The sequence below is a fragment of the Buteo buteo genome, chromosome 3 (genome assembly GCF_964188355.1).
Source record: "Buteo buteo chromosome 3, bButBut1.hap1.1, whole genome shotgun sequence".
Lineage (NCBI taxonomy): Eukaryota > Metazoa > Chordata > Aves > Accipitriformes > Accipitridae > Buteo > Buteo buteo.
In genome coordinates this window covers 63,424,201-63,629,379 of record NC_134173.1, presented here as the reverse complement: position 1 = coordinate 63,629,379, position 205,179 = coordinate 63,424,201, and the positions used below count along the sequence as shown (strand labels likewise).

The 205,179-nt window shown below is 44.9% G+C and overlaps 1 protein-coding gene across 1 annotated transcript; it reads left to right on the top strand.

Annotated features, from left to right (window-relative positions):
* Positions 1–21,011: 21,011 nt before the first annotated feature.
* Positions 21,012–202,449, top strand: EXT1 (exostosin glycosyltransferase 1). The gene is made up of 11 exons (XM_075023849.1): positions 21,012–22,329; positions 176,200–176,293; positions 179,042–179,149; positions 182,914–183,033; positions 189,100–189,232; positions 190,569–190,687; positions 191,424–191,519; positions 194,259–194,348; positions 198,064–198,224; positions 199,221–199,392; positions 201,946–202,449. Exons 1-11 carry the CDS (start codon positions 21,356–21,358, stop codon positions 202,129–202,131), a joined length of 2,253 nt encoding a protein of 750 aa, XP_074879950.1. The 5' UTR covers positions 21,012–21,355; the 3' UTR covers positions 202,132–202,449.
* The last annotated feature ends 2,730 nt before the right edge of the window (positions 202,450–205,179 follow it).

The following is a 205,179-nucleotide window of genomic DNA, read 5'->3' as shown; positions in this document are numbered from 1 at the left end:
ATGTACGTCCCGCGGGTCCCCCAGAGCTTAGCTTACCCTGAGCAGCTATCGCGGGTTACAGGTGCAGGTTGTGCTGCCTGGACCCTTGGCCTCCAATGCCACGTCCAAAAATTGGATTCCTGAGCTGAGACCTTATTAGCTGAGCAGATCTGTGCTCATTTGAGCAAAGCCTTGTGGTTTGAGCAAATGTCCTTAGTCCATAATTAAGTCCAGTGAATGAAGTACAACCCTAGAAACACAAGTGATGTTCTCAACCAACCGTTGACCTGCTGTGTGTGAAAGAGCAAGTCCCTCACATCGCCTCTTCATGTCCTACCTCCTTATCTGTAAAACAGGAACTACATTTACGTGTCACTGTTAAACCCTGAAACTCAATGGAGAAACTGTAAGTCTTCCAAGAAGATTGTGTTGCAAGTGGGATTGATTTGAACAGACCAGGCATCTTGGTAGAAAAGAAACACTTTATTTGGGAGGCAAGAAGTTGCCATCCACAGTTCATGCTTATCTGACGTTCCGCTCTCCCTGCACCCAGGCGCTGATCTGTCAGAGTCTCGGTGCATGGCGCGACACTCTCATGGGTGAGGTGTCGTATCAGCCCGGACTCGGTTTGCCTGAGTTCTATTCCTCTTCTGTGCATTCCTTTGTCTCACTCATGTCACTGCCTTGTCATTGCCTTCTCCTTGCTTTTCTGCACCTGATGTGATTTCTTGCCTTCTACTGTTATTAACATCACATGGGAAATACATTGAATTACTGCATGTAAGAAACGTACTTCCAAGTGAGGCAGTTTTGCTTTAACTAAATGGCACCAAGGCACTGGCCTTAGGAGAAGATAAAGCAGAGCACAAATTGCTACAGGTTTGTTCTAGGGCAACATGGGGATTAACCTCTTCTTCATGTCTGTGTTGGAGTGACAGGCTGAAATGGCAGCAAGAAAGATGAACACTGAACACTAGGAAAAGCTTTCTAGGAACAGGGATGCTGAAGCAGTAGTGACTGCTTAAAGAGATGGAGAATGGTTTTGACAAGCATCCACCAGCAATCCTGACCCTGTGGTAGGGCAAGAGGATAGAACAAGTTGTCTACCAAAATCTCTTTCAGTCCAATTTTTCTGCAAGTAAGAATTGAACGGGAAGCAAAGAGTAGCTTTGTTAATTACCATTACTTTACGTTTCAACTGGAACTGAATTTAGCTCTTCTTTTTCTACCTCTTCGAGGTAAAAGCCTACTACTATGTAGCTATGAGTAACTCCAGACTGAAATATGTAAGTCAATACTTCAGGCTGTCAGCTGAGAAACTGGGACATGTCCACTGCCACAGCTGGTCCAGGTGCAGAGGCAAAGCCCGGGGTGACAGCAAGGACTGGGCCCACCTTCCCTTCCCAAAATCATCATGCTTATCAAGAGTCCAGTTCCTGTGCTATATGGTCACATATAGCAGCAATTAGTGAGAGTAAGAACACAAAAAGGGTGGCAGCCTTTAGGGTCAGGGTGAGGATCACGCTTCAGCCGAACTCCAACATCCAGACTTTCATCTGGTCTTTACGGGGCACCATCAGGGTTAGGTGGAGAAGACCCTTGGAATGAGGGGGTTAAAAAAAAATTATATATATTTTGAGCCCACTTTTAAGCTGAAGAGAGGCAACATTTAATGGCCAGCTGACCAAAGCCTTGAGAGCTTCAGCCATCCGTTGCAGAGGGCAGGCTGAGAGGGTGTGCGTGGTCATCCCCAGGCTTCACCAAAAGCTGTAGGCTGATTAGGAAAAATGCTTTTCCTTCACTGGAGAGTTATACTGCAGAGAAATGAAGCACTTCAGGGCATATCATAAGTCTCAGCTTGAACACTCTGCTCTGGCACTTTCCAGGGCGAGATGGGAGAGTGTGGTCGGTGCTGAGCGCCGGATGCTCAGCCTGAGGGACGCTTCAGCTCTCCTCCGTGCTGTGAAATGGGACGGAGATGCAGACTACGTGGGAGGCAAATTGTTTTATGGAAAATATTGGGAACCATTGTACTAAGCTGATTAACTCATTTTAACAATTTTATTTAGCTGCAAAAGTTGCCCTGCATGAAAAGTGCAGCTGCAAGCGTTTGCACAATAAAAATGCTCCCACATGCAGGAAAGCCAGATAAGCCCTTGCCTGTCGTCATTACAGCAAGAAATTTTAGTACTTTGGGGAAAATGCACAGTTATTTCTGCCTTTGTTTAAGCTTTAACTCAGAGCATGAAGGATACTGTTATGCTAACTGGTTTTGTACATGTCCCTCGTGTCCCAGACTCAGCCTGGTTTTGGCAATTCTTGGGAGGTAAAACTTTGTCAGGAACATCAGGAATTGAGGGAGCCTGGGGCTCCCATTGCCTAATTCCACCTGGTGACAACTGCTGCTTGTTTTACCCTGGGGAAGGAGCTCTTCTCCCCCTGCCTCCGCTTCCCTGAATTGTATAATATTAGGTAGGGGATTAGGCTTTCTTCATGCTTTCCCTCTTTCTCAGTGTTACTAGTCCCATAACAGGCTGCCTCTTAATCCCCAAAAATGGACCTTTTGGACAGTGTTCTGCTAATCCCATGAGGGATGTGGCAACAAACAGGAAACCCAAGATTGTCTGGAATATTATCCAAACGTGTTGGACCATGGACCACCCTCAGCCTTCAGCATTTCTCTTGGGTCACCAGTCACACACCCCTCCCTGTTAAACTTAAATTAAAACCACTCTAAAAGCAGTGTGGTTTCAAGCACTAGCAGCAGGGCATTTATATGGGATTTTCAAACTGATACATCTCCACAGGCCAGTTTGAAACCCCCTGAGTGTAAGATATTGTCTCAAAATATTCTCTGAAAGCCATCAAGAGGCACTGGTATCCAAGCACAAAAATAGCAGCTCTTCCATCTCTGAAAGTGTTAGCTTTAAACCAGTTTTACCCTCTCTGGTTGTTCGGAGCTCTTGGCTTATACTTTTGCTCCAATTTCCTTTGCTTCCCATTATAGACTTGGAGACCTTCATCAGAGACAGGAGTTGGGGTGGCTGGACGTTCACTTGCACCCAGCCAAGGCACAGAGCTGCCCAGGTTACAACTTGGTGAAACACAAAATGTGGACATGCATCTCCACGGAAATAATGTACTTGGGAAGCACCCGAGTGATTCTGGAGGTTACGTTCTGCCATTCATTTCATTTTGAATGGTAACACTGTAAAAAATCAATATGGCACATTTTAAATGGATTACGAGGCAGTTAAATGGCAGGTCTCTGAAGAGATGTTGCAAATGAAGAGTGATCCCATAGGAGTTTTTATAGAGGGAATATTCAGGAAGCTGTTCTTGGCTGTTTACTTTAGAGGTCACAATGGAGAAACAATTGAAAATGAGTTCCCCATGTGATGCTCTTGCTAAAGGGGCTAATATGACCCTAGGATGTATAAATGGGAATATTGACTGGTAGGGGAAACGTATTAGCTGTATACCTGACATTAATGAGACTAAAATAGTCCAGTAAGCTGTCAACACTTAAAAATTGTGTTGAAAAACTGAGAAAGGTTGGGAGAAGTGCTATAAGACTGATTGAAAGCATATCTTACAATGACCCAAAGGAACACAGTCCATTTATATTATCAAAGAGGAGTATAAGAGATGAATTGATCAAGATCTATAAATATCTATACATGGAGGAGGAATGCAGTATCAGAGGATTACTTAATCTAGCAGACAGAGGCATATAAGCCAGGAAGGCTGGAGCTAAAAGAAAAAAAATCAAGTTGAAAACGAGGCACATTTTTCTCCTTAATGGCCTTGTAATTAACCACTGGAGGAGCTGACATGGGATATGGTAGGTTCTCCATCACCCAAAAAGATCTTTAAATTAAGCGTGGATATCTTTCTACATGATGTAGCTCATGTATTGGTGTGGGAATTGCCGGGTGAAGCTCCATGGTCTGCATTATGCAGGAGGACAGAGGAAACCACCATGGTGGTCCATTCTGGCTGTGAAATCTATGAAACTATCAAAGCAATGAAGTCTGTATATCACATCCCAGCAGCATCTAGCCTGTTTATGCAACACATGTTATGAAAAGACTCTTTTAGCGATATTTAGAGGGCTTTAAATATTTTATTAGAGTTTTTTTGATAGACTCTGCCTGTAAAACCAGGTAGATGAAATAAACCTTAAAAAAAACAATAAAATCTCCTGAAATAGATTTCCTATACCCCCAAATCCCAGTATTAAAGGCCAATATCTCAGGATACTCAAGGCTTTCAATGTGATGCTCCAAGGACTCAGTCCTTCATCGTGGTTTAAAGCTCCTATTTCACAGATTTATAGATGCTAAACTCAGAAGGGACCACTGTGATTATCTAATCTGACCTTGTGCATAACAGAGGCCACAGGGCATCCCTCAATTACTTCCAGGCTATGCTGAAGCCTTCCAGACTCTTCCTTCATACCATAGCCGAGGTACAGCCTTTCCCCTCCATCCACACAGCTAAACTTCACATCGTCTCATGTCTCACCGCAACATCCTTCCTTCCGCCCCTGACAAATGAAATCTTTCCTGGCACATGTCCATTCAAATTGCTGCTGCAGAGATCATTTGCCATTCCTATGTCTCCTTGCCTGCCTCGCTGGGTCTCCCTTCTGCCTTTCCAACAACACACCTCCTGCCCCTCACAGCCTGGTCCCTACCTCTGCCTCTTTGTCGCATTTGGTACCAACTCACTCCTGCCTCTCATGGCCCGCTTTTCTCACTTTTTTTTTTATTCCCTTCTTTTTTTCTGACCAAGCCTCATGTGGTGTAGCACCAGTCCATGGGGAGGGCCCGTAACACACATCCGTGCTGGTAAATGAAAAGATGCTGGGAGCAGATGCTCCCAGCAGACTAGGTGCAGCCACACCTCCTTTTAAGCTGTGACCATTTCGTGCCACTGCCTCTATGGCTTAAGGTTTTCAGCAGGAAAAATGTGGCCAGAAAATCCACCTTTTGTGAGAAGAGAGAGGAATTGGGAGGGGAGATTGTGGCACATCATCTTCCTGGCAGCTTGGTTTGGTCTTCAAGACTGTCACAGGATTTATGAGTACAAAGGTAAATCCTGGGGAGATGGAGCATTAAAAAGTGATAGAGCTGTAGACATGTGAGACATGTATTCGTGCTTCTCCAATTTACTGCAGGGACATCACCTCCAGCCTTCAGCTGTTTGAGACCAAATCCTTGGCTGGTGCATCAAGATCAAGGGAATGCTGCCAAGGTGTATCAGTGAAAGACCTGGATTCCGGCACAGGGAGAAATCATTCATGTGAGTTATTAAATGCCTGTATATCACTCCAAGACATAAAACAGCATGGTACAGTCTGCATCTAGACACAGCCTGTATTTTAAGGCTCTCCATCTTTCTAAAAGAACCTAGCTTGATAAGCTCGAAGGCAGGAGACCAGCACCACAGAGCTCTTTTTGTAAATAAGGGTAAACTGAGGCAAGGAACAGGAGATCCCACAACGGGAGAGTGGGCTGCAGAGGAGGAAAGGTCAGACCATTGAAAAGCCCATCCCAGACTTCGATTTCCAGAGAAGAGCTCCTTGCTTTCTGCATGCAAGCTGTGCTCTGTCTGGGGTAACAGGGAAGTGAGGAGAAAGGATGCACAGAAGCAATCTACTGCCTTCACTGCTTCTGCTCTACGAAAAATGACAAATACCCTCTTTTACAAAGCCTTGGTGCTCAGCATTTTTTAACCTAATACTGCTATACACAGCTGCACAACTGGTCTCCGTCTGAACTCACAACAGTTACCTTACTTTGTGTTATGAGCAGAGTTTAATCCTGCTGGAGCCAAACTGCATAAAATTGCCAAAAGCTGACACATGTCTCCGCTCAGCATTGCCTACTGACAAGCAGGCACCTCTGGCCAAACCAAGAGGAAAACATCTGTCAGTAGGTGTTAATGAGACCATAGCACGTAGCAGGCAAGACCCAACCAGCTCAGCAAGACCAGAGAAAATTCATGTTCTCATCGGGTGTTCACAGCTATCTACTCAGCCGTCAGGGGATCACTCGCACACATCTTTCCTTACACAGATATTGTATGAATTTTAGAGTTAGCAGGATGCAAATCTGCCCTTTCAGGCTCATCTGTCAAAGCAGAGCTTTGGCCGGTACCTTGCAGGGGCTTGTGCAGGAAAACAAAGTGGTATTAAAGAATGCCGCAAGTGTCCTTCTGTCTGAGTCAGCACAGTTGAAGTGTGGGGTGGGAAGTACTTTTTTCAGCAGAGTTGTAAAATTAAATGCCCCATTGCTTGTAACTAGTCCTGGTACTGTGTTGTTTTTGCAGAAAGTCATGGACAGCTTCAATCTTCATACCTGCCAATGGTCCTGAATGAAATGCTGCTGCTGGAATAGGTGTGTGGCATGATTTCAGGTTGTCAGGCAACAGGATCATGCCTTTGAACAGTGGTGAGTTAAAGCAGAAGGAAGGGAGGGGAAAGGGGAGAGAGGGGAGGCAGTAATTCACAGAGAAAATTTCCTTTTAATTAACTGATTATTTACATCTCACTGTACAAATCAGAGCTAAGTATATCCATCCAAGCCAACGTATATGATTCACAGTTTGTCAAATAGATATTCTGGAAGTGAGAAGTTACAGAAATAAAAGTCATGAATCATCAGTTGTTCTTTTATGCTCATGGACAGCATCTTTTATTACATGTAAATTCAATTTATAACCATTGCAAAGAGAAAAAATAGCTGAAGACAAGTTTGCATGGATAGAAAAGTGATACGGCTTTGAGAACAAGAAATTGTGAGTCCAAGGATGGATTCAGCACTGTTGTTTTAGTAGGATCCACCTGACCAGCAGTAAACATCTGCAATGTCTGTTTATGGTCTCTACTTGGGGATTCTCCATCCCAGCCTAAAACAGGCAGCTACAATGGCAAAGCGCACCTTAAAAACTGCCGTTTCCCTCTGTTAACCATCAGAGCAAGCTCAGATAAAGGCTGTGGTTTACTAAAGGTAGGTGAGATGAACCCTACTTGCTAATGCTCCTTGAAGCAAAATTCACAGACAAGTCCCTAATAATTTTGAGAATTTCAGATGAGATACCTGGTTTGATGCACGAGCGCTTCTTTGCAGTGTGCTGAGCTCCTGCAGTGCTACCTACAAAGATAAAAGCTGCAAATACCTCTCCACACACATGTTTAAAAGTCATGTTGTGGAATCTGAGCTGAACAGCCAAAACGAAATGGCTCTTTTTTGATGTGAGGTCCTTCCTGCACCCATTTCACAGGACAGGCACACGTTACTGTGTAAGGTTCACTGTGGGCATAATTCAACCCCGATCCTCCTGTTGAGGTTCAACATGTGCTTTTGCCGTGGCTTGCTGGGAGGACACGTGGTTTAGTCTGCAGAGGTAGTAAGCACATATCTTGATGTTTCTTTGACGTGTCAAGAAATGTCAAGGCTTTGCACAGTGGGAAAAACAGCCCCATCCCAAAACATCTCAGGTGGGGTGCCCCCACCAAGGCAGCTCCTGTCCCGTGTCTCTCTCTTCTAAAGATGCACCAAACAGGAGGACTACACTGTGTATTTTTGTTTCTCTGGAGCACATCTGTAGAGGCAACAAACAGTGGATATAAAGTTAGCTGTTTAACTGACTTGACTGTTTAGAAATTAAACAAACAAATGTAAATACCACTAGGTATCTGGAAACTAGTGTTTTCTTTTATCTGAGACAGCAAAATGAACAGAGAGCAACATCTAAGAACTGAAAGTTAGCAGACTAGGGACAAAAATATACCAGTTGCTAGGAGATGGCATTTAATCTAGGATTTTAGGCAATAAATAAAAATGAAGTTATAAGAAGAAATATTGTTTAGGGCAGAAATTAACCCAAAGCAAGCAGTTGTTTATGAGAGGGAGTAAAGCTTTTGTGGCTGCAGAAGAGCAAGGCTGTTGCCTGACATCACACCGCAGGGACAGAGGTGAACGGGAAGGTTATCGACTTGACCGTGGGAACAAAACCCCCACCAGTGAAAGACATCGCGGACAAAACTCTTTCCTAGTTGAAGTTGCTGGGAGATGTGCCACTAAGGTAAATAAGGGCTGTACTTCAACCTGCAAATATCACCTTTGTCTGTGATGGAAGCCCAACCAGAACCTAAAATGTTGTGAAACTCAGCTTGCTCCCTCCGGTCATGAAAATTACAGAAAAACACAGCAAAAGTGAATTGTTTGTGAAGTCGAATCCCAAATCCACCAGGACCTGCTGGTTTCTTTCCCCACTGAAAGCCCTACTTACTTAATAGAATTAAAATTGAAAAATGCTGGGTTTTAAGACTAGAATGTCTTGTGAAACCAAACGGGCTTCAACAGCAAAGCCAGCAGGGAGTGGGCTTGGCTACTCCTTACAGGAGCCCAGCCCTCAGTGCAATTTGCCTGAGTGGGATTTTAGTCCTTTTGAAATCAAGGGCAAAATCGCAATATATCTCAAAAGGTCATTTTCTCCCATACATACACAAGTAAAGGCTTGCGTGTAATCTAGTCCAGCACATGGTAATCACCTACATCTTTTGAGGACACAACCCTCTTCTGGTTCATGTATAAAGTAACTATATGCAGGTCTTAGAAGCAGTGTTTGCTTCAGCACCGCCCCTGGGTAATTTCCATCTCAGACATACCCTTGACCGAGGCTGGTAAGCACTTCTACAATATTTGGTCACGATGAATACATTAATTAGTAGGACCGAACCTGGGTCGGGTAGGGGTCCCAAGAACAAGATCGAAATTCAGACCTTTCATAACTTTCATATTTACCCGAAATCCTGAATGCTGGAGCACTACTTGTTTGGACTTGCTTAGGATAGTGCTTGCCGGAGTGATTAATAATTTTCTCTGGACAGCAGCCAAAGATCAGAGTCCATGCTGATGCCTGCAATCTGCCAGAAGGCTTTGTCAACAGGGGTATGGGCAAGCCTAAATAACCACTGGTTGAGGGGATACATACTCCTTGCTCAGAAGATCCAGAGGACTGTCCTCTCTGCTGGCCCGGCTTGTCTTCCAAAGGATAACTGCTGATTGCAGGCATTGCTGGCTGCTGCAATGGCCTCTGCAGACCTATAGGTGCTGGCAGGAAGGCAGTAACGTCTGTGCCGTTACATTAACGCTGCTGGTGGCACTGCAATCTCCTCTTCAAGCAATCCGGACAGCACAGATGGTACCATCGCATCTGGATCTGCACACTTGCCAGGGTCCTCCACAGTGAGGAAGGGCTGGACAAGGACTGGTTGCTTGTTGTTCGGTCCCTCTGACTGATCCCACCGGCTGGGTGGGAGAGTATCAGCCAGGGACGGTTGTCTGGATTTTTGTCATTATGTGTGGTTAAGAGCCCAACAACCACAGGCACTGACTGCATCTCTCTTACTTTATCACCTCTAAGTGACTCTGCCTGAGCAGGAGGGGTGCACAAGATGCCCTCCAGAGTTCCCTTCAAACCTCAGCCATTCTGTGATTCTCTGATCTTTATGCCAGCAATGATTCCTTAATTTATGGAGCTGAATTTAAAGCCCAGTCAATGAGAGACCTCACCTTCAGGAACGAGCAGGAGCAGGGAAGTGGTCATTCCCCTGTATTTGGCACTGGTGAGGCTGCACCTCGAGTGCTGTGTTCAGTTTTGTGCCCCTCACTACAGGAAAGACATGGAGGTGCTGGAGCGTGTCCAGAGAAGGGCAACCAAGTTGGTGAAGGGTCTAGAGCACAAGTGTAATGAGGAGCGGCTGAGGGAACTGGGGTTGTTTAGTCTGGAGAAAAGGAGGCTGAGGGGAGACCTTATCGCTCTCTACAACTACCTGAAAGGAGGCTGCAGTGAGGTGGGTGTCGGTCTCTTTTCCCAATTAACAAGTAATAGGATGAGAGGAAATGGCCTCAAGTTACACCACAGAAGGTTTAGATTGGATATTAGGAAAAAATTTCTTCACTGAAAGGGTTGTCAAGCTCTAGAACAGGCTGCCCAGGGAAGTGGTGGAGTCACCATCCTTGGAGGTATTTAAAAGACGTGTAGATGTAGCACTTAGGGACATGGTTTAGTGGTGGACTTGGCAGCGTTAGGTTTATGGTTGGACCCGATGATCTTAAAGGTCTTTTCCAACCTAAACGGTTCTATGATTCTATGATGGCATGGACACTCTGGGCTGCAGTGGGCTTTTCTCCCAGAATGACTGGAACTGCCTTTGCTTCTGCTGGCAGCAAGCACAGTTTTATCAGTGGGCAATGGAGGCAGTAACCTCCATCCCTGCTGTGTCAGGTGGGAAGGGCTGGCTGCCCACACTGTCCATCTGTCCACACCGTGGCTGAGCCTGGGGCTCCCTTCAGCCCAACTTGAGGTTTGAATGAAGATCAGAAAGAAAGAGAAATATAACAGAGGCTTGTGGGAACTGTATGATTTTTTCAGTTTATTTTTAAAAGAGTGTGTTCCTGGGCTTCCAAGGGTTTTGTCCATATGAAGATGATCATAAATCAGAAGAGAGGAGCCCAGAGTATCCTTACCGTGCAGTTTGTAATAATTTGCAATGACTACAAGCTGGCAAAGTGCACCAAAGCCAATCATATCTTGGGCTGCATAAGAAGAAGTGTGGCCGGCAGGTAATGCAGGTGATGCTCCCCCACTACTCCACTCTCATAAGACCCCACCTGGGGTACTGTGTCTGGCTCTGTGGCCTCCAGTACAGGAAAGATATGGATTTGTTGGAGCGGGTCCAGAGGAGGGCCATGAAGATGATCAGAGGGATGGAGCCCCTCTCCTATGAAGACAGGCTGAGAGAGTTGGGGTTGTTCAGCCTGGAGAAGAGAAGGCTCCAGGGAGACCTTATCAATACTTAAAGGGGGCTTGTAAGAAAGACAGAGAGACTTTTTTACCAGGGCCTGTAGTCGCAGAACAAAGGGCAATAGTTAAAAGAGGGTAGATTTAGATTAGATATAAGGAAGAATTTTTTTATGATGAGGGTGGTGAGGCACTGGAACAGGTTGCCCAGAGAAGTTGTGGATGCCCCATCCCTGGAAGTGTTCAAGGTCAGATCAAATGGGGCTTTGAGCTTTTGAGCAACCTGATCTAGTGCAAGATGCCGCTGCCAATGGTAGGGGGTTAGACTGGATGATCTTTGAGATCCCTTCCAACCCAAACCATTCTGTGGTACTATGATTTGACTTTTAAGCCCCATGCTCTGCTTTGGGAGCACTTTGCGAACCTTTAAGTCAGGAACACAACTCCTAAGAGGTCTGGGAAGAAACTTCTGCTTCTTTTCTGGTATCTAGGGCTGAAAATAAAGAACCACTTGGTGAGATAAGTACTTTCCAAATCCAGGGACCGGTACGTAGACCAGTCAGCGAAACCAGCAGCCACAGGGCTTCTCTGATGGAGCCCACCGCTGAGCAGCAGCTTTCAAACATTAACAGCGATGTTTATCTGCCTTCAGAGAAGTTCACTTCCCGCATGCATGGACTGTGTGTAAGTCAGGCCTGCTTATCTCTTGATACAATCGATATGCAAGGCCTGCCACAGTTTGGTGCCTTATGCGAGCTTAATAAAGCCAGAGTAAGTGCTGCTATTTCAGTATCAGCTGAAGAAGGAAGTAAAACCACAGGGCACTGCCCGGGGTCCAATGCCAGCACTGTGTGAATTTTAAGAAGTATGAAAGGGGCATAGAGTCTGTTAACATTTTCCCTCAAGTTTCCTATTTCTCTTCTTTTAAGATTCAAGGTAGATGACTCAACACGCAGGTCTGGGGGAGTGAGGGGAGAGGGGGAGAGACTGGTCTGCTTTTCATGTGTGGAAAAAGAGGCAGGGAAGCCAGGGAAAAATATTTCTGAGGTCCACTCATGGCTCAGTAGAGATCCCAAACACCACCTTTCTCACTGGTTTAAAGCCACAGAAGCTAGACATGCACACCCCGAAGGGACCGAGGTCATGCCAATGAATAGAAGTGACTGCTAAGGCCTCCCTCTCTGCAGTAGCATGACCAACAAAACTTGGGGAGTCCGGAGAGCCGAGCCCAGACAAGCCAAGCCAAGCCCAGCCGAGCCCAGCACAGCCCAGGGATTCTCCACTCCCCTGGCTGAGCTCAAGGATTCTTCTTATTTCCTCAGCAGCTGCTTTGGGTTTACACTCACCACCTACCTATGGAAATGGGAATGGGGACTCACACCCACTTACTCCGTGCAGCAGAGCAGGCTGCCTGGAGAAGATGGATTACTTTCATCTTTGTGATTGCGTTTTACCTTTTGATGCCCTGGATGTTTATTCCTTTATCATGTATTAATTATTGGCATTCTCTAGGCTTCCTTCTGTCTTAATCTGATTTAAAACAGACATTTGCATTTGAAAAGTAGCTAGCATGTATAGCAAATCCTTTCCCTTGGTTTGCTATTAATGCAGCCAGCTTTGATGTATTATATTAATGCTGTTTGCCAGGGGTGAAATTAGCACACCACCTATGGAGAGGCACTTCCTTGGTGAACCTACTGCTTTTACCCACAGGCGAAGCATCTACCTCCCCTGGTGCAAAACCTGGATCCTGACTGCAGCAGCATGGTCATACAACCGCTCCTCTCCCTGCTGCCTTTGTGCTGGTTTTGGGAGGTCCAGAGGGTCTGCGCCCTGCCCGTGGCATGGGGCACTGCATGCAAACCCCAACCTGCTGACCTGCTGCTGGGGAAGGGTGAATTTACAGGAGAAGAATTAGACATCTGTTGCAATGGAGGAAGTGAGAGCTAAACATTACAGTGCACCAAACCAGCAGCTGAGGGTTGTGCAGGGAACAAGGCAGGTGAATGTAGAGGAACACATGGTCAGAAGAGGACTGGGAGAGATTGGGATTTGCCTAATGGTCTTGAGGAGGGTGTAAGCACAGAGGCTGAAATGCACGCATGCTTCAAAATTACCTAACCTTTCTGTTGCAATATCTTGGCCAGTTGGGGAATAGAATAAATCAATCCTCTGATGAGTTCAGTACCAGTGTTTCCTTTTTTCCCTTTTTTTTTTTTTTGATTGCACTGTATCGCTTACATAATTTAGGTCTTTTGGGAGGTTGCCCTGAGCCTGATTGATCTGTTTAAATTGGTGCAAAGGACGTATGGACCCACTAGTGTAACTCACTCAGGTTGGTTTAACTGCATTGATGAGTGGTGGGCACGGGACCAGGTGACCAAAGATGCAGTGTCAACCCACCGCGGCTGCTCATGCAGGCTTTCCCTCCGCTCTGCTGAGGTCTGGCCGTCAAACTGCATGGAGCTGTCTCTCCTCTTCCCGGTCCAGCACAACATTCCAGATCAGCTGTGACTGCTTGAGCGGGAGGGTTCGCCCATCTGGCTCCTGCTGTCGGGACTGGGTGAGGAGCAGTACTTCTGCACGGCAGAGCTGGGGAGGGGATGGCCTTTGGCAAGAAGCAGCGCTGAGCAGCGGGGGCTGGAAACCAGGCTCTCCCAGAACAGCATGTCTGATCACGGCGTTAGCTGATTAGGAACAGCTCGAAGTGAACTTGTTTCTTCCTAAATGCCCACGTGGAGTTTTGCACCAGCTTGAGTTGGTTTTAAAAGCATTTAAGTTAAATTATTACAACTTCTGCCCATGGACGAGACTCAAAGCAGCTTCCAGAGCTCATTTACAAAAGGGGTTGGAAAAGTTATTTCGAGTTAACTGCCTACATTACAGTAGTAGTTATTTGAACAGGTGGGGACCGGGGGAAGTGGGGACATTAGCCAAATCGTGAATCATAAGCTAATCAGATTGCCACCCATGTTTGCACCAAAAGAAAAAAAAAGTGGTGCACGAAAATACCACACATCGCCAGCTACAGAACTGACTCAGCAAGGACCCAGACTTTTGTTGGGGTTTGCCAGGGTGAGTGGCTACGCTTCCATTTGGTATAGGCAAGGGCTGTCTCTGGAAGCCACCGGAGAGGCTGGCTCTCCTCTGACTCCACCATCTCTGAAGGCCTGGGGCTTCTTTGTACCCTTTGCTCCCCACCACATTTCTGCTCCGTCCAAGCAGTCTGGGGCCTTGCACTCTTTAAATTTACCCTTCACTGGGTCTGTTCTGCCAAAGTGATCCACCCTCGGATTTGAGGGTCTTCCCACAGGTGAGCTGGCAAAGCAAAGGGCCCAACTTTGGATGTCCCAGCAGGGCACCCCAGGACACCCGCAGCCTCTGCCTCCTCCAGGGATGCTGCGAGCTCCTCTCTCTGGTGCAGGAGGATGCATTTGGCTGTCTGGGAAGAAGCGGGTCACAGAACCGTTCCTTGACCCTTCCAAAACCTAGGCAAAGGGCTGTGCAGAACCATGCAGAACCAGGGCTGCAGCAGGTCTGCACTGCCCACGCACTGCAGTGGGGGTTTGCCTCCTCCTGGAGTGCAGTCGCTGAGGAGTCCCTGGGGTAAAAATAATATGGAGATTTAACCGGATTAAAAATAAAATAAAATAAAAACTACACTGTTGAAACTCTGTTGATGTTAGTGGAATTTCTCGTGTCTTACACCAGCAAGCAGAAAATCAGATCTAAAGTGCTGAGGCTGCTGGCAGATGCTTGCCTGTTTGTGTGTGCAGTGGAGAAAAGTGCTTGTTTGGTGCCGATTGCAGACTATGGAATAAGAGCAATTTCTCATCCCACCTCCACAGAAGCTATTTAAATAGTTCTACACCCACTTTGAAAGATGCTCAGTTAGAAAGGGAGTAAATCTGGAAGTTATTACTCCTCGAAGGAAGAAGCACCAATAAATAGGCTCTGCTAAGACTGCCGGTGCTCTCGGGGATAGCACCCGCCTAAGAGCTACAACTCCCTCCGCCAGCCTGCCTTTGCCATGAAACAGTTTTTATTAGGCAGCCCGCAGAGAAAGCACATGCTGCGGGAAAGAGCCCTGCGGCTCGTGTCTGAGGAGCCCTTCGAGCCGACTCTGTCCCAGTGAAGCTACGGGCCAAAGCCCAGCCGGCTGCGTGCAGACGCCTCGCAGACCGCGCAACCCACCACGCGCTCCCCGTCCAGCACAGCCGGGGAGGGAACGGCCGGCAAAACCCAAGGACGTGCAAGGCAAAGCAATAGGCAGAGCGATAATTAAAAAAGCCCTGATGAAATACCGGGGGCAGGGTCGTGCCGCGTGCAGTTGTTAAATGCCTCCCTTTCCCCTCCTTGGGGATTCCCGGCCACGAGCTCACTCTCAAAGCGAGCAGTGTTCGCCAGCTCTTTCCCAAAAGCGGCGGTGGAGGTTTAACCCGTGGCACAGCACCTCTGCGGGGCATCTGGCGGGATGCTGTCGGCCGCCCGTGCGCCCTGTCCCGCTCCCTCTTTGCTAACCCAGCGGGCTGGAGCAAACCGGCGGAGGCCCTTCCCCACAGCGGCCGCTGGCCAAGGCTCTTCCCCGGGGGCTACCGAGGGAAAAGTTAAACCCAGGTGGGGAACCGGGCCGCCAGCTCTGTGCCCAGGGAGCCAGGTGTGAGCCAGGGACCCTGCCGCTGGTGGCTCCCAAGCCGTCCGCAGTGCTGGTCGCGCCTGAGAGCAGACGTTCCGGCAGCCAGGGAGCTTTCCCAATCCCACCACATTAGATGTTTGTGGATTTAAGGTGTTTCCGAATCCGGCGGCACCCAAAGAGAGACTTTTATGAATTTATGCACTAAAAATAGCCACGGAGTGCCTAAGTCCTCTAATGAATCTCATACAATGCTACTGTCAGAGCCAGCTGCTTGTATTTATACCCTCTCAGCACAGTCATCCTGCTCCGTAACGCAGCGCGCTGGGGCCCCGACCCTTCAGCAAGTTTCAGGCAAAGCCTTATTTGTCTCTGGCTTTCCCCCAGCAGAGCTCTGCTGTGAGATTAAGATCTTAATATTTATAAGCCTCTGGTTTTACTATCTGTTTAATGTCACGGTAAATCAGGTGCCTACACTGCTATCCCTCCATCCCACCTGAAACCCTCACCTTCTTAGCAAAGGGCAGTTATGTTTTTCCTTAAATATAAACTAATTATAAAACCGCAGTGATTTTCTCACATTTAAACAGCCTCTGTAACAACCAATTATTTCCGAGGACATGAGAAACAGCTGTTGCAATGCTGAAGCTCAAACAGTTACATCTCTGCTATTTCAACGGATAAGAGCTGATATTTTTATTCCCATGTGATATTACCAAGACGTGATAAACAACCATAGTGTTAGTATTAATTTGTGGAGCAAAGATCACTTTAATTTGCTCCAAGCTGAGGAATAATTTTAACAGAGTATTACCATTCCACAAAAAAACATTTGAAAGTCTGTTCTGTCTTTCCCTCCTTTTTTCCCCTCTTCCTTTTGTTTTTGATAAAGCAACACAACCCCGGGCAAGGGCTATTTGAAGGCAGAGACAGTTTGTAAGCCAGCCTTAAATCTTTCCAGACTGCGGAGTGGACTTCAAAAAATGCTTTCCAAAGTTTAACCCGGCACTGCTGACTACTGAATAAAAGGAGAGCACTGACTTTGCTGCCCGGGGACCTTCTCGGTTCCCACCAGAAGGTGTGCAAATGTCACACAGGAGTCGGTTCCTCTCCCACGGCCTTCAGGTGAGGACTTCTGCTAAAAGCTTCATTCTTCAATCTGCATATAATCACACAAATCAAAGTGGGATCTGTGGGTACTCGGCATCTGCGGAAACCGGGCTGCTTTCATTTAGGCTTGTAAATATAGAGCCAAGCCTGGAGCTCCAGGCTGCCGGCTCTGCAAGGTTTTGCTTAATTCTTTGGAAATCCTTGCTGCACTTAGCCATGGAAAAGTGCGTCCGCAGCACGCAGAATGGCAGTTTGAGCTAATTAAGCAACAGGGTAACATTTTTTAACTGCACACGTGCCTGTTGCCAAGCCTTTCCAAACATCTTAGCTGCGCTGCATTTTTATGCTGCTTTTCTCCCTAGGATCATGACGCACTTGACAATGGTGATAAATCAGCTCTCGTGCTGTCCTGTTAGCCAGGGAAGCATTATCAACCCCATTTAGCTGGAAATCTGAGGCCCACAGGCAATCTAATAGAGCGATTACCCCAGGTAGTTACCTGTAACAAGCCGGTCTCAGGAGGGGAGTCCCACTCCACCCACTTTGGGAGGACGCTCTCCTGGAAGGCACGATGGCCATTCTAGGTCTCCTACTCGGACAAACACTCTAAGAACAGAGCTACTGGATTAAAAAAAAGGGGGTTAAGGACAGGTTAGAGTGCGACAACATTTTCTCTTATGTTTTGTTTGGATTTCAATCCAAGAAGCATGTTTTGAGGTCCAGGCTTGAACCCTGTAGGCAAAGTAGATGGAGGAACATCTAACACCCAGTGGGTCAGTCAAGGACATTACTCAACAGCATCAAAACTAAGGTGCATCCAAGTGTGCAAAGCACTAGGAGGTGTTTCACGTAAAAGAAGTGGAAGGTACTGTGGACTTCATGCTCCTCCAGAGTTAGGTGGCAGTTGAGCAGGGAACTCTGAGGAATTAAATTTTGGAGGCATCTAAAGCTACAGCTGGACACCAAGAGAAAGACCCAAAATGTGGCGTCCACACCTCTTTAAGAATCTGGCCTCAAGTGACTCGCCACAGATTGGGCAGGTGTTAAGTTGCAAAGCCAGAAATAGAAAACTGATTCCCTCTCCTAGCCTTTCATTTGAGGGCTTGGACAGATTCCCAGACAACTGCCAGCCATATGAAGATATAAATTATTTGGCAGAGTGCAAAGGGTAATGGACCAGGGTCAAAAGCCACCTGCAAGCTTGCAGACCCTTAGCAGGCACCAGTGGCCAGAGCAAACCTGGGGGTTGCGACTTGCGTATTGGCCACGTGGATACGTTGAAATACCCTTTCACCACGGATTCTTCCTTTTCTCCAGGCAGGATTTCTATTATACGCTTGTTTGTGCTCCACCATCCACCTGCCTGGTAGCAGATGCAGGCAGATTTATTACCGCAGGGAAAGGTAGGCTTCCATTTGTGGAGCGCTCTGCCTCCAGCGCCTGCCCGGGCTGCGGATAACTCTCCGGCTGAAGAGCCAAGGGCAGGCTGGGTGATTCCTGTCGGCTGCCACGTTGCCCACAGGGCCTGAGCAGCAGCAATGAAATGGGCTGGAGGCGGGCCTATTTCATTCTGTTACGCGGGAAAATTACAAACAGTGGGTGACAGCTGGATTAGAAAGGCGGTCTTCAAAAAGGCAACTCATCACCATAGCCCCTCTCCCCACAGTTAGGGACACGCACACGTCTCCCTAAGTAAGACTTGCCCGGCACAACAGGATCCAGATCTGTCCGGAGCACTCGTACCGCAACTCAGGAATCCTATGGATAAAGGCCGGTAGCAGTGATATGCAGATGTTTCTCTCTCTGTGCTCTAAAATGACACCCTAACTGCCTTTGTCCAGAACCAAATATTTTAAAACTTAAGTATTTACTACTGCTATGAAGCGGGCAACACCGTGGGTACCTCAAGCGCAGGGCAGTTCAGCTGGAAACCCAACAGCTTTCACTTCCCTCCTACACTTCTCTATTGCGGTGAGCAGCACTTTCATGCCACGGGCTCAGCAGCACCCCATCCTCAAAATCTACTTGCAACAGTTACCGTCCTTGGCACTGGCAGCAAAGCTCACAGGCTTCTTTTTCTGTTTGAAACCAGTCCCCAGAGGCTTAATTTGCAGACAGTAATGGGATTCCACCTTCCTGCGCCTGACAGAAGGTGCCTCTGTGAGCAGCCTTGGTTCACCTTTCAAGAAGCTGACCTCTTTTTTCTTGAACAGCATCCCAGTTTTGGTATGTGGGCTGTGACAAATGTTTCGGGGAAGGATTACAGGGTTAATTAACACATTAATATTTAATCCCACTTCTCCGCTACCGGGTCGTTGGCCAAAATTTCTGCCCCCTGGACCCAAATCTACACTGGCCATCAATATGACTTTCTTCTCAGAATCTGACTTATTGTTATGCCCATCTCCTTTCTTCTGCCTGAAACCCTGGCCTCCTTCCTTCAACAGTCCTCCCTATGAATCAAATTATTTTGGAAGGGAATTGTCTTCTCTTGGCTCCAGCTACAAGATCGAACCTCATTTACTGTCAGTAATGCGCCCTTCCATGGCAGGCTCTCACCTCTTGCACTGAGGAGGCACACCGTCTTCACACATGTTATCCTTACGTTTCTCCTCCTCGGCTCCACAGAAGCGGAGGGAGAGGAGGAGAGGACACAACAGGAGCTCCAGCTCACTCGTGGGATGGTCATGGAACAGCACGGGAATGGGGAGGCTTTTGGCCAAGACAGGGTTTCTGTCCCTCAGCTGGTGCGAGACACCTCTGGATCTGGCAGCAGGAGAGTGGGAGGTGGGATCGCAGCCCGGGGAAGGCGAATCCATTACAGCTTTAACGCTGGATACGAGCGGCAGGGAAAGCACGCTGGCACAGGCTTTACCATGGGACAGTTTCTTGACTTTCAGGGTCTTGTCCAACCAGCTTGAAGCCTGTCCCATCCGATTTCCCCACTATTATTTGCTGAGCTAGCAGGACCGGATCACGTACACCCGTCCGCGGCACCATCGCCCCTTCCAGCGCCGTGTACGCCGGAGCAAGCCAGGGCTCCCGGCTGCGCTCCCACCAGCCCCTCCAGCCGGGCCCTGCCCTGGGTTTGCCACACCGACCAGCCTGCCCCACGGACGGACGAGGGCTCTCCCCAGTAACCCGGGCTGCTGGTGATGGAATTCAACACCGAGGAGCGGATGAGATGAAGCACAAACGTGTAGCTGCAGGGATGGTTAGGTGCTTGGGCAGCTCCCCGCAGCCTACTCATTTGATCTGCATTTTTTCGGTGTCTGCCAGCCCCGAGCATCCACCCCGGCGGGGCGCAGGGCCTGCTCCCGAGGGATGCCACCCACATCACGCCCTCGCCGGAGCCGGCGATGGCGGGGAGCGCTGGGTGCCCCCGGATTTAAGAGCAGCCCCACTCGGGCAGCAGAGCCTCATCTTTCCCTCTCTTCTGCCTTCCCCGCCGGCGAGGCGGGAGGGCAGCCAGGGCGGCCACAGCCACGGTTCCCGGCCCTGCCCACGCCACGAAGGACGCTTGCTGCCGGGCGCCTCGTAACGGGGTTTTGCTGGGTCTCGCCCCCGTATTTGGGCAGTTGGGTCCGTTCCCCCCCGGGACGCTCCCAGCCCAGCCGTACCCCGGGGCGGCTCCGCGCTCGGCAGGGGGTAGCAGCACCAGCGGCACCGCTGGCAAAAACCGGGTGGAACCGGGCTGCCCCCGGCCGGGGACTGCACCGGCGGCGGGGGGCGGCGGGCCGGGCCGGGGGCGGCGAAGGACCCCAGGCGCTGGGCCGGGCCTCGCCGGACCTCAACGCTGCGGGGCGTGCTGGCGCCGGTGCCGCCCGGCAGAACCCCCCGGTACCATCACGCCACCCTGCCCGCCCGTCCCGCCGGCGGCAGCGGCGGCGCCCCCCGCCCGTCAGGTTATGAATGGGTGCAGCGGAAGCCCCGCCCCCCCGGACGTGACGCCCCGCCAATGGGGGTGCGGGGCTGCGTGGCTGGATGAGGTCAGCGCGGCGGTGCCGGGGCGGGGGCGGCGCGCGGGGGGCCGGGTGAGGCGGGGGTCGCAGCCCGCGGGCGGGCAGGGCAGGGCAGGGCGGGCAGCGCGCGGGGCTCTGCGGCTCGGCGCCCGCTGCTGCCGCGGCCCGGGGGAGGCGGGGAAGGGGGGAGGGGCGAGGAGGAGGAGGAGGAGGAGGAGGAGAGGGAGGAGGAGGAGGAGGAGAGGGAGGAGGGTCCTCGCCGCCGCCGCTCCGTCCCGGGGGCCATTCAGCGGCAGCGCGGCGAGGAGCGAGCGGCGCCGGGGCCGGCCGGGGGAGGGGGGGGCGCGCCGGGCGATGCAGGGCTTCGTCAGGCTGCGGCGCGGCGGCCGCGGGCTGTGAGCCGGCGGGGGGCCGGGCCGGGCTGGGCCGGGCCGAGCCGGGCTGGGCTGGGCCGGGCTGGGCTGGGCTGGCGGCGCGGGGAGGGGCGGGCGGGAGGGAGCGTGGCGGAGGAGAGGGCAGGCAGCGGCGGGAAGGCGGGAGCGGGGCTGCCCCGGTGCCCGCCCCGCGCGGGGGGGGGGCCGGCCCCTGAGTGCATGCGGGGCGCCCCGCCGGGCCGCCGCCGGCCCGCCGCCGCCCGCCGCCCCTGAGAGACCGGCGGGGAGAAAGTTGCGGCGGTCGCCCACATGCGCGGCCGCGGCCGGCGGCTTGGGGAACGGCGCCGAGCGGAGGTGGGCGAAGAGAGTTTGAAGCGCTCGCCGGCGGGAAGATGGCGGAGCGGAGCTGAGAGCGGCGCCCGGCGAGCTCGGGCCGCCCCCGCCCTTCCTCCGCAGCCCCCCGGACCCCCGCCGGACACATGCAGGCCAAAAAACGCTACCTGACGCTGCTCTCCGCCGGCACCTGTCTCGCCCTGCTGCTCTACCTGGGAGGCGTGCGGCTGCGGGCGGCCCGGCACCCGCCGCCCGGTAGCCGGCATGGCCCGCCCCCGCGCCCCGGCGCCGAGCGGCCCTGGCCCCGCTTCCCCGACGCCCTGCGGCCCTTCGCGCCCGCCGAGCGGCCGGGCCCCGAGGGCGGCGGCGGCGGAGGCGGCGGCGGCGGGGGGCGCGTCTCCCCCCGGCAGCGGCGGGACGCCAGCGCCGGCCTCTACCGCGGGCGCCGCTGCCGCATGGAGTCCTGCTTCGACTTCGGCCAGTGCCGGAAAAACGGCTTCAAGGTCTACGTCTACCCGCAGCAGAAGGGGGAGAAGATCGCCGAGAGCTACCAGAACGTCCTGGCCGCCATCGAGGGCTCCCGCTTCTACACCTCCGACCCCGGGCAGGCCTGCCTCTTCGTCCTCAGCCTGGACACGCTGGACCGGGACCAGCTCTCCCCCCAGTACGTGCACAACCTCCGCTCCAAGGTGCAGAGCCTCCACCTGTGGAACAACGGCAGAAACCACCTGATTTTTAACTTGTACTCCGGCACCTGGCCCGACTACACCGAGGATGTGGGGTTCGACATCGGCCAGGCCATGCTGGCCAAAGCCAGCATCAGTACTGAAAACTTCAGACCCAACTTTGACGTTTCTATCCCGCTCTTTTCTAAGGATCATCCTAGGACAGGAGGGGAGAAGGGATTTTTGAGGTTTAACACCATCCCTCCTCTCAGGAAGTACATGTTGGTATTCAAGGGGAAAAGGTACCTGACGGGGATAGGGTCAGACACCAGGAATGCCTTATATCATGTCCATAACGGAGAGGATGTTGTCCTCCTGACCACCTGCAAGCATGGCAAAGACTGGCAAAAGCACAAGGATTCGCGCTGCGATCGAGACAACGCCGAATACGAAAAGTAAGTGAGCGGCATGTGCCCCTTCCCCGTGCGCGCGTCCCCGGGGCCGTGCCGGCGTGCCCAGCTCCGCAGGTGGCCCCGGCCGCCGGGCAGATGTGGACAGATGTGCGCCCGGGCGCTGGCGGCTGCTCGCGGGCCCGAAGAAAGTCGCGGTCTCTCCTTCGGACGGGTCGCTCGCTCCTCCTGTCCCCGGCGAGGCTGCCGGCTGGCTCCGAGGCGCTGCCTTGGCCCGGGGAAGCCGGCGGGGAGGCGTCCGGCGGCGGCTGTGGCGTGGCTCGCCCCGGGGAGCGATGACCTGCGGCCGCAGCCCTTTGGCTTCGCGAACACGGCCGGCGGCAAAGATGTTGCTGGAGGATGCTCTGGCATCTGGCACTGCCCTTCGTGTCCGTCCCCCCGCCGCCCCCGGTGCCTCTTGGGGTCGATGCCCTGTGCTTTCCCTGGCCCGGGACAAAGTTTGCGCGAGTCCTCAGCCCTCTTCAACGCGCCCGTGAGACTGGCCCCTGCGGTGGGTTAGTTGCTGAGGGTGCTTGCCGGGATGCTCTCTCCAAAAAGCGGTGTGTGTCTGGCCAGCGTCCGTGTATCTCCACGGACGAGGCAGTGACTTGCCCTGCTGTCTTTTTCCTCTCTGTTCAAACCAGCACAGCATCGGTAAAGAAGGGAGGAAAAAGAAACGCTGACTGCGTTCGTGTCCTGTGCCTGAGTTTCTGATTTTTACGTGTGAGAGGATACGCTGGCGGCACGAGCACGGCATGTGTTTTCTGTGAATGCTTAGTTTCTTGGCTTTCCCTGATTTTTATTTTCATTTGTTGGTAATGTCACTGTGTAGGCAAATTTTCTGTCGCTGTGGTGCTGCCCTTGTCTTCCAGTCTGCTTTTCAGGTTTGTATACATTGCTGCCGGGAAAATCGCTTCCTGGGAATTACCTCCAGGACTGCGATGCTGACTAAGACGTTTGCAACTGATTAGTTCATTTAAATGCCGATCACCGCTACGTTTGCTGCAGAGCAGGTGTCTATATATGAAGTTTTTCGCATGAGAATGTTTCCTGTGTAGCAGGAGTTAGACGCTGAATTAAAACAGACCAGCCATATAGCGCTGAGTAGCGTGCAGTGGAGCTGCACCGATAGCTGCCAACGGCTAGAGGGGTTTGCAATGCACAGAGGAACGTGGGTGGAAAAATACTCTTGGAGAGCAGTTGGGAAGAAACTACGGTGGCATTAATGGTGATCAAAATTTCCAGCTGGCTGCCTGTTTCTCCACCGAAACTATCCACAGGGGATTGGGAGAGACTGGGAAGGTCAGCACCGCAACGCTGGGAAGCGAACTCTGCTCGCCCTCCCTCCGGTTACTGTAAATCTGCCGCAGAGCGGGGGGGGAAATAGCAGTGCAAATACTTGGTGGACTTTTAATCCCATTCACTTTCGGAAAACTGATGGGTGAGCGGTGAAATGATGCACATGTGGAAGCGATACAGCGGTGGTACCGAGTGATCGGTAGGGATACTAAGCTAAGCTCGTGTTATTCGTGACCTGGGAGTCCCTTTGGCTTGTGATCTCCTTTAGGGAATATTTTTTGAGGGGGAAGAAGGGAGACCTGACAATTGTAGCCTTGCAGACTGTGCTGATTTCTGGCATAGATCTCAGCAACTGGAGCTAACTTACAGATAGGAAAAGTCCTGGTTATGTGCTGTGTTCTACAGCATGTGTGCTATCGACTTGTCATAAAACCAAACATACCTGCCTGTGGTTTGACCCGAGTAGGGCCGTATTAAATTTTTTTTTTTACAGCTATGCCATTTGGTCCAATAAAAAGATAGATTTCTCCCCACAGGTGTCCTAAAAAGTGTCTTTGCCGCTTATTTTGTACGTGTCAACCCTCAGGGGATACGGAAGCATGAACCCAACTGCTACACCATGCTGTTCATACAAAGGACATACGTGCCACTAAGGTGTGGCCGTGTCTGGGGTGGTGTATGGGGACTTCAACATTTGTTGCAATGCTGCTGTTAAAGGCAGGAAGTAAAAAAAGATTGCAAGGAAATAAGTTTACTCCAAGAATCTAGGCAGGCTGAATCTGTGGTCGGGCCACTGAGATGAACGGGCTCGCTCTGGCGAACAACTGCAAACGCTGAAGCTCTTTAACCCGGCATCTTATCTGAGCGAGCGCACCTGCCGGAGCGTGCTGCTGCCCCTTCGCACTCCTGCTTCGGCGCCGATTCGCAGCAAAGTATGCCATCTGCTGATCTCCCAGCACCGTGTCCTGCGGTGGCCTGCGTTCTCTGTCTCTCCTGTGCGAATGCGGACCATGCCTGGTGCTCCGCTCCCTTTATGAAATCCAGCAAGATCCCATCCCCAAGGTAGCGTAAGGGCGGTCAGCCAGTTGAAATGCTTCTGTCCCTATGTGTAACCCAGGTGTGGAGGCTGTAGGAGGGACTCTGCTATTTGCCCCACCTGAAGCAGCATCCGATTGTGAACGAAGCTGCAGTGCTTGGGAGAGAATTGTCTCTAAATACAGCCGAGCCTTGAAAACTGCACGCAGAGCTGCTCTCTTGGGGCTTTTTGGGCTTGGATTTAACAATGTGTCCTCAAGGTTTTAATCTAAAAGAAGAAAAATGTATTCTCTAAGAGATGAGTCTTTGCATATACGTATAGAGTTGGGAAAGTGGCATATTGCGCTCTTCCATGCCTGTTTTTCCCATCCTCTGCTGTGACACTTACGCTGTTTCACTTTGTGTGGAAGGCAGGAATGTGGGTGCCCTGGCCATGGAGAGCTGGCCCTGAGATACCGGTCCTTGCCAGGGCAAAATATGAATGATTGGCTCCAGGTAGAGGCCTTACCAAGCCGTGTAAATTAGGTGACCAGATTTTAAAACATGGTAATCTTGTGTCAATAGGGTGGTAGTGTTATACTGTGTTACGCTTGGTGCCAGTGCACACTGCACGATAGTTGTGATGGGGTTTCATCTATTCTGCAACATCTGGTGTTGGGTTTGAACAATGTACACCTGTCTGCAGGATGAGTTGTTTCCTCTCTAGGAGATTGAAAAAGCCAAGAAAGGTGACTTCTTGACCTATGGAAAATGCATAGAGTCTTATTTCGTCTGGAAGAAGGAGGGAAGGGCATGTGCCTATTTGACTGTCTTCCTGAATTGTATTGAAAGATCCATCTGTATGTTAAAGCTAATTAATTTGTATCCCAGTTATGCATCTCAGCAGATAAAGCTGATGCAGACTAAAATGAATTGCATTATCATGATTAAACTACTAGCAAACAGGATATAAAGGAAAACAAAGAAAAACTCTTGTTTCTTTACAGTGTCCTTGACTGTCAAAGTTGGCCTTTGTCACCCAGTGCTAGGGCAGCTGGGCTTTTTGAATTCCTCCATGGTAGGATTTCAGTGTCAAGCTTTTTGTTTCACAAAGGGTTAAGCAAATAAACAGTGCTGCTGCTGAAGTTTGAAGACAGCCTCTTAAATATTTAATGACAGTCTAAATATATACATATGTACAATGTGTTTTAAACAAAGGCAGAATTCATGTACAGGCTTAACTGGTTCCAAATAATTACTTTTTGGAAGGTAATATAAATGACTATGGATACTGAAAGAAATGGAGGAATGCGATGTTTTAGTAGAGCCAGATGCAGAGAAGAGATTTGCACCAAAATGGGAATCTTTCTAGGAAAGTAAATGATGTTGTCTGTGGTGCATCCTGTGGTTGGCAACAACCCTGCCCTTGGAAGACTGAGAGTGATGGTATCCAAAAACATAAAGTCTCGTCAAAAGCTCATTCAAGGAGGCTTTTTGCTCATATCTGCGCAGGATAGCTTAAGTTAATGCTGGTAGTGAAACAAAGAGGTAAAACAAATAATGAACAGGGTTGAAGAGAGTAGGATGGAGAAGGGGAAGTGAGCGAAAAATGTGTTTTTGGAGAAACGTGAACTTAGGTGGAGGACAACTAGTGTAGCGAGGTGTTTTTCAGAGACTTAAGTTTTTCAACTCGTCAATTCTCAGAAAGCCTGTGTGATCAAGACTGAACCGAGAAAGGCAGGCAAAACACGCAGGACCTCACGAGGTGAGACTGGTTCTGCGAGAGGAGGTTGGAGGCGTGCGGTTGAGGAGGAGCCTACGGGAAGGACCTACCTGGAGCTGCTGGGCGCTGGCAGAAGAGAGAGAGCGCAACAGCACACTGCGTGCTTATGCCTGTGAGACATCTCTGCAGGGCATGTGACAGCACTGAGCAGGGTTGTGTATGTATTTTTACAGGTGAAAATATCCAGCCGAATGTTTTCATTGATCTCTCATACCTGGTAGGTTTACCTGGTGTGCACTCTACTGGTGGAACGTGTGTCAATCACGACTGAACCTCCTACCCGTGTAAATGCTGTCCTGAGCAAAGGTTACAGTTGTGCAGTAAGCACAGAACGGGAACAAAAGCAACTTTTAGTTTCGCTTCCTTCCCACCAGGAATAAAATACACATATGAAAAAAGAAGTGGTAGATTTAGACGCTAGGGATGACTTTGCCACTCACAAGACTCGCATGAAAACCTGAAGTAAGGCTTAGGCATGCCCGTCCAACATGTGATGATAATCTAGATGCTGCATACGCATGTATGTGCATGTTTTGAACAAAGGCAAAATTCTTATATTTTCAACATACTGAGCTTCAGTGCATTGTATTAAAATATAAATGTAAATGCCAAACTTAATCACTTACTGAATTATTTTTGGAATTGTTTAAAAGCCTTCACAAGTCAGTTCCTTTGCAGCTGTTTAGGACAGGGCTGAGAAATCACCCAGGTTGAGGGTGGCTGTTGTCCGGGACATCTGAACTGAGGTGGGAACCAGTCCATGCATCTTGTGTATCACCAGGCTGCTTCAGGAGCTTGGATGAAACTCAAGAACTACTGAGAGATCTTGGGCATTTTCCCAGAGTATCTTGGCTCCTGCAGAGACCTATCCCCACCAGACTGCTTTTTTATTTTAATATCAATTTTTGAGAAACTGGAAATTTGCCTGTTTTACAGTGTGTTTATTCCAAAATGCAGTAAGCAAGTAAATAACAAACCCTTAACGTACATCTGAGAAATATGGGATTTGTTCTATCATGTTCTTCCTCCTGCTCTCTGTATGTATTGCAAAGTGTCCTTATGTGCCTGTCGGTGCTGATTTAATGCAAGTAGCGCCTGGGGGGGGGGCTAGGAGCTTCCACCTGGGAGGCTCTGGGCTGATGGCCTGGCAGGAGCTGGGAGCAGGGGCAACAGGAGCATCCTTGAGCTCGTGACCTCAGCCTGGCCGTTTGCACCAGGCTCTTCCCTCTCGGAAAAGGGGTGGAAGAGGGTGGACGTGTGCGCGTGAGCGTGTTTCCTTGTGCAAGCGGCGCCGAGCGCCGCAGCGTGTGTGGCCGGGTGTGTAGGGTCAGGTACTGGCAGAGGAGCCCACCCTGCCCGCGGGCCTTAAACCAGGCACCCTCCTAACCTCAAGTAATTAAGTTTTCGTGTGGGGCGAGTTATTATTATAATTGCTTGCCCCAGGCTTTTCTGCGTCTTTCTGTGAAGCATCTCATACGAGGCTCTGTGGTGACAAAGCATTACAGGAGATGGTTGATCTGGTCCAGAGCAGGCGTCTTCTGTATGCAGAAACGTACGTGAATGCTGCTTTCAAGGCCAGAGGGGCTCTGCTTTTATTTTTCCTGCCTGGCAAAATTGTTCTAGGATAATTTATTGGTAAATAATTATCACTGAAGAGACGCTTGGCGATAGAACAGAACTCAGACCAAACCATGATCTGAGTCGTCACTTTTAATTTTAAGCAGAATTAATCCTGAAATGGGTAGTTTGAAGGGTTTATTGAACCCAGATCAGAACTGAGCTAAAATTAATGTTTCCAGCTACCCGTTCGGGCAAGATGAAGCCCTGCTGTGCCCCCAGCGAGGTGCCCTCAGCAAGAAGGTGCTGCAGAGCATCCCGCAGTGCCCCTGCCTTCTCGCCCTCCCTGGCCGGGTGTTTCACTTTGTGCAGGACTTTTTGTACCAGCCTAAGGGGAGCTTCACTGAAACTGCTCCTAAGGGAGAGGGGTGGCCGATTTGGGGTTCTTGGGGGGGACTTGCATGCTGCTGCCTGCCGCTCTCTGCTGCATTGAGGCTGTTCCCAGCCATAGACCTCTTTGCATCTGTGCAGCTCTGACGTGGTGTGTCTCTCTGGGAGGATGGGACTGAATGAGAGGAGTTTCAGCTCAAGACAGACATGAGTGAAAAAGGCTACTGGTTTGACTCTGCTGGAATTAATCCTTTTGCCCCACATACAGCCCTGGAACAGCCCACTGGAAAGTAAACCGGCAGCTGCTTGCGGGAGAGGGAGGTAAATGAAACTGGTCAGCATGAAGCACTTATTTACTCAACAGATGTGAGTGAAGAGCGTGTGCTGTAATCTGATGATTTCTGCAGTATTATCTGTGATTGTTTTCCCTTTCTCTCTGCAGGGTTTCTTTCAGAAAATCCACAGAGTTTTGTGGTCTTGGGTAAACAAACCGTTTTGCTAACCAGAGAAAAATAATTGGTAGGTACGTAGATAACTGTCTGGCCTGTGAAGGGAGTTAAATGCCGTGTTCCGTGCTGCTAAGGTGACTGACTTCTCAAGGACTTGGCTATGCCTAGATGATGATGCAAGATATATACTCCTGTCCCATGCCGTATGGAGATTAGTTCAGCATGTGGGAATGTGTGAGTATAACTTCAGGTTATATTTAAGGTTCTGCAGCTTTCCGTGTTGCCAAGTATTTTGGGATGTATAGGTTTCAAAGCCTTCTCGTGGTTTACACTGAGCAGTGGATTTGTTCCTCCTTCTGTTCATCCGGCTATGCTATGCTTTTACATAGAGTTTTCTGTGGCTTTTTTTTTTTTTAATCCAAATTTCAGGAGGAAACAGGATATCATCACTATCTTGCCCTTAATTTAGGAGCCTCCTCAGTCAACTGGAGGGAACATCAATGCCACGTAATGCTGATGCAACTCATCCCCACATCTCCGGAGCAGGCAGGGAGGGGGCTGGCGCAGGAGGGGCCTGCGGCAGTGGCCATGCACAGGGGCAATTAAAGATCCAGGCCAGAGGATGGTGGGAGTCGTTATTTCTTCCACTTACGGACAAAATTATAACAGTTGACACCCATGCATTGGAAGAAACCGAAGAGGGTTCTTGGAGCAGTCCCTGTGCTGATATTGCAGTGCGGGCACTGCGGGGCCGGGGAGGTGGTTTGGAAGCAGAGAGATGGAGATCAGCACGATGCGGTGGTGCGGGAGAAGCTAGTTTAAGGAATGAATTCCAAATGAGAACAAAAGAGAGGAGATTCGTTTCACATGAGAAGAGGGAAGTAATGCTTTAAGGAATAAAGGCCCTATCTCAGCAAAATGTTGTGCCTAAACTGCTTTGCTGGGAAAGAACTGGTGTGAGTGCTGCCAGGCTGATGGCTTTCCAAATGCAATCTGACTTCCTAAAATGTTACCGTTTCTTAGAATAAGAAAACCACTTGAAGCCGGTCAGGAGGTTTAGGCCTCCTCAATAACGAGAGAAAGAAGATGCCATTTTCTTTAACTGTCTTGTGTTTTCCCCTCTCATCTCTCCCACCGCCTGTCACTGAGATTTAACCTCAGTTTTTCGGGTGGTGTAGCGCTGTCTTCTTGGCAGGGATGCAGATGGGGTGCTAAGCGGGTGTTCCCTGAAAGGTGGTAGAGTTGGGGTGTTTGCGTTGGCTAAATCCCATTTCATATTCCAGTAAGACGGAGTTCTCCTCGCTCCTGCAGTCCCTGGGTGCGGTGTGGTGCTGGCAGGGCTGTCGCAGGAGTCCTGGCGCCTTCTGCCTGTAGCATGCGTGGTCTCGGGACCGCAGTCCGACGGCTAGGATTGCCACTGGCCACCGTGGTTACGTTTCCTAATGTCTTTAAGATGGGGAAGAATGCTTTGCTTTCCCTGAGCGTTTTTGGGGGTTACTTTACTGCTTCATAATGTTTTAGAGAAAGCGCGATGTAAAACTGAAATATTATTCATTAATGTTTTCTGTATCTGCTTCTCAGAAAGCAACAGTGAGTGTAGGTCTAAATTGTGACCTTTTCTGATAAAATGTGATAGTTGTCAGAGGCAGCATAAAGCAGCTGTTTGCTGCGTGTATCAGTGTGGAAAAGCCCACAAAAGCTTTATTGGAGTTTGACATTTGTCCGAGGTCAGGATACGTGGTCACGTTTAGTATATGAGCCTTTTAACTCTCCTTGCTTCCCTCAGATGCTACCAAAGTCCACCACTTTTCCAGGCGCTGAAGCACTGCCATTTCTGATCACTCCTCCAAGGGTTCTTGTGGTGCAGTTAGCAAATTCAGTAAAGCTCTTCTGCCTTAAGTTGACTTTTTTCCCCATGGTGGTTTCTAGTCCAGAAATACATGAAAACAAAATAATTCCTGGTTTCCTAAGTGAATTTCCCGTTTGTTCACTTTTTTCCCTCTAATATACTCTTTGTGTTTGTGAATGAAACAGAATTAGGGCTAATTTAGTTGATTGGCTGCAAAACAAAAGTATTCAATGCTAAGAATGGGAAATGAGAAGGCCTTTCTGAAATGTTACTTCTTTGCATAATTGTAATAGATTATAATTATGCAGTTGGGTGTTTAGCAGTGGATTTGCTGTAAACACAGTGATGGAAAATGTTTTGTCGCTCGCGTCGGTTCGAATCCCAGTGCGGTCCTGTCGATGGCTGTACCAGCATCTCTAACGACATTTTCTCTTCAGGCAGGATGGCGTGTTACAGAAAATGCTATCTTCAGTTCCCCTTCCAGCTCCTCCCACAAAATTACCGCCGGTCGATATGGCCATGTCAGACTGTTGACACAAATCAATAAGATCAATCATTCTTCAGCTCCTAAACAAAATTGAGAGCGCGAGGCTGACGGGCTGTGCGTAGCAATACTGGCAGCGATTCCTAAATGGAAAATGCATACCGTAATGTTTGCAAAGTGTACGTGGGGGACCCTGTCCTGTTAATAATTAGTTCTCCGAGGCTGTAAAAGGAGGCAGCACGGTATAAATCGTTTCCTACAACTGCAGTATGTGTTATGGCCCCTACAGCTGTCAGGCTGATGGAGAACATCACCTGCCCAACAGCGGTGCCGGAGAGAGGTTAGTGTGGCAGAGTTTGGTTAGGAATCCTGATTTTCTTCATTCTCCTAGAAGATCTTGACTTCTGATACTGTGTTTTGCCCCACGAATAATTTCAGACATTTTATTGCAATCCTGGAATTAATTCCTGGTGCAGTCAGGTAGTTCGGTGTGTAACTACCAGAAAGACCATCAAAACTGTAGTTGCTGTAGTCTGCAAGAATAAAATCACAGGCTGCTTCTAAAAATCAGAACCTTTATCTGAAAGGAAGGACAAATCTTTGTTTATAATGTCTAAGTTTATATCTCTGAAGGCTTGTTTGGGTGTGTCTGCTCATAGACTCCATCAGCTGCCTCAGGAAGATAAACACATAAATGTTTCATCTCCTCGATTTGCCACCAACCATTGTGCTGGGTGCTAGCAGATTTTTCTTTTAATTAAATATAATTTATCTAATCCTAATGGGAAACATAATTATAGGATTTATTTTTTAATACTGTGATTTCAGAATTACTTTATAAAGAAGAGTAACATTTCCCCCTTAAGGCCTCTTTTAAAATGAGCAAACAAAATAAAAAACCAAAGTACACTTTGCTAAAAGTAATAATTCTCAGACAAGAAGCAAAAAAAAAAAAAAAAAAAAAAGGGCATCTGATATGTTGGAGCTGCAGTAAAGCTGAAAATTAATGATCAGTAAGTTAGTGCTGCAAGAGAGTGAATGCATTATGGATTTGAGGAGTTGCCTATAGCTTATTAAATGTCAGCAAATTTTAGTATAACCAGTAGAAAACCCTGATCAGAAAATGTAAAACAGTGCAACCTGCTGTTGGAATATCCAGTGCCACAAAGGATGTGGGAACCATGTGTATGGTTGAAACGTAAGAAAGTGCTTTGCAAGATCAGGGTCTGAAATTACACGCTAAACTCCTTTAGTTTCTGATCAGAGGGATTTTAACATTTTGGTAAGGCACAACTGTAGTCTCAGGGAGGGATTTATTGTACTGTAAAACCTTTGCATGAGAAGGTATGTATGACTGTTTAAAATAATTTAAAACAAATAACATCCCCACACCCTCCCACTCTCTCTCACGCTTTTTTCCCTAAAACGGAAAGGTAAGGTTACTACTTGAATTGTAATGGAATAATATATCAAGTGAGTGATCACATCAGGCATGGACACTTACCAAATCACAGCGAGATAACTGTGAATAACTCTCTAGTTTCAACAATTTGCATGGCCATTAACAATTGATGGGTTTCCCTTAGAACCGCATTATCTATGGCAGCGGGATCTATTCCCATGCACCGCTCCTGCATACTAAGTGCCAGCGAAATTCTCAAAAGTGAGGGTAGTAAAAAATCTGATAGCAGCAAGGTGAATGAAGCAGGTAGGTATTTCAAGGCGACACTTTTTGAAGGTGGGGAAGTATTTCAGGTGATCACGCATTTTCATAACTGCTCTCCCCCCTTCCCTGCCTTCTTTTTTAACTACAGTTCTGCAAGTTTTTTTTTAATTCAAGCTGGCATTAGGTTTCCCTTCACTACTTGGCATCATCTCAGGCTTGATGGTTGGTCTGGCATGTGGATCAGTTTAAGCAAGATTTTAAAATACGTTTTGTTTTAGTTTTGGATTCGACACGTGTCTTGAGGAGCTTTTATGCATATTTGACAAAAGATAAAACGGTGGTAAATTTAGCAGTCCTAGATTGCTGGGTGGCTCTTTCATGGGGGTGATTTCGAGCAGGTATCAAAGATGTGCTTTCCTTATGAGAATCATGCCACCATTTTAATAAACACGCAACACATCCCATATTTCTAGCGCTTTCATCTCCGGCTGACGGCATGTCAGATCTTTCCAGATTCCTCCATCAAGTTGACTTTTCCAGCCCGGAACCTCATCTCTTCTCTCTCTTTTTATTTCTCTTTCTCGCCCTCTTCCCTCTCCCCCTTTCTCTTTCACGGTGCTGCTGTTGTGGCAAGATTAAAGCAACTGAGTGAAGCGGTGGCGGGGAAAGCTGGGATAATCAAAGTGTGCAAGCGGCTGGAGCTGTGTGAAGGCAGGTGGGTGACACATCAAAGCTGGTGGGTACCGGCTCTTGCTGCTTTCGCCTCGCCGGGTAAATGACCCCCCTGCCATAAACGGCGTTCCTGGGGTGAGTTTGTGAGCTCACGCGTACACAAATGCGATCGCTCTTCTACGCCCCTCCCAAAATTTGATTGCAGAGAATGATAATAAAGTCTTAGCTTTGTTCCTTGGAAGATGGCTTCTGTAGAGGTGTCGTGTTAGGAAGTAGTACCGGGGTTGTTGATAGCGGGCGGTCGCTCGCTTTCAGTCAGCTAAGAACAACCTCAGTCAGCACCTCATTGTCCCCTCTGCCCGTAAATGCCGTTTCTGGGTCTCTGGAGGTGGGCTGAGGAGAACTGGAAGACCGACCAGCGCCTGGTTGCCCCCGGCCGGGCCTCGCGTGGGCAGCGACCCAGCGTGTCCCGCCTCGGCCAGAGGCCCCGTGGCCGGGGCAGGCAGCCGCCCCTCGGCCGGCCGCAGGCGGGCGCTGCTCCCCGAGCTCCGTGTCCAGCACGAGGGCTTCGGGGGAGCCCCCGAGCCCCCGCTCGTCTCTAATCTCTCTGCATGTCTCTCGTGGAGCTAACCGTGGGGCTGGCTCTTTTCTCAGCTGCCACCTCTGCCCGTGTCGCCTCTCCCCAAACCCTGCTCCGTCTTTGCTGTGGAGCTGGGAGGTTGAGCACCCCTTGCTCTGCCCGGGGATCCTCATCTCTGTCTTGACCGTTTGCTCTGAAGGTGTCAAAAAATCGTTGCACTGTGCACCTGCCATCTTTCGCAGGACTTCTTCGCTGCCCCCAGCCTGCCGGTGTCCGTTTCGGTTACTGCTGCTGAGAATCAAAATAACCAGTGGAGCCGTCCGGACACGCGTCTCTGGGCTTTGTGCATCGAAACATCAGTGAACTGCAGTGAAAACAGGTTTTCGGCTTTTGTTCCATTAGCTGTGTTTCTGGCGGCCTGTAATAACAGTCCTTTCTAGCAAAAAGGTTTTTTACTCTTCTTTAATGAAAAATCTTTCTGACACAGGTCATCATGAAATAATTATCAGTGAGATCGTCTGTGTTGTTTGGGTATAAAACTGGAGATCTAAGGATTTAGAGATACTGGTGTGATCCCAGGTTGCCCTGTTGGTGTGGTTACTGGTTATAGCAATAGTTCTTATTTACTTTAACTTTAGTCTCAGGGTAACCGTGTTTCACAATAATCAATGCACTGATTACTATAATTGCATTTCGTGGTAACGTGGTCTTATAATTAACTGACTGAGCTAATAAAGCATGGAATCTAATGAATATTTGTAAACAAACTTCATTAGGAAGTAGGTTAAGAATATGCACTGGTGGAGGATAATAGAGGAGACCCATCCTCAATTTCAATAATTGCAACAGATGGAAACCTGGAAATGAGCAGCAAAGTGTGGAAACCATCCCACTGCTACTTACCTTGTGTTTACTGCTGCACTATGTCTTTAAAAATCTCTCTTTTAAAAAAAATCTTTCTAGAAAAAGGCTCCCCACTGCAATGAGATCCTGCGTACACAATTTCAGTCTCTTTTGCAGAACATTAAAGCATTATCAGGCATGATGTTGAAAACAGGATTTACAACATAGGGCTGGTATCGGCCTTGAGTAAGAAGTGTCTATTGTCAACCCGTGATTGAATCTTACTGCAATTAAAATGAGAAAGGAAACCACCATTGAAAATGGGAAATAGATTTCCTAGTGGTGCCTCTGGGGGGGTGGATGGCTGACATCTGGCTATTGCTGGAAAGTTGGCTGTGTTTTACTGTCCTTGAGGAACAGTGTCCCATTTTTGCTGTTTTATTGGGCATGCTTTGCCTCCCTCTGGTTGTGTCCCCGTGTTTCAGATGTGTGTTCCTCATCTCAGGCGTGGGGTCCAGTCCTGTACACTCTGTGAGGCCATTTGGGAGCATGTTGTATGAGTCTGGCCAGTTAACATTTGAAGGATCTGGCCCATTTTGGATGGTTGCTTTATTTTAAGGTCACCAGAAATCCCTTTATACCTCCTTGCCTCCTCTTCCCCCATCTTTCAGCTACTTGACTCTTAAATACATGGTTTTCCTGGCTGAGTCTGTGTGTCTCTTTGACAGAAGTAGCATTAAAACCTGCTATCCCCCCACACCCCCCAGCTTTTTTTAAGCTTTTAGTTATCTGCAAAGTTTGGTATTCTTTTTTCAGGAAACACGTACATAAGGAGCCTTGCTCAGAGAGCACCAGCCCTGAGCAATAGGCATGAGTGGCTGCTCTTGCAGCAGGAGCTCGGAGGGGAGAGGGTCCTTGAGCAGCTACAGTTCATGCATTTGCTTCCTACCTGCTGGTTTCAAACAGTATTAATTTTTATGCATTTATTGTGTTTAATTAAAAGCAGGGCTGGTTACAGCAGTGCTCGCAGAGATTCCTCCTCTCCCCCCCCCCCCCCCCCCCAATGCAACAAATAAGCATCTGGTATTTGTTTTGTGTAACACAATCATCATGAAATGAAGAGTAATAAAACATAATTATCTGTAAAGGCTTGTTTTATAAGGCTAAGAATGAGCTTGTTTCTGCCTTGTTTTGGTCTACTTGTAAGATAAAGGATGTCTTTGTACGGTTTTAGCCCCTCTCCAAATTAGTAGAGAATCAGTTATTACAGTGTTTTAAACCCTGGTGCGTAAGGGTGTAAGGTAGTGTGAGTGCATGTGTGGGACTGCACCGGTGGATCTCTAGGGGTGGGGAAGAGGCCTTTTCTGTTCCTTTTGGAAAATTTTCCCATCCAAACAATGGGTTTTATTTGAAAGTGTTGGTAAAGTAAGAGGGAGGAAAATCTGTGGGCTACACGAACAAGGTCAGCGTCTCTGAGCTTTGGGCCTTAAAGTTGGGTTTGAGCCCTTTCTGCATACTCCTTATCCTTGGCAGTGTGAAGGACAGTGACATATGTCCATGTTTGTGCTTGGGTTTGGGTGAGGACTCTTTGATTTGGCCCTTGTTGCTTTTAGGACAGGCCTTAACTTCTGCCATATCTTCATCTCTTCGGAGCATTGCTGGCTTGATCCACCTCTAGTCTGGTCATCAGGACTCCTAGAACAGGATTCAGCAGTTTTGAAGACCTAATTATACTCATTTCACCTTAGATTTACTGTTTGCTATTTGTTTGTAGGTAGTAGGCCTTTTTGTTTCCCTTTGGCTTGCTGTAACCCTGCAAAAGCCCTTCCTGCCAGAACATGGTAATATTTTTTTTTCCTGGGAAAAAGTGAAACTAGATAATTTAAACCAAGTAGATATTAAAGTGAGACATGAGGCTTAAGGCTGTTGCAAAGGTAAAGTGTGAAAACCAAATCCTTTTAGAAGACTCACAGTCTAAGCCTATTGTTTGTTTATTTTTCTTTAAGATAGTAATAAGCAAAAATCCACTTTTTCATAATGAAAACTAAAAGCTGTGGGGCTGCAAGGCACCTTCAACTCCAGCATGCTTTGGAATATGTTTGCTTCGACCCTGTTCTTTGCACAATTAATTAAAGTGATAGAAGAGAAAATACAGCTTCGCTCAGCTTTTATGTGAATTGTAGCCTTCTCAAAAGCAGATATGACTTAGGTATTGCTTTCTCTCTGCAAGGCAAGCCTTGTAATTTTGAATCTTGATTAGCAGCTGCTTTTGTTCTTCCACGAGTCTCGGAAACTATGGGGTTGGGAGCATGTAACAAATTGCTAAATGATACCCTTGCTGAGAGAGGAAATCTCCCCCTCTTGAAGCGTCTCACTCCCTGCATCTTTCGTTCTGCAAAGAGGCTGCGGTGAAGCAGCCCTGGGTGCAGCGACCCACTGCTGGGGGGGGGGTTAGGAGATGCTCCCCCAGCAAGCTCTGCTTCCTGGGCCACAGTGGTGCCTGGCACAGCCATGTGCTGAGCTGCCGCTGCCCTGTGTTGGAGTCATTTCCTTGAAATACATTTTCCTTGAAATATGATTTTCTTGTCATCCTATCTGAGGGTGCTAGTGTAATCTGCACGTTGCTGGCTTTAGTTGTTTAACAGCGCTGTTGTGGCTGCTCTGGGTCTTCAGCCAGCGGATGGCCAGCAGCAGCAGGTAGGGTGTTAGGAGGCACCTGGCTGCCTTATGCGAGCTTATTTTATTTTCCATGGCCAGAAGTCTTTGATCTATTCAGATGGAAGCCTGCCCTCCTCCAGAGAAGCAGAGGATGGGTGCGCGATTGCAGGCTAATGTGTAAACGTGTCCTTTTGCTGCAAAGTCTCGTGTCACACATGAGCTGATGTGCCACATATGTCAGAGGCTGCAGAGTCCAGCTGCGAGTCAAATGGTCCAAGGTGTTTGACGCCTCCCCACACTGTACAGTGTTCCACTTACTTTTTTCATGCAAGGTCCAGAATGCATCTTTCTTTGTTATTTTTTTTTTTTTTTTCTGGGATATTGCTTCTCTAGTGTAGAGTTGGGAGACATCTCCTTGGAAAGTCTACTGGTCCTTAATTAATTAAAGTCTGCAGAATGTTCTGAGACCAGAGCTGCTTTGCATTCACAATTACAGAATTGTATTTAAAAGATTGGGTAGCTTCTGATTCAGACTCCTCTTTTCTCCGGAATAAGTGGGTTTCACTTTACCGGTGTAAACATGTGTGGGGGAAGCAACCCCCCAAGCCATTAGCTTCAGTCGTGCTACCAGTGTGATGTGGACTCATTATTTGTTCTCTTTCCCATTGTGTGCAGAGTGGTAGCATTGGGTGCATTTTCTTTTAAATATGACATAAAGTGAAATCTTGTTATTTGCACACATTCTGTGGCACTCGTCTTCAAAGTATCTAGGCAACCTTTATGTAGATGACACTTTTAACTCAAAATCTTCCATCATTATGAGTGTGGTCCTGTGAAGAGAAGTAGGGTGAAAAAGGGAGGGAAGAAAGAGCTGGCTTGAACTCACTTTGGGCAGCTTGAGTTGCTTGTGAGAGACTCTTCGTAGGAAGTACAATACACTGAAGATGTCTGCTCCCCTACACTTAACCCCTCTACTTAACTGTTCCATGTTTTTTCTTTCAGTTTGGGCAGGTAGGGGGACCTCCTGGCTCTGCTGGAGCTGGCGGTAGAGCAGCTGGGAAAGGGGGACTTCAGGGCTTCTACAGTCTGGTGCCAAGCGATGGACTTCTTGCGTGGTTCTTCTCCACTCCAGGCTCAGGAGGATGAGTGCTCCAGAATGCCTGCAGCTGCAGCCCTGCCTGGTGCCCCTGGTGCAGGGTGGACAGTTGCTGCCCGTCTTGCATTGGTGCTGACACTACTCTGATCCCACTGGTGGCATCTTGTGCCAGCTCCACGGGCTCAGCTGGCTCCCTGGCATGGGGCGATGTGTCTGGGTGAACACCACCGAGTGCAAAGAGGAAGGTGGGAATGCTTGGATGGGGCAGTCATGGAGGACAGGGGGCATTACCTGGGTATCTCCAACAGAGACCAGTTCAGGCTGTTGTGGGTCTGTCATCCAGGTGTAGTGGAGCTGGACCTTGGTCTCCAGCAGTAGAGGGAAAGTTTTAGGAATCTTTAGCGTTGATGAGCAGGTGCAGCCAGGATCAATTGCCTGCATACCTTATGATCAATTAATTGCGATTCATTTAGCTGCACTTATAGCTTTTTACTTTAAATCTTTGGGCCAAACCCATTGCAAGGGAAATAAAAGTTGTTGTTCCCCACCCCCCCCATTGCTTTTATACAGTAAAGCTTCTGCCTGTTACTGGAGTCCTCTCTTAATGACAGAGTTCAACATATGACCAGATATTCCCTGCTGCCTCGAAACACCCCACCTTGGTTGTGTGGTCTACGTGGACAGTGACTGATGTTTGTGTAACTCAGAACATCAAGTCCTGCATTTTGTTTAGTAAGCCCATGGCTGTGTAGGAAGACACAACAAAACAGCTGCCCTGGCCCCTCAACACACAGCATACACGAATCTCGCTTTGGTCCCCTTGCCCTGGCCTGGTGCTTTTCACTACATGATGTGTTCCCCATCCAACTCTAAAAAGATGGGTCATTTGGAGGACCGATGCCAGAAGACTGGGACTGTGGTTTGGGGAGATAAAATGTTGGGTGTCTGTGACTTAGGTTTGCTGGGAGGTGATTCCCTTGGGCTCCTGTTGCATTCATGGTGTCAGTCCAAATGTCCGTGACGGCGACAGCGTCTTCCCACATGCAGCTGGGCTGGCCCAAATGAGGAGCTGAGCTGGCGGCGGCAGGGACGGCAGGCACCATGCACCGTTGTCGACCAAGCGCTGGGTTTTGGGAGATGGCGGCCGCTGGCAGCTCACCGAGGTTGGGTTGCCTGGCGAGCTGGTGCAGAACAGAAAATGAAGCTCAGGTTTCTCAGACTCCTGTTGCCAGATCCCCTTCCCCATCCCCATGTCGCTCCTCTGGTCTTTATCAATAGCTGACCCTGAGTGTCTAGCAATAGCCGGACAGGAAATATGGCTGTTTCTTAGGGAATACTGAAAGGGAAAAGTTGGGAATGGCCAGGATGAATATTTAAAGTGTGTGGAGGGAGAAAACATATTTCTGTGTTTGAATGCTTTGGGCAGTAAATGAAAGCTTCCTGTTGCAAGGCAAGACAACTATGTAGCCAGAGGTTGGTTGGTTTTTTGGGGTTTGTTTTTTTTTTTTTTCCTGCTGTTTCGAACAGCATGATTTCTTACGCGACTTGTTGGGGTAGCAGGGAGGAACCACATGCACTAAACTGAAAATCATACTGTAATGGGATACAGTTGCTAGTAATGTATACATAAATAGAGATTCCAGCACTCAGATCTTTGGTGGAGGACAGGTCTTCTGTATTTATCATGTTTTACTATTTTAGTAACATGCCATGTTACACTGTTGTTAAAAAGAAATCCATGTTGGTTCCTAAGTATTATTGTTTCCTTATTCTGCGATCAATTGTATCAGACCTTTCTCATTGACTCAGCTCATCGCATTTTAAATAGCTGGAAATTACAAGTATTTCTTGTCTACAGGAGCATAGAAACAGTGACATCTGAGTTTCTGTACATGGTCTCCTTTTCTGTAGGATAGCTTTCCTCTGCTTGGAGGAGGTTCTTCATTTCCTACCGAAGCCCAGGAGCAGCTGCCACTATGGATTCCCTATAGGACCAGGATGAGAGTCTGCAAGGAGGACTTGCTAGCAGAGGCAGCAGGCAGCTCCTCAGCTTGCCGTGCAGCTTGACTGATTGTGGTGAAGCTGGCATGGTCAATTAGCAGAATAATAAGTCTTTGGAGCATAAAGAAATAGGATTTATACTTTCGAAAATGCACTCTTTTAAAATAGTACCTACCTCGTAAAAGGATGAAAATAGTTTTTACTATCTTAGACATAGCACCAAAGTAAAAAAAGAAAAACCAGTCTGCTCTGCCATGTAGTAAGCAGAGCTGAGGGTTTTATTTTCTCCAGCTCTGTTTCAGTTGAGCAGTTTTGCTGTACATTAACTTCTTTGTCTGCAAGATGGGATTACTGAATTTTTAGAAGTGCTTCATGATCCTCAGATTAAAGGTATCACATAAAGCTACTTCTGTTCCTAAATGGGGGGTTTGGGTTAGCTTTTAGTAATACTCTACGTGTATATAAAGCTGTGCTCCTGGGTGCGGAAAAAATAGCACGGGATATTTCCGATTTCTTTTTTCAGATGAGGTTTTGTCTTTCTAAGGCTGTGTCCAGAGCCATTCACAAGTAGCCTTCGTGGTTACTTAGGAAATGGTGAAAGTCTTGATTTTTTCTGTGGGCATTACGCTTCCAGGCACACTGGTTACTTCAAGTTAAGGGACTTAATTAACAGTAAGACAGGGTTGATGAGACAGGAAGGGAGTGCTTGGTAAGTCTTACTATTGATAGGCCAGCTGTATATATAATCTTGACTTCATTTCTCTACTACAAAAAGCTAAAACCACCATCTTGGACCTCATGATTAATGAGGATGCTGCTGGTAAGTATCCCAGTACAGTGATATTTCTTTATTTGACCTCATGTCTCTGGGTTGGTCATGAAAGCCGAGACGGATATTGACTACTCTAATCTTGACTATATGCTTAATTACAGGGCAGTAAGAGTCAAGTGGATAGCATTTCGGGTAGTTGGTGTACAGAATAAAGTGACATGGTAAACTGAGCCCTGGTAGTTCACTTGGGACAGTGCGGTGGGTTGTTATTACATTATGGTGGGAGAAGCTGCCAAGCAAATACTACTGTACAATTAAGTGGGGCTGTTAACGGCATGACTGAGCCAATTCATTAATGACAATAGTGTATTCTTGTATCTGCTTTCCCTTACAACTGCTGGGTGAAGATACTCGGGGGAAACAAGACCAGTGGGAGGACGTGAGGAGGAAAGGAGATTCAGAAGATCTGGTGCAGATGCAGTGACTTTCTGTAAGCCTTTGTTCCCTGAGTCATCTGAAATGCAGCCGTTTCCCGGACAGGTTTTATGGAAACCTGGCAGTTCGCTGTCAGAGCAATGTACTCCTGATGAAACATGTTCATGTAGATGTTGTTTCTGTGTATGCACTTGTTCGGTGGGTTGGAAAGAAGTGGAGGAAAGGACAGAGTTACTTCTGTCAGGTGAAGGCTTCTGTGCAAAGGGACTGAATCAAGGCAACGGGTGTCTTTTGGCAGAAGATATCCTCAGTTACCAGTGTTTTCACAGGCAAATAGCAGTAAACTGCAGGGGTGTTTGAGATAGAAAAATACATAGACAAAGGTGCCATCATTGGAGTTTCAAAGGAAAGCCAAAGTGAAGAGCTGGAGGCTGCAAGCAGTGCAATGTTTCTTTAAGTATAGACGAAGCTGTTGTCTGACCCATTTCTGTTTATGATTAGCAGCATCTTTGTTAGGAATTAGTCTGTTGCTGGACCTTGTAATTTTTGGAAGATAATAAAGAAGACCCTAAAACAACCTGCTGTTAGAAAGTAGTAGCAGGAATGGCTTAGAAAAAAAACAATGCACATTTTGGTTTAAACAGTAAAATACACCGCTGTAGTAGGGGGTATATTAATGACCAAGGGTGTGAAGGTCTATGCTTCGTATTGTAAAAAAAAAAAAAAAAAAGGGTCTCTGGTTGAGCTGTGCTGGTCTGTGTGGGATGGCCTCTGCTCTGGCAGGGTGGCTCAGCTCCAGGGCTGGATGTGTACTGGGTGGGATGTCTGCTGGGCCTCGAGAGAAGCAGGGTGAGCTTCAAGGAGATATCAAGAAAATAAATGTGTGTGAAAGCCCAAGGATGGAAGGAGGGGGACAATTAAGAATTTGCAAAGCAGCACTACATCTTCCAGTGCAACAGTGTTTTCTTCCCTCTCAACTCTGTTTGTTTCTGTATTTTCTGAAAGTAGGGTTACACTGTTTTGGTTTGGGGAGCGAGAAGGTGAGAAGGTTACTCTCAATTTTTAATGTGAGATATAAACCATAAACCACATGGGCAACCACATAGTTGAAACAAACACACCTGCAGCAGAGTTGCTCACCATGGCTTGAAACACATCCATGTTGACCTGGAGGGCTTCTGGTGTAAGGGCATTTGTGTCTGGCACCTTGATTCAAAAACAAACCAAATCTGAGAGCTGCCAGTGCCGGATGGTGCACCACAAGCATGTGATTTCAAAGCACAAACCTGATGTGAATTCACTCCACTGATCCAAATTTCCTTAGAAACCAAAACAAAACACCAAAGTGTGATGATTTGAGGCACATCTGGCAGGGTTTGTGCTGAGCTAGCTATCCACTGGGGCATCCTAACTCAGATGAGGTGCTGTCTCACCTGAAGCAGGTGTGAAACCAGGATGGAGGCAGAGGGGACGCAGCCAGCGGGGAGATGTCTTCCCCACCGCGGGCTCCCCAGGTGTTGTGGCTGGGCCTTGGGGAAAGCCCAGGGCTGACGGGGCCCTAAACTTTAGCAAATTACTCTGGTTTAAAGAGTGTTATTTTCTTTTAAACATGGGAAAAGTGGTGTGCGAGATGTGTTTTTAAGTACAGTATGATTGTCTCATGTCCCTTTGGCAGACAGTTTATGTCTGTGTAATCACTTAAGTTAAATTGTCTTATTTTCTGTCTCCCTCCCATTATGCAGATTTTATATTATGTGCTTATGTGTTTCAAGTTTTTTTTTTGTACAAAGAGTCAGGCACGGTTGCATTGGGAAGCAGGTGTTGTGGTGGTATTTGAGACATTTTGCTGCTACGTGGGATGGGAGATGGAGGCAGGGAGGTGGAGGCAGAGCTGGTGCGGGCAGGGAAGGGTGCCCAGGATGAGGGCTTTTGTGGCCCGTCTGGAAGAGGTCCTCAGTGCACCGCCCAACGCTGCTGCACCAAGAGTTTAACGGAGGTTGAAGGTTTGCCATAAATGGTGTTTCGGAGGGAAGATGTGAAAGGTGAGGCACCACCTGCTTTCGGTCCCTGTGCAAGGCATCAAGTCAGGCAGCAGCCCGAGCCTCAGTCTGAAGACTGAAACATCCAAAGGATGTTATCTTCTGTGGTATTAAAATGCAATGCTTGAAAGTGTCTCACAACACCAAGGTTTGTTAAACGCCGCAGTTGGAGGACGCTGGGAAGTGCTGAGGTGACTCTGCATGTGCCTTTGGGTAACAGAGCACAAATAGGATGCTTTGCAAATGATTTTTTTCTTTTTTTTCCCCTCCTTTCCTTTATGGGGCCTGTGTGTGTGCATCTAAGTACTTGTTATTGAAATAAACTCTGAAGCATCTTTGGACACCACGTCTGACAAACGGTGACTTTTTTCTTCCTAATCACAAATGCTGTTTATGTTTTTACTCCACTTTTTTTTGTAATATCACAAAGGCTGATCCAACATGCAGTGCATATTTTCCCTGTTAAAATATGCCCTGGAAGTTTTGACCTCTGGCATTTCATAGTAGCTTGTAAATGATGTATGGAAACGTTCTGTATTGTTACCTTATGAACTCCAAGGAAATGGGGTGTCTGAGTTGCTCAGTTTGGTACCAAGCTTTGGAATGTTTTCCTGTTCCTCCCCAAACTTGCAGCATCACGCTATTTTACACTCACTTATTGTATTGAAGATAACTTTTGTCTGTGCACGGAGAAAACCTGGAGTTGCTCTTAGCCAGATTAAAATAATGGATTGCTTGAAAGAATATTGCCTAGTATTTATTGCTGCTCACCAGAGGATAATTTCAATAAGAATTTATCATATTTATTCAGCAGCAGACTAATAAATTCAGATTTGTTTAAACAAAGACTCGAGGAAGAACCTGCTAAATGCTTACGGTTATATTCATTGCAGGCATAAGCTACTCCATTTCACTCAATGTACTTATACCTGCTTATGTCACCAATTAATTTGGCTCTTAATATCTTATTTTCAGCACTTTACTTTCTTTCCTCTGGGTACTGCAAGTCACGTTCATCCCTGATGTGAGTCTGTTGTGGATAATGGCATCTCTGACGCTTTCTGGCTTTGGATGGGTTTGATTTGTTGTTGTGGCAAAGTCTAGATAAAGAAAAACACTACTGCAGGAAAGAGTGATCTAATATGCTGAACTTGAATCCTGGAAGGTCTTGAATATGAATTCTCCTGTGCTGTGTTTTTGGCTTTGAGTAGTTTACCCAGTCTCTTTTCCCCCTTATTTAAAACCAGGCTCAATGCTTACCATGTGAAAGGTTCTGCTATTTAGTATCTATACGATGTTCGTGTACAGAAAGTACAACTACATTAGTAGTTTAAGATTTTTATTTTTGGATATAATCTAAAAATAAAAAAAACAGGAAGGAAATTGGTGGCCAAATGATGACCGGGAGCACATGTGGAATGGGTGAGGGGTACATATTGACATAATAGGAGCATAAAGCTACATGGTCTTCTAGTATGCCATGTTCTACTTCTGTTGGGCATCACTTCAGGAAGCCAAATGGATGCTCTTAAAAATAAATACTCTTAAAAATAAAAGCTTTCACCCAAACTGAAATTTCTTGCGCCAAAGTTAAATTTGCAAAGCTGTGTCTTCTGTGGGAATGGGAATACTCTGAGTCAATCGAGTATGTTATATCTGGCGGTGTCCAAATTTTTTTCTGTTACAGGGGTGTCTGTGATTTGGGTGTCTCTGTGCATGTTCAGAACTGATGTATAGACCATGTTTTTCTCTTACATGTGTGCATACACACACATACACATTTTTAATGGAATTGAATACACTGTGACTTTCTCTGTTTTGCTGGTTGCCATCCCACCAACTCGCCCTCCTTTCTTTGCATTTAATCATCTTTACACTTAGGCCACTGCAAACTCTCTGAAATAACATGTGGCTCATGTTAGCTGTGAGAACCAAGCAAACTCCCACAGAATGAAGAGTTGGTCTTACAGAGCACAAGCACCACAAACAGAAAGCTCAGCCCGTGAAACACGGTGGGGTTTACAGGCTTTATTCATGACCGTTTCATAAATCTATTTGTCAGACCCAGCCATAGCAGTGAGAAGAGCGGCACAACCCAACCCAAGAATCCTGCTTCCCTATCCCTGCTGGGCAGGGTTTAACCAGTGCTCGTGCTCCACAGGAGAGTTCAGGGTTCACCAAAGACCATGAGAACTTGCAAAGCTCTGCCATGGTAAAAGTCTGGTGTTTGGACCTGCAGAATATGGAGGGTTAATAATGTTCAGGAGGAAAATGCGATGGTGATGGTGACCTTTTCTATGTAAAATAAAGACAAGGAATGCCATGGGTATTAACCTAAAAAGGGCCGCTAACAGTTGTTGGCCTTCTAGGAAATGTTTGCATGTTTTGGTGGTTTCTTTTCTAGCGCAAATGGATTTTTCTGTGTCCTGGGAGTGAATAATTTTTTTTTTCTTCCCCCACTCGTGTTTTTAATTAAAAAGTAAAAGAGAGGAAACCTTTTTATAGAAGTGGTTCGAAAGCTGAGCAAGCCATAGGAGATAAATAAACCAGCACAGATTAATTGAACCAAGCAATAGTATTGACAGATTCCTGTGCCTTCAAATCCTTGACAAAAATTTATTAATATGACTAATATGTTGGTTTCTTAATATGATCTACTGTTGCATTGCAAATGATTTTACGTGGGCAGTATGCTTTCCAAAATCCAGGGTAAAACAAAGTAACTGGTGTCTCGATCTTTGCCATTACAAGTAGTATTAGAAGTGCAGTGCTGATGCAGCAGGAGCTGCGTATGGATTAAAATTATTGGCCAACAGGGAGCAAGAAAGATCTGGCCAATTTTTTTTATATTTTGAAGTCTTCCAATATACATTTAAAACAGCTGGGCATGCTTGTCTGTGCGATCTTTGGGCTGCAAGCGGTTATATGCCTGGTGACCTTCTGTAGGCAGCACTTACCTGGCAGCCTCAAAGTTGCCCATGCGGTTAGTATTCCTGATGCAGATGTTACAGGTTTTTAATTGCTTTTGTGTCTGGATTGGCGGCAGGGCTCTGTGATTTATCATTCTTATTATTTGTGTGGCGTTAATGCTGGAAGACTGGCGTCAGAACTGAAATGCTGTTGTGCTGGGGCTCGTAGATATATAGATGGTACAAGATGGGGCTTTTGGCAGAAAGCTACTGTCGCTGGCTGCATCTGTGGCTCTGCTTGAAAAAAAGAGAGTCAAGAGTCAATGTGTGGTGTTCGAAACTAGTGCTTTTTATTCCGGCTGATGCGATCCTGCAGGACCTCTCCGTTAAAAAACCCAGAGGTGGTTTTAAATGGTGCTCTCCTGCATTTTCAACAGGGAGTGAACCGCAACACCCAGAGCAGTTGTCTGGAAATACCCATTCCTGCGCTGCTGCTGGAGAGATGGGTGCGTGATGGGAGAAGCTGGGGCTTGGCTGGCACTGCTGCAGCTCCCGCTCTGCCCAGGAAACCCGAATCTTCTTCTGCATGGCCTGGAGTGGGGTAGGATGGGAAGTTGGACTTCTTTGCTGTTTGGAATTAAATAGTGACGGAAACTGGAAAAATCAGAGTTTTTGACAATTGATTTGGGGTAACTGGTTTATTTTGAAGATGCGGGCGAGGAATAGAACTGGGTGCTTTGGCAAACTGCAGTTGTGCTGATGTGGCCTTGGAGCATCAGATTGTTCTGCTCTCTCTCCTAAAACCACAGGGGTATTAAGGTCTGTATATGGCTTTGTTACGAAATTGAGGTAGCGAAGACGAGTGGCCTGCGTGGTGTTTCTGTAGACATGTTTTCCTCACTCACCACGTCTGATCCTCACTGTAGGGTGGAGATTACTGGAGTATGTGAATTTTGGCCCTTACCTCTTAGCATGGGACAGGAGAAGATGGCACAGAGTGTGCACCACTGTCCTTGGATCTGGGCGCCTCCTTTCTGCTGACGACCAAAATCTGGTGTCAGCATCATAGGGGAGGGTTTAATGGCTGTGCAGCTGAGGGGCCAGCTACCAGGAATAGTGTTAATGAGTGTTTATGACCCCTCCTGGTGCCTTCAGTGGTTTTGGTGCAATAAATGGACACCTTTTTAGTGCTGGTTTGAAAAGGGACAAACTATTTCTGTTCGATTGTTCCCGATTTGCACCAAGTGTGCCGTGACCTCTGCCGGTCTCCATGCATTAACAAACTTCTTAAAGGTTTTACAGACACTTTCCATTAGCCACGCCGTAGCTGTTGCCATGAATATTTAATGTCAAGAGCAGTACTTATTATTATTCTTTTTTTGGTCGCTCTGCTTAGACAAAAGTGGATATCACCCTCAGACCAGGCAGCGGCCGGTGTGCCCTGCACACCCCACTTGCACCTTCCTCTTCATCCCCTTTCTTCTTCAGCTGTAGCTGTGAGAAAGTTAACCCTAATGCTGTAGTGGCCCTCATTAATTTTTTTTTTAATAATTTTTTTTTTCCCTCTCCTTTTTACTTGCAGTTTGGCAAGGGCCTAAACTTCTTCTCCTCCTCCTCCTCCTCCTCCCCCCGGCCCTCCTCTGCAGCCCCCGGGGAGTGGTGCCATTTCTGACAGGATTTGCAGTTGAACTTCACTCGAGTACAATGGCTGTCCCGTGCCTCGCCTGGGCACGGGGGGATGAATTCCCCACACTTCATGGGTCGCTGGCCCCTCTTTATCTGCAGCAGAAACGGCAGAATGCCTGCAAGGCAGAGCTACTTCTGAGGGCGCATGTGGATCTGCTGTGTCTGAGGCACCCCCGGAGCACTTTATTTCTTTGCTGAAGAAAACATGTTTTTCTAATTTGTAGCCCAAGTCCTCTTTGTTGGTAATTTATTTGATGAATATTTTTTCCCTTGTCATCTTTTGGTATCTGCTTGTCTCCTATTCTCCGCTTCTTGTGCACATCCACAGTCTGTGTTCCACCTTTTCCTCTTAAGGAAGGCTCTTACTTCTTCCAGGAGGAAGAGGAAGGCATGCCCAGGATACTCAGCTGTACCAGGCAAAGGAGGTGGTGTTTTGGCATTAAAATAAGTTTTGCTAAATAGTGCATGGTGTCTGCTTGGGTACATTTGAATGTTTCCTAATCACAAATGTAGAACAGCCCTGCTGTTGCTGTAGGGTCGGGATTTACATTCCCTGCTGGCCAGGTGGAGTTGCAGGATGGATGATGGAATTTGTTCGAACTGCACAGCATCTCTGTGTCAGAACCAAGGGCAGGACGTGGGGTTCCTTGGCAGCCGTCTGACGTGGGTGCTTTTCCCAGGCATTGCTTGTACTCTGAATGAGGCTTGTGGCCACCAGCAGGATGAGCTATGGACCAGGGGTTTCTGCTGGTAGCGCCCAGTCATGCCAAAAAAGTCATCAGCTGGTTTTGGGAGTTTTCCACACGTCTGTGCTGAGTGCTTCAGAAAGCCACTGCTGTGTCCTCCTCCAGAGGGAGGAGTGGTAGCAGTCTGTACACATGGGAGGAGACCTGGTTTTTATTTGATGACATTCCTACCTGAAAAACAAAACCATACCAAAACATACATAAGCCAAATGAAAGTCAACGCCTGTTGTACCCTAAGTTATGAATGTTTCCTTTGCAGTGGTGGGATCATTGATCGTCTGTTCCCCTTTCAGTTTTCCCTGAATGGATCCACTTTCAGGTTTTTAGTTGCTCCCAATACCACTCATGGAGATTTTCCTGGTTTTAAATTGCCATCACCCAACAGGAAGAGTGTGGCCCCAGAGTTAAAATTGTTTTAGGAGGGATTTTAGGTGGAACCTGTAAAAATAATGAAGTGGAAACTTATCAATACATTATCTGTGGTGAACACACCTCTCAGTTCTATCTCATTGTGTTTGAGCTTGTTTTAAGTGATTTGTAGACCCAGGTACATCCCCATGCCCAAAATCAGATGTCCTTGTTGTTTAGCATCTGTGCTGCCTAGAGTGCAAGAAGCCTGTAACAGAGCGCCCTGGAAACACATCAAAACCAGGAACTGCTATGTATGAAGGGCAAAACTGCCACTGTTTCTTTTGGCTCCTGGTGCATGTCTCCTTTAATGCAAGTTTGGAGGTGAAGCCCTTGAGTTCATTTTACGTAAACCGCGGTTGCTGATTAATTGATTTCCATCTGTGCATGTGCTGGTATGGGTTAATGTGTAGGTGGCCAAATCTGTCTGAAAGGCTCAGCGAGCCCTTTTTGCAGAAGCGGGTTCACACCGCTGCTGTGCTGTGTCAGTGTGCTTTAGGAGCCTGTGTCACGCATTTGGGTTTCTGAGGTTTGAGAGAAGCCACGCTGCATGCTGTAACCCATGAGTACGTAGCTGCCTCCAACCATGGTCCGTGCTGGTGAGAGTGCAGGTAGGATGCTGCATGCATCGCCTGTTTGGAGGAGCCTCGTGCTGGTCGAAGGCATCGTCCTGCTGTGGGTTGCATCAGTAGGTCTCTTTTTCTAATTGTTAATCTAGGTGTAACTTGGCCTCTGGTCAGCCAAGTTATAATCACACGTCCCAGATTGGTTTGTATGTCAGCTCTTAGTGTTAGGGTGGGATTGAGCGATTGAAGGATATTTGTCTGGTGGTAGGAGGAAGGCTTGGAGGCAAGAGTCTTTTCCTTCACCGTCATCCCTGTGACTGAAGCAGCTGCACTGCTTTGTTCTCCAAAGCCTCCTGCAAACCTTCTTCCTTTGGTCCCTGTACTTCTGAAGCTGAGCTCAACCCGATCTGTGAAGAGTTTGAAAACTCTTGCTTTGCAAATTGGTTCCTGAAGCCTGTGATCACAGTCATGACGTTTATGGGTGTTGTAACTGTGGGGGCCCCATCTGCCCAACGTCTCTCCTGGGCTGCTTTTCTGGGATGTGAAAATTGAAATGTTCAGTTCTGGACACAGGTGCTAAGTGGTGGTTGGGGCTGGGGATGGAGGGCTGAGGCTTGAGAGGCCAAAGCTCTATTCGTCACAGCCTCCCTGGGGTGACGGTGGATCATGACGGCGGTGAGACTGGGCTCTGGGAAACCTACTTAAAATTTCACAATTTGCTCCACACGTAAGTAATAGCTATGAGGCAGCAGATGCATTTGTTTTAACACCCTGGGATCCAAATTAGCTCCTGCCCATGCAGACCTACCAGGCCAGCAGCTGCTCATCGCAGCAGTTGCAGATGTGCACGCATACGGGTGAGGGAACGGGGCTGCTGGTGTGCCGCTCTGCCTGGCCCCCTGTGCCTTTTGCTGGGGAGGGAGGGAGAGACAGCATCCGCAGGACCCTTTTGGGAGGGAAGGGAAATGCCGCTGGTGTCCTGCAGGCATGGAAAAGTGCACAGAAGGCAGGAGGATTGTAAGTCGTATTGTCAGTGAATATTTAACTGTGGCTTCGGGTTTTTCTTTCTAAGAATAAAGAAGAAGATAGTTTTTGGGTGGAGAACTGTTAAGACGTGCAAAGCATTACTGGAAAGCAAGTGGTGGTTGTATTGTAGAGCTAAAGCTTGGTTTCTTTCCCATGCAAAAAGCCTTTGGCTCCTCGCAGGTACCCCCCATCACCCCATCGAATGCTTCTGTGCCAGATTAAACTGATGTAAGTCATCTTATTTCCTTGGGATTTAGGGAGTGAGAGCCTGCAGTTGATCTCTTTGCCTCCCACTATGTGCTGAGGAAGGGACTGGAGCTGGGCTGTGGTTTTCCTGGAGGTGAGCTGGGCTGCCTCCTTGCCAGCATAGGGCTTTTAACCTGCAGTCTCTGAATTGGAGGTGCATAACAAAAATGCACTAACAAGCTCCTTTCTTTTTAATTACCTTGATATGACACGCACTGGAAACAGCAAGGCTTCCCCACTCTTCCTTGTCCTGTCCCTGGGGGAAAAATGTCTCTGCTTAAACTTGGTTTTCCCTAAATGAGAGTTTACAAGCAATTGGGACACTTCCATCATTGCTCTAGCCTTTTATTCAAGATAATATTAAGAGACACCATAACATCACAGTGTCAGAGCAAACAAAGCGCTATGTAATTTTATCCCATATTAATGCAGAGTGTCGCAGATGGTGCTATCATTAGACAGCAATCTATAAAAATGGCCCATGAGACAAAGCCCTGGCACAATTATTTATTCTTCAATTATTTATTCAGCCCTTTAGGATTTGTAATACTGACAGACAGCACAGAATGTACTGCCTACCAATTTGCAGATCTTGACTGACTGAGCCCTTCGTCATCGATGGAATAAAACATGTATGGGGGAGGGTGATGTAGCATGGCTTCGGATTTTATTTTTTACCTGTTTTCCTGTTTACTATGTGTCTTTAAGGCTACCTCTTTTAAGCAACCTCCTCCACTCCAATATTCATCTTTTTATTTCAGTTAATTGCAAGGAAGACTTAGTGATCTCGACCCAAGCTTTTTAATCCCTTGTGTGTTTGGAGCCAGAAGTTGGTTTACCCGCGGGGCTAACATCAGCTGGCCAGCCTTGCAGGGCAGACTAATTGGGCAGGCGCCTGTTCTACTGCCAGCCCCGTCAATCTAGGGAGCTCTGCTCTCCTCCACAATTGACGGTGCTGTGGATTCTGCACAGACCCTGGGGAAAGCAGGATGGGACCCGCTGGTTTGTGGTCAGATTAATGGGTGAAGATGCAGGCTTGTTTGGTTAAGATTCTCCAGCCCAAGACATTGCCTGCTTCTGACAGCTGTTACTGTTGCAGTGGCATTTTCAGAGAGGAATTTATTGCCTGCCAAATTTTTACTGTCGCTTTGCCGTCAAAATGATGTCACTGCCATCAAAAGGAGCATATCTGCCTCTGACTGTACCTTTACCTCCCTTGTGTTAAGACAAAATGTTTCTGTGGTTGCCCAGTGAACCAGAATTGGGAACTGATCTGGTTTAAAGCTAACGCCTGGTTTAGGTTTAGATTTAGGCTTCAGGTAACTGTGAAACTGCTTAAGTGTCATTGTCCAAAATGGCTCACATTCATCTGGAAAAATCCTTCTAAGTAGCTGTATTATATTAATGGTAACTTTAATTCTGTAGACTTTTAGAGTTCCAATAAAATGCAGATTTATCTGTCACCAGTGTCTGCTTTCTCTTTCCAGCATATGTTGGTTAGGTTCATCCCTTTGGCATCCATATTGTCAAAGCTCCTGCCCCTGTACTGAAGCACACCTGAAACTACTCCCCCAAAGGTATCCTTCTGTGTTGTTGGTTTTTTTTTTGATAAGATAAATCCATAAAGTTCCTTTGGAAAGCCTCTATTGCCTTCCACGTAGCACTTCTCTTCATACCCATGATAAAAATGAACAATGGCCCTTTCACTCAGAAACACAATTTCAGTTATTTATAGATTATATTAACTACATGTCTTTAAAACTGTAAAATCCAACCCTGCCCTTTTATTTGATGTTGAGTCATTCTGGCAAGTTCTTTGTATAAAGCTGGTAAATTGTGGGCCGGTGTAAGTAACCTCCCATTTTTTTAATTTACTGGTAAATCTATAACAAGTAGCTTGTAACTGACAAGATAAAGTCTCTAATTAGATTAGTTGGTAATTTCTGAAGTGCCTGCTTAGAGAGCTAAGTTAGCTAGTCTTGTTCCTGATGAGGTGGGATCTGTTGGTCATTCACTGTCATTAGGTCATTTCTTAAATTTGCAAGCAGCCTTGGTCTGGATTTTAAAAGTGGATGGAGAAAATGTGGGTGTGGGCTGTACCGTACCCCTTCCATGGTCTCGGCTCTTAAGGGCAGCTGTAGCTGCTGTTGCTCGACAGGGCATTTAAATCGCGTGGAAAGGAGCAGGTTTTGGTTCAGAGTTGGGGGCTGCCATGCTGTCACCTGTTTAACCCGGGCAGCCTCCAGACCAGCTCCCTGCTTCCACCAGGGTTCCCTTGTCCCTTTTCCAGCTGGCATGACCGAGACTTCGCCTGCTTCAGCGTTCCCAAGACAGCAGGTCCTGATCCAAGCCATGCGCGTGTGGTGCTGGCGTCCCGTGCGTGGGACGTTTTGTGTGTGCCGGACCCCGGGGACCCACGGGGGCTGTGATCCCCGGCGCCGGGCACGCGCTGTCTGCAATGGGAGACGCAGCGCAGCCGGGGGGGGAACATCCCGACTCCCTCCTGTTGCCCCCAGCGGCCTGTGCCCAGGCCAGCCCTCCCGCAGGAGTGGGCTCACCCCCTGGGGTGGTTTCACAATTTAACCCGGGTCAAGCTGCCCCTGCCACGTTCTGTAGCCGCTAGTCACGCAGGCAGAAATGGGTGGAAACCTCACCTCCTTATTGCTCTGTGGTTTCTTTTTCCCCTACCCGGTGGTATTTTTAGATGAGAGAAGCCCCTTGAGGAGCTCGGACAGCAGGGGAGAGGGGAGGGCCACAGCCACGGCTGTGCCCACCGGCAGCCAGCCCAGGTCCAGCACTGCCACTGGGATGGAGATTTTCCCCTTTCTGGGAAGTCACTTGCCAATAAACTCCCCCAAAGCTTCGTATCTTCGCTCTCCTGTTTAAAGAGTGACTAAATGAATTCAGTGGGGTGGCTGAAAGAGCCAAGACTCAGTTCCCCTTGGCTCCATTTTTGGCATCTCTCCCCCTGAGGAGAGCTATGCCATGGCTAATCCCCACGGTCCCCCTCCCACCTACCTTTCTGGGTTCGGGGGGAGCCAAAGCCGGATCCTTGGGATGTGACGCTGCTCTGAAATACCGATTGCTACGGTTACCCAGGTCTGTTAGTGCTATTCAGTGCTGCTTAATCCTCCTTTGTGTCCACTTTGGAACGACGGCTGGGATTTTGCAAGTTGGTTCATGCTGTATTCACAGCCCTTGGGGAGAATGAAGGTGAAACCACACATGGAAAGAGGCACGGGGTGCGGGTGTGCGTGCATGTCTGCTTCATCTTCAAGAGGTGTTCATATAATGTTAAGAATATATCTGAGTGATGCTAGCAGCTTGACTTAAGCAAAGAAATTTGTGGCGAAGCCTGAAAAATCTCTGCTGACATGCAGGCTTTAACCCAGGCAGTTGTGCCAAAAGATCCAGAAAAGGCTTAATGGCAGGAGATAATGCTGCTGTGTCAGCACACATTTTCAGCTCTAGCTGTGAATTTCCTGGCTTTTGTGTACTTGAGTTAAACCCTGATGTTAGTAGCCCATCACCCCCTCCAAATAAGTACCCTCAAACAAAGAGAGAATCAAATCCCAACAGTTTGCTACTTAGTGGGGGAGACTGGTGGGTAATAACGTGTTCGGAAGCATGAACCTGATGAACACGGAGAGGGATGTTACAGTCCGTGAGTGACCTATTAAACCTGCAGTAGTTTGGGTCAGTATAGACATTCATGGCCAGACATTCCCAGAAAAATATATTTAGTTTGTGGGTCAGTAGCTAGAGCTAACGAGTCCTTGGGACTCAGAGGCGCAATCACTGGTAATCTTTGTGCTGTTGCAGATAGCAAAACATATGTGCGTGCTAAAAAACCCCCAGAATCTTTCTTAAACAATTGTTTGGTTGTACTTCTTTTAATGAATGCAGGCTGCAACCAAACACTTTCATATTCATGACGACTGTATAATCTAATTACTGTAGCAACTTATCAATTGCTTTTTTTATTTCATTGTTTAGTCCTTGCACCCTGGAAGTTCCTAGGCAGGAGCGTGTGCTGCAGTAATCCCTGTTATGTCCTAGGCGCTGGAAATGCTGCATGAGCTCTTGGAGCATGGTAACAGTGGCACCCGGGGCATTTGCAGGCTAAGAAACACGATCGTTCTGACAGCACCAAAACAGGAAGACAGATACTGGCAAGAATAAAAAAGATGCTTAGCAACATTTCAGCAACAGTGGGATTTGGTTTTGAGACTCTGATTCTGTGTTGGAATCCATTAGGCCTGATCCCCAGGTGTCCTACTCCCTCAATTTCCTCTAACAAGAAACATTCAAGAGAAAGGAAAGGGAAGTCTCTCTCTTAAACTTGGAGCTGTAGCTGGTGTGTGAGTGAATCTCTCTAATACAGCAAAGCGGGGGCAGAGGGGAGGGTTTATCTTCTGCCCCAGCCAAGCCCTTCTCAGTGTTTACAGTGAGGAAATGCGCAGAAGTGTAATGTTCTTGGTAATCCATCCTATGTGCATGCCTTGAGGTAGCCCTGGGACAGCTGTGCATCGAGTGTGGAGTATTCACGTTGTCTGCAGCCCGTCTGAGCTCAGCCATCCTGCCGGCCCCTTCCCTGACCACTGGGAGGGGGGGCACAGGGTTGGTGTGTCCAAGGGACTGATCTCAAACAGGGGATGATGCCAGTTGTATCCTACCAGTCATACCCTAGGTAGATACTTACTGTGACCGGTGTTAAGGCTTAGGGTGGTTGGAAGTACAGCCTTGAGTATCGGTTCTGCAGACTAAATAAGCTGGACACATGAAATGAAATGCAGATGTGTTTTGTGCAAGGTGGGCTGTCTGGATTCGTGCGATAGTTGCTGGAGAGAAATGTGCACTCCAGGGTGCAGTTCTCTTCTTGACATGGCATTAAAAAATAGGTCAGATGGCTCAAGCCCTAAAGCTTGACCATGAACTCTGCAGAGAGACTAGATGACTAGCTCAGATTGTAGTTACTTGATGAAGATATGACTTATACCTGGATTAGGTGAAGGTGGGCTTGGGCTTGTGCGTAAAACCAGTCTAAGCAGAGGTGGTGCTTTTGTGGAAGAACAAATATTTCTATTTCCACTCCCTGTGGAAAAGCTACATACTGAGTTTGTCTGGAAAATGAACAGCTTTCCCTGTTGCTTTTGTTGGATGTTGTACTGGGGCAAAGTTCAGAGGTACCATTCTACGTTCTTTTGGCATCAGAAATTTCCCCTGGTGTTTTTCCCTTTGTCCGACCCTTGCAAGGCAGGCAAGCACACCCATGGCCGTGTAGGACCCCCTGTTTGCCCTCTGCCTTGGAATTGTCATGGTGCCCTTGCTACTAAATGGTTTTGTGGCAAGTGGGGCCATCAGTCGGTTATAAGTCACAGGTTCTGTGAGCATGTTGATTTGCAGAGCTGATCTCTAAAATTGCTGATCACCATAGGTGTGTACTGCTTACTGTTATGAGTGATGCTCGCAGTCTACAGTGAGGAATACAGTACAAGACCCATGTGATTACAGCTTATGAAATGAATCTGCCTTTTTTTAGTAAGGTTTGAATGATGTGTGGAAGATCTATGCTATGGTGACTGGAGATATAAGGAGGAAATCTTTTTAAAAGCCAGTTCCTTTAAATCACCTTTCCCCCCTGTATCCAGCTTGCTGAGCAGGGCCTTTGTCCCACTTCCTTCCATCTTCTTCCCAAGAAGAGGAAAGAATTTCACCTTCTGCTGTTATACATGGGTTCAGGTAACACCAAAGCATGCACCAGAGCTAGTTAGGATAACTATAAAGTGACTGCCCTGCTTTAATACTGAAAGTGCTTATTAAAAGCACCTTTTCTATGCAAGGCAGCACCTGTGTGCTTTTGCATACATAGCTGACTTTGGAGGCTGGTATTTTATGGGTGTCCATGTGCTCCTCATTCAGATGCACAGTTTGGAGAGGGACTGATGGGGCTGACCCAGCTGTTCAGAGGCTGCTGCAGCTGCGTGCAGGGTTTTGGTCTGGAAAACTTCAGCTGTGTTTCACCCGAGGAGTTCAAAAGTCCATAAACTACCAGCACTGTCAAGCGGGAAGAAGAAAATGAAACATCTTTTTTGTGAAACTGATACAAACCCAAACCTCCTCTTTCACCTTTCAGACAGAAATGAGTTAAAATAGAAATGAATAGTAGAGTGCTGTCTCCGAGTCAAACAATCACCATCTACTTATTTTTTTCCAGTGGGTCTCCAACTTCTGAGTTATATGGACAGTATAGATATTGCAGATAGCTGCCATGTAGACGTGCAGATCGTGTTTTCAGTAAAACCAGAATACACTAAATTTGAAAGTGGAGTTTATTCCATGTTACTCTGCTTATGCCAGTTTACTCTGAAAGTAGCATTTGGCCCATTCTTTCTTTGACTTTTTGAAGAAGTGGAATATCTATTACCCTTTTACTTCACCTCTCTAGTACTTCAAATATTACAAATAGATATAACAGGTGAAATAAGGGGGAAGTTTTGTCAGTGATTGGTTGGCGTGCAAGATTTATTTTTTACAGAAAAAAAAAGCAGACAAATTGGGTGAAACTCTGGTCTTTGAAGATTTTACTACAGAGTTGGGGTTTTCACTGTTGGCTTCTGTAGTGTATGGCTCATTCTTCTTCTCAAGGTGGTGGTGGACATAGGCTTTGCTGATTGCTCCGGACCATGGCTGGTGGCCTGCCTGGGAGCCAGCTCTAAACTACGCAGAGCAGAGGTTCTTCATCTAAATATGTAAGTAAATAAAGATAATAAAAAAAAAAAAGTGGGACAGCAAAATAATATGAAGTCTTAAAGAGGGCATGGGAGGAGGCAGGAATGAGGATGCTCATTTTTCAGTTTCTCCTTCTCTGCAAGGTTCCTTTGGATTGGGAAACCTGATGAAAAGGATGAATACAGGAACCTTGTAGTCGTCCCTAGTGCAGCTTTTCTCATTGGGCTACAGGTTTTAGAAGTATCTTTCTGACAGACCCAGAGAAAATTGTAGCTTCTCGTGACTGCATAGGCTGCTTGGAAAAAAGTGCCATTTAATGGGTATAATACTACAGAGCCTTAAGGATGAACCATGGTGTGTTGTTTAATAGCTGAGTTTTGTCAGACAGATAGAAGTCTTCATTTTGGAGAGCAATGCTTCCAGACCATGCAGAGAAACATCTAATAAAGGTTTTAATCTGTGGGAAGCTGAATTTCCCCCATGTTGTGTGAGACCTAGATGTCACTTAAATCCCATGTATCTGCCAAAATACTTCATAGGTGGATCGAAGTAGCATCTGGGGAGGATTTCCTCCCTGGGGACATCACAAGGAAAACCTGAGGGAGCAGGAATGTTAAGTGTCTTCGTTTCACTTGGTCAGTCACTTGCCTTTCAGTAGTATCTTTTTTCCAGGCCTCTATGCTAAATCAGGAAAAAAAAAAAAAAAAAAATCCATCTTCAGCTGGTGTCTTGCAGGCTGGCCCCTTGCAGAGCCTATGTGCTATAGGAATCATAGAATCATAGAACAGGATGCCAGGTTGGAAGGGACCTCAAGGATCATCTGGTCCAACCTTTCTTCGCAAAAGCACAGTCTAGACAAGATGGCCCAGCACCCTGTCCAGCCGAATCTTAAAAGTGTCCAATGTTGGGGAATCCACCACTTCCCTGAGGAGATTATTCCAGTGGCTGATTGTTCTCATTGTGAAAAATTTTCCTCTTGTGTCCAGTTGGAATCTCCCCAGGAGTAACTTGTACCCATTACCCCTCATCTTTTCCATGTGAGAGCAGTTGAACCCCTTGGGGCAGGATGGTCTCCAGTAGCTGGGGGGCAGCGAGGCGATGCGGGGTTGAGCAGTTAAGTATTGAACCAGGGTTTGCTCAGCAAATGTGGCTTGGAGCCTGCAGCTTGCTGCATGCACAGACCTCTGCCGAGGACAGGATGGCTCTCCTGGGTCTTGGCGGCATAGCTGTTGTGTGGGCACATTGCAGCAACCCCAGGCACGCATGTCCTCTTGCCTCTGTGTTGGGAAAAAGGCTCAAGTTGCCCATCTGCTTGAAGGGGCTCTGCAGAAACGATTTGAAACCAGCTGCGAGAGTTTCATTGTGGGGAAAGTCTGGGTGTGGGAGAAGAGATGGCTGTGAACAGGGGCAGTGGGGTGGGAGAGGGAAGCAGGCCAGCATGTCTGTGTAGCCCCAGTTTGGGATCGTGTGGACTGTGAGTGCTCTGATGCTTGCGGGAGGATTAGAGCAACAAGGGCTTCAGTATCTCTGAAATGAGAAAAGAAAGAGTCTGTTGTATTGTGCTCACGTTCCTGAATGAAACTATTTTACAGTGGTTCTGCTAAAAGGTTTTAGCACCAGAGAGAAAATGGGAATGTTTCAATTCTCTTTACAAGGATAGTCTATTTGCATTAATTCTTTTGTGTTACATTGAAGGGAATGTCCTGGCAAAATATCATTTGAAAGGATTATTTTAGAGTTTAACTGTGCCAATCCCTTCTTTATTTTCTTCACCTCCAAGAAGAGCAGGGAAATGTATGCTAAAATAAATTTTGGCTTCCTAGCTATTTAGGGGCATATGAGTAAAAACTAATTGAAAAGAACTTAAGGCTTACAGAATGGAAGTCATTTGCTCCTGCAGTTCATTGAAGCTGGAGACATTTGTTATATTTACATCTCCACTTTTCAGTTTTGGTTTGAAGTGCTAGGACACAGGTTTACAGCCTGAAAAGGGTAGAAGCTTGGCTTGGATGGTCATGTTTATCATACAGTCTTGCCCAAGTTTCCTCCTCTCCTTGTCTACAATCCTTGTGAAGTTGTTTCTATTGAGATTTTGATGTATGTAAATTCTGCAAAGCAGTGATGAATTGAAAGTGAATAATAATTTAGCACTTGATTTTGAGTAGTACTCTTGACACAGTGAAATTAGACTTTTATTGCATTCTATTTTTAATATATTTAAAAAAGAAAGGAAGATAATTGACTGTTTCTTACTGAATTTTATAAATGGCTTTATGACTCTTAGTGGTTCCAAAAAGAAATAAACTTGAGTGAGGCGTAACAGGATCTGCTCTATGACTTTTGGCGGAAGATAAGCAATACTGCAAGATGTACTTTTCACAGATGCTGCAGTCTGAACAAAACTTTGTCATAGGCCACTCCTAATTTCTCATCCACTTGTGACCATATTGTGTTCTTGTGTTAATTGCTTATGAAGAGATGGAACAATCAAGGATATTAGTATTTTCTACTGTGACTTAGCAGGTAAGCTTGGTGGGGTTTGAATACCACCTAACCTACTCTGTAAACCTAAAGCTATAGTTTGGGAGCTGTGTATTCACAGTAAACTGGGTTTCCATTTTCTCCTTTTACCCCTGCTGATCTTGCAAAGTTGATTGTTGGTTTCGCCACTGCCCTCTTTTGCTATATTCAGTAATCAAGGATTGAGGGCATGCTTGTGTAGCACATTTGGTTCTTAAAAAATATTTTAAGCTTGTTTCTTTATTGATGTTCACCTCTGATAACTTTTGACCTCACAGCGAAGATGCAGCAGGGGCCAACAGCAATTCTGATGAGACAAGCAATAGCAGAGATCCCTTGCACTAGTAAGGTCACAGGGTCCTTCAAACAGAGGTGAAGCTCCTGGCCTACCAAAAAAGGTCCCCTGGTAGGTAAGCTTGCTGTTCTCAGGCAAACAAAACGTATACTCTGCTCTGTGTGTCCATGTTCATAAAAGGTTTTCCTTGTGGGAAACTGCCTGAGATTTTACATCTGGTCCTGTCATTCAGGTAAGGTGTCTCATGCAGCATGGCCAGGCCTCTACATTGCCAAAATAGATGGCTTTGGGAGTTTAAGGCAGTTGACAGAACAGTTATTTTGGATATTTTCTTTTTAAAAAAGTGTTTGCTTCTGATGCAATATATCATAATTTCCTCCCCAAAATAAGGACATCAGCACAAACACAAAGATGCACTTTTTACTGACACAGACATGGTTCTATTGACTAATGTCCAGGAGATAGTATGCTGTCCATTTTGCTTGTGATGTTTAGGAAATATTTCCTCAGCATGAGGAAAGAGAGTAAAAATGTAGCTTGGAGAGCCTGAAAACCACCCCGACGTGCTGCTGCTCCAGCAGCCACCTTGCCTAAGCACAAGGCCAAGATTTCTCTGCTCCTGGGTCAGGTCTGCGCAGAGTGGTGCTGGGATCCATAAATCAAGGTTATTTAGTAACACGGTTGTTAAACTCCATTTGCCTTTCATTATGCATTTATCAGAAAGAGCCATATAGAACTGAATAAACAAAAAAAAATCCTTAATTTTAGGAGCAATTATTCTAAAAAAAAAAAAAGGCAATGCAAAGGAAACTGTGCAAAATACATTTTTGTTTCCAAGGGAAACAGTAATGAGAAAGAGTTAGGTCATTGTGGAACAAAAACCACATAGAAAACCTTATTTAGCAAGGACGTGGAAACAGAGCTTATCTTTTTGGGCAGCTTTGCCTAATAGATAAGACCCTGGACTGGAAGCGGGTTCAAATCCCAGCTCTGCTGGAGAATTTTTGTCAACTTAGACCTATCAGTTTGTGCCCTTGTAATTTCTTTTTGCAAGGAGAAGATAATGCAGTTTGTCCTCTGAGAAATGTTCAGAGTAAAAATGAGGTGCTTGTGTGGCCCCCTGGTATGGTACAGTGCTAGTACCCACCTATGCAGGTACTTGGAGTTTGAGGGTTGCAGTTGTATGTGACAGGTTGTCCTGCTCACTTTTTGGTCCTTAATGGGATACCGCTTTATTTTTCACCCTCCCTCAAGGATACTGTTGTTACCAATCAATGGCAGCACTCTCAGAGACCCTGTACAGTATTAAATGCCTTCCCTTCTCACCCCCAACTTCAGAGAAACCAAGTGAGTGTGTTGGTCACTTCAGTACATTTGAGCCACGGGCCAGATGCTAATTAAGTCTTGTAGCAGACTTTTGGACTGTCTAAGCATAATCCCACCTTTTCAAGTGGTGAATGAAGCATGGGGAGGTTGACTAGCATGCTCAGGATTATATAGCTGTGTGCACAGCAGATTACAACCCCAAACCCAGTCTCTTTGGTATTCCTTCCTCTGAGGATGAGGTTTGATGTATTTCACACTACCAAACCCAGCCTTTAAGGGTTGGGTCAGCATTAGAATAAGGGTTATCAAAGAGCTGGAGAACTGGAAGAGATGCTGAGGCTTTACTTTCTGAATCAGGTGTCTTCAACACCACAGAAAATGAAATCCTGTGTGCTTGGTGTTAAAAAACCTAGACTTGCTAACCCAGTGCTGAGCCAAACCCAACGTGATGACTAGCAATGCTTGCTTGTTTTTAGTTTTCAGTATAATGCTGCAGTCTTTGTTTCCTGTTTTTCTGGTATGCAGTGTTTTCTGCAAGCTGCAGAGCAGCTATGGTGTTACGGCACAGCAATGGCAGAAATCCACACGCTGACAGTGTCATGGGTACAAGTCCCTGAAGTCCATGGCAATGTTGGGAGATGCACTGGAGAACATGTTAGAAACAGGCCAGGCACACACTGGTGAACCAAGCTTGTTACCACAACTGTAAACTGTGGGAGGATAAAAACAATTGAATGAGACTGTCTAAGCTTTTGTAAAGCTGATTTAAATTCAGCATCTAATGAATTTTCACAAGGAGTGAGCCCAAAGAAGTGGAACACCTCAAAGCCTTCAGTTAAAATGAAGGTGTCTTTAGGACTCACATTTCAGTATCCCACTGTGGAAAACCAGATTTCATGTATCTTGGAGTGATAAGGTAAAAATTAACTGAGAAACCCAGCGGTGCTCCCCTACCCACCCCAGTCTTCCAGGCCTACTTTAAATCTCCTAAAGGAGCAGAGAAATATAGACAATCGGGGGGGGGGGGGGCGGGGCGGGAGGGGGGGGACAAAACAAAACCAAACAATTGCTAGAAATATAAAGTTCCTTTCTAGATATCTTTGAGGTGGTCATTGAGTCCACCAGTATTTGTAATGTAAAAAGCGCCTGCCACAGGGTTATCCCTGACCCTACAGCCTCACATTCACTTCATGCATTTCTGCTTAACAAGCTGGAAACCTTTAAAGGGTACCCAGGTTCCTCCTGGAGTTCTAACTATTGGTAAAGTCAAGCAGAAGCTTTGTGAGCCTTCTATTTAAGCATCTTTTAATTTTCAAGTGGTGTTGTTAGATTGTTGATAGTTGCTTTTTGCTGATAGATGTTTTTTTAAGTGTAATCATTGTTTAATTAGTTTCTAAATGAGAGAAGTAGTTGAAATCTTTTCTGAAGAGGGAAAATATTGTGGGTTCAGTTGTCAGTGAAAACCAACAAAAATGGATGTAGTTCTATTTAAGAGCCTGTTAACTCCTTGGTTAACCAGCACAGTTCCAAACAAAATGTGACCACAACCTATGTGTTTATATTTTGGTATCATCAGAGTACAGGAAAAAAATATTTCATATTGACCCTTGTGCAAAAGCCAATGGTTAAGTTGCAGGCGACTTCAAAATGCAGTTACTCCCTACATAAAAAATGTACAGCAGAAAATAGCAGCTTAACCATGTGAAGAAATAAAGCCAGAAGAGAGAGTATATTTTCAGTAGCAATTTAGTGCATGATTGATCTTACTGATAGCAGTAGTGTAGTGTTCATAGCTGAGTAAGCCCACCAGCAACAACTTGCTTGTAATGTGTGTGTTGAAAAAATGCATAGAAAATAAATTAAGTTTTAAGTAAAATTTACATTTGTATTAGAAAATCAACATGTTAGAGTTTAGCATGTTTAACGTTTTATGAGAGCTAATTCCTTTTCCAAAATTGCTCTGTTTATGTGTCTGTTTTGCCATTTCCTCTGACACTCTTCTGTGTATGTTTGTCTTGATATCTCTAGTATATTGGTTTTTTTTAAGATTAACACCTTAAAGGCAAACCCAACGATTTCAGATGCAGCTAACTTTGTCCCTGTGTGTTTGTTTTCATATTAAATTCCCTGTAATGCTTCCTCCCTTCCCACCAACCTCTCTGATAAGACAGCTGATAAAGTCATGCATGATTTTTACCTGGGAGTGTCCCAAAGCAGTTGCCCCCTGCCTGGGTTATGTGGACAAGAAACCATTTAGAGGAGCAAAGGCAAAGCATGGAGTGACGTGAAAGACTGGTCACACCTGTGGAGACATGGTGCCTCTGTGGCAGGGACAGCTCTGAAGGGAGGTGTTGGTTTAAAGGGCTGCAGCTGCACGATGTGGGCTGGGTACCTGGGGCATGGTTTTGCTCTAGTCATGCTTTGTGGTTGAGTTCTGACTTTGGTGTTTGTGAGCACAAGCTCGTTCTCCCTGATGATGTGAAGGCAAGCTTTTAAGCTGAAGTCTTTCACCCTGTGGAAATTTGAATATGAAAGTTGTCAAAACCACTTGCAGTGGGTGAGAGAGAGTTCCCTTCTTGCCCTGACCTCTCTTTTACAATAAATGCACTTGCACATATGCTTCTGAACAGCCACGGTTATTGTAAGGATGGCATTCAGAAAGGCTCTGGCAGAGGTGGGCAGCCTCCATGGATGCCTTCTCTTTTCCAGCTCTCCCTTGAGTGCTTCCCTTTGTAGTGATGGTGCTCAGAGTAACAGGCATCATTGAGCATTGTAAAATCAGCATCTTTATATTGGTTTATCCTTTTTCCAGTGCACAGCTTTTTTTGCCATCCAAAACAAAGCAACGGCTCTTATCTTCTTTCCCATCGTCCCCTGCAAAGAGGAGATTTGAAAACAGTTCCGGTAATAGCAGAGTCCTGCACTGAGGCAGCAATGATCCACTGCTGTGGCCAGCAGTGACCCTGTCCCTCAAGCTCCTCACGCTGCTTTGGCAGTTCTGTGCTCCTTGTCTACAGACCTTCAGAAATCAGGCCACTGAGCTAGATTTCAGGTCCTAGCTGTTGGCACCTGTATTCACAAACCTTAACATGGTCTGGCAGGCTGATGTCTGCAAAATCTGGCTTCTCTTTTGGTTTATCAGAGGTTCTGTCTGGCTGAAGGCATGCTGGCATGTTATAATTTCCTCCCTCATTGGGCTTTTGTGCACCAGTGAGACTTGGTACATCTTGCTGCAGCCTTTTAAGATGCTATTGCTGTCAGCTGTTTGTAGCTCTGCTGGAAGATTGGCTTGTGGTAGAGTTGGTGAACCCCTTATGTGCACCTGTATGTCATCTGGGCTTCTGGGTTATTGTGCTAAATATTAGTGTTACCTGCTAGTAAAATGGGTTTGCCCCCAAATCCGGACAGTAGGATGGAGAGGCTAAGGTGCAGCGTGCCTTCCCTTCTGCTGGGAGTGCGTACGTTTTCAGGTGTGGAGTTAGGCTCAGCTCTCAAGCTCCTAAAAAAAGAGGTCCTGCTGCCTTCTAGGTCTTCATGGGATGTGGCAGAGTAAGACTGAGCAAGCTGCAGCCTTCATGAGCAGCTCAGATGGACTGAGCTCTTCCTAAGCAGTGTGATTTGTACAAACCTGATCTGCAGCTGCGGTATGGCAGGCAATGAGGACAGAAACTGTTCAGGTCACTGGATGGAAGACATGCTTGAGCCTGATCCTTGTTTGTAGGTACAAAAAATTCAAAGGCTGAAATAATAATAATGACAATACCTTGGAGCACAGAATGGACCTGGTGTTACCTAGATCCAGACAGCCTTAACTTTGAAACAACCTTCTGTATTTTCCCTGTTTGGTTATATCCAGATACTGTTTATTTTACTAAACATTAGTTTTGATCTGGTTTATGCCAGGGTTGGGTTTTTTGGGTTTTTTTTTGTTGTTGTTGTTGTTGTTGGGTTTTTTTTGAGTGCCTACAGTAGTTGTGCTGGGATCTCTAGATTAATAACACTGCTTCAGTATTTGCATAAGGGCCTCATATATTTCAGTTCCACTTGGGAGGACGTGGATATCTAGCTTTTGAGCATGTATTAAAATATCATTGTGGGTCATAAATTGTTGTTATAGGCTGTTCACGTAGTGCCTTAAGGTTTGCATGCCTTAGACTGATAAATAAAATGAGTGATTATGTTCTGAGTAAATTCAGGCTCTCTATCTTACTGCTGTTCTTTGCAGAAGGGCAGACCTGATGTTGCATGTTAGATTTTGCAGGCATGGTGTGCGCAGCTAATCTTGTTTCATAATAACTTACTTTAGAGCCATTTATTGTGAGGTGTTACATTGTGGCCTGGAAACAGCAGGTTGTTTCAGCTTAGTTAGCCCAGTGGCAGTAGTTCTTCAAGACAGTGCTCTCAGGTTGAAAGTCCACAGTTTGCACAATGGACTTTAGGTTGTGTTCAGTTCTTTTTGTGTTATTTCCTCTCCTTTTTACTCATTCATGACTGCCACATCATTTTTGCTCTGTGAAGATAAAGTGAGTTATTTCCTTTGGGAGGTATCTTTCTGTGTGTAAAGAAGTGACTTTCAGTATTTGTTTCCTGCTGCTACACTTCCATCAGTAGATCAGCTCCTGTTTTGCTTATAGTCTCCGTTTTCAGATGTGCCAAACAGGGAAGTTTGTATTCTGAGCTGTACAGAATATTGTAGGACATGCTCATATATATGCCTGTTCTGGTATATAAAGTAGACTTAAAGCTGCTGCATCTGGCTGACAGACCTGGGTGAGTGGTGGTTGTGTGCCACTGGCATGTCACAGAAGTAGGGTGCCCTGGGGTGTGCTACTTCCATCAGTAATTTCTTCCAGTGTCTGTATACAAGACATGCCAAGATCTGTACATGAAAGTGTATAACATCTCTGAGATGTATAAAGTACCTGCTATTAAAGAGGAGTTTATATTGCTCTGAATTAGTCTTCTGAAACGTGAACACCTTGTCCAGGGTGGGCAACCAAGCTCCTGTTCTAGGCAGTGAAAAGAGACAGCAGCTCCAGGGGCTGGTTGTGCCCCCCTCAGGTTGGTATCCATGTGGTTTACACCCAGGTTGCTGTGGCCATGGACAGATGGAAAAAAACGGGTTTGGGGGAAACATCCCTTTCCCTTGACTCAGAGGGCCTGTATAGCTGACTTACAGTGCCTGGCTTTCAGATGACTGAAGTTAGTTGTCAGGAGACACATCCTAAATGTCTCATTCCAGTAGTGGATCCCTAATGAAGTTCCAGAACTTTACTTAACAACTTTGCCTCTCCTAAGATTATTTTCATGTATAAGCTGTGGATATTGTGGTTGTAATTGTGTTTTATTTTGAGGCAATTTTAAGTACAATTCCTATAGTCTAGCCTAGTTGCAGCTACAAGCGTTTGCCCTGTTCAGCGGAGCTTTTCTTAGAGAAGCACGTCTAGAACGTGCGGAGTTTCTCAGAAAATGAACAGGAGATTCCTGAAACATCAGCTGTGAAGGGAAAGGGGAGCATTTTCTGTGAAGAATGTAGCAAAAATTAACAGACCTAAAGCAAATTACCATCTGAAATGTGCTGCTTTTGGGAGGTTTCAAAAGACCAAAGGAGATCATGGAAAACAAATCATTCTGCTAATGTAGGGCACAGCTTAGTCCATGAAAGTTATTAGTTTTTGGAAACTTTTTGTAATCATGTCAAACTCCTTACTAAACCATCTGGACCCTTTTTCCTTTCTTGGCTTGGTTAGTATGTGTAGCCTCTTTTATTTGGCATGAATAGCATGGGGGCCGAAAGAAAAGACTGACTCCTGAGAAGGCAAAGGAGACCTTTTCCGAAGGTCAATTTCATTAAGAGATCATGCAAGACAGAGTTGTGCCCCACTTTGGGAAATTGCAGAATCTCAAGGAGCTGATATGGCAAGTAGTGAAGGAGCAAGGAACAGTCATGATAAATCAGATGCAGGTGCAAGGAGATAGCTGAACTTTGCCCAGAGAGTCATTTCTATGAGTCATGTGTATGTGTCTGCCTCCTAGCAGCCCGAATGAAAGAACTTTTAAAACTCTATTATCTAATTAAGATAACAAGACATTTGAGGAAGGATCTTTCCCATCTGGATGATTTTATTGGATCAGCTAAATTGTATGGCTTTGTTAGCTGTAGTCTGCCTCGATTGAAAGCTACAGCTGGTAGAGGAAGATGGAAGAGGTGGCCTGGAGTGAGCTCCAAATTGCAAAATTCAAATCCAGATCTCTTGCACCTCTGAAATTACAGGAGTCTGGGCACATGTCTGATGAAGGTGTTTTGCTTATTTGAAAGTGTCTTTCTTTTTCCTCCAGTGTTGTTGACTTGTTTGAGATTCATCTCACTTTGAAGTGGCTGGGCTCTCTTCTGCTGTTGTCAAATGTCAGGGTAAGAATAATGGAGGGGAAGTAATTGTGTCTTGAGCTTATATGGATCAAAGACCTGTGTATATATGTGAGTGTATGTGTTCTTTATTTTCTGTGGAGAAGAAGTTAGATTTCACGTCACATGGCATGGGAGTGGGGAAGAGGTACCGCTCGGGGATGAGAGGCAGCAGGTATCAATATGCCCAAATATATATTGACAAATGCATTCAATGTGCCTGTCAGAATAGAGTCTTCTCCCTGATATAGAGGGCAGCTGTCTGCTGCTGACTTGAGAGGTGTTTATGAGCAAATAAATCTTTGTCATCTTTCCATCTGCTAATGTGGATGTGCTAAATTGGTGGAAAGAAGTAGGAGGAAGGCGCAGGAGCCTACCTGCCAATGACAGTGTTTTGCCCAGATCCTTTTCTCTTCAAAAAGCTACCATCAGAACTGTTTTTCTTACCACTTCAAAAATGTTGTTAAAGTACCCGGAAGGGGAAGAGTTGTATTTCTAGATACTGAATCAAAGTATGATCTGTGTAAAATATTTTTAAAGTAATAAACCTAGTATGGTCTTAGACACCAATGGAAAGGCAAACACACTTGCCAAGGAAGCTTTTCCCTTGTTTGTCCAGTGGTTTGTGGTGTGCTAATTAGGTCAGTTGGTTTATTTGAACTATACAGAGATTTGTTAAAGTGCATACACACAAAGGAAGGCATGACCATCTTCCTGCAACAAGACGGCAGTTCTGAGTCAAGTATTGTTCTTTCCTGATTCCCGATTGTATTTTTACAAGGTGACATGATGCGTGCTGGTTCCCTTTGTAGAAACCTGTGTTACATTTGATAAATGCCAGAAGTCAGGTATAGAAAACTAGAAATTAAAATATTCACAAGTTTGCAACTGTTTGTGAATGGAATGCAGATTGTTGCTTTCAGTCAGAGAGAGACTGGATATTTAATTTATAAGAGATGATTCCAATTAAAATGCTTATTGTTTTGCTTTTCCTTTTATACTGGAAAATGCAGAGCCTGTTCTGTAGAAGTTCCCCACGGCTACTTCAGCACAAATATATCTATAGTTTTTTCCTTCTTCATAGCTCCTCACCACTAATTATAAATCCCTGGATCACCAGTTTCTGACTCCATCTGCAGTTAAGAATTTATCTGCGTTATTCTGGAACTTCTTTTTTTCCCAAAGGTCTAACGTGGCCATGGCTTCATCAGATTAAATGTAGTCATTAGCTAGGTCTCTTTTTAAGTTGAGGACCAGGGGCTATGGTCTGGCTATGTTCTCTCACTCCTTTTTTACCCCTACAGCTAAAGCAAAAATTGGTGCATTCTTGCCAACAGGCAAATTTAATTCCCTGGCATTCCATAAGGTTCCTTCCTCCCACTGCCAGCTGTTCAGAAAGTAGCCTGCTATTAAGGATGTTCAGGCTGTTAAAGATGTTCACGTTATATGGTCCTTAGCTGTGTTACTAATTTCCCATGATCTCTTAAGGACCAGTATTGTCTGATTTGGGATGCATTGCTTAAAATATTAAGTAGCTGTTCCCTCCAGGGCTGACAGGAGGGAAAGTGCCATGCCCAGTGGTTAGGGTTTATAGGGTTTGTACTTTGCTGTCAGTGCAAAGGTTTGAAAGTTTCTTTTGTGCATTTATTGCACTTCATATTTTACTATTTGAATCCCTCTATTATTCTTAAAAACAAATGAAGAATTTCTCTTATGCTAATTAAAAACATGTTCCATGGTTTTAGACCAAGCCAACTAATGCAAGCTTTTTTAAATTGAATATTTAAAAAATTATTTTCAGCTGTTTGCAGAAAAGAAAATGGGTAAAAAGGAACTATTCTTTTTTTGTTGCTTTTTTTCCTTCTCATAACTTTGACTACAGACTTTTAAGTTGGGTTTTTTTAAGAAAAAAATCTAGTTTTGTCTCATTATAAAGATTAGTCTATTGTAGCCAGAAGTTTGTACAGTGAAGATGTTAACCCATGAGATAATCTGTTTGGAGATGCTGGAAAGGAATTTGTCTTGTTCTACATCTTCTACAAAGTAAAGGCAGTAGTGAGGGCTGTTTGGTGCCTCTTAATTTGTTTTCATGGTCATTAATTTAACGAATTCTTTATCTTCTGTTGGTACCTTTAAGATAGCTTTTAATGTACCATTTTAAAAAACCCACCAAATTTTGTAGTATTGGCAGTAGATTGCAGGCTGTTGCATAGAAATGCATAATGATTTTTTTGCTTTGTGGTTGGTTTGGTTTTCTGATTACAGTGGTGCCAAATGCTGAAGTTGATTGAATTTTAAAGTTCTTGTCATTCCTTAGCCCTTGATGAATTCGAATTTATACTAAAATGTGCTGTATATCCTAGTTTCAAATGAATTTCTGGAACACAAATTTTTTGAGGCCATCCATTTGAGTCTCTTCTGCCTATCTGAGGGTTCAGCCCTGCATGAAGTGACTGTAACAAAATCCATCCTCTGGGGTCAGGGGTGGGAAGGAGCCTGGACTCCTTGTGCAATGAAAGGGAATTCAGTGAGAGGTTCCAATTTCTCTCCAAAGAGTTCATTACATTTCCTAGCAAAGGCCACATACTTGTTCCTAAAAACTGTTAATTGGATTGAATATGCTTGCAAATAATCGTGGGGATAGTAACAAAGAACTGGTGGAGCGGATGGACAATGCCGTGTTCTGAGCTTCAGGAAAAATGACAGTCCCGTGCTCATTATGAACTGATGGGGTGTTTCTCCATAGTTAAGGTTGCAACTAGTTCCCCATTGTATTTTGTTTCATCAGGTTATTTGTTTTGTTGTATGAGAAAACTTGGATTTGAAGATGTCTTTTGTCAGCTAACTTTGTTTTTAACAAAGCTTTTTTTGTGTGTTTTCAGTGCTAATTGAGGTCCATCAGTGGCTATATGATTTAATGGTCTTAATAGGAATCTATGAGCACAAACAAAACAGAACACTATAAATCACAGCATGTGCAGAGAAATGTAATTCTCTTTCTGTGGAGAGGTAAAGAGCAAAATTACTGAGCTGTATTATATTGCATACCCTGCAGGTCATCCAAAGAACTGGGATTTCAGATTTATCCACTTTTGTAGAATAATGTCACATAAACAGAGTAAAGTATAAATATCAGGGACTTCTTTGTTTCCTTTGTGTGGCCATAACCAGTGCTGCTGCTATTGGAGAATTATAGCTGCTTACCATGCTTCCGCATGCTCACACACAGGTATAGTGACAGTAATTTAGTTGAGCACATTTGATGGCAAATACTGTTGTAAAATAATTGAAGGTAAGTTGTTTTTCAAATATCCACCTGCCTGTGATTCTGGTAACCAAGGTAACTTTCCCATGATATTATAAGGAGATGCCTTACTTTTATTGGGACAACCTACTTTTTATTTCATTGTCAAGTAGGTGGCAACTGTGCAGAAATTCTTACATGAAGATGGTGAGAACTGCTATGCAATTACTGGTTGTGCTGGGGCATGAGGAATATTGTTCTATAATCTGTTTCAACATGCTATATTTTAGTGTGTGGACTGTGAAATCGACCTTTTTCTCCTTTTGCTAGCAAGACAAGTTTTAAATTAAAAAAAAAAAATACAGCAAACCTATTCACATACATATGCCAGTAATGATTGCGGTTGAATAGGTGTTATTTCCCATCTTTTCTCTTTTGACCTTGTTAGCTAGAAAATCTAGGATGTCATCTTAGACTAATTGTACTGCTGGAGTTGTATGCATTTTACCTGGCTGAGGGATGTCTTTTGATGTACATAGAGATTTAATTATCAATATATCTCTTGACAGCATTTCAAGAATGGTAGAGAACAGAACAAGTGTGCTATTTTTTAAGCTATCGTTGACATCTTCAAAGTCCATAGCGTGTTGACAATGCATAATATTATATAAAGTTCCATGGTGGGATACTGAGAGCTACTATCAAGTCTCATAATAATAAGAAAAAAAATTGCAGAAGGAAGGGAAGAAGCTGTGGATGGCAGGTTATTTCTTCTTGGAATACTGTGTTAAGAAATGTGTATTTTATTGCTGCTCTTTGTATCCTTCTGTTCCCTTGTATGCCGAACTACCTGCTGTATCTTGTGTGTTACCCCCTCCCAAAGGGAAACACATGCCTTGTATGAAGACCAGTTGCTGAAGCTGGTGAACTGCTAACCCATCTTAGTCCATGTGTTGTTTCCTAGTCTACACTCGGGATTTATGAAAAAGACAGGCAGTTAGTTGCTCTAATGGGAAGCATGCAGAGAGTACCCAGTGTGGGGTGGATGCAACCAAATGTCTAAAGAGCAGAGCAGTTCTGGCTGCTGACTAGGATTGGCTCTGAAGAACGTATGGGAGGTGAGCAGGGCTCCCTTTAAAAAAAAAAGCAAAGAACACATTATCTTCAAGTACATTGCAAGTTGTTTCCCTGGGTTTGTATTTGTAGTAGGAAGAAGTGAAATTTCATATTAACGGCATTATAAATTCATATTTGGTATATTTGGGATGGGACAGTGGTGAAGAAACAAGTTTAAAAAACAACAACAAAATAAACTAGGACATTTCTGCTTACAAATGCAAAACCAGAACCTAAGCTTTGAAAACAGAAGAATCACAATTGCACTCGCTTAAGTGCTCTTAACTTTTGCAACATTGTAATGCCATGCATACAGTCCTTGAAAAAAAAGCAATAAACCTTCTGCCTTGTTTCTTTTGTTCCAATAATGTCGTAAACCATTTAGGATTAACATTTGTAATCTGGTGCTACTTCCTGGATTGAAGTGTCACCACATAAAGTGTACATGTGTGTTTACTGTCATTCCTCATTACCTTGCATGCAAGTGGCAGTCCTGAGATGCTGGCATGCAGCTCTGCCTTGCTCATGCTGCCTTGGTGTGGACAGGAAGGTCCTCTGCTTCAGTTGCAAATATTTCAATTTTAAGCCACAAAAGCATAACCCATTTTTTTCACTGAAATGCTTTGATATGGTAATGATCAAAATATGGTGTGATTCCAAATGAGGTATACAAACTTTCTTGTTCTTGGCATGAAAATATTACTCTCTGGAAACACCTTCTGTGTCAAATGATGGATATGTTCCTGTGATTTATGTAAGTGATTGTCAGGAGGTTTTGTGGCTCATCCAATTTTAGCAGTCAAGTACTCTTTCCTTGTCACTTATGACATACTTGATGAATTTTCATGATTAGCGAACGTGCTTCATAATTGTCAAAACTTTGCAATGGTATTCCTTAGAAATATTGAGAAGGGGGAAGTCAGCTCTGCCTCCCAGTTTTTCTGTTCAGCCACTCATTTTTTTCAGTTCACTTTTATTTACTCTGGTAGACTTTTGCAAACCTCTCAGTTTGCTTTGGTTAACTCTCTCTCAGATTCATGCTTTGTTTGTCTGTTCTTTAGTGAACAACTCTGCTATGCTTGACTTGGGTGCAGTAATACCTTAGTGCAGGAAAGCTCCCGTTGTTTTTAACGGGACGATTTCGGTAGTAAGACACTGTGCTGCTGAGAATGCGACACTGGTATTTTCCATCCTGTGTTTTATCACTTGGGTTTTCTAGAGAAATGCTGATAAAAGTGTTTTTTTCCCCTACATACAACCTTTTCAGATGCCCTTGGCCTCCAGTTTGAGTCTGCCTGCTCCTCTTTGCCTTGCTGTCCCCATCGTTAGTGCGGACGCTCCAGAGACCTGTCGAGTACGTCCTTCCTGTCACCAGAGAGATGGAGTTGTTTATGGTGCCTTTTATAAATCTTTAAATCTGCGATTCGGTAACTTCTGGCTTCGTGACTGGTGAGGCCCGTAATGGCCAACCTCTGCCCCGCGCTGCGTGGCGCCGGGGAAGGACCCCACCATTACAGGCAGCGAGGCCAGCACCTCCCTGCCGCCCTCTCTTCCCCCTGTCACTTATCTGTCTGCCGTGGCCGGTAATAATTACAGTGCAGGAAAACGGGAAGGAAGGGAAAATGCAAAGGAGCCTGGCGGCCCTGCTTCGGGTCTCCCGCGCTCTGGGGAAAGGCAGAGAGGACACAGCAGGGTTCGCCTGGCCGGCTCCAGGGCCAGCGCTGGCCGAGGGGGCGGGCGGCCATGCCGGTGCGTGACGAGCGCCAGTTGTTTTACGGCTTCGGGTTGAGGAGGGACCCAGCTCGTGCCGGTGGTGCGAGGGCTGCTCCTTGCCTCTGCTCTGAGGTCTGGAAACCTCTGTGCCTACTCCTTAAGCTAAGCCCCCTCTGAGAGTGTGGGATTACTCCCCAAAAGGCAGAGGGATCCAGTTTATCTGCTGTGTCCGCGGGGCTGGCCAGGCGCGCCTGCCGGGTACCCCTGGACCGACGTCCCTCCACGGCGCTGGGCGAGGGGGACCGTCGTGCCCCTCTGCCGGGCTCTGACGGCAGCTGCGCATTAACCAGGCTGTTGCTCAGAGCTCCTGCGGGCAGATATTTAGAGATCCCTGTTTGATATACGACTCGCGTTTGAGGGGAGAATACATAAACTGCACCCTGTAAGGCTCTGGGGGTGTATTTTATCAGTCGTTTTCCCTCCTACCTTCCATTTCAAACCTTTCTGTGAGCTTGAATCCTCCCATTAATTTGCCTGAAGGAAATGCGCGTCCACTCTTCTTGTATCTCATTATTGACTCCTTGTTGCAAGCAGGAGCCTTTTATCTTCTGGAGGCAGCGGCTGCCGGTGCCTGGGGGAGGATGCGACGCGGCGCGGGCAGCGCAGCATCCATCAGGAGCACTGTGGAAGTGAGACCAAGCAGTCAACGCCGCTGTCGTAACGTGTTTGACCTGGGCTCTTGTATGTGCCAGGGACACCAAGAAGTTACTGATGGTAGCAATTGGCGCAGCGTTGCTTGTCACTAAAATAGTGTTATGGGGTTTTCATCTCTTTTGCTTTTTCTTTCCCTGTGTGAAGTTTTGGAATTGAAGCCTTTGTCCTTGAAAAGTCCCCACAAAAATAAAATCTCTCTGAGATGAGAAACTGGTGGATGTGCTTTCTGAATTGCTTACATAAATAACTAGAAAACTCATTTTCTTGTCTCTTCAAAGTATCGCAGCTCAGTATATCTGATATGGTGCAGTGTTCCAGGCTTTCCCCCTGGGCCGTGCAAAGGCCGGTGTGTAATTATGCCAGGCCATTTGCAGGAAGGTTGCGATGGTGAGACCTATTAAAACCTTCTGTGAATGAGAGAAAATATTTCTTCTACTGGGCTCTCCATTACTTCTCCCTCTCTACAAAGTATAGCCTGCTTCTCTGCATCTTCTTCCCCAAAAACACTGGATGTTGGCACCTTTGAAATCTAGACCCACCAAAGCCCATGAATCTCATGGCGAAGTTGCCTGCTTTGTGGAGAAGGGGCACTAAAATGTTTTTAAAACTTTGAAAATGAATAGTCATAATGAAATTTGAAAATGAATGTTCATTGTGGAAGTTCCTTGGCACTGCTGTTACTAGATGACCGCTGATGAAAGACTTTGACATTTTTACGGTGGGTTTAAGCAGGGATGAACTTGTGCCAGAGCTGGCTCCTTCTGAAAACCAGACTCAGTTGTAGATATGACATTAGAGGAGACATAATGTAAAAGAGAAGGGGAATGAGGAGTATTTTAAAGAATGCAAAGCAAATACCAGTGAACAAATAGTAAAAGCTTTCTAAAAACCCGTAAACTGAACCTTGCTTTTGATGCACCTTACTGCAAATGCCATTTAAAAAGCTGTCATTTTAGCAAAGGAAGGAGCAAAGCCCCTTCCCTGTAGGTGAGTTCAGCATCAGAAGTGGTTTGAGAAGAACTTGAAATTAAAAAAAAAAAAGTTAAAGAGATTTTCTCATTTTTTCTGTTTAAAGGCTTGCCTGCATTACCAAAGTGGTCTGACAGCTGTGTAGCACTCAGTAGACACCCACTGACATGTATACCCATGCACTGCATCAAAGCCTTTCTGTTTTTCCCTGCCCATGAGCCCCGCCAAAGCCAGGAGGTGAGGACAGGCTGCCTTACGCAGGCATCCGTCACCTTGGCATTTAGGCAAGTCACTCGCTGCAGTGGGACTTCAGAGGGAGCTTTCTGGTTGCCTGTGCATTCCTGGATAATTCCTAAAAAGCCCACTACCCTGAGCAATTGATCACAGAGCTGCTATCAAGCAAATTCCTGGATGACACCCAGTGTCAGGTTCCCATCTGTGTTCCCTCGTCCTGCCCCTGCATGAAGGTGTCCAGGGCTGCTCGTGTGCGGGCACGAGCTTCGTCTGCAGCCGGTCCCTCCTGGCTGGGGAGAGCGGGTCACCCGTGGCTGTCATGTGGCTTGTTGCTAACGCGGAGCTGACAGTAATATTGATGAGCGGTGGTTGTGTCGAGCTGTAATAGCTGAGACCGGTAATATTTATGGCTGCATTAAACCCCACAACCTGAAGCAGCCTGCCTGCTTTGCACTCCGTGCTGCATTTCCACCTGCTTCAGATGTGTTTCCAGCAGTGCATTTTCGATGCGTTAGTGCGTGTGTGTACACGTGTGCATGTGCACATACTAATCTCCAAAGCAGTAATTTCCAGTGGAGTCTTAATCTCCAGTTTCCTTTGTAAGGAGCTGTGCGTCTGGAGAGTAAATTCGAGCCTTTTTTCCGGCAGGTCACATGCAGGGCAGCCAGCCAGTGTGGATTTTCCTAGTCCTGCTATGCAGGTGACCTAAATCTTTTTACCTGACTGGGTTTTCCTTCTCAGTGGTGACACATCTGTGATCCTTCCCTGCTCAAGCCTAGATTTCTCTCTTGAACAGACATTACCAAATTTGTCTGTGTAGCTTTTGCGTTTTTATGCCGGTACCTGTTCTGTGGCCTGGACCTTATAGCTCCTCAAGGACTGAGCTGAGATCAGCAGTTCTGCGTTTATTTATTGTTGTCCCTCCAGCAAAGCACTGTGGATGGTTTTTAATCTACAGCTGTTACTCCACTTGGCTGTGCCTGTTCTCCTCCCATTCCTTACTGAGTTTGATCTTGTATTACATGAATTGCAGTGTATATTAAAATGTCTAAGTGCTTTATGCTGGGAAACATTGCATTATGGGCTGTGACCATACGGGAAGCTGAAAGTTTCCCTGAATGTTCGTAGTGGTGAAGTTGGCCCTGGAGTGTGGTTTTGCCCGTCATGACCACCACAGCAGCTGATAAAACTCTTGTGTAAAATGTCATGCAGATGATAGTATCGTGAAGGGTAGGGCTGTTACAGGATATTCCTTTTCTCAACTGCATGATACAAAGTGAGATTAAAGCTAAGTGAAATTTCTGGCCAGTACAAGAAAAATGGTGATCACAGAAAGGTCAGTGACCAGCTTTTAGGAGCAAGGTTTGTTGCTGGAAAATCTGGATAAGCAAAGCCAGTTAGTGCTTATGAAAGAAAGAAATTAGATTTTTGTACTGTAGATGAAATTAATTTGATTTTTCTCATGCTTACAAAGTCAGCTTCCTAAATGATATTAATTGACATTGCATAGGAGAATCGCTCAGTTTTCCCAGTAACTAGAGCAGCTGTGACCTGGGCCACAGCACCAACGTCTCCGGTTAAGGGACATGATAAGAGATAGAATGTGAAGAAAGGTAAGAGCAGTGCAGTGCTCTTCTAGGTGAGATCGTAGTGTTCTTTGTTGGGAGGTGAGCTTGAAGGGGTGAGGTACCTTCTTCTGAGAATACTTGTAAATAGTATCAGGGGTTTATCGATAATTGTAGTTCCTCTCCTCCCCTCACCTTCTGTTATCTCCGAGTTACTTACCTGTGTGCAGGTGTAGAGGGCTGATGTAAAAGCTATGATGCACACAACCCGTTGTCTGTATTTTGAACAACTGTTGGATTCAGAAAGTAATATTTTTCTCTCATGTTTATTGTTCAACTGGCTTGAAGGAATCTTTTGGATTTCTTTTCCTAAAGCATTTTTTTTTCCTGGATATGTTGCTAAGGTCTGTTAAAGTGACATTGTCTTATCTTCAGAAGAAGTTTTGAATTCTGTCCTTCCATACGATTTTCAACATCTCTGTCTTTTGATTCTCACTTGCAAACTCCTCCTGGCTAACCGGATGGTGTCACCTAGATTCGGCCTGGGGATCCTTGCATGTGAAAGGGTTCTTGCTGGGTCTCTTGCTCAGCAGTGTTAATGTGCCTTAGGACTTCGCCAGGTGGAGCAGCGAGGAAAGTGGAGGCAAATCAACGTCCCTCAGTGAAGTCAAAGCACATACTTTAAAATGTGAATGGCTTCATCTGGGTGTGAAATGGCCTTTAGAAGTGCTAGCAGGGAAGGAAGTGGTGGGAATTTGGTTCCACATTTTGTAGCACTGTTAGCTTGTGTCTTTTAGAAATCTCTTAGATCTTGTTTTACGTGAAGACAGTTGTAATCTTACAGACAGCTGCTAACATCCATAAGCTTAATAAATACATATTTACATCACCAAGCTAAATGTATGATCTGAAGAACACGCACTAGAGAAAAATCTGAATAATGGCAGAAGAGATCTTGGGTCTCTCTGCTAATGGTTATTCAGTGGTTCAGCTCTTAGCCACATCATCAGGTGCTGAAATGCTGAATTTCAGGCTGGGAGGTACAGTGATGGGCTGGGTCCCCTGGGTGGTGAAGGTGGTCTGTGCTGCTGAATCAGCTGCAGAGGGCTTGAGCCAGCTGGGGGGTCTCTGGCCCATCAGTGGGATCGCCGAGGCGGTACAGCAGAGCCGGATGATTCGGGCAGTCAGCGTGCCCATCCTGCTGCAAGTTAATGACCATCTGCTACAAGAAAGGCTCAAGAGGTGGTATCCAGAGTGACAGTTTACATTCAGGAAGTTCTCACCAATTAAGGGCTTTCTTTTTAATGAAAGTTTGCTTTTGCACAGTGAATGATTTATGGCAGGGTTTAAAATGTATTGCTTTGACTATGCCTACACACTTTGAACACTCTAAATAAAATCAGAAACCTTTGAAACAAACTCATAAATATTGTCTGAGCATTCAGAATATATTGCCTTCTGGAGGATGTGTAATGTAGTTTATCACCAAGCAGTTACAGGAAGATATTTAAACTATGTAGACATTGTTGCTTAAACCCCTAGTAATATAATTATTCCATTACTTACCGAATCCTGAAATAACCTCAAGCCCCTGAGATCTGAAGTAGTTAATGCCAGGGGGCATATGTTGTATTTTAAACAAAGCAAGCTATTTTAAACAAGGATTAGTTACTTGTCTTTTGTCTAACGCTTTGCAGTTGTATATTTGAAAAAAAGATTCACATTTTCTGTCTGCTCAGATAATACAGTGACATTTTCTTACTGGATTTTGGAACCATAATATTTCCTAATGAAACACAGATAAGGAGAAGCTTCCCCCCCAAATCATTTGAAGTCTTCAGCCCTTCTGTCACAGAGAGATATGTCACCCTAAAACATATCTGGCATGCAGTAGAGCAATCAGCCAGTGCTCTCTGGGGTAGGAGACCAGCACTGGTCACCTAACTGGTGGACCAGTAGAATGTAAGTCATCAGGAGTGTCCAAACAAACCAGATTTATGTATGTAAAATGGATTGCTGGGTTGGAGAATATGCACCCTTGCAAAGCCTGGTTCTGGGGATGTAGAGGTAATTGTTTTTTTTTTAAAACAGATGGGGAAGACAGGTAAGGTTATGGGTATAGGAGTAGGTGAATACTACGTTGCTGTAACTGCCAGTGGGTGTTTATTCTCAGCTTTCACAAATGTTTCCTGTGTGCTTTGTGCAATATGGAGCAGGGATCTGTAGCTGGGGAGCCTGTGCAGGTGTGTCTGTTTGTAGCATCGGTATTGTAGCATCAGTATCACAGCACTACTAGTGAATGTGACATCCATGGACATCCACATGTCCCCTGTGTGGTTTTGATAACTGAGCATTTAGGTGCTTAAATCCTCGTTTGTGTCCCCAGGAGAGTTTGGGCACACAGCAGCTGGCTGGCTGGAACACATCAGACCAGCTGGCGGTCGCCGACCTGCTCTGGCCCCAGGATAGTTGTGTGACCCCCCAAATGATTTTTGATCCTGTTGGACTGTGTCTGTAGATGCTGCAGAATTGGGCCCTCCTGACTTGGCTCCTTCTCCTTTGACTATGCAGGAGCATGCAGTTGGGCCAGAAAACAGCCTGGAAATAGTAACTGGGTAATTTCCCTAGTTCCCCTTTGACCTGACCCCTCCATTTCTGTGCTGGTCCTTTTTGAAATTTTTTAAGCTGTATAACAGCAGTGAGGGTATAAATATGCTAGAGGACTTGATCAAAAGCTTGGGGCTGAACTATTTTCAGGCTTGTATTTAATAGATACTCTTTATAGTGGGTAATGACAAAACAGTATCCCACATGGGAGTCCTTACATTGTTTTGTCCTCTAGTCCAAATTAATTATCGATGTGAAAGAAGGGGCAAGAGTAAGACAGGGCTTATTTGATACAAGAGTTATCTTCTTAAATATTCTCATTGTAGACTGTAATTTTCTTTTACTTTGAGCACTGTCTAAGTAACTTTATATCAAGCATTGATCCTATTTTGTTGAAACATTTGCATGGTCCATTGCTTTTGATTTGTTAAATAGCACATTTGAAGTCCTGTGAAGCACAGGCATTCAGGAAAGCTGTGCCAGCCAGCCATAATTTTACTTGATATTAAATTGTACATGATGGCTTTGAAAAAAAGCAGCTTGTAGGACTGTGTTCTTTGTGTTTCTTTCGAGTCTCTTCCAGAACTACAGTTTAAATGTATTTCTGGTCCTACCTGAAATTTTAACTCTGTGACATTTGTATTCAAAAGCCTTTTGGTGAGGAGAGGGTCCATGTGCTACCAAACACCCTGAATCTAAAGAGTTAATAGTACAGCTCTATTTCCCTCTAAACTTAAGTATCTTTGGGTATTTGGATACATTTTTCTTAATCAGTTCTGACAAGAGATTGAAAACTTCCCAGTAGCCTAGGAGTTAGCTTCAGTAATTAAAATTTCTGTGTGAATAACTAAACTGATTTTTTTTTAAAAACTTTTAAAGGGAAGCAATCTGATAAGCAGAGTACAAACAAGTGCCCAGGTGGAAGACAGCTATTTTCTTGTGTTCTTGCATTCTTCTTGGGGATTGAGAGCAAAATTCAGATGCCTCCAATGTCAGGTATTAGAACATGTATGTGCAAGATACTTTAGGAGGAGACAAAGCAAATCAAGACTGGAAACTGTTGCATTGCCAATTAATTCTTCCTTTGATTCTTTTTTGTCTCTCACTATGTAGGCTGAGACATCACTGAATTAAGATCTTGGAGAGAAATATTTCTCTGGCAAGTTTAGAGAAATTAATTTTAAACTTACAACTGAAACCTTATTATACAAATTTCTCTTTATTCTTATTCCACACGGTGGTCTGTGCCTGTCTTTTGAACAGCATGATTTTTGTTTTGGGGGTATTTTTATTTTGCAGTTAATGCAGCTACTGCAGCTGTGTAATACCAGTTTTGCATACAGCCAGAATCTGGCCTTAGTTAGCAAGTGCTTCACACTCAGTGGTGGTGATTTCCTTTCTACTAGCTCAAACTCTAAATGAACAATTGCCACATTTTCTGTGCAATTGGAAACCTTTTCTAGACTAAAGTGCTTTGTGGGCGGAGGTTGTTTTATCTTGGACTTCTCTGGAGTTGTGGAGTTGCTAAACACTTCCATTTCCTTTAGGTGTAGAGGACTAAACCACAACAGAACCACAGTAGTGTAGGAATTAACAGATTTTTTCCCAAAGTGCTTCTTGTCTTGGTCTCAAAATTTAGAGCCTTTTTTTTTTTGAGAGAGGAATCTTTCCTCCCCCACCCTGTTCTGGGCACTGTCCTTTTTTTTTTTGTTAACCTTGGTAAACGGTAATTACAGTATACTCTCCTGTCCTTAATAATGCATTTTTTCTTTCTTTCTGTGAAATATTTCTGCCTCTTGTAACGAAGCACACTGTGGCCTGATTTTTTTATTTTTTTTAAGATGAGAGAGAAATTCTGATTTCAAGGCTCAGAGCATCTGCCTGTACAAGGAAGTGGGCACTGCACTGCTTGATTTTCCAGGGCCTAACATTTTGTGTGTGAATAATTAAGTACTTCACCAAATTCTGCTTTTGGGATTGCTGGCTACCTGTACCGCTTTGCCTGTTGTGTTGCAATACGCAATATATAGCCATAATCCTTGGTTTGAGAGGTAGTAATTATTGATTACATGTAGCATACAATGATAGTGAGGCTTTTAAGGAGCTTACTGATACAGCAGTTTAAAGAATCTTTACCAGCTATAGTAACATTACTTCTGGTTGCCTGTCTTAATTCATTTCAGATTAATCTGTCTTATAGTCGGAAGGAAAATGAATCGAGTCAGTAACTTCAAGAGTTATGTAAAACCTGTACAGTGCTAAATAATTGTGTGGTTTTATGTATGCTGGCGAAATTGGAATGTCAATTTGACACAAATTTGCCAAAACAGAATGCTAGATGATCTGATCTCTTCCTCAAATAAAAGCCTTGAAAGCTCTCTTTATGTACTGCCGAGGAGTTTACCAATCTCCTGGTCTTCTTTCACAGGATATCTTGGGCATATTTGTTTTTCCATATGGCAATTAACTAAATCTACCCATACTTGTGTGCGGGAGTGTGGGGGAGTCCGTGCATGTGTGTGTTTCAGAGAATGATGGTCAGAGGTGTATGTGAATGTGCACACAAACAGCATACCCTGTTCCCAAACACTCATGTTGAACAAATATCAAACTGAATCAGATACAGATATGACAAACCAGAAATGTATAATTGTATCAAAAGCAAACAGACTAAAAGTCACTAAATATTTTGGCAGTGAGCTCTATTGAGGGAGGAAACTAGATTAAGTCTTTCTGTTACATTACGTGGGAGGGAAAAGAAGGCCTGGATACTCCCCTGCTCCAAAACTCTTAAGCCCAAAATACGATTCTCTTTTATCGATTTTTCAACAGCTATAAACAGTCAAAGGCAAGCCAGAACAGGATGAAGGGTACCAGTTATTAGAATTTGTTGTCTGGAACCCGTGGTTAAATCCTTTTGTTTGTTGAACTTTCTGTAGTTTGTGACTGACTGTTAGTTAGTTTTTCCTATTTATTTTAGAAAAGGGCCAGTGGGAAAAGTCTGGGCTCCCCGCCCTAAACAAAATAAATTGTGATTTTGTCATGTTTTGGCCTTATCTCTGTTGTTCTTTATTCATCACAGGCATTCAAATCTGTCCTGACTGTTGGTTTTGCTCTTTCACTGCATCCAACTGGAGCTTTGCAAACGTGGCTTAGGGCTTATTTCAATGTATATTATCAGCTGCTCTGTATCAAAATTCATCCAATTTCTTTAGTTGCTTAGTTCCTCTTAAACTTCTGGCTTTGTAGGTTACTTAGGCAAGAATCTCCTTTTTTTAATTTTCTTTTTCCCCCCCTTTGTGGTTAGTGTAAGATGCTAGGAACAATAAGTACAGACAATCTGAAATCAGAGGTATGGTAATCTTTCGGGTCCACTACAGACGTAGGGTTTTGTGTCCAGCACCTCACTGTGGAGTGTGGCTTCAGCATGGACAAAGGTTTCTGCCCGATTGCTGAATGCAAGATAAGTTACTTGATAAATTCATTTAGGTTTTGGTATGCACAGAATTGTGTTGCATATAATTATGACCTCTTTTTTTTTTTAACATCAGTTTCTTAGATTCTTTTTTAGGAGAGCATGCATTTGAAGTCTATGTATCTATTAGTCGTCACTGCCATTTAGATAAAACTAAAAGGCAAGCTTTGGTGCAGTGCGTATAACCCAGTGTGTTATGTAGTATCATCAACAAAGAGTAAATGACCGTTTTGTCATTAATCTATTACCAGTGACAGTTCACGAGAAACATTCCTTTACCTCAAAGGCCAAATGTGTGACTTTATTCTGTGTGCCTTGGGACAACATTTTTCTGTGGTAACTGGATACACAGACACTATTTCAGTCTTAAGAGCTGCATAATTTTGGTGAATTATTGTTTTTCTCCATTGTCTGGTGTGTAGCTTACTGCCTTGACTGTAGTTTGTAAAATGAGATGAATGTGACAAAATGTGTTGTTACCTCTGTCTCTAGATGAGAGTCCTGCATCCACTGACATGAGCCCTGAGCTGCTTTGTGTGTGGCGGTGCAGAGCAAACGGGTGTGGAAGACCCAGCCATCAGGTTTAGGGGTACTCTGAGAGTAAGGGGGGGTGAAGTGGGGAGAGGAAGGAGCTGGCTGATTTTAATAGCAATCTTGGGATAGAGGAGATCAGAGAGCACGAAGAGGAAATCCGCTCCTTTGGGAATCCCAGCTCAGTGCAAATGGCTGTTTCAGCGTGAACCTGCCTTAAGACCTGACTCTGTTCCCTCCTTGGTTTCTGATGAAACTTGCTGCTTGCAGAGCTTCTTCTTCTGTGACCTTGACCTCTGCAAAGATCTTTGCAGAATGAAAAGAAATAACCATCATTCTGATTCTTGCCAAAGCTGGTTGTTTGCTTGCTTGCAAAAGAAAAAGTGTTGAATAACATGTGCCACCTGGAAAAGAACAGATAGGTTTTTCTCTCTCTAAGTATGTGCTTGTGAACACAAATAACACATTATGATAATAATACATCACCCAGAAAGCAACACTTCAGTGCTTCTCTGTATCTGCTAGGACATGAATTAAAAGCAAAGCAACAAAGATTGGGGGGAGCATCCTGTGGGAGGAAAATACAGTGCTTTCTGCCTTTTCACAGGAGAATTGAGATTTACATTTGAAAACATTCAGTTCATCAGCTTTTGTGTCTTCATTTTGCCATTGAAAAAGTAGGTGAAATGGGATAGGTTGGCTGTTAAAAAGCAGAACTACAGAAACGGAGCACAGCCAGCGTTTGTTTCTGGTTTGTTAAAACAGGCCATGCAGATGTCTGTGCAAGAATGCCAAAAGACTAACTCTCAGCAAAGTTAAAGATTTTCAAACTTTCTGACAAACCCTAGCACTGATTTGATATTACCTTAAGAGGGAAAATTTACTTTAATGAAGCAGCGCTGCTGTTTCCTGTAGCACTTTGTAACTTCTGTAAAAGCCTTTTCAGTCTGAAGGCTTGACCTATCCTGAACCTGTGGAGCTTGTGAGACCTAATGAGAATGGATGCACATGGGATGTTTGAACGTGGGAGTGATCAGACAAGCACGGGTAGGGAGTACGGGGGGGAGATTTGAGCTCCTCAAAGACACAGGTTTTTTGTGTTTCTCGGGGATTAGGTCATGAAGCTGCCATTAGCGCTAATGGGAACTTGTGTGGCTTAATCTTCATAAACAGCATTAACATGCACCCTGCAATACTTAATGTGTTAACGTATATGAAAACTGGCTTTCAGCTAGCACATTTGAACGAGGCAAGATGGGGTTTTGGAGGTCATTATTACCACACATTAAAATAAAATTTATGTTGCACAACTCAAAACTCTCAAACAGATGGAGCTGGAATTGCTCCCAGCATCTGGTCCCAACGCCAGAGCTTCCTCAGGAAGGGGGAGAAGCGGTGTAAGAATTCAAACCAGCCCTCCACTCCTTTTAAGTAAGCCCTAACCATGCGAAATGAGGAAGCTGTGGTACAAAAAAGCTTTCTTTGCTACCTGGCACATCCGATTTTGTCTTTCTTGGGGGATTTAAAACGAACGGGATGGGCTCCAGGCTGCTTGCTGCTGGGGTGGGGGTTTGCAGGAAAGCCGGCGTGCGGTCTGCTCCTGCGGGGAAGGGGAGACGAACCCTCCAGCCTTGCACTTGCTGTCTGCTGGCATCTCCCGCCTGCCAGAGGAGCAACGCCGAAATGTAAGGAAACGCAAGGCTTGAGGTCTTTACTGAATAGCAGAGAAGCAGCGTCTTGGACCGAGTTAAAGGTGGAGAGGCGTGAAAGGAGTGTAGCTTCAGCTGTAAATCTGAAACGGTGTCATTCCTTGCCTGACCCCGAAGGAAGAGGGCTTTGAGGCAAGGTGCTCACACAGGTGTTCTCCAGGCTTTTTTCCATGACTTGAAAGATGTGCTGAGTACTGTAAGGGATGTGTAAACCACTGCTAACCCGGGAAGTTGTGAGTTTCTGCCATGGGTTGATACCGAAGGAGCCAGGCTGACTTTTCTTCAGACAGAGGATGGCAAGTCACCTTTCTACGCAAACTCTTGCTTCTGTACTGTCTCCCTGTTGATACCTATGTATAGCTTTCATGTGGTAAACCCTCTGTGTCAAAATAAAAACACTGGGAGAATTATGCCCATTGCATTTTTTAACATAGAGGTGAGATTACCTTAGCCTCTGCTACATGTGATTTAAAATCTTGCTTTTTATGTCGTGATGGACATTTTAATGCTGTTACATTCCCCTGCTTGTAGACAAGATCCTCACGAGGAAGGGCTGTAAACATTACCTACTAAACCAGGAATTTTCGTAGTCTGTAAACCACACCGTAAATTTTAACCTGACCATTTAAATAGAAAAAGGCCTGCTACCCATAATTAGCACTGTATTTGAAGCTTGCATTACTTGCATATTGTTTAAAGAATTTAAGAGAAATTAATTTCATCTGGGAGGCTTTCTTTGTAAGTAAAGGGTAAACCAAAAGGAATTTCCTGGGATTGTTGCATGTAGTAGATCTGAAGAGCATTTGGGGTGGTGGTGTGTTTAAAATACTGTGAAAAGTAAACCTTAGGCACAAAAATTGAGGTCATTAGGATTTCTTTGTACTGAGAAATGACTGCATATGGACTAAAGCATGGAATTTATCTGGATATCTGCCACTGCCTCCTACCTCACTCTTCATAGAAAACATTTTCTTCCAAACATAGCAGAATGCGAACTCATAGCTTGAAAGAGCTCGTGGTTTAGATGCCTTTACAATCACCATGCAGACAGGGGAAAAAAATGTTTAAAATTCTTAGGTTTTGACCAAGATCCTGTTACGTAATTCAGGGGCTCCTACGTAGAGAAAATGTGAAACAGAGTTTAAAGAAAAAAAAATCAGCTGCCAAAGACTGTGTTGTAGTTTAGTCAGGAATGGTGCTCCATTCATGAGGGTGATGGCTAGGGAAGAAACTTCTGGATTAACGCAGATTTAATTTGTGAAATTTTTTTTGGTAAAGGAATTCTCTCAGACAAGTAGAAGAGAACCCTGAACTAAGGCTGTACTCTTTCTATCACGATGCAGGACTTAATGTAACGACAGAAATGATAGCTCTTTTTGTTGAAGTGGCCCGTTGCTCTTCCCACTCGTACAATTTTAATGGCATGGGAGGAACTGTGTGTACTAGTAGCCTTGGGCTCTTGTTAATTCTGATCTTTGGTGTACTATAAAATATACTTCCACGGGTTATAATTAGTGGAAGCTCCCCCCAATAATTAAATGGCATCTGCTTTTCATCAGAATCGTGGCTTAGTTAACCCCAGAGCCATCGTTTTCCACAGGCTCTCCATAGACTCCTAGGATGCTTGGACGTGACTATTTAAATTGCTTGCTGCAGCTTGTCGTTGCCCAAGAAGATTAACGGAAATAAAGAGTCCTGAGTTGTCCGGTTTGGCAGTCAAGATGTGGAAAGTGCCATCTGCATAGCAGCTGCTGTTTCTCTGGCCTCAATTAATTTATCTCATATTGCATAATAGCCAACATTTTTTTTCTTTGTGTAGTATTTGACCTTCTGGGGCCATCATTTTCCTCTGGCATGTGTGGGTGGTTTTTTCCCCTTATCTCTTCTTTAACAAGCCTTGTTTCAGGCCATGCTTTTAGGTCCTTTTGCAACATTCTGCCACCTTGATCTCATTTTGCACAAGCTGGGTGAGTGTGGGCTTGCAGGGAGAAAGGGCTCATGCAGTGCCCTCCTGCACACGCGTGTGCAGGTCCCCAGTGTCCTGCTCCTCTTTTGTCACCTCCGTCCCCAGCAGCTTGTTAGACCCCAACCCTCTGATGGATTAAGAGAAGTTCTGCCAGAGGCTTCTTTTGAGACACATACTAGGGAGGGAAGTAGAAGGCAGCTGTTGATGAATTTATCTTGAAAGTGCAAGTGGTCAGTCTTGTTGCTTTCAGGCAGTCTTGCAAGTTAGTTCATCAAAACTCCTACAAATTATTTCGCATGGCCCCAGTGGTTTTCCTCTTATCAGCTTTGTTCCCTAATCAAACAAAAAAACCCAAAACAACTCATTTGGACAGAATTATAACGCAACATCTGTCTGAAAAGCAAATAGTGTTTGTGAATATTATGGTTATGAAATGGTTGCTCCGAAACAAAAAGCAAACACGGAATGAAAAAAAAACCCAGCTTCTACAGTTTTGCTCCCTAAGTATAGTGTATTTTGGGGAAGAGGAGAAGGGGTAAATCCAGAGGGAAAGGAATGCAGCTTGAAAGTAACATACTTCTTCAGTTGAAGAGTTTTTCTCATTACTGTTGCCTAGCTGGAAATAGCTTTGAGGATTACATTCACATGATCTACACCAGGTTCATTCAAACTACTTTTTCTAACCAGGTATTTCTTTTCCCCGGGAGTGAAGTTTATCTTGCTGCTTTGTTGCAGCATGTAGCCATTTTACATAGGGAGTATTTGGCTGGAATTTAATGAGGAATGCTTTTGGCTTTCTTCCCTCCAGATATGAATGTAGGTCTGTCCCATTCCCCATCTTCCATCTTTGCTTTTTTCTCTAGGTGGGGGGGAATTACTTAAATGATTTAAACTTTTATTGTACCATGGCACAGATTCTCCTTCGCAGCTCACTCCCAAGACTGCTTGGAAGGCAGAGTGCCATGTGTGGAGCACTAGAAGCAGAAGGCAGATAAAAGCTTAATTTTTTTGGCTTCTCCTGTATTTGGTGAAGAATTGTCACAATTTTTGCCACAGTTGAAAACCTGGTCCAGCTCCAGAGCCCTCTGTCAGTCCTGATCTGTTGCATGAAAAAAAAGAGTATATAGGTAGGGAGATTTTACTTCTGTTTCCTGGGGTTTTTTTGCATTTATAGGTTATAGGTATTTGTAGCTGGGTTTGAGATGTAAAAAAAAATATTTTTACTTTGGATCTGAAGAAAGATATACATTCTGTCATTTTAAATACACTAGGGAAATTACATTAAAGTAACATTTCCACACAGGAAAAAAAAAATCCATGAGGTTATTGATGGATTCTTCAGACGTGCTGAATACTTTTAGATGCTGCACTCCAGTGCTCTGCAGGTTTGGCAATTAATCCCATTTGTACTTTACCTTTAGTGCCGGTTTTAGAGTTTTTTGGCTTATTTGCATAATTTTAGCAAATAGCCCTGTTCTCCTATGAGGCACATGTGGAGGCCAAAGAAGGGTGGCCCTGGAGAGCTCGGGCAGCTGAAGCTCATTTGGGCAAGCTGCTTTGGGGTTCTCCTGCCCTGCAAGCAGCAAAAGGGTGTGTGGCTCCGAAAGGTGCAGAGCTTTCCAGGGCCAAGGAGTCCTGCTGGTGAGGGGGTGGGAAATACGCAGTAAAGACTTGCTCTGATTTAATGCGAAATGCCCATGTGATGGATCTCATTAGAGCAGGCTGATAGGAAACCTCCTTTTGTTAAGCCCCAGGATAAAGCATAGCACCGGTTTGCTTGCTTTGTTTCTCCTTGGAGGTTTTTGGAGGGGGTCCTGCCGTTCCAGCCACGGAGTGCAAGAGCCTTATGGCTCCCTCCCACAAGGGATTGGGGAGAGGAGGTCAGAGTGCTTTCAGCGTTAGACAGGCTGTTCCTTTGGGGATGAAAAAATGTGATTTGGAAAGATGATTTTGTGCCGTGTGCTGCTGGAGAAGTGCAGGACAAGAGTTGGGGCCAAGCCCCACTTAAAACTCCCTCGATCCCAGCTGATGGTGATCCCTGTTCAGCTGCCTAGCCCCTGGAGGGATGAGTGGCTGGGCCATAGGGATCCCCTCTGCCCTCTGGTAGCTCTTGGAGGCCCTGGCATCTCCACACTCACTGCTTGCCTCTACCTCCAGCTGCTGCCTGACATCAGGTAAAAATGACTGAAAAAATTAGACAAAGCTCCTAGGATGCCAGCAGCAGTGTAGCAGGAGAAAAATTGGTGCGTCCAAGGTGTCTGTCTCATCCCCCAGCCGGTAGCAAAGCAATAGGGGGTGGTAGGATTAAATCCTAAAAAGTGAAGGTCCTCCCACCTGCAGCCTTCAGTTTAATCTCGGTATTTTAAATCCACTTTTGCTCGGTGGTTTTGAACCTAGACCTTTTGATAGGAAGGCAAGAGAATAAAAATAACTTGTGTGCAGGTTGTGTTTGCAAAATCAAACACTTCCTCTCCCACTATCTCTTAAACCAAACAGATCCCTCCCACGAGAAAACTGGCAAATCTCAGAGCTGATCCCAACCCTGTTAAAAGTGTCAGACCAAAATAAAAACTTGCAAAGCGAGTGATAGCGCGAAGAAGGGAGGGAGCAAGAAAACCCCCGACTGCCATATGAGGCTTTGCTTGCTTGGAGGGAAATAGATGTCAGCTTTCACTGGAGACCCTGTTTCTTTCCCTTGCTCTGACCATGAATGTCTGTGCCCTTGATCAAGTGACTTAATTTTTTGCCTGCATTTTTTCTCATTTGCAATAATGTATTTCTTCATATGAACTCCAATGCTTTGGTATTAAACACTGGGTTTAGTGCCATGCAAAACTACAAGTAACAAAGAATTAAGTAGGGGATGGTTTTTGTTGTTGTTCTATCAGCTATTCTAGGAGAAACAGGTTGAAGAGAAGGGAAGTACTACTTCATATAAACTAAGTCCAACCAGCCAATTGATATCAGGGTCTATCTAAATTGGTGTAATCAGTGAATTATCCTGAAACTGTTATTTTCAGGTGTGGAGATCATCACCTCCTCTTCCACTTTGATCTATAAGGAAAATGGAGACAATTTCTCAAAGCTAATGTAAAATATAATGTAATTGCTACTGCATTACTTTTTCCCAATGTTTTGTATTTGGGGGTCAGGTGAAGATCAAATCAAAGGGGAGAGGGAGAAATCAATGATGCCAGCAGGAATGAGTCAGAAATTAAGCACGATTGCTGGGAGTTTGGGCTTTCCACATTAGCAACCAATGCCTCTGTTCTGCTGGGAGAACAAGTTAGTTTTGGAGCTATCTCAGATGCTGGTTAGTCATGTTTTCTGGCAGTGGAGGAAAATTTTCCCAGTCTGCTCCCCGTGACTCTATATGCAAGTGTGTGGAGCAGTTTTCCATCCTGGAAAACGTGAAATCGGTGTGGAGAGTGTGTATGAATTGAGGGAGGAGGAGGGGAGGGTGGATGGGAGACTGAGCTGCTCCATCATTTTGTAGGCGGCATTGGCACCTAGGAGGACAATGCTCCCTTCTGACCAAAGGGCTAGAAGGAAACTATGTGTTTACAAAATGTTATCCAAATGCAAAACAAATATTGGGGATTTGATCTAATGTGGGTCAGAAGGCTTAAATATGTTTCAGATGGGAGCAAATTGTCGACCTTAATTATTTCTATTGGGCAGCCGTCAAAAAAACCCAACCCCAACCCTCTGTGAACTTTCAAAAAAATAAACCAGCTTTCTTAGTATTTCAGTGGATGGGGGGAAAACCTGATTTGCAAGACGAAGAGATCTTCTCTGCTGTGCTACTGGCACAGGCTTGCACTTTGTGTAGGTGCTTCTATTTATTTTTTCCTTTATTTGTCTTCTGTCATGTTGCATATTTCTAGACAACCTCTTTCTCTCTCTGAGCCCTGCACAAAAACATTTAATTGAAAATGAATGTAGAAACATCTGATGTTCAGTGGTGTTCAAATTTTGGATTCAGCTTGTCTGCTGAGCTCTGTGTTACGCCAGTGGAAAAATGCTGGCTGTGTTTCATCACATCTGACTGTTGACTAAGTTAGATGCATTTTAGCCGTTGCCAGATGTACAAGATACAGTAAAATGAGCATTTCCTGTAGCAAATTAAGACTTTTTGGCTCTGTGACAATATTGGCTAAAACTGCTTGTTTGCACTGGGGATTTGGCCAGATTGTGCCGGTCAATACAGACAATAAACTGAGTTAGCAGAGATCTCCTGATACAGCCTGAATTTGCTGTATTCTTTTAATTACTTAAGTTTGGGAATTGCAGGCTTCTATTGTCATTGCTGTCTGTGATATGGGTTCTAGATACACCCACTGTTATGCAAAGCCAAACTCCTTGCAGCATTTCTTAGCCAGACTGAACCAGTGAAGATAAGCCTCTCTGGAAGTGGGAAATGCTGGATGAAATGACTGAATGAGCCTGTTTCCTGGGCCAAATCCCGAGCTGTCATGAACTGAGACGCTGTGGAGTCAGGAATACTGACTTTGGCAAAGGGTCTGGCTCATCACCTGAAGGCTTGCTGGTTTGCAGATAAACTGCCCATCAGTACTGGGAGGCAGCAGATCGGTGACCGACTGCCTCTTGCCCCTAAACTGCTGAAGTTTGGGGTGCCTACAGGGTTGTATTTTAGGGTCATATATAATTCTTCATAGTGCTCGTTGATTCCCAGGAGTGGGAACTACGCATGTATCTGGACTGTAGGATGTTGTCCTGCAGCTGCTGCTGTTGTGCATTGGCAGACCTGGGGTCTCACAGAAAGTTGGGGTGTGCCCTTCTGCGTCCCTGAAATTGCTTGCCAAAGTGATGCTGCCTGTCCTAGGCAGCAGATGAGTGGCTGTGATGGATACAAGAAGTAAACCGGGAAAATTGCTGTGTTAACATGAGGTTACTGATGGGAAAAGTAAGCAGGGATCCCAGGGAGAGCAGAGGAGCTGGGTTAAGGCATTTCTGTCTCTTGTCCTGTAGCTGACTTGGAATTTACTGCTTAAAAAGCTTTTAAGTGCTGTTACGGCAGGCAAACTAAAAAAAAAAGAAAAAGCTTCTGATGTACAAGCCCTGGTTATGGTTGAGTATCTGTATCAGAGAGGCCTTAGAAACCTGAGAGGAGCAATGACACTGTAAATACCTGACATTTGCTGAGCTTTAAAGGGGAAGGTTATCTGCCTCTGGAAAAAAAAAAAATACTCATGGAGCCACTGAGCTATGAGAGCTGGAGCAAAGGGAATTTTTTTTGAGGTGGTGCAACATTTAGGACATTTAAAAATGTTGCCAGTCTGGAAATGGTTTAAAAAAATCCCACCCATTCTGTTGAATGCAGTAGGTTGACCTCAGTGGTGTCTGAGAGTGAATAAGGCAGAAAGTACCATACTCCTGGCCTGACGGAGAGGATGGGTGACAGCAAGACCAGGCTAATCTCACCTCAGTTTAGATATCCAAGAGAGAAACATCAATGTTAATATCCATGAGTCTACTACAGTCAGTGTAGAAACACAGTGGTCTTTGAGGGAACAGTTTAATGCGTGACACCTTTTTTGAGATGCAAAAGCCCTAGAGCTGTGCTGGACCTGTGAGACCTTGGGCAGTGGAAGACCCATCCAGGGATGAAAGATTTTGACGCTGAGACAGCAAGTGCACATGTGTATGTAAGTAAGAGAAAAGCAAGGATCCAACAAGCTGTGGTTCATGTGCCCCCCGAGCCAATGCAGCAGTTGCTGAAAGATGAAGCTGCTGTAGATGTGAAGTTTTGACCTTCACAGCGTCACAGGAGAGATGCTGAATCCCCTTTTCCCTCTCTGCCAGCATGGGCGCTGTCCTTTAATGGGGGAATTCCAGAAAGCTGAAACTCAGAGATTGGAGGTCTACAGCTGTCTCTCCTTATGTCATCTTTGGTCTTGTTGCTGCTGAAGGTAGACTACCCTGCACTAGAGCCACCTTAGCCGCTACATGGAAGGAAGTTATCTGCCTCACACTGATTATCTTGTCATAAGACAAAGGGGCTACAAAGTAGGTGCATGCGGAGTGTCAATAGTGACTCTGCAGGGAGCTGAGAGCTTGGAAAGCCTGGGGAGAAAATGCTGCGCTAATAATGTATGAGGCATATAAACTATGCCTGGTTTAAAAAAGATGCATGGGTCCCTGAGCAGTGGAGTAAACGGGGCAAAGGGAGGGTTTGGGCCAAGTTGCAGTATTGCTTTATCTATCTCCTTCAAAAATGCAAAGTGGTCTAAAAGAACGTAGACCCTTTGGGAATACCTTAAAAAAAAAAAAAAAAAGAAAAAATTACAGTTATCTACTCTTGCCAGATCCCTTGGCTATTCAAAGCAAAGCTTAAGATTCATAATAGTAAACCAACCATGTTATTTAAAAGAAAAGAAAAAAAAAGGTTGTATTCTGTAGGGCTGGTGGAGGGAGGATCTCTCTCTATCGCATTTGGTGACTTGCATTAACACAATGTAAAAGACACTTAAAATTCATCCAGCTGGGGACTTCATCGATATCTCACCCAAAAGCCCCAAATCCTTAGGGCCAGTCTATATCCCGTTTACCCCTGTAAATAATCCCATGCAAATCAATTTACTTTCATGAGTAGACTAAACAGGATTTGTCTGTAATTAGCATGAAGTGGAACAGATTGCAGGCATGCTTATCTTCTAATATGGAGGTGCAGCCAGCGGAGGTTGGATACTGCCGCTTCATCTGCAGAGCAGGGACGGCAGGACTGGTGGCCACTGGGAAGCTTTGGCCGAATGGAGGACCTTGGCCCCTTCTTGTCATTCTCTAGTAAATGCTGTGAAAACAAGCAAACCTCAAAGTAAGTTTGCCACATCAAAACAGTGCAAGATAAAACCTCATGTGGGATTCCATTTTATTTTTCCCCGTCACAGCGCTGAATTCAGAGATTAATGCCATCTCGGTTGTTCTTAGTTATGTTGCCTTTTTTCAGATTAAAGCCAGTGGTACTTCTGACTCAGATTGTAAAGCACGTTTCATCTTTAATTTATTAGTTCTAATACATTATTATTTAATATTTGATCTCCCAATTGGCTTTAAGTAGCTTCCTTCTAATACTTGAATCCCCCAAGTGGTAACAGTTTACTTATTGGATTATTCTTCATTTGTGTTTCTCATGCTGTTCAAGATGAAGACAACTTTATTTCATTTGTGCAACAGGCCCTCTTTCAAAGTTTTCTTTAGATGGGGCTATTCTTCTGCCTGTTGTGTAAGTGTTAAGCAATGATGGCCCCACATATGTATCATCATGCTGAGTGGATTACTTTTAACATACTGGTGTACGTCAGCTCCAGTTGATGGCCCCAGATGTGTTTGGATGGGTCTCTGTGCCTGTGGTGAAACTCGTTTGTGTCCATAGGATCTGAGAAGACATGTGGGCACCTTGCAGCCACAGCTCATGTGTAAATGCAGTCTTTGTCCTTAAGTTGGCTTCCTAATGTTGTGTGTTGCATCTGAAGTATATTTGGTTACACTCCCTCAAAATGAATGTTTCGTTTTCCTTTGTAGGTTAGATTAGATTGGTTCTTCTGGTTCGTTAAGCATCTCTTAGTTTCATGCTTGCTTTGGCAGGGATGATAGCTCCCATGTACAGGGCGGGATTTCCCTCTCATCTGATACAGGTTGGAGGTGTGTTGTGACCCTTTATGCTGAAGGTAATAAAATGCTTTATTAATTTTTATTTTTTTATGTTTATAATGCTTTAATCAAGCCTCTTGCATGATGGATTCCAGCACCTACTCTGATAAGGCCAATGTTTGCAAAAAGTAAATCCTGTGTGTCTGAAGATACTGTGTTCTTGTCCACACAACTCGAACATGCCTAAGCCATGTTACAATAGAAAAATACGAGTGAGGTCAGTAGAACAGCATTAAATTTACTCATGCAAAACTAACAGGAAAAGTTGGCCTTTACAAAGGTTAGTTTTTGCTAGCAAACGCACAGGGAGTAGATGGATAATGACAGCATTTTTATGGTGCTTTTCACTTCCAATGTTTGGTGAAAGCTGTAGTTTTACTATTTAACTTGGGACATAGAAAGCCTTGGACTTTCTCTTACCCTAAATGAAATTAGTAGCAAAATAACATTGAATTTAGCAGGAGTTAAATTTGTTCAGGGATGAGTAAACCTATTTTTTCATTTCTGATTTGGGAGCTGCTAGCTCTAAAGCTGGCAGTTTAAACAAACAAAAAAAAATGGAATGGCAATATTATGAGATTTATTTACACAGTATATGCACTGAGCTGTTAACTGGGTTGGTTGAAGAAAATAAAATTGGATTTGTTTGATATATTGATATAAATAAATAAAACCGAATCTGTTTGATAAGTTGAGCACTGGTATTTACATTTACTGCATGCATGTAAATAGGGGTCTGGCAGTTTATAACCTGCACAGGGTTCCCTGCGGGGCAGAAGTCCACCTCATGGTAACCGATGAAATAAGCTCTTGATAACCTCTGGTACAGAAAGAAAAAAATCTAATTGATTTGATGTGATAGCAAGCATTTTGGGGAAGATCTGTAACTGAGGCAGGAAATGACCCAGCACTTAATATCCGGGTTTGACCTTGGGATAGGTTGTTGGTTTTTCAGTTTTAGTAATAATGAGCACTTAATATTCGCAGCTAAACCTGCAAACAACAGAAAGGAAATTACAGGCAGGTTTCAAATCCATGTGCAGAAATGAGCAAAACAGAAATTTTTCATGCCTCATACTGGATAACATAAATATTTTATTTAGCTTTAAGGAGTAACCTTTGAAGTGAAAAGTGACAGCTAGCTGAAAAATGGCCTGGAGCATGGAACTGAAAGGCTTCTACTTACAGTAGATTTTTAGGGATTTTTTATTTTTTTGGAGTTGGGTCACTTCATATTTTCCAAATACAAACCCTCCTGGTTGTATTCGTAGTCTCCCACATAACCCGTACATCTCTATCTGTACCACGCTGGGAGTAGCGCCGGCCAACAGTGCAGCCTCCGGCTCTTTTGGATGGTTAGGAAGTACCTGAGCAACAGGGCCGGCCTGGTGTGGGCTGCGCCCTTCCCTCCCCAAACCCCAGGGCACCCAGGAGACGCTTTTCCAGCTTGGGGCCGGCTGCCGCCTCCTGCTTCGATTATTCCCTGGGCCGCTCAGCCTGACAAAGGCAATTTGAAGAAGAGTCTGGTGCTACAATGGAGCCATCCGAAACGAATGCAGGACCGTGGCCGCCGGGCGAGGGGAAGGCCAGAAGGCCCCTTGCTGCAGGCCGGCGGGCGATCCCCCCCCCGCCCCTGGCACCCCTCCAGCCCTGCACACTGAGCCCAGCTGCGGAAAGGGGGAGCGGGGGAGCCTGAACTGAGGGGCATCTCGGACGTCCTTTGCCTAGCTCTTGGTTTTTTTACCGCTTCTTGTTGATAATCGATGACACGGCTCTGTCATGGAGGGCCACTGGAGTCCGCCGTTTCCAGGGTGGAGATCCTGGCCCCGCCGAGGTGAGCAGCTGGCTGCCGGGCCCGGCTGCGCGCCCCGGGGCACGGCCTGCAGACCCCTGCCCAAAGCGAGTGAGGAGCGGGCGCGGCGGAGCAGCGGCTCCGAAGCGAGATGGCCTCTGTGTGTGCGCCTGAAGAAAGGGGAGGGAAAGGAAGCCAACGTTTCTTTCTCTGCCATCAGATGGAAAGAGCAGCCAGCGTGTAAGACTGGAGAATCCCCAGGATTGCTTTTAAAACGCACGTGGCTTTCGCCAGTGGTCACCAGCTTGTGTGTGGAGCGGTTTTTGGGCAAATGGCCCCTTGCGATGAGCGTTGCCAGTTCAAAGGCACTGAGTTGCTGCCTGCACCCATGGGGACAGCCTGCCTGTGTCACTGCCCACGTCCCTGCCTGCATCCCAGCCACAGGACCGCAGGGCCCATCAGCAAAATCAGCAGCCATGCTGAGTACCTCCCTTGTTTATTAGCAAGGTATTAGCAATCCACACTTTTATTCCAATTATTAATCTGTCTTCACTGCAATACAAACCTCAGGGCTGTTGTGCTCATCAGCAGCTGACTGACAGGCCTGCTCTAACATTTGATCCACGGATCAAGAAATCATGCTTGTCCTGGTGCATGTTTTGGCATATCTGTCAGGTCTAGATTAATTTTATAATTGTTACTGCAGGGTTCAAAACTGCTGCTTCTTTTTAATTGTACTGAGACAGCTGTAAACTTCATAAAGACAGCTGTAGATGTGTAGCTAAAGCTAGCACTGCTTGGGCTAACAAAAGGAATGGGTTTATTTACCAGTGTATCCGTTTCAGTTCATAGTGCTTGCCAAATTTGTCATGTTTTGCCCACATCCAAAACTAAAGAGCAAATGAGAAAATCTACACTTCCACTGTTCCTCTTGCCATGTTTCTTGTAGCGCATAGATATGAACACCACAGTTTGCTGTTGCAGCTGGCGACCAAAAAGTCAGTTTGCATGAGAGCGGAGGTGAGAGGTCAGAGGGGATTGGGCTCAGGGAGCCAGCACCCTGGATCCGTAAGTATCCATCGATGGGGGACCACATATTGCTGCATAAGCAGGGCTCGGCATGTGGTGATTCAATCCATAATGAATTTTCCCATCCAGGTTTACAAACCCTTGGAACAGGGCTTAAAAATGGAATTTCTAAACAGCCCCAGCACTGTATGAACGGCAGCTCTGTTATAATAAGAAACTAGCAGACAACTACTCCTTCTGCTGTTGTGCGCCTCTCTGCATGGGGCTGCCCTCGCAGCAGGACCATGTGTCTGTGCAGGCTATAATGAGATGGAGCTCTGACTGGTTTTGTTTATGAGTGAAGGGCAGGGCTTGGAAAAAAAAAGTCCACTTGCTAGCAGTGAGTAAAGCTACGTTGTTTGACCAGAGAGGGAGATTAAGGCATAAATTCAGCCTGCTTTTTTTTGTTTTAAGTTTTAATTAAAAAGAGGAAGGTCTGGCCTTTCTGTGCCAAGACAGCCTTTCAAATTAATTTAAAAGGCATTAGTGAGTTCTGCTGAGGTCTACAAGTAGGTGACTCTTCTGTCACCACTGCTACTCATTCTTTTCCCAAGAAGCAAGAAAGCTAAACTTCTAAAACTGTGCCATCTGATATAGCTTTGAAACCTAGAATTGAACAGGACATTGGGCAAGCAAAAAAAAAAAAAAGAAGTCTTGTTAAAACAACAAAGATAAACAGCAATTTGAAATGGGTGTAGGAGCTGTGTGAAGGTTCGTGGGCATAGGAGGGTTGCAGCTCAAACTGGGTTTCCACAGTGGTCAACCAGAAGTGGAAGACCAGCAATTCAATTCTGGCCTTGATTTATGTCTCATTTTTAAAAAGCTAATCTAGCTGAAGTGAATAAAGCGATTTCCATGCCATGGGAGTAGCTCCCAGATCTCTCTTTCTTCCCAGCAGCTGGATAAAGAGTCATTTTACAAAGACCTTTTCCCTAATAAATAGCAAAGCAATCTCATAAAGAAAGTAATGTGCTTTTTAGGCTCAGTAACCGTATTGAATTAAATGTTATGCACACTGTAATTACATTTTCCTGTCAGTTGTATTAATGGGAATTTCCTTGATTAATTTTTCAAGTTAGTTGGTATTAAGTAGGTAGGAAGTTTAAGATCCCCCTAGACCTCCCGTCAGCCTGGCTCAGTTTGTGGAGGGAGGGTGAAGCTCAGCACAATCAGCGTTATTTCATTAACTCGACCACTTTAATGAGCACCTTGGATCTTTAGCTTTCCAGACTATACAATAGTCGCCCCATACAATACGGTACAGTGTGAATCCCTGAGGTGCAAAGAGCAGTCCTGTCGGGTGTGGGACGCAACACTTAGAAGCAGTGTGAATGCCCAAATCCATGTGTGTTGTAGAGTTTTTACACCCCAGTGTTGGCAGGGATGCGAGTCTGTGGGGCACAGCTTTGGCCACGCTGCCTGTGCCGTGTTCAGAGCGGCACAGTGAGCGTGCAGGTTCAGTCATCTCCCTGAAATTGTGTGAAGTATGTGATTCCCAAGGATACGGAGCAGCAGTTTGAGAGCAGGGGTAACAGAAGAAGAAGACTTACCGAGGCAAGCTAATGCACTGCTCGCATACTCCTCCTAGTTTAAAGCTGATCTCTTCTAGTCATCATCCTAAAGCTTGCTGCCTTTACCAAAAGCTTTCAGTTCATTGTGTGGTGCAGGCTCAGTTTACCTTTCGAGGAATTGAATCTGGTCTCAACCACGTGGAGGGTATTCATTCCTCAGACGGATACCTGGATAGCCGGTTACTGTACCTGCAGATCTCACAACATGCAGCACAGACCGTCTTGAAACCAGTGGATGTTGATATGTAAGTCTGACCTTCTCTGAATTAATAAAATACTTGAAGCTATTTTAGAGAGGAAGCTGGAGTAATTTGCACAGTGGGGGTCTGTGCATTACAGCTGTGCTTCTTTTTGCTTGGTGTCTGCAAACTTTTTATTAAGTCTCTGTTCCCGATTCATCTCTCAAACCTGTGTGTTAATTCACATAGGAATTAATTAATTCACACAGGACCCGGGGAGTCCTGGTGTAAGTGTGAAGTAGTATTTAACTGGAACAAGCTCACTTAAATAGGGGCCCTTCTTCTTGTATAAATCAGTCTGGATTATAGTGATCCAAATAAACAATCATGTGGATGCATACATCTTGCAGCACTCTTGTTTCTATTACACAGCTCTTGGGAGATGAAAAAAGTCTGTTTAGTATCTACTCAGAAGGAAGAAATGAGAGCAAGGCTGTGGAAAAATTTTTCAAGACTTGGAGTCTGTTTCATGTTACAGTGCCTTGCCAAATTTGATACAAAGTTTCTTAAATATTGGTTCCCATACACAACTGATTAGAAGTTAACAACTAAAGCCATGGGATGCACTGTACTTTTATTTCCAATGCATGTAGCTTTTGCTCTTTAATCCTGTTCTTAAAGAACAGCATTTTAAAGCAGTTTGGAAAAACACACAAAACCAAATACATACGATCAAGTAAGAAAAGATTTGGGAGCAATTGGAAGCCCTGTATAGGAAGGTCCAACATATACAAGCTTATTGCCTTAGGAGGACTTTTTTGCTCTTACCCTCTTGTTCCCCTTCTGGTTTTAGTACGCTATGGAGCACATTCTGTAGCAAACCATATGCTGCAGGCAAAGTTGAAAGTACCCTGCTGGGCTGCAAGGCAATATGGACAGGAATGGGTTCTCTGTGCTTTGTGTTCGTCTTGCGCTTCCAAGTAGTTGGCACATTTGCCAATTTTTAGTTTATTCTTATTTAAAACCAAAAAAAAAGAAACCCCCAACTAACAGTAATTGGAAGATAAAAGATCCCCACGAGTCAGGCGCTTGTCTTCCCTCTGCTTTTAGAGCAAGTGAGAAGAACACACTGCTTCAGCTGCATTTCAATTTCAGCTCCCTCCGAGCTGGACTGAGTCCTTGCTGTGCTGTACACTAGCTGTTCGGTTTGTTGTGAGCAAGTGCTTCTTTTTCCCCACAACCAGTGGCTCATCAAGAAAGAGAAAGTGAGATCCTGGCCTGATTAAATAATGCTGTGAAAGTTGCTGGTGACTTCAGTGGAGCCATGTTTGTACCTGGAGTTAAAGATCACAGAGAATGGTCATGGGTAGGGGAACCTGAACCATTGCACTTAGTTGTTGTGTGCCTCCAGGGTACAAGCAATAAAAATTAGTAGACCCCAAATTTTTTACCTGGTCTGTTGTTGACCTGTAGCAAGTGAGGCAGTACACTTTGTCTTTGTAAAGAAGTCTTTTCTTCTGTAAAGTGGGAGTGTTCATAAATGTTGCATGAGTACTGTGAGGATGAATTAATTCATTATTGCCTGAACATTGACCAAACTTGTATATTCTTGGTTCAGTCATGTTGGTGCCTAACAATGTGAGCAAAAGTTTCAGTAACCACAGTGTTGAATGTGATGCTAAAGAAGAGCAAGGGCTAAGCCAGCAGATACACAGAAAGCCTGGATAATCAGGGGAGTGGTTACGTATTTAAAGTTACAGCAGGCTTATTTTCACATTTCTAAATAGCCTGCATCTCTTCTGTTCTTTGGATCAGCTTCTGTCTTTTCTCTATAGGGCAGAAAAGATACTGGCCCTGTTCCACTTTGAAGGGGAAGAAACAGTTTTGTGGGGAAATCCATTTGCTCTAGGGCTCTAATGAGTTGAAAATATTATGAAATATTTGTGATTTAGATCATAATGAATAATACTAATGTTTCAAGTTAAAACTTCTTTTAACGCTTTAAGGAGGTTAGGGGTATTGGTATGTGTTGCAGGTAGTGGTAATTCGTGTTTGGCAGTCTTCACAGATATTTTTGGTGTGCCCAGAGTGCCTAAATGCTCCTTACTGAATGGTAGAGAATAGGCTGGGGTTGCTGCAAGGAACTGAAACACTGGCACTGTCTCAGCAGTCGCACAGGACCGGGGCAGGGACTGAAGCAGCATGCTGTGAAAGACCTCTCGGTTTTCAGTGGGCGTTGTCTGGATGGCACTTGATAACCTTCTCCAGATCAGACCCAGAACATACCTCTTGTGTCCTCTTCATGTAAATAAAGGCTATTAAAGCAGGACCACTGTAGGAAAACCTGAGTTACTCAGGCAGCAATGTGCCTTAGGAAAAGAGCTGCAGCATTTTCTTGAGGAAAGTCTGATTCATCACTTGTCTGCATGCCTGGACAAGAAAAGGGTCATATTTCTGCTAGACACCAAAGCGAGGGGGGGAGGGTGTTTCTGACTTGATTTATCAACTAGTAGAGATGAATTAGAACCCTCAGGGGAGGGAAAACTTCACAGAAACCGAAATATTTTTACATTGCAGATGATTGTGGCCTCCAGACTTTTTCTTGTATGGCATTTATGCAAGCACACATTCCAAAACAAAATTAAACAAACAGTCCCTTGAAGACTCCTAATTAGCCACTTTGCTCAATACTCAATTAGAATAACCATGTAGGTAAAATATGACTGCAGTGCAGAGAATTTCATTTGAAGTTGCAGTCCATAGTAATGTTTAGGAACAAGTAATAGAGTTCATCAATGAATGCGTTTTGCTCCAAGCAAATTCGGCACTGCAAACGATTGGTAGGAGGGGAGGGTGAGATGCTATAAACCTGATGAAGTCTTGTAATTTAAAGCAGAGGGCTAGAGTTCAGAAGATTTGGAAAGATCGTGTCTCTGCCAGAAACCTTGATGTGACCTCAGGCAAGTCACTTCATCTTTCTGTGCCTTATCTGAATAAATATCTGTTTCCTATCTGTAAAATGAAGATAATGCCTCATACATGTTCTGAAACTCGAGTGTTAATAAAGTACACAAAAATCATCAGATAGGAAGTCCTCCAGAAGAACGAATGCTGAGCTGTATATGTTTGTACAGCACTCGATAGCTAATTCTTTTTTTTCTTAGGCCACTTGCAAATACGTACTCTATGGAGACTTATTTGGCTTATCCTCCTTGTGAGGAGGATGGACCTGAACAAGACATTTGGATTAAACCCTCTGAATACTTGAGGGACAAAGCACAGCTGGTCTCTCTATCCAAACTTAGATCTAAAGTGGAATTTTGGATGTAGTTGTCAGCTGTAAAGTGAGTAAAACTTTGGTGTGGAGCCTGACACCAGAGCCCAGATAGGACCTGAGATTTTGTGGCTAGAATCTATTTCTATCAAAGCATGATAAAGAGCATTAAACAAATTCCACTACTCAGAAATTACCGTCTCTGCACGTCTCAGTTTTGTTTCTGCAAAAGGGCACAACTTTCACAACTAGTAAATTATATACTTTCTGTTGATAGCATCTGTACTGTGCTAGTAGCTAGTGGTTTTAGCTGACTATTCTGGTTTTCATAGTACAGAGAGAATTACCTAGAAGTGCTAGCACCGCAGATTTGTCTTCTCCCCACTCCACATCTCCAGCCCATCTTATGGTCACATTAAAGTGTCTGCTTCATCCTTGCTCACACTTTGCTGTTAAAAAAAACTTAAGACCTTACCAAGGGACGCCTCCTCAGAAAGACATTTTGTCAAGAGATAATCATGCTTCTGAAATGTTATGTCGCAGATGAGGTAAAATGCAGAACATTCAAGAAAAGGTTAGAGAGGAAAGACTGAACACTTTTGGAAAAAGGAGGCAAATTTGATGCGCTTTCAATGGTAGGTGTTAAAGTCATGGCTTAGCTTTGGTACTAAAGTATTAATACCATAGTATTGAAACAGCTATCATTTAAAGAAATGCTTTGCCTAAACCAAAAAAGTGATGTATTGATTAATTAGAAATGCAAAGGTTTGAAAAAAGTTTTTTTAAAAGTCTGGGAAAACTTCAAATCTAGCTCAGGTGCTCACTTCAGTTAGTTAGGGGCCACATCTTTTAGCTATATTCCTAGGCAGTTGTAATTCACAGGACCCTGTGAAGACTAAGATCCTTCCTGAAAACAACTTGCAGTCCAGCTCGTGACTTGGATCATGCATTTCTGCATGTGAACTGACCAACCAAAATCAAAGGCTGCAGAAGTAGCTGCAGAACTGAAGCTGCAAAGACTGGAAATGCGGGTTTGTATGGGAGGATGTCCACAGCAGCGCAGCCTGCATGAATGAACACTTTCAGATTTTTGTGTTGTACACAGTGTAAGAACTTTTGATAGTTCCTAAAATCCTTTTGCTTAAATTCAAAAGCAGTGTTATGATTCCTGAAGACTACTTTGGGAAGTTTTAAAAGATTTTGCTTTTCCAAGGTTGTATGTGCAGGGTTTGGGAAACTAAGTTGCTTTATAGTTCCTGCAATTGGGACAACCAAAAATTGAAGAAGGGCGGTCGTGAAGTATGTGAAAACGTAGCCCTTTATCCATTCTTTATGGTAGACAAGAAAGGAGAGGTCACAATTAGTAACAGTTTGAAGTAAAACTATTTAAATATTTTGTACTTTCCTTAACTCTATTCATAAAATTCAAATCAGGTATTCTACCTGCAGGGACCTTCAAACAAGTCATTAAAAACAACCCAGCAGTTATGAATCAATTTATTCTAAATTTTAATTTAAAATTGCACTTGCATAATTTTCCAAAAGGGTTGGAGTCTTTGTAAAACTTACTTCAGTCATTTTTATTTTTATTTTTCAAAAGAAGTCAGGTGCTATATCTTTACTTATCTTCCTGATTAAATCTTTCCATACTGGAGAGAATTATCATTTCCTTCCCAACCTTTTCTTGTCTTTTGAAAATACCAATAGGTAATTTTACCAACTTAGATAAGGAATTCCATTATAACTGGGAAGCCAATTATCTGTCAAGACGTTATTGCAATATTATTAGAAAACTGGATACTTAAGCAGCAGGTAATTTTTTTTTTTTTATTTCCTGCATAACTATCATGCACTCTGTTTTGATTAGATCCTAATGATACCAAGAACATTTTAAACAAATACTCAGCTTGTGCAAATGAAAAACATTTTGCTTCTTCAGTTGCACTTGTGCAGCAATGGTAATTAATACATCTTGGGATATTCAAACTATATCTGATTAAATCACAGTGCACCAAAGAGGGCTTTATAAATAATCTTTCCATGAACGCTGCTGAGAGACCTGGGAGAAAAAAGGAAATGTGTTAAGCAGCATCATTGTGCCTAAAGGTGTCTACCAACAGTGGAGTCACAACTATAGATTCCCTTGCCCATAACCCAGCTCCTGCCCTGGACCACCCATGGTGAATGGGACCAACTTGATTTTTCACCATTTTTATGATGATAACAGGCTTTGCAGTCATGGGCCCAGCAGACTGGCTGATTCCTATCAAACAGTAACTCTGTTAGTTGCTTCACCCCACAGTGATTTACCTTGTCCTGGTAGAGGACAACCTCTCTGAGAGAGCAGTCCCAACACCAAAGCACATGCAGTCTAAGCCATCTCTCCCCAGTATGACCCTCACTGACTCGTACTAGTCCTGGACTCTGGTACAAGTTTGTTTTTTAACAGTCAGCATAAAGGGTGTGCCAAGGAGCGTCTGTCTGCTTGGAATAAGCTACCATGAGTTGTCCCTTGAGGACCATCACCAAAGTTTACATGCAAGTAGCCTCCAGGATTGAAGAACCTTAAATACACTAGTTTATTAATAATATTGCCAGTCCCTTACCTCAGTGATGTAATATTTGCAAGCCAGAAGGAGAAGTTTGTTTTGGTTTTGAATTAAACATGTTTTAACTTCTCAAGTGCCCTTTCTGAAGGCTGAGATTAAGGCCCCTATCAAGGAAGGGATACATTTTTCAAGGAGCACTGCCAACCTAACAGCAGCAAAAAAAAGAGCCCTTGTATTATTTTGCGTGAGATATGTTTTTCTCCCTTCCTTTTATAGGAATTTGTTGTAACTACATGAATTTAGAGGAAAGAGATTGCTGTTTTTCAGATGATTTATTTCATGTTTGTTAGGCAACTTCACTCTTTCCCCTGTGTTGTCAGCTTCCCTTTGTTGTTTCCATGGCTCTTTGCTATAGCTGCAGGAAGCAGGTTCGTAAAAATAGGAAAATGTGGTGTTAAAACATCAAAAAATAGGCAGGATAGGTAATAGGCAGGGGACACTAGTCAGATCTTAAGGTTTCCAGTGTCTCTGTATTTGTTGAGCAATCTTCTGATGCTCTCCGTATTGGTTCTTGACTGGATGGTAAGCAGGCAGTTGCCTTCAATGCTGTGTCATTTGCAAAAACCTCATTTTCTGTGTGTGTTTGGGCATGTCAGCAGGCCTTTGAAGATTATTAATAACAGATTATACTCCGTTTAAGAGGTGTTTTCAAGTTCCTGGCTTAGATGAGGGAGTGGCCCATTTACCTCTGCAACCACCCATATCTAGCTGTCTAAACCAAATCACTCCAAACTCCTTTTATAACATAACCACCAAAAACTGGCACAAAATCCCTCCTCAGTGAAAGGTGGTACATAAGAGCATCCGTCATGGTCCCCAGGATGGCTCAGTGGTCTCCGCATCAGGTTGCACACGAGCTGATGCGTGCAGCCCGGCAGGACCCGCAAACCTGACTGTTGGGTGCTTGGTGCAGAGCTGAAGCTCAGCCATGTGAAAAGGCTTTCGGGTTGGAGATGTTGGGAGGCAATGCCCTGGTGTTTTGGCATTGCGAGACTTTGCCACCTGCCTGTCTGGAGCACCAGAATGAACGCCTTGTGTTTGTGCATTCTTTTCCCCCTTTGAAAACTGGAAGGCATTTTTTAAGGGCAAAGTGTTACAGTAAGTCAACGTGAGTTGCAGCAGAAGGTCTCCCAGTAGACAGGGAAAGGAAGAGACTTGATTCAATTTAGTAGATTCAGTTTAGATGTAGTTTGCTAATTTATTGTTCAAGTTAACCATGTAGGATCAATACTCCTGAATACTCGTCCTTCATGAAAAACAGAGGGAAAAGGAGAAACAGAATAAGGATGAGAGGTGCTGAAATACTACAGAAGTACTGGGGAACCAGCCTCCATTTTGCTCTTCCGAAGTTCTACCTTCTCAGTGCTGGTGCCTGTGTTAATGTTAGCCACAGAGCATGCAAATCTTGGATCTCTCTGTGCATTTTCTGTGGGAAAATACTTGGGACCTCAGACATTGACAATTTTTTAAATTATATTCTGTGGCAATTCCAGCTTTACGGAAGGAATTTCACGGGGAGGTTTGGCTGGAACTGGCATTTCTGTCCGTCAGTGTACTTCATCTACATTTTTAAAAATACTTTGATTGTAGTTAAATAACTGGTAATCATGTGCAGGTGGTAGATTTTAAGTATGATCTTCATTACTTCTGGCAGGGAAGGAGAAAGCTATCTTTATGAATAAATACTTCTTTCCTGAACTTAAATACTGAGATTCCATCTTTGTGGGAAAAGAGAGTTTCTTTTCTCAGCCCATGGTTCAGATCTATGACTTGCCCTTTTTGGGACACACATCCTAAATACACTTTTAATCTCACAATATGCCCAGGTGTTCATTTTCTTCTTTCAGCTCTGGAGCTATAAGTAATTCTGGACTCATTCCATCCACCTGGTTGAGTGCTTTTTTCTATTCTTGATTTCTATTTTTCTCCTTCTCTCTCCCCATCTCTCTTGTGTTTCATTTCCTAAGCTTTTCTGCCAGAACAGCTTTTTATTTCAATCACCTCCGGGAATGGAGTGGACATAATGAATTGGGTATTTTATATGGGCTCCATGGGGGAATCAGGTGTGGCAAGAAGTGATATTAGGGATCGTTGAAACAGCGCTCTGAGCCCCTGCCAGTGGGCACAGGGCAGCTGGCTGGCAGCGTGGTGCAGCCGAGGGGTGGGAACCTCTGACTTTTTTGCAATTGCTTCTGGTCCATAAAGCAAGCACGGGCCCATCTCACAACTCCCCTGCAGTGGGGTTGGGGAATATTTTCGGGAACAGAAACATAACTGCAGCGGAGATCTGTACTCTTCCATCCTTGCTAATCAAGGTTGCTGATGAAACATTTATTTGTCAGGGTTGGATGTTTAGCTAAATATAGGAATATATTTCTGCAGTGTGAGGATGAACATCAAGGATCTTGGCACAGGATAATATCAGTGAAATGCGGATGCAATGAATGTCTCTTGTCAAACCGTTATCCTCCCCATGATCTAGAGAGGTGCCGGACAGGTGTGATTCGTTTCTCTTTGTTTGTTTGTTTGTTTGTTCTGCCCTAGGTTGTTGCTACCTGTATTATCGTTCCATCCTCAGCCTCAGGCATGGAGCAGGACTCCATAAGAATCCTGAAGCAATGACACACATTTGCGAGAAATGATCTAGTTTCTGGCTCTAGGACAAGAAAAAGTCTTGCCCTGATCTCATTTGTCTAAGCTGCTGTTGAAAACTTCCATGAAGTTAATATCACAGCAGGTTTAGGAAGCCCTTGTTCCAGTGTTTCACTACCCTTAATATTGAATCATTTTTCCCTTGGTACCCAACTAAAATGCATTTTGTTGCAATTGGAGATTTTTATGTCCATCCAGCATTGGACATAATAATCTTCAATTTTATTTTTTTTATATTTTAAATTATTTTTTTATTTAGCCTTACTATATACGTTTTTAACTTCTAATCCTCTTTTATTTTAGACTTCGTACATCTAATTCTATTATCCCTTAGTCATTGGTTAAATTTCTTAAATCTCTTCTGACTTTTGTTCTTCTATTCAGGGGCTGGGCTGTTTTAAATTTGTCTGCTGCTGTATCTGTCTTAAAATGCATTGTCTGAGCCTGGACACAGGAATGTGGCTGAGGTCTCTCAGGGCTGAATAAACAGAGCAATTATCTCCCATTTCTTATGTATGCCACTCCTCTTCCTAAAAATCAAGATTTTGGGTTTTTTGTAACAGCATTACTTCATTGACTCATGTTTATGTTGTGATTTGCCATGACCCTCAGATTCTCATTCCATGTTTTGCATTTGTGCGTCAGTGTTTGCCTCCAAAGTATATTATTTAGTTTGTTAATTAGCTCTTCTGAGTGTACTAAGTTCTTTGGATTCAAGAGGAGCTCATATTTTCCCGTGTGAAGGGTTTTTTTGTTCCCCTTTATCCTTGCTCTTTTTTCTGTTGCTATGTGAAAGACAACACACAGAAAACAAAGAAACTGCCAGATATTCAGAAGAAATGGAGAAGCAGAGAATATACAAAATAAATAGGGTGAAAAAGAGAAAATTATTTTTCTTTTTCAGCAGTGTAATTTTAACTGCATTCTTAGGAATAGCAGGGGAAACAGATATCAAACATACAATTTTTAAGAAATGAAGAGTAAATTGAGACAGCAGATTTTAAAAATGAAAAGTAAAAAACAAGCCACAACAAGATGGAAGGAACTATTAGATATATTGCTTAGTATTTCTAGGGATGATGTTATGATTTAGGCAGCTAGAAATGGCCATAGCAGCTTTTGTAAATATGATGGATAGTGGAGTAATTCATGGTTGACTTTCATTTTTCAATTCAAATATGTTTGCACATGAATTACCATTTGTCCTGGGTATATTAAAACATCATCATACTGGATAAATAGATAGATCAATGCATTCAATGTTAATCATGTCTTCAAATTTATTTTAACTGGGAATCATGAAGCTGAGCCTTCTAAACATATGCAATTCTCAGTAATTTTGGTTTTTAATTCAGTCAGGAAATGGGGAGTTAAAGTGGATTGCTAATACCATTTTACTGGGAAGGAAAAAATTGGGGTGGGATGAGCTGATTCCAGTCCAAATGTTTTGAAATTCACCAAATGGATGGTGAGCTCTCAGTTTGCACTGTCTGATACCACAGTGTCAGTGTTATTGGTCAATACAAGCTCTTCAAACGTCCTGTAATGCAAATAAATTCCTTTTACTGGGAATATTTTAGGAAAGAATAGCTCAAGCTTTCATGCCAAGGTAAATGTTTCACTTTTATCCTAAATTTGTAATGAGAACATTTGTGCTGTTCGTAGGTGCTGCTCTCAAACCGCTGAACTCTCCTCTCAAATGACAAACCTCGTATGGCCATCAGGCAGGGTGGAGTGCTTGCGTTTCGGGAGCGTTTATCTTTCTGAGGTCCCACCATATAGGGTCCTGTGGAAAGAATTCTGCATAGCAGAATGCACCCAACGCCTCCCCGACGCCCGGCAGGAGGAGAGCAGGAGATCTTCTTGAGTTTGGGCTTTTACTTATCTTAGTCTTGATACCTTTTTCTCTTTGCGCCTGAGGCAGTGGGGTAAGCCCAAGGATTAGGAAGATGTAAGAGGGTACACAGCGACACACAGCTGTTGGTGGATGGTGGAGTCCTTCATGGGCTTGGTGGAGCCTTTGCTGGAGGTGGGCTATGGTGTGAAAGGTTTGCAAGCACAGCACGTGGGGCCAGCGGGCCTCAGGGTGGAAGGGATGGGGCAGGAGCCAGCCGTTGGGTATCTAGTACTTAGTTCCTGTACCTTCAACCAGTCCTTCCCTTTTTATGCTGGTGGTGGAGGGCTACCAAACGGAGCTTGCGTTTTGACCCTCTGCTGCCATTGTGATTCACCCTTTTGTTACCCTTCATCCTTTCCCTTTGCACCAAGGCAAGAATTTCTGGGTACTCATGGGCTGCAACAGCAACCATCAAGAAGAGAGGTCATCCAAAGTTTGGAGGGTTGCTAATTAGCTTTTTTCTTCATGAATTAGTCAAAGCTAATTAGTGTCTGTCTTTGCAGAGGTTCTGATACAAACACAAGAAGGGAGTAGTTAAGTCAGGAATTTTAAAGCACCCTTGTGTTATTAACAGCGCGAGCAGAAGTTAACCCCCCTCCCCCTTTTCAGTTTTTCAGAGTTTCCCATGGTGGGTAAGATTTACCTGTAGCCAGACAATGCTGTTGCAATGCTCTGAAGTCAAATAGCACGTCCAAATCACCAGCCAAGCCAGACACGATAGCAATTCCTTCTGTTTACATCTTGGAGACAACTTTGCATCTGGAGGAAGGAGTTTGAGGCTCACTGGGGAGTTGCTTTGAACGCTGCCCCTTCTCCCCCTGCCCTTTTGCCTCCTGGTCTGACCTAGCTGTAAAAGTGTCAGCCTGGCTGGAGATCCACAACCAGCCAGCCATGATGCATAGCTCCTCGGGCTCTCCGTTGTGTGCTGGTGGCCGCCGGGCTCAGGGAAGCTTTTTGCTGGATTGCTGATGCAGAAGAGAGGCGTTGCGCTCCTGCTGCCAGCCCCCATGCTTATTTTGGTGGGACGTGGACAGAAAATGAATTGATTTCCAGACACTCCTGTTCCGTAGAGCAAGGCTCTGTCGTTGTTCATCAGTGTAAAAGGAAATGAGGATTTATAGCATTACCTGTTAAATTTACAGGGGATAAAGGATTGCTGGAATTTAAAATTATCCTGTCAGGAATATTTTTCCGTTTTTAATTATAAATTAGTATGCAAATAGTCCAAAGTCGCTTGGGCTGCTGTTGTAAACTGCAGTGCATGGAAAAAGCTCTCTGTGATAGCTTAAGTGATGAAAGCAGCATGTAGAAAATGCTTGGTAACTGCTAAAAGAGGAGGAGAAGGGGAAGAGGGCAAAGGATTGAGCTTGTTCACAACTCGGAGGTCTTACGACACAGCAGATGTCCTCTGCATTTGATTGTCTGGGCCCTTGGGGGAGTCTGCTGCTCAGCATGGTCGGCATCAGTTTGCCGTGCTGCCACCACTGGTCTTGCCTGGAGAAACCTCGTGTACAGTCAGAGTCCAGATGTGGTTCACCAGTGAGGATGCCGGCATCCTTCATGGGGGGCAGTTGGAAATATTTCCATCCCCGCACTGGTTAACCTCCAGGTACCCAACGCGAGACATGCCATCTGAATCGGAAAATGACTCTGTGCTGCTCTGTGAAGCAGGGGCACAGTGTGATCTAATGTACTAAATAGTGGGGCCAGAAACTCCCAGTTCAGGATCCCTGTGCGTCCTTGTGCTGACCTCTGGTTGTGTTATCACATTTCTGCTGTGAACTGGGCCTGACTTGACCGAAATCTCCAGAAGTGATCTTGGTTTACCTCAGTGTAGCTGAGATCAGTCAGATCTCTGACCTCTTTGTTTAGCACACGGGTATAACAACCCTCCCTTCTCTTCCAGGATTAATTATTGATCACAAAAAGCTTTTTTTTACACAGAGAGCATTATATAATTACTATTACTTTCATATACTGCTCTCCTCTGTCTTGCTCTTGGCTGCTGGACTGTTGCTGTCACAGAGGTTGTCACATCAGGAAGGTGGCTGTCTACAGCTGTCAGCTGAGAGAGATCATTTTAATTAAATTTTTTTCATTTCAAATTCAAGTCACAGTTTTAGCCATGCTGAGATTGGCTTCTCAGCACGTGAACTTGGAGATGGCTTCTGCTGAGCCCAGTGGGGAGCCCCGTCCCTTCTGTGGAGGTTCCTTTTTGTTTCCCTCCTCACTAGCGCTGCGTAAGGAGTGGGTATTATCCGTTTGATATGCTTGATATTAAAAACTAGCTTTGAGTCTTCAATACCCTATACTCCCAAAACTTTCTAATGTACTCTTTACTGCCTGGCATTTGTGGCATTTGAATTGTACCTATCTACAAAAGGTCTTTTTGTTGGGAACAGCCAAGTTTTAATGAGCAAAAAGTTTGGGAACGTTAACCTAAGCACCAGACAATCAGGAATATTAGCCTTTCAAGTTCCTCTGCTGCTCTGACTGAATATGCATGACAGTCTCTTAGAAACTTCTTTCAGGTTATTTAATTAATTTAATGGTTTAGTTTTGTGTTGGACATGTACCGACTGGGAGGAGGATTGGACTGCATCTGAAATGGTCGTTGTGCCATACTTAAAATTTATCACATATGGGAGCTGATAATTCAGGTGCAGCAGAGTACAGGCATCAGGAGAAAAGGCGGTGGTGGGAACCGCAAGCTCGGCCATTTCCATTGTGCTTGGCTCTGCGGTAGCTGTGCTGCTCTGTGTCCTGTCCGCCTACAGCTGCACTGCTGGCTTACAACTCGGTGCCCCTGGGACTGGAGCTTCCCCCTTTCTTTTTCACGTCTTTTGCTCACATATTGGGTTGAGGTAAAAGGGCAGGTGCTAATCGCTGAGCCCCGTGTAAATCTGGAGTGGTGTTCCCTTTGAAGTCAGCAGCGTTTCCTCTACATTTGCATCTATGCAACTGAGATCTGGATCCGGTACAAGGTGATGGGAGCTTATTTTGCCCTTTTTTGTGGTTTTTGTTACTGGAGTGCTACTACTTAGAGAACACGTTCAGTTTCACTGATACCTAAATCAACACAGATGTTTTCCTGAACAGAAATTTCCATTATAGGCTGAAGCTAACATGATTTCGTACGTCAGGTATCTCTGAATCATTCTGAGTTTTTCTGTTTACAAGGGATTCTTGTAAAATCATAAAAAATCCCCAGCCACCCCTCCAAGAGGCTTTAATACAGCTGCTTTGTAATATGCTGCCGAGCTTCCCCAACCCTCCTCCTCGCCTGCTGCTTCCCGGATCTTAAAACAAGCTTGAGAGCTGTTGATAACTATTGAAAAAGTTACTGGTAAGATTTTATAGTAAGGGCTTTTCTTTACATGTGTGCTTTTCTTCTTTCTGCCCTGATGAGCTCTCACTGCTCAGTCTGCCATGCTGGAAGGGGACAAGCTTCTGCAGTAAAATAGACATTTTAGGGCTAGTGCTGTGGATGGTGAAGTCTGATGAAGAAGTTGCTCTGCCCTGGGCTGGCCTGGCTGCTTTCTGGCTGTGCCTTTAGTACAGCTATTGCTAATAGCTGGTTAAATGGATAAGATCGCTTTGGTAATCTAATCCCAATAGCCTTATCTTACTGAGACCGGTTTGCAATTATAATGAAACACGTTTCAATAGAAACGTGGTTAAGCATGTTAAACCGCTCAGATGCTTTAGGCCCTGAGTGGGAATCTTCTTGGGGTCAGCGTGGACATGGCCAGCGTATCCCTGCCCCTGGCCCTGCTCCCAGCACATCCCCCTGTGGGTTAGGGGAGCCATTTAAGCTGGAGAAGAAGCGAACAACTCGGAAGGTTAGGTGGAAGCAGGGGGAATTTGCCCTGATCAAGTGAGATGCATGGACCCTGCCAGGAGAGATGGCCGGCTTGCTTCTCTTAATGCCAGTTTTGACATTTTCTGTACCAAAGCAGCACTGCTATAGTTTCATCCCGAGGAAGGAGTTACAGTGGTGGGGAAAGAACGCCTACTGGGTGTCCTCTGAGAGCAAATGCGGAGCCACACAGCACCACTCGCTGTTTTAAACAGGGCTCTTGCCCCTGGGGGGACCATACAGCTGCGGGCCCTGCATCCCCCTCCACCATCGGCATCGCTTGGCTGGACGGGATGGTTCACAGCTTGGGCAAAAGGAGCTGATTAATCCCTTCAGCTGCCTAAGTCTAGACAGGAGCAGAAGCATTTTAGGCATGTTCTGTTTTGTTTTGGTTTGTTGGTTTTTGTTTTTTTTCCTGAGGAGTGTAAGATGAGGCTGCATTCTTTGGTATAAAATTATTGCTGGCTCGCTCTGTCCAAGCAGAGCAGGACATGAATTCCTTCCTGCAGTTAGCTGTGAGAGCCTGGGAGTCACTTTATAAGGCTTGCGGTTTCATGTCCCGTCAGCCCCACGTGTCTTTCAGAAACATGCACCTGACACCGTTTTTCAGATTGTTGTTTGTTTTTGTTTTTTTTTTTAATCAAGCTTTTTGTGTGTTCCAGAGTTTTTTCTGTTCTGGGTTTTTTTAACTTGTCCTCTTTGTTTAATGCTTGCATGCCAGACTAATAGAGAAGACTTAAGAGCACTTCACATCCAACCTTCCTGAGAAGTAGACACTTCTGGGCTGGAACACCATAAACTAATAGGACAGTAGAAGGGAATCTTAGGCCAAATCCAAGGACCCAAAAATAAATGGCAACGTTCACTGTCGCAGTATGGAAGCACGTCATGCCCCTAAACATTTGTTTAGCTGGGACTTCTGGAGGACATTGTCAAGCTTCAAAATAGACTAGAGGATAAATTGTTGGGAACGTCATTACCAAAATATCTAGAGAATCCAACATTTTCAGCTAGGTTTCTATTTCTTGAGCTAAAGAGTAATCTCTGGGAGGTCCCTGGCAGTGGATCGGGCTCTGCCTCTGGAGGACAATGGTGCCTGTAGGCATTAACCATCGGTTTGAATGCAGACTGCAATACTTGCATCAGACAGCTCTCAAGTGCTGTTTCAGCAGGTGCAATGAAGGGGAACAGCAGTGGAGCTGGAGGGAGGCAGCACCAGCAGTGACGGCTCTAAGGCACAAGTTCAGCTCCTGAATTTTCCTGGTTTCTTCCTCTCCCCTCTTCTGTCCCCTTACCATGGGTTTTGGGTGCATAAGTGGCCTTTGTGCTTTTGAAATTATCCCTCTTAATCTTTTCCAGTGCAGATCTCCTTATTTAAAGCGCCTTGTCTTCTTATTTGAAAAGCAAATAAGGACCAAATAATGGAGGGCCTTTTTTTAAAATTAAAAAAAGAAAGAAGCCGGGGCTTGTGTGCATGAAAGAAATCACAATGCAGCCTGCCCTGTGCTGTTTATACAACCTGGGTTTAGATCTAAACACTACCCGAGAAGTGTCAGTGACTATAAATGGGGAGGGCTAACGCACAGCTGGTTTATATGGGTAGGTTAAAGCAGAGATCACTGAAGCGAGTCTCATAATCCTTAAAGAATTGAATGACTAGCAGCTGTTTAAGGCATTACTCCTATTCATAATGCCTGTGCAAGTGCACTTGAAGTTGGTTACTCTTTTTGGAGACACGAGGCAGAAAATGCATAAACAACTGAGCCAGGGAGAAAATCAGGGAACTTGTTCCCAGTCTCTTGGTCTAAGTTCAAGTCTGATCGCTGCAAAACCAAGGAAGTTTAAATCTAATTTGTGGAGGGCGGTTAAACCACGACAGGCGCCTGCCCCTCGCGTGAAGCCGATGTTGGGGGCCACGTGGCAGCACCACTCAGTAGCTGTCTTCTCAGAGGTCACGTCAAATTTGTAGGTGAAATGAGCACCCGGTCTTCCAGAGACTGAATGCACGTTTTTCTGAATACTTGGCAGTCTTTAGTATTTTAATCCTCCCTGGGTAAGAAGAGCTGTGTTACGGAGGGACTGGAGGCAGAGAGTCCCTGCTGGGCCAGTTTCAGACGTAGGTCACGCTGCTGGGTCTGCAGAGCCTGCCGGCTTGGTGTGTGCTCAGCTGGCCCCTTCCCGGGGAAATCTGGGATGGGGAATGGCACTTAGGGAAGGGTCCTGCCTGGCTAGGAAGGACATTACTGCGGGGTGTGTGCAGAGATGTCGTGGAGTATCTCTGCCTGCTAGTGCTGTTGAGGCATTACTGCTGCTCTCCCTTACGCTGCAGAAAAGTCAATGCTTTCTTTTAAATTCTTTTTTTTTTTTTAATTTTTTTTTTTTAAAGAGTGTTAAATACAAGAAGGAGAAAAGCAAATTTGTGTGAACCCTGGGTTAAAAACAAAGGGGAATGGGATATTTAAGGACACATTGTACCGTAAAAGCACAGAAGAGTTCGAAATTGCACTGGTTCTGTAGGTGTGGAAATGCAGGCTTTTCCGCATGTATGTAGTTGATTTCTCACATGGATTTGTGCGTGTCTTTCTTGTGCGGTGTTGGTAGTGTTCATATTGCAGAGAACATCCTATAAATGTCTTTAATCAACCTGTTTCTTTCCCTATAACAAAAAAAAAATCTTTGTGTTAGCTTTCCTTATGTCTAGGTTTCTAACAGAGAAACTGTGCTGAACACAATTTAGCCAAATTAAAAAATAAGCTTTGCTTAGGAATGAGGAACTGATGGAGGGCTCAATTCTTTTCTTGCTGGGGGTGATGTAAATCATGAGTAAGTTTATTGGAGTTGATTAAATTATAGTGGTGTAAGGAAACAGTGTATAATGAGATGTGAGTCAGGCCCCGAAAGTCCCATGCAGAGATGCCAAATGGCAGCAAGGGATCATCAGAAAATCCCACAGAGCAACTTGAAAGTTAATTATTAGGGACATTTTCTCTTCTGGAGCAAAGTCTGTTGTTTACTGAAGCAGGTTATGAACCTGCACAAATCCTGCTATGCTTATTTGGCCAAGATCACACCACACCGTGGAAAAAGTGTGTTTTCTTTCTCCCATTTTTTAGTCTTATGTGCTATTCTATTTTATGCCTTGTGTTGCCCTTGTGTTTTCCCATCTGGCAACTTCCACTCTGTGTATCTTCTCAAATAAGGGAGAGGGTGGAAAAGGAAGGTTTTCCCTGGGGATATGGGGGGCAATGGGATCATCCCCTGAGTCCTTTCTGCTTGCAAGTAGATAAATAGTTTAGTCCATAAACACCTTCACTGAGCATCTTCAGAGTATGCAGTGTATATGTGCTGCTGTGCATGGGAAAAGGCTCCCTTGGCTCGCATCTTTACGTCAGTTCCTACCAAGAGAAGCAGAAGAGGGTGATACCATCTTATCTGACTTCAGCAATAGCTTCAGCCATCAGCCAGCAGAGGATTTCCCGTTACAGGATGGGGAGGATGTTTCAGTTGAACCTCATTGGTGCTATTTCTAATCCTAAACTAATTAATAAGCAAAATTATACCCCAGAGAGACATTCTGGTATGTTCTTTATAAATTCATACTTCCTCGTGAGTAAGAAATCATTGTGGTTAAAATTGATAGGAGGAAACTCTTACAAGGACTGCAGGATGCTCGCATGGTAGAGATTGTAGGTGTCCTTCAGCTTGCGTATGAGTAATACTAGAGGAGTAGGAAGGAGAAGGAAAAGATCATTAAGGGCCAGTGCTATCCCAAGAAGGAAACAGTAAAATTTGGAGGAGAATCGTGTGACTGCTGTACATGAGAGCCTATTTCAGGGCTTCCTGCAGAAGACGAGCGTTCAGGGGTCAGTGGGTGTGGGAAGGATCACTGTCACCAGAAAAAATGTGTGTTGCTCCGAGGCTGGAAGCTCTGATGGCAAGAGCATTGCCATGGAAATGTTCTGGAACAGGGGAAATAAAAAGTTTCTGTAGAGGGACAATGAACCACTAGTCTCATCAGCTAGCATGTCTGGAGGGCTAAGGGGGTTTGGGTGAGGATGTACACCCTGGAGGGAAGCAAGCGCCGTGATGCTGAAACTCAAAATACAGAGAAAAACTGATGGGGAGGGTGATGCCTGATAGACCAGACCCCCAAAAAGGGGTGAAAGAGATGCACAGACCATGGGAGACTGCTGGCGTGAGCTGCCCTCTCTGGTATGCATTGACAAGATGTTACTCTGCCCCGTTTGCTCCCTTCCTCCGTGTTTGATGGTCAAAGAAGCGTGTGCCATTTCCTCCCCACAGTTTCTCCGGGGAATGGGAAGTTTGGGAGTTTTCTTCTTGGCGCGATGGCTGACATCCTTTGCGGTCCAGAAGGGACCTCCCTGGACCGTGTGAGCAGCTCTGTGCTCCCAGCCAGATGCAATATTGCACATGGGGCTGTGGCCCAAGGGAGGGTGGGCGTCAGCCGATTCCTTCGGCATGAGCCGAGTCACCAGGCAAGCCTGCCCTTGAGCTTTGCTCCTTTTTAATACTAAAAAGTGGGGAGAAGGCTCTTGCAAGCACAACGGTTGCACTCCCTATGTCTGTACTGTTGAAACCAGGCTGGAGGAGAGCTGTGAATTAATTGTGTGCTAGGGGAGGATGGATAAAATGGGCTGTTGTAGGCAGTGGATGAGACCAGCCCTGCCTGCATATGCAGCCTCCTTGGGCAAGCCCTGCCTGAGGAGCGCGACAGAGCTGGGTGGGTTAGGGGCTGGGGCTGGGGCAGGAGCTGGGCTATCGGATGCCGTGTCTTGTGCCAGGTTTACTGCTTGTGCTAGAAGGTACTATAGCCTTGCAGAAAAAACAGATTGGAGGGAAGAGGAACAGATATTAAAAATATCATTAATACCTAAAAAAATAAAAGTTTGATGAAAACCTTGCTTTGAAGAAAATACAAAATCTTTGAATTGTGTGAATGCAGTTACCAAGAAAAGTGTTCACAGGGACTGTAGCAACTAATCTCTGTGTTGTGTTGGGTGCATCATCCTTGGAGCTGGCTCTGGGAGAGACGAGCATTTTTCAGAGGGGTTAGGAAGGCTGCTGTCTGAGTTGGACTGAATGCTTTTCAAGTAAAAAAAAGTCACGCAATTCCCATGAACTTGTAAACTAGCTGCTCATAGTTTTGGCATTACCTCTTTAGGAACAATCTGAGCCATCTCTGGCTGTGGATACTGTAGTCATCACAGAGTGACTTCAGAAATGTGAGTCAGATCATGACACCGGCTTCCTGCTTGCTGAGTAATCAGTCTGTATCCGACTTGTGGTATGCGCTGCTTTGCTAGCACACCCTGGCCTGTTCCCGCTTTGCTGCGTGTTATATACGGGTTTTTGCTTTAGTTTTTTTGTTGTATTTATTTATGGGTTGGTTTGTTGAGTGGTCGGCTTGAAGCAAAACACACCGATGCATGTTGCATCCCAAGGTGGATTATTTTATTAATTTTTCTTTTCCAACTATTATTACTAGTGTTCGCGAGTGCCTCACAGGGGAAGGGTTTGAGAAGCCTCTGCTTTGTGCTCCAGTGCCTGGCAGTGCGCCAGGGTATCCGCTCGCTCAGGCTTTACACGGGCAGGCAGCGCTGAAAACCGAGCAGGGGTACAGGGGGAAAGCATGGCGGTCAGACTCAATAAATCAGGAAGATTCAGGGAGATGCCACTCGAATTGACTCCCTGCCAGATGAACACAATACATCATGCATCTGGGCTGAGGCTGACATTTTAATGGTTTGATTAGTTTAAGAAGAATACTTTTATTGTGTGTCTTCGATTATATTAAGTACTATGTGAAGTTGTTACATTGAGATGAGCTTATATTGCCTTCCCGCATACAGTACAGTCTGCACTGTCTATCCAGGATCCTACCAGTAAGCTGATGGAATCCTCTTAAGTAAGGAGCTGTTAAATTAATAAAGCTGTTAATCACATGAAAAAAAAAAAAAGAGAGAGAGAGGAGGAGAAAATCTTACATAGAAATGCCAAATCATAGCTTGAAGGTTTCCAATCGGGATGGTCTTGCAGGGCCAGGTAGAACGGCCCCTCTGTTACAGAGCTGCTTTTCATATGGTGATTTTTATACATCCTCATTTTCTTAGATATTCTCCGTGTCAGAGTTTGAGCCTTGCTCCTAATCAAACATAACACTTAGATTGCACTGTGCTTCTTAAATGTTAATCCCAACAGAACCCCTTTATACTCGATAAAACCCTGTTATTATTATCCTCTGCACAGAGGCAAAAATTACAGGCAGAGAAGTGAAGTGAATTGCTAAAGCCCTTCTGCAGAGTTGCCATCAGGGCCAGTTCAGGACTGACAGCCTGTGTTCAGACCATGGGACTGTGCTTCCACTTTAAGTACAGTTTTAGGACTATGTAAAAGTTTTTTTACGTGTATTTAGATGTGATGGAATTGACTTAGGTCTTATTGAAGTCAATGGGATTGAGGTGGCTTGCCAGATATTTCAGTGCTTTCAAAATTTCACTTTGCATCCATTACTTATCAAAGTTGCATGGAAGAAAAGGCACTGGAATGGAGCGTGATAAATAATTTGCATGCAAAATAATTGAAAATTGACTTTTTCTATATGATTAGCTATATGCGGCCATTATCTATGCCAATAATGACCTGGTTTTGATTGCTCTTTGTTCGCCAAGCGTGGCTGTAACATTGTGTGCAGCTTTGGTAGGCACGAATGCACGTGTGTCTGATTGTTTGTGTGTTGGAACAAACAGGGGTCCTTGTCAGACAGTGCAATGTCAGAGTGGTTTTAATCTTCGCTGCTTTTTTTCAGGGAGGAAGCGATTGCGGCAGGCATGATGGTTCCTCCTTGGTCTAGAAAGGTTCTTGTATGTCAGATGTCCAGCATATGCTGGGAAATGAAAGCAATTAAATAAAAAAAAAAAACACAGAAGGAAAAAAAAAAAGTGTATGGAGCATTGGAAGAGTGACACAAGGGAGTGCAGAGCAGAGCTGCAATGCTGACTCGTGTGCAGGGGCCAGGTCCATACAGGGCCACGAGTGGTATGTGTCAGTGGGAAACCTACAGGCAATCTTAAACCATAATCTGCCAGTGTTTTTGCATTTCTCTTTGAAGTTGGGGGAGTTGCGTTCTCCTAACGTGACCTTTGTATCCTCCTTTGGATCTTATTGTATTGACTGGAGGCCAGCGTGTCATTAACAAAGCAGCAGAAAAGCAGAGCTGTCTGGGGTTTTTTGTTGGTTTAAGACCCTTTCTGTTACAAACAGGCATGCCAGCACTTTGCCTGAACAGGCAGGGAGGGAAAGGGAAGCGGCAGTGCTGGCATACCGCTGCCGTCCCCCAGCAGGACCTAGACGAGTGCCCCAGCTTCAGCTGCGCTGCCCGCCTTGCGGTGTGCCATGGCTCTCTGGGGCTGCCACTGCCTGGTCTTGTGCCACCAAACTGCTCCTAACTGCTGTGGCTGCACATCCAGATCCACTCATCTGGGCTGATGAGCCTCAGCTCTTGTCCTGTGAACAGCTGGCAACAGCACCTAATACCAGTAGCTGATGGGTTTTGGCATGAAAGGCAGGGTATTTGGCCTCATCTCCCCTGAATCCCCACTCTTGGCCTTCTTTCAGAGACAGGCATTCAGAGCAGATCCAGTTGACTGAGAAAATCTCTTTTTTCGATGATGAGCTATGTCAGAGGGATAAGGCTTTCGAGGAACAGGACTCCCAAGCCTAACTTTAGCACTTTGGCTCAATCCACCGTGGTGTGTATGAGACACAGGATTAGTAAGGTCAATCAATAGAAGCACTTTCCTGGCAGACATGGGGCTTGACAGTGACCCAGAGCTGCTGCCAGCTGTTGGCTACTGGATGGCTCCATGCCATTTTGTGGTGTCTCGCTCCATCACCACCTACAGCGGGGCTGGCACACGTGCTGGCAGCCTCTCAGTGTTTCACAGGCGGCTGTGAGCAAGCACCATGTGTGCTCTTAGAGAGCCCCATCTATGTTGAGACGGTGAAGCCACATCATGGAGGTACCGGGTCTGAAGACCATGTCCTGCCGCCCCTTGAGCACTGCTGACCAGTGCAGTCGCTCTGCACAGGCGCTGGGACGCACAGCCCTGCCCCAGGCTCCTCAGCATCTCCCTCCAGACCTTGCATTTCCCAGCAGGAGGACACTTGATCATCATATCTGTCTGATATCTGGCTTGCATTGGATCCAAGCCAAAAGAAATCCAAACACACCCACCACCAGACCAAGGGGCCTGTGTTATCTCCTGCAGCTGAAGTCAACCAAAAAGCCTTGGAGAGCCCTTAGTGTACAGTCAAGAGAGATGCTTTTGTGTCTCAGAAGGAGCGAGTGATGTTGACCTCAGACCCCGGGCAGAAGCAGTATCTTTAATCTCATGTTGTACTGGATTCTTAATCTCCCTTACATTGCTGTATCTCATTTGCACATATTTTCCTGTGTACGTAGAGATAGGGGCTTTATTCAAATATTAATCAGCCTGACTGATGGTGGAGATTTGTGCATCTGACAACTTGACATCAGTACTGTGCAAGCCCGGTTGTTTGCAGGGTATTGCAGAGCACCTCCTTGAAATGAGTGTTTCACGGGACAAGTTTGGGGGTTTTAAATATTAGCTTTCCAACTTTTATTTACTTAAAGAAAAGGAAAAGGGACATGATTCTTTTGGCTCATTAGTACCCTTATATGTTGCCATCGCAAATTTTGTTAGGTGCTTGTTGAGGTTTTAAAATCCATTTGTATCAGATTGCCAAAAGCTGTTAAAATTGCCTTGGGGATAAGTGGCATTGTTGTTGTCTTGCTTTCTCTCCCTCTCCTTCCCTCCCTCCCTCTCTCTCTTACACAGTACGTTATCTACAGAGGTAAATTTATGAGCAGCCAAAGCAGGGCTTGATTGATCATCATGCAGGACTGGCGATAAATGGCACCCCGCGCTGTTGTTTGGGAAATGTGGGGCGTGCAGCTGCCTCTCTGTTTCCGCCAGCATATAGATAATTTGCCTTCGGTTACAGGGCAAGGAAGGCGAAATTGGGGTTTGTTTCTTGTTTGTGGAGAGATACCACTTTTCTTTCTTTTCTTTTTTTTTTTAATCCGAAGCAGCGGACAGAAGCCGCTTGCTCCTGCCAGTGGGGCTGGGCTGGGCTCCAGCAGGGCCAGCACAGAGCGGTGGTGGGTCAGGGGCAGGATCCGGCCCCTGCCCGGGCTGTGTGCTGGGCGGCTCAGAGCTGCCTCTGGAGGTCCTGCTGGTGGGGGACGGACGAGGGGCTGGTGGGATGAGAGGGCATGCGGCTCCTGGAGTCCTTCACTTGTGGAGCAACCCCAGTTTAGCCAACAGCTCTACAACAGCTCACCATCCGGGAGGCATAAAAACGTTCTTAAAATGACCTTTTTTGTTTCCTTTTTTTTTTTTTTTTTCTTCCAGCCCTTTCTTTGCGAAAGCTATCGCGGCCTGGCTGTCAGTTTAAGAGTTCGTTAAACCATTCCAGACGTGTGCATAGGATATCTGCTGCGAGTGTAATCTACACCATGCTCCCTGGACCCCTCCGCTCTGTCACAGAAAAATAATCTTAATAGAGTTAAAAGCTAAAATACAATATTCACTGAACTATGAGAATTGACTGCATAAGCCTCCTATGTAAACAGAAAGCACCAATTTGTACAGCTCTGCGGTTAAATACTGCAGATTAATTTTTTACAAATGTCAAATGTCTGTATTTAAATTTAATATACATGTTAAGCCTTTTCCCTCCTTCCTCAGCCTTTCATTTGTAACAGGAATCACTCCCATGGAGTTGGCTAGAATTACTCCTTTCCAAAAAAAAAGGGGCTAATTTCTGAGCCCCATGCTAGACGTGGAAAAGTTTGCTTCCCTAAACAGGATTTACCCACTCACCCCCCACCCCCCCGGGCTTCGCAGAGCCTTTCACCCCTCAGGGCTGTGCTCAGCTGAGTCAGACAGCTGCCTGTGTGCTGCCCTTACCCTGCCTGCCTGTGCCTGTCTGTGCCGAGCCAGCGGGGCTTGCCAGCAGCACCGCTTCTTCCCCCCCTCATTTTTGTAGTTCAGCAGCTCTTCACGTTATTTTGGGAGTGATGGGTGGAAGAAGGAAAACCTCTCCCCCGTCTCTCTTTGCAGTGTCTCCTCGCATCTGTGCATGTTTTAAAAACACAATAAATATGTTTTCTGGCCCAGATTCTGTTGCGGGGTTCTAGGCGCTGGGGAGTAATTGTTTGAAATGCTGGCATGCCTGTCAAGCGATGTGGGTTGTCTGCTGACACAGGTCTCCAGTTATGTCTTGCTGGGGATTAGGCGTTCGGAGGGGAGCGGTGCTGGCCGCCCCATCTCCTCGACCTCTGCAGCATCCGCGCTCCCACTCCGCATACACGTGCAGCTTCTCCATCGCCTGGTCCTGGGTTTGCTTGTGTAGCACATTGCTTCCAGAATGAAATTACTCTTTCTCATGGGGAAAATAAGTCTCCTTGGCTTTATAGGCAAATTAGTCTCAAGGTGTTTGAGGAGGACTCGCAGGGCAGTAGCTTTGCGGATGACATTGGAGGCAAAATATGAACACCAGTGCCTCAGGTTTTTTTAGATTTTTTTTGTGTGCCACTCATTTATTTCATTAACTTACTCCCTTAATTAAGTCAGGTAAGTAACAGTAAGAAATAAAACATCATGCAGCATCATACTTCATGAATAATCTCAAGAATATGTCTGACACCATCTTTTAACATGTATTTATTTTTGAAAGAATATTGAACAGGATACATCTTTTGTTATTTGCTATTATCCTGTTTGCTGTTACCTTTCTGCTCATCTTTTTATATATTTGGATAATGCCCTTGAATCAACATGATTGGCACACACAAATATCTATGTGCATAACCATCTGCAGATCAGGTAATGGGTGGGAATTAATGCTGAAATTCTTGTTTATGTAGTTCAGGGAAAAGGTGGCGAGGTAGGAATAACCCTTTAACAAAAGCCATGAAATGTAAAAAAGGCCCATGTTGCAGCATCCGAATAACAGGACCGTACAAAAGAGAAATGACAATGACATTGAACTCGGCGGTAAACACTTCACAGCTTTCCTTTGGCATCGCAAACCCTTTGAGCTCTGTTCTCCTAGTTTATGCGATGCTGGCTGGACCCCACAATGTGTTTTACAGCCTTGTAATTCTCCTCCCCAGCATATATTCTCTGTATACATCGGTGCGGCATGACCCTGCTCCCTGGCCTGCTGAAGACAAATGCCCAACCAAACTCAAACCCGTTATCCGTGCCCTGTCTGCATAGCACTTAGTCTGGGGAAGGGTCCCCTCATAAATTTTCTTCTTGGTTGTATTGCTGTAACTCAGGAGAGCTGAGCCCATCCATGGAGGCAGCGATGCTTTATCCTCATGAATGAACAATCTGAATAAAAGGTAGCATCTCACCAGCTCTCATTATTTATTTATGTTTGTCACTGGCTCTTACAGAACAAATAAAAGTGTGCTGGGCAGTGTGTGATGTGCACCCAGTTGAGGAGCCTGGCTTGGCTTTCTCCTGATGGTATCCACAGTGGCTTCAAAGCTTTGTTACCTCTTCATCGAGTGTCAGGCAGCGTGCGGGAGCAGGGTTGGAGGCAGCAGCCACATCGGTGGGTAGCAAGGGCAGCCCTCAGCTCAGCCGCCTGGTTGAGACAACCAGAGGTGTCCGCGGTTTTTGTTCCTCGTGTAATGGAAGGTCACCCAAGGAGAGGCTAGCGCCAGCTGTGTCTGAGCATATGCTAGTTTTGGTTAGCTACCAGCTACACCTTGGCTGCTCATCTCTGAACACAAGCGTACAGCTGGGCACAGCAACTTTGTGCGGCATCGACTTTTGAGGCAGTAGGGTCACAAATGGGGGCATGCAATTTTTAGTAGGTCATGAGAGGTGGTTATTGTACTGTTGCTGAGTTATAACATCTTCATACAAGATATGCTTGTGGCAGTGGAGATTCAATTTAGGGGTGACTGATTTATGAGATTGCACCAGTGATGTATGCAGCAATCTATGCACAGGCTGCTCAAAATGGTTGCATGGGGAGTACTTCCCTGGGTATAAATGTGCCATATATTATAAATACCTAATGCTTATATAGACCAGTTTATGCCTTCCAGTAGTATGTGGAAGGAGTAGGGAATGGAGAGATACCTGCCTCCACTCAAATATGGAGCATATTACTGGAGGTGGCAATATCTTGAGGATCAGAAGGGGCTTCTTAAGTGCATCCATTATACATAAATCTCGCATGTGTGTGCAAAGATATATATGTAAATGAGTACTGGAAGATTGAGTTTTGTATTCTGTCTGTGTATGTAAATGCCTACTCATGCACTTAAAAAGTATAGCGTTAGCTCTAGGTTGCAAGTATAACGAAACCATATGGCTTAAAAAAATAACTTCAGCTCTGTGCTGTGAAATGGATGAGAAATGCAGTGTAATGTGCGGAGCTGCAGTCACTGCTTTTACCTCTGGGATTTTGACACATCCATTAACAAGGAGACCTTGGTAGTGCAGTTGTTTTCAATCACTCTGAGTCTCATGGAAAATTCAGGGGGAAAAATCCACAAATAACTGGTAATATTGTTTAAGTAATAGAACGGAAACTCATTCATTTCATTTGAGATCTATATGCCCACATAAATAATATGTTTATATATATAAGTATATATGTACACATACTATTCTCATATGTATGAGTAAATGTTCATATGGTACCTTCCATTCTAAAGTGTCAGGTTATATAACCTAACATATAGGACCTTAAAATTTGGAAAAAAATTAAACTTGTATACAAACATGTTTTATTTCTTTTTGCTCGTTAGTGAAATGACACAACCTTTAAGAAACAGGTTATCTGCTTAACAATGTATAGAAAGACATCGGGCAACTTAGAAAACCCAAGTGGAGTGTAATGCAGTATCCAATTCAATTGATGACTTGAAAACTGGGTAGGCATTATAGCCAGAGTGGGGCTGGAGGTGACTGGGGACAGTAATTTGATTTTAGATGGAAAAAGATTTTATTGGCTGCAAGATTGTCTGGGAACCCGAGTATACATAATGGTATATGCATAAGGAAAACTCAATAATAGATATGCAAAAATAATAAAGAGATTGAAATAAGTAAGATGGAGATAAGTCTCAGCAGCAAAATCCAGATGTGGGTTTCATAGCAGATACTTTTTTAATGAAAAATTTTGGGAAATGTTTTCCCTTTTTCCTTCCAGCTGGCTCTTGCTTGGGCCCCTCTCTAATATAAGGCACATAAGAGAAATGCCAGTCATAATCTAATATTGCACTTGGTGAATAAGAAGTATTAAGAAAGAATGGGGAAATGAGAAAAAGAGACTGTAGGAGAACTAGTCTCCAGACCTGGCCTCTTTTTCACGGCTTTATCCATTCTAGGAAAGAGGATATATAATATTTTTCAGTCATGTTTTCCACAGTTATTCATTTGCAGCTTTGTTTTTAACCTGGTTCTTGAGTCTCTGATTTTTTTCTTTCTTCATATTTGCAACGTGAGTCTGATATCCACCATCATCACCAATAACCTGAGAACAAATTACTTTCATAAAGTGGGTGAGTTAAACCTCTGACTGTCCCTAGCCTCCACTGCCATTAATGGCCTTTTTGTTCATGCCCCCAGACGCCGGTCTTAAAAAACCCTTGTGCCTAGACATGACTCACAGGATAGATGTTCAAGCATGAATGACAAATTGGTTTATCGCAAATATATGAAAAAGAAATGAGGTGCGACGATCTCGAAGCTAGATAGGCTTCTGAAAAGCCAGCGTGACCTTGTGCAACGTGTGTGCCGAGTCGCTAAATTTAACTGGGCCCAGTCTTGTTAAGAAAGTGCTAATGCTTCTTGTCCGGGAGGAAAATGGGCTTTTTGGTTCCCTGGGCACCTGACCTCTTTCGGTGCAAATATTGAATAGCTTGCACGTCCTGACCCGCTTCTATTTACAACCCTTCCAGCTGAGCCCAAGGAAATACTGCTGAGAGCAGGGGAGGGAGGAGACCGAAGCACGGACTGAGTTGGAGAAGGGAGGAGGAGAGGGAACCACATCTTCTCGTCGCTGCTCCATAGAGCAGGTCTGCTAGAAGCGGAGGAAGGTGTTTTGACCCGGAGTGTTTTACCTGCAGAGCCTTAAAGGCCGCTCTGTTAACTTCCCGGAGATGGGATCCGTGCTAAGGCCAAGCAGGGGATGTGGAGGGGTAGGAGAGAGCTCACGGCTTTGCCTTTCACGGTTCCTTCTTCTTGGCGTCGCAGCTGCTGTGGTGCCCAGCAGTAGCGTGCCATCCCAGGCACACAGCTTTATTTCCAGAGCCATGGTGGCTGTCCTGGGTGGGCTGACACCTGTAGCTTCAGGTGCTTCCCTGGCTGTTCACCGCTGGGGCCGCCAAAGGTCCTCCGTATCAGTCGTGCGGCAGTACCGGGCTGGCGAATCCCAACCGCGTCCTCTTGGCCACCTCAGTGGTACGACCCCCAGCCAGCCTGGCAGCGTGAAACGGCAGGGCTCTCCGGTGCAAGGACTTTCCCTGTTCCCCTGGTGTACAACGTGGCCTCACTTGGGCTTTCTCTAGAAACTCAATTGCCCTACATATTTCTGGAGGCGCGTCACCTCTGTGCTGTCAGCTGGGGCCACGCGAGCTGTTGACAGCAGTGGAAAGATGACTTCATGCGTCTTGCAGCTTGTGCTCCTGTCTCTGCTTTCCAGGCTGGGCAGCGTTTGGGTTTTTTCTTTTTGTTTTTTTTTTGTTTTATTTTTATTTTTTTCAACAGGAGGATATATCCTGGCTTACACTCCATTTATGATTCACTGTAATCACTAGGTCCTTCTCTGAAAGGCTGTAATCTAATTAGTCGCTCCCCACCCCGCACAGAGTGTATTAATAACAACAGGAACATTTTATTTCAGAAAATCCTTTGTAAACTACGCATGTGTCACATATGCATGGCATAGTAAAAACCTTACAGGATACTTTTCAGTCATAAATCTCAAAGAGTTTTTACAAAGGAGATGGATAGCCCTGTTTCCATTTTATGGATGTGGAAGCTAGCCCATGGAGAGGACAACCGATAGGCTTTTCACCACCCCAAAGTAAGCTAGAAGGGCAGAGCTGGAAAGGAGCCAAGAGGTCTGGAGCTCCTGCCCTGTCCTGTGCCTACCCTGCCTATGTGAAATGTGTGCTCTGCTCTGCTTACCTCTTATCTGACCCATATCTTTGCATTATTTCCCTGTTAAATTCTTGTCTCTCAAGCACTTCAGTGCTGTGGGGTTGGGGTTCCCTTCTCTGTGGCCATATATGCATCAGAAAGATAAGTATTAAATCCCAATATTCTTCTAGGCTTCCCACCACAATTTTTGCTTTGGAGATCCAGCTCTTTTGAGAAGTCCCTGTCGCAATACCTCACAAACGATGTAAATCAGCAAAATAGGAAGATGTGTGGTTTGCAGCTAGTCTACTGGCTAGAGGTTTTTGCTTCTTGAATTGCTCATTGTCACTCCGCTTTGCATATGAAATGTTGTGTATCAAATTACCTCTGTGCATTTTTGTCCTCTTTTTCTATGCCTTCAAGGTACAGCGATAACAATTACTCTGTTTTCATAAACCTGCTGGACAGCACTGCAGCCGCTTGATCAGATCTCCTATTTATTCGACTTGTTTGGGCTTGCGGTGATAATTATTTTTTCTCTGAAGCGTATGATATAACCCATGAGGCCAAGATGAGGTTGCCATGAGCCATGCAACGCAGCAATCACTGGCAAATGCTGATTACCTTTGTGCTCAGATGATTTGAGAGGATGTTGCATGAAGGTGTAAATAGATAATTTTCTTTTAGCTTCTGTTAGCAGTGCAACCAAAGGGATTCCCCCTCATTTAGCATTATTCCAGTTCACTTTGCAGCAGCCTTACCAGCCAAGAAATACCCCAGTGAGCTTCTGGTCAAGAGTGGCTTCCTGAGTACCACTAGAAAAGCAGCCAGCCCTCCTGGGGAAAATTATTCCTTTTTCTTGTCCACGTTCATTGCTAGTATCTGGCCTTAGCATTTACACCACCTGGTCACAGTTCGAAGAAATAAAAAAGTGTAAAATAATTTGCCTGATTTCTTTTATGCTCATTCACAGAAAATCAAAATTAATAGTTCTTTTTGAACTGATGGAGGTTTCTTTTCACTCTGATATTTCCCTCTCCTTTTTCTTCATGTTAAGCAAGACTCCTGGGTCCTGCAACAAAGAAGAGGGGTAGCAGCCTTGTTGCTAAAACTTTGGAGTTTTGAGAATGCCGTGGAAGTCTCTCAAGGAGATTTCTGTTTTCTCTCCAAGAACGGTTACAGTTGTTCCTAAACGGATTATCTTCTTCAGCAGGACAGCCCTGCTGAGCGTGAGGGAGCATTTTCCTTTATTATAGGGATTTAAGGGACCTTTTTAATTGTCAACGTAGCAGCAAACTATTTTTTGTATTAAATAGGGGGAAGGGTTGGAAACTGAAGAGTTTGCGTGGATGGTTAGGGAGGCACTGTGGGCTTTATTTCCACAGATTAGAGAAAATTCTTCTTTTGGTTTTGTCCTCCTTGTTTTGCTGCTGGATGGGCGGTCTTTGCCCAGGCGGGGACTGCTGGCTGAGCACCAGGGTGGCCACAGATGCCGCAGCCTCCAAAAAACCCTAAAAGGGCTGCCGCCATCGGAGCAGATCCCATGCCGTGGGATGGATCCGGGCTCCCCCTGATCCATGTCTCTCTGTGCTAGGTGGGGTAGAGTGTCGGCAAGGGGGTGACCTAGGCTGGGCAGGTGTGAGGCTGGTCTGTAAGTGCACGATCGGGTTATTGTCATCCTTTGGCCAAGTTTTGCTCTGTGTCAAGGTCCAGCTGGAGAAAACTCAGTACTTTGACTAATTGCTGTTACTTGGTCCCAGTACTTCCCCATCAGGTATTTTAATTAAGCAAATCTGAGTTCCAGCTTAGCATAAATGCAGACTTCACACCAACTCCTGTCATTTTGGCTGAGTTTGTACCCTTCACCAAGGGCCAGCACACTGCCACGTTGAAAACTTTAGGCTCACACAGGATGACTGCGGCTTTGAAATTGAGATAAATATCTTTTTACTGCCTCATAACCAGGAAAAAAAAGCAGAAGGACCAAGGTTGCGTTCGTGCAAATTCATGTCTGAGTGGGAGCTGGGTCTGAAAAGGAAAGCTGGAGTGTTTTTCCAGGGGTGGAAGGAAGGGTGCCTACTGGAGAGCCCCTCTAGGGCCTGGAGCTGCGGTTGTACCTCTGAATCGTAGCCGAGCTGTGCCCTGCGCTGGGGACTTCTCCTCACCATCCCTCCCCTTGCTTAGCTTGGGGGCTGCCACCATGGAGAGCCCGGTGGTGGCCAGAGCAAACCTGGTGGGAGCGAGCCCACGGGTCCTGACCAATCTAGAGGGCAGATAAAAAAGCACCTTGTTCATTAAAGCAAATGCCCTAACGAGGCTAATTCTTCACGTGTTTATTCTGAAAGAATTCACATCAGCCGCGTTTTAATTTTCCTGTTCAGCTTTCAGCTTTAAACCCGGTCTCCCTCGTTTTAATTACTCGAGTATTGATGCCATTTCCTCCGAGCCGGTTGCTAGGCGAGGGCAGGCATCCTCCGGCTGCCACCGCTCCAGCGGCCGCCGGGTCGGGGGCCGATGCAGGCGCGTGGGGCAGCCTCCCCGGGCTGGGGGCGGCCGGCGGGACCCCCCTGACCTGCAAAGGGTTTGCCACCACCTCTGGCAGGGGAAGCGCTTGCGGTGCGGGAATTACCGGTCCCATTACCACTCCGGTGTCAGGGAAATGAAGCTTTTCCATTACAAGATCACGGTAAATCATGGGGGGGATGACAGGCTCATTAGCATGGGCGAAGTTACTGTAATTTATGTATAAATAACTCCTTTGTGTCAAGATAATTCAGCTACCTTGAAATGCCTTCTCACAGTCTATAGAGATACCTGTGATTTACACACCGTAGTTCACAGCATTTTCCTAATTATATGTAGACATTTTAAAGGATTTGGGGGGCGTTCATGCTCACAGGTCAGCCCTTAGCAGAACCCCCTTCTGCAGGAGGTCCTGGAGGACAAGGGGCGGGTTGGCTCCTTCCTCCTGCTTTCCCGGCTGGGCTGGGGCAGCGGAGCCGGTGTGTGCTCCACCGCTGGGGCTTTGCGCGGCAAGTTCACGCAGGATCCAAGGGCCACTGGCCTCAAACCGCCTGAGGAGCAGAGGCACCAGGCAAAGCACACGATGCCACCTGGGGTGACAGGCCGTGTCATTGGTTTCCATCGGTTCTCAATGGGAAGGATTTTTGCTTACAATTAAGCTTGGCCTTACAAATGGGGGACCGTTTCGCTGCTTCCCTTTGGTCATATTGTTTGCTTGCCGAGGAGCAGTACGGCTGTCAGGTTTAATTTTGCGTCTACATGAACTTGTTTAGATTTGCCTGCCTCCTGGTGGCTAACACCAAATATCTGAAGGCAGGTTTTTTTTTTTTAGTGTGTGAGAGGAGGTATTTTTTAAGTAAGGGCTTAAAAGTGTTTGGCCTTACTGGACCTACAAACCCTATCCTCCTTCTCCGTTGGAGCATTTTGGCAGCCTTAGTTGTTTTCCAGCACATCAACACGCTATTGGCATGTTCAATAGCATCAGTATTTTTTGTGTTAGCAGTGTAGTGCTGTGCAGCCGTTTACCGACCATAGTCTTCAGCCAGGTGGAACACTCCATCCAGTCTTTGGGGTAAAACATGAGCTGCTCATGTGGACTCCTTCAGCCGGGAAGCCCACGTCCCTGCTGCCCCAGGCATGTGTGCCTGCAGCTCTGATATTTCTTCCAGGTACTTTGCAGGGAAGTAAGAGTCAGCCTTTTTGGATAGACCAGGCATGAAGCAGGCTGGAAGGCGGTGGCTGCAGGGTGACAGGCTCCTCTCTGCATTTCTAGGTCTCTTTCCCTGCCGTGCCGATTTTGTCCTGGCACTCTGCGCAAAGCCTACTGGAATTACACACTCAAAAAGCCAGAGCACGAGTCTCTACGTTACAGTAGCTCCTGGTGTGGGTTGATGATTTTACCTTTGTTATAGAAATTTCCACTCCACAGAAGAGCCAAGTAGGGAAACGGCTTTTGAGTCGTTTGGCTTTCAGTTAACGAGCAGTTAATGAAAGCACTGCATTCCTCCAGAAATCCATCACATGTTGCAAACAGCAGCTGAATTGCATCATGGCCCAGTAAGGTGCGGGCAGGCTCCTGTGCCCAGTTTAAAGACAGGAAAAAGAGAGGTGGTTCAGGTACCGTATATGGACACTGAGTGTATAAACAAAGGACTCCAGATTTATGGTACACACACACCAACAATAACTCTAAAAGAGCTGAGACAGCAGCCTTAGCTGGTCTGATGCCTTTGTCTTGATGGACAAAAGGTGTGTTTTTCATTTTCGTTAAACTTGATATGATTGAACTAACAAGATTGAAAACTCTCTGTTCATTGCTGCTGAGACATGCTCCTGTCTGTGGCTGCCTTCATAGCATTGGAGCCTGTTGAGGACCATTGGCAGCATGTCCTTCATCGCACCGTCTGACACTGAGCTTGAGGGTATGCTCTGCAATACCTGACAGAGGAGGCGTGACATTTTGATGATAGAGTTATACCATGCAAGCAATATTTGGGTTGTTTTTTCAATTAGCCTCTGTCCAGCTCGGAGCACAGCAGGAGAAATAAAAAAAGAAAAAGCTAATGGTGAGCTGCAGGCAGGCCAGGCTGGAGGTGAAGCGCCCTACCAGGCATTTTGGGGAAAAAACCAAGGCCTTAGATATTGAACAATTTTGGAGAGTTCACCCTTGGCTTATTTTATGTGGGGGAAATGCAGGCCTCAAAGCTCCAGCGGTGGAGCAGGACCCTTTGGTGGGTGCTCTGCTGTGGTGGCTGCAAGGAGAAAGGAGGGTTGGTGGGGCTGCCGGATGCTCCAGCAGGTTTTTACTTGATAGCTGGACAGCATGGTGTTCAATCCTACATTCAGATTGGTCCAGCACACCTTGAGCACTGTCTTCAAGTAAAGAGCTATTACAGAGAGGGACTTCAGTGTATGGTCTAAGTATTTTTTGGTATCTTTTTATGGCAGAGTAGTAGTATTACCCTCCGCTGCTGTATCTGCAAAGCCAGGCTCTCCGCAGTCTTCTTTTCTGATAGGGGATTTTTGCCCTAAGTACAGAACTTGATAAAAATAATGATCAATCTGCTGTTCTCACGCCTAAAAACAGTTGTTCGCCAAATAGTTTAATGTCTGAGCCTTTAAAAAAAATGGAATAACTTAGACACTTTATAGGTTTTTTTAGCTTTAGCTTCAGACACGGCAAGCAGGGGATTCAACTTGAAGAGAAAAACACATGTGCACTAAGGGAGTTGTGGATTTGGGGTTTTTTTTCCAAGCTGTGCTTGGCTTTTGCGGGCTGCAGCCCCATGCTCTCCCTGGCCGCACTTCCCAGATGTGTTTGTACTGCAGGGCTCGGGGGGAGCGAAGGTTGTGGTGTCCTTCAGAAAATCCAGCCTTCTGAAGGTTTGAAATAAAGACTGTGCAACTGAGCTGCAGAGTTTTTAAGGGGAATTCTTTGGGGATGGAAACAAATAGCTCGTCACAGCATTTCACAGGATTTCGCGAAAGGCAGTGCTGCAGCAAGGGACAGTTTGGTGTTTTTTTTAAATAATGGCATGGGGGATTTCTTCTTCCTTTTGTCTCACAGTGAACAGAGCGTGTGCAACTGACTTCTGAACTGAATACGTTCCTTTTAGAAATTGGAACTGGTGTTAAACTGTGATTTGAACTGCTGATAAATTAATGAAATGCTGAAGCACTACAAGTTTTACATAACTCACCCAGTCCCAGAGGAAATTCAGAGCAGACCCAGGACCAGAGCCCATGTCTGTTGCTGTTGGAGCAGGCTTCCCCAGAGACTGATTAGGGCGTGAAGTCCCTGGCAGTTCCTCATCACCATCTATCTGGTAGAAGCTGCGGCTGAAGTGAGCCTTCCTGCTGGGAGTCTGATATTTTGGTTAATCACTTTTTTTCCCCATGGTCCTTCCCCCCCCCCCCCATTTCCATTTTTAAATTTTGGGGGGATTTCCAGGGAGCTAAAAAGGTGCAGGATGCACGTGCCTAGATGCTACTGTAGGCCTCGCTGTATCTTCTCTGGAAATGACAAAGCAAATTCCAAAACATGGTGCCAAGAGGACCATTTGCAAGGGAATGAATTTGCTGTAAGCTGTAGCATTGCCATGGGTAAACAGGCATGCTCATAGGGGTTTAAAATACTTAAAGGGTCTTGCACAGCTCCGGAGATACAGAGGAAAAATGAGTTTAAAATTGCAAGCTTACTGCCACATTGGGGAAAGGCTGCTGCAGCAAGACATTGTTCAAGGGCTCTGTTTTCAGGATGCTCCTGAAAATGTGCTCTTGGAAACAGGGATTTGTGTCTAAATGGGAATCCAGACATACAAAACACTTCATTTATTCATGTAAATGTCTGCATAAAAATGCAAATGTGGTACCTATGGCTATTGCCTCCGTATCGGGCTACAGTATAGCATATAAAAGGCATACTGATGAGTTTTCAGCAAATTTTCTGAAAATACTTGAACAGTCACGGGCTCTGATGTATAAAGTTACCTTTTAAAGTCATTTAAAGAAATAGATACTTGCTTTGGCATCCCAGTGGCTCAGCTTCTTCACAACTTTGAAAATACATCCAATTTAAAAGAAATCTGAATCTAGAGATCAGCTTTATTTCTAATTCTGCTGCTTGTTAACTTCACTCTGGGGTATATTTCCTAGATACTTCAACCTCAGCTTATGCATTTATTTACTTAAATCAGGGTTTTGTAATTTTTTGAAAAGCTTGTTTTGATCTTCAGGCAGATGCAATGCAGCTGAATCCAAAACACAGTATTTAAAAAGGACGGCTGAGGAATGAAGCTGCCTGTGCCTGGGAGAAATGGCAGTGGGCAGCAACATTTTGCTTACCAAGGAGTCAATTTAAAATTGGTGATGAATTTTAATTTTTAAACTTTCCTTAATTTGATGTGATGTGTTACCATGTTGCAAGTGTCATTTGATATTCTCCTGTTAGGAATTGCAAATAAGAATGTTTCGACTGACACTTAAATGAAATGCCGGATGATTTGGAAAGATGTGGATATTGTCAGTGAGTTGTGCGTAACCTGTGCCAGCGCTAATGCTATGCTGCCATTCTTTAATCCATTTTTAAGAGCAAGAGTTAAAATACCGTGCTGCCTGCACTGCCATTCATCCGGCACCGCTTTTGACAAGAACAAGGAGGTTTATCTCCTGGTAAGGCCAGGCACTGTCTGAGCTGTCTTCCCAAGAGAACAAGAAGTGAAAAATGAGAAGAAGAAATGAAAAAAGAGGAAACTCTGGTGCGTGAGCCTGTGCGTGGGGACGGACACACACCTCCCCACAGCTTGTCCTGGGGGAAGCAGCCTTCCTTATGTGCAGCGTATCGTAGCTAAAGGATACATAGTGGTGTCTTTGCAGGCACTGTATGTTCTTTCTCTTCTCAGTCACATCTGGAGATGTTCAGCTGACTTCCCAGGATTTGGGGATGATCTGGAGGGGTTAAGTTTTCAATGCTGAGAGTCTGTTTTGCAATAAGGAAAAAAAAATAATCAAGTTTGGTGACTCCTGGTGCTATATATTTCAAGACATGCCTGCCCCACGAGGTTCATTTCCACAGTCTAAGCTATTTTTAATCTTCAAATTGAGACCCTGTGCTCTGGCATATCAGACATAGTAGGGTTATATTTAAATGTATGAATCTGTAATACCCACTCTCACTCTCTTTTCTTCTCCCTTTGCTTGCTTTCCTGATGATTTTCCCTGCCTGCCTTCCCTGGCACTCTCTCCCTCCTTGACTGTTTAAAAAAAGACAGCTTGGCTGAAATGGACGGGATTTGTTGCTGCAGGCTCAGATTTCAGGAGCCTTGTCAGACAACCAAAGCCAGCAATGGGCTAGGATCGCCTTTATCCAGCCTGAGAACCGCTGTTGATCAAACTTGCCATGTCCTGGTTGAAGAAGCTTTCCTGGAGTGGGAGCAATCAGCTTTCTCCACGACAGCCTTGTCACAGGGTGCCTGCTGCCTCCCTTGGCTCTCTGCTTAGCCAAGCCAAAATGCCTGGAGATGCCCTAATGAGGGACAAGCCAGGATGCTTTGTGCTCTAATTAATAAAAAATTAACCTCTGGTCGTTCGCTGTGTCCAGCACTCCCAGCAGCACTTGTTCACAGGGAAGCAGCTATTATTGCATGTCTCGTTCTTTTGGACTGGCACAAGCAAGAGACAAGGGAAGCACCCTTTGCCAAGAGTTTTTCTGAAGTCTTTTTGGAAAGCATCTTGTGTCGACACATATATGCTTTAAATTATCCCAGGATTAAGTGTACCAACCATAATATTTAATACTGGTTTTGGGGAAGGGTTTTTTTTCCCCCACTTTTGCTTGTCATGGTGAGCTTGCAGGGAGGAGTTTGTCATCAGAAATTGTCCAAAATATGTATTTTTTTGTTTTTCTCAGGGGGGGAATGTGATATGACTCTTTGGCTTTGGGAGAGCAGCCTTTCTAGCTTTGTGCGTGCTCACCAGAGTAGGTGAACCCATTGTTGACTCGGAGTGGGGAGAGGTTTGGGTTCCACCAGCCGGTTCCTGACCAGCTGCTGACTCTCGGTGACCTTGGAGGAGTTACTAAACCTGCCAACTTTGTTTTCTCTAGCTATAAATCGACCGTTATTTCCATAACAGGGAAGGAATTTTTGTTTTGAATTGATGGCAGAGGTTTAGGGTCTGACTTCTCAGCTCCATGCAGCGTGGCAGACTGTAGAGCGGTTAAATTGTTTGGGCTCAATCTTTACATTTCTCCTGTTCCATCGTTATGACTGTTAATGAAGATAATTCTTCCTGGAATGACTAACAATGTTTTCAGGCTCGTACAGGATGCTGGGAACCTTAATTTTGTGTTTTTATGCAGAGGCAAGATGATATTAATACAGGTTAGACTATACTCTGAGAGGGTCATGTGTGCAAGCAGTTTTGGAGTGATGAGCGGGTCTGTGGTAGTCAGCGTTTGGCACCAAACACCATCTTGGTATGATTCTGAAGTGCTTCCACAGTGCATAATCGTAAGCCTGGAGGAAGGATACAGCACTGTCCCACAAGTGCTGCTTTTTCACTCATTTGTTTTTGTATGTGTTCACCAGATGAGCAAGTTTTGTGAAAATACCACTTCTGTCCTTCCTGAATTTCCTTTTGTTTTGGCTGCTGATAAAGGTTTTATTTGATGAATAGCAGAATAAACCTGAGCTGGTCAGCCTTGACTTCTGCGGCATGCTGGCTCTTCAAGGAAGGAGAAGGAAGGAGAGAAGGGAGGTCAAATTTATCATCTTGAGATGTCAGACCACCATGGAAAGAAGCAGATGTTATCATCCTTTGCACAGAATACCGCTGCCAGATTTCAACAAGACAGTGTATTAAATAGCTGATAGTGGCATAACAACGTGGTCGATCTTAAATACCTTCTACCCATGTTAGTGGCTGAGCAGTAGAAGTGCTCAGGAGATAGCTGTTACAAGCTCACAGGCAGCCTATCTGAAGGGTGATGCTGCAGTGGTACGGTCCCGGGGCTGTAAAAGCAGCCCCAGCAGTCGTACTCCAACACATCACGCTTCCAGCCCTGGGCCACCATCACCAGGCACAGTAGGTTTCATCTTCTCCCGTAGTAATGGTCTCCTTTCCTTTTACATTGCTTTCAAGAGTTACAGTCCACCAACTATTACTGGAGGTCAGCATTGATTCCTTGCTGAAGATGAAGGTAGAGTTTCATGTGGGCTGGAAAGAGCAGCATGCTGTTTGCAAGTAGGAAAGTTTGTGGGAGTGATCAGCTTTTATTGCAAGTCAGGAGGAGGCTATTCTTATTCTTTAATTACTTTGATTCTTTTCTGCCTTGAGAGGAAAGGGAAAAAAAAACAAAACCCACAACCCTTTATGGAATATTCATCAAGGTAAATCAAATCTGGCCAAGAAAGAGTGTTTGGGGAATCATTTTTTTAGAGCTAAAGGGAGCTGTCTGATGAGAATGCTGTGCTGTATTCTTGCTTGAGATATATATATATAAAAATATACACATGCATATGCATAGAAACATATACTAGCTTGGTCTTTTTGTTTATTACTGTTGGTTTTGGCACTGAAGTGATGTAGTTCTTAAAGTGACACAGGAGAATATCTTCAATGGATTCAGAAATCAGAGGAAAAGAATAAAACCATCTCAGTGAACTAAGATGCTGGTGACCTAGCATACTGATTTTTTACACTTTTTGAAATAATTTCTAGCCAAAAAATGTAACAATTTAAAATTAAACAGCATTTTGCTTGTTAGGCCTCTGCAAATGTGATGGTAATCTCCCCAAATTATCTATTTCAAGTCTAAATGTTTAATGAGTAACTGCCTACAAGTGGCAAAAATTAATCAAAACGAGAATGCTTTTAAGTCACATGGTTTAGCTTCTTCTTTTCAATAATAGATAATTATTGACATTTCTAGGAAGCAAATGTAGTCCTAGAACAGGTAGCAGTACTACAGCAAACTCCTTCAGTCTTTCTTTCGACTTGAGTATGGGGTTCCTCCTCTTGGATGAAGCAAAATCTTGGGTCCATCGATGGCAACAGCAGTGCTCCCTGTGATTGAAAATAGGCTGTTTCCAGCATTTAGTCATTTCTGTTTTGAGGCATATTCAGTCTTTGAGGTCTCTGCTGAGAATTGCCAGCAAGGGGAACAATAACTGAGGTTATAATTTTTGTGGTGCAGAAATATTAGCTCACTGGCAACTGGAATAAACATACCAGACTCATTTCTCATAGGACACCGGAAAAGGTTCAGCGCAGACTGTAACTCAGACAAATTGTTGATTATTTCAGAGCACAGACCAGGAAGGATTAATTTGTCCAATAACTCTCTTCATGTGGTCAGGAATTTTGAGTTGCAACAACCCATTTGGCAAATGACTTTGCTAATATCGTCTGCAAAATCCAACTTCACTCACTGAACTTGAGAGTGTATTTTTTTGTGTTGATGAGTGCTGCTGTAGGTATAAATTTCCCCTCTATCCGAAATGAGAACGTAACCCTCATCTCAGATGTGTGCACTGAAGGAGAGAGGAGCAGAGCTGTTAATGCATTAAATCGTTGGTTGTTGGTTTATCAGGCTTCACAGGGTTTGGTTCTAGTTCAAAGTGCAGATTCTTGAAACAGCAGAGATGGCTGCTGAGCCTTACTGGAATTGGTTTATTTTTTGGTCTTTTGTGTTAAGAGAAAACTGTGGTTCATAGAACTTGGTAACTCTTTTTCCTGCAATCTCAGGAATTTCTTGCATGTGTGTCCCCTGTGTATAACGTGCACACATTTCTAATGTAAAAGTGCAAGCTCACCTATATGACATATATTTTTACTGGATTGAGACCTACATAAATACAGCAAAGGTGTTTTGTGCATGCTGATGTGTATAGATATATATATAAGTGCATATAAAGGTCCTGAGTCAGGGGTGTGGCTAAGTGTGCAGTTCAGTGTATGAAACTCTCTCATTTAACTTATAATCTGAATTAATTTTGATTTTTTTTTTTTTTTAATCTCGGAGCCATCAACACATTTCTTTAAAAACAGTAGATCAGCCCCTTTGTGGATTTTCTAGCTCTGTCAGGTTCAGGAGTAGTAAAGCCTATTTCAGAAAGTGCTTTTTGCAGCATTTCTAAATGTGAGCATGGCTTCTGCAGTTGTTCTTCATGAAAAGCACTTTTTGACAATCTCAGAAAATGTAAATTTAATCTTGGTAAGTGCTTTCCCTGAATGCAACCTTTCCTCTGTAGTGGGAGAGTGCATATTACATCAGCATAAATGCATTCAGATAGCTCTATATACAGGCAAGTGACCTTTCATTCAAAAGATGTTTTAGGATCATTTTGAAGACCCTATTATCCATCGTAAAGTTTTGTGTAGATTAGGGAAAACGTAATAGAGTTTTAGGGTTTTGGTGGTTTTTTTCCCCATGTAACAAAGCGAATCAGGACTTTCCCTAGAAGTCATTTCCCACACTGTCTTCTGAGCTGATCGCTGTCATTATCTTAGGTCTAGAAAATGCTATTCATTCATTTTTTTCTGCCCTGTGATACAGGCAGAGTTAGCAGGTAATGCAGAGCTTTCTATTGTAAATAAATAGCACAGGTGAAATGGAAAAACGGGAGTCTATTTTTTACTCGTCATTGCTTCTTTTCAGTTTACAAATTAAATTTTAAGTTTTTCAACAGCATTTTCAAGAAGCCTCACATCCTACCTTATCAGAAGAGTCGCAGGGAAAGATACAGCGAGATTGTTTAAAAACAAACAGTAATTTTTTAGAGATGTTGTTGTGTGTAGGTAGTGTAAGTGTGAATGAACTACCTGGTTTGTAAACCCTGAGACAGCGGTGGGGTGTTGTGGCTTGAAAACAATCCCAAATTTATATTTTCTTCAGGCATTCAGCATCCCAACATCATTCTGGTTTCCACAAATATAATAGAAAGGGAAGATTTCTCAGAGCCCCCGTGCTGCTTTTATGAGGGTATCATGTGCCAATCACAGCTGAGCAGTTACCCTCCAGACCGCCAAAGCACAGCACCAGCTGGGTTTGAAGGTTCCTGCTCAGTCTTGCTTCCTCATCAGCACCGTGAGGACCCAAGGAGTGGGATGCAGGCATCCCAAACAGCTGAGATGCATCCAAGGCATTTGCCCGGGCCTGGCAGATGTGGTCCAGGACACGATGGACATCTGCACCCTTTTGGAGAGGCAGCTGGAGGCTGGGCAGAAGACCCTGGGACACCTGAAAAGCTAGCAGACATCTGCATTTGGACATATGAGTTACTCTTCCACTGTCAGTGCCAGTCAAAGTTAGCCTGTTAGGAATTTTTTGAGCAAATCTGAATGTACACTGGGTGAGACCTTTGTGGTGCGTGGACGTGGTGTGTGGGTTAAGGTACTAGGAAACCTTATGCCAGATTTTATCGTATAGTACAACTTTGCATCTTGCGCCTTGATTTTCCCATATATGCCAGTTGAAAGGGCTTTCCCTCAAATGGATTGTGCTAGCCCCTAAATCTCTTACTTTCATATTATTATTCCAGTTGTTTTACATTTCTGTAGAGGCCTTGGAAAATACTTTGCTTCTTTGTTTTCAAGTTTTCTTAATGACTGTTTAGCTTGTCCAGGCAGTGCCTGTGCCTCAGCAGAAGGCACCCTTGGCTTCTAATCTTCTGACTCTCAAATAAGCTCAATTTCAAAGTTTGTGGAAACCAAGCTTTTTAATCTGATGATTGGATGGGAGCGTAAAGCTAAGAACTTGGCAGCAGAGAGAAAAACGAGAGGATTCATCTTCTTTAGCTTAACACTTAGGAGGTTTCAGCCTTTGCTGTTGCTTTGAATTCTGCAATGATTCATGCATGTGGATGTGCGGAGGAGTTCCTGGGTAAAGCATGTGTGGGCATATAGATGTGCTGTAGTGAATACCACGGTTGACGGTGATTTGGTTGAATTGCAGGTTTCTATAGACAATAAGAACAAGAGAGTGAGCTATGGCAAACGCGAGCATGATTAGCATTTCCAGCGTGAAACCCTTCGGTCAGCAGGAAAGAGGAAAAGCAAAGCAGTTTGACACATGAGAACAAGAACATTTCTTATTGCCTAGGCTGCTCCCCGAGACTTTGAAATGCCCCTCTTTGTCGAGGAAGCATGCAAATGTTCTCATTATTTTCGTAATTTGCATTATTAAAGAAAAGTTATTGCCAAGGCTCAAACTTTCTTAGAGCAGTGAGTCAAAGATACTGTTTTGCTTGCTGACACTGCATGCTCAAATGGACCTAATGGCATACCGTTCAGGAGTATTTTATCTTTAAGGACCCTTAATTGCTTTAACATGCCGTGCTGTAAACAGACTGAATCACAGATAAACAGCAGTCCTTTCCAGCTCTGTCATTAGGTAGGGTTAAAGGCGCTGGCTCAAATTAAGAGTTAATCCTTACTCTTAAATCAAGGGAACTAAGTCCTTAAAAGAAAAAAAAAAAGCCCCTTTAGTAGTTCCTAATCCTGATTTTTAGCCCTGGGTGCTTCCAAAGCAATCCCATCTCTGATTCTGGAATCCTATTTCTGGCTGTTTTTTTCTGTCATCTGGGTTTGTCTCTCTCCTTGTTGATCATGGACCCACGTTGCTGCTTTGAGACTTGCCATGCCTTTTGCCTTTTTCTGAAAGTCCATCCCTGCGCAGACCCTGCATCTTTCTCTCTTTGATGGGCTGGGATGCCCTAATGGAGCAGGGGGCTCCTCTTCTCCAGCAGTGCTGGAAAACATTCTCTGCCTGAAGGAGCTGGAGCAAGCTGGATGCTCTCCATGGAGAAATGATGCTCTCGGTTGCAGCGGGAGCCCTGTGGCTGATGAGGGCAAGGGGTGGGAGGCAGTGGAGGTCTGTGAGACTGATTCCCAAAACTGGCAGCAGTGCCTCAGATTTTAAAAACGAATCACTGAAATGACCGGAGAGTTTTCCGTTGTGGTTCTCTTACACAGGCTAAGGACGATCAAAGCGACGTGAGTTCAGGGTGAAATGAAGCGGTGGCAGTGGCCACCCCGCAGTGCTGCACTGGCTGCCGGCCGGGGAGCCCTGCTGTGGAAGCACAGCAGAGCAGCCCCACTGCTCCTTTTTATTCCCACTAAGGAAGAGGAGGAACGAGTTGTTGATGTCCGAGAAAGGCAAAAGGCAGGGGAAAAAGCAATAAAGCACTTGTCTGGGATGCAGGCTGGAGCAGCAGAGAGGGAAGCCGTGGGAGATGGAGGGCTGGCAGCGATTCCAGCCTTCCCTCCTGCACCCAGCTGCATTGAGGAGCACATTTGACTGCAGAAGTGCAGATGCTGATCCACCCTGGAGGTCAGTTTGCTTATTCATTTCTCATCACTGGCTTTCCATTTACACCAGGGAGCAGTTCAGCTCTCTGAAAGACTTTGCTGGTGTGAGGGGTTGCTCTGGTGGCCACGTGGCCATATCACATCAGCTTATCTTGCCCCGGGGTTTTGTCTCTAAGGATTTGAGTGCTGATGAGGATGTTTCCCGTGGTCCAGCTCTCCTGCTTGTGTACATACACATAGTAGGAGGTCTGCGTATGAGCTTTGACTCCAGCCGTAGGATGACTATGGAATGGTTTGGAGTGCTGTGATAACAAAAAGGCAATTCCTTTAATCCAGATTGGCCTCTGCTCTGCTTGGAAAATGCCTTGTTCGCTCTTAGCCCCTCAAGTATTCTTCTGTAAACAGCACTGAAGAGTGGATCTTCCTAATGTGCCCCAGTCATTGATACACCATGTCCTAGCTCACCAGGACCATTTTCACACGGCGATGATCTGCTTGCTGAACTCGGTATGAGCTTGCTCCCCAGTAGCCCTTGCGTGCGACAGGACAGCTGCTGGTGCTCTGGTCCCAAAGTCAGGTGAAGGTGGCCTCTGGGGGGTAAAAGGGCATTTCCCCAAGTTGTGGCAGAGCTGGGCTGCACAAGCTTGGGGTCTCTCACTGAGCTCTTTGGCCCAAGAGGGTGCTTGCACGGGCTTGCAGAGCCAAGGGCAGGGGAGGATGCTGGGGACTCTCTGGAACAAGGGCATTGCTTGGGCATTTGTCACCCTGCAGGACAGACCAGGATGGCATCACATTTTCTACCGAGTAATCCAGAAGTCCAGATGAGCATTTAAAGACGTTGAATCAAGGGAGATGATTGTGATCAGGCCACTTTGTCTTCTTGACTTGGAGTATTTTCTCCTCAAGGGCATTCAAAGCAACGGAGTCAAGCCTTCAGATTCTAGCTGCCACCTTATTATCCTATTAGTCAATTATGGCTGCTGAGGAGCAGGAGTAAGTGACAGTATGGCAGATTACAGCAATTTATTTGCAGTTCTCATAGTCTGGTACCGCATATCATCAGGCTGTTTAAATTTAATGATAGGGTTTTTGCATGTGTTTTAGTGCAGTTAAAGTTGTAATCAAAATGTTTAGGAAAACCCCCACTGACCTGCATAAATACTCCCATCTTCAGCACTGCTTTCATGCCCTGTTGTAATCTTTATTAGCAGAGCTGACTCACTAATTAGGGGAAGCAACCTGCCTTGGAAATAATAGATTTTTTTTTTCTTTTTTTACCACTTCACAAAGCTTTGAGGAATAGAAGTTGCCGGTTACTCTGGGTCTTGGCTCTGCTTCTGAGCTGTTCTCTCACCGCCCACCCAACTGAAATTAAAACCTAGGAACAGGTACATGTTAGCTTTTTTTCTGAAAGCTGGGCACGGTATGTTCTACACAGGGGAAAGCAGTGGCCTGCTGGGCTTTAAGGATCAGACGGGTGGTGTTGCTCTTGAGGAGGTGCCTGTGGTCAAGCAGCGCAGCCTCCAGCACGACAGGTCCATCTCCTGTCATACTTGGTCTTCAGACATCACCATTAGAGAAGAATGGAGAAACTACCAAGATTTTGCCTCATTGTGTTTCATGGGTTTGTAGCTGATGAGATGATGACGGCGAGGTCTGAAAGCAGGCCGGGGGATCCTCAGCAGCATCTGTGTCCTTTCAGTGGAGGTTTCACAGGGCTTACGAGCTAGCTGATGCTGACCACCTGCTCCCTGAGGACACTCAGCCTGTGGTGGGATGTGGGCTGAGATGCCTTGCTGCTGTTGGCCTGACATGCACCCATTTGGTGGAGCATCCAAAAGCTCAGCAGCTCTCCTGGCCAGGGTACATAAACACCTGGCTTCCGAAAAATTCAGGAGATTTTTCTCAAGGATTTGGGGTCCAACTGGGATACTCAGTCACTTTATCCTTCACTAAAATAAAGGTGTAATCGTCAAACCCATGAGCATGTTCAGCCAGCATGCTCCGAGCCCAGGTGGGGGAGATGGATGAGGTTGCAGCTGCCTGCCACTGCGTGCTTTGATGCAAAGTAACAACCTAAATGAAGCAGGGATATGCAGGATGAAATTTAGGGATAAAGTGTTTCATGACATATGGGCAGCTCTACAAATAGCTGCTAAGCGCTGAGTCCATAAACCATGTTGCTTACACAGAGCAGTATGGGTGGCTGGGAGACAAATGGCTCTGGGAAGAATATGTGAAGAATGTGCTTCTGCTATAATGCTCTGAAATGGAGTGGAGGATGATGAGAAGGCCTGGACTGAGGTTGTAGCCACAGGTGGACAGACCTTTCTCCTCTTCGGCCCTGGAGAGGGGCTGTCAGGGCAGGATCTTCTTCACTTTGGTTTTTCTTCTCTGCAGCTCGGGTTTTTGGTTGAGTTGGGGCAGGATTTTTTACTTGCCTTTCCATTCATTCCCTGCATTTATTCAGTTACTACAGGCATGAGATGCCTGGATCTCACTGCAGCCCTTCAGCAGCAGTGCTGCAGGTTTTCTGCCCTGTTTTACCAAACCACCATCAACTGTCTGTCCCCAGAGGGTGAACCTCACCACCCTCCTCCTGCCCACCTCTTCACCCCGGGCTGGAACTTTCCCAGCAGGAAACCAGCCAAGACCCCGTGACTCCCGTTCACGGGAGCCTCATGCATGTTGGTCGGCAATCCCGGGGCTGTCGGTACAGGGATCACGAAGGGACCACCTTCCCCGGGACTTTCGTGGGACTGGGATAATCCTGGCTTTGCTTTGGAGGGAAGAATATTCTCTGAGAGGAGGAGTGGTGTCTGATTGGGATTTAGAAGTTGTTAGTTAGTGAGTAATGGTATGTAAAACTGAGCTGGGCTTCCAGGAATATACCAGTCGTGCGTACGAGTTAGGCAGTGGTTTACAGACAACAGGCAGTTAGGTTCTGCAAGGGCAGGGACAATTAAATGGATTTTCTTTGAGCTGTTAACCAAGAGGCATAATACCATTTATTATATCCATATTGGGAATATGTCACATAAATATATAATTGATGAAAGTATTATCTTGCTTAATTGGGAAATCGAAAAAGCCACTTTGCCTTTATTTACAGGTTATTAGCAGCAGTATCTCCTGTTTGGTCCATGATGGTTTGCACATAAGTCACCAGCTTTGCGCATTATATTCAGCATATAATTCTCTTAAAGGACTCTGGTCCCTCAGTTTCAGAAATCACAACTTCTAGGGACATGCAGTTGAAGCCTCACAGCATTTCACAAACGTGCGATACAACAGACACCTAGGATAACTGAAAGATTAGGAGGAAAAGTAGCAAAAATATTTTTTCTATTTTATTAAGTAGGTGAATTCTCTAAATCTTGTGTCGGACCTCTTCATAGGAAGGAGTTTCACCTTGACTGTCTATGACAGTGCCTTGCGTAGTCAGGATAATTATTTTTCCAGTCGTGTTTGGCAGTAAGTTGCTCTCTTGTGATTTTGAGGATGTTCTTCCAGTAACAAGAAACTTATTTTTAATGGGAAAATATGGTTATGAAATCATGAAAAATATGGGAAGAGTCTGAGGCAGAGATAAAATTCAAACGGAAGAAAACAGGAAATGAAAGAAGGAGAATTGGCCCCATTGGATTTTAAGCTCTTGCTTTTCTTTTAAACTTCAATTTGTTTTTAAATCAAAAGCCTTTTTAAACAGAAATCCAGACTTTTTCCACCACTTAAAATATTAAAACCAAATATAATGGCAATTTGATTTTGCATCAAAAAACGTTAAATCAAATGTTTTTACTAAAAATGTTTATTTCAGTGAGTGGGCAGTGCCTGCTGAAAAGAAATTGATCAGTGAAGGGTTTTGTTTTTTCCATAATCATTTTTAACGAAGACGTTCTCTGCAATTTAAAGCACTTTTTCTTTCGACTGCGGAACACGTTTTTAGTGAATATAAGACAGATTTCCTTCTCGTCAGCCCAAGGACGTTCATCTCCATAACCGCATCCAGAGCACAGCGGGAGAAGGCGGGTGGCCGTGCCAGCAGCGGGTGGCAGGGGTGGGACAAGGCGCCTGGAGTGCTCTGGTGTCCTTCTGCGGTGGAAACACGCCTGCTGCCCCGAGGGGTTCACTCAAAGTGAACCTGCACCCAGGGTCGGGTTTGGGTGCTTATTTGGTGTCTGAGAGGTGTTGCCATGGGGGGAGAAAAAAGTTGAAAAACAGTTGGTTTTTATCCTGTCAGTGTGAAAACAGATTTTAAAGAAACTTCTGAGCAGAAGCTCACTGTCTGAAACATATGGACATTTTTCAAGCAGAGTAATTTATTAACCTCTATTCGAGTAAGCAGAAGCCTACTGAGATGCTGTTTTCAAGCTTGATACAAAATGAGAGAGAAGCGTATTTCTGAAGGAAAAATTACTTCCTTTGGAGTCTGTGCTCCCCGTTGCACATTTTTGCCCTCCTGACCTGAGTGGTCCAGGTGCTGCCATCGCAGGAGTGACGGGAAGGAGAGCGGTTTAGGCAGTGAGCCAAAACCTGCCCATGTGAAACCTGGGGAACGTTTCTGGGCTGCAGCCCATCACCTAAAACTGGTCAAAAGCTCTTGGTTGACCTGGGGCCATGGTTGACTTGGGGCTATCATTGACTTGTGTCTCCAGTGGATGCTTGGTCCCTAAAGGGACGTGTCATTACACCTCCCTCGTGTTCGGTCTCCCCTCCCTGCACTGCAGGAACCAAATCCTGCTCTGTTGCCCTGATGCTTTGGATGAGCACTCGTGGTTCAGCTGGCCTACGGGGGGATGGTGCAATGCAGCACGGGTCGTTGGCTGATGGGGTGCCAAACCAGGTAGATATTCATCCAGCCCCTAACAGGGCTTAGCCAAGGAGCATGGCTTCTGTTCGCACAACCTGCATTCCCCCTTGCTTTCTGTTTTCAGTGACCTGCTTGAAATACAGGTTTATTTTCTGGCAGTGTTTGAAAATCCATAGCATAATGAGTGGTAATGGGCAATGGCTTAAAGCACAGAAAGTTCAAAAGCGGAGTTCATTAGCATAGTAGAATAAAGCCCAGGTCGTGAACACACAGCAAACCCTGCCAAATAACCTTTCAAAAATTGGCTGGTTCAAAAACTAGCTTGGACCAGGATTTGTTTTGGTCCGTCAGACATTCATTACTTATGCTCTTGAGTTGCACGATGTCCTCATCTTTATAGGGAAAACTGCTCGAATCATCGGGACCCGCTTAAAATGACTGGTGATATGACAGAGCCTCTTATTTACTCCTAGAATAACCATAAGCATTGCACGAATGCAATGACATGCCTCATGTCTGCTGCTGGTTATTGCCTGGAGCCTGGAGCCAAACAGTTGGCTGGGCGCTTGCGAGGCAGCTCCCTGGGATCGCAGTGGGACTGGTCTTGCAGAGAGAGCTGCTGGCGTGGAACAGTGACTACATGCTCCTATGTTAATCTGGAAGCTCTGGAACCTAAAAATTAGCAGCACTCAGTCTGAAATTGGACAAGATGTGACGTCCTGACCAGATGATGTCAGAAATTTATTATTTGTGTCTCTTTATTATAAGGGATGGTGTTAAATTCTTATTTAAAGGGTTTCAGGCTTTATGTTTCCTTTCTGAGAAGGAGGGCAGTGTGGAAGCTCTGGCTGGGTTAGTGCCATGTCCTTCTCCAGTGCTGCCCCGGACCAAAGGGCTGCAGGAGATGCATGGACCGCCTCTCACCCAGGCAGACACTTGTCCAAAAGGTCTCCCTGGACCAGCTCAAGGTGACGATTTTGGCTGCTGTCTGTTCCATCTACCCCTCTAGTGACATGAAATGGCCATGGCTAGGGGTGCACAAGGCTCCTGTGCATGCAGTCAGGTCCCATCAGACGAGCGAATTTGGGGGTGCCTGCCTAAAACAGGACATGTGATTCACCTTCCATGGCACCCTTGGTGTCCAATTTACTTATCTCCCAAATATCTCTGAATGAAGAAAAAGTTTCCCCGTTACTTGCAGCAGACCATGTCAGTGTGAAATAAATTGCTGCTTCGATTCTTTTCTCAGCATCGTGTTCACTTGCACCCTCTCTCCTGCACCCCTTTGTGTGGTAAAATACCTGAATTCTGGGTTTGAGGCAAATGTGGCACTGAGGTGAGCGACAGCACAGGGTGGGAGACAGCTTGGGGCCATACTGTGAATGCTCACAGTGGCTTCATTATCCCTGGGGATCTAGAGGGATCCAATGCCTTTCCAGTGCTCTCGGTGGCCATGTCCCAGAGCTGAGCAAACACTCCAGGCCAGATACGCAGGAGTGCATAGGCACCATTCACATATTTATTTTAACAGGAATTAAGCAAACATACAGCTTTCGACCTCGCTCATGCTCTCCCTGATCTTTAGCGTAGTTGGAAACACTGACTTTGGTAAGTATTGCAAGTGGTTCTCAGGATTAGGCCTTTAAATCCCATTGTGTTAAGCAAACAGAAGAACATAGATGATATTCTGGCGTTCCCTGGCTGGGTGCATGGAAGCATCTCATGCCTGGATTTGCATGACACTGGGAGGCGTGGTGTCTCAGTAGTTATCATGGGAGTTCATCACCCCCCAACCTGGATGAAGGGATGCTGCACAGTTCAACACTGCTGCCTGCTGCTCAGCGTCTTGCCAAGGAGGGAGAGGCCCAAGACGACCTTTCCCTCACTAAAATTTTCCTTCCCGGTATTCTTAATTCTTTTTAATTGGTGCTGAGCAAAAAGGCAAGAAGTTGTTGTTCAAGCAGCCTTTTTTGGGCAATTTTTTTCTCTCCAACAACATGAAATGTCACGTGTCTCCAAAGAGCCATCCAGTCACAAGCGAAGTGCAGTCGGCTGGGCACTGAAGAGCACATCTTTGAGGGGGAAATTTTCTGCCTGTTGGCGTGTGGGAACGTGCAAGATGTGAACCTGAAGGGTTAAAGACATGTTTTTGTGTGGGCTGGAAGGAATTAGGATGAGATTTTCCCTCTGTGTGAAAGGGGAAACATGCGGCAGATGATGCAGAAGCTGCTTCTGGTGCAGACAGATAATTTCCTCCCAAAGATATGTGCAGTGGATGTGCAAGGCTGGACTCAGGGGGATTCACAAAACACGCTTGTAAGAAACAAAAACCTCAGAGTTCTGGGCATTGGTCTGAGAACTGAATCCAGGGCACCGAGGCTCTGCTGGAACATGACCTTGCAGTCTGTTCAAAAGCGATTTGAAAAAAAATAAAATCAAGCATCTGCTACCAAGGGACTGATGCAGAAAATCCTTCCGCTAGCTTCACAGAGCAGTGGAGCGGCTCCTGCCTTGTTTTTATTCTCAAAGGCAAAAAAAGCCCTCCTTGTCCCTTTTACCACTCAAGCCTCCTCACTCTCTGCAGCCTTGTCCTCTTCTTCTCACCCTCTGCTCTCCCCTCCTTGCAGTGCTGGAGGGACGTGAGCATCCTCTCCCATGTATGAGGACATCCCTGACCCTGCTCTGGACTTCGGCTTGAAAGTACGATGCTTGTCTTAATGAAGCTGGGTCAAAAGGATTGGTGCTGGGACTTACTCTGTGTGAATGAAACTGATAAGCAGTACTTTGGGTAGTTTATTATCCCAAAATACATGAAATTATTCTACAAGTAATCATAAGGCATAAATGAGCTGTGGCTAATGAGGGTGCACCCTGGCTGCTGGAGTGACCGAGCCTAGTGTGCCCCTCACTGCCCCTGCGCTGGCTCCAGCTGTACATTTGTATTTCCAGGGATGACGGTCTTCACTCATTCGCCTCTTCTGTCACCGTTATCCTGGTTCGAAGTATCCTTACTGTAAAAACTTCTCATCGAGAAACTGAAACATGAAGACTGTTTCTGATCTCTTTAATAAAAAATACCTAAAACCAGACCATGTGGGAACAGTGTTCCACTTGAAGAGCAAAATCCTGCAAAAACGTTTTAATGCAGATTTGGGACCTAATTGTTTTTTCTCACTCACAGCCATAGTTTTGCCACACTGTGAACAGCAAGTCTGGAACATTTGGGCTTCATCCACTTAGAACCTGGTGTTTTCCTTCCCTTCCTTAAGGGCTTTACTGAGAGAGCAGAGAAATGGACTAGTGAATGCCATCCCAAAAGTCCCAGAGTTGATCCCCCCCCCATTAATTCTACATCCTTCAGTTCACCACGAAATGTCAGCTGGTTCAGCTGGATGGCCCCAGGTTAGTACAATGAGTCAAAACATCTATACTGGGCAAAGGTAAAGTGTCCTTAATTGAAAAAATGGCAAGAGAAATGCTATAGTTAAAATACGGTGTTTCAAAGCACTCATTAGATCAGCATTGGGGAGTGTCCAGTATGTGATCAGATCATTTTAGAGTTGGCTAAAGTGCACAGAAATGTACAGATAGTGTTGTAAAAGTCTCTTAAAAGCTTGCTGTTAGTGGCAGGACTTATCTAGGCTATTCTGCCTAAAGCCCAGTGTCACTCCCATCTTCTTTCCTACCCAACCGTGCAGTGCATCTGCCGTGCTGGGAGAGGATGGGGCTGCTCAGCCATGAACAGACCCAAGACCAGTTTGAGTCAAAGGGAGTAGGTTGGATCCGAGTGTGTTTGTGGGTGGGTGTATGTATGTTAATTCTCCCAACCTACTACTCTAGTTGGTACAAGAGGAAATCTTCATGTCCCTCCTAACACCTTGATGCAGTTAGCTCACTGGTAGGGCAAACAGGACGGACAACGGGGTGTCCTTAAAAGCCCATGTGGCAAAGCATGCGAAAGCCATTCCAGTAGATTTGCAGAAGCGTTTCTGTATGTCTGCAGTTCTGCATGTAAGTGTTGTAGAAATATCCAAAGTATCAGGCTGCATGCTTGCTGGGAAAAATGTGCGGTAACCATTGTGTTTCTCTTATTCTGTGACTCCTGAGAAGCAGAGACCTTAGCTGGCAGATGCTGATGATTAACACATTGTGGTGGTGCAGATTAACAGAGTGTGCTAGCTCCTCAGTGTTAAATGCGTTGGTGGCCTCAGACCTTTATTTCCTATTTTTCCATGGACAGATGTCCAAATTGTTCTTGATGGCCCTGACGGAGAGGCTGGGGTCAAGGCTGGAGCATCAGCTCCCTGCAGCAAAGGCGTTAGCAGTCCTTCGCTTCCACCACGTGCATTCATTCATGCCCTTGGGCTTGGAGGCTGTTGCAAACAGGACTGTACTGCTGGGAGCCTGGGCTGGCGCGAATGCCACAGCCTTGTGCAGTTCTGCGCTGAGACAGTGGGATGGGTGCATCTGGATGCTTTATCACGGCTATTTGTTTTTACTCTGGCAATACCTCTAAATGCTAAAGACGAAGCTGTGCCTGCTTCCAAAAGGCCATCTGGAGACCCACACGAGACAGGCGCAGGAGAAAAGGAGGGTATGGAGGCGAGGGCTTGGGAAATATCTCTGCCCTCTCAGCCTGGTGAAGCCTTCATCTAGAGATACTTAAGCAATTTTCTGTGAGGAATTGTGTCCTCTCCTCAGGTGGGAGGTCCCAAGCTGATGGGTACATCTTCTGCTCTGCTTGACATGGCAATATTTTGCTGCTGCTCCACTGAAGCTGATGTAAAAGCCACAACACATGTAGGGGGTTCCTCAATACCAGAGGCACCTGGAGCGCCAGGGCCCCCCTCCTGCTTTCCCTATGAATAAGTAAAGACCTGCACTCTTTTGACCCCCCCCACAGTATGTCTGAATTCAGTAAATAAACCGTAGGCAGCCTCAGACAATTCAATTATAGACTGTCACTTGGCTTTAAATCACGGCTGCGTGATTATAGGCAATGCCCTTTGGTGGTGTGACAATTTCAGACTTTTGCCCACCTTATTTTCCTCTCCCAACAGCTAACATGAAAATATTGAGCAAGGCTTAAATAAGCTAAAGCTTGTCGGGAAGATCTGAGAGCGTATACTGCCATTTCAGAGGTGAGCCAAAAGCGGTATGCGTATGAAATGTATTGTCAGTGGCAGACCTTGCTCGAGCGAGGTAAAAAGTGTCATCTGCTTTATATGAAAAATGTAGAAGAAATTGTGATCTGCTCCTGCAGTCCTCTGTGTTGGGATAGTAATTCACTGTGGTTGACATTAAGGCAGATGGTACTGAGTATATTTTAATAGCTTAAGCTGTTGCTAAAACAGGAGCTGGTTTTGATCAACCTTTTTCATGTTTCACAACCTTTGCATCTTTGGTCAGTGGTGAATGCATCTGTAGTTTATTAATAACTAAACCAGAGAAGTGTTGTCTAGATTGCACAGTTTTGAAGTGGTACATTATATACAGGTATGTGAATATGTACAGCTTACAAGACAAGAAAGTTTCAAAGTGGGGGAAAGGAGGCAATCTCCTGTTGTTATTCAAGGGTTTGAAGGTCTTCAACCACAGGTTGAGGTTGGAAGAAGGGGCAGGAGCAGCATGAGCGGGAAAGATTCTCAGACATTTAAGAAATCCATTAAATCAATTAATCCATTTAATTGATGACATCAATTTTCCATAAGGGAACAAGATTGCACCTGTGTACATTGACAACCACATTGAGCCACAAGGCAACCAACATGAACCCGATGCTCCCCCCCACACTCATCAAGCCGCTGGTGTGTGACAGTGTGCATTTCATAGTTCGGTCAGCAGCAGCTCGAACGGGCAGGGTTTCAAGTCAAAGGCTAGAAATAATTGAGACCATTTATGAGGAGATTTTTGTGGTTTATGTGTGAAGTTGCAAGAGCTTCATTTTCAGACCTCAGTGGTTGTAGGTAGCTCTGTCGGTGACCACTGCAGCAAGCAAATAAATAGCTACACTGCTTAATTCTTCAGATTGGATATAAGCAAAAATAAATGAATTTGAAAGCTTTTTGGAGGAATAACTGGCCATGTCAAGCCATGCGGACAGGTCCTCCTGACGTAATGGGCTGTGATAGGAAACTCAAACAGTTCACTGCACTGCCAAAGCTGCCCCTTGTGCTCCTGGCCCTGTACCTGGGTGTTTGCTTTCCGCACGCTTCACCTACAGTTGTAAAGGAAACATACATGAAAAGGATTTAAAACTAGTTTCAGACCCTGTCTCTGCTCCTCAGTCCCCCCCAACTTGTTTTTCTTCTGTTCTCCTCCGTATCCCTCCTTCTCCTGTGGACATGGGAGAGAGTCTCTGCTTCTCCTGAAGCTGTTCTCCTGAAGGGGCTTCTCCCTTGCCAGCTGGCGTCTGTGGGCAGTTGCCTCCAGCCTCTGACTGTGGTCGGTACTGATGCGTGAGGAAGATGTTACAGTCCCTAAGGGATGATTATAAAATAACTCCCCCAAGGTTCAGCTTCTCCCTCACCTCTGGTCCAAGGTACACCACAGACATGCAGAGTTTAAGCATCCATCGTTCATTTTATGTGGAATATAACATAGCCATGATAGTCACGTTATCCATTGCTTGTCCTCTCTGATCTCCCAGAAGTTCCTGGCCTCAATTATATTTAAAGACAATTAGTTCCACATCTTAATTATAAACTGTGGCTTAAAAAAAATTAAAATCTTGTAGTGCTTTAAATCCATCTTCTTTTTATTGGCTGTTCTTATTGTATGGCTAAAAACAAATGGGAGTGCCAAGTCTCCCTGCTTAGTATTACTCGTTGTTTTGCATTCCCCATCGGACTGGCTCCGGTCTTCTCCCTGAACTTAAACACTTGCTTTCTTTTTAGGAAACTGCTGCTGCTCCCTCTCATTAGCCATCTTTGGACCCAGACCAGATTGTCTCATGGGAGCATTCGGGGCTGCCTGAGTAGTGCCATTCATATCCTACCATTGAGCTCTAATGGTCCTTTCCTCCTCCTTCATTCCATTGTTTTCATATTTTTCTTGTCCTTCTGATAGTTGCTATACATCTAGCTATACATCCAGTCACCTGCAGAGTTGGACACTTTGCAGGTCATGCCCTCTTCCAGGTCAGTGTATGCTCAAAGTAAACACTTTAAAAATTAAATGTAAGGAGTTGGGGGCAGGTAGGGCACTTCTGCCTCTCTATGTACTTGCCTTAAATATTGCTGCTAAAAATAAGTGGAGAAAATTGTGAAAAGTGTAATTTTAAAATTGGTAGTGTGCCTCGAGAGGTAGGGGTTTCACTCTCCCCCAGCTTTACTGGTCTTCCAACCTAATTCACCCACCCCCAGAATAGCTGGCTGGTGCTACTCCTTTTCTTTAAGAGTGCTGCCAGCACCCTCGATTCCCGCTGAGACCATCCCACTCACCTGTCCAACCTCACGGGAGGTGCCGTGCCCCCCGCAGCCCCCAGCCCCTTTCCCAGGGGCTCGGTGCTGCCACTGATGGATTCCAGCCACTCAGGCACCGGTGGCCACGAGCAGTGCTTGATCTACGGAGCCTGCTGTGAGCACGTAGCCCTGGTGGCATGAAAACAGGCTTGGGTGCATCTCGACAGCCCAGGGGTTTGCAGCGCCAAGAGATCTGGCTGCTGTTCCTAACTCCAGCACTGATCCGTTGTGCGATGTGGGTGAAGCCCCTTATTTTGTAATGCATTACAGATACAGTTAGAGCGCCTTTCAGTGTAGGAGCAGTCCCTCATGTGTACATACACCTAGAAGAACTTGGTCTTGGTGGACCATGGTGCAACTGGAATGTAATGAACTATAGTAAATATACTAAGCTGCTTGTCAAACAAAGAAAACAGCTGTTTGGTATTAATGTCTCCAAGAAGTAATTCTGTGCCCAGTGTATATATACAGACAAAGTATTTTTGTTTGTGCTAACACTGTATAATAGAATACTTGGAGAGTTAGTAACTAGGCAAGGGGGTTTATTGTGTTTGTTGTGGTTGTTGGGTGTTTTTTACTGAGCACAACAGCACATCTCCTGTGCTTTCGGGAAGGTTGAGTGGAGCTGTGACTGATGCCACGCGATGGTGAATGATACAATCTCTCCAGTAGCTGGCAGAATTGAAACCAGCTGTCCTATTTTGTACCCACACAGCTATTGAGTTGGGGGGGGGGGGGGGGGGGGGGGGCGGGGAAGGCAAGCAGTTCAATGCAGCAATCAAGAACAAGGGATCAGCTTTTTGCTTTAGACTGGCTTTGCACAAGTGCTGTCAATTAGGACTTGAGATTTCCCAGCCAAGTGTACTACCTGTGGAGGGAGGTGGGAGGAGCGGGGCTGGCTGGGGACACAGGTGTAATTCTCAGTAACAAATGAGCTGTGGCATCGCTTGGGCTGAGAGAAGAGTTTTACCAGCACTGATGGTGGATTATTTGTATATTTAAATTCTGTTGCAAGTTAAACGGATGTGGAAACCTCTCAGGATATTCATGTTTCCATACTAGGTGTAGTAGTTTGGTGTTGCAAACGTATTAACTGCAGGTTTACACCAAACATGCAAAAACAAATTAGAAATAGGGAAATACAAACACATTTTCTCATTAGGGGATATAAGTATGTGCTGACTGTAGTACAAATATAATTTTTATTCCATTTGTGTAACCTTTGGTATTTTAATGAAGTCCTGTTCCTGTGTACAGCGTATGGTTCACTGTCAGATAGTTTAACACTAAGAAAATCTGCCTTGAATAAATTAGAATATATTTGCAAATTAATTGGTTAATTAGATTTTAGACATCTCTTGAGGACAGGAGAGAAACAGATGTGTGCAAAAGCCACACAGATAGTTTAGGGATGAGTGTTTCTTGTAGAGTTTTATCACTCAGTTTTGTGAAAAACAGCCTTTCACGGGTGCCAAAGATTAAAAAACCCTCGGCTTTAAATGCGGAACATTTAAACTCCAATTTCTGTGGTGCTGCTGATATTTTTTCTGGGGCACGAGCAGAGCCATTTGGACCTGTTAGCCGAATGACTGCACTCAGAATAGGCGAGCTACCTCTTGAGCTGCTTTTTTTCTGACAACTAAAAGTATCCGTGAAGCTGTCTGGAAATCCTCTGAGCTAAACACTGGCAGATCAGCAGAGAGATGCCAGCTGGCATTGTGGTGAAGTCAGGCAACTCGTAAGAAGAAGCAGATCTAAGATGGAGCCCAAGATTTACAAGAATGGTCACTGAAGAAGGAAAACTGACAGGGCAGGTTTTTTTCTCAGCTACATCGGTGTAAATCCAGAGCAACTCTGCTGAGATTCACACCAGAGTAACTGAGAGCAGAATCTGGCCAACATCATCCACCTGACCTCAGGAGAGGGCTCGGATGGGGAATAGCTTGCTTACCTTCCTCTTTCAAGCCTTTAGCACATTGTTTTCAGAGGGGCGTGAATTCAGTTTTGCTCGGTTTGGGGACATGGTACAATTATACAGTAACTGCCAATTTACTTGTACTGATTGGTAAAAGTAATTAGAGATTCTGCTACCAAAACCTGCACTTGTGTATTCATTATTAACTTGGACTCCTTCAGAAACAAGCTCTGATTAAATCTTGTTTGGAAATGGAGGGAATTCAAATTTTAAGGACTAGAGTTGCTCCAGAATCTGAGTGGAAAAAGATTTTCAGCTTAAAAGCAGTGCAACAGCTCCCTCCTATCCGGGCTGATCCTAAGAGCAGCAGAGGTGGGTAGGTGACATTACTTGCATCTATTTTTCACCTCTGGCGAAGCAGTCCTGAAGGCTAAGCCTGAATCAGAAGACATCGATCAGTCCCTCTTGGAAGACAGCCGGTGATCACATTACTTTGCTTTTGCAGTTTTATCTCTGGGATACCATTTTGGGTGTGTTCAGAACCACTTGGCAAAAACCTCATCGTTAAAAGCAATATTTGCAGTGCGCAGTAAGACAAACAAGAGCCCATTTACGTGCGTCATCGATCATTTTACAAACAGCCCTCGGGCTAAGCACAAAACTCACCCGGTACTGGCTGTTTGGGGTCACGATACAGACGTCAGAGGCAGAAGTGTTTTTCCTGCTGGCATAACCTCTGTTAGACACCGAGACCCTGATGCTGCTGGGAAGAGCCTTCAAGTCATGTTCTTTCTGTGACCTTGGTGTGTTTTTCTAAGCAGCGGACAGAGCAAAGTAAAAGCCTTGTTGCTGGCGATGTGTGAAAACTACAGCCAGATTTTTCAAACTCCGCCGGCTGAAGCTCGGGGGCTGAAGTTACAGAGGACGCCCACTGCTGCGCCGTGTCCCTGGGCAGAAGGCACCGGAGCAGCCCACGTCTGTGCCTGTGTGCTGGGCCCAGGACTGCTCTCAGCAGCCGCACGCCTTCGGGAAGAGAGCGCAGCTTTTAGCCGGGCTGTTGCAGACTGGGACGTGCAAAAACCTGGCTGTGGTGACCTCGATGCGCTAATTTACGAGAGCGTCTGGGCCGGCCCCTGAGGGCAGCGTGCGTGGGTAAGAGCCTCGCGCAGCAGGATTGTGCCCGCAGGCTGCCGTCCTGTCCTTTGGGGACCCAGCCGCTGCCGGGTCCCAGCCAGCCCGTGGGGATGTCTCTGCTGGGCGCTTGGCCTTTCAATCCCGGTTAACCCCAGAGCCCAGCTCTCCCTTCGCAGGCAGGGAGCTCCTGTTCCCACGCAGCATCTGGCTGTCTTCTGAGCCTGCTCCCTTCTGACCTTGGCACTTCTTTCCTCTTCTGCGCAGCAGGGGCTACCGACGACTCTGTTGCTTGGGAATTAAATTGGATGAGACAGGTACCAGCTTTTAGTGGGATCTGGTTTGTATTACTGGGGTAGCAGCGCTGCCCCACCGCACCTGGGATGCTGTGGAGCAGCGTATCCTCTGGTCCGGCCGAGGCTGCCCTTCCCTCCACATATAGCACGTGCAGATTAGTTATGTTCCTGCAAATGAGTAAGAGCGTAGGTGCATTAAGACCCGAGGCTAAGAGACTGCTGGTGTGCAGCTGTGATGAATATAAACAGCTACAGAAGATGTACACGGACATTTCCCTGCAGCATTCGTCCAAACACACAGTGATTCAGTAACTGTGTGCTGGTGTCCTTGGGCAAAATGAGTTTGCACATTTGTCAGGAGTCTGGGGGTTGAGGAGAGACCGAAAAATGACTGGCTACAATGAAATTCAGAGAGTGACGGGTTAACATCATCTGCCATAACTTCTCCATGGGGCTTTTGTCAAATCTCCCATTCAAGCAGTGTTTGCTGAAGCTTTTGACATTTGTGGCAGCGCTGGGACAGACAGTAAGGTCGTGTGTCACTTTAAAGGCTTAATTTTTTCCAAATTCCTCACAAAAACGGAGCTGAAAGCTCTCTCATGAATTTCTTGGGGAATCTGCTGAGGCAGCAATTACATTATCCTTCAGAACTCCACGGAAAAGGTCGCCGCAGAACCATGCCGAACCTGTCAGGCCAAAAGGGGAGACGGGGGTGAGAGGTGCTGTGGGCGAGGCGAGGGCCGCGGCTGCTCTCGGTGCCGGCTGAGCGTAGCTGGGAGAAACCTCTGGAGACCGCAGCCAGCTCGAGGTGCTGAGGCGTGGGCAAGGCACAAACCACACAGCTCCTTGACTGGTCGGGTTTCTGCCGAAGATGTATTTACTCAGCAGAGCGAGAAAACCCGAAGCAGAGGAAGGTATAAACCAAGAAAACTGCATTTGTGAGATGCGACTGCAGTGCTCAGACTTGCCTCCCCTCTGAACGCAGACTAACCTGGGGGACGATAAAACAGGCAAGGAGCTGCCTTCAAATTTATTTCTCGTTCTTTCTCTGTTTCTGCAAACCTCCCATACCAGAATATTAATGCGTGATGAGAAACTACTTTTAGGCAGGACTGCTCAGAGCAAAAGATTATAAACACCGATGTTCCCAACGAAATTATAGAGGACTTGGTACGTTTCTTGGAAAAACTGGCTGCATTACTAGGCAGAGATCATAAACCTTTGAAAGGTGGAGGGAGGAGGAAGCAAAATATTCCACTGAAGGAAAATGCGATTGTGGTAATGACTTTGGAATCCCTAGGCTTCCAGTTTTATCCATTCATGTTTCCAGTATCTGGAGGGGGTTTCAGTAATCCATGAAAAAAGACCATTTTAAAATTTCTACCTAGGCATAATCATTTGTTGTTTTGGGTTTTTTTCCTCCTTCTTCCCTGCTGATTTATGGACGCTCTATTAAGTTTACCAAAATGATAATCAAAAAATGAACCTTTTCACTTAGTATTTTGATTGGAAAGTCATATGAAGAGTTTTATAGGAGCGAAACCAACTGAGATCTATAGAAATGTAATACTGATCTCTGTACAACAATAGAGACTTTTTAAACTGTCCCATTCATCAGATGAATAGTTCTCGAGCAAGTTGAATGTGTTGGTCTGAAGTAGCAAAAATCCTCAAGGTTATTTTGTTATCAAGTGTAGTCTGTTATTGTTTAGTCTTACAGAATTTATTGTAACTCTAGTAAAATGATCTAAGTAGTGCTGTGGGTTACTTCTCAGAAGATACTGTCCCTTTTCATGTCCCCGTGCATTTCAGTACTAATCTAATTGGATTAAGTTTGCATGATGGAATAGTGGAGGTAGAGGTTTTGTGCTCAGGATGATCAGAAAGCACCAGATACTAGTAGCTTTTACAGAAAATTGAAGGCCAGATGGACCAGGAGATTACTCTGTCTGATCTCCTGTGCACTGCAGCCCATTCTGTAACACCCACTTTACCCCTGTGCTGCATCCAGTAAAGCAGGATGAGTTATAGCATATCCTCCAGCAAAGCATTCGCTTCCGATTTCAAGAGATCACTTAATGGAGGAGCCACCACCTTTCATGGCAATTTGGTTCAGTGGTTAAAATACCTTCAGTGCTGGGGCATTAGTACAGATTTCTGTTGATGTTTGTTTCACTTTTAACTTCCACCTCTTGATTCTTGTTACACCCTTTTTCAGCAGGTTGAAGAACTCTTGGTTCCTTTTCTTTTTCTCCCTGTAGTGCCACTTACATGCTGTGATCAAGCCGCTTCTTCCTGTTCTCCCTGATAAGCTGAACAAGCTGAGGTCTTTAAGTCTCTCTCAGAAGGGTATTTACTACAATCCCTTTAATAACTTTTCTGTCCCTTTTCTCTGTCTTCAGTTATTCAGCATCTTTCTAAAATGTGGGGGTATTAGCACTGGATGTTTTCTGGTATCTGGCCTCACCAACTCCGGGTACACAGGGACAATTTTTTCCCTGTGAGTACAACGTGGTTGATGTATCTAAGAATTCATTTGCTTTTCTGTAACAGCCTTGAGCTGCTTGTCCACAGTGACCCTCTAATCCTTTACAGAATTGCTCCTTTCTAAGGTAAAAAGTCTTGTTTCAGATGCCAAGCATCACAAAGAATTCTGGTTTACTACATTTTATAGTCTCTTAAACAGTATCTAAAGGATGCCTGTGCTGCATGAGGATGTTCCAAAAAACCTGCTCCAGGTCTGCACCTTTTTAGCCTCCGATGTCAGCAGAAATTGCTGACGCGTCTAACACATGATTTGAGGCACTGCTGTAGGAAAATGCCTGTATCACAGTCCATCTGGAGTCTGAGAGAGGGAGCTGGGGGAGAACAGCTGCTCGGAAGTTTGCAGAGATTGCTCATGGTCTCATTTTTACCCCTTGGGTACCCGGCACACAAAACCCAGACTCAGGTGGGAACTGTGCAGCCTGTTCTCCCGCCAGTGCAGGGTGCTGCAGTTATGGTTTATAAGAGGTAGGAAGGTGAAGTTACCCTGATACAGAAGCCTCCTTATGGATGTCTTTGTACCTACTCTGTGCTTATGACTGGACAGTTAAAAAAAAAATTAAGTATTTTAAAACTTATATCAAAATTAACACACCTGTATAAAAAAAGCCACCCAGTTGCATGTTACACTGTGTTATCACATGGCCTGTCTTACAGTCAACATCATTCCACTCCATCTGTTGGCTGTTAGCATTTGGCCAAAGAGCTGTTGTTCCTCCAACTAATCTGATCACTGCTGGCATCCCCTTGTAAACCCTTTTGTCTGGAGAGTCATGTTTTCCTTGGCAATCTGCAAAGCACACCAGATCACAGGTCTCTCTCTGATCTGAGCACTTGCATGCCGATGCCTTTCCCTTTCCATTTGTCCTTGCGCCTGAATTGCTCAAGGAGGTATAAAAAGGCAGTGCAGGGCAGGGAGCAGGCAGAGAGCAAAGGGCTTTTTTGCCAGGTTGGCCGTGCACACTTTCCAGGAGATGCCTGGCTGTATCCCACCAGGGCTGGGGCTGGTAGAGCTGCTCTTGGGTCTAGGTGTGGTGTAGGTGTGCTCCACTGACAGTGGAGCAGAATTGCAAATACACTTGGAAGTTCCCTGCCCTGCCACCCCACAGTTCATTTGGGGTGTTTCAGTGTCTGGCAGACCACAGGAGAAGGTGCTACCATACACCTAACCTGACCTGTGCTTCTCATTAGGGTTCTGGCTATGAAACCTGTGAGCTTGAGGTTTCCTTGCTGAGGTATAAAATTTCTCATGGTTAAAGCTTTATCTGGAGTGGAGACTCCTCCCTCCAAAAGAGAGTCCTTTCAAGCCTGCGCAACTTAATAAATAATTCTGAGACAACTGAATTTGTTGGTTTCTTTAAAGAAACATAATTATTTTAAAATGACAAACTGGTCCCTTTGTTGATAAATGTTTTATATCCTTGCTGCTATGCCTGAATAGCTTGTGTAAATAATATATTAGCTCACAAACAGACGTAGCACGTTCAGGCAGACACTGCCCAGCGGGGCAGAAATGCTAAAAAAGTGAAACAGATGATTCTGTGTGGTGCTGAGCACCAGGAGCAGGAGGGGGTGTCAATAGGGACCGAGAAACACCGTCTGCATCTCTTAGGATTGGTCCTGATGTAGCTCAGATGCCTGACGCTGTGGTGATGCATTAGGGCTACAAATGTGAGCAGTCAGGCATTCACCATCAGCAGGAATGTGGTTTCCCTGTGACTCTTAGGAGCAAACTGAAAAGCGGTGCTCAGAGTTGTGATATGGTCTGGTTTAGATAGTGTTTGGCACTTACATTTGCAGACTAGTTTTCAAAAGACTCGCTTTGCATGCTTGAGAAGAGCTCTCCTTCTAAACGAGTTTTTCAGTTTGCTTTGGTTGGTTATTCCTCTAACTTTGTTCTCAAAATGGGCCTTGATTTTTGAAAAAGTAACTTTGCAAAAATCACATGTGAGGTTCTTTGTGTGTCAGGGCAGGGTCAGGCAGGAGAAGAAGGATATGCACATGCATCAGTGGTTTCCAGATGAAAGTCCTTTGTAAGTAGTGCGGAAGTGTGTACATGTAAGTATGCATGGATGCAAACGTGCTTGTGGGGTTTTGTAGACAGCAATTTTGCATGCTCAGGCTGGGACCTAAAAGTCCCATGTGCCACCATGGGCAATCGTAGAACCATAGAAAGGTTTGGGTTGGAAAGGACCTTCAAAGATCATCTAGCCCAACCCCCCTGCTGCAGACAGGGACATCTTTAAATAGATCAGGTTGCTCAAAGGCCCAACCAACCTGACCTTGAACACTTCGAATGATGGGGCATCCGCAACTTCTCTGGGCAACCTGTTCCAGTGTCTCACCACCCTCAGTGTAAAAAACTCTTTCCTTATATCCAGTCAAAACCTACCCTCTTTCAGTTTGATACCACTACCCCTTGTCTCGTTGAAAGTGGGTAAGACTCTCTCCAGTCCTACTGAATGGAATAGTCAGCTTGATCTCACGTAACGTCAACTGAAGACCACTGGAGTTGCCTAAACAACCCTATAAAAGGTAAAAACCACCTAACAAAAGCCAGCTGCAATTCTAAACTTACACGTAATGGCATGCGGCTCACGTTTTCCGCTGGCTCAGGAGGAGGGGAGAGTCCGGCTTCGAAGGGGACTGGGTGATGCAGAGATGCAGAGGAGCCATGTTCTTGTTCTAGCTGCCTTTTTTGCTGAGAAGAGCAAATCATAGAAAACCTTGATTTTACTGTAGTCAGCAGAAGTGAGCAAGCACAGAGAAGGAGCAGATCTGCAGAGTGGCAGATCCCATTTTACCTGACCACTCTGTGAAGCACAGTCCTAGTTCTCAGACTGCACATGGGGTGGCCTGACTTAGCGTTATGTTAACAAAACTAAGGACAGTAATGGGAGGCATCACTGAAAAACAATGATCAGTGCATTTTTATATTTCTTCCTGCTATCTCCTCTTTTCTCTCTCTTAGAAAATGAAAATTATTTTAATACTCACTGTTGACTGCAATAGGGAAAAATTTTGCAGAGTTCCCTGCCCTACCACAGTTTACACTTCTGCACTGCTTTATTGCAGAAGTCAGTCCTCATTAAGTCCAGAAGATCAGCACCCACTGTCAGTCAGTGGAAACCCACCCTGGACTGTAACAGTGCTGGGATTTCACCCTAAAGTTCAGTGCTACAAAATCAAAATACACGGAATTAGGGTTCTTTTTCTTTCCCCCCCTACTTTGTGTCTTACTAGTATTTTTGAGGTAGCTTTTTCTCATAGAAAGGAGGAAGAAAATACTTTGAGATCCTGAGATGAAGGCAAATATGAGAACTAATAAACAACCAAAATATTGAAGTATCTAGATATCTTGTGGTGTTACCACTCCTGGGGACTAAGCTGCAGCTGACTTATGAGTAAAAATAAATCACTTCCCTATTTCATTCAAAGTTGTTCCATGGGTTTGCTGAACTAATTTTTCCTCCAAGCATGATCACATTTTGGGTCAGCATGCCTAGACAACATGGGGCTCTGCCAGCAGTTCCTGTGTAAAGTCCCTCTTTTTTTTTTTGGAAACAAATCCAGTCATTCATAGAAATGAACTCCTGCATAATTAGAGCCAGTATTGCACATCATCTTTGCTTTCCATTTTTAGATGTTGTGTCTGGAGGACTATAACTTTTAAAGATGCCAACAAGCCACTTAGGAGCTCGATAGCCGTAATGGGAAAATCTGTGGAGCTGAATAGAAAATGATAAGCTTCATAAGGACTATTCTAAATCGTTTGGTAAAGAGCTCAGCCAGACATTCAAAGCAAGAATAGAAGTGATAACCCCTTCTAATTCAATCTTCAGGGGTTTGTACTTTCTCTACTATCCTGCTGAAGTCCCAGTCCTACACGCAGCTTAATGGAGAGGACAGTGTTCTTTACGCCAGAGTCCTCTGGACTCTGCTGGGTCCAGTTATTGGACTGTGGCATAAGCGGGTGCAGAGCACTATTTTATTCACATTTTACCATCCAGGGCTTGTAATCAACCATTTCTCTTTCTAGGTTAGTTAAAACATTCAGTAGCCCCAGATACTGAAGCATGAAACTCTAGAAAACTGATCCTCTTCAGCATTTTTTAACCTCAAGTTTTCAATAAAGAGCTATTTAAAAATAATTAAGAAAGATTTGGAGGCCTTATTTTTTTGACAGGCAGGAGGGAATCATCGGCTTCAGAGACAGCAAGTGTTGACAGGTGAGAGATCTCACAATAAGTCTTTTATTTCTCCTCACTCTGAGACTTTCAGGTATGTCCTGTAATCTCAAAATTAGAGTGGGTGGCAGATGAGCTAAAATTTGCTGCTTTGTTCAGAAAATGCAGTATGGATTTTTCTTTGTTTGGGTCTTTAATCCAAACTGATGCTTTAATAACTGAAATTCCAGTCGTGGGCTTTTTTTTTTTTTTAAAGTTAGAGAATAAATGAGTAAGAAAACTGGCTTTGCAATGGGAAATTACCCCAAAGATGTTCACAGCTGGACTGTCACAGCATGTGAGGTTGGTTAATGGGACCAGATGGGGCTATTTAGGACAAGTGTTTGACACTGCTTCACTACTAGGAGAAGGCTAAAGTCCAAACAAAGTCAGTCTGTGAAGGACAGAATATAATATCCCCATTTTAAAAACTAAAATCATAGAGTCATAGAATGGTTTGGGTTGGAAAGAATCTTAAAGATCACCTAGTTCCAACCTATCTGCCATGGGCAGGGACACCTTCCACTAGACCAGGTTGCTCAAAGCCCCATCCAACCTGGCCTCGAACACTTCCAGGGAGGGGGCATCCACAACTACTCTGGGCAACCTGTTCCAGTGCCTCACCACCCTCACAGTGAAGAACTTCTTCCTTACATCTAACCTAAATCTACCCTCTTTTGGTTTAGAAGCGTTACCCTTTTCCTGTCACTACAGGCCCTGGTATAAAGTGTCTTTCCATCTTTCTTACAAGCCCCCTTTAGGTACTGGAAGACGGCAATAAGGTCCCCCCAGAGCCTTCTCTTCTCCAGGCTGAACAACCCCAACTCTCTCAGCCTTTCCTCATAGGAGAGGTGTTCCATCCCTCTGATTGTTTTCATGGCCCTTCTCTGGACCTGCTCCAACAGGTCCATGTCTTTCCTGTGCTGAGGACCCCAGAGCTGGAGGCAGTACTGCAGGTGAGGTCTCACCAGAGTGGAGTAGAGGGACAGAATCGCCTCCCTCGACCTGCTGGGCACGATTCTTTTGATGCAACCCAGGGTATTACTTCTCTGTTGAAACACTGAGCACACTGAAACAAAGCACACTGTCAAGAGTTAGATATTACTTTCAACTTACTCCTGCATTTTTCTATGCAGAGTACTGGGGAACAAGGCTGAGTAGATGAAGCCCAAGTTCAGGCTGCGTGGAGGTTTCCCCATCAGTGAAATGGAGATGCTGCTTTGTTCTCCTGCTAGCACGCTGAGGTTCTTTATATTAAAATATTCAAAACAAAGTTTGTGATCTCCAGAAAATGGCAAGTTAGAGGTACCATAATGATGTAAAGTGTTGGTGTAATTTATTGTTGGAAGAATCCTATTGGAAAGAGCCTGCCTGAACCACTGGATCATCTTAACAGGTTGGTCTTATCTTTACCTTGTAAGGGTCCAGCAGCTTGATGGGCAGTAAGTGCCAGACGGGCACAACATTTATGTCACTTCAGAGAGCGTGGCAGGGGAAGTTGGTCCACATAAAATCTTACCCTGTGGCTGTGTGCGTGTGCGTTCCTGTGTGTGCATCTGCGCGTGCAAGCATCAGCATTTTCAATGCTTTCCCACCGACCTAGAGGGTATTGAATTCACAATATGTGGTGCTGCATTTACATTCGTCGGAAGATACAAGCGAGTGGTACATTTGCTTCCTCATGGGCTTTTCTTATTCAGGCATGTTGTGAGTTTTCTTGCTGCCAGCACAGCAAGGTGCTGCTGTGAAAACAGGCGCTCTAAGAGGACTTCAAAGCCCAGGAGCCAGGACTTGGTTTTAGAAGAAGCGTTACACGATGCTATTAGCAGGTTGCTGGTAACTGGGGCGTAACGCTGTCTAGAGAGGCACCTTGGCAAGGTTTGCCTCTGACACGCTACTTACGAACCCTCTCTGGCACACTTGCTAAATAAGCAATTCTCTTTAAACATCAAATGATGTTGGTGAGACAGCATTTGCCACTGTATAAGACTACTTGTTCTAGGTGGTGTAAACGCCACACTGGGAGCCAGTTGGATAGTATTTGGCAGTCCAAATGTTGTGTGTGCTTTGCCTGCACCATATAGATTCACAGGGCATCCGTGTAAATATTTAGGCAAAAATCATTAGAGCATTTTTATTTGTTAGAATATGCACTGACTTTAATGGCTTGTGTATCCAAATGTTTCTGTGCATAATATTGAAGTGAACTGAATCCAACTATGATGTCACTGAAGAGTTTAAAGATGATTAAAATGTCAATGGTTACTGTCCATCTTAACTGTAACAAAGTTCCTTTAGCAGTATATTAAAGTGAAAACTCTACTTCCCTGTTCTTCTTTGTTAATCCAATCTTCTGAACTAAAAGAAGATGCTGGCATGGAAAGGAGAAAACAGTTGTACCTTGACATTAGTTGCTGGAGGTTTGCAGAGTTCCATATCCATTGCCAGGCCTAGAAGAATCATGCAGGATTTTCATTAATTTAGCAGCATTTTCAGATTGGGTACATGCTCATACCTGTACTCGGCCATTACCTGTGTGCTGAAATCACTGTTCACACACGCTGCTGCTGTACTTAGACCGTAGCATCCCTTGGAATCCTGCAGCCGGGGCAGCATGGCGGTGGCAGCTGCAGTAATGAACCAGGCTGAAAGAAATACTCCAATGGCTGCTTTTCAGCACTTGGCAAGAAAATCCTTTTTATGTTAGTTTCAAGGTCGTCAGATATCATTATAGCCAAGTATTAAAAATTTCAAAGAAAGGAGGCAGTGTGTTTGATTTATAGAATAATTATCTAGCTTTAGCTCTAACTTGGCTTTGGCAATGGTTTTGCAAGCACTCGAAAATTAAATCCATTTTTTATGGCACTACAAGGTATTATCTCACAGCAAATGATAATTAAACACCTGTGAAATCAATTAGCCCTTTAAGCAGGGGAAAAAAAAAGTTTTCCAATTATGTTTTTGCACCTCCAAACTTTCTAATTCTAGAACCAGCACTTGCAGAGAGGGAGATGAACTGCCAGCCAGTAGCCTGTTAACTGGCATTAAGATCACCCCAAAGCATTGCGCAGCCGTAAATCCAAAAGCAAGCAGTTCACGGCGACGGCACCCTTCCAAGTAGGATGCGTTAGCCTTTTGAGCTCAGTCTTGGGCAGCTATCTATCTAATGCACAGCTGAGCTGTCAGCTTTTCTACAAAGACAGTTACTCACTTGGTGTTTTCAATGCCAAGTTTTATTTGACAGTTTATTTAAAAGCCAACATACCTTAATGGAAACCAAGCAACAAGATGCTCTGTGTGACACAGTGGGTTTCTTTTCAGGCTCTCCAGCCAGTAGTTCAGAGCCATCAGCATTAAGAATTCACACACAGAAAACTGGCCAATTGGTTAATAGCTGAAACTGAACATAGTGGAAAACTGGGAAACACTCTGCCATTTAGCCTTGCGTTGTAGGTGTTTAGTATCTGTCTTTGTTGTAGCACTTGAACTGATGCAGGGACTTTTAGCAGATGCAGCATGCGTTTGTGAGCTTGCAGATTCAGGGAGGGAGCCCTGGACATAGTTGATTAAGTGCCATCTCAATTTTTGGCTCAGGAAAGAAAAAAATAGCTCTAGTCCCATCTGACATCTACGGTGGTATGTGCTGATACACCCTGCCAAAGATGAGCTCCAGCATCTTTCAGAAGATGAATTATGTGTGGCACTGTTAAAATATGTACTGCTGGGTTACACTCATTGTATTTGGTTTGGGTTCTGCTCCTGTATTTCCATCTGAATTTTGATAGCTATAACATACGGCTGGTTTTCAGCTGTATCACCAGAGAGGAGGGAGGCAGGTGAGGATGCTGGGGTTAGCATTCCCAAGGTCTGGCTAGCTGCTGGAGAAGCCACCAGTCATCTGTATCTCAGGTTTTCCATCTATGAAATGGGAATGGTGATGTATCCCGTATCAGTGTTCAGAGGATTAGATAAGAAAATATGTACACTGCTTTGTGATTCCTACATGACAGGTGACATATAGCTGCATAAAGTATGATAATCATTACATCTGGGTAGCTGGACATATCTGCTGGTCTAAACAGCCAATGTCTTTTTAGACCTCTCTTCAATCAATGGTCATGATGATGTGGCTTTGGAAAAAAATAGTCTATATTAAAATTCGTAGTGAAAATGTTTCCCAGGCTAGTTTATAATCTTTTAAGTGTAGTGACATGGGGAAATGCTTAAGCTGTAAGAAGGAATGTATGGCATGGCTGATTAGTCACTGCAGAGCCTCTGCAGCCTGCCTGGGCTCCTTGGGATAATGGTGAACCAGGAATCCCAAGCAGCCCTCTAATCCACGTGCTGATTGACAAGGTCGGCACATCAGAAGAAAAAAAAAAGGGGGTGGGGTGGGGAAAGACAGAAGCAATGTGTTGGATCAAGAAGTTAAAATGGTAAAAGCATTTGGCTGAGCAGCGTTTTTGCTTCAGATAATTGCCCACACGGCGTTGCAGTGTTCACACCTGCATGATAGATGGGGCTGAACATGTTTTCTCAGCTATGGGTGGTAGCAGGGAGGGGATATTTCAATTAAAGTGTGAATAAATTAGCATTGATTACAAATAGAGCTATTTTTTTATGCTGCCTAAAAAGGTATTAGCTATGAACAAGGTGCACTTAATCATAACGGAAGGAAGCCTGAAAGTTAATAAAACACACTGTTGATCCTTACAGAGGGATGCCAGCTTTGGGTTAAATCTGCAGCTATTTTAGTTTTAAAGCCCCAACTGTCATTTTAAAGGCATATGCATTTTGGATTTTAACATGTTTGAATGATGCAGCTGAGGCTCAGGCCAAGCCGACCCTAAAATTGGCAGTAAAATGTTACCTCCGTGCAAGCGTGCAGAATGAAGCAATACAGGAATATAAGCAATAAGCGCGTGCCCCGTCTGCCCAGCAGTCTTCTAACATGGAAACCAGGAGCTTTCTGGAAATAAATACCGTCTGAGCAAAGCAGAGAACTCCTTTCAAAGCTTTCCTATGGTAAAATGCTCAGGAAGATTAACTGCCAGCAGTAAAGGAAAGGAAAAGAAAGGAAGGTAAAGCGCCAGAAGGAGCATGACACCGAAGCAGCACAAGTAAGGAAGAAGTGCCCGGCCGGCCACCCGTGCGGTGACGGTCTTTGCTCCGATTCCTCAGCTGCAAGTGGAGCCTGAAAAACCTCCGTAGCCGGGTAAAACGAGGGCGTCTGGATAGGCAGGTAATGCAGAACTGTCCCCACAAGCTGGCAGCTCTGGGTTTGCAGAAACCACAGCAATGCAAGCTGGAAGACCATAACAGATCTCCCTGCCATCTTCAGACGTTACTGGCTAATGGAAATAAGTAGTTCTGAAAACAGATATAACCCCCATTGCCAGGGGAGAAGAAGAAGAGGTGGCTCTGGAAGAACCTCTTCTGCACACTTTATTTTCTCTGTAACTTAAGGCCCCTCCTCCACTTGTGAGCAGGGTTATAATACTTCATTGCCTCCCTGAGGTCTTGTTGAGATTAGTCAGTGAAGATGGTGGGGAAATCAAGCCCGTCGTTGATGCGATACTGGTATTTGCAATAGCTGCCAGGTCAGTACTTAATGTGCAAGTGTCCTCCTGTAGCTGAGAGGGTGTTCCTAGATGTTTGCACCAGCTCCCATTTCTCTCCTGGACAAGTGAAGGAGAAATCTTAAGTCCAGCAAAGATTTAACTCAGATACCTACCTTTAATCATAGACATTATCTCACTGACTTCACTGAAAGCATTTCAAGTCAGAGTTAAGGGAAGTGCAGAGATGCTTTCAGGTGAGATCTGCATGCTTCCTATGTGGAAAAAAATGCCAATTGTTGATAAGAAATACTCCCTCCCCGCCAAAACACCAGCAAAGCTCAAACCTTCTGCTGCGTGAGTGGTTCCTACAGGGCTGAATGGGAAGGAATCTGAAACTGAGTTTCCCTGACACCTGTTGTACCCCCCACGGCCTGTGGGCTGGAGCTTCATTCACCAGGTAATGTGTTTGTGGCCAAGGTCTCCTCCAAATGCTGCCTGGCAGTCTGAGAAAAACATGAAATGATCCCTGCTGCAGACTTGCCTCTGAACATGTAAACTATTTCCTCCGCAAGCAGTGCTTCAAATTACAAAGCTGTGCTTGCAGCTTGACAGAGATGTTTATGTATTTGTGTCTGGCTGCATGTGTTGTGTGAAAGGCGTTTCTGAATTCGTATTTAAGCCTACTGGGCTATCTTCTGTCTTTCAGCTAAGGCAGGGTGTCCCCATTGCTTTGCGTGCTACCCATGAACTAGTAGGAGTAAAATTAACACATTAGTGTTTAAGGTTTTCAAATAGATGCTTGATCCTGGAGTGGTCGCTGAGGGGGATTAAACTGGAAATCAGTCCCTTAGCACTGTGCTCAAAGATCATGTCAAGTCACCTTAAAACATTTGGGTTGAAATTGCAGAGAAATTTGTTCATGAGAAGAATCTCTGGTGCAGTTCATTCGCTGCAGCAGCTCTCGGTGGATATTGCTTTACTGTGGGTCTGCTCCTGTTGTATTTGCGCGTTCTCCCTGAAGTGAGTGGAAATTTTGTGCCCATACATCAAGGTTAGGATGAGGCTCTCTGTGTACGTGTGATGTAGATAAATTGCTTGATGACCATGAACCGTGCTATGACAGAGCTCAGCAATAAATCACACGTTAGGCTTTAAAACGCACAAATGGGAGCAAGTCGCTAACTGGTTTCCAGGTGGGAAATGGTCAACAAAGTCCTTTTCTTTTTATTTCCTTTGTAAATCTATACTAATATCAGCAAATTAGACAAGAAAGAAAAGGTACCCAATGTAAGATGTCAGTGGCATATGGAGGACTCACTTGTGCTGGCCTTGTTCTCTGCTTTTCTTTGTGTTCTGGTTCTGTCATTGACGTTTCGTGGATATTGTTGCATTCCAGGGTATTAACAGGATTTTACATTTTTAGCTAGCTAATGATGGGGGACTTCTGACTGGCGTATTCTAGCCCTACGGGGTATTCTATTTTTGGTATTTATTAACATTTTCTGTCATGCAATATACAGTGAAAGCAATGAGCCTCAGACCTCTCGGTGTGTAAAAAAGGAATGCTTTAAAATGGCAACTTTTTTTATTATTTTGGTATTCCAGTTTCCTAATATTTTCCCCTGTGTGCTGTGTCACTGCTGGCTGGTGAGCTGGGACATGGCTGCCAATCAATATCCCACACAGAGAAAAAGAAATTGCTGCCACTCAGTTGGAATGTGTGTATATGTATTTTAACCAAAGTTGAGATACGATTAAAAAAATAAAAAAAGTACTTTGAAGTCTGTTTTGTAGTTTTAATTAATGCAACGAGGGTTTTTATTTTACTCTCAGTGCAGATAATCTTAATCCATTCACAGTGACCTTTTCTTGTGCAAATTAGCTATACACGCTTGTTTAAGCAAATGGGCCTTTGCAAGATGTCTCTTCCTAAAGACGGAGCTTATAATTGAAAATTGGCTTACTCCCATCTGTCTGGCCTGTGCGAGAATACAAACGCAGATCTGGAGTTTTTTATATATAAAATATAATCATGTACATATGTATATACATAGACATATACATGCATACAAAAAAATGGCTCTGCCTGCAGGCTATGGTTAAATTAGATTATTAGTGTTAGAAAATTTCAGTGCCACAAGTTACTGTCAAAATAACATCTGTCTGCAGAGTCCAGGACACTCTGGAGAATGGGGGGTGTTTAATCTGGATCCTTTTGTCTCAGACGAGGTCGATGCCATTCACAGTTCCATGGGTTTGCCAGAAGTACGATTAGCTAATAACAGACTGGAAACTGTTAGGATTTGATGTGTGGTTTTGGTGAATGGTTTTGAGGTGATTGATGGAATCGGAAAAAAAACCAAGAGTGTCTATAAGCACTTAAAATTTTAATTCAGAGGAGCAGGGGTCATTGCAGCTATGTGGTTAATTGCCAAAATTTGGCAGTTTATCCTTCTCACCACACTTGACAATAACCACCAACTCATTGTAACCCCTCGTCCTTTTTTAGTGCCTGCTTGATAAGGGAAGGTTTCTTTGGCATAGTTTGAATATTTTTTGCTTCGTACAAACCTCCTGTGCAGAAATGAATGCATTTGTGCATGACTTTGACTAAATCTGAATAGAAATCAGGGTCATAGAAGTGCTGCAACAATGCTTTGGGTATCAAAATATTTAGTATAAGTTTGTTTTTAGAACTCATGCACACCTGTTTTTTATAAAAATGGCTGATTATTGCAAAGGCAAAATTATTTCCTTCCCTCAGTTGCATTACCACTCTCCCCAGCTCTCTCCCATGGTGGTTGCTCCTGAGGATGAACAAAAAGGAGCCGGGGAGATGGCTGACACATGCGTGCACGGAGGGAGCTAGTTAACCTGGTGGTGAGCAGTCTTGGTTGGGGATAATTTTATCCAGATGTGTCTCAACAGCTGTTTGCATTTTCACGCCCAGTTACTCTAGCACTCACCGCTAATTGAATTTTCTCTTTTCTCCCCTGTTCTTGTTAGGTATGATTACCGTGAAATGCTGCACAATGCCACTTTCTGTCTGGTTCCCCGTGGCCGCAGGCTTGGCTCTTTCAGGTTTCTGGAAGCCTTGCAGGTAAGAGCTGCAGCTTAAAGCATCAGCTACATTGGCCGCAAGTCAGCGTGCAATAGCAAGGAGGTGGGGAGGAGGGAAATGTGTTTCATTTCCCTAGTGGACAGTAATCCACTTTGCAAAAGCCTCTATTCATACTTCTGGAGCAATTGGCAGCTTCTTCCCAGGAGAAGCTGAACACTGAGCTCATCTGAAGGTTGAATTGCGTTACCTCCAGGAAAAGGGTTTCCCTGGATGTGGTGAGGCCGAGAGGTTGGACCGGTTTAGAGCAGTATTTTATCAAGCTGTGAGACTTCCCGTGGGAGACACTGGCCTCTACAAGTAAGCCCTGGGGCAGTAAAAATAGCTTGTTTTCACATAGCTAGAACAGACCTGCTTATGCATTGCCTGTCTTGAGATGATCTTTGCTGAACGTGCAGAAGGTGGCCTGGAGGTTGTAAAGCCCCAGATGGAACCTTCACATGAAGGTGGATATAGGCTGATCTCAGGAAGCTCACAGTGTGTCTCGGACGGCACCTGAATCCCCTTCACTTTTTAAAAACATTTTGGTTAATGGTCTCCCTTTTTTTGCTGTTGACTAGCAGCAGAGGGCAATGCAAAGGGACTCCTGAGTCACTGTGGCAGCAGGACTTGGCAACATAGTGACCAAGCCTGACACTGACCTACTCCAGCTGCAACCAGCATGACCTTTTTTTTTTGGCAAGCATCAGCTCAGCCCTGAAGTCCTGTATCTTCAGTCAGCCATACAGAGCATTTTGGGAGATGCTGCAGTCCCCTCTAGAACTGGCATCTGTATTTCTATGGGGGCTGGAGTGGAGGGAAGGGGAGGCTGAGGCGCTTCTTGGTGTCAGTGAGATGGCAAATAAGGACACCTTACAGGGTCCTGCCTCGGGGTGTGCTTTTGCCGTTTGGAAAGTGTCCCAGCATTGGCAGTAAAGCTGTTAATGAATAACATCACTTTTCTTCATCAACCACAAAACGTCCCAGCCTCTATTAAAGAGTATTGATTACTGCAGTCCAGAGCAGCATTCAGGTACCTAAGTGTAGGTGTATAATGTCATTTTAGAAGCCCAGCGGTACCCTTCTGGCTTTCTGCTGCTTCTCCAGAAGGCTTCCAGTAGAACCTGTGTCGTGTCTGCCAGCCTTTGATGGGTTTCTTCGATACCCTAGAGCATCCCAAATGCGCTGGACACTTAGGTTTAACCACTGAACCCCATACCTACTGTCACATGTGAGATCCAAGTTCTGGACTGTCACCTCTTTGCTCCTACTCAGGAGAAGATTAATAGCCTGCAAAGTGCTGTTCCCTCTCCAGCCTCTTCGGAGGAGGAAGTGGGACTGGCTTATTTGGGACGAAGAGTCACTTCAGATCCTCCTGAAGAGCACTGCTCAGCTCTTCACTCATCTGGACCACAAGTCATGCAGCTTCTGTTAGATACATCGTCTCAGGAGAAGAAAGCAGGGAGCGTACCTCACTGTACAGAACTTGGAGGCTCCTGGTCGATGATGATAAAATGCAGGCACTGAGGATTTTCCTAGCAGGCTAGCAGTAGTGTTCACTGATTATGATGAATTCCCAATTTTTGTCTGGCTCCAGGGCATGTTGAAAGATGTAATCCACATTAGTGGAATGTTTTAAACATGAAAACACATTGCTAAGTGTTTTCTGGTTGGCTTTTTTCATGCACTAATTTGATTTCCTTACAGAAGATCACAGTTCTTTACACATTATAAGCATTGCTGTAATGCAGAGACTGGACCGGTCTAAGATCCTATGTGTAGTACATGTTGCCAAGGAAGGTACAGTGGTCTGAAGGGTTCCCTTTTATACCATCTGTTCGGAGGTATGGAGAGGTCTGAAGCCCAGCCCAGACCAAATTCAGAGCACTTAAGCTTGGCTTGATCCAAAGGAAACTGAACCAGAGCACAGGCTCAGTGCAGATCCTCTGGTAATAGGTTCTTTCATCACATCAGGAGGTTTTTGGTTTGGATCTTATGTTGTGATCCAGCTGACCAGAACGTAGTGGAGATCATTTGTTTACAGAAATAACTGCCCTGTTTACTAAATATTCGCAAACTTGCTGTCTGTGCAGAGGACCTTGCGCAACTCATAGAAGATTAAATAATTTAGACAGATCATGCTGGTGTGAAATAGATACTAAATGTGTATGCTTTTTGTTTGTTTTAAGACAGAAAGCAATTCTTATTTTTGTAGGCAGGTGGTGACAGATGAGTTGTGGTTGTGCAGTTCCCTCTGTTTGGAGAGTTGATATCAAACAGGATAGGGAATTCATTCCTCCTTTGTGGAAAAAGTGCTCTGGAATTAAATATGATCTATATTTTCTGTGGGGTTGTCTTGCAACATATTGTAAAAATTGAGGGAGTTAGTTCCCTGCTGTATAGTTCACAAAGCAGCAAGGGAGGCCATCATTTTGTATTAAATTCTCTGATGTTATTACCTCTGCAACATTTTAACAGTTCTGCCCTCATCTGGCAGCATAAGCACCAGATTTCAAATGCCACTCTCCGTGCAAACCCCACCTTTCAGTGAATATGTATAAGCACAAAATGGAGAACCATAAACATTTGGGCTGCCCTCCTGCGGCCTCTAGCTTCTGGTATTCTTTGCCATGTTGCCTCTCCTTCTGAGCTTGTGCAGAAAACTATGGTCACGGTGTTGGTGCAAACCTCAAAACTTGCCCTAGTCATGGGGTACCCGCTAACGACTGCAATGCCTCTGTGTGCGTACAGGCTGCCTGCGTCCCGGTTATGCTCAGCAACGGATGGGAGTTGCCATTCTCGGAAGTGATTGATTGGAACCAAGCTGCCGTCATAGGCGATGAGAGATTGTTATTACAGGTAAGAAAAAGACTGCGGCCTTCAGCAGATCAGTTGATTATTGCCGCTGTCATCTAAATGGACGGGGAAGATGAATCCAAAAGGTCAGGGCTGTAAAAGAATTTTTATCATGAAGGGATTGTCTGTGTCACACTTGCTATGAACACATTTAATATGACATCATTCATTTTTTGACCTGAAGGTCATTGCAGCCACCAGGCCAGATTCTTAAAAGCAGGAGACTCTTATTTTTCCTAGGAGCATGAAATTTCTTCTGGTGTGGAGCACCTGGATGACTCTCTGAGGCAGAGCTGTCCTGTGGTGAGAGAGAAAACATTTGAAGGCAGGTTCTGCTCTAGTCCTTCAGAAATAGTTTATCCTCAGGGGTCCCACCAACGCTGTGTGTCTGGCTGGCAGGTACTGAATGGACCCCTCAGGAAAGCGGGTATTTTCTCAGGCAGGAGTTACCACCTAACAGTTTTGTGGGAAGCAGAATCTGTCCCTTTTCTGGTGTCTGGACTACGTAACATGGCTTTTTGAAGCAGTGTTCATGTCACTAATTGTTAATCTCCTTGAGATCATAGAACAAAAGCAGGTTGAGAAGTTAGAAATTCCCTGTTACCTTCAGTATCTACTTTGGTTTTAGATTCACTAGATTATATTTTTTTTTCTGTTTCCCTAGTGGGTTGTATGGTCTAAATACATTCTGTAAAGTATGTGGAGAACTTGATGTTAGGAAAAGTTCTTGAAAAATTGGTTTCCCCAAAGTAGCGTTTGATCAAATGCCATTGCCCAGCATGAAGCTGAGATCCATGAGATCTGGAATAGCCACTAAGTAGCCACTAAGGGGTTGGGGGGGTGCAGGGGCATTATGGTTGAATTTAACTCATTGCCAGAGTGGCAAGCTCTTGTCATCCATGGAGAGAAGCCTTCAAAGGTACAGGTGTCTTGGCACCCCAAAAATGAAGTACCTTTGAAAATCTCATTAGATGCCTCTTTCTTTACTTGTCTGAAGAAGTAAATATTCATGAAGAGCTGGCCTAGCAAGCCTTGCACAGTGCTGCCTATTCTCCTTGATGTGATACAAGCTGTAAATATAAAAGGGCCATTTGATTTTTGCTTCTGTGGACAGCACATTTTTCTGAGCAAAATTATTTCTCTCTTTAAATAATAATAATTTGCTGATCTTCCTGCTTTCCGGTAACATGCCATTCGTTCTCTTCACAGCTGCTTCCATATTGAACAGCTACTGCACCGTTATTAACAGTGTTTTTAAAGAGCTGGCAGAGGGCCTGAATGTCTGCTCTGGGAAATGTTTTTGTTATGTTACAGTTTTTCATTTCCTGTTTGAGAGCAGCTCGGATGTTTTTATTTGCATATTCTCCTCATCATAGCGCTGGGAGAGCTTAACCCAGCCTTTCTGCATTTATTTGTGCAGGGTGGTTTTTCCCTTCCCCCTACTTATTACTGAAATGACCTTTTATTAAGATGTCATCCCGTTCTAATAATTCCAGTGTAATCCTGCCAGATTAGTATTAATACATCATTTTCCCCACCTGTCTTTCTGGACAAGTAGATTAATAACTAATAGGCAAATGCAGTTAAAATGGGAGCTCTGATTTTTCTTTCCAGATGTTGTAACAGAGCAGGCACCAAGGCTTCTTTTTAACCTTGACACTGTGTTTGCAGGCACTGGCAAGCATGGTGTGGTCTGTAAAACCATAACTTCTTGCAGTAACCTTCACAGTCAGAGCAGCCTTCCCTTTCAAAAGGCGTAGCTGAGAATGAGTATTGATTTTATTTGTTGCTCACACACGTACACACATACACGCAAGGTTGCACATAATGCAGTGCAATGTTTTAAGTTTATAGAAAAAATGCCGTATCACCACTGTGAAGTGACTTTGATCTTGTGTTTGGTGCCAGTAATGATCCCAGGTGTGATTAATACACATGTGTGTGCAGCCAGTATAGGTAATGTTCATTATCCCTCTACTTATTGGAACTTACTGGAAAAGTACTGAAAAGAAAGAATATTCACCCCAAAAGATGAAATTTGATGCAGTTATTTACTGCATCACGTCACGAATAGTGACATGATCAGTTAGAAAAACATGTACTAATACACGTTTTTAGCTTCTATCTTTCATACTATTTTTGCAGGGAATATTGTACATAAAGACCTACATTTTACCTAAAGGGCCTATAGCGAAGGAATGTAAAGTACCATCTTTGACAGACTGACCATTTTCTTCTGTTCCATCTTGCTGTAGTGCTAACTCTCTCATGAGCTCAAATTCTGTATGATACTTAGCAGTGTCTCTGAGATGAAGATCTTGAGAGACGAAAGGCTTACGGAGTAGAGATTGTCCCATCTGACAGTGCACCCTGTAGAGCCATGGTCCTTTTGGACACAGTGTCCAGACCTGGATGCAAACTATGCAGTAAAGAATTTAATGATTCTTGTGGAAATTTTTTATACATAAATTCTTAAAGTCTCAAATTTTCTTCAGGAAAATGTTTTGTGTGAAATCATTTGATTCAGGAGCATGTGAAAGCAAATAATGATCACCACCACCTCTCAGAATATTTGAGGAATAAGCAAAGTGTGTTCTGGTCAGGAAAGGGCAAGATGTGGTGGGGTGCAGATAAACTTCAGAATAAGCTGGGATGTGCAAACACAACACAGAGCTCAGGTATATGCTTTTACAACTAACGACTTAGGTGAAAGATTTGTGAGAAATGAGTGTCTGAGAACGAGGTGGCATAATCCGAAATCACAAAAAAGTAGGCACAAAAGCCCAACTCTTCATTCCCAGAAAAAATGAACACAAATCAGCAATGATTTGGAGATGCCTTTGTGGTACTCTGAGTAGCTCTTGTAATTGAAGCAAACTGCAGTTAAATTCCCTTGATAATGTCAGTTTGCATTGTCAAAGTGGTGTACTGGAGGCCTTGGTCAATGTCCCAAGTTAAAGAATGACACGTACGTACGTTAGTTTCTCTCCAGTGTGGAAGAGGGTCATGGGGATGGGGCAAGATGTAGAAATGAAGCCCTCCCCTTCTGATCCACTGAGCAGTTACATTTTTTAATGGCAAAGCATTGCAGCAGGACAATTTGGGTTTTATTTGTAAGGCAACTTATACCAGAATTAATGTGTTGATTTAATGGAAAGGGGAAAAAAGAAGCAGTGGTTTCCCTTGTGAATAACAGGTGTTGTGGGAGACATTATTCTTTCCACCCACAGAAATTAGTAAAATGGAATTTGATCCACAGGCTCCTAAAAAGTGGAGTCTTACTTAGGATGTTGCTATGTTTTCCTTAGGGCACTTAGTGTTGCCATGCTGCGGTAAATGCAATTCCAGATCCCTTTAATATACTTTGAGAGTGGGGTTTATTGTTGGACTCCCAAGACCTGCAAGTACTAGTTTGTTAAAATACTAGTCCATGAAAAGTTTTGTGCGTGAGGGGTGTATGGAGGTGCTGCTTACTGTGCCACGCCACAGCGCTGGGTAGAGGGAGCTTTTGTTACCATAAACCAACCAAAAACTAAAAGAAAGCAGGTTAAAAAAAATTCATATATTCAGTACCAAAGGTTATAAAGGGTTGTGTCTCATTCGTTTTACATCAAGGCTTTAACTGTTGACACACGCATCTCTGTTGGACAGGAGCACTGAAGCTGTGCAGCTTGCTAATAGAGGAGAGGGCTTGTCAGCAGCATATTAATTTAATGAGATTGCGTTGTTTTCTGAAGCTTCTGACTATATTACATCTTGTATTACAGATTCCTTCTACAATCAGGTCTATCCATCAGGATAAAATCCTAGCACTTAGACAGCAGACACAGTTCTTGTGGGAGGCTTATTTTTCTTCAGTTGAGAAGATTGTATTGACTACACTAGAGGTGAGTAAAAATTGTCTGGGACCTTGCCGAGCAGCGAAGTTTCTGTCCCTGTCCAGCTGCTCCTGTCCTCAGCTGGCATTGAACCTTGGTTTTCATGACATGCAGTTGGTCACTGGGAAAAAAGCTCAGCATCTTGATAAGTTTTCACCTCTAAGGAAGTACTTTCTTCATTATCAGAATCCACATTAGAAAACTGACACGGTGAAAAATGGGAGCTACCCTACACATGGGAGAGTTGTCATGTGTGATCTTGCCTTCGCAAAGCTTTATGGCTTATGAATCACTATCCTTGTCATTGGTAGTCAATGTGTTTCTTTAAGAAACCTTTCTGGAATTCATTTTGGAAAAAATATTACTGTAGAGCTCCTCCTTGACCATACCTTAACATCTTGATGCCTTGGAGCTATTGGTCTGGCTCAAGGAAAAGGAGGAGGCTTGTAAATCACTGTGTGTTATCTCCACACACAGCATAAGGGGAAGGCCTGATCATCCTTATAAAATATTAATGAATAATCATAATTAGACTGCTATTACACAGGGAGACAGATGATCTCAAATGTGGAGAGAATCCTTTCTGGATGCAGAGGCAGAGGAGAGATGAAAGGCTCTTTAGAAGTAGGGCCCAAGCTACAATTTCAAAAGCAGGTTTCTCTTCTAATTGTTTCGCAATTTTGCACATAAATTTTTGACACTCTTTTACCACTGAAAGTGGCTCACTTTGTAGGTGCAAATGCATTCGTCTTATGCTAATGCTTCTGCAATTGCATCCATCTTTGTGCACAGTTGTAAACCTCCACATTTCCCGCTGTGCTTGCTTTCCCCTGAAAACTGCAAATGAGTGCTGCTGTCTGCAGTACAGGTTGCCCGTGGCTGATCTACCTCCAGCTGCTGCAAGACAGTCCCTTAGGTTTTTCTGTGCCATTGAAGAAAACCAGCCAGGGAACATTATCAGAGCCCCTGGCATAGCTATCCTCGCAACGCTCTTCTCGCCCTCGGAAGAGCATGTCTTCATCTGTGCTGCCTGTTGGGAACTGATCTGCATCCTCAAACCCCCATAAGCACTGATGAGGTAGTGATAATTATCACAGCCCGTGCCAGGATCAGACTCACAAGGCTAGAAGACCATGTGCCAGTTTTTGCAGTCTAATTTACCCTTATAGAATCATAGAATGGTTTGGGTTGGAAGGGACCTTAAGGATCACCTAGTCCAACCCCCCTGCCATGGGCAGGGACACCTTCCGCTAGACCAGGTTGCTCAAAGCCCCATCCAACCTGGCCTCGAACACTTCCAGGGATGGGGCATCCACAACTTCTCTGGGCAACCTGTTCCAGTACCTCACCACCCTCACAGTGAAGAACTTCTTCCTTACATCTAACCTAAATCTACCTCCTAGGGACAACGAGGGTGCCTCATGTATCATCTGCCCCTTTCCTGCATGCAGCCCGTTATCATCAGGGATTGCTACAAGGAGAGTGTCGATCAGCTCTCTTCACTGCCCCTCTCCTGCCTGCGAGGAGGCTGGTCTTGAGGGGTCGTAACCTGCAGCCCCCATGGCCTTGGTGTCCATCGCATCAAGCTCCAACACTCACAGATATGTCTTTAGCGCTGCCCTGGGACACGTTGGCCCCTGTGGCCGCAGGTGCTCAGGGGACAGCAAAACCCGTAATAAAGCTGAAGCAGCTGGGCAACCAGCAAACTGGAGTTTCCGCTCCGAGGGGAAAAACTAAAGTGAAAATAAAAATCTTCCTGGAAGGTTTAATTTAATGAAACCCAGTAATGTATGCCTGGTGTTGAAGTTATGTTCTGGGTTTTTTCATTTGTTTGCGAGGGTGGTTTTGGTTTGAGGGGTTTTTTGTTTATTTTTTAATTCAGGACTCTCAGAAATTTTTGAGACAGCTAAGAGGGATTCTGTTCTTATGAACAGATACTTGTTTCACATTTCAACTTGCCTAAGTAAAAGTCCTGAGTTAACTTTCCTTAGGAAAGGAATAAAAAGGTTGAGGAGTGATTTTGGTGTCCAAAATCTGCAAGCAGTATATCCTCTTCTTAAAATCTGATGCCTGGAAGTAAATTCCTAGCAGGATTATTTCTTTCTGGTGGACGTTATCCATCTTTAGTTGTAACACTGTTGTGTCAGAGTGCTGTGATGATGCTAGATAACATCAGAATAATCACTTGCCTGCTGACAGCAGTGCTGGTACATGTCCACATATGAGGATATCAGTATAGAAAGTCTTCACCAACTCAAGTGTCTTCAAGGACATCACAGCTCTCTACTGCCCTTTACCCTGGACACCTCTGAAAACGTTAAGTCGCATTTTAAGGTCCTTGATCTTCTCACAGGATTTGACGGCCTAAGCCAAACCGCTTGTAGCCCAAAATAAGAGGTTTGAATCATTTGGCCAGCAATGCCATATTGCAGGCACAGAGGAATTGCCCAGTGCTGTGGACATGGTGTCGGTTAGGAAACGATGTTCATGAGTGTCTGCTGCAGGCTGGTGAGTGGGAGCACTGGCAGCCCAGCAGTGGACTGCTGCAAACAACATCCAGACGCATGCTCCAGTGTATCTGCACTTTTTGAGCTTGGTCTTCTCTGAAAACAACCCCAAAACATCTCTAAATCCCTGTGTGGCATGCTCAGTCCTCCGCTTGGGAAGAGGAGGGGAGAAGGACAGCACAAACTACAGACAAGAAATGTTTGATGCTTGGCCGGGGCATGTTGAGAAGCAGCAATGATTAAGGCAATATGTGATCTTTTTGAAGTGTGAGGATGAGGGAGACAAAAATATTGGACTATTAATGAATTCCAAAAAGAAAAGGGAGATCTTGCCAGAGATCCTAACCCCTTCCTTCTCTTATTAAACTTCCTGTCATGCCTCATCATTGGAGAGACCGTGTAGCTGCTGTCTGTCTCTGCAGTATGTGCAACGCTATACACTCTGCATTTTAATTGATTGGTCCTCCATGTTATCTTTTTTTATACTTTTCTGTTCTCTTTCTGCCAAGTTGTCTTTCCTCCTCTCTGTGACAGACAGCTAGGTTTCATATGTAGACCAGGAGTGTGATAAATTAATCTTCCGTTTGTTAACCGTGATAAATCACCGAGGCCAGCTCCCCAGCCTGGTGCGGAACCACGCTGGTGAGATTTGTGTGCCTGACGTGCACTGAAGGCTGCGTGTGCTGCGTGGCACCAGGGACCTGCTCTGTGTTAGAGCTGTGCTCGCTCCGGTTGCGCTGAGGCAGCATTGAATGCGAGCCATGTGTTTCCCCTGCAGCCTTGTTGGCTGCCAGCGCGGTGGAAAACTCCACCGTCTGTGAAAACCTCCTGACCATGTAAATTTGCAGACTTCTCCTTATCTGATTATGCCCCAGTTCTGAGAAAGCAGGAGGAAGGAGCTGTAATATTTAGGCTTTGTGGTAAACACTTGAAAATATGTACTTTCTAGGTTCTGTCTTTGTCTAGTGGCATAACTTGCAGATGGAGAAACAGCAGTCATCGTCTTTTTTTTCCTCTTCCCACTACCGTGCAGGAGGTCTGACACTGATACACCTAACTTTCCAAAGAGAAAGATTCAGATATGCTCTTGTCAGTGATGGAAATACAGTCCTAACTTCGTTATTCCGAGACCAAAAAAATAAGTTAAATTAACTTACTCATGTGAGCAAATTACTGCATATTAGCTATGGTAATTGGCTGTAGGCAAAATTCAGGCAAACATGCAAACACCTAACATTTGCCCAGTTTAGCAGTACGTATATCACCACCAGCAGTGGATTGTCTAGCACAATGTAACTGGTGTTTTTTGTCATGGCAATCAAAAATTCCAGGAAAACCACTGCTTGTGTGTCGTGGTTTAACCCCAGCCAGCAACTAAGCACCATGCAGCTGCTCACTCACTCCCCCTGCACCCAGTGGGATGGGGGAGAAAATCGGGAAAAGGAGTAAAACTCGTGGGTTGAGATAAGAACAGTTTAATAAACCAGAGAAGAAGAAACTAATAATGATAACGATAACACTAATAAAATGGCAACAGTAGTAATAAAAGGATTGGAATGTACAAATGATGCGCAGGGCGATTCCCCACCCCCACTTCCCAGTTCCTAAACTAGATGGGACGTCCCATGGTATGGAATACCCCTTTGGCCAGTTTGGGTCAGCTGTCCTGGCTGTGTCCTGTGCCAACTTCTTGTGCCCCTCCAGCTTTCTCGCTGGCTGGGCATGAGAAGCTGAAAAATCCTTGACTTTAGAGTAAACACTACTTAGCAACAACTGAAAACATCAGTCTGTTATCAACATTCTTCTCATACTGAACTCAAAACATAGCACCGTACCAGCTACTAGGAAGACAGTTAACTCTATCCCAGCTGAAACCAGGACATTGTGCCAACACTTATTCGTGTGGTGCAGAGGGAAGGGATGCCATCCAGAGGGACCTTGACGGGCTTGAGAGGTGGGCCTGTGCGAACCTCATGAAGTTCAACAAGGCCAAGTGCAAGGTGCTGCACATGGGTCGGGGCAATCCCAAGCACAAATATGGGCTGGGTGATGAGTGGATTGAGAGCAGCCCTGAGGAGAAGGACTTGGGGGTGTTGGTTGACAAGAAGCTCAACATGACCCAGCAAGGTGCACTTGCAGCCCAGAAAGCCAACCATATCCTGGGCTGCATCAAAAGAAGCGTGGCCAGCAGGTCGAGGGAGGTGATTCTGCCCCTCTACTCTGCTCTCGTGGACCCCACCTGCAGTACTGCCTCCAGCTCTGGAGCTCCGAACATAAGAAGGACATGGACCTGTTGGAGCGAGTCCAGAGGAAGGCCACAAAGATGATCAGAGGGCTGGGGCACCTCTCCTATGAGGACAGGCTGAGACAGTTGGGGTTGTTCAGCCTGGAGAAGAGAAGGCTCCAGGGAGACCTTATAGCAGCTTTCCAGTACCTAAAGGGGGCCTACAAGAAAGCCAGAGAGGGACTTTTTACAAGGGCAGGTAGGGATAGGACAAGGGATAATAGCTTTAAACTGAAAGAGGGTAGATTTAGGTTAGATGTAAGGAAGAAGTTCTTCACTGTGAAGGTGGTGAGGCAGTGGAACAGGTTGTCCAGAGAAGTTGTGAATGCCTCATCCCTGGAAGTGTTCAAGGCCAGGTTGGATGGGGCTTTGAGCAATCTGGTCTAGTGGAAGGTGTCCCTGCCTGGGGTGTCCCAGCCCTGGAGGCTGAATTTGTCCAGTTACAGCTTCCCACCACTGAATCTTGTTATGTCTTTGCAGCAAGTTTGAAAAAGATCCCATTGGTGTAAGAACCACTATGGTTCTTGCATACAGGCATCTGATGTGAAGTAACTGTAATTAGTTTTATAAATAAATATTAATTGTACAGCCTTGTTTCTTTTTTTTGTGGCTTGTGGTATACTAGACAATAAAGTAGATGACCTAGCTATCTGTTCTGACCTTAAAAATCTAGGAATCTATGTGGCTGTCTGCAGAGACAGACAGTAGTTGCCAGAAGATCTTTTTCTGTTTCATCCAACAAGGAACTGTTAGAGAACTGAGACGTGGAATCTGTGATGTATCTGAATGCTAATATCCCTTTATAATTAAGCAAAAAAGAATAATCAGTACAGCATGATTTGCTGAAAGTCTTTGTGGTTTTGAATGCTCTCATTATCTCAAAATAATACCTAGCTTTGTAATGCCATCCTCAAATAATTATTTTCTGTGAGTTCTGGGTAGTAAAACTGACAATGAACTAATCGAGCTTACAACTGCTAAGATACTCTAATAGACAAAATATTTGAATTGAAATACAAAATGCAATGAATTGCAAGGTCCCCGTGTCCAGAGAGACTAATGAGGTGCTCTGAAACCTATTGCACAAAGCCTGAGCTGCTGAAGTGGTGTCAAAATGTGCAGGTTCTGTGTCATTTTAAAAGAGATTAAGCAGGAATGTCTACTAATTTGTGTGCCTCAGCTTTTTGCAAAATGGGTGATGATTCCAGTCAGCTGGAGTCCCTGAAACTTCTACCAGTGACTATTACCATCTATTTAAAAATCATCACCTCTCTTGTTTTCCAGATTATTCAGGACAGAATATTTAAGCACATATCACGTAACAGCTTAATATGGAACAAACATCCTGGAGGGTTATTTGTACTGCCACAGTATTCCTCATATCTGGGAGATTTTCCTTACTACTATGCTAATCTTGGTAAGTAAATCCTTGCTATAATCTAGTGGTATTTGGAATTTCTAGTGGAAATTTGGAATTTGATCTTTGAGTAGCATGTGCCAAGTGACTTACCATTCATTTCTAGTTAATGATGCGTTTTGTTTATCCTGTCTCAATCTTCCCTGCCCACTGTAGACTGGAATGTCTCTGACTCAACATGCATCATGTGCCTCTCGCTTGCAAAGATTGTTTTAAAAAAATATATGTCCCTTCATACTTCTTAGTTACCAGTAATTAATGCCTGAGTTGCTGACCCATTTATGGCCCAAGGGGACATAAAAGGAATAGCTTTTTGTTTTCTTTGTTTATTTCTGCTTGGCAAATTGGAAAAGTGGTAATTTACCCATGACACTTGTTATTGGAGTGCATAGTTGGTATGGATTTATTCTCCATACTATGTGTCTTCATATGGATCCTACTAGAAGGAATGAATAGAGCTTAGGTTCATGGCTGTTTCCTGAAGCAGGGCTTAAACGATGAGTTCTGCAGGGGAATGTGCCTGCAGGCTGAAGTGATCCTGCTTTCCAGACTGCTGCTACTTTTGGCTCAGCCTGTGCCATCCCACTTGTGTGGATCTGTACTGCTCACCTGCTAAAAATTCACAGTTACCATGTTAAAAAGGGAGAAGAAGGTTTCTGTGGGAATTTTGATGAAAAATGACTATGACCCCACACAGATGAATTTAGATGAGATTGAGAGCAGTAATGAAGGGTAGACACCAGTAGGATTTGTTATTTCAGGCAGAAAAGGAAATCATAGCGAGACAAAAATATCAGAATGGAAGGCAAGGATGCAAGCAGAATTATCAGCTCAGGAGGTAATTGAAGATGCATGTGGATGGGGATTGACCCAGAAAGAGAAAAAATCTGACAGAGGCCGTAATGGAACTGAGGAAACTGAACAAGCTTCTGGAATTTGTGTAGATAATCTGTAGAAAACATCAAGCATCCAGAGCCAGGCAGCAAAACAGAGCTCGTGTCAAGAAAGACACTTGACTGAACAAACTAGATGTCAACGTTATCTGTAGGACAAACTGGATGAAAGAAAGAGATTGCAGGACATCTGTGGAAATAGTGAGTAAGAAAAGGCAGTAATTGTGTTGAAGTCAGGGATTTCAGAGGGTGTGGGAGTTAAAGGGAAGTGTGATCTTCTCTGAAGCATCTGGTATCTTAGTATCTGAGACGAAAGGAGATGGCCTAAAAAAACATGGCAAGGTTTGCATTAAGTGCAGATTATTTTTCCATCTCCAGAGTCCTTTAATCTGTACTAACTGGGGCAATATTGTCTTTACTGAACACATATCTCTTCACTTCAGGTCTGAAGCCTCTTTCCACATTCACTGCCGTTATCCACGCAGTAACTCCCCTGGTTTCCCAGTCGCAGCCTGTGCTGAAACTCCTGGTTGCTGTAGCGAAGTCCCAGTACTGTGCACAGGTAAGCAGCGCTGTTTGACTCTCAAATCACAATGGAGACAAAACTATTATCCCAGGAGTGAAGAGCCTACTGACTTCAGATCTTCTCAGTCCTGTTTCATCCCCCTGTTTCAATTCTGATGTTCTTTTCTCTGTGATTGCTACTGTCTGTGACCTGCGTGCATGGGAAACAAAAATTCTGAGTACAGTGGGAGTGGAATAGAGACAGTAACTAAACACCTTTGTTTCATGAGGCAGGTAAAATAATGACTGCACTTTAAAGATCAGGATTGCGTGTGCTGCAAACTGCAAAAGGAAGTCTGTGCCTCAAGAGCCCCTACGTGATCTTCCTTCCTCCTGCTGTGGCTCTTAGATTCAGCAGTGCCAGGATTTTGGCTTCTCTGAAAGGAACCCTGGGGAGTTCAGTAGGAGCACCCTCTTGCAGTGGAGTGTCACAAGTGGTTTAGCCTTTAATGAGAGCCAAAGTAAATCAGTGACATCCGTATGACCTGGCCGAGATGATAGAGACTTCTTGAGTTCCTGTCCAGCCTATATTTGCCTCAGAGGATGTATATTGTAAATAGTCAGGATGGGTGAAATTACTGTAGGAAGTGTTATTTTTATACAGATTTGTATCGTTGTTGTTGATTTTGAAATTCCTAACTGAATTTAACATTTCTGTCTGGAGATCTGAGTCCTTACGGTTTGGACTGCATTGCCACAAATGTCTCTGATCATGGTCCAATATTGTCTTTTAGATTATTGTTTTATGGAATTGTGATAAACCCCTCCCAGCCAAACACCGCTGGCCTGCCACTTCTGTGCCTGTCATAGTCATTGAAGGAGAGAGCAAGGTAGGTGGAGAGAAGCACGGTAAAAGATTGCCTATATTCTTCAGTGTGACCAGAATTTATTTTTCCAGCTGCTTTGGTGAAAGCTTTGTAGTTCCCAATGGTGTGACAGCTCCTTTCTATTCCTTGGCCTTTTGTACCAGCTTGGTCACAGATTCGTGTTTCATGCATGAGGCCCGTGCTCTCAGAAATCATCAGCATGGCAATTAATGCCATGAATCTGAGATTCACAGGTGGGACCCAGTTTTGAAATGTGGCCCTGAGAGTAGGTAGTGCTGACCCCATCTTTGGAGATTTCTGTCTCTCTGCAGGTGCATGAAAATAGTGATGCAGCGGGATTTGTTGAGTCTGAGCAATCAGATGCAAGACTTTGGGGTCAGCTGTGGACTCAAAGGCAGAGGAAGAGATGAAAATGAATGGTGTTAACTCACCTTTGAAAAGTACCTTCTCTCGTGGCCTTGTAGGGTACTGCTGCCAGTGATGTGATCCCACCACCAAAAAAAAAGAAGGGACAAGGGACACTTGCGTGGGAACAAAAACACCGTGTCATCTCTTGCTGTACAAAACACTTGTTTGTTTGCACTTCCACAAAGTCAAAACAGAAACTGCCTAGATGAGAAAAGAGGAATCCACACTGAAGTGGATGATGCCTTTCCAAATGCAGGCCTGAGAGAAGCAAGACTTTGTGCTTCTAGACTCTTAACTGAGACAGATTTGGGCTGGTCCCCTCTGCAATCTCTGTCACCTGGCTCTTGAGCTCTGTGTTTGCAAAGGGAACTTGTAGTTGCTTTGGCTCTACGATCCTATTTTGAATTTATAGTCCTGTCTTTGGTCTTTTCCCCCAGTCACCTTAACAAGGGGAAAGCAAGAGCCCTGCGAGGTTGGCAAGCTAACAGCTCTTGCCTTAGCTAGCCATGTAAACAGTATCAGGAGAGTTGCTGCAGGGCTGAGAAAGGCTGTAGTGATTTCTGAGCCTTTTGAACGTTGTGGGGTTTTTTATTTCTTTTTGGAAAACTTGCAGAGGTGAGATAGAGGAGAAAATCTCTGACCAGTTCTACAGTGTTTGTAGAAATTGGCCCCAGGCACTGTTTTGATTACAAATGAGTCTCCTGAGTACACAAAGGTGTGTTTATAGTGGACAGTCTCTTCCCTCTAATATCCCAACATATGCCAAATGGCTTCTTGCGTGGAAAAGCTGTTTGTTTGGACAAAGCTTGCAGAGCCAGAGCAGTGCGATTCAAAGGTTGCACAAAGGAACTGTTTTTAATCTTCAGACTTAACTGAAGCATACTGGCAGGCACAGTTACTCTGCACAGGTGATCCCAGAGGTCTGCCTTTACCTAACGTTCACTCTTCCCCATGAAATCAAGTTATATACATCACACCTATTTTACAAAAGGGAGATTTAGCTACAAAAACAAATACATGAGTAGTCCTGACTGTTGTACTATTTGACAATTTTATATGGTCTGTAAAAGAGCTGGGGTGAGAACGTGGGTCTCCTGCCGACCACTTGCTCTGCTTTGCCTTAGCATAAGCAAAGCAAAACCATCAACGCCTGCCAGATCACCTCCTCCTCACAGCCAGTGCCTCCCCAGACTGGGGCCATCATAGCGATGAAGGGATGCACTCCAGACAGACACTGTGAACATCCTGATTATGGAGGCAGAATTTTCTCTGGATTGAGGCATAGATTCCGAAGACTTGCTTCTAAACAGGTTGCAGGGGACACAGAAGTGACCATGTCCCTGTTTCCATACAGTGATTTCCTCTTACTGGGCCTGATTTTTGTAGTGTTTTCTTGGCATAATAAATTGGAAGAGAAGTCTATTAGCTAGCCAGGCTATTTTTCCTAGCAAATGAGGGAAACAAATAGTGTTGTGTCCTTGTTACTATTCATCAGTTCTCAAAAGGTGCTAATTAGTCTGCTAAAGAAACCATAAGGATTCTCATTTCTTGCTGTTATCTTTTTGATCCTGCTTTCCCATCTATTTCCTATTACTTTGAGAACTGTCCTGCCATAGTTTTTAAAAGCTTATTCTGCATATAGATTTTATATATATAGTTGTGTCATGTAAGAATGTGACTTTTAAAAATGCTACAGTACCAATATAATTCTTGATGCAGGTGAAGCTTGACTGATAGACATGTTCCTTACGATATCCTTGTTTTCTGATGGAAAATGTTGCACCACTTGGCAGCACCTGCCTGTGGATACAACAGTAATGCACAGAGATGGAGCTGTTCCACTTTACAGGGAAACCATCCTGGTAGCATAACGTCCTTCACACACAGCCTGGACTGCTTGGCTTCCCAGCTGCGTAACCTTATGAATGCTGCAAAGTCCTTCTCAGCTTTCATTATCTTTGATCCTCACACCCTGTAGGAGAGCAGAGGGACAGTCCTAGCTACCAGGGAAAATGTCCTCCCTAAAGAAGCTGTAGGTACGTGTAATTCTCAGTACAGAACATTGCAGTTTGTAACAAAAGGAAAACAGCTTGCTCCAAAGAGGGAGGTCTCTTCAGAAATTAATCCTCGGGTAGAAGGTGTAGGTTGACTGCTGGGTTGACAAAAATTACAGTCTTTCACTCTTGAGCTGAAGGGTCCTTTCCATCAGACAGAGATTTGTGATGTACCTCAGACAAGAGGAAATAAGAGTGAGGAATAAAATGGAGTATTTCCCTTGGGAATGAGTCCTTCAAGTGATTTTTTTCCTCCCCTTCCTGCCTTGGATACCCACAGGTTATGAGCAGTCGCTTCCTACCCTATGACAACATAGTGACAGATGCAGTGCTAAGCCTGGATGAGGACACCGTGCTTTCAACCACTGAGGTAAGGATCTCTGTTGTCTTGGGAGTCTGCTTGGCTCCTCAGCTCGGCATGATCACAGCAGATAGGCTCTTCTCTTGGCTTTGCCAGTGAGCAAATGTTACAAGATTTCCTGCTACGCTCCTCAGATTTAACGTGTTGCACTTGTTTCAGCAACCCTGCCACTGCCTGCCATCAGTGGAGCTTTTCGCCCTGGTTAATTGGCTCATCATTAGCATATGGTTCTTCCGTTCTTTATTATTTTAGTAACATAGCTGCAGGCGGGTGTAGGCAGCCAAGAGCAGTCAGTTTTAATACTCTGTTCTCACTTTTCTGATTGGGGTAGCTTTTTTTCCCCCCACGTTATCAGCAGGGTGTAGGTGGAGAAAGAAGGGGTGTCAGGAGCAGGGGACTGCTGTCGCTCCAAAATACAGCATTGCCACCCTAATGCAAGATTTCACTGAGGAATGCTTTCTCACCATTGTGTCGCCCCATAAAATTGGAGATCTTTGCTAGTTTAGGTGTTGCAGTGTTTGTGCCAAGAGCAAGATAGCGCTAAGAAAAGAAAAATACTGTAGAAAACCAATTTTTACAACTGGGATGAGTATTGATTTCTGGAACCTCTTCCTGAGAACCACAAGGGAAACTGATGACAGTTTATATAGAGTGCAATATTTGGGAAATACATTATTAATGATGGCCAGGGAATAGCTTGAAAAACTCAATTTTCTTTTGTTTCCCCCTTTTTTTCCCCATGTTCATGGCCATTCCCTTCTCCCCACTTCACCTTCATAGAAATGCTTTTTTGGCAGTGATGGGGAACTTTCAATGATGCTACCACTGCTTATATGTCAGTGAAGAAATGCCTAACATTAGTCATCAGTCACTGCTATATTCCCTAAGATGTTGCTGAATTTGTTCTAAATGGAGGAGATTGCAACCGCTCTTCTCCCCAGTACGGATTTGTTGTGCTGTGGTTAGACTGCTCCAGAAGGAGCCACAGTAGCCCTCTTCTGCTGCACAGGTGGAAGAAGTAGTTGGCATTGAACCTATTTGATACCAAGATTACACCTTGGTAGTTTCTGCTAGATGAGGAAGCATACGGCTGCTGCCAAAGCACTTGTGTGCAAAGCCCTGGACAGCCAAAAAAAACCAAAACCAATAAAAGGCTTTTATCTCAGGGCTGGAGTTCCGAAGCAGGTTGTTGCTCAGGATGAAGGGTCCTGTCTTAGCTGCCCTGGGGGCATGGTAAGACCTCTCAGGGACTTCATTGCACTGAGGTGGTATTTACAGCAATGCAGCTTGTGGAGTCTGTGAGGATTTGGGGCTTTGTTTTGTTTTGACTGGTATTTAGTCATCATCCAAATTTTGGAATCATTCAGGCTTCTGGAACGCATATGAAATAGTGTTTCTCATTTGGCTTGGCCATGTTTTACCCTAAACATTCTGAAACACAAATATTTGTTGTTGTGTGAGACAACATACACATTTCTTTGTGGCTTCTTCCCTCCTGTGAGCAGCTGTAGCCAATATTGCATGTTTGCACGGTGGGTATTGGCTCTACGAGCCCTGTGGCCCCTGTGCTGCAGAGAGAACCAGCTGGCCAGCTCTTGCTAGTGCTGGCCTTGCAGCTTTGCCATGTCTCTTCCAGGGTCAACAGCTCTTTTTGGTGGCTCTCTGTGAAGAGCTGGGGCCTTTCTGTTGCTTCGCTTCCCCCATCATACAGCATATGCAAAGAAACAGTGTGTTGAAACACTGACATGAAACGTGTGGTGTGAAACTTCCCTTGAAACTAGCTGCTCATGGGTGGTCGTTGTGGCAAAGCTTCAGGGCCCGGAAGAGGCAATTTAGAAACGTGGTCAAACACGATCATATTCCTGTTGAGAGGAGCAGTCACCAGGCAGATCCTCTGCTCTGTCCGGCTCTAGCATAGTAAAGGTTTTCCGTTCACAAAAGAACGGTGCATAATTGCTCTTGTGAGAGGAGCTGTTTCACATGCGCAGAGAGATGTTTGCATGGGAAGTAATTAGAGATCAGCACGGGTCAGAAGTGGTGCAGGGGTTTAAGAGACTGGCAGCCTGGTTGGCTTTTCCTGCTGATCAGCTGAGTCGTAATGCTGCTGGAAATTATATAGGATGAGAACTGTGTTGTTTTTTTTTAATAAATGGAGTTTTCTCTGAGGGTGGTTGCTTTAGTGCGTCTCCCTGGTACAAGGACAGACACTTGAAAGCACAAGTGAGGGCACTCAGTGCAGCTGCTTTATTATTTATTTAAGTTTGAGATTCTCAGACTTCTCTAAAGAAAACAGATGTCACGTTTTATGGGAAAGGTCTTTACAGGGAAAAAAAAAACCTTTAGTTCTTTCATGTGGTATTGATTTGGATGAGATCAGAACTATCACAACGGTAACTGGTTTGTGCACATTGTCTTTCTAGTTGGCCTCAGATTCCTTGAAACAACTTGAAAGAAAATAACCAGTCCCTAACTTTGTGTTCCAGTACATGTGTGACTCTTCTGTTTCATAAAAACACTTGTAAATGTGAGAAGTCTGACAGTAATCATACAAAATGTGACTGCTCTCAGAGCAGCTATTCTTTATCTAACCTCTACACCCTTGAATTTGGCTGGGTTCTTGGAAGGTTTTTCAAGCATTTTTGAGCAAAGTTTTACGTCCCCCTCGTACTGGAGGGAACTTGGTGTGCAGTGCAGAAACAAAGCCCTCATTTTCTTGTGTTTGACTGGTACAACTAGAATTGTCTTTAACTCTTTTTAAAATTTAGGTCTAGCTTGAGCTGCAAAGTCTAACTTGAAGTGGAGGGACTGCCAACCAACTTTACAGTGACAAAAATCTTTCCATATGTATTTTTACCAAACTCCTTTCAAATACAGTGCTGACAAGCCTTCTGCAAATTACCTTAATCATCCCTTTCCTAGTGTCACTAGGAATTGTTTGGTGGCATCCTGGGGTAGCAATGTCCTGTCACCTTTTCAATCCTCAGAGATTTGAGTTATTAAAATAGTTAGAGTGAGACAATAAAATAAAAAACCACTATTGGCAGCATTTGACATCTTGTGGCTCATGCACTGTCAAGGATTTTTCTTAAAGTATAGGCTTATAAAACCATTTAACTACACGGGAATCTTATCTTCCTCTTTATTAAGCTATATGTTTAACCCTCTTGATCATATAGACAGTCTTAAAAGTATGACTTACATGGTCCTCAAAGGCTGAAAATGGATGGAAAATGTAAAAGGACTCTGCATTGATTGCCTGTTTTAATCTTACTGAGCCACCCTTATAATTTAAGGTTTGACTTCCGATTTTCCAAGCTTTGTGTTAACAGTAATGAAATGGTAGGTGAGATGCACAAAGATGTGCAAAAGGTGCAGTTTACCACATAGCTATTACCACTCTATATTGCATCTAAGTATAAATACATGCACCTACACCCATTCTTTCTGTAACTTGAAAAGGTTTGATATGTAAAGGGCAAGCTTGAAAATGTTAATGTAATGCTGTGATGCTCTAGACTCCCTTTAACAGGAACCATTAAAATGTGCATAATTATAGGGCAAAATGTCAAGCAGTCAGTTTAATTTACTGATGAATACATAGAATTAATGTTTTGCAACAGTTCGAAGATTTTGAATTATGAATTAGTGGCAAGGTAATATTTTGTTTTGTTGACATTTGTTGAAACAGTTTCAGTATTCATTTGGCCTGTGCCTTTGTCTGCAGGTGGATTTTGCCTTTACAGTTTGGCAGAGTTTTCCAGAGAGGATTGTAGGGTACCCTGCTCGCAGTCACTTCTGGGACAACACTAAGGAGAGGTGGGGGTATACCTCCAAATGGACTAATGACTATTCCATGGTATTGACAGGAGCTGCTATTTACCACAAGTAAGAACTGAAAGCATCTGCTGTCCTCCTTCTGTATGAAACAAAATAGTAAGCAGGGGGGAGGGGGGAATGAAGAACATTCTTCCGGGGAGGGGAAAAACTGGAAAGATAATAAATGGGTCTGCTTTTTATGGGGTAATAATTTAAGTTCTTGGTTTAGCTCTGGGGATCTGGTAATCATTATTGCGCTTGTTGGGTCTCTTTGAAGTCACTTGTATTTTGAGGCAGTCGGACTGCTCTTTTTAACATCAGGAATTACACACTTCAAAGAGTTCCCGAATTCATTAAGCTGTTCGGCTGAATGGCCTGTAGCACAGCAGAAAGGAGGTTACTTCCAGACCAGCTCTGGGTATGTGTTAGCTGACAGCTGCAGACTGCAAAGTCTTCTGGCTACTCTAGAAATATAGTACAGTGGGCATGTCACAGATCAGCATATTGCAGCATGTTGAAGAAAACCTCTGTTGTTAGGACTTCAGCAGGCCAAAGACCTCTCTCAATTTTAGGAGAAGGTCAGCAAATTCTGGAGTATCTAATCCATGTCACTGCAAAGGAGAAGACAGGCCATAGGGGTTGATATAGGCCCAAAGGAGAATAATTTCAACAATACGGACAGTAGTGGGCCGGTTTAATAGAGTTCTCTCCAACTGAACAGTTTCGAAAGAGAAGGTGGAGGATGAATTCATCAAAGTTGTCTATCAGATCATAGCCATGTGGTGCTCTTTTTACTACTCCTCCATTATCTTGACACTCAGGTCTGCATTATTTCTTTCAACCCAGTTACAAAAAATGGTTTGTTTCTCCATTAGCATTATTTACTGTCTTGATGAGATACTGATTTGTTCTCCCTTCTTGTTGGAGGATGAGACCGAAGAAAGGAAGTGGTATATCCAGAGTTGAGTACAAAACTTGTGTCTCAACTGAGCTAGAAATTTCCTGGAGTTTGTAGTCCCTGAAACCCCAGTGACTTGTATTAATAACGCTGCTGTTGGTTTCCAGATATTATCACTACCTGTACACTCATTACCTGCCTGCCAGCTTAAAGAATATGGTGGACCAACTGGCCAATTGTGAGGACATTCTAATGAATTTTTTGGTGTCAGCTGTGACAAAATTGCCTCCAATCAAAGTAACACAGAAAAAACAGTATAAGGAGACCATGATGGGACAGGTATGTATCCACAGCACGTTTTAGCAGTTGGGATATGTTGCTAATATAACAGTTTGACTTCTAGGTTAGGCTTACAGAGTGATACAACTCTATTTTTTTGCAGTTTTTAGTTTAGCGGAACTGTAAATAGACTTTAGATATGCTTATTATAATGAAGGAAAATCCAAAAGAAGAAATGGCAAACATCTACTGTAGATGACAGCATCTCTTCATAGTTTTCTCACACAGTGTTATTCATGGTGATCCCAAACTCATGGAACTGATGATTGTGGTGACCGAATTTCAGTTACACTCCAGTTTTCTAATTAAATATTCTAGACCTAAGACCTAGTCATGGAATGCTAGAAGCAGAAGTAAATTCTAGAAGCGTTTTCTATTTTTAATTATTATTAATGAATATAATGTACCAGGCCATCCTTGTGCTATTTTAAAGTATATAGTGTGGTTTGAACACTGACATCAGACTGTCACAGCAGAGGTAATTTGTGATATTCAAGTGGTTTTTCCCATGAGGAACATTTCATCTAATGGTGACACCATCACTCACTAGCAGCCATGAAATGCATGCTTTAGAGCCTCTTCCAGCTACTGGGTAAGCACTCTGTCATTGCAGAAATGGATATACCTTCTAGTAACAGGGATACATGGTAACCTGGGGGCACTTTTCCTTCTGCCCTGTGTGAGTGATGGGAGGAATAGCATGTCCTGCAAGACCTGCATGTCCTAAACAACCTCCCATCTGTGCTGCCACAGTGTCTGTAATCTGCACTACAAACAGTACCAGGATTACTAGGGAGCAGGAGAAAGAAGGGGCCCTCTATTTTACCTCTATATTTTTTTCTATTAGCATTACTTGGATTTTTGACTGGGGAGTGGCTGTGCCAGTTTGTAGACTCCCTTATGTGTAACAGTAGTTCAGCAATTCTGACTCATCTGGGTACCCAGGAGACCTTCTATGAACAAGAAGGTACCATTCAGAAAGTACCTATTGCTTCGAGCTTGAGCTTCACCTCTCCACAGGGCCATGGTCTGGCTGTTTGGCAAAGTCTGAACATTCATTTTTCTTCTTATAGCGCAGGTGACTTGAGTCAGCCATGAGCTATAACTCTGTCCTAGAGACAAGTTGTTCCTGCAGCTTTGGGAAATGTAATGGACCATGTTCATAATTCCTTGAAAGACAAATAAAAAATTAACATAACCTCAATGTTGTGACAGAGATAAATAGTCGTATGGAAATTCACTGTTAATGGCCAGAATGTCTGCTATAATCCTCTAGCAACAAGCTTTTGCTTGCTCTTTAGTGGCTCGGTATAATCAAGAGTCTGTAATCAATGCACATTATAACCTACCACTTGGGCTAAAATGGACAGGCCTTGGACAAAGATCAAGTCTGATAACACATTCATTTGGCAAGTTCCTGACTTTATCAGTGTCTTCATGTTTTAATTAACATACTTTGAGTTTATGAATTTGTATTTGTTTTTAAAGTATAGTGGAAACATGACTGCTATAGAGAGATTCATGAGAAGCGGCACAAAAAAACCTTAGGTTCTCAGCATTCATACTTTATCTTAAATAATAGTTTTATTAAGTTTATACATGTAGTTTAGGTGCGGATAGAGAAAAATAACTGCTTCCAAGCTGTTAGGGTCTTATTTTTCCAGAGGTGCTGAGTTTCAATGGACTTTCAGAGGAATTACAGCTGCCGTGAACTTTGGAAAATCAGGCCACGGTATTTTGCACGTACGCATGCAAAGACTGTGGTCTTTTCCTCGGATCAGAGTTTAACGTGATGTAATGTGGAACTTCAGTTAGTTTTCTTGATCCAAAAGACAGTAGTGTCTTAGGCACTGGCCTTAGCCGGTGGGATTCCTGGAAGCACCCTGCTTTTCCCTGCAGGACATCTACATGCCTGAGTAATGCCAAGCACATAAGGGCTTCTGCTGAGCTCAGTTACAAGCTAGTTGAAATCACTTGTGTATAAATTTCTGCAGATCTGGACTGCAAAAGAGCGTTTTTGACCCGAGAAACTGTAATAATTGCAGCGTGTTTTCCTCCTACAGCTGAAGGCCGTGGGCAGCAGCTGGCCTGTGCTTGGATGTGCACCTCTGGTGGAAAGCAGTGGCCTTCTTGTCTTTCCCGGTGTTTTTTAAGGATTTGTTCCATCTCTGAAATAGCTTGAGGGTTTGAAATAAAGAGTGAGAGATGGGGTGAAGTAGTGTGCTGGCAGGCTTTGGGAGGCCTGCTCACGGGTGTCGTGCTGCGGGTCAGGCTGGCTCATGGTTGCACTCAGGTCACCACACTGCACTGCCCTCAGCGCTGTTTTGAAAGTCAGGGGTGGCCGGCTCGCCATCCCTGTCTCCCGCTGCGGGCAGAGTGTCCTTCCCCTTGCCTGAACCCCCCGCCGAGCAGATTTCAGCTACCTCAGAGCCGCGCACTGACGCCTCGGCCCTGCTCTGCAGCATGGCGCTAGCCCAGCCGCGGCGGCCGCCCCTTCCCGCCATTTTGTTGCGTCACGGCCGACGCCTGACTTCTGCTCTCCTCTCCACACAGACGTCCCGGGCCTCGCGCTGGGCCGACCCCGACCACTTCGCCCAGCGGCAGAGCTGCATGAACACTTTCGCCAGCTGGTTTGGCTATATGCCGCTGATCCACTCTCAGATGAGGCTCGACCCCGTCCTCTTTAAAGACCAGGTCTCCATCCTGAGGAAGAAGTACCGAGACATTGAACGACTCTGAGGAGCGCTGCCGAGGGGGCCGAGCCGCCCCTGCCCCGCGCGGCCGCCGGCGCGTGGAGCCAGACTGTGCCGCCGACAGCGAGCGCCCGACCCCGGCGAGCGGCGTCCCGGCGCCGGGGCTGCGCTGCTCCGGACTGCGTCGGACCGCCCGGCAGGCTTCTGTCGCTCAAGACTAGGTCGTGTACAGTTTCATTATGGAACATTAAATAATTATTTTTGAAATGATTGCTATGCAGGTTTAAACTTTTTTAATGATCAAAAAAAAAACTATTAAAAACAGAGTTCTTTCTTTAATCAAAATTGTGTTGGTTGTGAATATTTCAAAGCTGCCGTTTCTTTCTTTCATGCATTTGATTGTCAATGCAATTTTCATTCATTTTCCCCTGCAAAGTTAAATGCTTGAATCTCACAGGGAGAAAATGCAGCAGGTTCAGAAACAAACTGAGCAGAAGCAGGACAGAGCTGAAGTATTAACGTTTCTCATTTACTGCTGACTTTTTAATTTTTTTTCTCAGTTTTTCCCAAGCCGGTAGCGGCCACTCCTTTGGACGGATGGAAAACTGGAGAAGCCCCAACGAGCCAGACAACGAGCGTAGATTTTTCTGGTTGGGGACCCCATTTTTAAAGGCAATCAGCCTTGCCTTGAGGGGAGAAAGGAACATTACTGCCGAGGAGCAAACCGGTGACATGGAGCACAGGGAAGGCTTCGCACGCAGCAGAGGTGCAGTGCCCGTTGTGTATTCTGGTAGGAGAGACGCATCCCGAAAGGCCCAGCCCGTGGTGAGCACCTCGGGGGCGGTCAGCGTGGCCAGTGTGGCGGCCACCTGGGACACACGCAGCCTGCGTGAGTCCCTGATGCCGGGGGGCAGCAGTGCCGCTTGGCCACGGCAGCTATATTTCTAGAAATAGCTTTGTTCTGGGGGCAAAAAAGGTGTTGGTGCAAAAAAGAAAGCATGTTAGTGCTTGCAATGCAGGAATTTGGCCTGTAACAAATTGGTTTATTTGAAATCAAAGCATGGGCTTCTCTTTTTTTTTTTCTTCTCTTTTTTCTTTTTTTTGGAAGTGCAAATAGGTGGAGAAATTCCCTCCTGGAGGTCTGACACCTGAAGTAAAGCCTATGGTCAGACACTGGGTACTGGCGGCAGTGGGTGCTCCCGTGCGTACTTGGGGCAGGGTAACTCGGACAAAAAATCCTGCCCCTGAAATACCAGTGTTGCTCACACTCCAAAATGGTTTTAGCATTTCAAGTGGAAGTATTTTTAAATTGAAATATTTCAGTTGTTTATTTCTGTATAGTGCTCTGGCAATTTATGTGTTTCTTTACATTGAAGAATGGAATTAAAAGCAGTGATTTGGGTCAGGAAAATGCCATTCCAATTTGCTAAGAAAATAAGCACTTTAAAAATGTTTTGAACTCTCACGTTTTGATGAGGTGCATTTGGGGTGCTCTGTAATAATCTCCACCCCCAGAGCTCTGTTAAAGTCACAGCGAGAGGGTTTAGTGCTGATGCCCAGAAGACCAGCAAGCCTTTCTATACCTCATTCCTTGTAAACAGGTGGTCCGGTAGCGGGGGTGAAGAGTAGCTGGAGTGCTAGGAAGGGTGGACCAGAATTATCACCAGTTTCATTCAGGCTCAGGCACCGATTTATTATGCAGCTTTAAGCAACTCCCATAACCGAGGCATGCCTCAGTTTCCTCATTTGTAAAAGTAGTAGCTACTGGTTGTAGAGGGAATGCTGTGAAGCCTGAATAATTTCTCTTGCTGGTAAGATCAGAATCCCTAAACGGAAAGTTGCTTTAGAAGTGCAAAGTACATATTGCTGAATGTTTGTATGCAACCTGACATGTAAAGACTTGCAAAGAATGCTTTGCATTGCATATGTATTGCAATATTTGAACAGAACACAGCGAGTTACAGCAGGAACATCAGGGTCCTGACATTTTGTGTTAGAATCTTAGAGTCATAGAATGGTTTGGGTTGGAAGGGACCTTAAAGATCATCTACTTCCAACCCCCGTGCCATGGGCAGGGACACCTTCCACTAGAGCATCCAAAGCCCCATCCAACCTGGCCTTGAACACTTCCAGGGATGGGGCATCCACAGCTTCTCTGGGCAACCTGTTCCAGTGCCTCGCCACCCTCACAGTGAAGAACTTCTTCCTTACATCTAATATCAATCTACACTCTTTCAGTTTAAAGCCATTACCCCTGGTCCTATCTCTACGTGCCCTTGTAGATCTGAACCAAATCTTTAAAGGAATCTGCCAAAACATGTGTGAGACTACAGCTAGTGACTTATGCTGCTGAAGAGCAGAGTTTTTTTCCCCCCACTCCCATTGCTCTCCCAGCACCTGGCCATGCAGTCTTCCCTGACACCTTCTGCCATGCTGGTGCCCACCAGATGCTTCTGTGAGCCCATTCAACTCTCTAAAATTGTGGAAAACTGTCCAGTGAATTATCAGATTTTTTGAATGCCATTCTAGAGAGTTAAATTGGCATGTGGAGATGTGTAAAGAGGCAAGAGTAGGTAGGCAGGGCCAGGGAGGGAAGGGGAGCAGGTTGCTCTCCTGTCTTTGTAGGATGAGATGCTAATTCAGCTCCCCACATCCCATAAAAACCTGAACCTCACTTCCCTGTGCTTTGGGGTCTGCGCTTGCTGATCTGTGGGGGAAGGTGAAGTCCAGCGGTTTGATTTTCCAGAGTGAATGGCTCAGCAACTCCCATGCTGCTTTTTCCTCTTGGAGATCAGGCAGCTCTTTCAGGGACTGGAATAGGCCTTCTCCTTAGACTCGGTTTCTGGAGAATGTGTCAAACTATGGATGAGGATGGCAGGGCTCACGCTTTGCTCGTGTCCTGGTTTGCAGGCGGGCGTGCGGATCTGTCCATCTGCAGCTCTGGGAAGCAGTTAATGGTCTGTAGCCAGCAAGAGGGGCCAGGGAGAGGGAGAGGGAAAGAGAGAACCCTACAAAAACAAGAATTACAATTCTGCTTGGGTTTTAGTTAATGCCATTTTGGGGCACGTGGGTTGGGGTTTTAGTAAAAAAGGGA

Bases quoted from the DNA above. Each gene is read 5' to 3' on its own strand.
- EXT1 (XM_075023849.1), top strand. From the start codon at position 21,356: ATGCAGGCCAAAAAACGCTACCTGACGCTGCTCTCCGCCGGCACCTGT. The intron at 22,330-176,199 runs GTAAGTGAGCGG...TGTTCTTGTTAG, and splicing joins GACAACGCCGAATACGAAAA to GTATGATTACCGTGAAATGC. The intron at 190,688-191,423 runs GTAAGCAGCGCT...ATTGTCTTTTAG, and splicing joins AGTCCCAGTACTGTGCACAG to ATTATTGTTTTATGGAATTG.